At 40.5% G+C, this 249369-nt stretch overlaps 14 protein-coding genes across 40 annotated transcripts; 5 read left to right on the top strand and 9 right to left on the bottom strand.

Moving 5' to 3' along the window:
* Positions 1–35821: 35821 nt before the first annotated feature.
* LOC139629809 (acyl-coenzyme A thioesterase 1-like) lies at positions 35822–45902 on the bottom strand. 8 transcript variants are annotated; one of them, XM_071492676.1, is made up of 5 exons: positions 45802–45902; positions 39641–40556; positions 37664–38204; positions 37144–37346; positions 35822–36707 (listed from the first exon to the last, which is right to left on the bottom strand). In XM_071492676.1, exons 3-5 carry the CDS (start codon positions 38118–38120, stop codon positions 36099–36101), a joined length of 1269 nt encoding a protein of 422 aa, XP_071348777.1. In that variant the 5' UTR covers positions 38121–38204; positions 39641–40556; positions 45802–45902; the 3' UTR covers positions 35822–36098. The 8 variants fall into 8 exon arrangements, with proteins under 8 accessions (XP_071348777.1, XP_071348778.1, XP_071348779.1 ...); XM_071492677.1 differs by having other exon boundaries at positions 37664–38142; XM_071492678.1 differs by having other exon boundaries at positions 37664–38139.
* Positions 45903–46077: 175 nt separating this feature from the next.
* Positions 46078–51101, bottom strand: LOC139629807 (acyl-coenzyme A thioesterase 5-like). Of its 2 annotated transcripts, none has more exons than XM_071492672.1 (4): positions 49469–50111; positions 48293–48480; positions 46225–46856; positions 46078–46193 (listed from the first exon to the last, which is right to left on the bottom strand). In XM_071492672.1, exons 1-3 carry the CDS (start codon positions 49965–49967, stop codon positions 46248–46250), a joined length of 1296 nt encoding a protein of 431 aa, XP_071348773.1. In that variant the 5' UTR covers positions 49968–50111; the 3' UTR covers positions 46078–46193; positions 46225–46247. The 2 variants fall into 2 exon arrangements, with proteins under 2 accessions (XP_071348773.1, XP_071348774.1); XM_071492673.1 differs by lacking the exon at positions 46078–46193 and adding an exon at positions 50962–51101 and having other exon boundaries at positions 46248–46856; positions 49469–49930.
* LOC139629812 (acyl-coenzyme A thioesterase 1-like) lies at positions 46115–55182 on the bottom strand. 4 transcript variants are annotated; one of them, XM_071492686.1, is made up of 5 exons: positions 54935–55182; positions 53478–54015; positions 52668–52855; positions 51630–52231; positions 46115–46254 (listed from the first exon to the last, which is right to left on the bottom strand). In XM_071492686.1, exons 2-5 carry the CDS (start codon positions 53932–53934, stop codon positions 46248–46250), a joined length of 1254 nt encoding a protein of 417 aa, XP_071348787.1. In that variant the 5' UTR covers positions 53935–54015; positions 54935–55182; the 3' UTR covers positions 46115–46247. The 4 variants fall into 4 exon arrangements, with proteins under 4 accessions (XP_071348787.1, XP_071348789.1, XP_071348788.1 ...); XM_071492688.1 differs by having other exon boundaries at positions 53478–53980; XM_071492687.1 differs by lacking the exon at positions 46115–46254 and having other exon boundaries at positions 50724–52231.
* Positions 55183–55318: 136 nt separating this feature from the next.
* LOC139629808 (acyl-coenzyme A thioesterase 1-like) lies at positions 55319–60599 on the bottom strand. 2 transcript variants are annotated; one of them, XM_071492675.1, is made up of 4 exons: positions 60364–60599; positions 57756–58293; positions 56693–56895; positions 55319–56330 (listed from the first exon to the last, which is right to left on the bottom strand). In XM_071492675.1, exons 2-4 carry the CDS (start codon positions 58210–58212, stop codon positions 55722–55724), a joined length of 1269 nt encoding a protein of 422 aa, XP_071348776.1. In that variant the 5' UTR covers positions 58213–58293; positions 60364–60599; the 3' UTR covers positions 55319–55721. The 2 variants fall into 2 exon arrangements, with proteins under 2 accessions (XP_071348776.1, XP_071348775.1); XM_071492674.1 differs by having other exon boundaries at positions 57756–58264.
* Positions 60600–60747: 148 nt separating this feature from the next.
* Positions 60748–65340, bottom strand: LOC139629811 (acyl-coenzyme A thioesterase 1-like). Its single transcript, XM_071492685.1, has 5 exons — positions 64543–65340; positions 63767–63936; positions 62597–63058; positions 62122–62324; positions 60748–61759 (listed from the first exon to the last, which is right to left on the bottom strand). The coding sequence occupies exons 3-5, from the start codon at positions 63051–63053 to the stop codon at positions 61151–61153; spliced, it is 1269 nt and encodes a 422-aa protein (XP_071348786.1). The 5' UTR covers positions 63054–63058; positions 63767–63936; positions 64543–65340; the 3' UTR covers positions 60748–61150.
* Positions 65341–65460: 120 nt separating this feature from the next.
* On the bottom strand, positions 65461–114016 carry LOC139629805 (supervillin-like). 14 transcript variants are annotated; one of them, XM_071492662.1, is made up of 41 exons: positions 105605–105964; positions 103352–103415; positions 102008–102099; positions 101839–101896; positions 101588–101736; positions 99991–100828; positions 94292–95638; positions 93635–93805; positions 93400–93437; positions 93197–93258; positions 92809–92945; positions 92393–92488; positions 90430–90712; positions 89604–89663; positions 87779–88508; positions 85333–85855; positions 83521–83653; positions 81937–81999; positions 80282–80359; positions 79580–79727; positions 79123–79218; positions 78819–78899; positions 78408–78585; positions 78107–78279; positions 77659–77814; positions 77243–77379; positions 76549–76696; positions 76246–76391; positions 75157–75332; positions 74918–75065; positions 74306–74585; positions 73501–73652; positions 72878–72983; positions 72556–72763; positions 72313–72446; positions 71608–71763; positions 71220–71363; positions 70559–70680; positions 70272–70427; positions 69503–69524; positions 65461–67244 (listed from the first exon to the last, which is right to left on the bottom strand). In XM_071492662.1, the coding sequence occupies exons 1-40, from the start codon at positions 105663–105665 to the stop codon at positions 69513–69515; spliced, it is 8040 nt and encodes a 2679-aa protein (XP_071348763.1). In that variant the 5' UTR covers positions 105666–105964; the 3' UTR covers positions 65461–67244; positions 69503–69512. The 14 variants fall into 14 exon arrangements, with proteins under 14 accessions (XP_071348763.1, XP_071348768.1, XP_071348770.1 ...); XM_071492663.1 differs by having other exon boundaries at positions 67177–68879; XM_071492667.1 differs by lacking the exons at positions 69503–69524; positions 105605–105964 and adding an exon at positions 113474–114016.
* Positions 114017–118258: 4242 nt separating this feature from the next.
* Positions 118259–128919, bottom strand: LOC139629710 (junctional cadherin 5-associated protein). Its single transcript, XM_071492496.1, has 3 exons — positions 127971–128919; positions 121767–125665; positions 118259–121474 (listed from the first exon to the last, which is right to left on the bottom strand). Exons 1-3 carry the CDS (start codon positions 128294–128296, stop codon positions 121440–121442), a joined length of 4260 nt encoding a protein of 1419 aa, XP_071348597.1. The 5' UTR covers positions 128297–128919; the 3' UTR covers positions 118259–121439.
* Positions 128920–142729: 13810 nt separating this feature from the next.
* kcnj9 (potassium inwardly rectifying channel subfamily J member 9) lies at positions 142730–152981 on the bottom strand. The gene is made up of 7 exons (XM_071491364.1): positions 152684–152981; positions 151104–151317; positions 149917–150118; positions 148426–148618; positions 147862–148059; positions 145710–145840; positions 142730–144102 (listed from the first exon to the last, which is right to left on the bottom strand). The coding sequence occupies exons 1-7, from the start codon at positions 152979–152981 to the stop codon at positions 143836–143838; spliced, it is 1503 nt and encodes a 500-aa protein (XP_071347465.1). The 3' UTR covers positions 142730–143835.
* Positions 152982–154695: 1714 nt separating this feature from the next.
* Positions 154696–158239, top strand: eif3f (eukaryotic translation initiation factor 3, subunit F). The gene is made up of 8 exons (XM_071491365.1): positions 154696–154852; positions 155262–155332; positions 156509–156588; positions 156679–156816; positions 156910–157001; positions 157235–157371; positions 157614–157727; positions 158074–158239. The coding sequence occupies exons 1-8, from the start codon at positions 154741–154743 to the stop codon at positions 158149–158151; spliced, it is 822 nt and encodes a 273-aa protein (XP_071347466.1). The 5' UTR covers positions 154696–154740; the 3' UTR covers positions 158152–158239.
* Positions 158240–158885: 646 nt separating this feature from the next.
* LOC139629034 (MICOS complex subunit MIC26-like) lies at positions 158886–159774 on the bottom strand. The gene has a single exon (XM_071491366.1). The coding sequence runs from the start codon at positions 159737–159739 to the stop codon at positions 159149–159151; it is 591 nt and encodes a 196-aa protein (XP_071347467.1). The 5' UTR covers positions 159740–159774; the 3' UTR covers positions 158886–159148.
* A 728-nt stretch (positions 159775–160502) lies between these two features.
* On the top strand, positions 160503–163506 carry dnaaf6 (dynein axonemal assembly factor 6). Its single transcript, XM_071491593.1, has 6 exons — positions 160503–160792; positions 161427–161493; positions 161619–161724; positions 162200–162296; positions 162819–162904; positions 163147–163506. The coding sequence occupies exons 1-6, from the start codon at positions 160685–160687 to the stop codon at positions 163274–163276; spliced, it is 594 nt and encodes a 197-aa protein (XP_071347694.1). The 5' UTR covers positions 160503–160684; the 3' UTR covers positions 163277–163506.
* Positions 163507–164117: 611 nt separating this feature from the next.
* On the top strand, positions 164118–179826 carry pip4p1a (phosphatidylinositol-4,5-bisphosphate 4-phosphatase 1a). Of its 2 annotated transcripts, none has more exons than XM_071491591.1 (7): positions 164118–164388; positions 165383–165576; positions 167654–167760; positions 169562–169667; positions 172501–172553; positions 174039–174129; positions 175626–176950. In XM_071491591.1, exons 1-7 carry the CDS (start codon positions 164271–164273, stop codon positions 175785–175787), a joined length of 831 nt encoding a protein of 276 aa, XP_071347692.1. In that variant the 5' UTR covers positions 164118–164270; the 3' UTR covers positions 175788–176950. The 2 variants fall into 2 exon arrangements, with proteins under 2 accessions (XP_071347692.1, XP_071347693.1); XM_071491592.1 differs by lacking the exon at positions 175626–176950 and adding an exon at positions 176957–179826 and having other exon boundaries at positions 164122–164388.
* Positions 179827–194230: 14404 nt separating this feature from the next.
* Positions 194231–198566, top strand: LOC139629639 (ETS translocation variant 3-like protein). Its single transcript, XM_071492384.1, has 5 exons — positions 194231–194240; positions 194724–194952; positions 195281–195401; positions 196338–196428; positions 197978–198566. The coding sequence occupies exons 1-5, from the start codon at positions 194231–194233 to the stop codon at positions 198298–198300; spliced, it is 774 nt and encodes a 257-aa protein (XP_071348485.1). The 3' UTR covers positions 198301–198566.
* Positions 198567–199211: 645 nt separating this feature from the next.
* lig1 (ligase I, DNA, ATP-dependent) lies at positions 199212–248331 on the top strand. The gene is made up of 27 exons (XM_071491423.1): positions 199212–199379; positions 199959–200027; positions 200821–201001; positions 203383–203548; positions 205111–205245; positions 207130–207507; positions 207677–207785; positions 210554–210640; positions 212727–212783; positions 213534–213592; positions 214188–214301; positions 214467–214633; positions 215037–215113; positions 215303–215394; positions 216748–216847; positions 217043–217128; positions 218073–218188; positions 220427–220522; positions 225296–225406; positions 227801–227872; positions 229848–229992; positions 231436–231518; positions 232110–232262; positions 237439–237492; positions 242989–243132; positions 244092–244184; positions 248140–248331. The coding sequence occupies exons 1-27, from the start codon at positions 199363–199365 to the stop codon at positions 248212–248214; spliced, it is 3036 nt and encodes a 1011-aa protein (XP_071347524.1). The 5' UTR covers positions 199212–199362; the 3' UTR covers positions 248215–248331.
* Positions 248332–249369: the final 1038 nt, after the last annotated feature.

Genomic DNA, 249369 nt, shown 5'->3' with positions numbered 1-249369 from the left:
TTACTTAGGTAAAAGTATGCTACTAGTGCACCAGTGTAAAAATACTGCATTGCATGCAAAAGTTTTACATTCAGAATCCCACTTTAGTAAAAGTGGCAACAGAAGTATTCTCAGCAAAATTGACTTCAAGTGTCAAAAACACAAGTAGGCCACTTACTCTTAAGTGAGTGATATTTTATTTTATTAAGTGACATGTTGTGTAATGTTGTAGTTTCTTAAGTGTAGCTTCCTTATTGTTTAACCAGCTTGTTTACACCAGTGGTTCCCAAACTAGGGCTCAGGCTACTCCAAAGTGTCACAAGATAGCTCTCAGGGGTCATGAGGTAATTAATGAGGGCTAAAAAGAAGAAAAAACTAAAATTGTGATACATATATATATATATATTTGTAGTCACTTTTTGGACTTTTATTTTTTCTTTTTTTCTAAAAACCCTTTTTGGGCCTCAGACAGTTATTTAAATGAAACAATCTGAGAAACTTACAGGGTTATCAACTTGGTTATCAAGTGGTGAAAACTCATCTGAAGGAGTCATGTAAAGGTCAGACCAGTCACAAGCCAAAGCGGTTGTGAACCGCTGATTTAGTCTTTAACAATGCATTGTGTTTTGTCATCTTAAGTCTTGCTCGGCATTTTTTGCAGAAGATGACCTACAATTATCTAAATAGTTTCCTGTTCATTTTCTGTCAGTCAATCAGTCGACTATATACGCACACACACTAAAGGTAGTCTAATCTGTAACAGTTTTGTGTGATAACAAAAATAATAATAATATTTCCCTCAGTATTAAGTAGCATGAAAAGAAACAACTACAGTACTTGAGTAAATGTACTTAGTTACATTTCTGCAATAGTAAAAGTGCATAATGTATCCTATCAATACAGATGTAAGTATCAGTGTCAATTTCACAATGTAAAATGCGATACAGAGGCTTAAAGACAGATGGACGGATGGACAGGTAGCTACATACAGGTAGCAGGATTGTGAGTCCACAGCATGAGCGGCACAAAGGGGAACACAGAGAAACATTAGCAAGTGATCTGATCCTGACTGGGGGAAAGGGCTGGTACAAACACTGTGGAGCAGATGAGGGAAATGAAGAACAGGTGTGTAGGAAGGTAGGGAAGTTCCAGTGATTGAGCAGGTGGTTCTGGAAACAGGACGAAAGTCCAGGGACGTCTGGACATCTGGTGGGTGGGTGGAGTCTGACAGTGGGCCAATAAACAGGCTGAGACCGAAATCATGAACAAGGTGGACTTGTTTGTTTACAGTAAACATACTCCTTCTCTAAATTAATGTGTTGGACATTTGTTGGTGTTAAAATGCAACATGTGACACCTAAAAATGTCAAGACCCGTGTCCAGAAATACATGCTCACACATACATAAAGCTCTGTTTTGTCCTCGGCAGGGACAGAAGTTCAATGACAGTTCACAGCAGGTCAGGGGAGTGGCCTTCACGGTCCTGTCGAGCTATTCTTGTACCTGCCGATGATCAGGTTTCCAGCTCAGACACACCAGGTCCTGCCGCGACTCTCTCACAGCCTGCAAGCCTCTTCCTGACACTGTGTGGAGAATGAGTGTGTGTGTGTGTGTGTGTGTGTGTGAAATTACACTGCAGAGGATTAACAAGGGGACAGAAAGCTTGAGATTATATGCATTGTTCAAAGGCGCTTCATTGTTGGGGTGCTGCATTCAGCTGCCTGACGCAACAGTGGCGTGACAACATGAGTGAGCTCGGACTAGATTGTGTGGGTTTTATACAGGAGGGAAACATGGAGAGAAACACTTCACTGCTGGTGCAGCTCGGCAGTTTAAAGCGTTAAGTTTCTCCAAGTGAAACATCTTCTTCACCGTAAAACAAGGTCACACAACCTTAGGATGTTGGTAATCAGCAGCATGCTTAAAGGAAGTTAGATATTTAAACCTTGGAGTGTATTTTTTTTATTATGGTACCATTTAAATGGAACATTTCTGATGGCTTCCAGGTAATTTCAAAAATATGTTTCCCTGTAATTCAACATGAAATGTTTCACAATCTTGACCAGAATGTAAAATAAAGTTCTGATCTTAGTATTACCATTTTATCCTACCTTATACTCCTTACTCCACTACATTCGTCTGACAGTTATAGTTATTTACAAATAAGTTTTTACAGGACAAACATATGATGAGTTTACAACATATGAATTCATAATACAATACAATAAGCCCCAAAAAGTGGCCATTGTGAATGAGTAGGCTCCATTAAGTTGTAATGCATTTTGCTGCTAATACAGAATTGAATGCTTTAACATGTAACAGACTGAATGAATGAATGAATGAATGAATGAATGAATGAATGAATGAAGGCTTGTTTCGAACGTGTGAAACTAATCCAATAAAGTGCAAAAGAAAAGAAAACAGAATTTAATAATCATCAGTTGACTTCCAATTTAAATCTTTTCCTGTCTTAACTCATTATATACAATTTGCTACATACATTTAGAAAAAACATACATATCTACATATATATACACACACACACACACACACACACACACACATATATATATATACATATATATACATACAAAAAAACATACATACAAATCAATTATGTGTTTTACAATGTGGTTTTTGTATTTTGACTGAAGTGAAGAATCTGAAAGGTTCTTCCATCACTGCTCTTGGTTAAAAAGAAATTACTGTAGAAGTCTCATGTGCTGCAGTGTGCGTCTTATTTATCCATTCATCCTCAGAGTACATGGTAGAAAAAGATCCAGTACATGAAATACATTGTGTTGTACACTGAGCGATGCTGTGTGGCTGATGTTACAAATAATAATATAATTTCCCACCTTTTTTCTTTTCTTTTCGTTTTGTTTTGCTGACAGACAATAAATCATAGATTTTTTTTTTCCTGGTAGCCTTCCTGATATATGATCATCTCTTGCATGAAATGCACTCCGCAATTTTAAAGTGATTATTTACAGTTGAAACTGATGGAGAGAAAAGTGATTCTAGTTTTGACAATCACCAAATTGCTTTGCAATCAGAGCTTCTTATCGGAAAATAAGTTATGGCTGTGGACTGTTAATGGTTTTTGTCATAGTTTTATATTTTACTGACAGTACTGATAAGGTGCTGTGTTTGGCTCAAATTGACCAGTTAAACAACAGCCTCTCACTTTGGAAGGTAATAACAGGCTTTTTTCACTGCAGACATTTGACTTGTCAAAACAGGAAAATCACGGGTGTCGCTAATAACATTAACGATACCTCTGTTCTATTCAAGTGTCCCACTAAGTCCTGACAGCGAGCCAGCATGTACGATACCACGGCCCTGAAACTGAATTCAGCCAACGTTAATGTTATCATTTATACCTGTGATTTTTCTACCGTGACATATAAAATAAGTTCTGTAACTGGCTGTTTGATCAACAGAAAGTCTGTTACAGTTTTGATTATTAGATTAATTGCTTTCTGGTCAGAGCTGCACATGTGCATAAACCTGTTTTGTCTTTGCTGTGCAGGCTGAATGAGCTGGGACTTGATTGGCCAATTAAGCTGCAGCCAATCATACTGGGAGGTAATTACTGCCTTTCTACTGGCGGCACACGGTTCTTGGCTCAGCCTGGAGAGTGGCAGGGGTTTGTTTTCCACATGTGTTGAGCTTAAGCTGTTTTGTGGGAGCATAAAGGCCTCGGTTCCTATCTTAAAGAGACACTCTGCCGACTTCACACGTTACACATGTACACAAGTTCACTTTCAGGCTGTGAAAAGAGTTGAATAATTTCGTCTGGAGGGAGCGCTGCAGAGTCTGAAAAAATATCCATGATGATTTCATCTGGCCTGCATCACAAACTGGGGTTCACGAGATCGAAAGGTGTGGGCGTTCACCAGATAGGGATTGTCTAATAAAAGACACGAGCTGCATGAGGAGAAGTGTGGGATCCAATGTTTTTGGAGCTAGACCCACATAAAAAAGTCAGGGTGTTCTCAGTCTCTGCCGCTTCAATTTTCACTGTTCTTTCTTAAACCTGTTTTTTGTGAGTCCCCCATCTGTATATGTGTAGTACTAAAATACTGGAATACTCCTTTAAGTATGCAGGCAGTTAAGGAAACACATGTACACAGTCTAGAATAGACTGTACACATTAAAATCATTAATGTGCACTCTTACTCTTGTTCCACTTCAAACATAATCTGCCTCAGATTCTATATATATATATATATATATATATATATATATATATATATATATATATATATATATAACTATCTTTATAGTTGAAGTAATAGTAAGAGTTTATTTGACATTGCTGGAAGGTTTCGTGCGTTACTCTTTTGATACTTTCATTTTGGCAGACCTGTCCATCAGTGTGAACTAACCCCCCTGCAACACAGCAGTAATGCTTTAATTGTGTCTCCCACTGGCAGGATATGAAGGGCTGTAGACTCCTCTCCTATCCGGGGGGTCGTTGCTCTCCTACATCACAACGTCTCTACAGGCGATTGCTGTCCTGCTGCCTGTGAAGTGAAAGAGGAAATGGATGCCATTATTCAATGCTAATTTGGTATTGACATGAATATTGGGCTCAGAGGGCTTCTGGGCTTTTCTCCCTCTCCCTCTCTCTCCCTCTCTCTCTTTTTTTAGTAAATTCATTTGCATTTCTGCTGGAAAATCTTTCTCAATGGGAAGTCAGCCAATAGACTATAAGTATAGTTCTTTGAAGAGTGGCTTAGCCTCAGGGCGAACAACTTTTTATTCCTTCATCAGCAGTTTCTTTAGTCATGCGTGAGGTAGAGCTTCTACCTGTAAGAGTGAAGCTCTGGATCTGACTGAGCTATACAGGGAATTTAACCCCTAAACCTGTTGTGTTAGTGCCTTACTTTAACCATTTAATGACACTGGAGGACAGTTGCTGCAGTGAGGTGTATCATTAAGTTTGAAAATAAAGAATGGATGCCATTCTTCATTTTGAAATTAGGGTGGGGAATATAAATCATTTGGACTATAGCTTGAAGGCTAATAGATGTATTTATTTATGTCATATATTATATGTGATGTACTAACTAAGATATTTTATTTTATTGTGTAAATTTTATAATCCTCATGTTTTTTTGTTGTTGTTGTTGTTTTGTGTGTGTGTGTGTAACCAAAGCTTAAATGATCCAATAAAGAAGAAACAAAGATAATAACAACAAAAAAATGACAAATGCAAACAGCTGTTATTATAGTCGTTGCCAAAATTGTTAGCTAAACTAGACTCATTTTTTCCGGCAGAGCTTAAACCTTTTTATACCTTTTTGTACCTAATGCATGCTAATGTTAAATGCTAACACAAACAGCTGTAATAAAGGTACCTTTGGTGTGCCTTTGATGCCACAGACCTTTTTATACTTTAATGTGATACTTGTTTTCATTCTAACGCCGATGTATTGGCTCTAATAGATTTGGCCTTTGAAGAAGAGCTGTCCTCTCAGGCTGAATGTGTGCTGGTCCCCTCCTCAGTGTTTTCTTTTAATGTGTGTCAGGTGGGCTGCAGGTTAGTGGAAGCTTTTGAGTGAAAAGTGAGGACAAAGAAACACAGCTATACTCTGTCTGTGATATGGTAATCAACCCAAACATTTAACATTTCCCCTGAACAAATCAATTAACTTCTTCAGCTCTACTGTTCTAGTTCAGTGCCATGGAGGGGCTCAGTGGCCAAAAGATGAATAATGTAATTTTGTGTCAGGATGAGTAATGTGGGTGCAAATCACTTGTCTGGATGAGTGGCTGGGGAACTGATAATGGCGAGTCCTCGAGTTACCTTTATAAGGCAGTAGGAGAGAGGAGATAATTCATCCTCTCGCGCTGTCACTCTCTCTGTTAATGAAATGCTGTAAAGCCTGTGTAGTTGCATGACATTATGAATGAAGAGAAGGGCACGAACCTGGAATAAAGGAAACTATATGACAGGGTTAATTAAAGGGTTAGTTTTGAAGCTTCAGTTCAGTTTTAACCTGGCATGTAAATGTCTTAACACATGGATATGGATCTTTGAAGTGACTCATTAATCAGTCTATTACAATAAAAGCAACCCCGGGTTTTTCTAAAGCTTGATTATTGTGTTTCTAATCAAGCAAAGCACTCTTTTATTGATCACTCATTGATTGAGACAGTTTGATGTGAGCTTCAGCTGCATCCTGTTACCTGAGATAAGAGCTGTGTTTGACAGGACAAAGTCTGGAGGGGTGGTTGGTTTCAACAGGTAAACCAAGGGTCAGTTGGCTGACCGCTCTCACAGGTGTGTGTGTGTGTAGTTGTGTGTGTGTGTGTGTGTGTGGGCATGCGCGTGTGTGTGTGTCTGCTTGTCTGATCAATAAACAGTCTAAACACGAGAAAGCAGGTAATAGGTAAAGTGATGAGGTGGACGCACATGTAAAGGAGTATCTTTACATGTGCGTCAGCTTATCAAAGGAAACAAACACCAAGTGGACACAAATTGTTTCTTAGAATAAAATAGTCCTGCTCACATTTGTGATAGATTTAGCATAATTAAGCATTTGGCATTTAATTAATTAACTGTGTAATGTTCATAATGCAGAAATCACACTCAACTCTGCGGCACTATAGAGCTTTTACGTCTGTGTTATCTCACTGGTTTGGTTTGACAGCACACACATTTACTGTATGGTTCAGTCTCAGCCATTTCCATCAACCTTACAGTCATTTATAGTGAAAAAGTTGATGAAACTATTGTAATTCTGAATCAGAGATGTCAGGACAACCACAGAAACTATATGCATCAACAATCCAGTAGTGAAATTGCTGCAAATCCACCATCACTGGCACATTAATGTAAATAAAATCCAATATCAGCTGTAATAAAGTCAATTAAGCTAGCGAAAAGGGCAGTATGTACTGTCTGTATCTTTTAACTTCTTGTAACTATTTTCTAATACTTTAAAAGTAACTTGTTTAGAGATTGTTTCCACCCATCAGGTTTGATAGCCTCTACCTCCAGGCAAGCGCTAGAGGTAACCATCTTGTAATTATGTGTCGATGCATTTCAAAGCCCTTTCTATTCTGTCAAAAATGTGTGAAAACAATATAAAGTCAATGCAAGCTACCTACAGAGCACCAAACAAAGGTGGCAACCAGATAATGAACACAGACTAGCATGTAGCAGCTGAGATACCTTTTATGAACAAAAACAGAGCTGAATGAGAGGAAGTGTTTTACTTCTTATGTTACTTTTCTACTTCTTATTTGTGCAGAAATATGACTTGAGATAAATGTTATTGTTAGCAGTGTGAACCTTTTATGCCTCTGATATTTGTGGCTGTTTAACTCTGTTTTCAAGGCTTGTGTAGTATGGACAGGAGGTGAAAACGTAGCTAAAGAGATGCGCTTTAAAATGAAAATATAGCAGTGTGGATCTTGCCTCATGCACACTCCCACTACTCACCTTTCAAATGAACCAACCCCTCACTCTGAATGACAATGTTACACCCTCACCCTCTCTTCTCTCTTTCACAACATTCATTTCCTCTGCAGTGGCCATCAACCTCATCACACTGGTGATCAATAGGCCCATGTCCAGTTCAGGTGATGTGTGCGGTGATAACCTGGCCTGTTTGCTCACTCTCAGCAGTGATAGTGGTCAGCCTGTAGTAGCCAGTGCACTGAGTCACATGCAGAAACAGGAGCGACTGATGTCATTTTGCATCACTTCATCTCCGCTGGGACCAGACACACAGTGTTTGTGCAACTGCGTTTGTGTATCTCTGTTAATACGAGTGCCACAGTGCAAGTCTTTCTACATGGCTGGATGTGTATGAGTGTGTTTTTATTGCATGCCTGTGTGTGTGTGTGTGTGTGTGTGTGTGTGTGCTCATCCTGAGGCACTGCCTGCTGTTCAAGCCCATACCTGGGGGCTGACCTCATTTGTTGCAGCACTGCAGCTCTGGACACATGGAAGTCACATGACTAAGCCCTCCTCACCCCATATGGAACAAAAGCCTCCTGCTACAGGCCCTGCTGACCTTATTCTCACAGCAGCCATTTTGAGCTTCATGTGAGGAAACTCTACTTCCTTTAAACTTCCTTCCTAAAATGAAGCAGTTTCTACCTGTGACCCCTCCATTTTGCATATGTCAGTAAGTGGTGAGAAAAAGATTTTGCCTCCTCAGATTGTTCAATTTCAATATTTTCTGGAGATGGAACAGACTACCTGATACTTCAGTAGGAAAAAAAACAAAGATTGGGGAAAAAGTAGAAAACAAAGAGCATTATTTTATATTTCTTCGTCTTTCTTATCCTATTAATCAACTCACGACCACTCACATTGATCTCTTGACCCCTTGGCAGGGTCCTGGATCCCAGGTTGGGAGCCACTGCTTAAGTGTTACTTCAACCCAAAAGTGAGACTGTAGTCGAGTTGAATTGTTTTAAGATCAACTACAATGAGGTAACTTAGCCAGCAGGAACAAGACGGGTGTTACAAATAGCATCAATGAGAGCCATGCCAGTGATTAACATGCACATGACCAGGCCTTTAAAGTGGGACAACTAAATGGAATATGGATGTTACTAATCTTATTAGTTACATCTATGCTTTTCCTGTTATATACAGTCAACCTTTGCTGCATGTTTTCCCATGTTTCCTGTGTGCCTCTTTACTGTAAGCTGTTGAATACAGACTAAAAGAAGCTTTAACGGTCCCACATGGTATAAAGTGAGATTTACATGTGTTTTTTGATTATAAAGCAGGTCTTGGTTCTATATTAATACTGTGAAAGTATCAAAGCCTCAGTCCACAGAGAAATGCGCACGGCCTGCGCACGGCCTGTACTCTGAAACTGAGCCTCAAAACAAGCCATCAGGACTTCTGTAACTTTGTGATGTCACAACAAAGCAGTCACCACCCCTCAGCCATGCCCCAAGCCCCGCCTACCTGGACCCACCATCCAACCTTGCAGGATTTCTCTGAGTTTTTACCTGAAATCAGCTATAATTTTATTTGATCACTCAAAGAACAGTCAGTTCACTGACTTGTTGTTACTAGAGCTCCAGTGAGAAGCTTGAGAGAGGAGATGTAAAACTATATTAAGATGTTTTTAGGTTCTTAAAAAAACCATGAATATATCTTGTTATAGATAATAAAGCTTAAAATAAAACATCAGAAAATTTTAAAAATCTGGGAACTTTGATTAATTCAATCAATCAAATCAATCTATCAAAAATACACCTAAAACCTAATGAGTTTAATTTTTGAATGGCTCATCAGTTCAGCCCCGTCGTCATTCCCACAGGATGTAAGTGTTTGGCTGTGTGATACATTTACAGTATATAGTACATTCCAGGTCCCATTTCCTATTAATCCTATTGTAAACTCGATCTTCAGTCCAAAAGCAGAGTTCATTACATCCACCAGTGTGCACACAGACACCCGTGTCAGCATTTTACCATTGAGTACAAGCTCAGTGGGCATATGTGTGGGAAGATGAAATATTCCCTGCACAAGGGCATGCAAATTGTATTGAATTAAACCACCTACTATGGTAAAGTGCAGGCACATCTATGAAATTTCCATGCATATGAGCGGAGGTAACAGGCAGCGCTGCATAGGAATTATGGCTCCACAGCCTTTACAGCTGTGACATCTTTACTGCTGATGCACTGTGAATGATACACAGGCTTCAGTGTTTCATATAACATTTCAGAGACGTCTTTAAACTGATATATTTGTGAGGTGTTATGAGGTGTGTTTGTAGATTTTGTGTCTGTGTTTGTAAGTTACAGATCTTAAGTCCTATTCCTCTTTTATTATCAGAATTCAGCAGCATAATGTGATGATGGTCTCGCATCCCATCAGCGATGACCTCACCTCTGCCTTAGCCCCAATGTATTATGGGATAGCGAGCAGTGCTCAGTGCCTGAGTAGATGGTAAGTCACTGCAGAGATGTCTCCATGACTCATCCCAGTTGACATTATTCAAGATGAAAGTCAGACTTTCTGCTTGTCATGCTTTTGTTAATGAGGAGAGGAGGGGTGAGGAGAGGAGAGGAGAGGAGAGGAGAGGAGAGGAGAGGAGAGGAGGGGTGAGGAAAGGAAAGGAAACGTGATAAAAGAAAGAAAAGAAAACCTTATATTATTAATGCTCTGAGTGTTGCAGTCATGGCTGTGACTCCAGTTTATTCCTTTTGTTTCTTGTGGTTTTTTCCCCTATCCCCCAGTGTTTCTTCTCTTTATGTGTGTGTGTATATGTGTGTGAATTGTGGGTGGGGTGCTCCTCACTCTCTCCCAGCTTCCTGATTGCCAATCTGCCTGCACACCTGCCATCCATCCACTCATCATACCAGCAGTGTATCTGCTCCTCTTCTTCACCCACTCTTCACCGCATTATTGTTGCAGCCAGTGTGGCGTCACACGCTCAGGGATTGTATGTTGTGCAACTTTAACTCTCATGTATCTCATCTCTCATGTATGTATCTGTATCCTTGTCTCCTCCAGCTTCAGGATGACTGCGTGCCTGCCAGCTTACCTGCTCGTCTCTCTGCCAGCTTGTTACACTGCCACGCCTGCAAACCACCTCTGCTTCACCGGTCTTCAGCTTCCCTCAACCCCCCGCCTCGGCTGCCTGCTTCCCCTGTCCGTTCCCTTCCCCACCTCCCCCCTCCCTCCCTCCCTCCCTGCCTGCCAGTCAGTCATGCAGCCACACTTACCACTGACCAAGCAATACACCTTCTCTTTTTCTTCTCAAACTCTGACTTGCTGTCCTGCACACTGCCCCGACTGATCGTAACACAGAGCAGTTTATAACATCACTGGGACTGACTTGCTCATGGTGCAACATGAGTGAACATCACGTGTTTGCAATTCTGCACAGATTATCTGTAAAGCTACATTAGTGTGTGATATTTGTTCCCCTTTTATGTAGATTACACAGTTTTTACATGAAAAGTTTCAGAGGGTTGAAAAAAACAACTCATATGGTTCAGGTTGGAGGACTTGCTACTGTCTTAGTGGGTTAGCATGCTAATGTTAGCAAATTAGAGCTAATTTTTACCTGATGATGTTGCTACATGAAAAGCCTGGGGTCATTATAATTCGTCCCAAGGGGAACATGTTGAAGGTTTTGTACCAAATTTTTCGTCCATTTTTCCAATAATTGTAGAAACATTTCATTGAAAAGCAAAAAAGATGTCAACCTTGCGGTGGCGCTAGAAGAGAAGTCAAGGGATGACCAGGGTTATTATACATCATCTGGGATCCATGAACGTTTATATTAAATTTCATGGCAGTCTCTTGGTTGTTGAGATATTTCAGTCTGGACCAAAGTGGTGGAACAAAAAACAGATGGAGTCATGGAGCCGTGCCGCCAGTATGGCTAAAAAAGATGAGTTCCACAAGCACACAAATCGAGAAGAATATAGTTAGGTAGAATATGCATGTACCTTTATGCTACTCTTATCTGTCAGTACAAACAGATAAACGACAGGGAGCTTTGACATTACCTCCACCACAACAGAGAGATCAGGCCATCGCCATTATCTCTACCCATTTACTCTTGATAGGTACCTGCACACACATACAAACACACTTAAATCACTGTCTCACTCCACTGAGCACTGTTCATCATCATACAGGTAACACCCCCCCACCCCCAGTCTAAGATCAGCAGAATCCATCTACCCTCCACTCCTCACTGTTTTGACACTAATTGCACTTTGTCGAGATCAAAGTGCCTCGCGGTGTTTCCTCCACTCACCCCAAAATTCACCCTGACACTTGACAGTCACTGAAAGAGGCTTCACATCTCCCACATCAGACAGGTATCTAGTACGATGTGATAAAAGCCAAATTTAATATTCAAACCTCCTCTTCTTCTGTCCCCCCCCCCCCCAACCTGCCATCCTCATCCTCATCTGCACTTCTCAACTTCAGAATCACACTTTAATGTGCCGGGTCTCGTTCAAAGTGAGTAATAGTGGAAAAGTTAGTGTCTGTACAGTTTGATGAACTCTTACTGCTGTGCCGTGTCGTGCATGATTAGTGGTGAAGATTTCCTCTTCAGAAGGGAACCAGTCTGTAAAGCTGAAATAAAGGGGGAACCAGACTACAAAATTTGACAAGCAAAAAATGTCTTAAACCATCCTCTGTTTTTTTTTTTTTTTTCTGGCATCGATGACTGAAATAAGCAGCATCTTATTTTTCTCATTTTAAAGCAAATCTTATAAATAAACTGGATTCGGGAAATTTATTATTATTGAGTTATATTTTCAGCTCTAAAAAGTGTCTTATAATAGATGTCATTGCAGCTTTAAAAATGTGACTTTAAATCCTCACAAATTGCTGAAATAAAGTTGTAAACCTTTTTATTTTGCATAAAAAACTCGTCCACATCATTGTTCTTGACCCACATGTAAGCAACAATAGAAGAACGAGCACTTGAGCAGATTATTGACCCACAAGGCTGACTGCTCGCGCATCTGCCTGCAGGACGCCTCCTGCCTGCGTCTCTCTGCCTACCTTGCCAGGAGCGCTGGTGACACCTGGAACACGGGAAGTGCATAAAGGATTAAATTATGAATGGAGCTCCAGCGAGGCAGAAGGAAATGGTTGTGATAATAGCATGACAGCATATTTAATTTGCAGATAATTGCACTTTGGGGGCTTTTAAAAGGTTCGTCTCACACTGGCATTTTTAATGAAATGGGCAAATCATGGCTGTTGTCACCTTCCAGCCAGTGAAGAAACTCAAGGTAGACAAAAATGAAAGAATGGTAAAAGAAAAGTGACTGAATAGATGGTGTCAACCATTTTAATGATTCAATATTGTCAGGTGAATATAGAAACCAGGTCTTTGCGCCACCACTGTTACATGAGTGCACTCTGACTTCAGCACTATGAGAGGTATGGTTGAGTTACGCCTCATATCCTGTCCTACATACTGTACTACACATACAAAATTCAACTTCTCACATTTTTGCTATAATTGCCTCACTGAATGTGGGGCATAGCTGCACATATGAGGAAATGTATGATGTATAATATAATATATAATATATATATGAGCAAAATTGCAGGCCAATGTAAGAATGTATGCAACAGCTGTAGTGAAAATTAAATTTAATTAAATTTACAAAACAGACATATGGAAAATTATTTTGCCAGTAATTACAACCATTCTCAGCAAACAACCTATTGCATGGTGATGGTTTTCCTGTTGGTTTCATTAAACTAGCACACTATCTTTCTCTGACTTAATTAATCGGTATTTTTAATTGAGCATTTTATGGCTCTGTTCAGGAGTTGAAAGTACAGAGAAAAAGGAAAATAAGAGGGAGAAAGAGATGGTGGACGACACAAACTGACGATTTTGTAGTTTGGGGTCAGAGAAAAAAACTCCTCAGCCATTGTTTCTTTTATGACCCACATCATGACCCTTTCCCACAAAACCAACAAGTTTTTGTTTGTTATTTTTGCCTGAATCTAACTAGAATTGGCAGAATATGCTCATATGAATCCGTTTTTATTGTCTTTTGTCTTCCGTTTTTATTGTCTTTTGTCTTTTATTGTCTTTTGTTGTTGTTGTTATTTTGTTGTTATTTTTTACCTGTTGCAAGCTTTCAGTCACATCACATGATCTGTTGTTTAAATGATTAAATTTGATGTTTTCTGCAACTTGTGAAATTTGTCATAGTTTGAGAGCCTCAACAAATCATGCTGCTGATAAGGAGTGACAAATCAGAGGAAGAAATGATCTTCTTTGTTGTTTATTTTTGAGGAGATGTTGGCAAAGACAACCTCTCACATATCCTGTCTATAAACATTATAGTGGATGTGTTGAAAGGATATTTAAGTAACTATTGAACAGAGACATTAAAGAGTTCACCCGATTTCTGATGAAAACAGGTTATTATAACCAGAATAACTCAAGTTATTCTTGAGTTAAGTTTGTTTAAGTTATTAAGTTATTATTATTATTATTATTATTATTATCAGTTAAAAGATTTATTATTAATTAATAGTTGTCTAGGAGCAGTTTGTAAGATTTGCTGTCGCTACATGGCTAACATTAGCATTAGCACTTAACAGTCTCAAAGAAACGTTGTGACTTCAGCATCAAACTTCATTCTTTTACTCACCAAGAGCTGTCTCAAGTGGTGGAAAATGACACCGAGGATACCTCTTGTCTCTCTCACATTTTTCCTTAAATTGAAGTTAGCACGCTAACCAGCTAGCCCAAGCCCATCTCGTCACTTTCTGATAGCAACTCACCGTAGCGTCGAGAATCCCCACCACCTGTTCCTGGCAAAAAAACATATTTAGCAGCAGTGAAAACTCAAAAATAGCCTCTTTAAACTATCTGTTACTTCAATATTAATTCAATAACAATAAATCAGGTTGAATATGTTATTCATGGTACAAAAATCTGTGGAAACTTGCATCTGCTAATGCTAATCAGTATTCATAGTAGTACATACTGTTAGCTTAGGGGCTAATTTAGCAGGTGAGCATTAATATTGCAGTACTGCAGCTAACCTGTTGGAGGTGTGTTACAGATTGAAATCACTGCTCATCCCTGTGTTTGACAGTCAGTGGTGTTGCTCTACTACATTCATGATATTCCTACATTAAAATATCATCACCTGTGTTTCTGTCTGTTATACTGAACAACAGAGCAACCTTAAGAGCCAGTGTGTCCTGAAAAGAGATGTAACACAATGTTCCTGCAAGACCTCACTCAGGGAGGAAACCCAATTCTCCTCCACCTTTGGCAGCAGCAGACATTTGTAATCCCTCCTGCCTCTCTCCTCTGCTCTGGTTGCTGCTCAGCTGAGCGCAAAAGTGGAAAAAGGTAATCTGCGTCTCAGGAACAAGGGCACACACTCGACGGCTCACAAGCATTTAAATGAACCGAAGTTTGAGATTCCTATTTCGCCGATTAATGAGGTAATTCATGTAAATGGTTTGGTTTCTCATTAGCATACTGTAATGAGTAGAACAGCCCACTTCACTCACTGCCCTCCTCTCCTCCTTCTCCTTCTTTCCCTGCCTCAGCATCAGCGAGCCACACTGCCATTTACAGGCAAATTAATACAAAGAGACAGCCGTGACCTCCTGAAGAGTGAGTGTGTGTGTGTGTGTGTGTGTGTGTGTGTGTGTGTGTGTGTGGGTGTGTGTGTGTGTGTGTGTGTGTGGGTGGGTGTGTGTGTGACCAGTTGTTTCATTCAGCCATCTGTGGCGTCAGATGTCTGTGAGGATGCTGGAAGTTTCTCAGCTTGGTTTGATGAACACAAGTGCACATTTTGAGCATGATTTAGCACAACACACACACACACACACACACACACACACACACACACACATACATACATACTTGTACTTCCATCTTTGTGAGGACACTCATTGACATAATGCATTCCCTAGCCCCTTACCCTAACCATCACACCTGAGTGCCTAACCCTTACCCTGACCCTGACCTTAACCTAAACCTAATTCTAACCATAACTCTAAAACCAAGTCTTAACCCTCAAAATGTGATTTGAAGGTGTCTCAAAAAGTGAGGACCGGCCAAAGTGTCCTCACTCTGTTAGCAAGGACCAAAAAAAGTATTTTACTATGTAGCAAGTACAAGTGTGTACACACACACACACACACACACACACACACACACACACACACAATCATTGCTCCTTCTCTTGCACCTTATTTCTACATTTCTTTCTCCTTCTCTTCTTGTCAGTTCAGCTCAATTCAGATTAACTCAGCTCGGTTCAGTCGCTGCTTTCTTGGCATAAAATTGTGTAACTGCCACTCCAGAGACAAAATTAATTACTATAGAACAATAATAATTAAACATATCAGTGACATTATGTTTTGGTCTGTACTGTTGCAGATCATTTATGAAGAAGGGGTTTTATGAGTGCAGCCGAGAATCATAAACTTATATTTTACATCTCACATTACAAAGTGAGCAACCAGCAGTTTTTAATAGATAATTCTGGATTATTGTAAATAAGTTTTCCTTTTCATATCTTTGGCCACCATTTCTGTCATTTATGATAACATTGTGATCACCTTGTGGATTTCAGACTATTTGCCACATCAGCAACAGCACTGCATCAAAGTTTAATAGGACAAGAAACACAAGCATATGATAGAAATTAAATTGTTTAATTAAACTGTGAATCAAAGCTCCAAATTGTCTTACAGCATAATTATGACGCTGAATCATGACAAAAACTGTCTTCATTAGCAAACTCTAAATGAATTGAAAGACTTTTACATCTTTTAACACTGACCATGAAAAGACACAAGGGTGAGTTTTAAAGTTGAGACCAAGTCCCTTGAATGCACTGATCTAACAATAAATAATGTAAAATATGTTGTCTAGGATTTTACCAGTTCAAAGTTGAGACTTAAATGTTCTGACTTCCTTTAAGGTGTCAACTCCCACAGTAGTCAAGTCAGAATCAAGACTTTTTGGGGAATTATTTTAAAATACTTTACAATAAAACAATGTATTTTTACAGGCAAGTTCTGGGGGTTGTCTAGAGTTGAAAAGTTAAGTCCCTCCTGATGTTTCTCTGACCGTCCTCTGACCCCGGGTCAATTATTTTGACCCCTGGAACATGTTTTGGTCTGGTGCTCACAGACAGCTGATGTTGTCAGTGTCTGATGCAGCTTTCTCCAGCTGTTGCATGTGATGTCCTACATGTACACCACTCCAGTTTCCCTGTCTGGGCAGCTCTTGTCTTCAATCTTTAAATCATGACACTGTGTGAGCTGAATCAACGTGTGGAGAAATAATCTACTAACCCCCAGCTGCTTCAGTGACTGGACACCAGAAGATTATGTTTTACTGGCATGTGTGTATCTGGATGAACGTGGAGCAGGGTGATCTTCAGCAAACTGCCAGAATAAATACAGGCAAAAAGAAAATCTGCGTTGCATCTCAGCTGGACACCTCCAAAAACGACTCCATAAAGCCGTTTCCCTTCAGCTGATCGGCCAGGTGATCCGAACCAATGCCAGGATGCTGTAAAGAATTACAGAGCTGATGTCTGAACAGAACAGCAGAGCAGAGAGCCGGTGAGATCCTTCCATGTACCTGTCAGCCTGAAATGATGGCTGACTTCCTGTGGGCTGGAGAAACACTAATCGTCTCCAGCTGGACAGAAGAAATCTTCATCGTTTGTGTGTGTGTGTGTGTGTTAGCTTCTAATAGCAGGAAACTTTACACCTACGTTAGGTCAGAGGATGACTTAAACATCTGTGAATTTCCGTGTTCACCTGATGTGGTACTTTCCCAGCAGAAAAAAAAAAAAAGAAGTGACTTCTAAAGGCTGAGAATCAAAGCGGAGGTGATTTCACAAACACTGCACTTTCTCACACGCTGGGAATTTCTCTCCTCCTGTCAGGTAGATGATACTGTGGAGCTTTGGCAGCACTGTATCTTATTTTCTGGAGACTTTGCAGCTGCGTTGCAAATGTCCTGCCAACACTGTCTGCGAGTGTCATGCAGCTCCACTGGAGGTTTTATATGTGCAAATAACAGCCAGATACACTGTGTAAGAGATGGAAACAAAAAGATGTGTTCATATGACAGGAGATGTATTCAAACCCCTTCACACATTATTCAGCTGTAGATTAAATTATAAATGATAAAAATGCCCTTTTTGCTGATTACCCTACAGTCAATAATCCATCATAACAAAGTGAAACTTTTTGCAAATTAATAGAAAATCTAAAATGGAAATCTCTCATTTATTTAGTATTCAGACCACAGCTTTGTGTCCTCTTGGGGCAGTTGCTACAAGCTTTGCACACCTGAATTTAGGCAGTTTGACCCATTCTTTCTGTCAGAGTGGACGTACTTGTGTGAATTTCTCTGCATTCATCCTTCATCTGACCAGTCTCCCTGTTCCTGCTGAGAATCCCCCCCTCATAGCATGATGCTGCCATCACCATCCTTCACCACAGAGAAGGTGTTAGCCAGGTGATGAGTAGTGCCCGGTGTTCACCAGACATACTGTTCAGAGTTTTTGTCTCATTAAACCAGCAAATCTTTTCCCATTAAATGCTATTTGGCAAACGCCAAGCAGGCTCATGTGCATTTTACTCAAACCGGCTTCCTCTCTAATGACTCCGCCACAGAGGCCTGACTGACGGAGAGCTGCTGAGGTGGTCGTCCCTTCGACAGGTTCTCCCATCTCTGCAGAGAACTTCTGAAGCTCTGTTAGACTGACCGTGGGTTCAAGCCTGAAATGATGGTACTGGTGCAGGTGTACCTTTTCTTTCCTCTTGTTTGTTAGCCGTTCAACCAGCCGAGGCACCGGGGAAGGTATGTGTCCTTGCCTGTAGATAAGAAAGATAAGACATCTGGAAGGCTAACCAGCTGTCTGCAGCCGACATGTTCTGTCTGTCATCATCAGAGGGAAAGAAAGAAAGATGTAAGGGCTTAGATTGAGTGCATGCTATAAAAGTTAAACGCAGGCTGTTAGCTTTATATGAGGTGAATCCAGACTCACCTGCGGTCACAGTGACTTTATAGTGATGGCATCCCAAACTTCAAACAGTGCCTCAAACTGAGAGCAGGTATTTCAGTGTAGATGAAAACAGACATCTACTCATCAAACTGAGGTTGATTTGATTGAAGGAAATTCAAGGACAAATGTGGAAGGTGCAAGTGTATATTGTCTCAGTAGCTTCTGGTCCAATACGTTACTGAGCTGATCTAACTTTACTGGACTGAAATGAAACATTACCAATTCATCTCTCCACATTCGTCTAAAACATTTGTTTTCCTTTCCTCCAGTCTTTAAAATTTCTTTCTACTCTGGCAAGAACTTCTTCTCGTAATCCTGTTGTATGTTTCATGGCAGAAATCCACTCAGCTCGGTCGTATCTAAAATTGTAGCTCAGTTGCTTTGATCTGAAAGGAAAAACTCTCTCAGGAGGAAAGAGACAAGCATTTTTCACAAGTTTCTAACATGTGTCCTAGAGTTTCCTCAGAAGATAAACAACTAACACATCAAATGTCAGTTAGAAATTATTCATAGCATTTATTTTAAAGTGTGCAGTGTAAGAGTGTTTCGGGGTTTACAAACAAACAAGCAACTTATGTTTATCTTTGAATATTTTCTTGGATTCATCTGAATTTCTGGCCCATCCTGCATTGCCGTAAAAGGTCCACAGACATGATTTAACCCAGGTTTAATCTACTCAAACAGAGAGAATGAAACCATGTTGAAATCATTACCGAACCTACACGCTTTCGACTATATTTCTCAGCCTGTTTCAGGTAAGCACTGAACTCAAACCGCAGCGCATACTTCAGATATCTGGCTGCAGGAATGTGTGTGTACCATGCTGCTTTCCATCCTGAGGTGTGTTTTCATGGTCTCCAGGCTGCACGGAGGTCCCTGCTCCAGGCCTGATCCGCATTAAAGCCACATGTCTCTGTTTTTCTTTCCAACAGGCATGTCATACCTGCAGCTCTCAAACACACACGTGCACACCACCGTCGCAGGGTGAAAGAAATCTCACGTCTCCAATCTGGCGACTGTCATGGTTTTACTCTGCGTGAAGGATTAATTGGTTCACAGAGGTTTTACAAACATTTATAGGCACATGAAAATTTTTTTGAAACATGTATGATGACTCAGAACTGGGCTGAGGTAACCACTAACCTATGGAAAAAATGACTGGATATATGTAACCCCATTTCTTTTCTTTTCTTTTCATTGGGGAACTCTCCAAGAAACACACATGGTGAGAAAAATCTTCATTTTTCTCAAAATTGCAGCTACACATTTCTGAAATTAAATACTTTAAAACTGATATTTATTTATATATATATTTTTTGCCACCTGGGGATACCTTTTTATTTATGGAGGACTTGTCAGCAAACAGCACTTTTTTTTTTTACATGTCCAGCAGATACAGACCAACATGATTCATATAAGGTCATAGTTATGGTCATTTGATGAACACATGTTTAAAATGTACTGTCTTTCAGCTCTGTTTTTGGTCTCCACCATCTCTTAAAGGAAGTGTCTGCCTCTTTGGCTGCCTAATGCTCCACTATGTTCAACACTAATAATGAGCGCAGTTGGAGTGAATGAAAACAGCTAAGTTTGTAGGCTGTAAAACCAAAACAACAAGCTGAAAGACACTAAAATTCTCCATACAACTGAAGTTTTTGACACACACTGTTTAAAAATGTTTTTATAAGAAAATACTGATTATTGTTAATGTTTGATACTACGTGTAGACATTCATGTCTGAAACACAAAACAAACCGCAAGTCAAAGATTCAAAATCACTGACTTGCATTTAAACCAGTTCGGAAAAGATTGTTTTTCTTCTGTTCCGTTATGTGGGCGATGAGTCACATCCGCAACGGAAACAAACAAAATTCAAACCAAAATTCATGAGTCATGTTCCATAGGTCCTAATTTAAAAAGTACACAAAGTGATCAAAAGATTGGTTGTAGCTTTTACTGGAAATCAATGCTGTTTTATTTCTTGATGCACCTTTTTGAGCTGAGTGTGTGTTTGGTTTTCTGAGAATTTCTTTTCACAATCGGTGGTTGTTGTTTTCTTTTTTTTTACCTGACGACACAACATTTTTTCTTTCTAACAATATACCTCTTAAGAACAGTGAAGCTCTGCTGGTTTATAAAAGAAAGGAATGTAAAAAGATGTATATACTGTACATGCAGATGTAATAAAAGCAAGTATGTTAACTTGCGCTTATTTATACACACACACATTTATTTTGCAGCCCTTTTTGATTAGGGTAAGAGTTTGAGCATGAATTCTCTTTATCGGCACCACCCTGATTCACATCTGTACAGTTACATACATTCATACACACAATCATGCAAAAGTGATATCATACAATCTCTCTCGCTCTTTTTTCCCCTCTCTCTCTCTCTCAAACACACACACACTCAGAGTCGGACAGGAAGGGGTTGGGTTTCATGTTTCCTGTGCTGTATTCCCCAGGCTGTTGGCTGATGTCTTGATGTGAAACGTTCCCAGTTTGCTGCAGCTCCCAGGTGAGTGCTCGGCTGCAAACTGATGTTTTTACTGGGAAATCAGAAATCTCCTGTTTTCACCTACTTTCCAGTCATTATTTTGTTCATTGTTTTTCTCTCACCATCTCTCTCTCTCTCACACACACACATAGAGACAGGTAGGTGCTTACTTGATACATTAACATATGTCTGAGAGTTACAGGCACATATAGGATATACTGGAGAGGATTTCTCTGCTGGCCCAGATCATCGTCTAAAAACACAACTTTCACACATTAACAGCTTAATTTTGGGGTTCCATACTTTATGTAATAGTACTTATAATTAATTATAATGACAAATCAGATGATGATTTGATGATGCCTTCGCAGTCACCAGATCTCAACAGAACTGACAACCTATGGGAGATTTTGGACCGATGTGTTAGACGGCACTCTCCATCATCATTAAAGCAACAAATGAAGGAATAGCTCTTGGAAGAATGTAGAGTTCAGAGACTTGTAGAATCAGTGCCAAGGCTCATTAAAGCTGTTCCAGAAAACTGACAGTGTCAAAAAATATCTGATGTACAAGGAACTATTTGAGTGTCCTACCACAAAACTTGATGTATACAGATGAATAAAAAACATGCAGAGGCTCTGTGCTTGTCAACCTTTTCTGAAGCAATGTTTACTTGTAATCCACTGCATGCATATGTTTGCTGGTTGGAACCAGTTCAATGACAGAGAGATTTTTTTTCTCCCTCCTTTATTTGAACAGTCCTGAAGAGGTAAAATAACACTGTAATCTACAAAAGAATAATAATGTAAGAAAATAAAAAGAAAAGAGCAAATTCTGTTTTACTTCATGCAGCAGAAATGTCTTTTCTCCTTCCTTTGTCTGTTAATCATCTTACAACCCCTCAGATATACTTTGTGACCACTTGCAGGGGTCCCAGTCCCCAGGTTGGGGACCGTTGCTGCTGGTGCTTCATCAACAGAACATTGCAACTTTATTTATCGATTGTGCTTCTGAAAGCGCAGTGGGATCTGAGACGTTTAACTGCACAGAGCAGCGATGCCACGATGCCACAAAGATAAAAGTATACATTAAGTTTATGCCTATTGATTTTCATATTTTAGATGTATTGGAATGGAAACTATTATCTGCTTGAAAGATTGGAAAACACTCATAAAACATCAGACTAAATGCTTACTGCATATAGATTTGGGCCTGAAGCTGCAGTCTGTCTCAAACCTTTACTCCAAAAACATCCATTATCCCTTTAACATGAGCTGTATTTCCCATATCTACTCTCTTTTCCCCCATCCTCTCCTCTGTCCTGCTGTTTCTTGAATGCAGTCCTCTCTTCAGTTTAAATGCTGCTGAGGTGGAGTTGTCTGTCTTTAAGATGTGCTGGTTACAATGCCTCGAGGTGCACTGTCTCCATGTTGATCCTCCCCCCAAAACACACACAGACGTGCTTTGCTGAGCACAATACGTGATGACCAAGCTGCATTACAATCACACCAGTGTGCAGAATTTATGCTGAAGAAAAATACTGCTACAGTACATGGGGACACTCACAAAATAGAACCAGTGAGGAGGGAATGTGCTGAAGGATGCCTGCAGCAAAACAAAGCTGGAAATACAGACACTAAACTTTTTGTTCTTCTTTTAGTGTTAAACGTGTGGGAGAAGAGACTCACTGGGGCTGATAACTGTGCAGCAGCAACACTGGTGCAGTTCAGTGTTATTTTTTTTATTTGGAAATGAGATTATTGAGTCCTCTGAGTAATTTAAGCAATTATGAAGCAGGATTGAGCGTTCACTACCCAACATCTCCACATACAGCATAATGCAACTGTTACAGTGTACACAAGATGTTTCCTATAATGTCAGTTTATATATATATATATATATATATATATATATATATATATATATGTATATATATATAATTATATCATTAGAGCTATCAATATACTACTATTACCATCAATGCTGGCCATAGTACAAGTAATTTTTACCAATTCTTCTGACAATACAATACTACCAGTATTAGTACTTTTACTACTGTTATTAAAAGTATTAGTACTTTTACTACTACTACTATGACTGCTATTAGAGCAGTACACACAGCACCAGCAGTGTTACTAGTAGTAATTGTACATGTACTCTTTCTACTATCAGTAGTGCTACTACATCTACTGCTTTTTAAACTACCATTGCTCCTATTACTAGTACTACCAGTACTATGACTTACACAGCTGGCTACTATAGTTAGCAAATCATTAGTGCTACTACTATTAGCTTCCTCTATTGTTATCGATATTGATACTAGTAGTATCACTACACCTTCTATTGCTATGGTTCCTACTGTTATCAATATATGTATCATAACAACTACATCCACCACAACACAAATACAGCACAGAGCAGAAACCTTAATGTGTGAACACTGAGCTTCTCCCTGAAAGTCTGATATCAGTAAAACCAGGAGGTGACGTTGAGCTTCTTTTCCATTCCTGCTCCTTAACGTCTGTTTTCCACATTTAGTTTAGTGGAAAAAATTCTGAAAGAGTCTCAGGTACAGTTGTTAGAAACACAGAGGAGGGAAAAAAAAAAAAACCTGTGCTGTACTGGGGGAAGCTAACCTGCCTCTGAATGCCTCACTCAGCTAAATATATCCAGGAGATGCATGTCTGTCAGCCCCCCCTTCATCCCCCTTTTCACCGTCCCCTCAAGCCCTTATCTTAATTATTTCCAGACTTCACAGTCTACGTGCAGATACCCACAAACACACAAAAATATACACACACAGCTGATTAAAAGAATACCAGTGTTGTGTTTACAGGCCTTCCTGCTGATGTTAAAGTCAGGCAAGGGCGTCACTGTCTGTGTGTGTGTGTGTGTGTGTGTGTGTGTGTGTGTGTGTGTGTGTGTGTGTGTGAGATGACACATTTTGTTTGTGTGCACACACTTCATTTGTGTGAGCTACTGCTCATTGACATTTGTCTTTCTGTTCCAGCTGGTTCTATGTGCACGTGTAAACCAACATTACTATCAAAGTTTTGAAGCAAAATGATGAGGTTAATCGAGGTCGATCGTCACTAATCACACAAAAGGAACATCAGAAAATAAGATATTTTTCAAAGAATAATATAAATCATTTAAATAAGATGTTTTATTTTCTTCAACAACTCAAGTATACATGATGTAGGCCTATAACCTCACACTTTGTTGCCACTGTTCCATTGGACACACATTCATTTCCCTTAATGTTACATTATCATTGTTATATGATGGAGTTTAAGCGAAGACTGACTTGATAAATCTGCAGAGACACTTCAAAAACAACGACAGTGTCACTGTGACAAATACCCAACATGCAGCAGCTCAGCAGTGGGAACGTCATCAGTACTCCACCGATCAGAACTGCGCCTCTGTGTCTGTCACATCTGCCTCAGCAGCCTTCCCTGACACCCCAACCCCAGCCCTCCCCCACCCTGTTCGGCCCCCCTCCCTCTCTCTCTCACTCTCTCTCTGTGTCTGTGATTGTCTGAGTGGAAGTGGGTGTGCTGGAGTCATAGCAGAGCCTCACCAGCTGCACCTCATCACCCTGATCAAATACCCAGCTCTGCCACCACCACCACCCTCTGACATCGTAGCCTCTGTCTCATTCCCTCTGCTCTTCCTCTTCCTTGTCTGTCGGACTCATGATGTTTAAAAAATGATGCATCAGAACCACAGATATCATCTTTTTTTGCAATCTTCTTCCTTGTGGTGCCTACATCACCCACAATGCAACTCGAGCAATAACAGTTTGGTCAGAGATTCAGGCCTCCAGCCTAAAACTCATATTAGAAGTAAACTCACATCTTTCTAACTCCACACCTACAGATTTATTTTCAGACTTGTCGTCTTCAGACGCAGCTGACACCAACTCAAATCACTTATGGTTATTTATCAGACTTTGCACAGCTCCCTCTGGAGCCACAGAAGACTTCATACAACTGCTTATGTAATATTTAATAGTGCTCCACCAGATCTGTGATCAGACTTTGATTGTGACAGTCCTGCTGTGACTCCAGGATTTTCCTGTGTTTCCTGTTTGTTTCCCTGTCTGACTTTCCTTGTGTCTTTGTGTGTGTGTGTGTGTGTGTGTGTGTGTGTGCTCCTCAGCAGGGGCGTGGCCCAGCACTGGTTACCTGGCTCACCTGATCCTCATCAAGCAATCAACGCAGTAAACCCCAGCTCTCCACTCACTCATTGCCGGACTGTTCTGCTTGCTACACGTTAACAGTCCAGGCCACTAAGCTTTCCCGCGCTCCTGTTTGATCGCTTCATGTTCTCTTGGACAAGCCTCCTCAGCTCTTACCTGCTGCAGTGTTGCCGCCTGCTCTGCTGCCGTTAACCAACAACACCACTCACCTGCTCCACGCCAGCCATCTTCCTCCTCGCTTCTCCTGCAAACACCGGGACCCTTCGCCCCTCATCATTCCCCCCTGAACTTCCAAATTCACACAGTTTGTCATTGAAGACTTTTTATGTCTTCTTTTAAGCTGGTTGTGTCTGTGTCTAACATTGATATGGTCGAGCTCTTGTTTACAAACTTATTCTGTGCAGCCAAACGTGTTCAAACCAACAAACCTTTATTTTAAACTCTACTGGAAGTCCAAAAGTTTCCAAAAGCACCAAATATATCTGGAAGAACTTTTGTAAATCTGTATAAAATGATGCAGGAGATGTGTTTGCTTATGTGAGGCAATAACAATACAGGTTTTTAAAACAGCACCATGGTTTGTGACGTGTTTCACTGTTTGCAGCATTCAGAGTAATTTGTCAAAAATATGCAAAACCACTGGTGTGGTGGGGTTGGGTTTTTTTTTTTTCTCTCTCCTAAGTCAAATAGAAAGTGAGTTAAAATCAGGTCATCTTCACACAGTGAGTGTATCTACAGTATATTCTGTACTTGTGTGTGTGTGTGTGTGTGTGTGTGTGTGTGTGTGTGTGTGTGTGTGTGTGTGTGTGTGTGTGTGTTAGGAATGATTAGATTATGTCCATCCTCCAGCCTCTCCTCCCCACCACAGAGCGCTCTGAGCAGTGAGGTGTGGGATCCACTTACCGAGCCCGGCTCTCCTCAAACACCCGAGGAAACACTCCAGTATGCTCACACATAACGTCGCTGCACAGATGCTGAGTTTTGACGGCCGCTGGGTCCAAACCTCGCATCTGCAATAAGGAGAAAATCAGCCTTCTAACCAAAGTGCCTTCCAGCAGCAGGGGTGCACACTAAGGAATGCAATTCACATAATTGTCTACTCATGTTTTCTGAATACCTGTTGATTTTCTGAAATTATAAAATGTGAATAGCCATCACCCCCCCCACTCAGGACTCTGTGGGTCTTCAACTCAAGCAATAACACTAGATGAAACTTTAATGATCTCACAAGGGAAATAGGGCTGCAGCAAAGAATAAAGACACCAAAATACAAACTCGAAGTTTGATAAACATAACATTAACCCCCCCCCCCCCCCAAAAAAAAAAAAAAAAAAAATTAATATGGCTTTTGAGCAACAATTGCCACTGATAATGTTGGCGGTGAAACCTACAGGCTTATTATCTTTCCCACTCAGATGTGTCATATCAAGACAAGTTCCCTAATGGCAAAGAATATCCAGCCATCAATAATTCATTTCATTCTGCTAATTAGCTGCTCTGTCACAAAACATTGTAAATGTCAAACACAGTGAGTTAATGGGTTTGTCTCTGTCATAGTGAATGAGCCTATGAGACCTGGACACTGAACAATGAAAAGGGACAGTATTTTTTTTTCTTCTTTATTTTATTTATTTTTATTGTTATTTTTTATGAAGCCTGCCAATTAACTGAACTAAGGAGCAGTTTTCTCAAACAGATTTCTCTTTATAAAATCTATATAATCTTGTACAGGAGGTTTACTCTAGACCAAAAAAAAAACTAAGGCTGATGATGTTTTGTATTTTTCTTATATTTAACAAATCCAATGAAAAGACAAAACCACCAATGGAGAATTGTCTGTAAATCTTTTATTTCTCAGTTTCATAGAGCTGCCTAAACATGTCACTTCATTAGTGTGTGTGTGTGTGTGTGTGTGTGTGTGTGTGTGTGTGTGTGTTCAATGTGTGGACATTAAACACACTGCTGCAAGCACCAAGTGTGTATCAATCCGCCGCTGAAAATGGTGCCCAACAAGTGCACTAGTTTCTCCTGTTTGAGTAACACAGCACAAATAGCTTGACTAAATAACTGCCTAAAACTGCTTTTTTTTTTTTTTTTTTTCTTAAGTGTACTTCCTCTATGAAGTACCAAAAACTAACACGTTATTTACTCAGAGAGAGAGAAAGAGAGACCAGGACAAACAGCTCTCCTCTGACAGCTTCTCGGAGGAGAGACCTTTTTGATATGTCGAAGATCAACCATCACACAGTCCCTGCACAGTTCACCTGTTACTGTCACCTGTACACGTTGTCATGACCTGTAACAGACACTAGAGGGCAGGTAGGCTAACTGACTGAAGGAGTCTCAACAGAGAGGGGGTGTGAGTGAGTTACTCTTGGAGAGGGGAAAAAAAAACATCAAAAAGGTTAATGACACAATTTTAAGAAGCTCTGAGGTTTTTCTGTTCTGAGTTAAAACCTTTTGATCAAACAAATTACAAAATGGAGCATTTAATTACTCTTGTTGAAAATGACTGAAAGGCTGATTTCCCCAGAGTCCTGGAGTTTGTTTTACAGTAATATTTCCCTTTTTTAAATATGAGTGAAAAGTTTGACACTGTGTAGATGACAGCAAACACCTGCTTTAAAGCACATACAACCGTCAGACTTGAGGTGAAGACACATGCTTTGAACTGAATATAAACTTTTACTATGTCATTATCATTATCACTTTGTTTATAATCTTTGTCATGATCTTGGCAACATCTGGTGTGTGTGTGTGTGTGTGTGTGTGTGTGTGTGTGTGTGTGTGTGTGTGTGTGTGTGTGTGTGTGTGTGTGTGTGTGTGTGTGTGTGTGAGAGACAGTTTCTGGGTTGGTACCCAGGTGATGAACACTCTGGACCTCCTCCCAACCTGAGGCTCAGGTCCAAAGATAAATCCAAGGAGTCGATGTGATATGATCAAAAAGATAAGTCAGAAAAATATATTTCTGTAAGTCTGGCTTTTCTCTAAAGTTTTGCCTTTTTTTCCCTCCAAATGAAAAGTAAAGTCACTTGAACTGCTGACAGTTCATGTGTCACTATGGTCATAACATGGGATGAGACGTCACTGGTGAAAGCTACGTCATTTTAAGGGGTCACAAGCTAAAACAGCTGGGGCCTGTGAGTCTAAACCAAAATAAGGTTATACATTGGAGAAGAAACTGGGCTTTGCAACAGGAGCAAGGCTCCAGTGAGACCTACCTAAACTCACTTTCTCTTTTTCAGCAAAAAAAAAATTCATTTTTGTACAACAGTCACACCGAGGGACAGACAGCCAGCTTTGTCCTGCTCCAGTGGAGAAGATGGGAAGTACATGCCTTGCTCTAGGGCACAACAGCTGCCAAGGGAGGTGAAAACTAAATGTATTCTTCCACTTGAAAGAATTCGAGTGCTTTGCTGCATTTGATGGTTTTATCCTTCACCTAATTTGTTCAAGAACACAGAATCCCACAGGTGGCATGGAAATAACTTTGTACTTTATCTTCAAGCTGTGAGAGCAACTTCTGAAAGTGTCATTGTCAGTCGCTCCTCATGATCATGTTACATAATGAAACCTTTTTTTTTTTTTTTTTTTTCCTCCTGACACCTCCTCATCCATCTTTATTCTTATAGGATTCATTATATAACAGTTGTGCTCCCTCTCCTGTTTGAACTCATCTCTTAGCTGTCACAAGATCTCAAAATGAGGCCAGAGGTTCATTTGAGGTTTCACCATCTCTCTCTCTCTCCCTCACACTCACACACACACACACACACACACACACACACACACACACACACCTCTGTTTCAATACCGTTCTATCTCTTAAGCATAATCTGTGCTATGTGTGAGATTTATGGAGATTTATCAGGAGGGTAATATGCATAACAGGTCGGCACAGACCTGCTGATATGAACCATATAATCCATAATCAGGTCTGCTCTAACTAATTCTAGTGATTCTGTTTTTGGATTATTTCACAGCCTCTGTCTGCAGTTTCCTCCACATGTCTGTCTGTCTGAGGTCTTTTCATACAGCAGCCGGACTGTAGAAGTAAAGAAACCATAACATCCATTTATGTGCGTGAGAAAATATAAGATATTGTTTGTGGTATGTGTTTGTGCCCCTGTTGAGCTGCACGTCAGCTTCTGTGACTGGCTGATACAAGTGCTTGCCTCAGTATTTCCTGATCAGTGATTGGTCCCCTCATGGCAGCCTTTAAGGATATAAAACCAGCCGCAACTAGTTTTGCACATGTTTCTTTTTCTGCTTCCACTGAGCCAGCTTGCTGTTGTCAGATATTTGCAGGATATCTTAGCAGTTGAAGCTGTGAATGGAAGATATGACAGGAAGCCTTTTTGTTTATCCTGTGTGGTAGAATAGGTCGATGTCATTTATAGTGTTTTTAGGACACAAGTAGTTTGATTTAAATCCACTTTCATTATTTTTTGCTGTTTGTTCCTAATATGAAGCTGATGCTACTTTAATTTGGGAAACTACATTTTTAAAGGCTGAACTCTGGTCTTAAATTTTTATTCTTAAAAGCATGGAAAGAGAGGAGTGACTTTTTTTTGGTGTGCTCTTTGTATCTAACATGAGTAGTTTAGAACTGAAGAAATCTGTTTAGTTTGAGTTATTTAAGTTGTTTAGGACTCCTTTTTTAAAGTCCAGCGAGGTGCATCGTCTCTCAAAACTGGACCAGTGGCCCCTGTGATGTTGTGTTTAAGCTCCAAATGTTTAGCTATAGTACCATCATGAGGACATGCAAGGCACTACGTGATTAGGAGAAACTATATTACACCAGAGGGCTGAAGATGTTAGTACATGACATGCAATGATCCCATACAGACAGTAGTAGACTAGAGTCATGACTTTACATCTTTACACTTACTGAAACATTTCATGGGAAGTTGGTTTTATGGATGTGATCACATCTATGCTGATGGATTTATCAGAGACAGAGAAAACATGAGTGTATTAAATCACATTTTTTCATGATTATCTACAGTCTTTCTGCATAAATACATAAATCTACACAGCGTTAGCAGACATGACTCAGAAAACTATAAATATGCACACCTACACTCAGCTTTGCCAGTTGGAAATCTTTTACAGGACGTCCACGTTGTAGAGCCTCTGCAAACCTTTGCATGTCTCACCGGGACTAGTTTAAATGACCGAACCCATGGGACAAACAAGCAGATTTTATGCTTTTACCAGAAGCATAGACGTCTTTGATCGTCTGTTTTCAAAGCCTGGCTCACATTGCTCTCCGTCTGCATCTTGGCGAAGGCCTGAGGAGAGCTGCCAAACACACAGGCCACTGAACTGCTGTGGGATTTGAATAAATGTTTCTGGAATTGCTGCTTCCTTGTTAAAAGAATTAAAAGGAGATGATACGGTAGCTCTGCTTGTTTTGGATGTGTGATGCAGGGAGAGAAACAAGGGCCAAAGATAAAAAAGGTTTAGAGACGCTTGGTTATGTAAATTAAAAGGCAATTAATGTTGCTGGATGAAAACGGCGGATCTGAATCGAACACTCTACCTTTTCACTGATGCTCATTTATTTTTTAAATCAAAGACTACAAAAGAGATTTTCTTCACATGTCATTACAGCTCAGATCATAATGACCATGCAAGATTTATCTTCCACTTTGACAAAGTAGGAAAACACATTTGCTACCAGGGCTGCACTGAAGCAACCACTGCAACTGGTGTGTAGTTGGACTATTTTAATAGGCTGATTCCATTATTTTATCACAATATTAAAATGTGTCAATTGACAAAGAAAAAAGTAAAGATGCATTTATAAATTTTCACGATGAGAGGTGAAATCTACGAACAGTGGATGTGACAGATTAATTTGAGAAATAAAAATAAAAAAAGCATTGTGAATCTTTTTAGTGATCTTTTGTAATGCAACATATATAGGTTGATCCAAACAGTGTTCTCAGTTACTAAATACATCACATATTCACTATTTTCCATTACAAAAGCTGTGTTCCTAATTGGGGGAAAAAGATGATTTTTGAGCCAGCCATTAACATGAAACATAATTTCGATATTATTACATAGTATTATTGTACAATAAACACATTTTTAGGGGGTTTTAAAAATCCTATGACATCCATTTGGACTAAGATAACTGGTTCTGTCTATGAGATCTCCCCTCAGGCAGTAATCAAGACAACAGATGCTGGAAACCAATGCCTTCTTCTTCCCTTTCTTTTTTTCAAAGCAGCTTGAATAGCTGAAGAAGAGGTTGACGTGTGATGCATTATTGAGCAAAATGCAAGAGATTCTTCTTAAGTTTCAAATATAAAAGAGTCGTGGCTTTCAAGAGTTAGAGCTGTCTGAATTGAAATTACTGTGGGGTCTTTTTATGCCACTGATGTGTTCTGTCTTTTGATGCTAACAACACTCATAGTCAGGTTGTGCAGGTTCACAGCAGAACACAGAACTACAGGACAGATAAGGAAAACAACCTGCACAACACTGTTTCTTTAGCACATAAAATCACTCAAATAAATATATAAATTTGCACCAGATGGGAACACAGATCCTGCCTCCCATCAGCCCTTGTCATTAGCCTGCTGGGCTAATTATACAGTGCAGATGACATGTATAGAGCCTAATAATACACAAGGGTGACAAGATAGCCTGTTAAACACACACAGCTCAAACCAACACAGTTGTGCCTCTCACTTTTCCACAGAGCAATTTAACACAGCTGGTCGAAAGTGGAAAAAAGAAACGCATGTAAAGATCTGTGTGATATTTTGATCAAGGCTGAAATGTGTCCCTTGCTAAAAGTAAGCTTAATGATTTTGAATATTTTTTATTTATATATAAATTATTATTATTTTTTTTCTGATCACATTGTTCATTCTATTTTCAGCATGACTAATAACTATGTGACCTTGAAATTACTTTTATAAACTGCTATTAAATTGTTTTGCTTAACACTTTTGAGGGAAATACCTGCCTGGATTGTGTTCATTGCCATCGTGGGATCAGGATGTAGTTTGGGTTAAAAATTGCGTCAAAAAAGTAAACACATCAGGTCAATGTCAACTCTTTCAATAATTAACGATTCAATATTAAAATCCTGCATAACCTTGACCAAGTGCCGTGTGCCTTAACAGAACCATGAAAAAGTAATTCATGTTCTTGTAGCTGCATTAGGACAATGTAGGAAAAATGAATGAAATGCAGTCAGTGTTTGAAATGTCAGTCAACATTTTGCAGAATCGTTCTTTAAAACGCTTCTTCCTTGTGCTAAATAATCATCGCTAAACTATAAAGGAGACTTTATACAGTCGTAGATTAAAGTACCCAGCCGAGTTCTGGTGAAGATGGCTGTGTAATACAATATGTTTGAAAGAAGACTCAAGTGACTACAGGTGAACTTTCATTTTTAGCTGCTACATCAAGACAAGGTGCTGGGGTTTACCTATAAATCAAAATCTAGATTCTTAAAAAAATGTTCATTTAAAAAAAAATAAAATAAAATAAACACACTCAACTGCAGCATGTGTACAAGTCTGCTAAAACCTGGGCAAGCTGTGCATCCATCTGCAATACTTGAAACTCTTCTGTTTGAAGTTAAACCCCAGCTAGATAGGGTTTCATGATCCTCAAATAGATTCATATCACTTTAAAAAAAAAATTTGGGTTGCAGTTTCAGGATGTTTGCTCTTTGATTTTGTTTCCCCTTTCAGCACCGTTCCCTGCTTCCTTGTCATTATTACTCATTAAAAATCCAGCAGTTATAGCTGGTGTACACGAGGCGCCTGCAGCTACAATCACAACACACGCTGTCATGATGGATATCCTGTCAGAGGCAGACTGCCATTTGTTCTCCATCAGAAAACCATGGCAGACTGCTGTAAGCTTAAATTAAAGCGATGAAAACTGTAAAACAACAACAGTGTGGTAATAATATGAGGGTATGGCTTCTTTGTGTCTCTTAATACTGCTGCTCTGGAGCAAGATTTATGATGCAGGTTTATAATTTTCAACACCAGCAGAGCAGCACTAGATGTGTTTAAACTTTCCTGAACCGCCCTTATTTTTCTCTCCTTGGCAAAAGGCACGATCAAACATAGCAAGAAGCTGAGGGAAGTGAGGGCGAGAAGTGAACTCAGGTTCAGGTTCAACAGTTCAAATGTGGTCGTAGAAAGGAAACGATCACATGGGAGTTGCAGCTGTCAAAGCTGATGAATGAGATGTTCATATTTTATGATTCAGTGCAGATAGTATTGAAATCAGAATCAAGTCTGTTGCACCAAGATGCTAAAAGATACAAGAATTTAAGTCCAGTTCTCCCTGTAGTTGTGTGCTCACAGTAAAGGGTAAATAACGGCGAACGTCTCCTCAGTGACATCATCCATACATTTTTGATGAGAGGTTGACTCCTAACCTGTCGCCATGTTAGCATCTTGGCAGTGCCTGACTCCACCTAACTCCTGGCTAATCCAAAGAGGACAAAAAAGGCAAAAAGGTGGGGCTGAGACTTCGGTGTAAGCAGGTTTAATAACAGTGGCTCACGTTAGTATTGTTAGCACAGCTGAGTGTCTTGCTTGAAGCCTAACCCAAGGCTAATTTGCTGTTATGCTAACAGGTCAGGTGAGTGCATACTCTAATACTTGCTAATTAGCGCTAAGTTAACAGATGAATAAAATAATATTTGAATTTCACTCATCTCAAAAAGCAGAAGCACAGACTTCCTCATGTTCTGTTAGTCAATAACCCCACAGAAATCCATATTGTTTGTCAGGTACTTGCATGAAAATTCTCAAAAAGAAACCAACACCACAAACACGGCCAAGAGGTCACGTTCACTGACTCGAATTAGCTGAGGTGACTCCAGACACCAAGCAGCTACCCACCTGTCTCTCAAGGCAGCCATGCCTAATTTAAAAAAGCATTAATAAAATTCGTATTGTCAGTTATATAAAATTTGCCACCATATAGTTGTCATGAAGAGGATATTAGCTACAGAGACTAAAACCTATTTTTGTACCAGGCTGTAAATATGTTTATTTCTGCTGAAAATGTGGTCATTTTAACACAAGAGTCTGTGGGGAGTGACTCACAATCTTGACTCAAAAAACAAAAGTTTTAAAGCTTCAGTTGGTAACACAAACCCCAAGAAATTGGCCTAAGATTTAGCTGGTCATCAAAGAACTCATTCATCAGTGTGAAAGGCTCTAACCCTAACCCTATGTTTTTGCAACGGAATACTCAACTACAGAAATATACTTTATTTCCCACATGCTAAGGCCTTTTACAAGCAGCTATTTACAGCACAGGGCTACAGCAGAGCACTACAATAAAAATGGAATCCCTAACAATCTGTGAGGCTAGATTTATGCATATTTGTCAAGTTGCTGGAGTGTAGGAGCTGATTTGTAGAGATAAGCATCAGATTTCAACCACTTGATGGCCACAGCAGCACTGCAACACTAGAAATATGCTATGTGCAAAGACAAAAGGAAATCAACTTTTTGTGAGGAAGACAGAAGCTCAAATATAAGCTCAACCCTAAGTTCTTGATGTTTCTTCATCTCTTCATGCTGTTGCAGTAGTGGAACAAATTATTTGCTGCCTTTTAAAAGCCAGAGGTGGCTGAGGGCTCTGTTGAGCTGAAGTGACATAAAAGGAGCAGTCAGACACAGAAACACAAAAATCCACAGAGGAAGGGAGAGTGCGTTTTCAACAATGCTGCTTCATAAATCAAGGAGGCGGATCAAGGCTTCTTCTGCTATCTTGATGAACTTACACAATGGTGAGCCTGCCGGGAACAATAACCTGTTATCTCTTACTTCTCAAGAGTGAGCGAGAGGGTGAGATGGTTACCAACAAGTCATGTTTTTTATTTTTAGTTCTGCTCTGTTTTGCAAAGGTTGCTTCCATGTGACGAGCTGCTGAGAGCTGTACAGTGAATCTACACAAAGGTTGAAACATTAACTCACAAAAGCTTTGCAGTTTCCCATCACACAGTCTTTAATACAGCTAAATACAAGAGCAATAAACATGAACTGCATGCATGGCGTGACCTATTCAGCACATTTTAATCTATTGCATTTTAGAATTTTTACATTCAAACATTAGCTTATCTAATAAATGTTTCTCTTTTGGCTCCATAATAGAATAGAAAATCAGGATTTTTTTTGCTGTCTGGTTCATAACCAACAATCTACCTGATGAGATTTCATGTTTAAACCCAAGAAAGATTTGAACCTTTTGCAGGTTTCCTAGTTTAGTTTTGTTTGTTTTTTGTTTTTTAAATTCTTGGTTTTAGCTTAGTAAATTATTTTCAGTATTAGTGTGTGTGTGTGTTGTTGTTGTTGTTGTTGTTGTTGTTGTTGTTGTTGTTGTTGTTGTTGTTTGTTTTTTTTTTTTTGTTAGTTTTTTTTTTGGGTAATATGGCAACTTTTGTCTGGGTGAGATTCAAAAAGGTCAGAAAAAGTACTGTGTATAAAAACTCAAAATAACATCCAATGAACAGCCATCCACAAAAGACAATTATAAAAGATGTGTTTGTCATTACCAGAAAAATTCAACTGATGTATGAAATAAATAGAGAAAGGTGTAAACTAAAGACATTTTCTCCTCCATAAGTTTTGTAAACACACAATGCAGTTTTAGTCATAAAGTCAAGGCGTCGTAAAGTCCAGAGATTTTAAATGAATAAAAAAATTCAAATAAAATGGCAGAAACTAAGTTTAGTGCAGTGAGTACAGAAATAATCAGACAGTGAACCACAGCCTGGCACTTTTAGCTGGGTGAAGAAATTGTGAAAACATGAATCCAACTTAAACATGACCAAAGTTAATTTGTTCTCATGTTTCTGTTGTATTTCCATCTATAACCTGGCTTTAGTCTGTGTAGCGTCACAGCTCAGGTGAGCTCTGAAGAACTCCTGGATCTTCTTCCACAGGTGGACTTCAGCTGCTGCGTGGGACCTGGGCTCACCCCCCCACAGGACTGGTTTACCCACTAGCCAATGAAAGCTGGAGGGGCAGTAGGGTTCATACGGCGGCTCTAAGAAATGTCCTGCTCCAGGGTAACTCACACTTTCAAAGTTTTCCTTCCCATGATGCTTCAGTCTCTCCACCATCTCGTCCATGTAGGCCTTGCTGTCCCAGTTGAGGTCGTCCTCTGCAGCTGCAAAGAGGAAATGTCCCTTGGCTCGTTCAATGGGGACCAGGGTGGCCTTGTTCTCCTCTGCCAGTGGATTGTTAACACCATATTTGACCATGCTGGCTCCTGACTCAGTGGGAATTATCTTGCTGATGTCAAACATCAACGCAGGAAGGATTTGTTTTTTCCTATAGTAAAGAGGTAAAGCTGTATTGGCACAGCAGCCGTTAATCCACACTGTGGCCTCAACATCTGGCAGGTAAGTGGACATTGAAAGTGCAACATCTCCAGTTTTTGAAAGGGTTATTACACCAACTCCTTTGCTGCCCACCTGTGGAAAAAACAAATAGAAATTACAAGTGACAAAAACAATCTACAAATATCAGCTGCCTTTACATTGTATATTACATTACATCACATTTACTCATTTGGCAGATGCTTTTATCTTGGTGTTAGTACTTGTTTGCCAAGCCAAAGAGAGGAGCATGACGAAGAGCAGCATCAAGCTCTGCCTAAAGAAGCAACATGGGGCTGCCCCATGTGGGTTAAGTCAGGTCTTTAGACAGGGCACTTTGGCATTACAGAGTGGACATCTCTGACCATTCTGTGTCTTCTTATTGAATAAAGGTTTAGATAATCCCAGTTTTCTTGGAGTCACTTGGTGGGGGTCTTGGGTAGGGCACGATCCATAACACACTGTATCAGACACAAGCAAATGAAAAAAGTGTCCCCAAAAATCAAGATTCTCAAAGATCTAGGGAACTCACCTTGTCTTGTTTTTTTAAAAACTGTACTGCTTCCTCAAAATAATCCAGATGAACCTCTTTGATGTTCCTCGGCATGTCATCAGACCCAAACGCCACAACAGACAGAACCACAAATCCTCGACTGGCCAGAAGAGAGGCCCTTTTCTCTGACAAAGCCCCTCCTAAAAGGTAGAGATCCAGCACGGCAGGAAACGGACCTCTTCCTGGACCAGGGAACATGAGACAAAGCAAAATGACATACAGTATAAAAACTACCACTATCAATACTACTATGAGTAGAACTACTCCTACACAGTCTGGCTGTGTTCATTATCAAGAAGAATTATGTCAGCCAATGCAATGGTGCAGCTTTTTTGTTTGTTTATAGGGCTGCTGGAAAACAACGGACTTTGCACAAAGCATGAACTGTAACCTGTGGCTACAGAGACAATACTGATACCATTAATTTATTCATGGTTTGTTTTCTGATAAATTCTATTAATTAAAAGCTGTAATAGACGACAACAACAAAGCAATTAACCTGGGGGAGTAAACAGAACTCCACGAATATTTCCCTCTTTGATGGGGCGCCGGATGACCCCGTCTCCAATCAGGAACCTCTCATTGGTCGCCTCTGCCAGCATCCTTCCCTCCCCCTCCTCTTCATGCACAGAGAACTTCACCACATGGGGGTTTAGTGAATTTTTTATTTGAAACTTTTTGTGCAAGGTGACCGGCCTCATCGACCACAGCAGACCCATGGGTTCAACCCCAACGTAGTTCCCTCTGAGTGAGGGGTCTCTGTTCAGGTCAATCTCCCCGCTCCCATCAGCCCTGTAGGTGGCCGAGGAGGTGAACACCATCCCTCTCTCATCTGTTGATCTGGCTCTCAGGGCGACCACCTGCCTCGACCTCAGCCCAGAGACCTTCACCTGAACGGGCTCGTCGAACAAACATCTGGCGCCCGGCAGCAGCCTCAGTCTGACTTGGGAGGACATCTCTTCTGAAAGTAGAGATCTTCTGTTCACAGCTTTCGTCACTGGGCAATGTGATAAATCTCCTATCACAAAACTCCACCACGACTAAGCAAATTTAAGAAAATGAATTACACCACTTATACCTTCTGTATTAATGAATCAAAACTAACTTAGTTTGAATTATTGTTTTGTTGACTTCTAAGCCACATGGTTAGCATGTGTCAAGGTCAGTGTGTCTAGATAGCATATATGTCATGGCTGGGTGGAGAAGGCTGCAACAAGTTATTGGAACTGTCCACAAGCTAAGCAGCAAAATCACAACAAACCACACAACAGTTTGTTTCAACGTTCTAAATAGGAAAAATTTTAATTACTGAAATTTAATGTATTTGTAATATGTTGCAACCATCCCTGATCTGTTGCAACGGTTGGGACATCTGAATTTTTGCATTCAAATAAACATTGTGAAAGACATGTAATATGTAATTAGCTTTAAATGGTGTGGGTAATTGGCAGACAGATGCCAGTTTAATATGTAAAATTTTCTTTCTCTAGTCCAAATAGGCCTGAGGAACTGAGGGAAAAGCAAGAAGTGTTGCAACCATCCCCAGTCTCCCTGACATGCTCACACAATACAGACAAGTTCACAAGTCTGCATGCACATTGTAAATAATATTGCTATAATTATACTCTCATATAATAACAACACTTCAACAAACAACACATCTTGATGCAAGCTTTATCTGATGATTATAACGGGATACATTTGGCATATTCACACTTGTATAGCAAACAGTGAAGATATAGACCAAGTTAGGGCTGCAGCTTACAATTATTTTAATTATCCTTATATTAGTCTATTAAAAATCAGAGAACAGTAAAAAATATCCTATTGTGACAGGTAAGTCTCTTAAATTACTTAAATGATTATTAAAATCGCTGCTGATTAATTCTGCCAATTGCCTAATAAATAAATAAATATCATCAATATCATATTGTGTGCAGCAGGTCTGATTTGATTCTATTTCATTATGTTCCCTGGTTCACTGTATCACACAACTTTTAACAAAACCAAACGTTTCTAAAAAACAGTGAATCTTTGAAATACGAAAATTGTCATTAATGATCACTGCAAAATTCTCCATGGGCTCATGCTCTAGTTTCCTCAACATTATGGCTGTTTTGAGAGCTAATATAGGAAAATCTCAATAATATGCATTGTTAGGGACGCACTCTGTAACTGTCTTCAGTAAACTCTTATTTTGAAAGACCAGAGATGCAACATGACAAAGATCTCTAAATATGAGTACTTGTGAGGAACGTAGTGAAATATAATATGTGCAGTGTATGTGTCTTTACTGGTGACCTCTTATATCATATATAGCTTTGTCAATCGGGCTGTCGCCCTGTGTACACGCTGTAAATAAGTTTCGCTCAATACAACTCTAAGATAAGACAGCTGGAGTCAGAAGGATGACAGAAACACACACTGGAAAGAGCTTCATGTGAAGTATTTTCATGGACAAAAGATGTTGGCTTACCTCTGAAAACAAATATCACGGGAGACAAAAGTAAAATGAACTGTTTACAGGAGCATATGTTCACACACAGAGTGGTTTCTGGTCCCTGCAGACTGTGAAACTGTCTGCAGCCTTTCTATGGATGAGGTGTAAAAGCTTCTATTGCAGGAAGCGAAATGAAGTATCGCGATCATATCATGGATCATATTCTCATTAACTTAACCAGGAAGGATTCGGTAAACCTGGAGGAAGCTCAGTTACATCAGCCAAAACAGCGAAGACGAGGAGCTTATCTGGAGAGGCTTATACCTCCATCTAGTGACCACAGTGACGACTTACAGGCTCCTGACAGAAGCACAGCATAACATTGAGAGTATGGGAGGAAGACAAAGAAGCAAACACAGGGAGAGTTTTGGTTTATCTTTAATAAAACTTCTCACAATAAAACAGTGGAAGGATTATTAATTCCACATACTAACACGTCAGCAATAATAACTATCTCATTTCAGCAGTATCCAACTGAGAGCTGCAATGATGAATTGATTAATTTATTGCCAGATAGACAAACATTTTTATTGACTAAACTATTTTGATTGTTCAGAGAATCATTGAAGTAATGGATTAAATGTTTTTATATGATTTAAAAATTTTTATCTTTTGTTATGGACTGTTGGTCAGACAAACAAGTCATTTGAAAACAAAACTTGCAATGCACGTTTTTCATAGTCCTCACCTTCTACCCACAGTCACTCAAACAGCTGCTGTTTTACAGTAAGAATTCATCTGGAACTAAACACATACAACTCAAGCTGCACCCTGAGTCAGAACTTCAAACTACATTTCACTTTTCTAGGTCCTGTCCTCAAGAGGTCAGATAATGAATAAGTCACTATATCAACACAAATGTGAATATAAGGCTCTTTTTTATTTTAGAAGACTACAAAAAAATTGGATATGAGAAATAATTACACTAGCACTATTGAAAAATTAACTTTCTGCAACACAGGCAGCTAATGTTTTTTCATTTTTATCAGCTTCTGCTTCAGCATTTAGCAATCTTGACATGGTAGTACTCTCGGCAGATTTGTATTTGAGATTTTCTTTTTACTTCATAACATTGACATGTCAGGATGTATCTGTTCCTAAGTCTTTTCTGTGCTCCTATTTCCATCTATAACTTGGCTTTAGTCTGTGTAGCGTCACAGCTCAGGTGAGCTCTGAAGAACTCCTGGATCTTCTTCCACAGGTGGACTTCAGCTGCTGTGTGGGACCTGGGCTCACCCCCCCACAGGACTGGTTTGCCTGCAAGCCATTGAAAGCTGGAGGGGCAGTAGGGTCCATAAGGTGGCTCCAGTAAGTGTCCTGCTCTCGGGTAACTCACACTCTCAAAGTTTTCCTTCCCATGACGCTTCAGTCTCTCCACCATCTCGTCCATGTAGGCCTTGCTGTCCCAGTGGAGGTCGTCCTCTGCAGCTGCAAAGAGGAAATGTCCCTTTGCTTGTTCAATGGGGACCAGAGTGGCCTTGTTCTCCTCTGCCAGAGGATTTCCAACACAATACTTGACCATGCTGACTCCTGATTCAGTGGGAATTATCTTGCTGATGTCAAACAGTAATGCAGGGAGGATTTGTTTTTTCCTATGGTAAAGAGGTAAAACTGTATTGGCGCTGCAGCCGTTAATCCACACTGTGGCCTCAACACCTGGCACAAAAGCAGCAAGTGAAAGTGCAATATCTGCTGCCTTTGATCGAGACACTAAACCAACTCCTTTACTGCCCACCTGTGAAGAAAGACAGACATATTAGAGGAGATAAAGTGGAATGGATGAAATATAGAGGTCTACTCAGCAAATTATGTGATAAAGTTGTATTTATAGCAGTATGAACTTGTGCCAATATTACAAAAGAAGTGCAAATGTGTTATTGTATAAAAACATTTTATGTTTGTTCTATGAACTGATATTCTAGCAATGATCATGTTTAAAGATGTTGGACATCATAGTTTCACATCATAGTTGCCCATAATATGAATATTTCTGACTGAACAATAAGTACTCATCATGCGTCTTGTCCTCCTATCCTCGATTTATGTTCCTGTTCTTACCTTTACTTAAAATAAAAGTAGTTGCACATTATAGTAACTTTAGTGTATTCCTCTTTTTTTTTTTTTTTTGAGTAAAGTGCTCATCACGAGTCTTGTCCTTCCATTATGTTTCTCTTTTAAATTTTTTTTAAATTTTTGCTATTCTTTTTATTCTCAATTCTATTGATTTGCGAGTTTCTATGCTGTTTATCTTTCTTTTTAATTTATTATGTAAAGCAATTTGAATTGCCTTTGTTTAAGAAATGTGCTTTACAAATAAATGTCCAACTTTTCCACAGTAAATGTGAGGATAAGCTGCCTATTTGTCTACAGTTCTTCAAAGGCCACTTAAGGCTGCCTCAAAAAATAAGTCAATCCCAAATAACTGCCGTGTTAAATACCCAACTTTACAGCAGAAACAGCCTGGAACAAGAACACACTTTTGGTCATTGTAGCTAATTACCTCCTTCATGACAGCTGTACTGTGAGTGAATTTTTATAAAGACTTAAAGTTATGGATAATTGAAGGCGGGCTAGGGCTGCTTTTAGTGGCCGGTGGGCTGGCTCGCTGCTAGCTGTCTGCTAGGTGTCACCTCAGCTCATTTGAGTCACTCACTGAATATGACTTAATGGTGTTTGTTCCATTTGGAGGATATTTCACGTAAATATGAGAACATGAGGAAGTCTGTGCTCTTGTTTTTTGAGGTGAGTGAGGTGAGTATTATTTTATTCATAAATTAGCACTAATTATACTAAAAGGCCTTTTTTAAAATTAAAACTACTGAAATGTCTGTGCTCACCATACCTGGCTTGTTAGCTTAGCTGGTTAACTAGCTGGTTAGCCAGCAAAGCAATTAGCCTCAGCCTAGATTTCTAGCTGTTGCAATGATGCTAACAGTATGGTTGCCACAGTTAGTAAGTCTCAGGTCCACATACACACACCACAAAAAGAAATATCTGCTATTGCAGATTTAACTTTATTAAAATCACAAAAGAAAACACAAAGCAATAGTTCCTTACCATCAAATGAATCAAAATCTAAGAATTGTAACTTTCTGCTGATGTGTTTAAATGCTACTCAAACAGCTTACCTTAGGCTGTTGTTGTAAGAAATCCACTGCTTCTTCGAAGTGATCCAGATGCATCATTTTGACTTTGTGAGGCTTGTCATTGTACACCGCTACAGCCAGAACCACAAACCCTCTGTTGGCCAGGAGACAGGCTCTTGTCTCAGACATAAAGGTGCAGAGATCCAGCACAGCAGGGAACGGACCTTCTCCTGGACCATTAGACACATAAGAGTAAAGTCAGTAGGAGTAAATATGAAGTCATTGATCTTATGTAATGTTCATCCTTTTTGATACAGTGTCACTAAACTGACGTGACTTCTACATCCACAGCTTTCTGCTAATTCAATGAAATGTAATGACAGAAAAACAGCCAATATTGAGCTCAGTGCTCATGGTGTATAAACTGAACACAAGCGTCACTGCATTAATTTTGTGATTGGGGGTGAGGGTGGGGTACATCCTGAACAGGTCTATCACAGGGAATAATCTAGGATCCCGCTCTCTTCTCCCATTGGAAGGAATGGACTCAGACCTGCCGCTGGTCTCCTAAAGGGGAAGGGAGGTGGAGAGACCTACGTGACACAGTTACTGGAAATATTTGAAAATGAACTGTCTCTCTTTTCCTCTGTCTCTGGTTTGTGAACTGCCTTTTTTCAGTCCTGAGTTTGCAATTTGGCCGATGATTGACGTCATGGTGGTTGCCACTTGGGTTCACACTGACCGTGAAGCAATTGAAGGCCAAAAACTGCTTCAGTGTTCTTAAGGGTACCTAACTGTTTTAGGTTTTGGCCCTTGATAGGATTTGTTAAATGACCATAAAGTTGACTAATTTAACAAATTAAGGCAAAGACAAACACAAATCCACCAACCTGGGGGACTAAACAGAACTCCACAAATGTTCCCCTCTTTGACGGGGCACCGGGTGACCCCGTCTCCAATCAGGAACCTCTCATTGGTCGCCTCTGCCAACATCCTTCCTTCCCCCTCCTGCTCATGCACAGAGAACTTCACCACATGGGGGTTTAGTGAATTTGTTTTTTGAAACCATTTGTGCAAGGTGACCGGCCTCATTGACCACAGCAGACCCATGGGTTCAACCCCAACGTAGTTCCCTCTGAGTGAGGGGTCTCTGTTGAGGTCAATCTCCCCGCTCCCATCAGCCCTGTAGGTGGCCGAGGAGGTGAACACCACCCCTCTCTCGTCTGTTGATCTGGCTCTCAGGGCGACCACCTGCCTCGACCTCAGCCCAGAGACCTTCACCTGAACAGGCTCGTCGAACAAACATCTGGCGCCCGGCAGCAGCCTCAGTCTGACTTGGGAGGACATCTCTTCTGAAAGTAGAGATCCATTCTTTACAAATTTAGGCATTGCTCTGCACCAAAGTAGACTATGAAATGGTATATTTGCTTGTGACATTTCAAAATTTCACACAGCTGAAAAATTGTGTTTCTTGGTATGACCGTATGATACAGACCTTAAAGCTATTTGGGTTTCAAGCGTTTGGTTTTAGATTAATTGTGAAGTGGTTTTGTTGAATGTCTCATTTTTTTTTGTACTGTTTGAACTTTGTGGCTTACTTTAGCAAAAATAAATAAATGTGTTCACATAAAAAGGAAAGGTGTGACAGTCTCTTGAGGCCAAAGATGAACATTTATTGACAATTAGGAAAGAAACAAAGGAATCAAATGCCTCTGGGACAAAGGTTTGTCATTATTATTCTCTGTTACTTGCCAGAGGTCATTGGCAAACTGAGTGGTTTACAGAAAGGGTATTGCTGCCACACCAGAAAAAGAGAAACGGATCAGTATCACATTATAACGTGAAAGGTTTATTGTTATAACAATATGTTTTATCATGTTATCACATCATATTTTCACTTTATCACGACATATACATTTGTAACATTGTGTAGAATTTCATTTATTATTCTTAAAGTGCTACCATACATTTTCCATAAATTATGTACAGTATGGTTGGAATATGTTGTGACCTTTCAATGTGATTGGGTCACGGTCTGAAACAACAGCTACAAAAACACATCTCTTACCTTCCGGTGAAGACGGTTGCTGGTTGAACAGGAGCGAGCCTCTTCCTCTCTCAGATCCCTGTGATGTTAATGTTGACACTACACCTCAGCACTGAGAGCCTGATCCAGACTTCTGTGCAGGTCCTAGGCGACGTTGAACTAATGTTGATCACCATGGCAACAGGAAGCTGCTGCTTCACAATAAAAGTTTCACAGTGGCCGATCAGGAAGTGTAATTTTGTATGAACAATCGAAATACTACAATATGTTCATTGAATTTCTACAGTGTCTTCAGATAGTATTCAGACCCCTTCTATTTTTGCACTGTGTATTGTTTTGTAGATTTAATTGTAAACGGATAAAACCCACTTAGAGTGACCTGTCTTCCAAAAGAGAAAGTGGAAAGCAACATAAAAATTATGTGTTTGTTCTACTTGTCCTGAGTCCCTGTTTTTATCTGAACTGCAGACAAATTCATATCAACTTAACAATTTTAAAAGTTGAAAAAAACTTCAATAGTGAAGTCTATAAAATCAAGCCATCATATATCAATCAAATACAAGTATGTCATTTGAGAATTTCCATTTAGCATTTTTCAATCTAAGTTTTTGAAGGTTCTTTGATTTTATTTTGAAACGTTTTCCTAGACAAATAACCAAGTCCAGTTGCTTTCGATTTAAAGTTCCTTTGAGATACTTATCTGGAGAGGCTTATACCTCCATCTAGTGACCACAGTGACGACTTACAGGCTCCTGACAGAAGCACAGCATAACATTGAGAGTATGGGAGGAAGACAAAGAAGCAAACACAGGGAGAGTTTTGGTTTATCTTTAATAAAACTTCTCACAATAAAACAGTGGAAGGATTATTAATTCCACATACTAACACATGTCAGCAATGATAACTATCTCATTTCAGCAGTATCCAACTGAGAGCTGCAATGATGAATTGATTAATTTATTGCCAGATAGACAAACTATTTTGCTATTTTTTAATTAAAAAACCATTAAAAAAAATTGGATATGAGAAATAATTACACTAGCACTATGGAATAATTAACTTTCTGCAACAGAGGCAGCTAATGTTTTTTCATTTTTATCAGTTTCTGCCTCACAATTTAGCAAGCTTGACATGGCAGTACTCTTGGCACTGGGCATTTTCATCTCTGATCTGTATTTTACATTTTCTCTTTACTTCATAACATTGACTCATGGGCTAACTGTCCCATCCACTAAAATATGTTAACACTTTCTCTTTTAAATGTAATAAACTTGCACCAGGTCTAGTCATAATCTTTCAATATGTGAAATAATAATTGTTCATTTCATCACAAAACATTACACCATCATATATAATTAGTCATAGTTACGTGATTGAGAAGAAGAGCAGAGGAGATGTCGGGATGTATCTGCTCCTAAGTCTTTTCTATGCCACTGTATCCTATTTCCATCTATAACCTGGCTTTAGACTGTGTAGCGTCACAGCTCAGGTGAGCTCTGAAGAACTCCTGGATCTTCTTCCACAGGTGGACTTCAGCTGCTGCGTGGGACCTGGGCTCACCCCCCCACAGGACTGGTTTCCCCACGAGCCCATGAAAGCTGGAGGGGCAGTAGGGTCCGTAAGGTGGCTCTAAGTAATGTCCTGCTCCAGGGTAACACACACTTTCAAAGTTTTCCTTCCCATGACGCTTCAGTCTCTCCACCATCTCGTCCATGTAGGCCTTGCTGTCCCAGTGGAGGTCGTCTTCTGCAGCTGCAAAGAGGAAATGTCCCTTGGCTCGTTCAATGGGGACCAGAGTGGCCTTGCTCTCCTCTGCCAGAGGATTCTGCACAACATACTTGACCATGCTGGCCCCTGATTCAGTGGGAATTATCTTGCTGATGTCAAACAGTAATGCAGGGAGGATTTGTTTTTTCCTATGGTAAAGAGGTAAAACTGTATTGGCGCTGCAGCCGTTAATCCACACTGTGGCCTCAACACCTGGCACAAAAGCAGCAAGTGAAAGTGCAATATCTGCTGCCTTTGATCGAGACACTAAACCAACTCCTTTACTGCCCACCTGTGAAGAAAGACAGACATATTAGAGAAGATAAAGTGGGATGGATGAAATATGGAGGTTTACTCAAAAAAATTTTATTACCAATATAATTAGTAAATTATATGATAAAGTTGTATGAGAATATGCATTTAATACCCTGTTTATAGCAATATGACCTCATGGCAATATAACAAAAGCAGCCCAAATGTGTTATTGTCATACCATGAGGAAGTGGACTCCAAAAACTTAAAATAAAAATAAAAATAAAACCCCATGGCAAAATAACAACATTTTATGTTTGTTATATTAACTGATATTATAGCTCATGTTTAAAGAAGAAGGACATCATAGTTGCACATAATAGTAATTACTCATCATGAGTCTCCTATTCCTATTATGTTTTCGCTTACTTTTAAAGTTTTTCTATTCTTTTTATTCTCTCTATTCTTTTAATTTGCAAGTTCTTATGCAGTTTTTCTTTCTTTTTAATGTTTTTAATTTATCATGTAAAGCAATTTGAATTGCCTTTGTTTAAGAAATGTGCTTTACAAATAAATGTGCTCCCTTCAGACAATAACGTCCAACTTTTCCACAGTAAATGTGAGGATAAGCTGCCTATTTGTCTACAGTTCTTCAAAGGCCACTTAAGGCTGCCTCAAAAAATAAGTCAATCCCAAATGACTGCCGTGTTAAATACCCAACTTTACAGCAGAAACAGCCTGGAACAAGAACACACTTCTGGTCATTGAAGCTAATTACCTCCTTCATGACAGCTGTACTGTGAGTGAATGTTTATAAAACGTACTTGTTTAAAAGTTATTAAGGCTTAAAGTTATGGATAATTGAAGGCGGGCCAGGGCTGCTTTTAGTGGCCGGTGGGCTGGCTCGCTGCTAGCTGTCTGCTAGGTGTCACCTCAGCTCATTTGAGTCACTCACTGAATATGACTTAATGGTGTTTGTTCCATTTGGAGGATATTTCACGTAAATATGAGAACATGAGGAAGTCTGTGCTCTTGTTTTATGAGGTGAGTGAGGTGAGTATTATTTTATTCATAAATTGGCACAAATTATACTAAAAGGACATTTTTTTAACTAAAACTAGTCAAATGTCTGTGCTCACCATACCTGGCTTGTTAGCTTAGCTGGTTAACTAGCTGGTTAGCCAGCAAAGCAATTAGCCTGGGGTTAGCTAGGGTGCAAGACACCCAGGTTTCTAGCCATGGTAGTGATGCTAACAGTATGCTTGCCACAGTAAGTCTCGGCTCCGCACACACACACACACACACACACACACACACACACACACACACCACAAAAGAAATATCTGCTATTGCAGATTTAACTTTATTAAAATCACAAAGCAAACCCAAAGCAATAGTTCCTTACCATCAGATGAATCAAAATCTGAGGATTGTAACTTTCTTTTGCTGTGTTTAAACGCTACTCAAACAGCTTACCTTTGGCTGTTGTTGTAAGAAATCCACTGCTTCTTCAAAGTGATCCAGATGCATCACTTTGACTTTGTCAGGCCTGTCATTGTACATCGCTACAGTCAGAACCACAAACCCTCTGTTGGCCAGGAGACAGGCTCTTTTCTCAGACATAAAGGTGCAGAGATCCAGCACAGCAGGGAACGGACCTTCTCCTGGACCATTAGACACATAAGAGTAAAGTCAGTAAGAGTTCATCTGAAGTCATAGATCTTATATAATGATCTGACTTCTACATCCACAGCTTTCTACTAATTCAATGAAATGTAATGACAGAAAAACAGCCAATATTGAGCTCAGTGCTCATGGTGTATAAACTGAATACAAGCAAAACTGCATCAATTTGTAAATGCTCCACAACTCATTCCAGAATTGCCTTATAGCTTATGGCTGCAACTAAAAATTTATTTCAGTGTCCACTGAGTAAAGGCATTTTTTTTTATCTTAAAATTGTTTGTTTTTTTCTGACAAAGAGGCTAAAAGTCAAAGATATTTAATATGCAATCATTTCAAAAAAGAGAAAGCAGTAAATCCTCACATTTTAGCAGCTAGAACCAGAGACAGTGAGGTAATTGGCTTAACAACTGGTCAGTTATCAAAATCGTTGGTTGTCTTTTTTTTCGTAGTTGGTAAAAGTCTGAGGGAAAATTAAATGAGATCTAAAATGCCCTCATATTTCTCACACATGACATTTTTCCTTACACATTCACATTCACACCTATGGGCAATTTAGAATTGCCAGTTAACCTAGATAATAATAATCTAGGATCCCGCTCTCTTCTCCCATTGGAAGGAATGGACTCAGACCTGCCGCTGGTCTCCTAAAGGGGAAGGGAGGTGGAGAGACCTACGTGACACATTTACTGGAAATATTTGAAAATGAACTGTCTCTCTTTTCCACTGTCTCTGGCCAAATTGCAAACTCAGGACTGAAAAAAGGCAGTTCACAAACCAATGATTGACATCATGGTGGTTGCCACTTGGGTTCACACTGACCGTGAAACAACTGAAGGCCAAAAACTGCTTCAGTGTTCTTAAGGGTACCGAACTGTTTTAGGTTTTGGCCCTTGATAGGATTTGTTCATGACCATAAAGTTGACTAATTTAATAAATTAAGGCAAAGACAAACACAAATCCACCAACCTGGGGGAGTAAACAGAACTCCATGAATGTTCCCCTCTTTGACGGGGCACCGGGTGACCCCGTCTCCAATCAGGAACCTCTCATTGGTCGCCTTTGCCAACATCCTTCCTTCCCCCTCCTGCTCATGCACAGAGAACTTCACCACATGGGGGTTAAGTGAATTCGTTTTTTGAAACCTTTTGTGCAAGGTGACCGGCCTCAACGACCACAGCAGACCCATCGGTTCAACCCCAACATAGTTCCCTCTGAGTGAGGGGTCTCTGTTGAGGTCAATCTCCCCGCTCCCATCAGCCCTGTAGGTGGCCGAGGAGGTGAACACCATTCCTCTCTCATCTGTTGATCTGGCTCTCAGAGCGACCACCTGCCTCGACCTCAGCCCAGAGACCTTCACCTGAACGGGCTCGTCGAACAAACATCTGGCGCTCGGCAGCAGCCTCAGTCTGACTTGGGAGGACATCTCTTCTGAAAGTAGAGATCCATTCTTTACAAATTTAGGCATGAGAGATGTTCGAAACGTTTCAAAACTTCACACAGCTGAAAATTGTGTTTCTTGGTATGACCGTATGGTACAGATCTTAAAGCTATTTGGGTTTCAAGGGTTGGATTTAGATTAACTGGGAAGTGGTTTGTTTTTCTGAGGTAGATAGGTAGATAGGTAAAATAGCGAGATTAATTCGGCTTACATACTGTGAAGAAAAGACTTGCTCTAAGTTGCCGCACATGGCTGCCTCTGTTCTACATGTCTAGTACTTTCTCAGTTTTGTTAATTCTTTGCACTGAACCCTGTAACAATTTATTTGTAAAAGCTATCATTGTTTAGTTGTATGTATGTTGGCATTTTAACCTTTTTTAAACTGTGCATAAGTATACTGAGAGCTTTTTGTTTGTCATCTTGGCCCATGAACTTCTTACTGATTCTTTAAATGCATGAATGTCTGTTTTTTTTGTACTGTGTTTGAACTTTGTAGCCTACTTTAGCAAAAATATATAAATTTGATTTTACATATTAAAGGAATGTGTGACAGTCTCTTTAGGCTAAAGATGAACATTTATTGACAATTAGAAGAGAAACAAAGAAATCAAATGCCTCTGGGACAAAGGTATATCATTATTATTCTATGTTACTTGCCAGAGGTCATTGACAAACCGATGTGCAAGTGAAAACTGAGCATGTGTAGCTATATTGTGTGTGATCTATTTCATGTTTACATAGAGCTCATTGCTGCCACACCAGAAAAAGAGACAGATCAGTATCACATTATAACATGAAAGGTTTATTGTTATAACAAGATGTTTTTCGAGTTGTAACATCATATTTTCAACTTTATTACGATATATAAACATGTAAGTTTGTTCAAAATTTCGTTAAATATTCTTTCAGGCCTTCCATACATTTTCCATAAATTATGTACAGTATGGTTGGAATATGTTGTGGCCTTTCAATGTGATTGGGTCACGGTCTGAAACAACAGCTACAAAAACACATCTCTTACCTTCCGGTGAAGACGGTTGCTGGTTGAACGGGAGCAAGCCTCTTCCTCTCTCAGATCCCTGTGATGTTAATGTTGACACTACACCTCAGCACTGAGAGCCTGATCCAGACTTCTGTGCAGGTCCTAGGTGACGTTGAACTAATGTTGATCACCATGGTAACAGGAAGCTGCTGCTTCACAATAAAAGTTTCACAGTGGCCGATCGGCAGAAAACTTTAATTGTGAAGTACTAATTGGAAGTGTAGTTTTGTATTAAAAATCAATATTATTCACCTATTCATTGAATTTATACAGTGTTTTTAGATAATATTCAGGCTCCTTCAGTTTTTGCACAGTGTATCGTTTTGTAGATGTAATTGTAAATGGATAAAACACCCTTACAAAGGCCTGTCTTCCAAAAGAGAAAGTGAAAAGCAAAATAAAAATTTTGCGAATTGAGTCCCTGTTTTTATCTGTACTGCAGACAAATTCATATTAACTTTACTAATTAAGTTTTTTTTCAACCTTTGTTAAGTCAATAAAATACAAAGACAATCATTTCATTTGAGAATTTCCATTATCAATCCATCCATGATCTATACCGGAATTGATTTTCTACAATTAATGGGCAGCCACGGCATCATGAGCTCTTCCCTGGTCATTTCTATGCTCCTATTTCCATCTATAACTTGGCTTTAGTCTGTGTAGCGTCACAGCTCAGGTGAGCTCTGAAGAACTCCTGGATCTTCTTCCACAGATGGACTTCAGCTGCTGCGTGGGACCTGGGCTCACCCCCCCACAGGACTGGAAAGCTCATGAGCCCATGTAAAGCAGAGGGGCAGTAGGGTCCGTAAGGTGGCTCCAGTAAGTGTCCAGCTCTCGGGTAACTCACACTCTCAAAGTTTTTCCTCCTATAACGCTTCAGTCTCTCCACCATCTCGTCCATATAAGCCTTGCTGTCCCAGTTGAGGTCGTCCTCTGAAGCCACAAAGAGTAATCGCCCCTTGGCTTGTTCGACGGGGACTACGCTGCCCTTGTTCTCCTCTGCCAGAGGATTTCCAACACCATACTTGATTATGCTGGCTCCTGATACAGTGGGAATTACCTTGCTGAAGTCAAACAGTAATGGGGACAGGATTTGGCGGTTCTTATAGTAGAGAGGAACAGCCACATTGGCGCTGCAGCCGTTAATCCACACTACGGCCTCAACACCTGGCACAAAAGCAGCAAGTGAAAGAGCAATATCTCCTCCCCTTGATCGAGATATGATACCAACTCCTTTACTGCCCACCTGTGAAGAAAGACACATTAGAGGTGATTAAAACCCTTTGGATAAAGCAAACTGTTTTTCCGTTTCCAGTCTTTATGCTAAGCTAGCTGGCAGTAGCTTCATACATTATTTACTGCACAGACATAAGTGGTATTATACATTTTCTACTCTAACTCTGGAAAAGAATATGAATAAGTGCATTTCTTCATATATTGGACTATTCCTTTAACTTGAAGAGCTTAGCATAAGAATAATTAAGTCTCCATTGTGTGTGGTTCCACTGCATTTAACCATCTGAATTTTTATTTATTTATTTTTTTATCCTCCCCAGCTCTCCAGATTTAACTTTGTTCACTGAAAGAAAACCCAAAGCAATAGTTCCTTACCATCAAGTGAATCAAAATCTGAGGATTGTAACTTTCTTTTGCTGTGTTTAAACGCTACTCAAACAGCTTACCTTTGGCTGTTGTTGTAAAAAATCCACTGCTTCTTCAAAGTGATCCAGATGCATCACTTTGACTTTGTCAGGCCTGTCATTGTGCACCGCTACAGCCAGAACCACAAACCCTCTGTTGGCCAGGAGACAGGCTCTTTTCTCAGACATAAAGGTGCAGAGATCCAGCACAGCAGGGAACGGACCTTCTCCTGGACCATTAGACACATAAGAGTAAAGTCAGTAAGAGTTCATCTGAAGTCATAGATCTTATATAATGATCTGACTTCTACATCCACAGCTTTCTACTAATTCAATGAAATGTAATGACAGAAAAACAGCCAATATTGAGCTCAGTGCTCATGGTGTATAAACTGAATACAATGCATCACTGCATCAATTTGTAAATGCTCCAACACTGATTACAGAAATAAGTTATAGCCTATGGCTGCAACTGACAGTTATTTTTATTATTGATAACTCTATTGATTGCCTTTTGAAGTACTACCAATTAACCGTTGAATCTAAAAGTTGTTTGTCAGACAAAACAAACAGGCTAATACGCAAAGATATTACAGTACAGTGACAAAAATAGAGAAAGGCAGTAAATACACACATGGTGTTGTGTATGCTGGCTTGCCATTACACTGTCAGGGCTTTCGGGGACGCCACAGAAAATCATGCATGCAAGCAGTTTTTATCAGAGTTGACTAGTGATTCTATACATGCAGTTTTTATGTCGCGGTGACCACTGAAAGTGAAGTTACCTCTTTCTCCTCATTCATTTCGATAAAGGACAAAATAACTAATGCTATTAGGCCGAGAACCACCAACCTGGGGGAGTAAACAGAACTCCCTGAAAATTCCCCTCTTTGACGGGGCACCGGATGACCCCGTCTCCAATCAGAAACCTCTCATTGGTCGCCTCTGCCAACATCCTTCCCTCCCCCTCCTGCTCATGCACAGAGATCCTCACCACATGGGGGTTCAGTGCTTTGTTCTTGTAAAAGTATTTGTGCAAGGTGTCTGCCCTCATCGACCACAGCAGACCCATGGGTTCAACCCCAACATAGCTCCCTCTGAGTGAGGGGTCTCTGTTCAGGTCGATCTCCCCGCTCCCATCAGCCCTGTAGGTGGCCGAGGAGCTGAACTCCACCCCTCTCTCATCTGTTGATCTGGCTCTCAGAGCGACCACCTGCCTCGACCTCAGCCCAGAGACCTTCACCTGAACGGGCTCATCGAACAAACATCTGGCGCTCGGCAGCAGCCTCAGTCTGACTTGGGAGGACATCTCTTCTGAAAGTGAAGATCTTCTGTTCACAGCTTTAGTCTTTGTTCTGTGATTGGACCAAATACAGGACAGTCACCATTTCTGGGTAATGTGACAAAGCAAAGCAACAACACTGTCACTACAAGAGAAAACAGAGCGATTAAAGAGCCAAATGTGTATCGATACAAACAACAGCTGTACTACATACTGTTGTCTGTTGTAGACACACTGCACTGTGTAAAAAGGTCTCACATTTTGGGGGTAATTTCAAATATTTACAAATATGCATTGATTCAAGTATAATATTGTCCTGTATGTATCCAAATAACGGAGCAATTTTATGATCTTCATACACTCCCAAATATATCAAGGCTTAATAACAGAGACACCTCTGTGTGATGCCATACAGTTCAAAAGCTGCACCAACTTCATCACACATAGGCCACAGTTAAATCAGCACCTCTGTCAAATAGTTTTAACAAAACCTAAAAATTATAACCTTAATAAGGTTAATAAGGGGGGATTTATTGCAGGACTATTGCATTAACTTGGTGTACCTAATAAACTGCCAACAGAGTGTATCTCAAAGGTCTGTTCAGGTCAGGTTACTCAGTGGCCGACCTGTTCAAAGACTGACCAAATTTCTTTCATGAAGGAAGGAATGTATGTTTGAATGAATATATATATATATATATATATATATATATATATATATATATATATATATATATGCAGAGTGAGAGCAGAGATTGATCAGTCGTCTTGAATTTAATTTGTATGCTGAATGCACATCTGCCAGTAGAGAAAATACAGATTAGACAAACAGAGTTTTGAGCAGAGGTCAATGACTCGAGGTCCCGACAGGACGCTGTTGTTGTTGCTGGAGTGAGGTCTCCGTGATTTCTTTTTCCTTTCGTTTTCTCTTTTAATCTCGCTCATCGATCTCAGTAAAAGTTATTTTCTAAAATCAGAGCTGTTTAGAAACAGGCTGCGGACATAACAACAAAGTATGTTGACGAACCCGGACAGGAGGTCAGATCCAGTTTCAAACGTCCAGACACCCAGACTCTAAAGCGCGTTCCCGACTAATGCGCGTCAACACTGACACAGATGATATGAATAAGTGTACATGTACACTACAGCAAATACTGTATACTACTTTGTTATAATATTACATGATATTATCAAACTTCTCTACTTATAAGAAACAAACACTCAGTGTTACCAACCGGAAGATAAATCCGGTATAAACACTGGAGCAAACAGCAGTTGGTGATTGTGAATGAAGCTCTGCGCAACTGCAAACATTGACCAGCAGAGGGCGCTCACTAATCTGTGTTTGGCCAAGTTACAGATTAACTCAGGACATTGATTTACTCCAGTAATACTTCAGTACAATTCTGAGTTGCTTTTCTTTAACATTTTTATTTTCTACTGCAATAGAATTCTACAACACAACTTTTCAATGGTAAATATTATACTTTTCATTCCACCAAACTAAATGCCACAATTACATCGCAGATGAATATGTTATTTAAAAACATTTTTTAAAAAGATTTACAAAATAGGATGATAATTCCAAATAGTATTTTAAGAATCCAAAATTAGATCTAACACCTTCTATAAAAAGCTGTTTACATATCATATCAATGATAAGAATCCAATATGAATTCTATTTTTGTCATGAGGAGTAATTATTACTGACAAATACTGCACAATCATACACACACATGTAAATTGCGAAAACACTAAACCAACTTCAACATGAATCAACTTCATTTGTTCTAATGTTTCTGTTGTATTTCCATCTATAACTTGGCTTTAGTCTGTGTAGCGTCACAGCTCAGGTGAGCTCTGAAGAACTCCTGGATCTTCTTCCACAGGTGGACTTCAGCTGCTGCGTGGGACCTGGGCTCACCCCCCCACAGGACTGGTTTCCCCACGAACCCATGAAAGCTGGAGGGGCAGTAGGGTCCGTAAGGTGGCTCTAAGTAATGTCCTGCTCCAGGGTAACACACACTTTCATAGTTTTCCTTCCCATGATGCTTCAGTCTCTCCACCATCTCGTCCATGTAGGCCTTGCTGTCCCAGTTGAGGTCGTCCTCTGCAGCTGCAAAGAGGAAATGTCCCTTGGCTTGTTCAATGGGGACCAGAGTGGCCTTGTTCTCCTCTGCCAGTGGATTGTTAACACCATATTTGACCATGCTGGCTCCTGACTCAGTGGGAATTATCTTGTTGAAGTCAAACATCAACGCAGGGAGGATTTGTTTTTTCCTATAGTAAAGAGGTAAAGCTGTATTGGCGCTGCAGCCACTGATCCACACTGTGGCCTCAACATCTGGCAGGTAAGAGGCTATTGACAGTGCAAGATCTCCACTTTTTGAAAGGGATAGTACACCAACTCCTTTGCTGCCCACCTGTGGAAAAACATGAAAGTTACAAACTGCAATTCTCAGCTTTTGTGCAATGCAGATTTCCTCTTCTGTAGATGAACATGAAGCACTTGATTATATATATGTGCCTGTAAAAGTTTACATTTTAATTATGAACATTTGAAGCAATGGAAGTTTCTCATTTGTCTTCTTGCAGTCATGCTGCAAACTCTGCCCAAGGCAACCTTTGGATTTGCTTCTGTATATTTACTTTTTAATGCTCTGTGTAGGAGTTCCCAATGTTAAAAGCACAAAATTATAAAATGTAAGAAACAGGACTCTTGCAGATGAATGCAGATTTTTAAACCAATGGGAACACAAACACCCAGCCATATCTAAGAACTCACCTTATCTTGTTTCTTTAAAAACTCTATTGCTTCTTCAAAATAATCCAGATGAATCTCTCCGATGTTCCTCGGCATGTCATCGTGGCCGTACAGCGCTACAGTCAGAACCACAAAACCTCGGCTGGCCAGCAGAGAGGCCCTTTTCTCAGATAGACCTCCACCAAACGTGTACAGATCCAACACAGCAGGGAACGGACCTGCTCCTGGACCAGAGAAAATATCAGACAGTATAAATATATATTGGAGCAAATATCAGATTGTAAGAATACACAGTCATTTGTGATGCTTTGAAAATTGTATGTATTGTTTTACATTGTTCATTATGAAATGGGAAAAAGTCACATGATCTGCAGTACTGATTATAGCCACCAGGTTTTTTTCTTCCTGTAATCCTTTCATCTGTTCAAATGGACATAGACTCCGGGTCTGAAAAGTGAAGCCTTTGTGAAAGTGCTTTTAACCTGCATTCTATCTAATGACCATCAGGGGGCGACTCCGCCGATTGCAAAAGAAGTGCAATTGTATTGAAGTCTATGGGAAAATGTCCCTGCTTCTCACTTGATTTATTACCTCAGTAAATGTTTTCCTAATGGATTAAAGGTCTCAATCTCTAGTTTCCAGTCTTGTTCAATACAACATGGTGTTCGTTTTTTAAATTATGCTCCCATTTAGAGGAAAATAGATGATAAAGCAGGGTATGCATTAGGGTGGGTCTAATGTGTGATTGACAGATTGTACCACACACAGTGACCTGCCTGACAATCAGGACAGAGGACAGAACATGTCAGTCCCAACCCTCACTCCTCCTCAGCTCCACCTTCTCGTCCAAACATGGTTTCTTCTGGTTTCAAAAAACCAAGATGGCGACGGCAAAATTGCAAACTAAGGGCTTCAAAACGGCAGTTCACAAACCAATGGGTGACATTACAGTGGTTGTCACTTGGGTTCATATTGACCATCAAGCAAATGAAAGGCAAAAATGCTTCAGCATTCTTATGGGTACCTAACTGACAAATTTAAGAAATTAAGGCAAAGACAAAGAGACAAACACAAATCCACGGACCTGGGGGAGTAAACAGAACTCCACGAATGTTCCCCTCTTTGACGGGGCGCCGGATGACCCCGTCTCCAATCAGGAACCTCTCATTGATCGCCTCTGCCAACATCCTTCCCTCCCCCTCCTCTTCATGCACAGAGAACTTCACCACATAGGGGTTTAGTGAATTAGTTTTTTGAAACCTTTTGTGCAAGGTGACCGGCCTCATCGACCACAGCAGACCCATGGGTTCAACCCCAACGTAGTTCCCTCTGAGTGAGGGGTCTCTGTTCAGGTCAATCTCCCCGCTCCCATCAGCCCTGTAGGTGGCCGAGGAGGTGAACACCATTCCTCTCTCATCTGTTGATCTGGCTCTCAGAGCGACCACCTGTCTCGACCTCAGCCCAGAGACCTTCACCTGAACGGGCTCGTCGAACAAACATCTGGCGCTCGGCAGCAGCCTCAGTCTGACTTGGGAGGACATCTCTTCTGAAAGTGAAGATCTCCTCTTCACAGCTTTAATCTTTGTTCTGTGGCTGGACCAAATATAGCACAGTCATCATTTCTGGGTAATGTGACAAAGCAAAGCAACAACACTGTCACTACAAGAGAAAACAGAGAGATTAAAGAGCCAAATGTGTATCGATACAAACAACAGCTGTACTACATACTGTCGTCTGTTGTAGACACACTGCACTGTGTAAAAAGGTCTCACATTTTGGGGGTAATTTCAAATATTTACAAATATGCATTGATTCAAGTATAATATTGTCCTGTATGTATCCAAATAACAGAGCAATATTAGTATCTATATACACTGATACACTTGATATCAATGCTTGCAGGCTAAATAACAGAAATGTGATGCAGTACAGTTTAAAGGCAGCACAAATTTCATCACACTGGCCACAGTTGAAACAGCACCTCTGTAAAATAGTTTTAACAAAACCTGAACATTATCACCTTAATGAAGGGAGGATTTATTGCAGGACTGTTGCATCAGACTGCATTAGTTTTAGTTAGGTGTACCTCATAAACTGCCAACAAAGTGTATCTCAGTAGGTGTGTTCAGGTCAGGTAACTCAATGGCTGACCCGTTCAAACACTGACCAAATATCTTTCATAAAGGAATATATACAGGTTATAACATATGCCGAACTGCAGAGTGAGTGCAGAGATTGATCAGTCGTCTTGAATTTCACACGACCCTCCACTGCTCCTGGGAGCAGTGGAGGGTCGTGTGCCTGGCGAGTCTTTCCGTTGAGGACATCGAAGATCTCTATATATTCGGAACTGTGATATCAGGCTTTCTGCTGATTGGATTAGGCATTGCCCTGGTGTATCGGAAAATTCGGAAGACGGTGACAGCAGTCCAAATCCCCACGCTGCCCGACATAATTGATGGAGTGAGTAAAGCTGTAAGCACTCAGACTGTGATTGTGAACCGCAACTTGGGAACCACCTTGGAAGGAGCTGTTAATGCTCAGACTGTGGTCATAAATCGCAACATGGGTCACATCTTGGAGAAGCTTGCAGCTTTGAAAAGGAGAATGGATGGAGATGACCAGAATGGACTAACAGAGTAAGCCGTGTCTATTGAAATACGACTGCTCGCCCTAACCCAAACAATCATAATCTAATCTGCGTTCCGGCCCCCGCAGCACCGGCCTTGGCCAAGGCCGGTGCTGGAACAACTCCCCCACGAGATCGCTGCAGTGAGACGCTTCTACTCCTACCCCCCCCCCTCCTCCACGGACACCTGTGGATTGTTGACTCCGTCCAGGAACCGATCAAGGATGTCTCCATGGCAACTTGCTGTGTTATCGCGATGACACCCTGCGAACTGAGGCACTGATTGTGAACTAGACGAAGCGACTCCCCAGGCCTATGCACACACACACATTCACGGACACCTCTTACATGTACATATGCAACTCACAACCCAACCCCATCCCACGCCTTCGCCGCTTCCTCCCATCCAGCGCGGCGGGCGGGGTCCGATAGCTGCGCCTTAAATGGCAGCGGCTGTGGCTGGCTGCCTGTCTGCACTGGAATCACCTCCTCCCCCCTTTCCCCCCTCCCCTGGAGCAAATTGTCTTGAGTCACTGTGTTGTAAGATGTGTTTGTTTATATATGCCTATGTTGCTGAGGTTTTTTTTCCCGAATCCCACACTGTACCCCCCCCCCCCCCCCAGGAGTATAGTTTGGGTTCTGTTATTTTTTCTCCTCTCCTCTCCACTTGTTTTTTCCCCATTCCTCCTCCTTTTTAAATGGCGCCGCAGATGGCTGCCTCGGTGTTTTGGTGCGCTCTGCACCATTCACTAGAACAAATTCCTTGTACGTGAAAACATACTTGGCAATAAACCTGATTCTGATTCTGATTTAATTTGCATGCTGAATGCACATCTGCCAGTAGAGAAAATACAGATTAGACAAACAGAGTTTTGAGCAGAGGTCAATGACTCGAGGTCCCGACAGGACGCTGTTGTTGTTGCTGGAGTGAGGTCTCCGTGATTTCTTTTTCCTTTCGTTTGCTCTTTTAATCTCGCTCATCGATCTCAGTAAAAGTTATTTTCTAAAATCAGAGCTGTTTAGAAACAGGCTGCGGACATAACAACAAAGTATGTTGACGAACCCGGACAGGAGGTCAGATCCAGTTTCAAACGTCCAGACACCCAGACTCTAAAGCGCGTTCCCGACTGATGCGCGTCAACACTGACACAGATGATATGAATAAGTGTACATGTACACTACAGCAAATACTGTATACTACTTTGTTATAATATTACATGATATTATCAAACTTCTCTACTTATAAGAAACAAACACTCAGTGTTACCAACCGGAAGATAAATCCGGTATAAACACTGGAGCAAACAGCAGTTGGTGATTGTGAATGAAGCTCTGCGCAACTGCAAACATTGACCAGCAGAGGGCGCTCACAAATCTGTGTTTGGCCAAGTTACAAATTAACTCAGGACATTGATTTACTCCAGTAATACTTCAGTACAATTCTGAGTTGCTTTTCTTTAACATTTTTATTTTCTACTGCAATAGAATTCTACAACACAACTTTTCAATGGTAAATATTATACTTTTCATTCCACTAAACTAAATGCCTCAATTACATCGCAGATGAATATGTTATTTAAAAACATTTTTTAAAAAGATTTACAAAATAGGATGATAATTCCAAATAGTATTTTAAGAATCCAAAATTAGATCTAACACCTTCTATAAAAAGCTGTTTACATATCATATCAATGATAAGAATCCAATATGAATTCTATTTTTGTCATGAGGAGTAATTATTACTGACAAATACTGCACATTCATACACACACATGTAAATTGCAAAAACACTAAACCAACGTCAACATGAAACAACTTCATTTCTTCTAATGTTTCTGTTGTATTTCCATCTATAACTTGGCTTTAGACTGTGTAGCGTCACAGCTCAGGTGAGCTCTGAAGAACTCCTGGATCTTCTTCCACAGGTGGACTTCAGCTGCTGCGTGGGACCTGGGCTCACCCCCCCACAGGACTGGTTTCCCCGCAAGTCCATGAAAGCTGGAGGGGCAGTAGGGTCCGTAAGGTGGCTCTAAGTAATGTCCTGCTCCAGGGTAACACACACTTTCAAAGTTTTCCTTCCCATGATGCTTCAGTCTCTCCACCATCTCGTCCATGTAGGCCTTGCTGTCCCAGTTGAGGTCGTCCTCTGCAGCTGCAAAGAGGAAATGTCCCTTGGCTTGTTCAATGGGGACCAGAGTGGCCTTGTTCTCCTCTGCCAGTGGATTGTTAACACCATATTTGACCATGCTGGCTCCTGACTCAGTGGGAATTATCTTGTTGACGTCAAACATCAACGCAGGGAGGATTTGTTTTTTCCTATAGTAAAGAGGTAAAGCTGTATTGGCACAGCAGCCGTTAATCCACACTGTGGCCTCAACATCTGGCAGGTAAGAGGCTATTGACAGTGCAACATCTCCACTTTTTGAAAGGGATAGTACACCAACTCCTTTGCTGCCCACCTGTGGAAAAACATGAAAGTTACAAACTGCAATTCTCAGCTTTTGTGCAATGCAGATTTCCTCTTCTGTAGATGAACATGAAGCACTTGATTATATATATGTGCCTGTAAAAGTTTACATTTTAATTATGAACATTTGAAGCAATGGAAGTTTCTCATTTGTCTTCTTGCAGTCATGCTGCAAACTCTGCCCAAGGCAACCTTTGGATTTGCTTCTGTATATTTACTTTTTAATGCTCTGTGTAGGAGTTCCCAATGTTAAAAGCACAAAATTATAAAATGTAAGAAACAGGACTCTTGCAGATGAATGCAGATTTTTAAACCAATGGGAACACAAACACCCAGCCATATCTAAGAACTCACCTTATCTTGTTTCTTTAAAAACTCTATTGCTTCTTCAAAATAATCCAGATGAATCTCTCCGATGTTCCTCGGCATGTCATCGTGGCCGTACAGCGCTACAGTCAGAACCACAAAACCTCGGCTGGCCAGCAGAGAGGCCCTTTTCTCAGATAGACCTCCACCAAACGTGTACAGATCCAACACAGCAGGGAACGGACCTGCTCCTGGACCAGAGAAAATATCAGTATAAATATATATTGGAGCAAATATCAGATTGTAAGAATACACAGTCATTTGTGATGCTTTGAAAATTGTTGGCCTTTGTATTGTTTTACATTGTTCATTATGAAATGGGAAAAAGTCACATGACCAGTTTTCTTAAGGGTACCTAACTGTTTTAGGTTTTGGTTTCTTGATAGGATTTGTTAATGACCATAAAGTTGACTAATTTAACAAATAAAGTCAAAGACAAAGAGACAAACACAAATCCACCGACCTGGGGGAGTAAACAGAACTCCACGAATGTTCCCCTCTTTGACGGGGCACCAGATGACCCCGTCTCCAATCAGGAACCTCTCATTGATCGCCTCTGCCAACATCCTTCCTTCTCCCTCCTGCTCATGCACAGAGAACTTCACCACATGGGGGTTAAGTGAATTTGTTTTTTGAAACCTTTTGTGCAAGGTGACCGGCCTCATCGACCACAGCAGACCCATGGGTTCAACCCCAACGTAGTTCCCTCTGAGTGAGGGGTCTCTGTTGAGGTCAATCTCCCCGCTCCCATCAGCCCTGTAGGTGGCCAAGGAGGTGAACACCACCCCTCTCTCATCTGTTGATCTGGCTCTCAGAGCGACCACCTGCCTCGACCTCAGCCCAGAGACCTTCATCTGAATGGGCTCGTCGAACAAACATCTGGCGCCCGGCAGCAGCCTCAGTCTGACTTGGGAGGACATCTCTTCTGAAAGTAGAGATCTATTCTTTACAAATGTAGGCATTGCTCTGCAGCAAAGTAGACTATAAAATGGTATATTTGCTTGTGACGCTTCAAAACTTCACGCAGCTGAAAAATTGTGTTTCTTGGTATGACCGTATGATACAGACCTTAAAGCTATTTGGGTTTCAAGGGTTTGGTTTTAGATTGATTGTGAAGTGGTTTTGTTGAATGTCTGTTTTTTTTTTTTTTGTACTGTTTGAACTTTGTGGCTTACTTTAGCAAAAATTAATAAATGTGATTTTACATAAAAAGGAAAGGTGTGACAGTCTCTTGAGTTTATTGACAATTAGGAAAGAAACAAAGGAATCAAATGCCTCTGGGACAAAGGTTTGTCATTATTATTCTCTGTTACTTGCCAGAGGTCATTGGCAAACTGACTGGTTTACAGAAAGGGTATTGCTGCCACACCAGAAAAAGAGAAACGGATCAGTATCACATTATAACGTGAAAGGTTTATTGTTATAACAATATGTTTTATCATGTTATCACATCATATTTTCACTTTATCACGACATATACATTTGTAACATTGTGTAGAATTTCATTTATTATTCTTAAAGTGCTACCATACATTTTCCATAAATTATGTACAGTATGGTTGGAATATGTTGTGACCTTTCAATGTGATTGGGTCACGGTCTGAAACAACAGCTACAAAAACACATCTCTTACCTTCCGGTGAAGACGGTTGCTGGTTGAACAGGAGCGAGCCTCTTCCTCTCTCAGATCCCTGTGATGTTAATGTTGACACTACACCTCAGCACTGAGAGCCTGATCCAGACTTCTGTGCAGGTCCTAGGCGATGCTGAACTAATGTTGATCACCATGGTAACAGGAAGCTGCTGCTTCACAATAAAAGTTTCACAGTGACCGATCAGCAGAAAACTTTAATTGTGAAGTACTAATAGGAAGTGTAGTTTTGTATTAACAATTGAAATACTACAATATGTTCATTGAATGTATACAGTGTATTCAGATAGTATTCAGACCCCTTCTATTTTTGCACAGTTTTGTAGACATAATTGTAAATGGATAAATCCAACTTGGCCTGTCTTCCAAAAGAGAAAGTGGAAAGCAAAATATAAATTTTGTGCAATATATGTTTGTTCTTGTCCTGAGTCCCTGTTTCTATTTGAACTGCCAAATTCATATTAACGTTACTAACGTTACTAAGTTTTTTTTCAAATTTTTCAAATTGTTATGTCTCCAAACTCAATCCATCATATATCAATCAAATACAAGCCTTTTGAAAATTTCCATTTAGCATTTTTCAATCTACGTTTTTGAAGGCTTTTTGATTTTACTTTCTGTTTTGAAAACTGCAATTTCATGATAACAATTTCACTCTGAAATTTTTATAATCCATTTCCATTATATTTTGGGCAGATTTGTAGTCCACTACAGTACATGATACACCCTACCATTTTGAAAAGAAGAACAGAACTCACCATATATTGTTCTTTAAAAAACTCTATTGCTTCTTCAAAATAATCCAGATGAATCTCTCGTACTGCAGTCAGAACCACAAAACCTTTCTCAGATAAACCTCCATCAAACGTGTACAGATCCAACACAGCAGGGAGCGGACCTGCTCCTGGACCAGAAGAAGGACGGAACCTACATTACATATAATTTGATCATTTCATTGTACCATGTCTTATAATTTCCCACAGTGCAAGCAGAAATATATAGATCGGTTGTTTCTTTGAACCATCTGTCAAAAATTCAAAGATATTCAGTTTTCTATCATGTCGACAAAGAAAACTGTCAAATATTCACAGATAAGAGGCTGAAAAATTATTAAAACAATATTGACAAATTAATTGACATTTGACAACTATGCAGCTTGGCCATGTTAATCACAAAGAATGAAGTAATCTAATACCCAAAGGTTTGGCTCCTCTAAGCATTTCTATGGTTGTTTTACTCTGTTCAGGCAAGAGCTACATCAGATCGTTGCTACTCAGACAGTAGTTGTTAGGATGGACTGTCAATGGTTTTAGTCTCTACAGATGATTTACTGATAGCAACTGCAGATACTTAATGGAAGTATTATCCTTTAAACCTGCTACTTAGTCAAGTTAAAGCATGACAGAGACATAGACCAAACAGGTGGAGTAAAGAGGACTACACGAATAACCCCCTCTTTGATGGGGCGCTGACTGACTCGATCTGCAGAAACCTCTCATCGGCCAGCTCTGCTGGCGTATGTCTTGTGGTTGTTTTACATCCTGTCTTTGTACTGTCTTCCTCCAGGGAGATTGTCTGCCCCGCCCTAATGTGTTTCACCTGTGTTTGATTGCTCTTACCTCCCTTGTGTATTTAAGTCTCTGTTTCCGATGGGTCTGACAGTTTGCCTGTCCCCCCCCCCCTGCGTCATGAACCAGTGTCTCTTGCTTCTGATTTACTCAGCTTGTATTTTTAAAGTTTTCCTGTGTCCCTTGTTCCAATGTTCCAGTATTTTGATTTTCTATTTTACTTTTGTTGAGTATCCTCAGTGTTTCCTTGTGTTTCTGTTTGTTTCCTGGGCCTGTTTTCCCCATCAAGTAAGACTTTTGAGTAAATCCTTTCTTTAATAAACCATCTTTTTTCCACCCACTCCCTTGGATTGTTTGCATTTGGGTCCTTAACACCATAAAACCCTGACGTTTACTTAAGTAAATGATCTGAACATTTCTTCTACCAATGCCAAAGTACACACAAGTCCTCATATATCATGTATGTAATGTAGATTGGTGACTCTGAATTAGTTTAAATGTTAGTGGTTGTCTGTCTATATTGGAAATACCTGTAACTCTAACCCTGTGGAATAAGACTTAATTTATCAATTATCAGATTTTTCTTATTAATTCAACATTCTTTTGAGGCAATCCACCAAACAACATGGAATAAATATGGTGACTTCTTTAATTGTTCTTGCTGATGGAATTTTTTAAAAATAAAATTAAAATTTGAAATAAGTTGAAATTTCAGAAAGTGGATATTATTTGTTGATTTAATTGATGAATACAAACATTTTACATTTTTGGTTTTGGCCCAAACACGCTTGACTCTGGGAAATTGTCAAGTGCATTTTTTCACTACTTCTAAATAGACAATGTCAGAAAATAATGGGCTTGTCTGCTGATAACTCTGAGATGGAGATAACTGGTAGTTTCAATCTTACAATTTTAATGCAGTGCTTTTAATGTGCATAGGCAGGAGACACAAAAGACACAGAGTCCTGGTTTGATTGGAGCATTATTGTGATTTAATTTACTATGTCTTATATCACAAAGAAAGTCTTTAAAAATGCAGACTAGAATTTCTGTATATAAACTGTACACAAAAAGCAAGGCACTATACATTCAGATTTATCAAGCCGCTGTTTCTCTTCTCATTAAAGTTGAACCTTTAAATTACAGCTCTTCTCTCTGCCACGAGGAGCTCAGTCAGTCAGAGTCACTTCAGCAGTTCAACACAGTCAAGCAACATGAGTTACCTACGTGGCCTGATAGCATCCAGACACTGTAGACAAAAAAGAAAAAAAAAAAAAACCCACAACTTTCCTCACAACATCTGACGTGACAGGATTTTCTTTACATAGATACAAAGTCACAAACGCATCTACACACACATTTACACAAATAAACATTACACGCACTTACAAACATTATATACAATCGCACACACATACATACACAACCATAGCATGGCACTCTGACACCAAGCGTCCTAGAGTTTTCTTTCGTAAGTCCATGAGCAGTGACTTTAGTGCTTGGAGGAGACTCCAAATACACACCAAGTATGAACCAAAGCAAGGTGTTTTTTTTCCTTCAGTTAAACCACTTGAGTTTAATTTTGTTATGTAATGACAAAGTTGAAGTAAAACATGACTATAAGCAAGGCGAGTGCATCTCCAGTCTCATCATTCGTGTAGGTTTTCTTCCGAGTCAGGACACTGTGAAATTTCTGTCCCCAGTGTCCTCACATGTTACCACGAAAACAAGTTCATGTGACATTTCCTGTATCTCCATCTCAACTGTTATCCACCTCACACGCCATCTTCACTTTAATAACCTCCTTAAAACAGTCCTTTGGCCTTCTTTAAATTCACTTGCTTCCACCCTGGCAGACGTTCATATTCCTCTCTCTTCATGTCCAAAGCTTTCTGGAACAGAAAAAACAGAGACACAAAGTTCATCAGGCTCTTGGGTTTAAATATATTGTTTTACAGGAAGGTATTGGTGCGAGGTTAATCATACCCTGAGGTGTATATTGGGTAAAAACTGAAAAAAAAAACAAAAAAAAAAAACAAAAATGCCCTTAAGCTTTTTAATACTAGGATTATACACTGATAAGCACAATATACTGAATGTAAGACAGAAAATTCTGCCTTGGATATTCATTTATTGCTTGCAAAAAGCTTAAATTCATTACATAAGAGTAAACAATCACCCTCAGAAAAACAACCAAGAAATCTACAAATGTTGTATAAAAGGACCCCAGTTTTTTTCAATTACTTTTCCAATATCTGCTTTGTAAGGGAATGGTACATTTTTAAGTTTGAGTTTAACTTTGACCTTGATTCTATCCAGGGCTGGGCGATAAAACAATCTCAGTAATTACTGAGAAGTGTAAAAATGATAATGTATCTGTTCAGTGTTTAGTTAAGGCCTCTGCACAATCACTGCACAATCACTCTATTAGGATTCAGCAGGAGGGTTATTTAGCTAGATATGGAGCATGCTTCCTGACGTGAGATTAAAGTAAAGACAAAGGGGGAACATTTACATATTGAATAAAATTTTAGTTGAATGTCATGTACATTTGGACTTCTCTAGTGCATTTACAGCTGTTATTTGACTGATTCTGTATTAATACACTCACTGATTGGTCGAAAAGTGGGCGATGGCAGGACACACTGTCGTCATATTTAGTGCTATGTGGGTGGACAAAAACCTCAGGAAACCTCTCTTACCATATAAGGATGGTTTAGTAGTTTCAGTGTTTTCATGCGTCCTTTTTGTGCTCCACAGACAGAGTGAGTCAGACTGGGGTGTAGCTGATGGTGAATCACAAGTGCATCTATTTATACTGAGAGAAAAGAGTCTCAGGTGAAAGAGGTGTGTGTGTGTGTGTGTGTGTGTGTGTGTGTGTGAAGAGGATAGTAGCAGCAGCAGAATAGTGTACGTACAGGTAGGTGGTGTAGTTGAAGGTGTTGCGTAAAGAGGGGAAGAGAGGAAGTAAGGCTGCACAATTAAACCTCCCAGTTGTTGTAACAGTATAAACTTGACAAAAGTCTTTAAACTCCTGAGCATACAATCTCAGTCATTCAGGTAAAGGAAATGTGTTTAAAAACATTTTGATCCCCTGGCCTAGGTTATATATTATATTATCAGAATCAGAATCAGGTTTATTGCCAAGTATGTTTTCACGTACAAGGAATTTTTTTCTGGTGATTGGTGCAGAGCGCACCAAAACACCGAGGCAGCCATCTGCGGCGCCATTTTTTTTTTTTTTTTCAGAATTTTTCAGGGTTGTATTGAAGCTCACTGCTGCCATGGAAAAAAATGATTAAATACAAGGATTGGAAAAAAGACAACATTTTGACTCACTAGGGCTCCAAGTAATGATAATTTTTATTATTATTTATCAACTTGACTATAAAATATTATCAAATAAGAAAAAAAAAAAATCTCGCCGAAAGTGACGTCTTCAATTTGTGTTTGTCCAACCAGCAGCCTGACGCCAAAGGGATTTGATTTAAATGATGAAAAAACAGCAAATCCTCACACTGGAGAAGCTGGAACCAGAGAACGTGCTTGATCAATGACTAAGACAATTTATTTATTGTCAAAGTAGCTGCCAGTTAATTTTGTGTCAAACAACAAATCAATTAACTAACTAATTGTTTCACTCTGTAAGACATTATATCAAACAATTTGGCTGTTAAGTATGACAAACAATGAAATATAAATTCCATAAATGTGCTGAAGACATTTTTATTCTATTTTTAAAACTGTACCCACCCACCCACCTATTTTTTTTTTTTTTTAATCATTTCTATTATTTCATTTATTTTTTCCCTTGCAGGAATGTCATCTAATTTGGGGTCATGTCTTTTTTTACATTCCTTATCTACGGTGAGCAGAAGTTGGAGCACTAAATTCTTTGTGACTGCAGCTGATATAAAGGACCTGACCAACTGTAACAGAGTAATCACAATTATCTTTTTAGATATAATTGTGCAGCCAAGCGCACAACTTTCCTCCTCAGCCAGCGCCACACCTCAGAGACAGCAGTGAAACAGGAGTGAATCAGAGTTTTTTTTTAAGTCCACAAAAGAAAGAAAAACACAGTGCTGACGTGCTTGAAAAGAAGAACAGGTCGCCAGTGTTGATGAATCACACAAATGGCTCTTCTTACCTGAATCCACCTACAACTTGCTCTGTAAAGTGAGAGTTAGATGGAGTTAGCAAGGATGATATGAATGAGGTGTAATGATTTAGAAGGAAAATCCACCTCTGAGTATTTTATACATAAACTATGATCAATCAAAACATAGGGCAGAAGTTATTTTTTGAATAACTGCTGTCATTTGCTTGTTTTTGACATTTTTTCATGTCAGTCGACCCATATTTCTGCCTCTGCCTTTTTGATGGACACTTCTGGTCTCAAGCATCTTTAGCATCTGGAAATATGATGATGTGACTTTACACTGTTGAGCTATGGTCACAAAACGCACCAGAAAAAAACTGGACACAAAGTTGCCCAATATATCACCAACAGACAAGGTTATACTGTTGTTAGCAACGTGTCAACCTGTCCTAAAATGTCATAGTGGAATTTTTCCTTTCAAAAGCAATAATGGAAAATAAAAGGTTGAAAAACTTTTTTATCCTTGAAACACAAATTTCTCCCACATCTCTCTGCTCTTCATTCTCTAATTTATACACAGTTAAAATCAATTATACTGTATATCTATGCAGATATTACATGACTGGTTAAAGTTACCAAAACATCATCTTCACTGTAACAAGGACTTATATCTATTGCCGTCCATTTCCAGAGAGTGAGACAGAAGCATGTGTTGTTTAATGACTTATTTGCCAGTATGTAATGCAAATGTAGTATTTCATAATGTCATAAAATTACAACTTAAAGGAGGAAAATGTCAGCTGTCAGGTTTACTGACCTCAAAGTCCTGGTCAGACAGGTAGATCTCCAGGCGGAGTGGGTCGACTCCCTCGGGGAGCGGCCGGGCCTGCAGCTGAGCCAGAGGGAAGGTGTTCTGACAGAGCCGGGCCAACACGTCCTCCACCAGGATGATCTGGTTACACACCTCCGCCTCCTGCAGCCAGAAGAGAAGATACAGCAAAAAGTCCTTTTGTAAAACAGTAGTGTGAGAAAAGTTAGGAGAGAAGTGAGACTGTGTGTGTGTGTGTGTGTGTGTGTGTGTGTGTGTGTGTGTGTGTTGCTGACCCTCTCAGTGATCTCAGCCACGTCCTCTCTGTGCTCCCAGCTGGGAAACATGTTGGTGAAGGTGAGCGGCTCCAGACCGGCGTGGATCAGATATGACTTCTGAGGCTTCTTATCGTTCTTCTCTGAAGGAGAAAATCAGCACAATAATTAACAAATAATTACTGCCATTTAATTTCAGCGTTAGAATTAGGGATTGCGCAGCGCTTTTCTCTTTAAAGGTTCTTAATTTATCCAGATGAGTGGGGACTGTGTGTGATCAAACTTAATCCCAGTTTAAGTTGCAGTAAATAAGAAATAGACTCGTTCAACTAAACAGCATTGGCACTTTTTCACCATCTTGTGCTTTTCTATCAGAATTGTGTCAAAATCAATATTTTTCCATTATTAACTTTCATTTAATTACTAATGACATCAGTTTTTATACTGTACTATGTTTAACCTGTAACCTGTGTAACCAGATTTTTGACTCTGAACCCACCCCTTCTTATCATGTACTGTACAAACTGAAAATCTGCAACTTCACACCTTTAAAACAAAGTGCATTCCTGAGCGTTCATCAGTGGCAAACCTTTATAATATCACTGTATATTTAAAATGTGTTAGTGCAGCTATCACCTGTCATTCACTGAAGCATTGCTTTATTGACTGTTACGTTCCTTACCTTTGCAATACTGCAGCACAGTCTCCATTGCACACTTCCTGTCTGCGTCCCAGCGGATACGAGCTGAGCCGGTGCTCTCACTGTCCTGAGGCCACCAGCCCTGCCACAGGTAAACCTCATGGAAGTTATCCACCAGGAACAACGCTGTGATGGGAGGGAGAAATGTCCTTTAACTGTTTCAATGCAGATTACACTATGTGCACAGCCTGTGTAAAGTTGTACGTCTGTAACCTGTAGATTAATTTGTAAATCTGTCAGCACTGGATTTATTTCATCAGTTTCTGCAGATGAATTTTCCCCACATGATCCACAAGGTCAGAGCACGACAGTGAGGATAGAAAACCCCAGTCATGCTGTGTGTGTGTCTGTGTTTGTGTCCATGTCTCACCAGGTTGTGGTACGTTGTACAAGTCCTCCTGCAGGAAAGGCAGTGAGCTGACCAGGTCCGGAGCTCTGGACAGGTGGAAGAACTCGGTCGCCACAAACTCTCCAGATGTGCTGCTCAGCTGGAAGAGCCGTGGGGTGAAGTTAAATTTACCGGGATCTGCGGAGAAAAACAGACACCAGCATTTAACGAGATAAATCATTCCACCAAGTTTAGTCAACATCCACATGACACTGTAGTACCTACTGTGGGTCTGCAGCTGTGCACTGCACCTCAGGACTCATCAGTTTTGTTGTTTTTGTACAATATTATCTCGAGGGAAAGTTTTTGTTGCACTATTTAATGCAACATAAACAATAATAGATTTGAGACGTTTGACTTTTATTGTTACATTTAAAGGAGAAGCTGCTGTAGTTTGTCCTTGGAAAAGAGAACTAGTGTTTTATAATTGTACATTTTCTACTGGCACCAGTATTGAGTCATAGTAGAGCACCTTCAAAAATTAAAATTTGACCTCAAGCTTTGTTTAGCTAGTTATAATAAAGTACCAAATTACTGTGTGGAGAAACTTGATTTTCTATCAAAAATAATTGCACTAGCTGTGTCTGCAGTGAGGCCTTACCTCTGTCTGAGAGACATGCGAGTAAATGAGAGTAAATCAATAAGTAAGTTCATGAAGAAAATAAAGAAGCACAGCGTTTCCTGTACCTTGCAGCATGCAGTCGTAAGCCTTCCTGTCCTTCCGGCCCAGAGCCTCCCAGAAGCCTGGAGGCTCCACTCCCTCATCACACTCATGGATGGTCACCTTGCTGCTGCTGTGGAGACCTGCTTCCAGAGGACACCTGGGACAAACAAGAGGGGAAAAGAATTCAAATCATCTGCAAGAACATGACACGTTTCTTGTGCCAAAACACCCACCAATGGCCAAATTTCCCTCCTTATAAAACTCACTGTTCCTTGATCTTGAGTGCGGCCGTGTTTCCCACACTGCGAGTGTGCAGCTGCGTCTTGCAGCCGTGCCACAGGTAGATGATGGCCTTGTTGATGTTGAGCAGGATCATGGAGGCTCTGGAGCGCAGGCTGCTGCAGTGGCACGCCACCTCCAGCAGGTGGCCCTCCACCGGCACCTCGCCTCTTACACAGTACAGACGCCAATCACCTGGGCACAGACCGGGCAGGTGAATATGATCATTAGAGCGAGTGAGAGTGGTGTTTTCTTTGCTTGTAAATTTTAAGCATTTCTGACGAGTAGAAAAAGAGTTGAAATGATTACTCTGGGTGTTCTCCTCCTCCTCCTCCCGTTTGCCAGCATGGACGATCATCCCTCCGTTGAAACACTGAAGGAAACATGGAGGCTCCTTCCCCTGCTGAACCTGAACCTGTAACACAGACACACACTGGTTGTAAAGGTTTAGACTCGTGCAAACAAAACACTACTTTACACAGTTATAATCTGGAGACCCTTTTGCTAGAAACCAATATCAGGAAACAAACAACATTCATTAATTTATGATGCTACAAAATCAGTATTGAAGATAAGTTGTTTTTCCTCACACTCAATCCTTAATACAAAGGTGTTATAGAGAGTCTCGTGTGCTAGAATCAACATCAAACGTCAGTCAAGTATCATTGTCTACATCTTCTTTTTACTGTAAAATATCTCAACACTTCTGTCCAATCCTGTGAGTTGAACAATTAAAAGAAACACAAGAAAAAAAAAAAACACATCATGGCAGATTATACTGCTACTGTGTGGATATCAGTGTGAGAAAAACTCCCTACAATTTCTAATGTTTTTACATTCGAAACCAATGAATCATCACTCTGTCACTACTTATGATTGCTCTATATTTAGTTTTTCGATCACAGACTGGAGAGAGGCCTCGTCTCTCCTACCTGTGCCCCTCTCTCTTCGTCCAGCTCCACCGTCATCAGCGCTGACGTTCCTTTCTCACTGACGGTGGAGTGTCTGCCCTGCCAGAAGAAATAGCAGCATTTCTCCTTCCCCGGTCCAGTGCTCCTCGCCTCAGGGTTCTGCCTACGACCAACTGGGACACAAATGCGCAACAAAGAATCAACAAACTCCTCTGAACTTTCAGTACTGTTAAAATAATAATGCTCTTGTTGGAACAAAGTCTGATTTTATCTCCCTATACAAACTGCAGAAACCTTGAGGCTTTTAAAAATGGTGCCTTTACTGGTATAACTGAATATACTGCTCTATCATTGACTTCTCTGTGTACTTTACACTATCTGAATACTCCAGATGCAGAAAATCTCATCCACCTGATATTCTGAGTGAATTTATTGGACTTTGTTTAAAGATTTAGTGCTGCCTTCTTTTAAATTTAATGCTTTGTTCCTCATATGAGTAAAACATTATTATTCAGTTTTACAAACTCTGAACAAAGTCCTTTGCACATTTTGCATGCTTCAAAATTGCACATTCAAACTGATGATAAAAAACTGATGGTTTTGAAGGTATAATTGTGTTTCCTTTGATTTTTTTTTTCACCTTATTTCAACTTGATTTGTCTCAGTGTCTGTTTTTGTCCATCTTTGTGGTTACTCTGTGGTTATCAACCAAAAGTTATCAAATATTTTAAGACTTTTAATACGACTTTGTTTTAATTTAAATGCAGCTGGTGTGATTTATTTTTTTTCACTAAAGGTGTTAGAGCGTAAATACACAGTGACTAACCTGAGGTGCTGACCATGTATTTCCACTTCACCACGTAGGCGTCTCCCTCGTGGAACTGGCCGATGCTCTGGCGTGGGAGGCGGCTGTAGTCGAACTCCAGAATGTGCCAGACATCCACAGAAACTGTGCTGATCTCCTGAGTTCTCATGTGGTCCTCAGTCTCCACCGGGCCATAACCACGGCCCACACTTACACCGTCCAAGACGGTGGCAATGGACGACTGGAGGACAGGTAGCATCAGAGTGGCGTCATACGGCCGACACTCTCGCCCCGGGGCCTCCTGGGCATGAGAACCAGATCACATAGAGGATTATGATAAAAGTAAATATTAGGAAGTAATTTTGAGAACAGCCAGCCAGAGTCAGCAGGCAGAATAAGTTTTTAATAGATTCATACTTCTCTATGATGCTGTGCACAGCAGCTACCCAGAGGCATATGCTCTTTTATTCTTGTGTCAGTCTCAGTATGAAACAAACTGTTCCTGGCCACATTGACTGAGACTGAGTGTGAGCCACAGTTTAATGAATAAGCAGATGGGAAGATAGAGAAAACATATGCAGAGGCTCTGCTGTGTGTGACCTGTGTGATTAATGTAATTATCTGGATTTGCACCTTCTGCTCAGGTACAAGCTCGCCGCCTTCCTTTGGTGTCAGCGGCTTCGCTTCAGTCCAATCCATGAACTTCTCCTTGAACAAGATGGTCTCGTTGTGCTCTGTCAGCCTGCCAAATATCGCCCAATCAGGACGGCCCTGGCCCTTCCTGTGGGGAGTTAAACACACACTTACTAAATTAATTCTGTTTAACACACAGTGTCCTAACACATGATAAAAGTGCATTTGTTTATTCTCACCTGGGGATGAGTGTGTTGCAGCCTCCGGGGTCCAGTGGGTTGATGTCACAGCAGGTGTAGTCAAAAGTCCCATTCCAGAGGTGTTTGGCGAGCTGGAAGGCCACCTTCCTCTGGGCCAGGGTCACCTCCTTACCGTGCCACACATACACCTCACTGCCAAAGTCAAACACCAACACCTGCAGCACACACAGCAAAAACAATGGGAAACCATGTCCAGTTAACTAACGTTGTACAAATGTTTTACCTTTAAAAGGTCACACAAGCTACTTGTGGGCAATGTTAATTCATACACAGGTTTCTTCTAGTCTTTAAAGCAAGACCCATCTACACAGTACTTCATGTTCATCATATGGAGTTTACAAACATAATTAAAATTTGCAGGAGTGTACATGAGAAACAAATAATAAAATACAAAAACACAAAATATAACCTGAAAAATTAGTCCAAAAAGGAAATTACATAAAAACCAAAACAAATCACTATATTCTATACAGCATTCAGATGTCGACAGTTTTGTACAGTGAGCATTTATATACAAAACAGACACTGTAACAGCAGTGGACTTCCTGGTCTAAGCCCCTGTCTCCTGAACCCATCTAATTTTTTGCAGCAGAAGCTGTGCACAGACGGATGTAGGAGGTTCTCGTCACGGCACCTGCTGTTGCTAAGCAACAAATTAAAACCAGCTCGAAGCACAGAGCTCCTCTGAAATGGCCTGAACTATTTTAATATTCAGAGGTTGGTACCTTAAACAAAAAATCCACCATCACATACTCTTTTATGAGACTCTTTGAGTGAATAATACTGAATGAATGATAATCAGTTTTAGTACTATGGCAAGTTGCTGCATTGCATTCTGGTCTAGTGGGGATACAGAAAAAGGAAGGAAAGCAGCTTCTTCTCTGACCAGTCAACGAGAGCTGAACAGTCCCAGTAAAAAGGCACCATTCTTGCTCACTTTATAGAAATTGATTAATTGAATCCAGCAGGCTCAAAAAAAAATGACAGCACATTGTTACTGCTGAAATATGAGACTCAAAAGAAGAATCAAAAGGATGTAAAGAGGCTTTGAAGGACAAACCCACTGACCTCTTTGGGTGCCAGCAGAGAGCTGCGAGGGACCTTCCCCCACTCATCATCATCAGGAACCAGTTTGTCATCCACCAGTCTGAAGATACAGTTGGTTTCCACGATGGCATTCTCAAACTGCTCATCATCCTCTGGTGGACCCGCAGCTATGGTACAATCAGAATATAATAAGCCATATAGCAATATCAATGTCTTATGTGGTCTGAAAGCACCCAGAGAAACAGTCAGTATTAACAGGGAGACCATTAAAATGTTCAGAAGGAATTCTGAGATCACAGGCTTCCAACTTTGCTTGTTTCTTACATTGGTAAGCCGTCTGTCCTCCTAGGATCGTCCAGAACTGCTGGATGTCTGGACCCTGTGGGTTGACCCCTTCTTCGATGGTCTGCACCTGGTTCGCCCTGCAGCCCATGTCCTTCTTCGTCTGGATGAATGTGGCCAGATCTATGGCCTGTAGACAGGAAACAAAAACCTGTTTTTCAGCCAGTGCTTTTATGTAAACAATAAAGAAATTAAACTTTTCTAGATTAATCCAGGGATACTGAAGTAACGTTTACAACATCCTGCTTCACATTTATACACAAAAAGTACAACTGACTCAGATACTGAGGACTGACCAAGGCTGCAGCGAGGAGACTTGACTGGCTGTTACTGAGCTTTTGTGCATAAAATCATGATAACATGAGTAAACAGCGCTGGATGAAGAGGCAGCATAGAAAAACAAATGTTTATTAAAAAGTGTCTGGACAGAGCTTCTTTTGGGAAAATGGAAGAGCTGCAGACTAGCCAGGAAGCATGTGTTTGATGGGGAGCACAGATGGGAATATGTGCCAGAGTATGTTTGTGTGTGTGCAGGGAATGTAAATGAGAGGCAGAATCCTCAATGAATCATCTTTGTTCAAATGCCAAAGTTACAGGAGTAGCCTCGATGCTTGACGTCACAAACAAGAATCAGTATAACAGGCACAGTCTGTCAGAGTACAGGTTCAGTGCTCACTTTAGCCTTCTCGATCACATTTGAGAACTCTCCTATCCAGACGAAGCAGTGCTCTGGAGTGACCAGCAGGAAACAGTCTCCACTGTTGAGTGATGATGCCCTCGGCTCCACTAATCTGGTCTGAACGTGACGACGCCCTGGAAGAAAATCTAATTATCAATCTGCACAGGGATATCAAGTCTGTTTGACAGAAACACACCCGAGACATCATATGAAGGCAGCACAGCAATTTTTTATTCTATGATTAGTTTCCTTCCACAACATGGATAACATCCATTTTCTACTTATCAGATATCAGTCTAATCCCAAATGCAAAGATAAAGGAGCCTCAAATGATAAAAAAGATGGATTTATGCACATAAAATACACATCACAACAATTTAGTGTAGCTCAGAACAATCAAGAATGGGTTTTACCTTTGATCTGCATCAGCATGAGGTTCTTAAACGGCACGGCGCTGTTGTTGGACGTCTGCTCTGAGATGTTGATGCTGCGCAGACTCACGCTGCTGAAGTTTTCTTTACTGGCCAGACCTGCCAGAGCAGCATCCGAGTACTCTGAGGTTTTAGTCACTGGAATGAGAGAGGACATGTTTTTACAAAAATACAGACCTACAGGGGGTAGAAAAAAAAATAACATCACAGCTTCATTAAACTTTAAAGTAACAATATCCCTACACTACTTCAATATGAGGCTCCAATTAGTGCTCTTTACAAAGTAAACAAAGGGGTGGAGATGGATGTAATTTGTAGACTGTAAACAACAATAATTTTTTTTAATTACAAAAATTATTGTATTTAGTGCTCTGTAGTACTGACTGTTTCTGTCTCATACATAAACACATGCCATCATCCTTCCACTCACTCTTCTCAGCTTTCATCCTCTTGCTCTCCAGCTGTGCCACATTCAGTCTCTGCTCAGTGTACTCGTGTCTGATGTCCTCCCTGGCTGCCAGCATCTTCAGGGGGTTTCTGGACGACTGGACGTTCCTGGACGGACGCACCGATCGCTTGTGCTGCACCATGGCTGAAGTTAACCTGGTGTGGGGGAAAAGCAGTAATGACAAGAGACAAGCTTTCCTGCCCTACATCTATCCAATGCATAGAGTCAAGTTTTGTCATATGCAGTCCTCCACTATAGCTATCATTAGCTTCCATTTTCTTACTTGGGACCCTGAGAACCGAAGATGGAGTCAAAGTCCTCACTGATCTCGATCCTGGTGGGCATGCGTGGAAACTCAGCAACGCGTCGGTAAAACTTGGAGAAGATTTCATCATCCAGCTTCATCACTTCCTTCACTGCCTTCTCAGTCACTGTTATGGTGGTTTCCTGCAGGCCGGCCACTGATCAACAGAGAAGAACGACAGAAAAACAAGATTAAGCCCTAATGCACTTAGAAATCAACACACACAAATGAAACAGCCCAATGATTGGAGCTTCATGCTCAGCAAACGCCTGACTGGATGAATAAAACTGTTACAGACTCTTAAGAGTCTACTACAGGTGAGGATGACAGAAAATATTGCTTAATAGAAATATCACGTGATGAGCTGAAAGTAAAGATGGACGGACGTACCTTTGCTATTCAGACGTCCCAAGAAGCTCTCCAACTTGTCCAGTTTCTTATCCGATTCCATGTCTGGCCGAGCCTCAATTTCTGGAAATGAATTTTTACTTTACAATTGTGTTTTTTTTTAGCTGGCTTCAACTATCTTTCTATAAGTATTGTGCAAATTATAAGCTTCAAAGGTAAAGTACTGTTCACTTAAAGCATTTTTAAATCCACTCAGGTGCAAACTGTTAAACTAGTAAAATCCTCTGACTGGGATTTGTTTAGCTGAGGTGGAAGTGGTGACACAGGACTCGCGGATCTTTCTCACCCTCTTGTGGCTTGCTGACAGCCGGCGTGCTGCTCTTGAGTTTGGTGGAGACTGGTGACAGGATGGGACTGATAACTGAGGAGGAGGCTGCCAGGCCTGCGGACACACAGCCGGGACAAAATATCTGACACTGTGGGGAGATAAACTCCGTTCTATACCAGTATATTTCATTTGTTATTATTAATACATTTAACATGGTATATTTCAATTTACAGTGGCAAATTCTCAACATCAAATTTTCAACATTTCACAGCCAAACCACTGAATCATTTGTTTGTGTCACTAAACTAATATTTAGAATAATATCATCGAAAGGGAATGGGGAACAATGTTGCCCACCGTCTAATTTACTATGAGAAAAAAGGTATATTTTTACAAATAAATCATACCCTGTGGCATTTTAAATGCTCTCCACCTCAGTGAGGATTGGTAGATTACATCTGGTTTGTTCACTGACCTTTCTTGACCATACGTGCAGCCACTGTGTACTGGGTGGAGTCATTGGCTGCCCCTTTGCCCTTTGTCTTCCAGGCATCCTCACGAGTCGTAATCATCTGTTTCCTCTCCTCAATGGTCATCTGAGCCTCGATCTCCTCTCCCATCTTCTGCACAGACACAAGGAAATCAGGCAAATTATCAAATTATCAGTGATTATTAAGTTAAAGTGCCAAGTCTTACCTGCAAAGCAATAAACTCTGCACAATGAGGCTGACTGTCAGCTTTCATTTCAGTCATGTTGAGGTTATTTAACAGGTGTAAGAGCTACAAGAAACCTAAAAGGAAATCACGGAGCCAAAGCTTCCAAACACCACTGCGTCGACTATATAACACTAAAAGATCTACATCACTTCTGACACGGCTTCGCCATAACTACATGTGACTCCTCTGCTCCCTCTAGAGCAATTACTCATGTAGTAACAGTATTAAACCAAGCAGATATAAAAAGATTTGATGCATTCAAGCGTGCTGGGTGCATGCTCTTCCTTGACTATGTAATCTTCTTTGATGGGTGTACACTGAATTGTACTCATGCTGTCGAAATCAAATCAATCTCAACCACTCAGAAAGCGACCTTCAAACAAGTGGCTGCAAACCAAGCAAGAAAGGTAAAACTCTGGTACATGCAGCCCATTGGAGCGTGTCAGGCGCATGTCCTTACCTGACTGTGATGGTCAATATACTGACACTTTTGGCCAAGTGAGATAGGAGGAGAAAAGGTGGAAGAGAAGACAGGTTCCTGGAGGATGTAGAGGTGGATGGATAAGTGGAAGAAAGGAAAGGAAAGGAGGAAATGGAAGGAAAAACAATGAACATGCAGAAGATGGAAGATAAGGGACAGATGCAAAGGAGAAGAAGTCTGGGACACTGGGAATGAAACTCGCTGTCCTTCATCTTCTAAATTTAATCCAACAGCTCTGTAAACAACAATTTGTGTACAATATATACGTGACTTTATCATTAATTTAAATATGTTTTTGGAACACACATGCACAACAAATACATTTGTTGCTGTATCTTCTAGAAACTAGAGAAGCGCTTCAAAAGAAAAAAATGCCTGCTTGAATCAAAACCATAATTAAAAACATGTAAACTTGTACTGTTAGTAATAAAGAAGCAAACTGCAAAAGCCATTCTCTCCCTGGTGCAGTGAAAACACAGTTTAAGGCTTAGAGGTGCATTAAGTAATAGATGGTCTTAAACGATTGTTTTTGAAATGATTTAAATGAGTTATTTACTTTATCTTCTTACACTGTTAAAAAAAACGCTCCAGACTGAATTCTCTGCTTTGAATTTAGAATCACATATTTTTACAATTACAACTAGTTCTTCTCTCTAGTTGACAAAATCTATAATCTATAATATGAAAAGCGTTCATGTCAAAATGTGCCTCCTGCTTCACTGAAAAGACCGTCCTCAGGTTTCAAGTTTCCACATCACACTTGATTAATGTGCATTTTGAGAACACAACTGGATCAATGTTTGCATGGACATGTCTTATGATCAGATTTACACTGAGCACAGACTTTAAAATAGTAAAAAACACTATTTTTAGAGTATTTATGTTAGAAAATGCTTGTCCGTCTTTTCTAATTTATTCATTATTTCATGACCCCTCAGATCTGAACTATAGTGTAAAAAAGCACTGACTCTGCAGGAGGCCTCTGTCTTTCACAATTGTACTTTCTTGTCTGCATACTTAGTTTTGGAAATTGCTCTTTTTAAACTTGAAGACTTCTCAAGCCAAGTTCTCAAGCCAAAAAAACAATTAAAAAATCAGGATTAATATGCTTGAAGACACTTCTCTTATGTATTAGTTCTTTTATGAAACTGTCATTTTTTCAGGCTATTACAGGATAATGATTTTTCTGCCACTAAAACAAGGCAATTACAGTTTATTTTGACTGTGAAAGTTTGTCTCAATCGTTCAGGTGCTACAAAGTCTGGAGTAACTTCAATCCAAACAACTGGACTAGAGTTTTAACTGGGCATGATTATCTGAGAGTGAAAATGACACTAATTTACATATGACAATTCTAATTTGAAGTAAATCGATTATTTAATGCTCCTTTAAGACAGAATCAGCAAAAGAGAAATAAAGCTTAGAAAAGTTCCAGCATCAGCCATTTTCCAGCTACCATCCTGCTGCTTCAGAGAGCAGTGTAACAGGCTGCGAGTGAGGAGCGGCCAGAAGATTCACAAGGAGCAAACAGCCTCACACAGCATCCAAACCAAACATAACTGTGATTGGACAACACAGGTCCCACACGAAGCTGATTGGTTTAGGGTTGGTGTTCGGCTGCCAACGGGTCTTACCCACAGCTGTTCAGACACAGACACAGACACAGCAGAGTAGTCTTGAACGACCACCCCTTCCTCCTGAGGGGTTAAAAACAGGGGAAGTACTTGGTCAGAGCAATAAGGGGGGGGGGGGGCAGCCATTGTTGCTTTAATGGGTTTAGGGGTGAGACTGCCTGGAGGATTACCATCCAGGATTTAAGCAGGCAGTTTTGCCCAACAGAATACTAATGTGAAGTAGATGAGCTGCAGGAAAAAAAAGACCTAATTCCTGAAATCAGACGTTCTTTGAGCTTATACATTTCATTGTAACTGCTAATTAAACTAATACCGATGTATATAGATTCCTCAGTCATTTCCTTCTGTCAAATATTCTTTCAAAGTCTTTATCTCTTGAGGTTAAGTGAAACTTATCCTGAAGCTTACCAGATCTGATCTTGTAAGAGAGAAAAAAAATATTCCCAATACCGTCCACTGCTAATTCTACAAGCAGATTGCCCCATATGGTTCTGTGTTTACAGTCTATGGGGGCTGGATGCTGCAGGGATCTGGACGACTGGGCTCAAACAACAGATGGACTAAATGGGGAAATGAAAGGAGCACTTAACTAAAAGAGCAGAGGACAGGAGCTGGCATGGCAACCATGAAGGATGGGGGATGAAATGTGGCTCTGGTGTTTACTCTGTTCAACCATAACAGCAGACAGCATAATACTGGTCAGAAATATCTGCCTTTGCTAGGGACATGAAAATCTTATAACACAAGCCCCAGCTATGGCAAATAGTACAAGTTGAATTAGAAAGAGGAAGGAACATTTCAGTTTTTCTTTCAACCTGGGTTGTTTTGGCCCTTATTCATCCTGGTTATGTTAATAAGAGAATCACAAGCAGTAGTGCAGAGATTTAAGAAACTGTAAAACTGTGGCTTTACAACAAACATACAGCTCTTTCAATTCTTTCACTATAAGAAAAGTCCAATTTGATCATTTAGGAGAATTTGTATTGCAATCTGTGCAGATGCACTGGTTAAATTTGGTGGATGAGTCATATTCATGGGGATACAGTTTTGTGCACAGTGATGTAGAAACCAAGATACTTTATTTGGAGAGACAGGTGGTACTGCAGAGCCACACCTGTGCATCAAAAGGGGGACAGCAGCAACCCCGTCAGTAGAACCGAGACGTCCTACAGAATGTGAAGTGATGCACACAGTTAATCCCAGTCTGTGGAGTGGGCTCGAATGTCATCAAATGTAAAACCAGTGATTAAATGAGAGGGACGAACTTGGGACAGCACATTTTATTTTGTTATAAAGACAGAGTAAATACTGATGCTGTTGCTGTGAATGACGTAATCCAGGTTAAAGAAAAAATCTGAATGTTGATATTGATAATCAAGGACAAACTCTACAGAATAAGACTAACTTTATCATATACTTGTTATAAAGACCTGTTCTGTTAAGTGTTAAACACTCAAATGTGTGATGCAAAATGATGTTAATGTGAGTGAAGCGTGTGTATGACCTTGTGGTTATTGTGGAGGACGTGAACATGATTAAACGTGCCTGTTATTAACAGTGCAGTGTTAATAACTACAGACTGACCTTCTTATGGCAGGTCTGCTCTGTCTCCCATAGCTGAGTCTGCTGCTCGGTAGACGCTACTTTAACCACTTCCTGTTTCTTGTTGATCCTGTTCCTCCAGTCCTCCTCACCACTCTTCTTCAGCAGTGCCACTCTGACATAAGACAAAAATATTTCAGGCAAGCTGGAATGACCTTAAGAACAACAACAAACATGAACAGAATTTCAAACAAACTATAATCAAGAATAGGAATCATACAACAAATATGATAATAGGGTATTCAAGGTGGAGATTTATTCTTCTCCACAGCACCTATACTACAGAAAGTGTTTTTAAAACCAAATATCAGATTCTGTTATGGCCATGTAAATCTAGAGTAAACCCAGTGCATTACCAACAATGAGAGCAAACTGCGCATCAGAAACTTTTCTCTATTTAAAGACAGTTTCTTACAATGAAAATGTGTCTGCTCACAGATGAAGTTTAGCAGTGGTCAAATCTATTTTCACATTTTTTTTCTATATTATATTTTGAACTAGTGATATATGAAGAGAAAGACACAAAGTCATAATGCAAAATAAATGTCACAGTTAACTGTTAATTTTGTGCCAAAACCGTGTTGTGATGGGTCCAGACCTCTTAAATTGCTCTGCAGTGACAGGTTCGGTGACAGTAGTTGTGATCTATCTGTTAATAAAAACCCATCAGATAAAAGTGGCTGAAGTTGCTTTTGTGGCATCCTATTATCATTTTCATTATTTCTATCAAGGTCATAAGAAAAAAAAAGCTTCAAGGGTGAAAAACCAGGTCAGATTTCTGCTCTGCAGCCAGCAAATGTGACTGGTGAAAAAGGCCTCTAAGGACTGCATGAGCAGCGCTGATAACGGATGGCTGAGGGGGAAAAGAAAGTATGTCATCTTCTCCGCTGTTTGAGTGTGGACAGGGCAGAAATGAGGGCATTAGGAGGAATCTGCTAAATCTCAGAGGATTTCTCCAGTCCACACAGCTCTGTGCTGGCTGTGAGGAGAAACACAATGATGCTAAAAATGAAAATCTCTCACCTTCAAAAATGTGAAAGGGTGGAACAAACCTACATGTATATACTGCAAGGTCGGGCAGGCAGCAACTCCTGCCTGATTCTGTCAGACACTGTAAATTTATGAGGCGCTGGCTTTTGACCCAGCCAGCAGAAAATCTCTGCCGGTGTCTGATCTTTGCTGACACCTGGGTTTTCACCTTGTCTGGGGCTCTGATATGATCCTGGATTTGTGAATGGAATCAAGGTTGAACCCTGCTTGCAACATTGCCAAGCTTCAGGTTTAATGGAGCCTTTATTGGAGACCAGCCTTTATTTTTATCTTTATTTTGACATTTACCATTACCTTTCAATTACAGACCATGCTTCTGCTACTGCATTACACAGAAGGCACAGCTGAGATGGAGATTTGTCAACATTTGTCAACATGAACATTTGGTCAATTAAATAATAAGGTAGGAGAAATATAATACGCAAAGCATGTTGCAAGTTGCTAGTTGCAAGTTGCAAGTGTGTTTTAGTTAGTTAGACTTTTGTAACATGATGTTCAATGTTTTTCATCAATGGCAGCTAGTTTTATCTATGTGTAGTTGATGCCTTTATGCTTGGACAACCGTGTCAGTGCTGGTTACACAGCCTTAATAGTGTCACCATTTAACCTGACAAGTAATGTGTACATTTGTTGTAATGAGATTCCCTTCACAATCACTGTTACACTTAACTGTATGTAGTTAAAACAATTCCAAAATTAATTTTAATATAGTCTATCACATTCAAAACTTCAGCCACCACTCACCTCTCCTTGATGGACATCTGTTTGGCGGACATGCCGTCAGACAGTTGGTCTCCAGACTCTGTGGGGGACAGAAGATCTCCAGAATGGACACTGTGCCTGCTGAAGTCCTCGCTTTGGTCCAGGGTCAGGGACTGGGACTTGACCAGGGCCTGGGGGAAGGAGTGGGGTTTGGGTGGTGTCTGTGGAGGCACCTGAGGTTTGGGCTGAGGCAGGGGGGCTGTCTGTGGGTAAGGCTTAGGGAGAGGCTGGACAAATCCCTGAGGTTTGGGCTGGGTTTGAGGGGACTGGGTGAAAGGTTTCGGATATGTTGGTGGGGGCTGGGAGGGCTGGGAGTACGGCTGGGGCGTGATGAAGGATGATGGTTTGGGCTGGGTTGGAGGAGGCTGCTGTGTGAAGGGTTTAGGAAGAGTCTGAGGAGGCTGGATGACAGTTTGCTGCGGCTGGTTGCTCGACACGTGAGACACTGTCCTGGATGACACTTTAGCTATCAGTGGCCTCAGTGGTGCAGGATGATCCAGCAACTCTGAAATAAATGCATGCAGTATATAATCATGTTATTACAATGTCTGTAAGGCTGAGATTGATTTTGAATGATCAAATACTGTTTTCTGTTCATTTCTCTAAGATTTTAACAGCTCTGCTCACTCACACAGGTGTTCTCAGTTATTTTAACTGGGGTACAATGAGGTGCAGTACTGGGAGTCTGCTGAGGCCAATCTTAAACATGCTATCCCAGCCTAATAGGCACACCAAAACAGGAGAGTCAATGTCAACTGAGAACAGTGTGTACATTAGATCTGAAAAGAACATCAGCCAAACCAGCTTAGGTTAAAAAAAATGGTGTTTGTGTAACATGGGTGCAAAGGATCTTTAAAATTTACTTGCAGCAGGTTGAAACTCACTTGATATAATATGTTAGAGGCAATAGTTGGTCAGCTTTAGTTAGCTGCTAGCGTGTTCAGTGTTGGTCCCAAATTTGAGATTTCAGAGTTGGATGCAGTAGAAACCAAATTATTCTTTCCACTGCATCTGTTTAAAATTGATTATTTGTCCTCTAAGTTCAGCTTTCTGATGCAGTAGCATGTCAACACGATGCTTTTGAGAGACACGTATCTGTTCTGTAAAGTTGCAGCATCTTTTAATGCATCAACATGGATCATTTTAAATCACATTTTTTTAGGATAAAAGCTAAAATATTCAAAACCTCTGATATAATGTTGGTCATTATGGATTTTTGATTTTGGAGACATTAAACATACATGTGCACAACAACAACTGTAAACTGATCCATATTAAATTACTGAAATCCCCAGTATAACCAGTACTCATCCCTCAAACATATGCATCCACATGTGCAGTAGATTTGTGGGGAAAATGAATTAAAGCCATACAGTGTCTGCTGTGTATGCTGCTAAGGTGTGTATCTGTATTAATTACATCATGTGGATAAAAATCTGTCCATCTGTCCACATTATGGACATATTGTCTGATATTGTCTTTTGTTAAGGTCAGGGTCGGGGTCGGTGTCAGGCATGTAGTGATAAGTCCCCAAGGAATTAGTGTCTTCAGTGCAAGTCAATGCAAACTTCATGATGCTATAGTATAATAAACTGAACTTCAATTCAGATCTATCCATGCAGAAATAAATAAGAGTACAGCCTGCAGACAAGGCTTCCATTGTGTCCTTTCTGTCCTCTACCTGCTTCATATAAGTGCCAGCCAATTGTTCTGCACTCTCTCACTGAGTGCTTTCATCTCTCTGTGCACTGTTTGTGTGCATGCATGGGAAAAGACCACCCCTGGACACGTTCTGCATTAGTACATAAAAACAGGTCAAGTCCATTACACTGTAGTATGTGCACAGCTAACCCACGGGCGTAATCTGGTGCAAGGGGACCACAGCCCTTTCTAAGGCCATGACAGTGAACACACACAGTTCGATCTAAAAATCTTTGGGGTCTGTTAACTGACAAACGGCATGTCAGGAAAGGGCTTCCTCTTTCTAGACAAAGAGAGCCACGAGGCAAATGCATGGAAAAATATGCTAATTAGGTGCAGCCTCAGACGTCTCTCTCTCTCTCTCTCTCTCTCTCTCTTCTTCACACACACACTCTCTCTCTCTCTCTCTCTCTCTCTCTCTCTCTCTCTCTCTCTGCATGAGCCAAATCAAATACCCCCAGCTGGGACAAGTGTGTGTGCAGTCGGCAGAAAGCAATCATACGTGGGAGCATGCTGCATAAGACAATGAGGATAATGAGAGCAGCCCCTTCCCTAGATATTGCCTCCTCTTTTTTTGTCACTCCCTTTCTTTCTCTTCTTTTTTTTTGGTCCACTCTGTTTTCATTTCACACCCCTCTCAGCTATTCCTTTCATTTTATTATTCTTTCCCCTTTTCCCGACTCTTGTCCATCTCTTCCCTGTTTCAGTCATCACAGTAGCCTCCTACCTGAGATGCCTGCCTGGTTCCGGCCGCTGCTCCTCTCCTTCTCCTGTGTGGATGAGCTGTGAGCTGTTGCAGCCTCTCTCAAGTAGCCTCCTCTTCCTCTTCCTCCTCCCTCTGCTCTCTCTCTGCTCTCCTGGGAATCTCTGTCTGCAGCTCTCCAGCTGGGCAGAGGCTCTGACTCGCCCCTCCACAAAGAGGGCTCAGCAGAATGCTGAGGCTGGGGATGCTGCTGCCTGCCGTCCCTGTCGGGGGAGTGTGGCTTCCCCTTAATGCTGCCGCCTTGGCTCTCTTCTGTGGCTCCTCCCTGCTGTCTCCCCCTAACCTCCTCCTCTTGCTGCTCTCTCCAGCCCTCTTCCACAGCCCCCACCTGCTGTCTGTGACCAGTGGAGGAGGTGGGAGCAGGAGGAGCCCCCACTCTCTCTCGGCTCTCAGAGAGGAGAGGGGGGGAGTTGAGCTCAGGCTCAGGGTGGCCTGGGTCCCCGCTCTGGGTCATGGAGAAATACCTCAGCGCCCTCTCCTGGTGGCTGCTTGTGGTGCTGGGAGCCTGTTGTTGGGCAGGGATGTAGGGGGTGGCGGTGGACTTCCCTGGATGGAGACCGTCATCATCGCCAACACTGCTGCCGCCTGGAGTCATGGTTACCTTGGTGACAGACGCTTGGGAGGTGACTGCTGCCACCGATCGAACAAGGGATGCCGACAAGGGCTCCAGTTTGATCTCGCCTCCGTTTCTCAGCTGCAGAAACAGCAGGAGTCGTGTCAGAAAAGTCAGGATGGATTAAATCACAACAGTAGAGCCAAAGGGGGAGATATGGAGGAGCAATGGATCAAATAAGATTGAGGCATGAAAGTTATAAATTAACAGAAAAATATGTCACAGCAATCAAAACAAGTCTGGGAAAGAATTTGAGTAGTTCAGGTTTGCGCATGAAGCCGCTGCTGGATAGAAACTCTGTCCTTCACAAAATGTCAGCAAGTAGCACAGACTTTAACACAACTGAATCATGCAAACCTGCTACACAAAACAGTTGCCCTCACTAATGCCAGTTGTATCACCTTACACTCATAAGCATCTAAGCTATTCATTAATAGCCAATATTTATCATATTTATTGTTCATTTATTGCAACTGAGCTAGAAACATCAATTAAGATCACTAAATGATATTACTTACCTGTAATACAGCATCAAAGGCCAGAAAAACATAAATTAAAGTTGTAACACCATGAGCATCTATCTTGAAATGTGAACCAGCTCTCCCTCCAGCAGCTCCAGTAATTACTATATAGTGAACAGTGGTAGTTTTCTTCTCTGTTCAGTGCAACAACCAAAAGGTTTGCAATACTCCACACCACACTACTGTCAACTGATTTCTTCTTGCAGCTCAAGGTCTTGTATCGACCCTCACACATTTCTGCACACAGTCAATACCAAGCCCAGATCCATCCACATATTCATTCTCTTGGTAAGTAGTTTTTGCTAGTTTATTCAGGCTCAGAAGAGGCCTGAAAAAAGTAGCATGCACAATTTGCAGTCAATAGCCCATGCTTGTTATGCAATGAACAAGCAAAACAAACAAAGCACCCTCAACTTTAAATCAATGCCTCATTACAAAGTAGGCATCTAAAACTTCACAGTTCAACAGTCATTTCAAACTGAAAATACACACTTGACTGTATTTCCTGAACATCATCAAGCTCATCATTAAAAGCTGTTGTAAGCATCCACGGCCATACCAAGACTGGTCACTAGAGAGACCAGTTAGACCAGTCATCACCACGCTCAATCAATGAAACCAATCTCAAGCCCTGTACAGGCAGCAGGGGTCTTACATGTTCTCCCTGATAGGCCTCAAAGTCACACGCTGCAGAGGTTACAGGTGGTTCAGCTTCCTGTGTGGACACCAGTGATTGACTATGATTCACTGCTGAGAATATGGTGGAGTAATAACTGATATTGTGTGTCTTAGGACAACGTAGTTGGCTTTGAGTACAGAGAGAGTAGCTCAAGAACAAATTTTGCGCTACACTTATGTTATGCAAATACATTTTCTGCACAGAGGGCAATACATAATGTAATGTAGTGGCACATCAGGCAATGTTTCAGCCTTGTGCAGGGAAAAAGATAAACAGTATTTCTGACTTACCCTACTTGTTACTTATTCTTGACATCTACAGGCCACTGTATTAAAAGCCAAAAGAAGAATAAACTCTGTGTCCTGTGTTTATTTCCTATTATCTAGAGTCATCCAGCTGTACAAAGATCCATGTCATCCATATACAAAGCGTTGAGGGAAACTGCTACACTGCAAAACACTCACTGCACTCAGCGTAAGTGACCTGGAAGTGAGTTGTCTATAGCTGCTGGGCTTTATAAGAGGATCTTACATCGAACTAATGCTTAGATTAAAGTGTTATTGATTTCTATTGATTTATAATGGCTTTTACACATCTACTGGCTACTCTGCATGAAAAGATTGACTTAGGAATGTCACAAATTTCTGCTTCTCACTACTCTACATCTACTGACCTGACTTTCTAATACTAATCATTTCCTTTATTATAACTAATTGTTTTTGCACCATTCTTGATCTTGAGCCTAGTTTTCCCCTCAACATGTATTGCTCACATTTTATTGCAGTAAGTAAAACTTTTGTACCTGCTTCACCTCTCCTTGAGTGATGGGCTGGGTCTGAAAACGGGCATTGGCCCTGCGCTGGCGGGTGTCCCCTCGGGCCCCTTCAGTGGTCTTGCCTGTAGGCTGAGCGAGGCGGTTGAAGAGGGCCATCTTCTCAGCCAAGCTGAGGGCAGACAGGTCGGGCTCATCTGGGATAGGTGCCTGGCCATCTCCGTCTGCCCCAGCACTTTGAGCTTGAGCTGGTTTCTGGTGTTCCTGGGTCTCCTTCTCCTGCTGCTGTACGGCTGAGGAGGAGGCCTGAATGCTGAGGGTGTGACAGGGGGGGATGTCAGGGGTGTGTGATGGGTGTCAGTCTTCAAATATTCACTTTATTTAAAAGCTAATCTTTTTGACCAGGAAGTCTTAAACACAGCAATAAATGACTATTAATAGTAATAAAAGATCAATATAAGAATCCTCATCCCCATCCATGCACCCTGAAGGTTGAATTTAGAAATTTTAAGTTATCTATAATATAAAGTATGATGTATCTTAATTTTATTAGAGTATATGGTGCCTGAAATTAAATAGCAGGTTATATCTTTGGAGGATGGTCACTTTATTTCAAGAACAAAACACTAAATCCAGCTGCCCTTGATTTAATACTTTTAGATATCATATCACCTGTAATGATGAGAATCTTTATGAATGAGAATTTGATCAAAATCTTATTAAATTTCAGTTTTAAATTAGATAACTGTAACCTCTATTTAAACAAACACCTGAATTATATTTACTAAACATGCAGTCTTAAGTTATCAGAAGCTAATGTATGACTCCCCTGATTACAATTGATTGATTACAAACAATTGAACATGCCTGCAAACACCTGCCAGGTAAACTCTGATAACTGTATCCAAATACAAGCACAGCAACAGGGACATAAGTAGATCAGGGAACATATGCCAGATAATCATATAATGCACTGAGATGTTTGCAGGGGTTACGTTGATCTCCCAGCAGTGTGCTAAGTTAAACCTGGGTTGGTAAACAAACTGCAGGACACGTGAACCCAGACATGCAGGGGGCTTTAACTGGCTCAACCTCTGACCTTTCCATTAGATATGTAATCTATTCCTTAACTGACATTTGTGACCTGCACGTGGGAAACACTACAAGACGAAATGCTTGGAAACTAGGCATGGAAAGTAGTGAATAAGCTATTGTGTAAACACCAGCTTCCTTCCCCTATAAGGTGCACACAGCTAAGAAACAGCACATAGGGGGCCAGTTATAACAAGGTGAAGTGAGCTGGATGAACAGATCTGCACTGCAACCAGGAGAGGGAGATGGAGAGTAAAATGCCTCTGTGGCACATGAACATTGTTCAGAATCAGTACAAGTTAGAAATGAAGTTCCTAACAGGAAACTCCTGTCCAGTTTGGCTCAAAAAACAAACAAAACAAACTTGTGTGTTTCTGGCTAACTGCTGATACATTGCTCTCAAGTCTTCATCGGACCATATACATCATGCAATCAAAAAGTTTGCTTGTGGTAGAAAATAATATGTCATAATGTATCGATGTCATGCCAGGGATTGTTTTGTTTTTAGCTTAATTGCAAAATCTAGGGTAATAGCAATGTATCCAGCTTGTAAAATATTTTGTTTCATTAAACTCAGAGTCAAAAAAATCTCTCTCTGAGTCTTGTATCTCTTCACTTTTTTAATAACAAAGAAAAATGTACCAAACACAAAATATTAATATTTACTAAATTTCATTAAAATTCTTTCTACCCTATCCCATAGAAGTCCATCTAGTGCTTTCATAGAATTGAGATTCTGAAAATCATTGACTTAGATTCATGCAACAGAGACATTGTGTGGGTTAAGGTATAACACGACCACATATCTAACAGTGGTAAAAAGAGCATAGATATATGTCACAAGTAAGTAAACAACACCTGCAAACACATACAGATACAAAGCAGTCCAGCCCTGCTGTACCTGATGCTAGTCACACTGGTGTTGACTACAGTGGGGTTGGGGACACAAGTTACAGTTGTGTGAATTCCCACAGGTTGTGATGATGTGGCAGGATCACTTTAAAGTGGAGAAAAGGGAGTACAAATGGAAAAAAAGACAGGGAAATATAGATCATTCAAGACAGGAGAAAATACAATCACTGAAAAAGTAAGGACAGGATAAATGAACAATGACAGACTTGAAAGGAGTTGATAGAGGTGTCTGAAGATGCAGCAAAAAGATTGAAAAGGGGCAAAAAGGAATAGAAGACCAGGAAAAAAAATACAGAGAGGAAAGAAGTGAAGAAGACAGAAAAATCCAGGGGAAAAAAATGGAGCAATGGTATATTCTCAATTACATGATACAAACTACAGCTATAAGCAATATATAAGACCAACCTTGAAGCATTGACAACCTCCTTGTTGGTGACAGGTTGTGTATGTGATCGGTCCTGAACTCTTCTCAGACGTCTTTCAACAGCCGCATTTCGAGAGCGTGGTTTGGGAACACCTCCCTCTGATGTCCTCTCCAGCTCCTGGAGGAAGATGTCAGGAAAACATTAGGACTGTTCGGTACAGCTGAGGCCGTGACAGAAATACATTCAGAAACACAAAAACATCCATTTGAACATTTGTATAAAACCAATAGGCTTCTGAAATTACACAGCTACCAGTATCTGATGTTAATCTACACACAACTTCATCTTTTAATATTGAGATTATGAAATGAAAATATTATTCATCTAAAAGTATATGGTATGACTTTATTGTTTAAAAGGACTTTTACCCTGAAGAGAGACCTCTTGGCAGCCACACTCATCTTAGCTCTATCATCAAGCTTCTCTTCATCTAATGAAAAATACAGAAATTACATTACATTGTATTATTTGTATTTAAACATCTAGAAAAATATCATTGAAATGTCCTTAAATCACAAAGAATTATGTATATATGTATATATATTGCATGAACGCATTAGACTGAGTTTACCTTCGACATCCTGCAGCTGTGATGGGCTTAGACGGGACCTGCAGAAAACATGAATGCATCAAGTATCAGTATCTAGAATACATTTTTTAATTTGAGGAACCACTGGATATTATCACAATCTGAACAAATGCCAACCTAGAACCATGCTCTGCCACCTAATTCAGTGTATTGTTCATGTGAAATGAAAAGATTCTGAAGAGCTCCTGCAAAAGGCTACAGAGAGCCTCTCCTGTACCTATCCGACTCCAAACGCTCCGCAGAGGTGATGGGCTGGGTCCTAAACCTCTCCGACATGCGACTGTCTCCCGGAGTGATGTAGCGTCGAGGCCTCCGAGCACCCCTGTCTCGATCACTGCTGCTAGCTGGATCTATCTCCATTGCTGAGAGATCTACTTTAGTAGTCTCACTTTTGGAGTGGTGTGTTAATTAAGACGCATTGACGAAGACAACAAAAAGAGACAGTACAAGTAAAAAAAATATTAACGATGGTTGGTTTGATGTTGTTTCCACAGAAACTCCATTCAAATTAGAAGAACAGGGCCTCACACACTGATACTGCTCAACGCACAACCTAACTGCAACCCAACTGTGAAGAGCCATTACCCAATGTTAACATGCAGCAAGAGACAACTGCTAAAGGATAATGTGCAAGAACTGACTTGCACAAGTAAGTTAAGCTAAAAAATAAAAAACAAAATTGCAGACACTACACTAAACATGATAATGGTAGATATCACAACAATACACCTTGACAAATTTCATGCCACAGAAATATGTTCTATCAGCATTATTTTCTTGTATTTTTATTGGATTATTTGTTTGCAGCAGCTCGCTAATGCAGAGTTAGACAGTAATTAGCAATGCCACACAGAGCCCATGCCATTGGACCTACAACTCAGGTTTTCGATTGGCATTCTCCAGATAAGAGTGTCGCAGCTGTGCTACTGACACCCTGGTGTCCAGGGTGCCCATCTCGCCGTTAGCCATCCCTGAAGCTGGAATGACCCTGGATTTCTCTCTGCTGGCTGCTGCCCTCTCCATACGGTACATGGCAGAATGCTGGCTTACACCTATATCTGACATTGAGCGGATACGTGTTTTGGGTTTGGGTCCTCCACTCATCTCCATGCTTCTGTGTTTGGCCTGTGGCAAGGAAGAGCCCTTCTGGAGGTAGATAGCCGAGTCAATCCTCTGGTGCCCTGATAGCTCCTGCTGCTGCTTCTGCGGCTCAAACTCTTCATCTAGTTGGGGATCTTCTTGTTTTCTCTGGAAGTCTTGATGCCGACTTGGAGGCTCAAACTCCTGCTGTCTTTGAGGGTGCTGTTGCCTTTGAGGCTCTTGTGGCTGTCTTGAGTGGTCATACTGATGCTGCCTTTGAGGATCTTGCTGCTGAATTTGAGCACTATGTTGTCTCTTTCTGGGTTCATACTGCTGTTGCTTTGGGGGTTCTTGATGCTGAATTTGGGGCTCTTGATGGTACACAGGCTCTGAGGATTGATGCTGCCCGGGCTGCTGGAGTACAGACAAGTGGGAAGACTGCATAGATCTAAATACTCTCTCCTCTTGGCTGTCATGGCTGGAGAGATGCTCTCTTCCCCTTTCTCGGATCCTTTCAACATTTCTTTCCCTTCCCCTCTCCCTCCCTCTCTCTCTTGGTCTCTCCCATTCCCAGTCTTCCTCACCTCGACTCGCCCTCCTCTGTTCTGGGCTGTAGCTTTGCCAGTCCATATCTTCATGTCGGCCCCTATGAATGTCATCCACACTCCTTTCCCTTCTACGGATCTCTGAGGGTAACACAGCTTTCCTGCTCTTCAGCAGGCCCTCTGTATGGGGCTCTTCCTTCAGGGCCTGCCTGGCCTCTAATCTTGCCTCCTTGTGGGCAGCATAGATTTGGTCAGCACTCACTCTCCTTCGTGGTTGTACCTCAGGAGGTCCAGGAAGTTTGGCAGTGGCCACTGGGGCAGGCATGGCCAAATAGGGCTGAGAGTCCACTACTGGGCCAGAGTGTTGGTACTCGGGGGTAGAGGAAGGGTAGGCTGTTTGGCCATGGGTAGGATGGTGGCCTGGGCTGGGCTGAATCTGGTGGACAGTCCTTTGTTGGGTGGGTTCTGAGTGTGGTGCTGTATACTGAGGAGTGTTCCCCTGAGTACGATGTCTGTTAGCCCGGTGACTGTCAGGACTCCAGTCAGGGGGCCTCTGGACGGTTTCATCCCTTGACAATCGTTCCCTTACTCGAATTCTTGGGGAAAGGAATGGATAAGGGTCACTGAGATTCCAGGTAAATTTAAAAGCTATGGTACTCTCCAAACTCAAAACTCAACTCAAAAAATAGATGATCTAAAAATCATATACCAAGCTTTATTTTTCCATGGGACACAAAGACTAGTAAATGATTAAATACACCAACCACAATTTCACTATCCAACTAAATAATTTGAGTGGAGTTGTTTATCTTAATAATAATTGGCTAGTTGCCTAGGTGGTTGGTAGGTCTGGTAACTCAGACAGTTTAAATGTAAAACTATTTGACTGATTTTAATTTCAAATGGCCTCAAGTTAATTCCCACTAAAAACTTATATCATAAATCTCATCTACGAAGAGTGCTCTAAACGCAAATTGTGAAAGTCTCATGCCATAAGGTTTATGGCATGAGACTTTCACGGGACCAACTTAAACCCCTAAATCCCACACAGGATTACAACAAGGTCTACAAGGTATACAAGGTATACAAGGCAGCAAGCCCTGGTTTTAAATTTTAGTCTTAGTTCAAACAACACACTCTCTCTCTCTGTTTCTCTCTCTCTCTCTCTGTCTCTCTCTCCTTCTCACTCTCTCTGATGTCTCCGTGCCAAAAAAGTAAGCCAAACTATTTTCATCTACAACTTCTGACCTGTGGTTGCTCTAATCTCATTGTAGCCCACTAAGCCAGACATAATTGATGGGCCTCTGCTTTATCTGACATGTCATGAAGGACTTAAACAGTGCTCTTGCTACATGAGTGCACACTAATACTAGCTAGTATAGGCAGCTGATAAGATCACAAAGTCAGTGGCTGAAACAGACATTTATACCAGCTAAAAAGTGATCGGAATATCCTCATTTGAGATACATAGACATAGACTTTAAAAGCAAAAGGATTACAGAAAGATTGTGATGGATTTCCTTTCTTTGGAAAAACTATATTACTTAAGTTCTGCAAATGGAGCATGTAAGAGCCACCGTTGTTTATATGTACCAATAAAACCAATGAAGCTTTGCTAACACTCTCTAAAAAGATTTCTCTGCCTAACTTATCTGTGCCTCACTGAATTTCACCTGTCCATATAGCTCAAAGTTGGGCCATGAGCCTTCATCCTTTCATAGGCTATCAGCAAGCCAACTATTCTATGCATCTGGGCCACTGTCTGGTCCAGAAATATATGTACAACCAAGGACCTAAAACTTAAATGGCCAATCTTCCAGGACTATGCTGTCAAACAGATATTTTGGCTAATCTATTTCTCTCTAAAAATCCTTTCAGAACAAAATCACAAGGTGATTAAAAACCATACAAGCTCTCAAGGGAGGATGTGTGCCTTATGCAACAAAATTTTCAAAGTCACTGACAGGGTGCAAGACTCAGATGTAATTTCATAGGGGTTAACAGGCCAGAATCTCAGGAGGGGGCATGTGAGTGCAGCCTTCACTGACAAGTGCTGGGTCAGTGCGTCTGCAACTGACTGGGTCAGGGTCTGAAGCTGACTAATGTTGTCACACCATCAGCTCTGGTTCACTAACACCACTCTCCTGCTGATCAAACTCAGGCCACACACAGTCACTAATTTAACAAGAATGTAGGTGCAGGGGGTGGTATTGTACTGATGACAAAATGGCCAGTTATACAGAGTTCTGGGTAAGTCAGTGTGATCTGACTTATGTGACAGAAGTAGAGCTGCATCATGAAGTGGGTCAGGTACCTCTGTTTTCCTGTCTTTTAGGGAAAAAGTAATGACTTTGTTTTCTATTTTATCCTAGTTGAGATGGGAAAAAAATCTGTAACATTTAGGCATTAATATCAATTGGCCTGGTGTGGTGGTGACATGGCCACATAGTGTTGAATGTCATCAGCATAGCTGTAGAAAGATGCCAAGGTAACATATGCAAATTAAACAGTATTGGTCCTAAAACTCATCCTTGATGCATCCCATAGGCAATATCATAGTGCTTGGAGGAGTTGTCTATTGAATTCTCTCCTGCTTAGGTAAGCGGTCAAAACAGTTCTAGATGGGCCAGCATTTTCACTTTAATCTATTTTAAAAGAATATGGTGGTCCACAGTATCAAGGGCAGCACTAAAACTGAAGGTTTGTTGGTGTCAAGATTTACTCTGACGTCATTCAGTACTTTTTGCAGAGCTGTCTCTGTGCTGTAATTTGTCCTAAAACCTGATTTCTTCCTGTCTGTTGAAAAACAGAGAAAATGAGGGTTCATGTTGGGTAAATCTTACGATAAATAAATGTTAAATTCAAATCATGAGACTAAGTTAGAGATGAAAGTTTGTCAGTTGAAAAATGAAAATCTATAAAACCCCAAACAACTGTTTAGTGGAGGACTATGACAACAATTAATAGTTAGTTATTACTTTTCCAAGTGTTCCCATCAAAATTATGACAGGGTATTTTCAGGTTTGACAATTTTCAAGGTTTTGTAAGACCAAGAATGTTGTATTTAGGATATTTCTAACCCCTTTAATTGTTTTTAGACATATGAATACCCTATGAAAAAGAGCTGAGAGCAAGAAAAAAAATGTTCAGCCTGGTTTTCAGATAAAATGCCTGGGTGCTGCCAGCTAACAACACATGTACCCGGTGGACGGTGGGTATTTGATAGGTCTTCACACTGATGGCATCCTGAGTGGACAGTACCTTGAAGGCAAGCTGAAGACTGTCTGAGTGTCACTCTCTGAGTCTGTGTTGAGAGACCAGTCGCTCTTTGACAGTGCAGCCAGGCTACAGGATGATGTGGTGACAGTGTCAAACCCTGAGGGAAACTTCTGATCATTCTTTCAAGGATCAAATCAAACTGAGTTACACTGATCAGCTGAACCATAGTCAGGATTATTTTCAGATGGTGAGCAGGGTAAATACAGTATCGTTTAGAGGGTCTATTTAAAATTGGCTGTGTTGAGGGGTGTCATGGTAAATAACTAAGTATTCTTAATTGCTGCAGATTTATTTTTGGTAATGTCACTTCTTAATGTTCATAAATATGAACAGCATTATTTATAGGCTTTAGCTCATAGTCCAGTTAGTCACTTATCTCTGCCTCAATGTCATCAAGTTAAATTCCTCTTCAGAAGAAAGTGACATAAGCACTTAGCTAATGAACCAAGCTGCTGTTAAAACAGGGTTATCTCTCGGGACGAGCAGGAAATCATATCCCCTCCAAACACCTACCCTGCAGTTTTCCCTGTCGCCCTACAGCATTTCCCTGATGAGCTCCCCAGATCACCTCTCCATGTGAAACTGGAGCAGGGCAAGCATGACAGAGCTAAACCCACAGTCTAGAAAGATCCACACACTGGCATAGTGGTAAAAAGCAGCAGGTGGACTGGCGACCTGAGCCAGCTCAAACTGCACCAATTGATGATATTTGGTATGCTAAAATATCATATCTTGGTTTCAAATCACTTTTTCATGTTCACATTTTTATATATACCACTGTGGTTGAATTTTCTACATGACGCAGTTATGTTTAATAAATAACTTTGTGTCACTACCTTTATAGCAACAAAAAAAGATAACCCTGTGTAGCGTGTTCCTGCAGGAAGCTAGTAGCAGCAATTGGATCAGTGGGACAACTGGGATTCATGTGGGTTAAATTCTCTAGGACTAAATGTTCTCTTAAAATACAATGAAGACACAACATCAGATTCTTCATGGAAAGGTCACTTCATATTCTATGGGCCGCATTACAGAGCAAACAGAACTACCCAGAAAGGAACTTAATGACCTCTGATAATGACGTTATGTTACATTTAGACTGTCCTATTAAAAAAAAAAGCTACTGTTATAACTATGACTATTATAGTATTACATCAGCAGTTGCACAAAGTGAAGCTAAAACAGAAATAAAGAAACACATACTATATACTATAACACTATATTATTGTGATAAAGACATGAGGGGACAGAAACTTTTCACAGACCACATTTATGGGGTTGTGTTGTGTTATTTCAAGCATTTCATTCCTTTGACATGAAAAAAGTCACAACAAACTGCAAGAACCAAGATACAAACTGAGTATTTGCTTTCTCGATTCTAGCACCATGTCAGACACTTGAAATTTGCTAGATTTGATTTACCAGACACAATTCTGAAAACCAGGTATGCAAATTTGAATGTTTTGTAAAATTTTAGCTGTGCCATGGAAGGTTTACCTTCTGAATCATAAGCATTCATCCAATGTCACAACACCATTTAGGTTAATGTGGTTTGTCAAGTTGAATTTCTGTAAAGGATTTTGTTCTCTTTTACATACAAAAGTTTGTGACCTTATGATGTGACATGATGTGTTTCATGAATGTTATGACCTAGTTTTTATAAACTCACCCCTGTCTGTTGAGGATGCTCTGGGCCTGCTGCTCTATGAATAAATCCCCAGGTGAGATCCCGTAGCGAGTGGAGGGCAGGGAGGCCCGGCGGGCAGTGCGAGGAGAGTTGGGCACCGCTGCGATGCTGTAGTCCCTGGTGGAGGCGGGGCTTGGCTCCTGGTGGGCAGCATCTTGGTGGTGTTGGGGGCTTTGTTGTTGCTGGGGCTGGGGAGGATGCTGCTCCTGGGTTCTGGTTCTTGAAGTGGCCGAGCGCTCTTGAGTCCCTCCACGCCGGTAGTTCTCCATGTTCATCACTCTTTCCTGCTCCGAAAATCTGCTCGGCCTTTCTTGTGTAGGTGGAGGAACCTGGTTTGTGTGGGCAGGGCCTGATGTGTTAACAGGTGTAGGATCTGGGTGAGTCCTCATGTAAACCCTGCCCACTCCAGAGCGGTATGGTACCCTGGGCTCCTGTCCTGGTTCCTCTGCTTCATGTCTGTCTTTGTCTCGCCTGGCAGTCATCTGTCGACCAGAGGTCTCAGGGTCTCGGCGGGACCGGTAGCGCGGTGTATAATCAATGTCCGCCTCCTGATCCAGGAGGATGCCATAACGCTCTGACAGCTGGCGGCGACGTTCTGCTTTGTAGCGGGCAATGCGTTCAGCCTTGGAACTGAGGCTGGTGGGGTCTGAGGGGCCAGATGTGGGTGTAGAGGAGGTTGATAGCGTTACTGGGTCGACATACACCAACACTGGGTCTGGACGGCTGCTGCTGCCAACTCCACCTTTGACCTGGGGGGATCTGTCTGGAGATGACACCTGCTTCTGGGGTGCCTCCAAATCTTCTCGACTGTAGCGCCTCACTGTGATTAATAATGCAAATACTTAATACTTACTGACAATATTCCTTGAAAACCAAGAATTGTGTCACATTCATGTCACATAGGAGTTACGGTAATTACCAGTTTCTCTCTTGTAAATACTGTTCACATCAATCTCCATTAACAATTACCACTGGAAAATGTACTTTTACAGCCTTATTAGTAAATACTAATAATACTAATGTGCCTCAAAAGGTAAACAAACATGGATGGCTAAACTCTCGCTACCTTTGATCCCATATGACACAAATGTGGCATTATTCTACCAAAATGCATCACAGAAATTTATTTCAATGAGTGAATTCACATTTTGCAAAATCAGAATTCACTGTCACAGTCATTAAACCTACAGTAGAGACGCCCAGTACAACCACAGACATCAAGAGTTGGCCACTGAGCAGCTCCACTGGAGGAACGAGGGGCAACCGGTCGAGGCAGACGGCCGCCCACCCCGAGCCCGGTTCTGTTGGAGGTTTCTTCCTGTTAAAAGGGAGTTTTTCCTCCCCCCTGTTGCCAAGTGCTGCTCTTTGTAGGAACTGTTGGGTTTTTTTCTATAACAAAGTAAGGTCTCGGCCTTACCCTGTAAAGTGCATTGAGATAATGTATATTATGATTTGGCGCTATACAAATAAAACTGAATCGAATTGAACTTAAGTTCTCAAAAATATGTTGAGATAAGAGTGAAAAACTCCACTAAAGATAGCATCATATATTTTTTGCAGTGCATCATGCCATGCTTACCCATCACACAAGGCTCACAGGGGTCTGAGGCACGGGTATACCGCGGTGGATCCTCCTCTAGCATTCTGTTGGCTACCAAACCACCAGGCACCAGGGCAGGAGGAACATCACTTTCAATCCCCTCCAGGCGCCGGGCTATCCTCTCCTTCCTGTCGGAGACAGAAGGCAGAGGGTAAAGGTTAGCACCTATTAAGTTTGTCTTTATGAAGCTATTCAGATATGTTTATGTGAAAATTCTTTCCTAAAAATACCTGTTCATCCCCAAATCCTTGGTGACACCTCCCTCAAAGTATTTCTTCAACTCTGAAACTGATTGTTTGATCAGAAAAGATCAAGTTAGTGTCACAAAAAATGTCAAAAGTACCAGATTATTTGTGAGATTATTTTGAGTTATTATGTATGGTTAGAACGAATGCTTACCCTTGGGAAGAGCGACCAGAAGTTTGGCATCTGTATCTGAAACACTCTTGACCAAGGTGGTCTTGTCACCCAGGGAGAAGTCACTCTGAAAACTGAATGAGAAGGCAGAGTCAGAAACCTGCTATATACATGTCATTTATTTTACTCTGAATTCCCTCTGAAAACAAGAGGCCAAGTATCGATACTAAAAGAACAGAATCTCTAAAATGTAGTAGCCTAACACAGTCATTGTTTGCTGAAAACAAGTCAAATAAAATGCACATTACAGATAAATGGTGCCTAGAGTCTTATGTAAGCCTTCACTACAACTTTGCCTTAAATGACTTCTCTTAAAGAGATAATTGCAGGTCAAGCTCAGCTGGTGTCACTTCCACCATTATCCAGCTTAGAAACGAGGTCATCAGGCCCTGACTCTCAGCCAAGTGGAAACACACAATCATGGCCTTCTCTTAATGTCTTTATGTGTCAGCATCAACAGGTCACACAACCTCATCTATGTATGCACATATACACACGTATACTGTATACATATACATATATATTAGGGCTGAAAGATATACAAAAAAAAAATCATATTGTGATTGTTTAGGCAGATATTGCGATTGTAGTATGAGTCGCGATTTCAGTTGAAATGGTCATTTTCACTGAAAATATATAAGAATAATAATAATGTGATTTTTGTTGGGGCTTGTACCAAACAAGGATGTTCTTTTATTTTTTCAGATAACACCAATGCTAGTACTCTATATTGCTCAGATTTATCTAATGTTCCAATGCATCAAAAAGTTGCTGTGTATCAGCGTGCAACACAGTGTGAAGCTCAGAGGGAGCCTACTGTATAGTTACTGTATACAAATTGAATAAAATTGGACAGAAAATATTAAACAAAAGCTGTTCATTATGCAGCATATAGTGTTTTCACAGTCTGATTTTACATTCTAAACTTTATTTCTTAAGATTGCATACCATTTTTTCTTTCTTTCTTTCTAACTGTGGTGGCAATTTACCTATGTGATAGAGCTCTAATACTCAACAACCAGAGGAAACTATTGATTTAATGGTAATGGGGCTTGGTGCAAAGCACTCTTGAAGGAGGTATTATGGCTCTAATGTCATGTGAACAAAAAAGTGTCTTAGGATAAGCTGTTCCAGGCATCTCCAGCTTTTAATGCTTACTGTGCATGATAAGCACTCTAGTAAACCTCTATCCTCTCATATTTCCCCATCTTGATGACAAAGCAAATGAGAGAAATGTAAGTGCTCTTAGAAAGTGCTACATGTCATTTCTGTTGTTCCACTTTTTTGTCTTTAAACTTGAAAACACACATGATTCTTCTTCCTCACCTTAAGGCTTCTGTTGGAAATGAGGCTGAGTTGCAGAGTTTGGTGGGGGCTTTAGATCCAAATCCTAAGAGGGGAAAAATAAGACCCAATAAATAAACAGAAAATAAACAAACAAGATAATAACAATAAATAACTTAAATTACAAAGAAATCCACTCTCTCTGGGCTGACATAGGGAGTGCTGGAACTCAAAGAAGAATGTATATTTCTGGGGTAACTGCATCATTTGAAAGTACAATAGATCTACAACATAAAAAGTTTCATATTATGTTCTTCACCCATTCATTGTCTTTTCAGCAACAGAAGCCCATTTTTTCAAATGCAGTGTTGTTTTTGATTTGAACACCCGGTCAGGCACCTACTAGCGGTTTGTTGCTTTGGTTCCCACTTAGGCTATCAATGCAAAAAATGTACAAGCTGCTACATGGTATCCACAAAACACCAGGTGTTTGACAGACTAGAGCAGACCCAGTCACAACTCTCATAACCACACTTGAAAGATGATCCACAAATTAATCATCCCTAGAAAGTACAGTTCCTAGAAAACTTATCAAAGTCATTTGTGATGGCAGTTGTTTTTGTAGATACTTTTTGTTTCTATTCTTATTGCAATGCAACCACAGTAGTCAGATTATCTGTATCCTAATAAGATTCATTTAACTTTTTTCCCCTTTTTCTTTACCTTTTTCAAATTTTACCACACTTCTAGCAAAATATTCATTATTATTATCTTAATTAAGAGAAGCTGCTTTTCCTCTCAGTTTAAACACCAACATGGTGCTGTTCGGTTCTGACGGGAAATACAAACTGCTATAAGTCAGTTGTCAAAAAAAGGTTAGCCAGAAAGTTCACATCCAGTTCCCAGCTGGTAGTTGACCCTCTAACTCTCTTGTTGTAAGCTTGTATTCCAGTAAGGGAGACAGATCATGTTACTGCCTTCAGAACACCTCTGACTTATTTTGGCCATCAAAGACTGTGTGGCAATAGAGTGGGGGAACTTTTGGCAGGAGAGAATGTATGGATGTGGAAAAGTGTGGTGTCCCAGTGCTCATTTGGAACTTGAAGGTCAAGGGCTCTCAGTGATTTGTGAAGTGACCTGATGAAATTAAAGGATATGTTTGGACCTAAGGAAGGACACAAATGGTAATTAAACATCAGAGAGGCCAGAAATCTGGGATGGAGGTCTTCATTTTATAACTGCTGCAGTATGGATGAGACTCTTCATCGCGTTTGTTGTACGGATGTGAAGAACTGATCCTAAAGGAAAGATGACACTCCTTTCATACCAAAAATCAATAAGTGCCATCACCTTTAAAGCATTTTTTCTTCTCAAATCCACAGACATTCAAGATTTTCAAAGCCTGTGGGACTCTTGTGGAGGTGTGTGTCCATGTATCTGTCTGTTTATATGTCTGTCTATGATTTCACAAGTCTGCTTCCCCTGATGGAAAGCCCCATGTACAGAAGTCATTCTGGCTTTCCTTGGAAATGTCTGCAGGTTGTCATCATAACAAGCAGCAGAAGGCTCTAGGCTGGCAGTGCCAGAGAGCAGCTTAGGCTGCTGATGGTCCCAAAGTGAGCGTGGTGAGGAGAGGGATTTTCTATAATTATTCAGAGGTGCAAAATAGACTCCCTGAGTGAACTGGGCCCTTGCTTGTACACAGTCTGTATGGAAAGGTTGCTGGTTGGAACATGACCAGCCATCTCCCACCTTAAGAAATGATACAGCTTGTGAAGTCTGAAAACAGCATTATATGTAAAGAGGCAACACAGCGGCACCCACCTGTTGAAAATACAGCACCAAATGAGTGTAGTAAAAATGCTCTTATCACTGCTAACACACAGACTGCATTCATTCGAAGCAGCCTGTATGCTAACATTCATGCATGCCCATAGAAATAGAAATATATTTAAACCCTCTGTACCTGCTTATAATATTGCAAAATCCTTAACTGCATTAGGGATGATCAGGATGAGAAATTCTAACACTTGCCATAAATCCTTGTTTTAACCAGTCCAATAAAAAAGTAAAGAAGTAATCAACCAGGAAACGTCACAGCCACCTCGCATGTCTTGCCAAGCTGAATGCCCCTACCTACTGTGTTACTGACGCCCACTTAACTCTGTCATTTAACTCAGTAAGGAGCTAATTTGCATTAGGCAAGTCCCCCAATGAGTCTATATAGTTAAGGGAATTCAATTGGGTTAAGTCATGCTATAGCCAGATCAAGCCTTCCCCTTCTACAGGCCTTACCTTGGCCACAGGGCTGCACATGGTTCACAAGGTAACTAGAGATCCATGGGTTTCGAAACATGTTTAAGGAGGTGAACAGCAGAACGTCCTACTGCTAGACTCCCCTCCGGTCAAAGCGGTGGACAGCAGGAGTGGCAGCGGTGGAGGCGAGAGCTGCTACCGGTAAGCAGACAGGCAGGGAGGAAGGCGGTGATATCACCATGCACACAGCCACAGCAGAGGGAATATCCTGGCTACATAGCAAGCTACAGCCTACACAGACTGGCTGTCATACAGCATGTGTGTGTCAATGTGCATGTCAGTGTGTGTGTGTGTGTGTGTGTGTGTGTGTGTGTGTGTGTGTGTTTGTCTGTGCATGCAAGGGAGAGAGAGAGAGGGAGACAGCACAGCAGGCTGCTAAAGCAGCTCAGAGCCCTAATCAGATTACAGGCAGAAATTAGCCTTGATGATAAAAAACTCTGGAACAGGATTGGAGGAGGGTGCCAGTAGGACTGCAGGGGGTGGTGTGGGGTCCGGGGATACTGGAAGTCAGATGGTGTCCTTAAAGCCCACATTAAGTATGCTTCAGCCAAGATGGCTGGATGCCACAAAAATTTCCAAAAAACCACAGCCAAAAATTGCATAAATATTAATATTATTACGAAGTTGTCACATAGTTTGGCTGTGAAAGCTTCCTCTTTCTGTTTTTAAACACAGTTGGACTCCACCAGATCATAAAATTCAGTGTACTGCTGGCAATATGATTCCTTATGGTTGTAAGGCTTTTACTGACCGCCTTGTCTTGATGCCAGTTCAGCCAATAGGAAAGGCTTTATTAAGCTCTGCAGTAGGACAATACTCATTATTAATTTCCCGCCATATTCAAATCTTTTCTCATTAACTGCAGCACAGCTCATACCGAGACTTGGTGGGGTTGTAGTTTATTTCAGTTTCTGTCCGTCCTTGTGTTGTCCCTGTCTGTCTCGCCGTCTTCCTCTATCTTGTTGTACTCACACGCTGTACGTCCAGGTGAGACACTTCAAGTGAGCTCTAACTCTTCTTCTGCCAAAAGTTGGCCTGGACTCAGAAGTGCAGACGTAATTACACAGAGTGGGTGCAGGCTAAATCTAATCTAAGAAACGACAAAACCCACTTGTGTAAGTCATCACGTCAGGGAATATGACACTAATATTAAAGTCAGAGAAGAAAGTAGAGCCAACACCCAGACTGTCACATGATTAAGTATCACATCATAGACAGAGTCCCTAACTGCTCCATACTAAGCCACTTAAGCACAATGACCCTTTTGGTGAAATAAATAAAAAACCAAATACCAGCTAAAAGGAGGGTGAAAGTGCCTTACTGTAATTTACTGTTGATTATAATTTACTCTTGATTATAGCCAATCAATTAATCACTCCAATGCAGAACTCTTCTTTAGTTCATATCCCTCTAGAGTCTTCAACTGTAATATAGGGACTGACAACAACAACTCCTGCTGCCGAAAATGAAAAAATGATGTAGCAGCGATGTACCTTACTCAACTGTTAAATTTAAAGTGCACATGTACACTTACACAGACATGTCATAAAAACAAACAAGCTCTAAAGAGCAAAGACTGACAACAAAAAGAGGCACTTGAGCCTGGAATGAAAGAGGATGCGTAATATTTCCAGAGTATTTGAGATAATATGTATTTTTGGTTATTGTTTATATCATACAAGCACAATGCACGGAGATGCACAACACACAGTTATCTTTAGCAATGCAAAGGGTTAAAACAGTATTTTGTGATTCTTTGACATTAAATAGATAAATAATGATAATGTGGGAATCTGCAGAGACTGCAAGAGAAAGCTAGACATGAATACATGACTATAACACAGTGAATTGTTTTTATGGTTGTTGTAATACAAGTTTACCGAGGTGTGCACAAAAAACATTTTGTGCATCACGCAGTAAAGTAACACTGACAGTTACTGATCTCTCACATTCAACTCCAGTGTGTGTGATAGAGATCTGTTAGTTACAGTATAACCTCCAGCACTGGAAAACAGGCATCAATAGAGAGGAGAAATGTACCCAAAGCATTACTTCACACCTTTTCCCTACTATAAAATACATCTATCCCTGAGAAACATCAGTATGATACCATTTAATACTGCATGATGCATATTAATAATGTAAGATCAACAGTACATCAGCACTGAACAGGTGAGGGAACTCCGATCTAAAAGCTATCTGCACTGCACTGAAGAGGTAACCTGGTGATAAAAACCCAGTTATTTTACTCTTGTACACAGTTTTGGACTCTCTCTTAGTATTGCTTGCTTGCACACTCACACACATCCTCTGTGTGTTGCTTTTTCTCACCCTTTCACACACAACTCCCCCCCCCCCACCACCTTCACCAGTCTGCCTACGATCCCTGTAGACGCCCCTAATAAGGCAACATGTGTTGTGAGTGGCTGCCTCGGGGAGAGGTCACCCTGTCAGCCAGCCGGCCCGTGTTTACCACGGGATCGTCTCCACGACTGCTCGCTGCTCTGCTGTGTTTTCTTCCTCACTCCTTCTCACGTTCCTTCACCAGATTTGTCATCTCTCTCCTCTGGCCCTCCCTACTCATTCCTATCAACTCCCTCTTATTCCTCATCCACTTTTCTCTCCTCTCCTCTCTTTCTTGCATTTCTTATGTTCCTTTTGTTAAGATCCCTATATTTCTCTATTTGATTCTTCACCCATGTCTCCCCATTTCACTTTTTAGCTCTGTTTACCTCTCTTTTCAGTCCCAACTCCCATGCCAACATCCACACCAACAAACATGATACATCTTCCGTCACACACTGTCTCATCAGTTGCATACAAATTTGCAATTTCAAATCAGGCGACATGTCACTCATAAGGCTTTTCTTAGAAGTAAACTACACTGGCTTATGAAATCATACTTTAAGCCTTCCAAGTTACTAAACTGAGGTGGACTCTTAGTGAAGAGTTGATGACAAGGTGAGAACTTGCCAAAAATCATGACCACAGAACTGAGATCTGGTTTGCAGATTAATTTTGGAGTGGGATGTTTTAAATGTTGGATTGCAAATGTTTGAATGTACAGACTAATTCAGTTTCCATCTTTATAGGACAGACAGAAGAGATAAATGTTAATAAAACTAAAGACACTATGAAAATATATATAAATCACTATATTCTATATTTAATCAGTATTTTTGATAACTACTACTTTATAAAATGCTACTAGCTGGACTATCACATTTAGAAGTACTGCCAAAGGTTTACTTTACATAAATCATATTACTAAAAGGCATGCAGCCTGTTAATTGCTGTTTCCACAGTAATCACTCACCACCTCAGCTTGGTCAGTCTCTCTTTCTAATGAAGAACCCCTTTCTGATCCTGGCATCTACAAATGAATGTATGAGACAACTTGCTCTGACTTTAATTGCCTCTTGATTTGTTAGGTCAAAGACGGATAGAATTGTGAAACTCAGTTCAACAATTTCATCTTGCTAAACAGGATTCGATATAACTCAACACCCAGGACAACATGTAAACACCACGAGGCGAAGCCTCAACAAATCCCCAAGTGACTCAACATCAAAGCATCTCGCAGTAAATCAGACTTTAAGCTGTGAAGCTCAGCAGCACGCTGGTTTAGGGTATAAGGATGAAGTTATCCTGTGGAGGACAATACAATATGATCCTTTGTTTCAGTCCGTCTTTATGCAGCCTGAGCTCCAGGTCTTTATGTGATGTAAACTGTGACTGACTGGAGATGAGCCACAAACTTCTGCTTCAGGCTCACAAGCTAATGCCATGGTTTTAACTCACTAAAACTCCAAAGCAATGACCATCCTTAGAGCTGAAAATGTTAGTTCCTTCCTACAAAGTACATTTATGTCAGCTATTTTACAAACCAACATCTCTATACTAATTTCTATTTGGAGAGAGTCATCCAATGAGAGGTTCACAAAATACTGTTTGTTGGGTGAGGGAAATTTGACCGGTAATTCAAACTAACCAGACAATCCCAATATTAATGACAATGAGCCAATAAGAACCACTATACGGGACTACACATTTTGTTTTCTTGTAGTCATTTGAACAACAAAAACTAAATGCTAAACATATGGTATCATGTTGAATCTCTAAGACGCACTGTTCGACCCATGGGTCTTGGTAGAGCTACTTTAGATGTGTTATGGTCTGTCTGACTCAATCTTCACACAACAACCTTGACAAATGATACATTGTTTGAAAGCTCAAAGCCTATGTGCACAAAGCATAAGGGAAGCCCATATCACTGCAGCAGATGTGGATACAGAATCGGCTTCAAAATATTTTTCACACAGAGGATACTTCTACAGGCCTTGTATTCCCTTTTCATGCCAAAAGAATCTTACATTTTGACCATGTTTGTGCCTCAGTCTCTTTCACTCATTCTATTGTTTTGGTTGTACCACTTTTAAACCACCTTTTAAAGGAGACCTGTGATATGACTGTTATCAAAACAGCTGAAGAACAGGAGCCTTTTTATTTTGAGCACATTACTGCTGCACAAAAATGGGAATGTCTGGTAACATGTTGCATGTTATCATTAGTTAAACAGACTGTCACTGGAACGGACACATGACCAGACTGGTTGAATTGGGAATCAAACTTGTATCTCTAATATCTACCTTCCTATTGCACTTTCTGTTTACAGATGTTTCTACATGTGAAAGCTGACTGGGAGTTGTAATCTTTTTTCCTTCTTTATCATTATTATTTTTTATTATTATCAATTTAGAGACTTCTCGGCACTTTAAGCAGAGGCAGACACTGTGGTCCAAGCAAGCCTGCCTTTATTAGGAGAAATTTTCTCTGTTTAGACTAGCTTGCACAAACACACTAATGTACGCTGAGACACAGACACACATGCACTAATATCAACACATACACACACATGCAGAAGAAGTATATATTCCAAACTACCTCTCTCACACACAAAAGCCCGGATCAAATGAGAGCCTGAGGCAGCAGAGCAGGAACCTTCATCCTTCCTCTTTCCTTAAACATTTACTCTAGCATTCCCCCTTTAGATCCAGATCTGCGTTCCTCTATGCTGCCCTGCATCAACTCTGCCTGACACTCCGCACAGAAATCTGCCTGCTCTGCTCTTATATGGATATCGATGAGCACACAGCCCGGGGATGAGGAGAGACACTTAAGAAGTTCTGCAACACTTAGGCAGAGCAGGGGAGAGGCAGGGAAAGGAAAAGAGAGACAGAGACAGAGTGAGAGACAGAGTGAAGGAGGAGGAAGACGAGGATCTCAAGCCAGAAATGGTTAGTTGAGGATTTGGCTGTGCTTTCTTAAAGGTACATCATCCAGGAACATCTTCACATTATGTAACATGATGAGGTAACTTACGGTAATTCAAGACCAGACAAAGAAGTCACATCAGTTTATGTGTCCAGTTTGATACAGTACGTGGTTGGTCATTGGTAGTAGGTCTCAGTATTATTGTAGGGGTTGTTCCTACAACTTCTCCTCTTTCGGCAAAGAAAACTAAGATGGGAGAGAGAATATGATATGCAGCTTGAGCCCTGGCTCTGCTTGATGACCCATGTTACAGCATTTAGCGTAACACTCTGAGACAATCAGTTGTAACTATTAAACGAAATGAATGTGACCTTTAAGGTCAGTTAGTGAATGTTGTTAGTGAATGTTGTAAAACTAGGATAAATCTATACTTGTTTCATACCCTATCACCCTAAAGTTGACAATCATACATGAACATTTGATTCAAAATATAACCAAACAATAAAAATATACCTTTAGCCATTTCTCCACAGCGCATTTACAAACCCATGGTATGTTGACAGGACATCTTTAGTGCATGCTACCTGCTGTACATATGGTTATATTCAGAATTATGGCAACTATTCTTATTGGCACCTAACAATTATAACTGCAGCAAACATAATCACAGTAACCTTTAATATAAACTACAATGACCAAACCATGATTTTTTTCATTTCTTATTATATGTGTGCTTATAGGCCAAATACCTGAGCAATATCCAGAAACACAACCAATTACTATATACTACCTACTTGTCCCCAAAATTAACTAAAAGTGCCATGATCTGATACAAAAACATCAGAACTAGATATATCCTTAGTTTGTAACTATGAACATCCTAAAGCAAGGGACTCGTGTCCTATACATCCAGAAGAGCAATCATACATTCAGAAAGAGCAGAAAGAGGCCAGCATGTTAGCAGGCCAGCAGGAGCTTGTGGACAGCTCTCTGCCTTCTGACAGAGTAGGTGCTGATGGTAACAGTAGACAGTCGGGACAAACAGAGATGGTGCTGAGCACAAGCTCCAGGGATAACTGGTGCATGAACATAGGGGAGGGTCCGTGAGCTGGAGCCTCTTTGGTCACAAATGTTTCTCCTTTGAATAGGAGCAGGAGTATGATGAAAGGTTGTAGAAGATGCTGATTGCTTCCAAGAGCTGGAGTTGTTGTTCAAATTCTTGCTAGGGGACACATCAACAAGCCAATTTGCTGTTCTGAGAATTGAATCTTTGCCCGTTCATTTACAAGAAAATTATTCTTACAGCTCTGACGATCCGCAGCAACAACCTCCAACATTGCTAGAAGTTTTATCCCGCAAACACCAACAACAAAAAAGTGGAGTTACTGCATTTCATCATTGACTATAAAACCTGCACTTGTTGCAGAGTGAGACATATCTAAAGCTACTTTGTATAAAAACATTTTGTTGTGCAACCAAGAAGACATACCAAAGCATTTATGTATTGCATATATATTTTGTCCATATTTCAATCAAGAACATTGGCCTTCAGCAAATGAATGTATGCATCACAGCTGATAATGTGTGCCAGTCCATAGTCTTATACTGATGAATATGAATAGAGTCCAGTGGCAGAGAGTCAACAAAGGGGCCAGTAAACCTGTCTCTTCATTTTGATGGGTGCAGCAGGTGCAGAGGACCAAGCAACTGCCGTACAGAGTCACACACACACTCTCTGTCTCACACACACGCGCACACACACACACACTCACACACAGACACACACACACTATAAAAACAAAACTGTGGAGACATGACGCCTGTTCAGTGTTGGAACAACACACCAGCCCACCTCATAGCGGATAGATCAGCTGCACACACATGCCACCATACAGCCATAATCTGAAGCTTGGAATGCTAATACTCATGTGGTTACTTGAGACAGCTCAAAGCAACAAGAGGGGGCTTAGTTGGGACACTACATTCAGTCCTCCATTGGAGAGAAATTAAACCAGACACCATTGAAGTACCGCTGAGTTTCAGTTTTTGCACCAATGTTTGCCTCCTCTATAGGGTGGTTTAGGCAAAGATGATGATGAGTGACAATGATCCCTGATCATAAAGATACCTAAGAGGATAAAATATTTAAACTGCCAAACTTTAAAATCCACCAGGTGACTGATGCAGAGGAAAACAATTGTCTGGGAATCTGCTGCAACAGGATTCTGTAGAAGAGTAATGGCAGTTGTGTTTGAACTAATTATGCAGTGGGTTTAATCTCTGTCTGCTAGTTTACAAACCTCACCTGATGTATTCACTTTTACATCAGAACTTAGAAAAAAAAAATACTAAACAAAATGAAACAATTTCTGGGATATTAAATCCCTTATTATCTTATTCCTCCAACTGATGCTGGATAGACCTAGGGAAGCTATTGTGGCATGAAAAATGTAATAAGCTGCCATAATGTCCTCTTAGTTCAGCATATACCTGAGAATTTATACTTTGCAACTTACCACAGAACTACATCATAAATGATTAATTGTCAGATTCATAGCATGAATGATTACTTACAATGCTTTAGGTCCAATAATACAGGACTGAGAGAAATGCTGCACAGGTGAAGTCCATTTCTCCTTACAGTAGAGTTCAGGGACATGAAACCACCAAAGGGTCTCACTAGTTCCTTATTCAGAGCAAAGCAGGTGCTGAGGAGGCAGGAGGTGCAGGTGTGTGTGCAGGTAAACCCAACAAAGGATCCAAAGTCATCCACCATGAAGCAAGTCCAACCTCAGCAGGCGACACATTTAGCCTGGTGCTTTCCCACTAGCTCTGCTGTACCAGACCAAATAAATCAGTGCAGGAACAGCCACACAAATAAGAAAGAGAAGAAGGGAGAGGGAGAGGGAGAGAGAACGAGAGGGAGTAGGGTATGCAGGAGAGGGGTGAAGGAGAGAGGCAGGGACTGAGGTGAAACTGAGACAAAAATACACAAGAGGGGTGCTGCAGCAGGCTGATACTCCTACAGTGAGTGGTTCTTCAAACTATTCCAAAAGTCAAGACTGTGGTTCCTAAAGCATCCATTCTTGTAAACCAGGTTTGGGACCCTTGTCTGATAGAGTTTAGACTGACAGTGAGAGGTGACAAACACTGCTTCCAAAGGGTTTGGGGAGTGCGGGCCAAAACCGGCGTGGTAACCTCATCCCACAGCAACCATGTATGGGCTGAAGAGAGCAGCCTCGATAGAGGGGCATCTGCCATAAATAGCCAGGAAGCGTCAGGCTCCCAGTGCAGGGGGATCGAATCAGCTGTTAAAACTACAATCCAGCAGCACAGTGTGATCCAGACGCTGCAAGGGCTCATATACATCAACGCCGTCCGACTGCGCAGAGTGGGACCAAATGTAACTTAAACTTTTAGTAAGGAAGCATGAATCCTCAACACATTGGTGTTATGTTTGTAAAATCTACATTAACATCAGCCAAGTGGTAGGATACACTTAAATTTGTTCTTCAGCACTTTTATAAACATCACACTTCGTGGCTTTAAAGGCCACAAGTGACAGGTGTTTCAGTGAATCTAAAATTAAAGACAAAGAGTGGAGCCTCCATCTACAGTACATTGATGCATTATGACCATGATCGTTGCTAAAGTACTTACTACAGGACAGCAGTGATGTGGAGGATTAGGATCTGCACTGTTCATGCACCTACACAGACACACATGCAAGGAAAAGTATAAATGTTTATATAAAGTTTCGCAACTATTGTTTTCAGCTCCAAAAATGGGAAAGTAAGGGCAACATGCAAACAAACTTTTATTTGCCCCTGCAGCAACAAATCCTTGAGTTCCAATGCTCTAAACAAACTGAACACAATAAGAATTTCAACAGGGAATTGACAGCAAGTTCTTTTAACAAATATGTTTGGAGTTGTACAACAATGACACTGTTGTGTAGAAGTGTCAATTCTGACACATTGCATTTTCCAGGTGATTATTTCCATTTAGGCAGGTAGAACCTACCAATATACAGTATGTTCAGGTGACAAGACATATGCAATGTGTTAGAATAAACAGGTTAAAGTATTTATCGTCCTCAGGTCCTCTAGAGGAGCAGGGACAGTTTGGGCTGTTGGTGCCTATTTCTGTTTAGTTGTTGTTTGTCTCCATCTTGTGATCTCAGCTAGCTACAGCAGGACACAGTCTACGATTCTACCACACGTGTTTACAACACCTGCTGAATGTGAATCTTATTTCACTATAAATGTATCAATCAATAATGAATATCCCTTCATCATAACACTGACAAGGAGCTAAGCTAACACACTTTACCATACAATTCTTAGTGGTCGCTATATTTTATTCGTATTTCCATTTTCACTCACAACAAACAAGGAGAATGCTACACAGCTACAACCTCCATAAGTGCATAATATTTATTAGTATTACCACATCTTGTATATGTTCCTTAATTTAACATGTGGATGAGTTTTGTTACTTTTAAGATAAGGGTGATTTTTTTTTTGTTTAATTTCATTTACTTTAATGTTTTTAGTTTAAATTTTTGTAATTTTTTTATTTTTTATTTTTTTTACTAATGTCATTATTTTTTACTTTTTTGTGTTTTTCAGTGTTGTTTGTGATTATAATCCACAGTTATATTATATTATATTCATAAAACTGTATATTCATGTCCATGCCAGGTTCATGCAAAACTATCAGCTGCTTTATTAATATATCTCACTTGTTTCAATTATGTTCACAGCATTTCCATTTTTATGCTGTACCTACCTCTGCTTGCTGTTTTAATAGCCAAAATCTGAACATTAATGGATCCTTACAGTTTCACCTTCTCTATAACTTTCAGGGTGTGGTACAGTCGAGAATGCTGTCTATGTGTGAGGAGTGGAGGAGAAGGAGGACAACTGTGACTGTGACATTAATGGAGTTATTCATTCCCCAAGCAGCGGGGCGAGCGTGCTTGACAGGTGTACAGTAATGACAGATATGCAGTTTACTTACCGGGGTCTGGCTCGGAGACTGAGGCAGCTGTGATGGGGGGACAGCTGGAGGGATGGATGGTTGTGAGGTCCCAAGAACAGTGGCATAATGATTCATTTTAAAAACACCACATATCCACACTGAAACTAGATATTTTGAAGACACACTCTTCTAAATATCTAAGTCATCGTCTCAGATGTGATGAGACCATTATGACTACAATAATCAATAGTCCGTAACATGACAGAAGTTAGTACAGGTGACATACTAACTAGTATTTGCCAGTGATGGAGGAAGACGCCTAGTAATTGAAGCTGTCAAAATAAAATATGTCCCTCTGAAATGTAGTGGAGTAGAAGTATAAAGTAGCATGAACAGGGAACACATAAGAAAAACAGCAGTACCACTACAGTAGTAGTAACTGAGAAGCAGTCAAAATGGCACTAATAACTGTAGAAGCATATTATATAGCATATATAGTACAGCAATAGTACACATTGATGTTGTAAGGCTACCAGTAACTGAAGCTGTCATATAAGGTCTAATAACAGTATTAATACAACAGAAAGTGATATGATTGTGGAAAGTCTTAGTCTATTATGGCAGAAGAAGCAACAACTGATAGGTTGAGAATGGCATAAGAATGACCTAATAAAAGTTTTCCTTAAAAAAAGTGCCCTATAACCTACCAAATATGTTGAAAAGTGAAAATGAAACAAATGGCCATGTTTTGGGTTAGCGTTAGCCGTTAACATACAGAGAAAGACAAGTCTTGTGGCTCCCACTTTAGTTTTCTATTCATGGCAAAGCTGGACTTTTCATTGTCAAGACTAACCTCAACCTGTGAGGAAACATGCTCTGAGTCACGTATGTTAAATACAACTCACTCTTTAAATAAATAAAATAATAAATAAAATATGTAACTGTGCTGAATGACTGTTTTTTTGCAGTTCTTAATCCATCAAGTCAGGCTGGTACACCGAAAGCACTTTTATTTAAAACAACTGAAGGCTATGGGCGACTGTAGGGACCGACAATGATTCTGGTTAGCAGGTGCTGTCAAATGAAGAAAAAAATAAAACTCAATAAATATACATTTCAAATTTGATATATTACTAATCAAATAAGCTATCTCTCTTCCAAGCAGTAAACTGTAGTTCTTTAAAAGCAGAATTAATTAGCTGTTATTGTTACAAGTTTCATAACGTCCTCAACGTGAAATTAACTTTAATGTGCCCCAGGTGTGTTTCAGTTGATAAATGTTGTGGTAATTAGTATTATATATGAATAGGTTTATATAGAATTGATGAACATTCATGTAGTCACATTTGTGTTTATGGCCTAAACATTACACCACCAACAAACTTCAATTGACTTAAAAAATTAATTAATCTTTGTCTGCTTACTCCATCCATCAAATTTCTGCCACTTAGGCCTTATGTAGATCTGAACTATATTCATTAATTATATTACTACTCTCAGATATAAAGCTGGGAAGTAATGGAAAGTAATAAAAAGTTATATACATTCATAAATAATTTTCTGATGAGTTTTCTTTATTCTATGACTGGTGTGATGATGAAATTTAATTAATAAATTTAATTCTGTGTGGTATTCAAAAAGGTCTTAAAAGTGATATGATGCTGAATATGCTCAGTAGCACTGGCAGATGCTGCATGTACTGTACATTATATGACAGCCTATAATGTTATCCCTCCATAAAACACTTCCTCCTTCTCTGCCTTAGAGCAAAGCAATGGGAGGAAAGTGAAAAGAGAGCATACTTACATAATAAATAAAGTAAAATGTAACACAAAAAAGGACACACAACTCAGACTTCACTCTCCTTTAAAAAGATAAAAAAAAGATGGAACACAGAGGAATTTGAGCAGTGTCTGAAGATGGATGCCCTCCAAGCCTCAGAGAGCATGCTGGGAGGTTTTTACAAGGTTCAGCTCAAGTATTGTCTTTGCCAAAGCTTTAATCCAGCAAGTGGAGCTCAGTGTGACAGTCTGGCAGGGTAATTGGGCTGAAATTGCCAGTACACAAGTCTACATGTGTGAAAACACACACATTCATTCTTTTGGAAAATGACATATCTACGTTTTTAAAGCTATAAGACCACTTATGACTGTTTGCATGCTGAACTTGCTATAAACCACTATTTATGTTTCTATTGCTTCCTTGTGTCCTTCCCATATGATAATATGCCTTTGAGAGATAACCCTTTAGTGTATTTCTAAAATATTCTGCAAAGAACAGCACAGATAATATTTTCCCCCGTGGATGTGAAGTTCATAAAGTATATGAAACAGTTCATGTAGATGTCCATTTTAAGCAATTGATCACAAACACAACTTTCATGCAAAGAGTTTATTTATGAATCAGACTGCAGTATCATACAACAGTAGCACAATCATATGACTATGGATTATGCTCATATTTATAGATACAAAGATAAAGGCATGTGTTAAAGAAAAAAATGAATGAGTTCTCTTTTGATTTACTCTAAAAATAGCTTTTAAATACTTGGCATAGTTTTGTAAATGAAATTATGAAACATAATGTTTTGCCCACTTGTTTTACTATTGGAGTACCAAATGCAAATATACTTTATGAAAAACTTTTTTTTCCTCCTCTTGCTTGCATTTCATGCAAGGAAGAAAAAAAGATGTCAGTGAGTACAAAAAGCACTTAAATCTCATATGAAAATAGAAAATATTACAAGTGTGCATAATTACTTCATGTTGCACATAACCTGCAGTACAAAAATTCAAATGACACTATGTTCAAGTGTACCTGACATGCCAATTATTGGGGGGCATATGTACTGAAATAGCTATTTAAATGTTAGGGGCAGTTTACACACAAGACCAAGGCAAGGCCTTTCAGTCTTCAAAATGAATTGAAAATGAGATGTTAGTATTTATGGGCATGTCAGCTTATCCTCCCTGTGACACTGACCATGGGCTTGTCTCGAAACACTGAATCTCATCCTGTACTTTCTATAATTATGCTTTTTGTATTATTTGAAGTTCACAGTTTTGATTCAATGTTCCTACAGATAAACAGCATGAAGAGCAGAAACTATCCACAATGCTACTGTACCTCTCCAGCCAGAGGGATGGCAGAACAGTAAGTTGTTTGTAAAAACCTAAGGTATGAAACAGTGCTTAGTACGTTAATATTTGGCATTGCCTGGAGTATAATGTAATGCACACTTAATAAGGCGACTCAATGATTATTCCAAATTTACAAGACATGTTTGAAATACTTAGACAAAGTTCTGAGTTGATAAAATGCTACAACTGTAAAATGCTACATAACAATTAAGTGAAACTCGATGAATGATTAAACAGGAATAGATTCCTACAGATCTGTTGTTGGTACGTTATACCAATGCAAGACTGCCGTTGTGGAAAAACCATGTAACTGCAAATTTGTTTTTATCAACAAGATAGAATATTTTTTTAATCATTATTTAGATTTTGAGTTATGTTTTTAAATTTATTAAAAACCCCTGTATTTAAAAAAAAGATATTTTTTGATTTTGCAAATACGTGGTTTTTAGCCAATAATAGCATACCGCATTGTATCCTTTAGTGCAATAAGTGTTAGTGACAGCAGAGCAAGTTACACATAAATGAACATGCTGTGGAATGAAAGAAAGGACGGAATTAGGTGGAGGAGAGAAAGAAGAAGAAGGAGGGTGGAAGGAAGGAAAAGAAAAAAATGACCAATTTTATTTCTAAACATTTCAAAGAACTGACAACAGAACAATACATGATTTGAATTGGAAGACATACAAAGACAAAAATAAGACACAGGTCATAGGACACCAGGTCATAGGAAATAAAAGCTGAGATGGATGTATCAAAAATCACAAGGAGCATCCAACATTGACTCTGTTAGCGTATGAAAAAAGCACTATCAAATAAGAAATCATGGCACAATCAGAAAATTTCCATCATGTCAACACTCACGTTGATGAACCCTATCACTCATTGAAACCGAATCGTGTGATCAAGGCACACCACAGGGTCATCCCTTCCTATATCACTCTGTTAGATTTAAAGCACTAGAAAATTATGTATATTCTTAATATGATAATATACAGACATATGATACTTTCAGCTTGATATAAGCGTGAAGAAATAATATTTCATGGTTGAATAAAAAATATCTCTTAAAATATTTAAAATATACTTTATTTTGTACATTATGCAAACTCATTAACAATTTGATGATAAAAAAAATAAATATTCCGTGAAATGTTGTCTCTTTGCGATACAGATGTATGAACATAGATATATATCATGAAGTAAAGCACCCACCCCCAGTTAAACACCCATATACCCTGACACGATTCCGTATCCCTGTAATATAATTTGAATGACACGTTCACATTAAAACTCCTGACCATGGTTCCTACACATAGCTCCACTACACCACTGAGCTGTTTGTACAACAATATTGCTCTACGGATCTTTTTTTTTTTTTTGTTCATTTTTCCTATATCCATCTTTAATGTTTATCAAAGTTGCTGACCACCATTTCAACTCAATCTATGCCTTTATTGCTTCCTGAAATTACCTGGAAATGGGAGCTATACATCAGATTAATCAGGTGACTAAACAGAGACTTCACCTGATCCAACCAGGAAATACACATCTGGCTAAAGAAGGCAACTCTCCCTCTCCAGTGTAGAACCAATGTATCGTATAATAGGTCACCGATCTATCATGTCATGTGGTATAGAGTCACTCTTCACTGAAGAGGTCTATGGGTTATGGTTGCAGTGTGTACAAAAGCAATGAGACAGGGCACAATGTCATTGAATTTTAAAAAAAGAAAGGCTGATTTATCTCATCTGAAAATCAAAACAGTTCTTGAGCCAGAGACAGTGATGTCCAGTTCTAAAACAGCTGTTGTCTTACCACAACAATCAGATTCGCAGTTTGTTTTGGTTGAGTTTAAATGCAACAGAATAGGTTTGTGACAATAACCCTTCTATGTCTACGTTAGGTTAAACATAATCACTTACATTCATATCCTTAACGGCTCCCCCGTAAACAAACAGATTCATTCAGTATGCGAAAAATGTCTCGACTGTATTCACTATGGACATTTTAGAAATTCTAGTATGCGCGACAGAATTGCATAATGTCTGCCAATGAGAAAAGCATAGGGAGGATAGAATAGAAAGGACAAGCCGCTACAAGAAGACTAACTAGTAGAAACCCTATAAGAGGATGGGCTTGGGGATGGAGGACAGATGGGGTAGTGGGAAGATAGTTTGGGAAGGCCGGGGAGGGATTCGGGGTGGAAGTTGCCCCTCAAGTTTAAGGGGCACCTCCCTTTGGCAGTGGAACAGCACTCTTAGAAGTCAACGCAGCGCCGAGGGTGAGGGTGTACACAATGCTCTTGTCGGACAAGAAGGCCATTTCAGTGTCAAGATGAGATGAAGGCATTCTAGTAGGCAGCCAGGTCACAGTGTTGGAGCTAAAAACCTCAGATGGAGATGATGGTCGTAGTCTTTCTACAATGTCTCCACTCGGCTGGGATCATGGGGTTCTGAGACATAAAGAAGAATAAGCTCATTCTTGTCATCCTGAAGCATGCATAATAAATCTACGCATAGCACTAGTGAAATTATACTATCCCCTGAAGAAATATCTTAAATAATTGTATTGGTATTTCCTTTTTGTTTTGAATTTGGTAGTCTTCTGAATCTGTGTGGAACCATAGGGGAAATATTTTAATGTTACCCTGAATAATTCTTTTTGCAAAACTGTATAGTCATCTAAAGTTGACTAACACATTTTTCTACAAGGATCCATAATTTCCTCAAATTTCTTTGTCTTACCTGAGAGAGATGACTCCTCATTTTGTAACACTGTCTCCTCAGAGCCCTGCTGAGAGTTGACTTCTTGATCATTCTCCGTGTGTCTCTGAGAAGCAGGGTGGGTCTCCTCCACTTGTTCGTCCTTGCCCTCCCCCTCCGCCTCTGCCTCGGCCTCTCCTTCCCCAGAGTCAGTACTCCTGATGCTGAGGCGCCTCATACGATACATAACATCCACGTCCCTCATCCGAGCCAGACGCTCCACTGCCACCCGACCTGGAGAAACAGCCAGCTTGTTCTGCAATGCTTCGATTCGGTTAGATGGGCCCCTGCTCCTCCTCTCCCCCTCCAAGCTAAGAGACAACCTGCGATCAAGATTTGGAGGAACTGAAAGTGGCAGTCTATCTGGGGGAAACTCTGGTAACCCTGGGTGATCTCGCCCCAGATGAGTCCGTAGACCAAGTCTATGCTCTGGGACAGCAAATGGCTTCTTCTCTTGCTCCTGCTTGTCATCGGGCATGGTATTGTCTTGTCTCTCACACTCACCTTTCACTTCTGCTGACTGTTTGTCCACACTGTCTTCAGATGTTTCTCCTTTAATGGATTCCTTCTCTCCTACTTCAGCTTTCTTAGTTACTGTTTCACTAACTCTCTGTTCCTCTGTGACTTGGGGGTCTGCAGGCACATCATTTACTAATGTTGTGGATGCACCCTCCTCTGTAGCTCCATTCGCTGGTATGCTCTCAGCAGGATTAACTGCACACGAATTGTCCAAGTTTTCTGCCTGAGCATTGTCTGTTTTTTCATCCCCTCCCACATTTTCCTCTGTAAATGAATGCTGCTCCCTTGTTTCAGCACACAGGTCAGACCCTGACTGATTTAAACTTGAGTCATTTGGCTCTTCTGTTTTTGTATCTTCTGCTGGACTTTCTAAGGCAGCACATTGTGGTGGGCTGCCATTTTGATTGGCTGAGCTGTCCGAACTGTTCTCCTCATGAAGTGGAGGCAATGGGCCCTGTCTCATCTGATTCTCAAGCTCTCTTTTACAAATAGGGCACTCCTCCTCTGATTCAGCACTGAGATCTTGAAGAGGCTCTGCGTCATTAGGTTTGGAATTGCCTGTGGATGCTTTATTGCAATCCGTTGAGTCTCTAGACTGACGCAAAGCCTGGCATATGTCCTCATAATCCGGAGGACTAGTGAGTGTAGAGGCATCCTGCATGGGCTGTCTATCTGCCCACGGCACCTCAGCTGCTGTGGTGTGCGTTGTTGGACTGAAGTCACAAAGTGGTGTCTCAATAGGTTCATCTGGCAGGTCCAGTTTTACTGTTCTGCCATCATTGCTCCGTCTGCGTGAAAGATGCGTAATAACCCTGTATTCTCTGAAGCCTGTCTCCCGAGGTGGGACAGGGAGTTCCTCCCTAAGCTGCTTGCTGAAGGTTACCGACTTAGTTGCAGGCCTGGAGAAGGCGCTCTTGACTTCCCTGTATTCTGGGTCAACAGACCAGCTTACTGCACTTCGCCTAAGGCTGCTGGGCTTGTTGAGAGGTTCTGATGTCAAGCGGATTTTGATACGCTCAGGGATTTGTACAGAACCATTTGGGACTTTATTGCTGGCAGTGCCTAGCTCCAAGATGTCTTTGTAGGCCTCATTGAGGTCTTCTATGCACTTGTCAACACTGGGCTGTTTGCTGCTCTGCTGCTGTTGTTGATCCTGGACTTCTTTTTTGATGGTCTCCAGCTCTTTGACAGCATCCCATGGTCGCTGACTGGCCGGTTTCAGCAGGAACTGTTCAAAGGCCTCCTGCCCACTGTTTGCTGCTGGTTTGGTCTCCTCCACATTTCCTGAGGATGGTACTGCTGGCTGCTGAGCTGTGCTCTTGTTCAGCTGGTTGGAGAAGGTGGCTGTCAGGGAGAAGGCGCTGTTGCTTGACAGTTTCAGGCTCTTCACTCCCTTTATAGGAAAACTGAAGGCAGTGGCCACTGCACTGCTGCTGTCAGGAGGGGCTTCAGTGCCGGGATGGACAGGTTCTTGTTGTGCTTCCTTGTTTTCAGGGGCAGGTTTTCTGGCCTCTGGGCTAGTTTGTGTTTCCTGGTCTCGATACTGGTTTGAAGGCCAGGATCCTGACAGTTTCAGCTCCTTGTAATGATTTATCTTAGGGGGTCTACAGGGTACTTTTTTAAACATTTTGCTGCTTGCTCTACTGCTTGTTTTGCTGCTCGCTATGCTACCAGTTAGTGCTTGCAGCTCAGCTTCAGCTGAAGATGTGCTTTGGAGACTTTGGTTTGTTAAGTGGCCAGTTTTATTGTCACTTGGACTGTCTGCTGGGTCTGGTGACTTCTCATTGTTGTTATTCTGATCACGGATTGTCCCAGTGAGCTGTGGAGTAACAGGGACAGACACTAAACAAAAAATTGTCTCACTAAGTCTCTTTTTTAGATTCTTGGATTTGTCTTTCTCTGGTGGATCAGGTTGTTCCACCTTTTTTACTTCTGTCACAGTTTCAGAGACACCCTGGTCAGCCGGCTTGCATGGTGGAGGTGGCGGTTTACCCAGAATAGATGAAGGAAAAAACTGACTACGGTTTTGTTCAGGAGCTACACTGTCACTTTTTTTGTTTATTCCCCTGTTGCACCATCGATTACTGCTGTCGTTGTCAGTGAGAGCTGTTTTGCGGCCGTCAGTATTGAGGGCTGGCCCCTGTTGGGGAGGAAAGGCACTATCATGTGTAGATTGTCCTAAAATCTTAGCAGATGGAATCTCTTTGTTAATGTTACGGATCTTGTCTGAGTCAGTGAGAGAATTTCCACCAGGCCCTCCTGAGATTTGCTTCACTCTCGGATCTTCAGTGGGTAATTGACGGGCATGACCTGGTTGTTCTTCATGTCCAGAATGCACCTGTTTTCGATAGGATGCACCGCGATCTCCATACTGCTCCAGCCATGAACAACCTGCCTGTCTGGAAAACCACCTTCCAGGATCTGAGCTGTGCATCTGCAGAGCTTCTGCCCTCCATCTTAGGCTTGCCATTTCATTGCGGTTGATTGAAACTGCTCTTGGGGGTGGGGCTCTTTTATAAGATGGGGGTGGGATGTAGCCAGGAGGCTCCATTCCAGAGATGGCAGAGTGTTGTGCGAAATAGTCTTGTCTCAGCTCCCCACCCCTTGGATAATAGACAGACCTGTCTTTTTGTTTGGCACCCTGGTCTATAGCAAGCATTTCTGCGCTACCCCTAGTCTGCTGGTGAATCTCATATGACGGAGGCTTTAATGGCCTGCTGAACCTGGGCTTTGGTAAAAGTGCAACATGGCTGCTTGGCCCAGAATTCCTACCCCAACGCTCCCTGCCAACAGCACCACTATAGATATACCTACTATAGGGCCCAGAGAAGACAGTGCTGTTTATCCTTTGTTGTCTATCAGGTAGGCTAGGCCTGGATGGAATAAGCTCTCTGCTGTCAATTCCAACAGGTGACAAAACTCTGGGGAGAGATTGAGATTTTGCTTTAGTTCTAGGGTGAAAAAAACCCTCAGGTGTCCTCAAGCGATACTGGTCCTGAGCCCATCTTTCTCCGTCCCCGTCTGAAAGCTGCCTTCCCAGGCCCACAGCAGGCCTCCACTCCTCTGTACCAAGACTCTGGCACTTTCTCTCCCCAGTCACCCTTAGCTGACCAGGAGCTGCATCTGGGTCCCTTAGCCAGGAAATATCCTCCCATAGCTGCTGTGCTCGCCTCTCTGCCCTGTGTTCCTCTGCTGCAATCAGGGCCTGTGGCCTCCATGCGCCAGCAGAGGCCCTCAGCTCCCTGCCATCAGCATAGTCCAGGAGGATGCTGAAGTCCTGGCCTCGCCTCCGCCAGTAGGAAACATCCCTTTCATCATGGCTCAGTGGCTCTGAATAAGTCAAACTAGGAACATCATAGAACCTACAAAGACAGAAAAAGTTGTTAATAAGAAAGCCACAGTGTTACAGACAGAGATTGAGGTGGACTCTGAATCTAGGTTTACACTAGCAAACACTTGTTATAATCTTTCTGGGTTTAGTTACAGAGGTTGCAAGATGAGGGACATCTGACACACAATCATTGGATTCAGACACAGACAAACACAAAAGCATCTTGTCAATATTCTTTTATGTTTGATAGCATACATTGAGTATTTTATATTTGATAGTATTCCATAGTTTAAAAGAAACACATAAAGAAACCTTACTTACAAGTATTATTTGATAAATGTATACATTAATGTGCAATTCACAGACTTTCCAAAAACAAAACAAAACTCTGAGTATTATTTGAGTTTACATGATATAAAATAAAGCAACGCCACCCATTTGAGATTTAATGATGGATATTAACTATTAAAAGTGACATGTCCATGCCAGTCTCAAGCATGTATTTTGTCTTTGGCAGTATTGGCTTTCCAATGCAACTTAATCAAGGAGAGCGAGCACATATGAGACAGAAGTGCTTAAGTCAGCGGCTCCCAAGTCCCTCAAAGACACCATGAAATTGTGATGCTACTGCAATATGATCTGCATATTAAATTGTGCTGACCTTATCTTAGTAGCTGGTCATCTGGACAGTAACTGTGGCCCTTAAAAAAAATCTAAGAAAAAAATCCCATTACCTGATCTGATACTAAAGCAAAAGAACCTCTTTGCCTCTGCTTAATTGATCACATAACTGAATTTGTAAAATCCAATTGTACTCTTTTAGGAAATATTACGTTCTGCTCCACTATATCACAGTAAAAACATTAAAGAGAAAATCAGAAGAAGTGGGCCTTTCGGATTGTTGCTAGGGCGACTACGCAATATCCCAAGCATTCCTATAATTTTAAAAACGCTTGATGAAACTAACACAAAATGGCAACTGTGTGACGAGTGACTGTTGGCAGGTTCAAAACAGTGGTTCCACTGTAGTTTGATAAAGCAGTGTCGCCTGAAGATAATTTTAGTTACGGTTCCATATTTACCTCGTAGGTGCAGGATATGGTCGTAATGCATGTTGCACTGCCATAACAATTATCTTAGTACAAGCATACCTAAACGTAACAGATTAAGTCTCAAAATCAGAGCTTCTCTTCTTTGTGTTAAAGAGGGTCATTTTGGTAAATTACACTGTAATTTAAATTTTCTAATTTCCTCAAGCAGTGTTGGTAATTTTCTTGCTGTAGTAGAGCAGCACTGCTGAATGATGCAGAGGAAGCAATGTGAAATCCATGAATATCCCCAGGTCATCAGTCACATCCAAGTATGTTTGACAGTCACAGCACCCTGATGACAGTGAGTTATAATGGAATGAGGGAGTGTGGATTTGAAATCTTTGTTGAAATTCAAATATAACCATCAGATCCTTTAAATAAAATAAATCAATAATTGTATTTTTTTCAGGGTAGTTTATTCATATTTATTATACAGTCATGGCTTGCAGTTAGCAGTTATATAAAAAAACAAGTAAAAATCTAACCATAAAAATATATCATAAAAACATATTATTGTAAATGTATGTATAGCTTGTATAATATCAAGTGTAAAATATCAAGTGTATAGCTTGTAAAATATCAAGAGAACTCAAAAAAATGAATGAATTGCAGTTACACTTTTTAAGAGCTCCATCTCATATCTGCACTGCACTAAATCACTGTTAGTCACTGTACTCATTCATTTAAGCAGCAAAGTCAATGGATCATCCTCAGCAGCATATGCTGCTGTATGGCTGAGGGGAGCCACGCTGTGCACACTTGCCCAGCAACATGCTTACATCACAGAGCACGTGCTGGGCGTGATTCAGTGTGCCAGTGTTTACAGTGGAGTGATTACGCGCCTGTCTTGAGGCATGTTCAGTTCTCTTCAGTTTTCTCACTGTCTAGTGCTGCTGTTTACATCTGCCTGCCTCGTGGAGGCTGTGGAGACGATACCAGTGCATGGGTGGGCTCCACAGAAACACAATCCACCTCTCTGTGCAGGCACATAAACAATTCAAACGATTGCAAAGGCACCTTTCATAATTTTTTATATCTATATGTCGGTGGTGCTGCTGCAGCCACAGTGTTCTGCAGCTCTGGAAGGAGGGGAAAGGGAAGAGGAGGAAAAAAAACCCTGCGCAGTGCAGACTCAGTTTTGCATGCAATACCAAAGGGCCCCAGTGAGGAGGGGGGGGGAGAGGGAAAAAAAAGGGAAGGTAAAGGGTGTGGGAGATTGCAAAATAGAGGGAAAAAAACACTCACCCACTATCTGTAGCAAGAGAATCACCCAAGGGCTGAGCGTCACCTAGGATACCGATGCCGGCTTCCTTTCTCCTTTGGTTCCTTTCCCCACTCTCGTTGTCTGTGGCGGGGTAGCCCTTCACCAGTGCCTGCCTGCTGCTGTAGATGCCTGTGATAGATGCCCCCCGGTCCGCCTCAAACCCGTTCAGTGTCCCCCGGCCAGCCCTGTTGTCCACAAGTTCACGCTGGCAATCAGCAGGGCGCTTGTCATAAGGCGTGGCAGACGGAGGGCCGCTCTTGGGCAATTTATATCCGTGCGAAATGAGAAGGTCCTCCACACTGTACATGGTGGTGTTTCTCACTTCTGGGCAGGAGGGCAAAGGTGGGTGTGTTACCTTATGCGCAGTGCTGCTGGCGGAAGCTGGAGCACGTTTGCTCAGCAGAGGCCATCACTAAGGAAGGGACAGGGGAGTGAAAAGGTAACGTGAACAAATTATTTCTGCATGCAACTAAATCAAGGATGTGTCATTTCCAACACACTAGCTGATGCTAAAAAACAGATGTTTGCATTACCTTTCAAAATGTGCTAATGCGTTACTTTTTCATGTGCTATTTTGAAAGCTCAGTGACTGTTGTCCTGAATTAACTGAATATGTGCTAAACATAACTCAGTCTTTTGAGCAGACATTATTGTGTCTCCAAGGGCAACTCTGAAATGTACAAATAAAGATCCCATTTTTTTTATTCTTTCTCTGTTGTACAGTCCAATTTAATTTTCTGAACATTGGACAATTCTCTCCCAAATCTAGAAATCAGTAAAATGTGTGTTAATAGCCACAACCTCTGCTCCTACCGAAGACATGAAACTGTCTTTCTAAAGTATCTAAAACATTTGTCTTATCATAGTAGCTGCTAAACTGAGTCTTCTCCATTAAACCACTGCCTACCCTTTGTCTGGGATAAATACAGTAAAAAATGTGATTTATCCTTAACACAAGCACGTTCTAGGAGGAACCTTTGCCATCATTGAGACAGCTACACTATTCTATGCATGTGGATATTAAATGCTGTACTTCCAATAAACAGGAAATGGCGTGTGTATGTTTTCAGAAACTAAAATAAATTCTTCTAGATTTAACACCTCAGCATACTTTCAATCTGTGTCAGATACTGTTGAGGTAATCTCTCATACATTCAGAGTTGCAAGCATCTGGTATGCTTGTGGACAGGGAAATGGAATATTCGGTATAAATTACTAAATATAATGTATTCTGCCCTTTGTCTCTGTGCTGTGTGCCAGCATGGTGCAAGTGCATAAGTTGCCAGTATTTCTTCTGTCGTAATACCATCAGGGAAAGATATGGTACATTTACTATTTACTATTTACTATTTACTATTTATTAAAGTGAATCCAAAAATTACGTTAAAAAAAAAAGTAAATTGCAAATTAAAATTGTAACAAAAACTAAATTATATGACACGAATTGTAATTCTTTCTGTTATTAGTTAAGAATTTCATATCATATCATGACCATTCAGTTTATCATAATGAAAAGAATGATGAAGTTACACCTCTGTAAAACCTCTAGGTGCATCATATTGTTTTTACTTTATGACAAAAACTTTGTAAACCAAACCAAAACATTGCCAATGAACCCACCAAATGTGGACATGATTAAACATGTTCAACAACAAAACAACCACAAAGGTTTTCAGCACTTCTCTTAGACTGTAGTCAGTCAGACTGTACATAAAAATGGACGTAGCCTTAGGATGTGAAAAGTGAAGCCAAGCCAGAAGTGCCTTAAAGCTGCATTTTATCTAATGACCATCAGGGGGCAACACAACTAGTTGCAAAAAGAAGTCCGATTACATTGAAGACTATTGGAAAATGGCCCTACTTCTCACTTGATTTATTGCCTCAGTAAACATTTTCCTAATGAATCTATGGTCTCAGTTACTAGTTTTAAGTCGTGTCCAATACAACATGATGTTCATTTCTTAAGTTATGGTTCCATTTAGAGGAAAATAGATGATAACGCCGGGTATGCATTAGGGCGTGGCGTGATTAACAGACTGTACCACACACAGTGACCTGCCTGACAATCAGGACAAAGTACAGAGCAGGTCAGATCCACCTACTCCACAACCCCTCAGCTCCACCTTTTCGTCCAAATATTCTTTCTTCAAAAAACCAACATGGCAACAGCCAGATTTCAAACTTGAAGCCTCACAAAGGCAGTTCACAGACCAGTGGGTGATGTGATGGTGGGTTGCCACTTGCTTAATAGTCAAAAAAGCATCTTAAAAAACTGGCAATACTGGATTGTTAAAATTGACAATTTCTTCAGTGATTAAACTGCAGATTGTTGTCTCAGTTAAGGCCCATCAAAAATTTCTTGGGAGGAGCTGAGGAGATGTCATTAAATTGCTTTTTTTCTTCAACCTACCATCAAAAGGATATTCTGTTTATGATCACGAGATAAAGAAAAACTTTTCTGCTGATTCACTAAATGTTTCATCATTTCAGGTGTAAATATAATTCAAAACATATAAAAAAGAAAAATGTTATTTTCTAACTGCTTGAACATTTAATAAAATACCATTGTAAAGAGTCTGCTAAGTTCCTCTACTGTTTGTGTGTGTGTGTGTGTGTCCGCAACCAGCCCTGCCTGTCTGATATATTAATTAGTGGCTATAACAGTCTGTCCTGCCTGGAGATGACAGTGGATGGCTTATAAAACAGTAACACAGTGATCAAAGGCTTTGCACACATTAGCATTTTTGGCTAATCATGTTTGGACTTGAATAGTTGCTCACTATTCATTTTCCATTATGAAGGTGTCACTTAAAGGACGAGTACATTGTTGAATCAAAGATGTGAGCATTAGAGAAGACTTACATACCACAACTCACTTAACGTTAGGGTGACAGTTTGTCAAAACTATACATAGCAAACACATTAACATTTATTTAAACTACTTCTACGATTTTTAGTAGCGGTTATGTGACAGAACTGAAAGATGTATCTAAATGTAAAACCTGACCATCCAAATATATGCAAACAAAATGGCACACCAAACATGCAATCCATGTAATGTCAAAGACAACAGAACACATTTTACCATGCTACAGCAAAGTCCACATCTACTCTACAAATTTCCCAGAGCACAGTATTTGTTGTCGCAGTATGCAGAATGTGTATGAACCAAATGCTTGTTAGTTTACCATGAACAACAACAACAATCTCAATAACAAATCAGTACATTTGAATAAGCTTATATTAGACTTCTATCTGTCCTCTGTGATGTTAGTGATGGGCCAGGGCTTACCACAAAAGCTCTTAAAAACAAATTTGCTGTTTTTTTTCAGCACAATGAATATACATAGCTTTTGACAAGACAAAACAATATATAAGAATGAAGTTCACTTTCCAAAGATTTTGAACTTTTGAACTTACTCCCAGTCTTTATTGTTTTTGGTTGAATTGAATAAATATCAAAATGATCATATGAAAATGCATACAAAATATTTACAACACAAAGTATTGAATTAATCTTACAACTAAACAAAGTTGAACAAAAACCGGACTAGGACTGGAACTCATTATCGATTAATCTGATGAGATTTTTTTATTTCTTGATGCATTAATCATTCAGTACATGAAAAGTTAAAAAAAAAAGGTTCCAAAGTGACATTAACACACTGATTGTTTTGTTCAACCAACAGTCCATAACCAATACATGCTTCATTTATTATCCTATACAACAAAGACCAGCGGAAAAAAAACCATTGTATATGTATATGTACAAGATAGAACCAGCAAATATTTGACTGAAACAAAATAAATTTTCTTTCAATTGATTAATCCATTAATTGACTAATCACTGCAGCATAAACTGCATCTCACAGTTCCAAACAAACTTTCCCTAAAACAGTAAACTCTTTTTTCTGGCTTCATTTTTATCACTGATGCAGAACATCTATTGTCTCAAGGATAATTTCATTTAAATTATTTGGAAAAATTCCCTTCCTTTCTCTTGACCTTAAGGTGACCTTAACATTTCTCACTTCTCAACTTTGTGCACTTTGCAGTTCGGAGTTGTCTCTGTCCTGGGAGCTTATTTCATACTGTAAGATTCAGTGTAACACTTGAGATCGGTGTTTAGCCTGGCAATGATTAATACTATCCAGATGTATAAGACTCAGCAGAAATCTGCACTTTAAGACAACACTGTGTGTGACCACATTTTCAAGGACAACACATGTGAAAATGGATTACCCAAAATATGAATGTCATTGTAACTTCACTGGCTAGACAAGCTTTAGCAGAGCCTAAAATAACATTACACAAATCAGCATGCTGAAATCAGAGCTTCTGATGTATAAGTCCTCCAACTATCCCTAGCTCTTCAAGTGGAGTGAATAGACAGTGTGGTAAATGCAGCAAAAATCAACTCAAGGGCTTTCAGAATTAGCCAAATCCAGGAGCAGTCATGACCAGTGAAGATGGACTCGTATAGAAAAGTAGCAAGAGTCTGATGAGAGAGAAGCAGAGAACCAGACGCACAGTGGCCCTTTTTTTGACAAGGTCACAGCTTCAAATGATTGCAGTGGTAATATGGCACATGAGCCTTTTTTGCATAGCAACAACAAACCTACCATTCATAAATGCAACACAAGTATATTTTTACATGCACATTATTGATATATGCTGAGGGATATGACAGTTTTGTGTGCTGCGAAAACTAACAATAAGGTCAGCTGTTTTAAAAGTTGCTTTCATTCATTGGCAGATAATTACTGCTATTAAGAGTTTGAGTCCATTTCTGCTTTTTTGAGACATAGATTCATTTTCGTATGAGAAGCTGTCATTGGTAACTTTGTTGTGCAACCCTAAAAACATCAACTTTAATATGGATGTTTAGTTTAAATTTACTTGAAACTTTTAAATATTTAGTTTTATTGACCAACACCCACCCAAGTAAGCACCCTCCCAGGAGCTGAGGGAGGCCCCCAATGTACAGCCAGGCCTAGCAGACTGCATGCACAGGTAGTGGCCACTGTAACACATCAGCACGAGCAGGCAGCACCACCCTAACTGCTAAGGGAGTGTACCTACATCCTACCTAGTGACAGGGAAAACAGCGCCACAGATCAGGCTAATCATTAAAAAAAACACTGCTTAACTCATTTAAAGCACAAGTTCAGCACATTTATAATCAAGAGCACTTTGTGTTAACTAAGTCCATCATCAGACCTTCTTAAAAACATCTTCCTCACCCTCATTTCCCCTGTATGATAACTCACTGTATGAATGAATAATGATTTGAAATAAATCCCTTGTATCATAACACACAGCTATCAATAATATATCACTGTTGTAGGAATAGCTGTCTGTGCATAGATACAGCATGACCTACTATATCCATGCTATAGCCTACTGCAGCGTTTTATGGCACAGCCTACATTAAAACTGACTGCTATGAAATGATTTTTCAAATCAGCTCCCGATACCTGCTTCGCCCAGTGCCGCAAGTCCAGCGCCTAGCAGAAGAAAAACCCCTCTACCTGAGCGCACTGTAAGTTGAAAATATAGTCAGCGGTCATGTTTGGACGAAAGCCTCACAACCCCGCTGCAAAATCTCCCCGAGAAATGCACGCAGCACAGCGGCGAGCGCACCTCCCCGCCTCGGCGCCGGCGAGCGGCGGCTCGGCGCTGATCCGTCGAAGGGCGAACATTTTGTAGGTGTGTGCAAGTTGACGCGCGGCTCCCGAGGAGGCTTTTGCAGATGCGCCTTGGCTGACTGAGAGTGTTTACCGAGACACCGCTGCCCTGCGCTACCGTGGAGCCTACGTGAGCCACCAAAAAAAAAAAAAAAAAAAGAGAGAGAGATAGAGGAAAAAAAAAGATACAGCAACCCCTCCCTGGAAATAAGCCAGAGTCGGCAGAGCGGGAAACAGCATGCAGCAAGGATGCCATAACATTGCAAAAAGCGAATAAGGGCGTAGCGGCATAGAGACGCATACCTGGGAAGATGCTTGGCGCGGCCGTCGCAGTTCCCCTGCGCCCAGCTTCAGCTGCTGAGACTGAGAGCACTGCACAGAGCCTGAGCCGAGCATGCCTATTGGTAGGCAGAGACGCGCTGGTTGCTGGCTGCCTGGACTGGGCTCTCCTCACTACAGCTGAGGTGGGGTGGGCTCCTCACATGCAGGCAGCTACAGAGAGGGATGTCAGAATGGTTTCTTCCAACAGTTTCTCCTAACTTTGCTCTTTTTTTTCATAGCAACAGTCATTTTTTTTCTTTCAGTCTGGCGTATTGACTTGAATGATAACTACAGACATGTGGGGCAGTGAGGACTTTGTATCTCTGAATGTCTTTATCTCTGCCATGTGTGTAGATAAAAGCCTAAGACACCTTATGCATTCCTGCAGGAAAGGTCGGCCACTGCTTGTGCTGTTTTTGCTGCATTACTCAGTCGGAAAAAAAAAAACCCTTCATCTCCAACTGACAAATTTCTATATAACTGCCCATGCGTCCCTTTCCCATCCTGTTAAGTTTTAGATGTGCAGTACGGCAGCGAGCAGTACCGCGCCCTTGGTGATGTTGATGAATCGTCACTGTGTGTGTCCCCCCTCCCATCCAATGCCAAGACAGCTTGGCTAATTAAATGTGCTGGGCTCAGGCCTTCCTGTGCCAACTGTGACATGCTGCACTCTGAGGGATCCCTCGCTTGGAGGAGTGACTGGCAACATGCACATCCCAGAGATCCACTCACTGATGAAGAAGTGTTGTGGGCTGACCTCAGGGGTCCCTGCAAAAAAAGCAGACACTTTATAAGCCTTTCACTGTTTCGCTTACCCAGAGAGGGGGTTTAATTGAGTTCAGTAAGTTAAACTGGTACCCATAATGGATTTATGACTAGTTTGTTCTTACTTCATCCATGTGTCTGTCAGGTGGAATCAAAAAACACAAAAACCAGCGAACATGTGAGGACTGGCTCCTATGGCTCATTTTGACCTGATTCACCACGCTAATGAAATCCGTTCAGGACGGAGGCAGCGCTGTTCCTGTGAACCCAGGCAGGCACAATGCTTTGACCCAATACAGGCCTTATTCTAGGACATCTGGTTGTCAGACTGATGATAAATGACGCACCTGGTTGACACTGACCTAAAGCTAACCTGAGTGCTGCTAACTGCAGCTGATCTTCATCCCAGATTTGATCTAGTCCACCTCTTCAATACAGCTGAACCATGCAAGGCCATACATGTGCTGTAGTCGGCTCACAACTGGTCGTCCAGTGCCAATATACAGCCAGATCTGCTGACCAGGCTGATTGGATTGCGCATCATTGTCACGCATCAAACTCAGCAACATATGTTCAACCAACTATGTTGTCTTCCCTGTAGTTTAAACATGATGGCCTCCTACACTGCCCAAACCACTGGTCACCAAGACAGAAGAAATAGTTGAGCGGGATGATGTCTTGTCTCTACAATTTGGAAATGCCCACACGTTTAACCTGTTGATTTTTCTGTTTCCTAAATCTTTTTCATTAACATAATATCAAGCATAAGCAACAGCAGATATTCTCCTCTCTGAAATAGGAGTTGTCTGACCTACTGTCATGTAAATATTAGTAATAATTGTGTTTCCTTAAGATGTTTACATTGTACAAGATTCACTTTCCATTTAAAAAAATAAATGCATATATTGTTCAGATATAGGAAAAGTGTTTGGTTTTATTGTATAAATTTACAACCTTCTTACACAATCTCAAACATAGACAGCGCAGATGTATGAGCATTTATTCATACACAGTTCAGCTGTACACAATAATAAGAGTCATGGTTTTACAGGCTTATTGAGTGATGTTTAGAATCAATCAATAAAAATCACAGTCAGTGTATTTTTAGACCTCTAAAAATGTGATGTACCGAGAAGAGACAATCTTTATCTAATCAAAATCTGCCACTTCACGTGTACTTTATGTACATGTTAGGATTTCACTGGCGTTGTGTTGGATGTCTGGCCATATTAAATGCTGCCAGCAGGAATACCCACTGAACACAGACTACTGTACCAGCTCCTCTCTTGCTTCCTGTCATACTGTCAAGGCACCGCCAGTGATTCTCATCTCTATGGTAACATACAGTAGGTTATGCCATTTGGTGGACGCTTATAAGCCTTGTGGTACTTGATTGCATGTTGCTTTTTTAGAACAACTGCCCAAAGGGATATGAAGGCCTGACTCTTGTCTGATCATTGGAAGGGTCAGTATTGGTGTTTTAGAGACACTGAATTATTATTAGAAGCTTGTTTAGCAGTAATCTAATTTTAGCTTTGAACTAATCTACTGTATTTGATTTATTGAATCAGATACAGTATCAAAACATCATAATCAAACATAACAACAATACAAATATTTGATTATGTTTTAGTTGATGTGTCTTGGTCTTGTGCTGAATTTGACTTGGACTTGTCCTTATGAGAAAGGGAAGTTGTCTCAACCTTTTTACCTCTTTTGTAGAACCAAAAAACGGATAATTGTATTAATGTTTTGTTTGTTGTGTATTTTCTCCTCAGCACAACAACCAAGTTATGGGACTTCACCTGTGCAGTCTTAATGGTGTGACAGGTCTTGCTTTAATGCATAAATGCACTGACTGGTAAATTTATGTGCAAAGTCAAGGCACTAACTAGTTAGATGGTCTGCTGAGCTCTTGCAGATGAACATACTGTACATTGCTGGTGACAATTAACCAAGTTCTTGTTATATTTGCTAGTAAAAAAGAGCTGTACATTGAGTTCAGTATTGCTACTTGAACTTGAAAACAGCAGTTAACAAAATAATCTCAGTCTGAGCACTATAAGGAAAAAAGATTGAAAGCTCCAGCACTAAATGGACTTTGAGATGGGATTGTTTTGCCAAGAGCTGTATGTTTTTATTGCACGTCTCTGTCTTGCTCTGGAGGCGGATTCTTGCTTGCTTAGCTCTGATCAGGAGCATCACCTCAGACATGGTCTTGTGTTTTGCTAAGAAAGAGTCAGTGGTTTGCCAGGATGTGGTCTTGAGATTTACTTAGAAAGAGTCTGTGGTTTACATCTGCCTGCTGTGCAGTGTGATATACAATCATATGATTTGGCAGATGGAAAATTACTTTGCCTGCTGCATGTTACAGTGGGCAGTCTAACACCTTTATCAGCTGTGCTCTAATTTACATGGCAGGCTGACTTTTACTGGATGGAGGCCTTTGCTTCTAATTTACAGCTTTTATAGTAATCGACTCAAGGGCTCAGAGATAGGTCACAGAAAAAGCCACAAGAGAACTGTGGAAGTGGGGAGGCCTCTGCTTGTGTCAAATGGTGAACTTTGATTAAATAATGTACTTTGGTCTACACCTTTTGGAAAAATATGGTTTGAGATTCTGGGCGTCACATTATACAGTTCTGTACATTGATTGAATGGTGCACTTTAATTGTGCTTATTCTTAGAGCAGCTGTTACCCAGGGTGAATGTCTCACTTTAGATTGAACTCATTACACATACAAGAGGTGTTGCTGCATGTTTTTCACATCAGCGGTGCAGCAGGAGGAAACATCTAAGTTGTTTGAGGCTTGATGAAGGTTGGTGGCTTTGTAGTGGAGCCTTGTTGTTCAAACAGTGAGGAAAAGGTTATGAATATGGGCAATAAAAGCAGCAGGAAAAATAATCAGTCCAATACTGTAAACCTATATCTAACATCACTCTTATGTGAGGTAATTTCCATACCTGAATATGAAAATAGTTTTCAATATTCATTTCAATCTGGCTGTTTATTGCATCAGGAGATATTTGTAAATCACAGACACGCTGCATTGTTTTGAAAATACATCTTCTCAGCTTTCTGGCAGGTTCTCGAATAACACAGTTTTCTACTTTTCTCCATTTCCATATTGTGCTGTTCTGTTCATATTCTTAAAAGGATGATAAACAGTGTTAGTTTTCCACAACCACACCACCCAGGAGTCTTTGAGGTGCACTGTTATAACCTCATAGGAGCTTCAGTTATATTGGATGCTAAAGAAATAGACATAAACCTACACTGTATCTCCCTTTCATAGGCATACTGAAGCCATCAAAACCAGTAATGATGCATGATATCTGAACGTAGCTAGAAGATAAAGATTCTGTGTTTGCCCAGGGACACTTCAAGATGACACACCTATAAGATTTTAGATGGTCCCGACTCACTTCTCAGCTTTTGAGTAACCTACGTGCCCCTGCATACGCCAACAAAACCTGAACTTTAAACTTCAATTCTTTGATGATTTTGTCCACTTGGTGCAGTGCAACAGGCTGTAAATGCAATAGTAAAAAAATAGCTATATATTATAAGCTAGATATGAAATGCCCTAGCAAACAGTTGCTTGTTTACACATTCAGAATAAGCAGAGCAACATTAGTAACATTCCTGGCCACCTGATGAATGGTCCAATATTCTCTGTCCTTTGAGCTTCCTTTGGCCTCTGCTAACTCCTGAGGAAAAGATCAAGCTCCTTAGCTGCTAAATGCTACAAACATATACAGGACATGTTTACCAATTAGTCGCTAACTTTGTGTGTCAGTTGTTTTGTGATGAAAAAGTAGAGCTTTTGTGCTAACCAAAAGCAAAAGCTGCCTGCTGTCACTAGAAACAGAGTTGGTTGATAATTTTCTGTGGGTTCATCACTATCAGTGATTCCTTTCATATATTGTAGCACTTTGACCTTTGTTAACATAAAAATGTTGATAAGAGCAGCTAACAACAATTAATTAACAATGATTTGCACCAACAGCCATAAAGAACATTATCATAATGAGTTTCAGTTTGTTTCAGGCTTGACCTATTCATATTTACAGTCACTGGGACATCACTACATAATGGTGACCTGCTACTGATCCCACATTCTCAAAACTGTCAGTGTCATGGGTTTTGTATTTGAGTTTTGCTGTAAATAGAGCAGGGATACGGGAGGTCATTGTTTTGTAGGTAATATTTAATTTCTTCTATTTTTGAAAATGTTCTCTCCTACTCCTTTTACATTCTGCCTAGACTGAAACCAAACTGTCATGACTTCCTTCCATCAGGAGAAACATTGATTTCAGCTCAGCGGGGATCATGCAAAACAGCCTCTCATTAAAATCATAATTAGGACTTGGAAATGGCACATGGGGGTTCAACTCTGTGGCAAACTGAAAATCACTGGAAACGATTAAACTTGCACTTAGCCTTTCACTCCCAAACAAAACATGTCTGATCCCGGTTGTGACATCTCATACAACGTGAGGTAAGAGCTAAAAGCAACATCAAATCTGCTGTAGCTGTATGTTTCCAGTATTAGATTGAGTTTCTCTCTAGACTTAAAGTGTATTTCTAGTCAACTCCAGAAATATGCTTTAATTCTTCAGCCTGACCTGATTTGTCCTGTTTAGTGACCAAAAAAGGGCAATATGGATGATTAAACTTGTAGTTCTATGTGATATTCAAGTTAGTTTAATTATGACAGGTAAAAACAAAATGTAAACATGCCAGTATCCTTTGTGAATTATTTTTTAATGTCAAGGGCATTTGTCCTTCCCCACCTGAAGGTCAGGACTGTGCATCACCAGCATTTATTCTTACACAAATATCAAACTCAAACGTCAAATCAACTCTGACAATCCTCATAAACTCCCCATCAGTTCTGAAAATCCAGTTCAAACACACATTAACACACACACACAAATATGAACACACACTCTGCCCTCTCCCTGTCCCCAGCCCCGGTTGCCTTGGAGACAGCTGAGAAGGGGACCCCATCTCATTACACACCAATAGGGCTGTGTGACTGGCTGGAGGAGGAAGCCTGGGATCTTTATCGCCATCTAGCAACCTAAATAGAGAAAGACATTTCTTTTTTTTTTAAAGCCAAGATTCTGCCTAGTAACCCAATATGCTGACTTCTCTTGGCACCAAGATCCAGTCCTGAATTTCTAATGAGATACATCGCATTGTGAGGCTTTATGAGACACAGATAAAAAAGTTTTATGTGGACCATTAGTCAGATAGTAACCTAACTGTCAGTGATAATCAGTGATTTATTGCACAAAATGAGAGCAAAAATGTGTGTTCTTTAAATGCAGTAAGGCTAATTAAGCTTGTGGGTGAGAAAATGATCATGAGACTGAATCCTCCGACTCCCTCTAGACACTTCATCATTGAAACTCCATTAGGACATTGTCAGATGTATTCAGTTTTTTGATACATTTCATACTTTTCAAAATATTCAACATTATTTTGTCATTTTTCCCATTAAGATGAGTGGGCAGAATGTTTAAAATCGAGTTTTCCACAACTTTTAATGCATTTTTTCACCCGTTCTACCAACCGCCCTCTCCATACTCCACATCTATGTCATTGTAGACAAAAAAAGATTTAGTTTAGTCACATCGTTGTTTGTGCTGAAAAACCACTTAAGTTTATGTAAACAATTATCACTGCCACTAGATGTTGCACTAGACCACCAGCATCTCAGACCAAGACAGATGTTTCATCAGTTACACCTCCCGTCTCCGTTTCAGCCACAGCTCCCCTTCCCTCCCTTCATGCTCTCAGTCAGCAAGGTGTTACAAAGCCTAGTGAAAGCAGCCATGAAACACACAAGATGCACAACTTATTAAAGCTACCCTGTGAACACAAGAGCCAACAAAAAACAATCGAACTACAACCATTAGTCCACGCTAGCAATAGCAAGATTTGTCAAACAAATTCAACGTAAGAGTAACAGGAAGTCAGTTAACGTTATCATGCTACTGTAGCCGTCACTAATGAAAACAGACATGGAACATTATGTAGCATCAAGCTGACACTTGGAGGAGATGAAAAGCCAGTTCTGAGCAGGGCTGGGTATCATTTGGATTTTAATGATTCTGATTCCAATTCTTAAAAACCTTGACATGTTCACATTTGACATTTGACTGGTCTGTGCATGGTGTTTGCTGCACTTCCAAATAACCAAATAACAACTCAGAACCTGGATCCACCTTACTAGCAGATGTAACAACACCCTAACTTAAAAACAGTTCTTGATGAGAAACATAAGCATAGTATCTGCCTTCTCAGGAAGTATGCTCGAGTGTTCAGCACAGGCTGTGTCTCCCACTGTGGCGATATCACGGTCGGGTGTAGACAAGGCCTGGAAAAGGCAGTAAAGGATAAGTCACTCGCTGGTTCCACCACCAGGCAGCTGGGTCATCAGATGTGATGGTTGGTGGCATATCCTGATACATCTGTGTCCTGGATGGACAGGGACGTCTGCTGTGATATCATCGGCAAAATGCTTTTGCAGAGAGGTGGTTTCTAAACAAATAAAGTGAAAAGACGTCGATAATGATTAGGATGCAGAATGTATCAAATATTATTTGAACCATCATACACTTATGTTCTACCTCCTCTGGTAGTTACTCTGATCCCTCACCTCAGAAATACAGAGCGAGAGATCAGAATAACTGCCAGACTCCTGTCTCTTAGCATCTTATCACTTATTGTAATACAGTAAGTAATTACAGGCTGGTAAAACAGTGATGTCCTCACTGATGACTTGCCTCGATGAGAGGACAGACTGCATGTTCAATTTCGTTGTGACCCCAAAGAGCATAGTGGCATGTAAATGTAAGTGAAATGGACTGAGGGCGCTGTTTGATGGTTGTATTTGAATATTGTCACTGAAGAGCAGGATAAGTCTTTGAAATTCAGTTAATTGTCAACAGCTTTTTGGATTTTTTTCATTTCAATATGGTCATAGAACGCCAACATGTGTATGTTGGATTATTGCATTTTCTTTTTAATATTTACTTAAATAAGACATAGTATGGGAAATGGGGTCAAATGACATGAAGACCACAGGTGTGCTCACCGGGCAGTTGACACAGGTGCCTTGTGTTTTCTTTGTTCTGTGTTCTGAGCTCACTCTCTGTTTGCCCTCAGAGTTGAGCTGCTTCCCGCCATCATTTCACCTTTGTTCCTGAGTGCATTGAGTGAGTAGTTCATTTCATTATATTTCCTCAAGTCATGTTTATTTTGTAGTAGTAAAATATTACATCTAATCTCCTTGATTTGTTCTCACATGATTATAAAGTCAGAATTTATTGATTTAGATTGAGAATTGTTTGTTCCTTTATTCTAGATAATGATAGAATTCGACCTGTATGTACGCTTTCTAACATTTGTAGAAATACAACCACTCAACTGTAACCACTCACACCTGACTGACTGCAAGCAGGAGATTAAATACTATCAAATGGAACCTGCTGACTGTTTCTCCTGCTTTCATTCATTAAATCAAGTCCAGTGTAATCGTAGAACACATACATGAGTGAAAAATACCTTTTTATTTTCAAGTTTACATGAGCATTTGAATAAATAGGCTTCTGTAACGACTTTAACATTTCTGAATTTATAACTAATTTATAACACACTTTCCCCTCTGTCTGAGGGGACGGCTGGGCGCAGGGCCCCCTGGGGTCGAGCCAGCCCTTGCAAATGCTAATGCTAGTTAATGCTAGCTAAGTATGGTCCAATATGCAGATACTCTAGTTACCTTTTACATAAGGATTGAGCCAATTTGCAAGCTTTTTTTTGGGTTAGCTTTGAATAGCACTAATAATAGCAATACAATAAAGTTTCTCAACAAACATACAGTATGTACAGTATGGTATGTATAGTATGGTTTTATGCATGTTGTCCCTCCTCAGAACATCATACAATCCAAGACTGTTGCTCTGCAATATACTGTAGTTTATTCATTCTAATAGATGTGTCATATTAAATATTAAAAACATCAAGTAAAAATGGCCACATATATACACAGCAGCAGAAGCAGGAGTTAGGGCTGAACTGAGCAGGACACTGTTGTGCTTTTAATTTCTACTTGGCTGGGGACAAAACATTGATAACCCTTGTGCTACACACACATTGTACGTGAAACGAAGCCACAGACACACTCGAGTGTTAACCTGTTTCTATGTTAAAGGTTAAAGATACCCTATTCACCACAATGAGTTGAGTCCAGTTAGGAATGTCAGCACATTTATATTATAGTGTTATGAACAAACATCATACTCTGTGCCTCGTGTAGGGCAGGAAACCAGCTTTGTTGTCCACAGGCCACAATTCACAGCCCACTGTTGTTATTTTGTCAGCCAAATAGGTTTTTTGAACATTTTTCTAGCACCAAATGATTGTTTGTAGCTAAATTAAGATTCTAGCAGAGTAGACACATTCGGGCTGGTGTTACTTTCCCACCCTGTTATCACCTGATTGATGTACAATAAATCTTAGAACAATCTTTGCATCTAAAGAAAGTTGAGGTTTCTACAGTTTCACTCTATACCTCAATATCATCTCTTGATATTCATGCGCAGGTGAAATTAAAGCATCTATGCACTCTACCTATTCTAAATGTGAACAATCCATACATTTAACTCTGCACAAAAACCACCTTGTCCACTTCCTTTCGCCCTACAAGACAAATCACCTCTGTTCAACATTCTGCTTTGGTCCACAGGATATACTGTTGTCGACCCCCACCTGAAGCATAGTATTGTCAGTTAAATGTAGATATAGGCAAGGGTGATTGGAGCTAATACAACAGATCAAAAAGAGATAGCACACATACAGTACACTTGTAACAAAGATCAACATAGAAATAAAAGACCAGTATCAAGAACTGAACTCTTTCATATGTTAACACAAGATATGACATATACTGTAGAACTGAGTCTAAGGAAACTACTCATTTTGCCTTGAAAGAAAAGATCTTCAAACACTAACGGTGGTGTGGTGGTGATATACTGAAGGTGCTTGTAAACATTCTCTGTTCTAGGCCTCCGATTCGGATTGGTCGGTGGCTACGCTGCCGTTTAGCTCGCCCAGTCCTGATTGCTCCTGAATGTCAGTCATCTCCCCGACAATGAAGGTAGGCTCCCCTCCTTTGCTGTTGGCTGAGCCACTGTCCTGCTGCTTGGCTGCTTGGTTGGCCAGCGTGGGCTCTTCATCCAGCCTGCTGGAGATGGACCAGTAGAGGTGAGCGTCCAGTCTGGCCGCAGCCAATGAGAGCTCTCGTGCTGAGCAGGAGGGCGTGTCCACCTTAGGGGAGGGGAAACATAAGATTTGGCAAAACAACTAAACCCTCAATTTAGATGGCTGCTCGATGAAGATATCAGCACTGCCATTGTTGTCACTCAGTCCACCACTTTGGTTATTGGATAGATAGTCATACAATTTGATACAGATCTTCAGGGTCCTCAGTGGTTAAATCCTAATGAGGTTTCCTTCCATCACCAACATGAGGTTTACATTTTTGGACTTTGGTAAAATAATATCTCGAGGTCTATTGAATGGATTGCCATGAAATTTATTTTAGACGTGCATGTCCCACTCTGGAGGAATTATAATAACATAGCTTTTTGTCTTTCGTCACCATCATCGGGTCAACATTTCCATTTGTCCAACACTTCAGGTTCCGACTAAATATCTGCAAAACTAATGACATTCCCATGACCCGTAACTACAAAATGTTAGCATGCTAGCACTCTAAACTAGGATGGTGAACATGGTATCTGCTAAACATCAACATGTCATTGTGAGCATGTTAGCATGCTGAAGCTAGCATTTAGCTCAAAGCAAAGCCACTTCACTTAAATGTTGTAATACTACTACTTTTTAGTATTTTGTCAGCGAACCCATCTTCCATCCATCTGCCTCATTTATTTCTACAACTCTGGGTCCATCCGTGCCCTGTTGTCTCTGCTCAGGGGCTCAATAGAACCTGAATGGGATCAACTACAATTTGAAACCATTTTCGAGAGGGATCAGATCATTTTTTTAAATTGTATTGTATTTTGGGCTCTGTTTTGTTTTCCAACTGAGTTGCGTGTATATGTATAAAGACTCATCAAGCAATGGGAATTGTAAAACTAGTTAAGGCTCGAAAAGCTTTGGCATGTGGCATAGGTCCATGCTGCGTATAGTACTTGTCCCTGCAAAAAGAAATATGATATAAATACTTAAATCAGAGTTCCTACATTTCCCAGCATCCCTTTTTGCAACCCCAAGAGAATGTGAGGATTCAGCCGTTGGTTACACATGTAGGTGGAGACAGGAATAGGGAAAACAAAGCGAGAGTTGTTCCAGTTTCTTTTTCTACTATACTTGCAGTTAGAGTCCATTCTTGTCTTGTGTTGATGTGTTTTTAACAACATTAAACAACAGTGCAAAATGGCAGATGTCAGTGGTACTTGATTCTGGTGGACTGAGGTCAAACCTGACAAGCGTGTTGTTAAAATTCCTGATGGATTTTTTCACCACCAAACTCCATTGTGGCTACACTGCTATTATCTGAGCACAGTGGCATGTAGCATTGTCTGTCTAGAAATGAGGAAAATCCCACAAACTCACAGCTTCCAACAAAATGCATAGTTATGTTGACAGCAATCAAGAGGTAGAGTTTCACTTAAAAATGTTATAAAAACTATTAAATTTTTCATACACACACTTAGACCTTGCTTCCTTAGGTAGAGAGACCTCAGAAGATCAGACAGAATTATTGTTATTATTATTATTATAATATTTGTCCCTGACATGGATTGAGTTACCATAGTTTGATTTGTGTTTTATATCGAACAGCTCATTCAGGTTGTAAAATCAAACCTTCAGTAAGCCTTTATCTCAGTTTCAGCTTCGAGAAACGTTACCTCAAACGTGTGATGAAAGGCTCCGTAGTCAACATCAAAGAAGCCTTCTGCCAGAGACATCATCGGGCTGAACCTGTGACCCCACAACACCTCCTCCGCCAGATAGGAGCTCCTCGCCTGGCATGTCATCCCTGCGCACACACACACACACACACACACACACACACACACACACACACACACACACACACACACTGGTGAGTACACATTATGCCTGACATCACTTATACAGCTCCTTGTTTTCCATACAAGAGAAAGTAACTAGGATTGTCTGTGCTTAGCTGTGACAAGAAGCAAAGCAGAAAGTCAAAGCACCACACCTAAAACTCTAATGCAGACATAATTAATTCCCCCATTTAGACACAAACAATATAATTGGCAAGCTGTTTTTACATGAATATTCTCTGTAGCAGATTTATGACTGTCAGCTATTTCTTTGTAACTCTCCACAGCACTCTGACTAAGGGAATCAATATTTGGAGTGGGCAGAGAGGCCACCTTTACCTCATGGAGACACATCATGAATAGCTCTGACACACTGAATTCTTGCCAAACCGTGAGGAAGAGTTGAGTATATTATCCCCTCAGAATGAATTTGACATGAGGCGATATGAAATGGGGATAAAGAAAAAGAGATAAGCGAGGCCTGTCCAAATCCTTACCAAGTACAGCTACGTGGCTACTTGTTCCTACCAGACTCTGGATATTGTAGTTTTCAGACAAGTAAAAGCCAGTTCAGCCAACAACATGAAACACATCCATGAACACAACCAGGGTGTTAAGCTCTACTTCTAAATATGTAATCTCGGAGGGGATCCATGAGCAGGGATCGTGTGTTTCCCATCTGGTGTGAATTTTACCACTCAAAATACTGAAGATTCAGACCTTCTCAAGTTTCGACAAATTTGGAAAAAAAAATCTCTTGAGAGTAGGGGGTGTTTTGAGCTTCAAAAATACAAAGCTATAGAAGAGTTATAAGCAAGCAAAACTCAAGACATTCACATTTTAGGCAGTTAACTGATGCCTTGCTCATGGGCAGATGAGTGTTGATGTGGGGATGGATGCAGTTGTGGTTGGTCTCTCTGCCTGTGAAGTCTAATCTTCTCCCCATACAAAGATTTAAAAGACTGCTCCCATAGTCGGAAATGAAGTGATGAGAACATGCAGTGTAAGAAAACATCCACGCCCTCTGAAGATCAGTGATTACCCCCCCCCCCCGATTTATTCCCCATTATGACACATTCACTGATATATCTAAAAATAGATGTGTATTACCCCCATAATGACACATCATACAGCTCAGAAGCACACTGAGGGGCCGAGAGGAGATGAAGAGCTCTCAAACACAAAAAAAAACTACAGCTCTACACTCAGACATCCTGGAAGAAGAATTTCATTTTCTAATGGACATTTTCAAAGAGTGCGCTTTCTGAAAAACGGTGATGGTTTTATTGTAATATCAGATAGTTATATGCATCTGCAAGATTAATTTCCTAATGCTCAGTTCTAGATGTTGCAGCCAAACATGCATTTACAATATAGAGGCCATTGTAACTATACAGTCAAATTAAATTGCAAGGTATTACTTCCCAATACAATACAATGTGTTAGCTGTTAAAATTCTTTTTTTATGATTAAATAATAAAAAAAAACCTCAATAAATCAGATAAAAACCTCAAGTAATAAAATATTGTTTATGGTATTATTTGTGTGGCTTGTATCTTCATAAATTTAAAAATGGAATCATAATCAGCTCAATATAGCTACATTTGTTTTTGTCATAGTTTGCAGTGAGTCACGATGTATTCACTCACTGCACAGGGATTTTTAGCAGCACATGGTTTTCCCATTGCCCTCATTTTCATTTGGTGCGCAAACATGGAAATGTATTCCTGCTCACTCATGATTATTTTATCTATCTTATGCACAAAACTAACAGACTTAATTATGTATATATATTATTTTAAGAAAAGACTCTCCCACCACCTTAAGCAAATCTAAAAGTTCTTCTTTATCTCACTAATCCCTCATTTAGATAATACTGGTCAAGTGTTGGCGTGAGGACAATGATTTACCAGGTTAGGTCACCAGATTAATGACGTTGCTGTTTGTGTTCCCATTACTTTACAACTATGTTTATCCCATTCCTCACCTGTGGCCTCCACCATTCCCTCCAGGATGACCACGATCTCAAAGTCCTCCTTCTCCAGCTGGGCCTGGGACATGTCCCAGAAGGGCGAATGTGCGTCAATCTCGTGGGAGATCACCAGTGGCGAGACAAGGAAGAGGCGATCATCACCTGTCTCGAAGCCCACGCTGATGTCAGTCTGGTCCAGAGGGATGAACTCACCTGAGCGAGACCAGAAGATGGGAGGTGAGGAAAGAGGAGGCAGGGGAAAGAGTTTAGATGAGAGCTTTTCTTTATTAAAATGCAAGAATCACATCAAATTTAAAAGGAAGATCATCCTAATTGGTTCATAAAACTATAAGTCTTTACTATCTAAAAGCAGGTAAACACAAAGTTAGCTCAAGTGAAAGAATATTTATGGATTTTATAATATACTCAAACAGGGAAACGTATATAAAAAACGCAATTAAAGAAAAAGGGACTTGTCGTTTTCACCCCCGGTAGGTGTTGCAGTGGCAGCAATGGTAGCTGTACAAGTAGCAGCTGTGGTTTTTGAAGGTGTCTGTAGGCGTTTGCAGGCAGTCTCACCTTCCTGAGTCTGTTTGGACTTGATGAGCTTGGCCCTCATGTTGGCCCCTACGATGTGGGAGCTGCGCAGGTCGCCGACTCTGAACATCAGACAGAGCTTGTCGTCTCTCAGAGAGATGACGGCGTGTTTGGAGAACACCAGCGTCTCGGCTCGTTTGTTGGGCTGCGAGATCTTCACGAACATGCAGCCGACCTGGACAGGAGGGAGGCAAGGGAGGGGTTTGAAACTGAGATTCTGCTCAAAACTCAGAGAGAAATTTACACTAACTGGAAACGCAGAGAATTATTGGAAGATGAATAACATCTCTTGTTACCCACTGTTCATATTAAACATAAAGAGCTGCATAGTCCTGATGCAGACTGAACAGCTGGGACATATTCATTGTGAGAGCTGAATACAGGCAAAGCTTGTTTGTTTTTAAATGGAGGTTGCTATTTCCAGTTTTCAGTGTTTAAAACAGTAGTGACACTTGAATTAACCTCAGACTCAATCATTTTTTTAATATGCATAGTACAACAACCCACATTTCCCTCAGTTGCTAATATGGCTCGTCTCCAGCTCACAGACATGCATAAACATGACTCTTCCTGGACATCAATGTGTGGATTCATCCTCATCAAAAGATTGCTTATTTGGTGCGAAAAATCCCGCTCCATTAGCACTTTCAGAGTAAATATTTGTTTGTGGGAAGAATACCATCTGCATTGAATCAGTGTCATTTTGTGTGCATAGTATTCATGCATTCACTGCAGGCTCAAGAAAAAAAATGTATGATCATTTTTTGATTTGATTCAGCTGAACTGATGGGAGGCCTCCTTCTATTCAAATTTGTTTTAGCTTATTTAGGCGCCTCTTCAGAGAGGTGGGGGTTTTGTCAAAGGAAATTAGATTATTTGAGATTTTGTAGGCCAATTCCGTATTCTTTTATTTTTCTTTAAGCTGATCTCCTGATGTGCTATAAGCAGGTCCAGACCTACAAAATGCAACTGACAGTAATCAAAGTCATCACCATGGGCAGCATCATTCAGTGTCAGTCTCACAACGACATCCAGGTTTATGTGCAAAAAAATTACTTTGAATAAAGACTTCATTTTTTTTTATGATTTTTAAATGATATTTCATCATAATAATATGCTATCCTAATATTTTTAAATGACTTTAATGTGGGAACAAGTTCACAAGTCACCACACAGGATTATATTCTGTAAATTTCAGTTTTGGCCTCTAAGTTAAATTCTCTAAGATTTAAGTCAAGTTTTCTAATCTAAAAATTAAAATACTATGTAAGATGCAGGAAGGAGGATAGCATATTTTATTTTCACAATAAAACATAATAATCTTCTTTATCACCATGTTACTGTATCTGCAAAATCAACACAATACTGTATCTACAAACTAGTCTTAACTGTAATTTTCTCTGTTACTGACCAGCAATGATTTCTAAATATGATTTCTCCATCTCTCTGTTTTCTACCGGTCCCGGTGCTCACCATAAAGGCGTTGACCATTGATCCCAGTATGGCCTGCAGCAGTAGCAGCATCGTGCCCACTGGACACTGGTCGGTGATGACACGGTGGCCGTAGCCAATGGTGGTCTCTGTCTCGATGGAGAAGAGGAAGGCCGAGATGAAGCCGTTGACATTGTTGACGCACGGCGTCCACGTGTCATCCTCCAGATGGTCCAGATCACCCCTTGGGAAGAAAAGGAGGAGAAAGTGAGAGAAAGGGGGGGAGGGAGGGTGACAAAGTGGGCGTCAAGAGGGAAAAATAGACAGAGGGCGAGAAGTTTTATATTTTTAGAGTGGAGGCGCAGAAATATACAGTATGTATCATGAGACGGCTCAGCTCTACCTTTTATATTTGCCACCTCCTTTCAGCTAATTCTTCTGATGAATAAGAAGTAAACCAATCCATCATATTTGACCTTAATGATTAACCTAACATTCAAGGTGTCACTTTTTCTTGATGCAGCAAAAACCTGCTTCTTGCTCCTAAATCATCACATACAGTGTCTTCACCGGTTCTGCTGCGCTGCTGCAGAATCCTCTTCCTAACACACACTACACTGGCAAACGTCCCCGATTAACACGGCTTCAGCCAGACAGGGAGAGCTAATTAATAAGAGTGGCGTTAAGTATTTTATATAATCTATGACTTTTATTGACCTGTGTTGGTGACCAAGGAATTGCTGCAACACAGACAGCGCTCTGGCACCGCTGAGTGTGGCCTGTAATTGATATAAAAAGGTCACGATTTTACGAGACGAATACGTTAGCTAATTAGAGTGGGGATCCAGCAGACACATCTAGTGAAGACGTATCACTTCACAATAAAATACGCTGTAATATTTATACTGCTTTGTCATCTGCTTTTTTGGCTGTAAAATGGGTCTTTTTTAGCCATCGTTGCAGAAATGTCTCGCAGTGCTGGTCACACGCTCGCAGCATCATCTTCCATCTCTGAGCTTTTCAAAAAGGAGGAGCTGCATTGTGGTAATTTGTGGTAATACAGTTAGCTGGAAAGAGTGATATCCCTCTCTTATGTCTCTGTTAAATATGTTTAAGCCACAGCTGAAGTTTGCACAAAATAAAAGAGTGAAAATCCACAGACTCCTGCATGGCTCAGGCCTGAAGAGATCCAGATGAATATGCTTCTGTCCTTTGCACATGAATCTTACCTGCAGTAGGCTATGAGGTACCAGATGGCCCCGAAGAAGAGCCATGTGACAGCATAGGCCATGACGAAGACGAAGAGCGAGCAGCGCCAGTTGAGGTCCACCAGCGTGGTGAAGATGTCAGTCAGGTAGCGGTAAGTCTCCCTCATGTTACCATGCTGCACGTTGCATCGGCCATTTTTCTCCACATAGCGCTGCCTCTTACGCCGAGTCCGGGCTGGTGAGAAGACGGGACGATGGGGCACCAAGCGAGACAGAGGATGGACAAGTGGAGAAACAACAGAATTTGGTGACAGATGTTCGAGTTAGACATGTAGAAATATGTAAGTGGGAGAAATGTGAGATCTTGCTCTTGTGGAAAACACCTGCAGCAGCACTTCTGGTACTTTTTTAAACTTCAGGCTGAAGACGAATCTTCATTGGCGTCTCAGTTTCATACCCAGGGTTCTTAGAAACCCTTTCAAAACCACTTCGAAAACTTCAAAAAAGCGTACAAGGCTGGCTTTCTAAAGTTTTGCTCTTTGAAGCTGCAACTCTGCAGTCGGAGGTCGTGAGTTGAATGAAGGCACAGAGAGAGATTGATGGACAAACACAGGAAGGTGTCAGGGGACAAAACTGCTTAGAGAGATGCAGTGTTTGGGCTGCTGAAGACGGGATAACAGAAATGAAGACAGACAGGTGAGGAAAAGGAAGCAGATGAAGTACAACGGGACAAAGTCATCAAACGCTCAGAAAAGAAAGTTGCAACACTGGACTTTAGTGCAGTGGACTTTGTGCACCCTGCCAGACACAAGGAAAACACAAAACAACAGTGGTGCTTCGTCACTTATATTCACAACAACAATGGATATCCTGAAGTGTGCATCTGAATCAATATCTAAAGGAATAGTTTAGCACTAAATTTCAGTCTTTCTGCCTTTTCTATGATACATTTCTTGCTGTATTTTCATTTTATGGTTCAAACTCAATTATCTTGAAAACCAAAGTCCTTGTTCCTTTACAGCTCTTTGAAATAGTGAGACCAAAACCGCTGATGTTTTGGGTTTTTGAAAGGAGGTGAATTGTAATAGTTGTCCTGTTGTTTGTGGTATAGACATAAAACAACAGATATCCAAACAACGAAAGGGTCACAGAAATATTACATTAACCCAGTTCTTTCATTCACGGGGTTTTATGGTTTCACTTTAGAAAGATGTACAGCAACGAGGAGAAAAACTGGAGCAAACAAGGGGCAGAGTTCCTGGAGAGGCCTAATAAAAAAAGATTGTGCATGACTGTGGAAATCGCTGAGGGGTGAAGCACTGCAGCACGGTCCAAATTAGAGGAGATTCACAACTACTGCCAGCGAGAGGGAGGAGGAGAAACGGGTGCAAAGGTCCGGCTGATACACAGCATGTGTGTGTGGAGCAAGAAAATGTTGATCCCAATATAATAGATACTGATAATGATCTGCAGCCTTCGTTCAGCTTTGAGCAGGGGACTAGAAAGCAGTCCTAAGATTTTAGAGACACTTATTCTATCATTAATTAGGTTCACTGTCTTCACCCTGAAATGGACAGGAAGTCACATTCAGAGTCACTCACCCCAGCCGAATCGTCCCCTCTCCTTCTCCGTCCCCTGGGTCTTCTTCCTGTGCTGATTGGCTTTGGCCTCCCGCTCGGCCAGCTTGGCCTGAAACGACCTGTTGACCTTGGCTGAGGTCGGAGGGGACGGTGCCGTCTCTGTGGTGACGACGTGGCCCAGCTCCTCCGACAGGTTAAACACTCCCGTTGAGGCGGTGGCCTCAGTGGCCACCTCCACTTCTTCTCCTTCCCCCTTCTCCTCCACGGGAAGCGAGAGGGACTCTGGGCGGGAGGGGAAGACCGAGTTCTCCAGCGCCATGGTCTGTCTGTGCGTGCGTGCGTGTCAAGTGTATTAGCGTGTTATTGATATCCTCCCTATGGCAGACTCTGTCCAGTGACTATTGATTGGACCATTTGTTTGCTTGACTGAAGCCTAGAATAGGGGAGAAGAACACAATGATCGAATGCAGTCATGAAATCGATTGGCTGTTTTACAGTCACAGTTATTCACTGACAAACATTTTTTTTAAAGAAACAGAACCTACTTCAGGAGCTTTTCAGCACATTTAATTTCTCTTGAGTTTTTCTTGTCTACATGAACAAAGCCTATTTGTTGCTTGCCATGCTGATTTGACTTCCTGTCTCTGCCTGTTGTATCTTTTCACCCCATTTTAAAACAAACTGAGAACAACATGAAGATGGAGATCACAGTTTTGGGGGTTGATCTTACATAGTTTTGTAACTTGACATGAAGAATGGAGAAGAAATATGTGTTTTGTCTGAAAGAAATCCTAATCCTGGAGCACACTGTGGTATTTACATATTAGAGCCACTTTGGCGGTCCATGCATGTGTGTGTTGTGTAAGTGCTCTTACTGCTATGTTAAGTGTTGTGGATTTCTACTACAGGCCTGCTGAAATTTCTTACATAAGTCCCACAGTCCAAGTCTAAGAAACTGAGTTAAATATGTATGTGGGCAGTGAGACATGGTGTCTCTGAAATGTTTGCATAGTAAAATGGAGTCCTGGTCCTCTGTAGCCTCGGGTGATGTGCGTCCATTTGGACAATTAGCGGATGGACGCAAGAGGAGACTGATGGTGACAATCAAGATGACGCACTACGCCTGATGGATGGATCAGAAATAGCCTCTATTACAGAGTCTGTTCGCCAGCCAGCAGGCGCCACAAAACCAAAAGGCTGAGATTGTGGATTAATGAACAAAATCCTACCTGCTCAGTGTAGCAACTTGTAGATGTGTAAGACCTGGCCTGGGCAGATGCTGTATCATGAGAAAAATGGGAATCTGGTCCACGAACGAACCGGGATCGACAGCCTTGGTTGGATGACACCCATTTCTGGTGTTTACCAGCGACGCAGCATCAGTCCACTCTCTGCTCGCTTTCACCAGGAAAACAAAGACCCCCCCGATCCGACCACTCAGCTTTCACAGTAAATAATAAAAATAAAAAATAAAAAAAAGGGAACACCCCATCCACTGAATGATCAAGCACGAAAGATAAAGACAAAAATTTGCAGAACATGTGTCGGGCAGTAGACGAGCGAAATGGTGGCAGCAGGAGAACCCGGCAGCGCGGAGGGCTCCATCATCAGTCAGGTGTGGAGCCACTGAGCGGCGGAGGATGCTGTCATCAGCCCAGCCCCTATCATCCCTGCCCGCCTGTCATTCCCGCAGCGGAGGGGACGCTCGTCTCCGTCAGACCCGCAGCATCCGCACGACACGCAACAAGGCCTGTTACACGGAAGCATGTTGCATTCATTTGGGGAATAAATGTTTGCCCTGTTTTTAGGTTATTATTTCGGAATTCTGAGAGAGGTTTTCATGGAGAGAGAGAAAAAAATGTGATTGTTTTTCTGAATTAAGTAGTTTATTGTCTTATAAATTTGAGATAATAATCTTATTGATTTAAAAAAAAAACTCTTCTGATGCATTAGTGATCAGTGATTTGTTTATAATTAGGCTTCAGTTCAACATATTTAGTCGCCGCTGTTCGCCCTCCGGCCTCCAGGTGGTGGTATACTTCTCCCCCGGGGCCGATGACCGATCCTCCTTTTCCAACATGTCGGTGTTCGGGCCAGTGGTGAAAATTCACCCCGTCGTTCTCGCTTCTATCAGCGACTCCTACGAGCGGAGAAATGAAGGAGCAAGCCGTGTGATCGGAACCCTGTTGGGTTAGTAGAAAGTCGACATATTTGTCTTCCGTCGGATTGACCGCCGTCGGTTAGGACAGGTGATGGGTAGCTAGCTAATTTTAGCTTGTCTGCTAACGCATGCTGGCTTTAGCGTTAGCTGCCGTTAGCCTTCCAAACAGCTTACAGCATCAGTTGTAACAGCTGGCTGGCTCTTGAAACGATCGTACAGATGAAAACCTTGACTGTCTTAATTAAGTTTTCCAGGTTATCTGGCCTCTTGATAGAATTTCTTTACTTTTAAGACATGTTGCAAGCAGTATTGAGTATTGTTATTAGCGTCGATGTTAGCTAGTTCCGATGGTTCGTCATGATTTTAGTGTAGTGTGTAGCTAGGTAGCTAACAATGCTAAGGCGGCTAAATAATAATTATAACATTTGTCCTTTTCAGGTACTATTGACAAGCACTCTATTGAGGTGACCAACTGCTTCTCTGTCCCCCACAACGAGTCTGAAGATGAGGTGCGTTATTGAGCTTATTTATTCACATGATGTTGACGTTTTCTTGGTCAATGAATGAACATTTGTTTTCGTCCTGCTTGACATCCTCATCAATTCAGTGGATGGTTGTAATGCGACAGCAGCCAACTCACATCACTCATAAATATTGTATGAACTCAAGAGGTATAGAAGAAATTAAATCATTAAACTTTTTTTTTTTTCAACTACATTTATTGAAGTACAAACTTCCCCTCTTCTTACTCTGGGTATTCATAATGATTGTCCTGGGTAATCGTCTGCACATGGTTAATGCAGTAGATACTTAACTTTGTTGTTCTGTTGGTATGGCTTGGCCCACACAAGGTAAATGCAGATCTGTGCAAAGGTTTTAGGTACTAAATATGAAGTTGGTGTTCATCCGAAGACAATCCCATAAATAGTTTTATTCATCAGTTAACTTGGTACAAAGTGCAGTATACAGAAAAAACCTAGAGCAAATCAATGTTTGATGTGACCACCCGTTGCCTTTAAACGAGCACCAGTTCTCCTTAGTATACTTACGCAGTGTTTTGAAGGTACTTGGCAGGTTGTTCCAAGCGTCTTAGTCACTGTGCCGTAGTTCTTGCATTGATTAAGCCTGTCTCAGTGTCCTCTGTGTCTTGTGTCTCATGTAATCCGGGACTGACTCTTGGGATCAGGGCTCTGTGGGGGTTATGCAGGACTTCTCGTTTATGATGATATTTCTTTGTGACTCTGGCTGCATGGTTGGTGTCATATTGCTGCAGAATAAATTAAGGACCAATCAGACGCTTCCTTGACGGTGGTGTGTGACGCATTAAAAGCTAAATAGCTAAAGTGCCTAAAACTGCGGCAAAGTACCGTGTTAGTTGCAAGACAGTGACGTTTATAAATGACATCTCAAAATTTCATGGACAATCATGAGTTATCCTGCAAAACATTTTGTGTCACCTCCACAATACCTGTCTAAGTGCCACATATCTCATTCACAACTAAAACATATTCCTGTGGGACATCCTTGTAAGGGAGTGGAGGCAACTGTGTATAAGTGAAGAAGAGAGAGTTTTGGTTAAACTTTGCACAGATGATAAGTGAAGAACCTAAAAATTGCATGTATAAAGAGAAAACATGTTTTATATAGAAGTGGCCATGTGTTAAATGTATCCTCTTTGACAACAGGTGGCTGTGGACATGGAGTTCGCCAAGAACATGTACGAGCTCCACAAGAGGGTTTCACCCACTGAGGTCATCATCGGCTGGTGCGTCAGTAGATCGGATTTTGAATTTCAAAGGTGGAATTAGAAAAAAAATAAAAACTTTTCTCACAACAGTGACATCTTTCCTCACAGGTATGCCACAGGCTTTGACATCACAGAGCACTCAGTGCTCATTCACGAGTACTACAGCCGTGAGGCCTCCAACCCCATTCACCTGACCGTGGACACAGCACTGCAGAGTGGCAAGATGAACATCCGCGCTTACGTGAGGTCGGCAGATCTTCCTGTCACTGCCTCTTTGATTGTGTGATCAACCAAAACTGAGAATGTGTTTGACTGTGCTCGTGTATTTCTCCTACACAGTGCACAGATGGGTGTGCCAGGAAAGACAGTTGGTGTGATGTTCACCCCTCTGACTGTCAAGTATATTTACTATGACACTGAGAGGATAGGCGGTAAGAATATGAAGAATGAATGTTTGAAAACAAATGCTTCCTGTCTAAATAGCTGTGATCTTGAAATTGTGCTGTGTCCAGTTTGACATGTGGGAAAATATTTCCATCAAGTAGATTTTTAGTGTGCATGTCAAGAGAAAAGTAAGCTAATGCTAATGATATTTTAAGTAGCCTATGTTTTTGATGCCTCTTTGCTCACTATAATACCTTAACTGTCCATCTTTGCGTTGCAGTTGACCTTCTGCAGAGGACACGTTTAACTCCCACTCGCACCAAGGGGCTGACCTCTGATCTGTCCCAGGTGGCTGGATCTGCAGCCAGGGTACAGGACATGCTAACCACCGTGCTTGCATACATTGAGGACGTGCTGGTGAGCATTTAAGCTATTGTAATGGTGGTGTGACTCAAACCAGAGATGTAGAGGTCCATAAAGGACCAGGCAAACAGTCCCCAGATATATGCAGTGATAGAACATTGCTCTCTGCTATTTGTTTTCCTGCTCGTGTTCCTGCTATTTAATTTTTTATTAACCAGTCGTCTCCATGGAGATCATTGGTGAAGTACTTAAGCTTAACACTGATGATGGCTATAATGCTGTTCGATTTGTCTCAGTCCGGCAAGGTAACAGCAGATAACAGTGTGGGCCGCTTCCTGATGGACTTGGTCAACAAGGTGCCAACCATCTCAGCTGAGGACTTTGAGAACATGCTCAATTCCAACATCAATGTAAGTTCTTTTCATCAGCTACAAAACGACTGCTGCTGCTGGTTGTTTTTCCTCTTTGGATTTAGTGTATCTCCTTGTACCTTACACTCTTTGTTTACTTGCTGCACTCAGGCTTGTTCTTAACACATTGGGACATTCTCATTGATTACAGGAAATACTTAGACTTTGCTTTATGCTGGTAGTACTCTTCTGGCTCCCTCTCATACTTCTCTACACAACACTTGTATTAAAAGCGTAGGAGTAGTTGTTAGATTTGTAGCAAGAACACTTACTGGCTGTGTAATCCTGGTTTTTTTGTTATATCGTAACACTGTCATGATGTCAACGCTCTGTTTTCTTGTTGCAGGACCTGTTGATGGTGACCTACCTGTCTAACCTGACCCAAGCACAGATTGCTCTAAATGAGAAGCTGGTGCTGCTCTGAGGGGAGTTCTTTGAAGTGATTCATATTTAATTTTTGTACTTTTTTTTTTTTTTTCTTGGCTGAGATGAATAAAGATGTTTAACAGTCATACAGTGTTCATTACCCTTTGGTTCCATGCATTGTTCTTGGTTATTTTGTAATTACAAATAACAGTTTGTTCTTTCCACAAATGGCTAATGGATATTACAGGAAGGATTGTATTGATAATGTAGTCTGGCTTTTTAAATTAATGTTCCTGAATCACATCAGACAACTCACATTTACCATTGTTGATGTCATTATATTTAAAAAAAAAAAAAAAAAAAAAGTTTTTCTTTAGTTTTTTGTTCGAGATGCAGTGGATGATAATTTCCATTATCAATCAATTAGCTAATAGTTTTCTCTACCAATCAATTATTAAAACCTCTTAAAAAATAAAAGGTGTCCATGAAAGTTATCTAGAGCACAAGTTGTCTTATTCAGGTTCAAAGTTTCGCCTCAGCTGACAGTTCAAAGCCAAAAGATATTCAGTTTACTTACTTTACAATAGTGTAAGAGCTGTAAATGCTGTTAAGAGGCTGGAACTGTCAGATGTTTAAGTCATTTTCAAGCAAGAAATTATCAATTAACCAATGATCAGAATAGTTTTTTTTTTTTTAAATCAAAGAATTGTTTCAGATATAGTTCATCATATAAATGTACCCTCTGACACGTCTTTGTTAAGACAGTAACAACTAAAACTCTGTAAAAACAAATGTAAGACAAGTTGATTTTTATTAATTCTCTACATAAATATACATTCAGATCAGAAGCAGAGGTCAATCACTCAAGTTGCAGAACCCTTGTGACAGGCCATGCCCGGCCTGAGGTACATGTGAAGCTTAGTGCAAAAAGTGGGCATGAGAAAGTCACACAGATCACAGCCGGTCTAGGTATCTCATGTCAAACTACAGTATCACCAAAGAGCTGATGTATGATTTTCTTATTGCCGAGTGGTCGCAGAGTCACACCGGGGTCGTCAGGGTTTAGGCTCTGGGCCGGTGGGTTCTGTTTTGCTTCGGGGGTTCAGCATTTTCTCCAGCGCGGCGTAGCTCTGCACGGCGCGGTCATACACGTTGTCCCCGCTTGACTTTGCGATGGCGGCCGCCTGCTCCGGGTAGTACAGCGAGGCGCTCACGGTCATCAGGGCGGTCGGGTAGATGAGCTTCTTAATCCTGGAGCCCCTGCCGAGCAGCAGCCCCAGGACACCGGTGAAGCCGATGACTCCTGCCCGGGGATAGAAGTCCTTTGGAGGGTTCTTCAAGTAGGCGTAGGTGTCATTCCCACGCTGGACCAGACTTTGAACTTTGGGTTTGATTTTGTGGTAAGTTCCCTGGCACCGAGCTGTGTACGGCTCCACCAGGTTCCTGAGGGTGGCGACACTCTGCTCGAGCTGACCGGCCTCGGGCTCCACATACCGAGACTTCTGCGGAGGAGCGGTGTACAGGGACAGGTCGTCCACATTTACCGGGGGGGTCGCCTCTTTTTCTTCGCCACCGGCGGCAGCAAAGACGGTGATTGGCAAAATACTCCAAGCCCCCGGCATTGCACTACCTGTCACCTTCAACATGATCCCTGCGGGCCATGCATTCACTACGGTGTCCGAGGAGAGACATGCCTGTGAGAGGCGATAATCACTTCGCCTTTCATTTTACAGTTGAGAAACGTCTTTATTTTTGCTTGAAAGCACAACGACAAAGTATTTCAAACGGGAAAGGACTTAAGCAATATAAATACATATTAACTATTAGGATAAACCGGCTATTTAGCCATTTAGGTTTTTTTTTATAAGTAAGAATACAGTTTATCTTTTGCAAAATACATTTTCCTTTTATGATACTTTATATTTATTTTGTGCCACACTTAAAGGAGAAATATTGCAGTTTTTGCTCCTCTACCTTTATCTCACGGCCACGACTTTGCAGATTATAAATTAAATACAAAAGGTAACATGCACAGTTAGAGAGCCGGTTGCAACCTCAAAATTCTTCTTCCATGTTAATTCATCAGAGGTAACGATCCACTGGCATCAACACAACACAAGGGTAATAAGTGTGAAGTTTGAGAGATGATGATGTAATTTTACTTACATTTGAGATAGATTTAGGTCTGAGGTCACCCCTGAAAGTTTTACCAAATAAATATTACATATAATCCACAACTTTACAGCTGTCAGTGTTTTTTTTTTTTTTTGTTTGTTTGTTTGTTTTTTTTTTTTTGTGGGTTTTTACATTTTTATTATTATTTTTTTTTTTTTTTGCTTTTTTATTTTTTTTGTTTTGTTTTGTTTTGTTTTTGGGGCCGTGACGTCACTGGTTCCCATGACACCCTGAAGCCTGGTCGTCTCCGAGGAAACGGAAAGCGTCAACAGCAAAGGTCCAAAAGTTTAGTTACCAGTGGCAACACGTGCTCGTTCAGGCTGACGCTTTTTAACATCATTAACATCACAAACCTTTGCAGGTTGGAGGAACTAGTTTTATTTATCTCTCGGGATAAAAGAGCGTTTCTTGTCTCAATGGAGCGTCTTGAAGTATCATCCGCTCAGCACCTACAGGCTCTGTCTGCCTTGTTATCAGCTCAGCAGGATGGTGATGGTGATGATGATGATGAAGAGGAAAGCAAAGTAAGATAATGTGCACTTGGTTGTGAACTGATCTCAAGTCAGTCTGATTGTTCTTTTATTTTACTCAGTAATATGTTCAGTGGTGTAGAAAACTTGCAAATCAAAAGTTAAAGGAGTCCACTGGTTGGGCAGAGTAGCCCATTTGAGAGTGTTATATCGTTATATTATTAGATTATTATTACTGGAGCATTAACATATGAGCAGCATTTTAATTTCATTTGTTAATTCGAAGCTAATTTTAGTTACTTTATACACCACTTTAATCTATGGCTCTGTATCATATTGTATAAGATGACCATATGTAAAATGTAAAATCTGAATGTGCAAACTAACTAGTAACAATAGTTTTCAGATACATGTAGAGGAGTCAAAACTACAACATTTGCTTCTAAAATCTGGTACTGAGTAAATGCACCTAGTTCCACCACTAGATATGTTAATGTTCATTATGTTCATGTGTCTCAAACAGATGTAAAGAGCACAAGTATTGCTTCGTTTAGCTTTTTTACTGTGTACTGATACCTGCCTAATAATGACTGCAAACTGAATGATTGGATGCCGTTAATGTTTATTTGAATTAATTAAGGCATAAACACTTTATTAGGTTATAATAACATCAGTCTCATCCCAGCAGAATGTGACAGCCTACGCACAGCTGGGCCCTGGACACATTGGTCCCCCACCCAAAAAAGATAAGGAAGGTAATGCATTGCATTTCTAGCAGATAACAACAAAAAGAAAAACTCCTAAATCATTACAGTAACACAGAGACTTGGTACAAACTGAATGCATGTGTGTGTGTCTGTGTGTACTGGTGTTCATCCAGAGTCAACTGCCTATGTGAAGAAGAACAGTAAAGATATCTGGAACGAGGAGGAGGTGGCTGAGGGCTCCCAGTATGATGATCTGGCTGACCCGCGACCACAGCCCGAGTAAGACTACAGGATACATACAACCACACATCAAAGGGTTACTGGTGTACAAAGGGTCAAACACTGGGAAACACAGATGCCAGTGGTTTTTTTTTTCATTCATTTTCTTGTTGGAATTGCACCTTCCACTGAGGCCAGAGGAGCACTCCTCCTCACTTTTTGAGTTTATTTAAGCCTTGAAACCAAAAAGCCACACTGTCCCATGTATCTCTTTATAAGACTTTGTTCCACTGAGGCCGGGTATTTAATTATTATAAATACTTTCAATTTTTACTGCTCTGCAATAAACTACTTGTAACATTTCCCACACTGCAATGACCTCATTTGACATCCTCGTCTGCCTGCTTGTTTCTCTTTTTCATTGCTCCCTTCTGATTCTGTTCAATGTGAAGTGATTCTGATGAGATGAATGCTGCACTGATTGTGTGTTTTTGTGGTCGCCTGCATAAGTGTGTGTATAACCTCTGGTGTTTAGGTATGAAATTATCCTGAAGCAGAGTGTGGGCACAGAGGATCTGTTCTTGGGCTTGAGTGGAAAGGACCCATCCTCCATGTGCTGTGAAGCCATGCTGGTACTCAAACTAAATGACCTCCTCTGGATTTCTGCATGCCACAAAATACACTGGTGCGATGATGAAAAATGGAAAGAACAAAGATGTGATCAGGAACGAACAACCAGGAATGATAACATAATTCCAAATATGGGAAGGATTCAGTGAATTAATTTTAAGACTTAGACTCTTTCAGCCTCAACTATGAAAACAGTATAAAAATGTTAGGGACACAAAATCCAACTTGTGCAGCATCAATGAGGAAAAGAGAGAGAGAGTATAGACTTAAATGAAGCGTAATGTTAAAAAATATTAGTTTATTACTATGCAATGATAGGATTTGAGGAAAAAATTAACACTTTTTCATCCTAATCAAGGTTCTTCATACTTCTTATCAGTGTTAAAATTGAATAGTAGTTTTAAAAAATTGCAAGGATAGCAAAATACCAGTGGAAATATCCAATTATCTTATCATAAAAGTGACACAAAATGTTTTCTGTACACTGTAAAATATTAAAGATGATGACTTTTTCCTACTCTTAGGTGAAAATCAAACTGCCAGACGCTAAAGCAACAGATGTGGTCCTGGATGTAAAAGAGAAGTTCCTTGATCTACGAACGCCAAAATAGTAAGAGATGCTTTGAAAATCTTCTCTTTAATTTTTAATCCCCTCAAGATGGAGCAGCGGCGGCTCAGACCAAAAGCTCCTATTTCCAGACATTTCCTTTTAATCGGAGGTTAACATCATGATGTGAGCTTTGATTGCTGTTTCACACGGCTCTTAACATCTTCCTCTCTCAGTTACTACAGACACACGCACTCCCTTGTTCTCTCTCCATCTATTTAACCTGTCTTTTCCCCTCTTTGCAGTAAACTGGGTCTCCACCTCCCACATCCCATCCACAGCCAAGAGGGCAAGGCTAAATTTTTCACCGATAGAGAGGAACTGGAGGTGACTCTCCTACTGAAACGCTCCACGGATTTTATCAAAATCCAATAAAAAAGAATATACCAGTCCACAAGTGTTCAGAGGAAACAGAGAAGATGTGACACCCAACACCAGAGGAGATTTTACACTGCCTTCTTTATGGGTTAAGGAAAATGAAATGATCTGTTTGTGTATTTTCTGAAATTCACATTATGTGAATGTTGAGTTCATCCTGTTATTACATGTGTCACCACTGATTCTGTGAGTATTAGATATGGTTTTCTAATAAACATTTGTCTGATTATGTGCCTCATTACCAGATAACTAGAGATGTACAGGTGTAGACAGTAAATCCAGATTACCCTTTGCTGATACTACACGTAATGGAAATCATGGCACGACTGAGCTGCATTGGGGCAATGGTGCAAAAACGAGCTGCTGGGAACCAATTACTTACAGAGGCAGATTTCTACAACATTACAATGATCCAATGCACATCTCAAAGTCCACCATAAACTAGGCTGCTTAAAGAAATACAAGCTGAAGCCCACTGACCTGAACATCATTGAAAATCAGTGGGTAGAGCTTTAATATTTGTTATCCTGCCAAAATTAGCTTATTTCTTAAATAACAATGACCATTTGAAGAAAGGCTCGTTTTTAGAGGGCTGTATTTACTTCTTTTCACTTCAAGAAATCAGCAAAATAAGTTATTAATTAAATACTATTAAAAAATTAGTAAATACCTTTCTCCACCTCTGGATAAAGATAAAACAAGTAGCCTGTCTCTACCTTACATAAACACAGTGGTCACTGTTAGCAAATCATTCAAACGTAATTCTCATGTAATTTGCATCTACACCTGTGAAGGGGGATCTGAGGAGCATCCCCCCGGTGTGCGGTGGCTGCCACACCCCCGAGCACCGTTACCGCAGCAGCAGCGGCAGCGGCGGTGGTGGTGGGGTGATCATGTGACTCCTGCATTTCCGACACAACAATACAACACCGTGTCGGTCTGCACTTACGCTCCCACTGTCTCCCTCCCCTCCTCACGCCTCTCTCTCGGTATGGCGGACGGCGAGAGGTCCCCGTTACTATCAGATCTGGGAGATGGTGCCCTTGGCAGCGGTAACGGCGGGGTGTCTCCCGGCGCAGCGCCCTACGGTGTGCCCAACAAACCACAGAGTGAGTATCCGTGGTGCGCTCTGCTCCGCCCGACTCCAGCCTGAGTTAGCCTAGCCGACATTAGCCCCCACTGACTGGGCATTCCGCTTAGCCTGCAAGCTCAGCTGTGACAGCGACAAAGAACCGGCCTGGTGTGTCTGCGTATGTGCGGGATATGATGTTAGCTTCCAGAGTATTTCTTTATGAGCAGCCTCCGAGGAGTAAAATATGCTGTTTTGCAATAATAATGTAGCACAGGCTGAAGGGAATCACTAGCTAGCTAACCTAGCAACCGGTTTATTAGCATGACAGCTAGCTCTGTATAGCACCGGCAAAGCTTCTGGTTTGCAGCGCAATAATATTATCAATATAATCATTTTATAATTTGATTTTATTTACATTTCCTATCACATATTTTTGCATGTATGTAAACAGCTGAGTGGTGCCCACTGCACTCACAAGCTAGGTAGATGCACCGCTTAGCTAGCTAGCATCTGAGAAACACCTGATCTGAAGCCATTACGGTGGCTGCTGATGGATGTTGCGAGATACAGCTGCGACCAATGGGAGCTCACATAGGGAGGAACTGTGCCTGAAGACATTAATGGAAAAAGCATGAGATAAGGCCCCTAATTATGTTTTGCTCCAACAAACAGTTAGATATGACTTGTGCAGAGCAGGCAGTACTGTATGTTGCATCAGATTTCTAGATAGATGTCTGTTACATTTAGTTACACTGACTTTCTCTTTTCTCTCAGACAAACACTTAGGCTCTTATTTGTTGAAGCTGACCCTGCTCAGCATTCCTGGAGTTTTTTTCTTCTAAAGCTCCTTTCACTTGAACTCAAGACAAAATCTTATTACCTTGTTAATCGTAACATAGCAGGTTACTTGTCATGGGAATTGAGGCAACTCTTGTTGCTGGCTTTCCTCAACAATCCTTCATTTGTCACAGCTCTTACTGCCATTGTATTCATCATTCTTTCCCTTCCTTCTCTCCTACCACCCTCTTCAGGTTTCCCTCCATTCCCCAGCCCAACTCAGCCCTCGGTGCTCCTAGGGGAGGATCCTCCTCCTTACTCCCCGCTCACCTCCCCAGAGAGTGGCAGCGCCCCTGTTATCAGCTGCAGGGTGTGTCAGAGCCTGATCTCTGTGGAGGGCAAGATCCACCAACATGTGGTGAAGTGCGGGGTCTGCAATGAAGCTACGGTACGTTTCTAGAGGAATGTACACCCATTTGTAACACACACACACACACACACACACAGTTTGTTTATATGCCACACTCTTTAAAGCAGTATCTTCTGTTAAAGGGTTGCTCCATTCAGATGACACAAATATTTTCTCACAGACCTGTAGTGGTGTTCATCCTTATGCGGGGAATTTACTGCCTGTGTTGCGTGTGCATGGCGGCTGCCATTGCTGAGCTGCTACAGAGAAGCATGCTGGGTGTTCACAGAGGCCGTGTACCTGCTGCATCACTGCTCCTCCCAGTTCCATCTTTCTACATAAAGTTCGCAGGATATGGAATGTTGGATTTCTTTTCATTATAAATTAACTTCTGACTTCTTTCTGATGTCACTAAAATACCACTGTCTCCACATGCAGCTACTAAAATGGCTAAAAAAATATTTATAGTATTAACGTTTTTCCTTGTCTGTGACATATTCAGATTCAGCCTACACCTAGAGTTTTGTGTAATGTTTCTGGTATGATGTCAATATGACGATCAACAGCTCTTCCCTCTGTCTGTTTTTGCTGGGAGACGCCCACATCATGCATGGCAAAGTAGGTGAAGCACCTAATCTCTAGATCACATAACACGGCTGCAAGGCGTGCGATGCAGGCATTGTGCCCGCTCTGACCCGTTAACATGAGCGCCAAAATGAAAAACCAAAACATTTCGCAGCCGTTACACACAGGCCACACAGCCAGTGTGTTGCTGGGGAGTGTTGGTTTCATTTGCCCAGGTTTTGCATCACTGAGATTTTTACCTGTATCTTGTTACAAATTACGTAATGTATAACACTCAAAGCAAAGGAAAATTACATTTTAAAAATTCAACAGATTCTCTTTCCAGAGTCGGTGTCCTCATTAGTTTGGATAATCCACAGAGCTCACAGTGAGGTCACTAATGGTCCCTTTAATCCCTGTCAGAATATTCTTTGATAGAAAGTTGGTCCAATTAAACTGTTTATTATATGTAGTTTGGGTGAACCATCCTTTTTAAATACACTGTGTATGAAGTTTAATTATCATGAAAACTTATGTGAATTTAATCATAGAGACTGGCAGTCTATCAGTTTCCACCACGTTGGAAATTAATTCTCATCATTATCTCGCTCCTTACAGGGGAGATATAACTTTGCATGTGGAATTGATAATGAAGCAGAAAACACACAGGTCCCAATCTAATCTGGTTAGTAAGAGTTTAATGATGCTGTGGAAAGAACCATCAGCAGGACAGACAGCAGGCGGACAGCAGGATGTTATCTTAAGCCCAGTCAAAGGTGTGTGATTCATATAATAGTAAAACACAGATTCAAATTTCCATTCTTTCAACAAACTCAAACAGTTGCCTTCAAAACTGACTTTGGCCTGCAGTATCATGTGACCTAGTGAGCGGATCCAGGTGCTCAAGTCCAGCAATGGCAACATCCGTTGTGCTTACTTCATGCTAATTTATAAAGAATATAAATGCATAATTAGACATAAGACACATGAATTTTCAATACAGTTACAGCAACAGTCTTTAAATATGCAAGTCTCTGGAACGGCCCCTTATCAAATGCAAGTTTGTGGCCTAAATATTTTTGAAGCCTTTGTCTGTATTTCCATCTGCATTATTCATATTTAGATCCCTCAGCGGTATTAATATTAATATTAAGTGCTAGACAGACCTGTTGCTTTGCAGATGGCCTCAAGATGCCCCTTTTCCTCACAATACACATCTCTGTGGTTACACAGAGCAAGTGCTTCATGCGTGTTTTAGTTCAAATCTTACCTTGCCTATTAATTACTCCAGAGCTGTATAATTATGTCCTTTATGCCATTCGTAGAGCAAAAAGCAGCACCTTAAGTATTATTGTACTGTAACGCTTTCCCCCGGCTCTTTACCTACAACTACAGCAGAGCCACTTCCAATATCTCTCAGAATACCTCTGTTCCTCCCGTAGTATTGGTTAATTCTCGTCCATCAAGAATAATTGGGTTGTTATCTGCTCCTATTCTAATTCATGTTGCTACTGTCTTCTTCCCTCCTGTGTGCCTCTGTCTCCCTCTGCAGCCCATTAAGAATGCCCCAGCAGGGAAGAAGTACGTTCGCTGCCCCTGCAACTGTCTGCTCATCTGCAAAGTCACTTCCCAGAGGATCGCCTGTCCCCGGCCATACTGGTAAGAAATGATTCCTGTATCTGTGTGTGTGTGTTTGTGTGCACGCCACTGTGAGACTGCAAGAACACTGTGTATCTGTGTGAGAGAGAAGTGAAGCAGAGGAAACAAGGTGCAGTGGGAGCAGCAGTTCCTCAATTAAGGCTGTGCTCCCAGCGCAGTTTACATGCAGTGTTCAGCGAGCCGGATGAGGATTTAACAGCCTCGTTAGAACAGCCACATCATGGGTTTCACTTCTGCATGTCCTCAATATTATGAGAGGTGTGTCTGTACGGGTGATATACAGTATGTATTGTGTGTGTGTGTGTGTGTGTGTGTGTGTGTTTTTTTTGGCCATATTTTAGTCAAATTGGGGATTATGTAAAGATTTAATTTACAAAATAACAAAATTCATTTTCCATGTATCTGCTTTAATTATACACGAAACTCCTGCAGAGTAGCTACCTATGCACACTTTGCAAATTCATTCACATTATACAGTAATATCTGAGGGCAGAATCAGCACAGAAGCCTCTTTACAACAAGAACAGTTGAAAGTAGACTGGAAAAGTTACACTAAATGTCTCTTGTGTGGCAGTTTTTTTATTTTTCACAGTATGAAGGAAACATTACAGGGTTGCCAATGTTTCAAATACAAATTGGGAGGGAAGAAGTTTCTCTTGTCTTCTGTCAGGAAACTTATCAAATTAAAAAACCACACAACACTTTCCACAGGTCAAAGAGGTGCCAATGTGTTGGGACTTTTATCATCAAAAACACAAGGCTGATGTCAATGAAAATGCCCCGATTTGGCAGCTCATCTGAACATCATGCTGCTGCAGCCTCGTGTAATTGCTCAGAAAGATAAGATGCCTTGTTTATGCCCAAGGCATAAAATATGCAGGAGCAACATTTTTAGCCATCCATTTTCTTTCTTTTCGTATTTTATTTATTTATTTATTTATTTTAAATTTCCCTACTGCTATCTAAATATATATGATATTAAACTGTACATCACAAAATCTCTTGTTATAAATATCTAAAATTCATAATTGATCTGTCAGCTTCAGAAGAGGATCATCAGGTTGGGCTCGAGGCTAATCAGGATTTGAATGTTAATTGAAGGCAAAATAATTTAATTAATGTGTTGATGTCTTTAACAATAATATTACATCATTTACCCTTTAACCAGCAGTTTGCTTTGATATTATTGCACATCTTGTGCCTCACAAACAAAATAAGGAATCTTATTCTTGAAAGTAAAGTGAAGTTTGGATCAGCAATTTTCTTAAAGTTGGAGGAGAAATTGTTTGGCATAACTTTTAGTCTCATATTTGAGTAGTGGGATTCAGCATGTTTCTGATGTAACTATTCACATTCCTGGTTATTACAGCTGACCACAGGTTGCCCGTTTAGTTAGAGTGGTCCCAAAAGGCTGTAAATATTCCTCAGGGAAGAAACTTTTCCTGCATGAAATTGCTCTGGAGAGTTTACCTCCAGTGTCACTGTTTTGCATTCAAACCAGACATGCTGACTGAACCAGACACCTCTCAGTGCTGCTGTCTGATCAGTGATCCTGAGCTGCCGGCGTTGTCTCAGGAGGTTGGTTGTAGAAAAAAGCAGTGTTAGAGGTAATGAGAGGACTGGCTGCTGATGGATCCTAAAAAAAAAAAAAAAAGTGAAATCAGTCATCAGCCTTTCTAAACCAGCATAATGAGGCCACTACTCACAACATCAGGCAGTGAACGTTAGCTTAAAAGCTGAATAATATCTTGGACCATTTGTGGTGTGGATGCTGATGCTTTGTGGGTCTGTCTCTTCACAGCAAGAGGATAATTAATCTGGGTCCAGTTCATCCTGGTCCGGCCAGTCCTGACCCCCAGCCAGCCGGGGCCCGCGTCTCCTGTGGACACTGCAGCAACACCTTCCTGGTACCACACTCTCTCTGCTTAACCAGATGAAACTTTTTATTCATTCTTTCTCACATTGAAGACATAACCACAGGATTTGAAATCTTGTTACATTAGTTTCGAAATTAAAGAAATAGTTTGACATTTTAGGGAATTTGTGTATTAACTCTTTTGCCAAGAGTTAAATGAGAAAATCAATTACACAGATTGCACAGATATGAGAGTGGTATTGATCCTCTCATTTAACTCTTGGCATAAAATGCTAATTTCTCAAAATGTTGAACTGTTGCTTTAGGACTAAACAAAAATCCCCTCAAGGTGAAAGTGAAAACAAATGTAATTATTTGAGCAAGGGAGTTCGTTCTTGACCTCAAAGTACAGAGCATGTAACAAAATAGTCTGAGCTCAGAGGTCCAAGCTTCTGGAGCCTGCAGTCACATGTCAGTCTTTATTCAGTAAATGGAGCTGGTCAAGGCATCATCACATGACCAAGCTTCACACATAAATGATACCTGTGCCAGCTCAAGCTCCAAAATCTAGTAAATGGACCTTGATTTTGAGTTGTTTTTTTTTTTTTTTTACAAAATCAAATGAATTTTCTCTTTATGTACTTTGTATCTTCAGTTAATGTCACTGGATTCTTGTCATAGGTTAAGATATATTGCTCAAACACACACAAAAAAACAAATTACTGTAATTAAAAAGAAATAATTTGACTCACACATTATCAACTGCAGCAACTCTAGCATTGGTTTTATTCAAAAAGACATTAATTGATGACCCTTATCAACCTCTATGGCAATCAGAATTGCAACATCAGTTTATCACAACTGTTTATTTAGTCTCTGGCACAAGTCCCCACCTCTCCTGTCTCTTTGAATGACATAAACCTGAAAAAGACACAGCCAATAAAATCACACTACAGAGAGACTACAAGATCCAGTAAAACAGAATTTTTGCATTACCATGCAAACTAGCTGAATAATAAAACTGCTCTGGCGTTATTTTGGCTTTTATCATCTGTAGCTGAAATATCTTGTGACAGTTTCATTAGGCCTGCAAGGTTTTTGTCATGAAATGTACTGTTGCACAGCCAGAGAACTGAATTATTGAAAAGCCAAAATATTCTTGCACCAGGCCAAGTAAATGTTGAGTTACTGGTGTAGATCAATAACCCTATCAACTCCCTGCTGATATATTCTGGCCATTTTTTGCGAGAAAGGGGAAGTAAAATTTTAGCTTACTGCTCTGTAACAATGTGTGGGACAGGTGAAGATGGTTTAGATATATGGCGGAAGGAGGGAGGTTGATGCAGCCAGAGAAAGAGAAGAATAGAGCTGTGTAAAGAGCGGAGATGGATGGTGCAGGGCGTTTAGCATTCAGCTGGACCTTTCCTACCTGTTTAAAGACAGGGTGGCTGAATGAAAATACAAATGTGTGCCCTGGGTGGCGTTGCAGTGATCCTTTAGTCGTAGATCTAGTGATAATACTCTCTGTGCCTCCCATACAGAGTGCTTTCTATCAGAACAAGAAGAACACACACCATGCACAGTGTCTCCTGCTCTGCAGGCTTTACAAATGTATCCCAACCCAACATTAAGGCGGAAACAAATGTCTACACCCTGAGAGAAGGCGATTTTTCATTTCTCATTTTTATGTTGCACCTGTTGGCAAGAACTGGGATGGTCGTATTAAATTTCTTGAAATGTGTCATCAGTCCATTGAACTGCAGGCGTATTTGAATAAGGCCGTCTGTAAGGGAGTTTATCCTAAAATTGTGTATTGCTGTGTATTGCCGTAGTCAAAGTCATAACCGCATCAGTGCAGGTTGAAAATTACTATTTTATTGATTGATAAGAAAATATATCAACAATCTGATGATCAATTAATCATTTCAGTTATTTATCAAGCAAAAATGCCAAATATTTGCTGGTAACATTGTATTTTGGATCATTGGTCAGACAATGGGGCTCAGGAGGTGGAGCAGGTCGTCCACTGATCAGTAGGTTGGTGGTTCGATTCCCAGCTCCTCCAGCCTGCATGTCAAAGTGTCTTTGGGCAAAATACCAAACTGAAACTGAAATTGCCCCTGATGGCTGTTCCATCAGTGTTTGAGTATGTGCATAGATGTGAACGTGGCATGTGTTGTAAAGCCGTCACGAAGACAACACTACACTTAAAGAGCTATATAAGTGCAGTCAAATACATCACCTTGCACTCAGAGAAAGTGTGAAAGGAATTTCCTACTTTTTGGACATTTTCTAATCTCTACAGATAATTATTTCAATTGGCATGAATACCAAGTGAACAGCACTGCCAATATTATAATCTTGAGTTTGTTGTTTTATTGCAATATGCAGGTGTCTCTGCATCCAGCCAGTTGGATGGCAAACAACTCATCATACCCTTCACACCCCCCCATAACTCACTCCAGCTCCTCCAGTCAGGTCACCAATATAAAAACATTCTGGCCAGGACAAACACATTGAAAAAAATCATTCATTCCAGCTGCCATTAACACATTATAAGCAAGCAGTGAAGGACTTCACACTCTGACACCCGCACATATTTCCTCTTTTCAATTTCCTGCAGAGCTCTACTTGCCTTCTATATCTTCCCTGATTCATTTAAACGCTGCTTTCATTGTGAGTGATGTCAAGGATACATTTACATTGCCTTTTGATAGACAATAATGTTTTTCTATTTCTGGATCCATGAGTGAGGTGTAAGCACCAGCAAAAACATTGGTATTGAGAATTACAGTGGATATGAAACTGCCATCACTATAACTGATATCAGAAGACAAACATGTCTTTTGGTTTTTGGCTGAAGCTCTTTCTCTTTGTGATTTCAGTGGACAGAGTTCACAGACCGGACGCTGGCCAGGTGCCCACACTGCAGGAAAGTGTAAGTAGTAATGAGCAATTCATCCATTACACCACCTCATTCTCATTGTACGTTTATGGTTTTGATTTATGTCTTTAGCTGAAGCTTTTGTTCAGAAACAATGAGCAGGTAGTGGCTTTAGGGCTTTTGTTCAGACACAGTGAGCAGGTTGTGGCTTCGGGGCTTTCTCAAGGACGGGACACCAACTGTGTTTTTCTGTGAATCAAAACTGTGGTATCCTGTTAATCTGACTCGTCTCTAACCTCAACTGCTACACCACATTTTTCCCACTAACCTCATTGTGTTTACACGTGTTTCATAACATCATGAGGTCTATGATCTGTGGGACTTGTTTTTGTGCCTTAGGATTGGCCACTAACCACATTCCTATATCACTAGCTCCATAAGCTTCTTAACATGGTGAGCAAAGTTTATGGGACTTTATGAAGGGCAATTAGCAGGCAGAACGAGATCTGATGCAGAATCTATTCTTGAAAAGCCAATATTTATTGCTATTATTTAAGTATGGCCTATCCGTAATATTAAGCTTTGATATTGTAGGTTTATTGGTTATTTCTGCTGATGCTTTGATTATGACTTCATGCAGAATAGTGGAAACTGGAAAAACTGGAATAAAACTTCCTCAATCTATCAGGCAAAGCAACAAATTGCTCTGTCTTTTTTCTCAGTATTTTGCTTCACAAGTTACACAGGTTTGTCTTAGCAGTCTTTATGAACTGTCACATCCTTTATGTTTCATTTCAGCCCTGCACTTAGAGAAAGAGTTTACCTGCTTTGGCTGCACTAATAAAGAGTTATACATTCCCAAAACATACAAAGTAGAATTATTGATCCGGGACAAATTTTTGTGCCTAAAAATATTGTAAATTCTCTGTGCCCCCCCCCCCCCCCCCCCCCCCGTCTCTATAGACAATATGTCTTTGACTTGTAGTCCACTGTACCTAGGACTACAATTCCCTTGACGTCTAGCACCACGTGTTCTACTGATTGACACGTGTTCTGCATTAAGGCTAATCATGTGATGATACTGCTGCAGTCACTTGTTACCCGTTCATGCCCTGAAGAAGGTCTCGCACTGAAATCTTGCCAATGAAAACATTTTATTAGGGATTTTGATGCTGCTTTCATTGTGCTTAAAAAATGGCGAGTTAATTTTGAACTCCCGTTCTTATTATGTAATAGGACTTTTCCTCAGAACACATGCTGACATGAACCAGTTTGAAAATCCAGGTGTGAAAAATAAAATGAATGATGGCTGAATTCCGTTTAGCTGCGTCAGTTTCACGGTCCAGGTATTGTTAATGCTGGTTCACTGTCACACTGTCATGTTTTACTGGGACACTTAATAATACCTGTGCTTTTCAAATGGCTGCTGGGAAAAAGACACGAGAGTTCAGCAAAACATATCAGTCGTATTGTATTGTGTTTGATTCCATTTCTTTATAAAGTCAATTTCTGATTTTCCCCTTTCTGTCGGACCTGAAGCTCCTCCATTGGTCAGAGGTATCCCCGGAGGCGGAGCTTGTGGTGTTTTCTACTCTGCTTGCTATTTAGCATTTCCACCGCCGGGCTGATAGTGAGTAGATGCAACCAGACACCACACTGACATCCAAGAGACTGAGCCCAGTATTAAAAACAGGTTATCAAGAGCTGAACTGATGTCTCATCTTCTGTCTTATCTTCTCTAAACCTCTCCTCCCTTTTTCTGTGTAATCTGAAAACTGTACCATTGCAGATAAAAGAAAGGTAGTAGGAAGAAGAAATACGATTACAATCTCTCCCTCTGCTGTCAATTGTTTAACATGGAGGATGTGCACCTGGAAGCAGCTTCCCAGGCACTATGTCACAGGCCTCTCTTTGTCAGTGAGTTACAGCACAAACAACCTAGTTTAACTATAAGCAGTGCTCAGGCAGCAACACCAGCTTCAGCACCCACTGAACAGCAGAATAGAGTGACCTTCAGTTTTTCCACTTTGATCTGCACACAAGCCATCAAGGCTCACAATGCATTTTCTGTTTTCTGTTTCAGATGTAGCTCTTGTTTAGGAGTTCATCAGAATAAGAGTGCACCAGTAGAATATTCACAGAATTATACAGGAGATCAGTTTTATAGACAGTTGGGAGTAAATGGGCAAAAGTCTAAAAATAAACATGGACTCATAGAAAGAACTGGATGGTCGGTATATTCTGCCTCATGAACAGCAGAGGGTGCAAGATGAGCACCAAACAGTGTAAATCAGTGAAGACAGATACATAAGAGACATACGTGCCTGCCAGCATGGAGAACAGTAAGCAGTGAGCAGACGATAAATATGCTGTGTTGACAGCGTCGGATAATAGTGGTATGGCAGCAATGAATGTCACAACAGGGCTTAAATAGGCAGTTTTAATTATAAGAATGGTCCAGGAGCAGGTGTTTTGACAGTTTAATCCTTAGAGGTGTACACTGCACCAATAAACTTCAAGTAACAAATTAAACTTCATTTCCAAACTGAATTTAATTATGAATAAGAAAGCAGTGATTTTAAATGACGGTAGTTATGAAATTAGGGTAGTACAATATAATCCAAATTTACAAAATCAATTCAGTTGGACTGAGAAGAATGTGAGTGACTCACATGTTTTCTTTTACTGCCCAGCTCTTAAAATATCCCAGGAACTTTATTTCTTAATGTTTAACAACTTGAATCAAAATGTGTTATTGTAGGCGCATGTTCATCAGACAGATACCTTTACAGGTCACTTAGAATTACAGCAATGAGACAACCTGTTCCACCTTTATTTGAAAAAGGAAATAAATATTAGAAATGGAAAGAATAACCTCTAGAATCAGAAATTAAGAGACAGAATTCACAAGAGGGTGGAGTAAATAGATTGAGTATGAGGCCAACAACTAAATAATTTGGATGGCTTAACCTTTAGAGGAGGCAGAAAACAGAAATGAGACTCAGCCTTGAGGAGAAACACTTGCACAAGGTCAAACTGAGAAACGAAATAATCATTTAATATAGATTGTAGTTCATGGTGTTTGTGTTTTTTTTTTTTTCCTCTTCTTTTCTTTTGCGAGTGAAGATCCATGAATGGACAGCCTCTCAGAGTATCGTTGCTGACCATGTGCATCCCTTTATGGCCACAGTTTACCATCTTCTAATGGCTGCCTCCTGTATGATAATGCACTGTGTCAGAACAGGACGGGGCAGGATGACTGTGCAGCTGACAAAACTGCAGCAATGATGTGATGCAATCATGTTATCATGGAGCAGAGTCTCAAATAAATGTTTCCAATATCTGGTGAAGCTTCAAACCTTATCTGTCCTTATCGTCCTATAGTGTGTCGAAACAGGAGAGAATATTATTTATTGCAGGAATGTTTGATATTCCTGAGAGCAGTACAACAATATGTTTGAAGAAATGCCTGTTAAATCTTTGTTCATTTTTTTTTTGGCTTTTTATACCCATATTAGTTTTGCTCTCATGCTGTGACTTTGAAACCGTTCAAATTCATATTTCCATATTCTCAGAAAATCCCTATGGGTTCTCTCAAAGTCATTTTTGCCATCTTCATTAAATAATTTTCTTCTGAGCAGCTGCACACTTAATACTTGATGGGAAAGCCATTTTCTCTCTTAGCGCTCTCTCTTCATTCTTCAGACGGTGCTGAATGAGCTCCCCCATGAAAAATTGTGCATTTGAAACGTACAATTCAGCGTCATTGCATTAGTGTGGTGCATGTGGATGAGTCGCTCACTATGACGACAGAAACTGAACTGAATGTTTTCTCCTTGTGATGTTCTTGTGAGGTGAATTTGTGTTGGATTTAGAGCTGTAACAGTTAGTCCATTCAATGAAAATGAATCAGCAGCCAATCAAATAATCATTTAAACCAGTTTAATTATTTCAGCTTCTCACTCTGCTGCGTTCACTGTCTTACGTTATACTGAATTAGTATCTTTTGGTTTAGACAGTTGGATGCAGAGACATTTGATGTCATCACCTTGGGCTTTACATACTTTTGGTGTTTTAAAGACCAGAGAAAATAATCAGCATATTAATCAGTAAAATAGAACTAATCGTTAGTTGCACCCAAGGTGGATTAACACTGTTGCAGCACTGTTCAGTAACCATGCTTGTTCAGCTTTACTCTGTGGAAATAACCGGATATCTGGCTGGAATTTGGTGCCGTTTAAAACATCAGAAATGGGTCAGATAATAAATGCAGAAAACTTTCAAACATAATTAAAGCTTTAACTCTCTGGTTGCTTGCATTTAGCCTGGCTAGACTTGAGCGGGATCATTATAATCACGTAACACACTCAGAATGTGCTCGCAATTCCCTTGAAAGGCTTCTTGAGCATCATCTGAATTCCTAAAAACTTCCCCTTTGTGTTGCTGCGTGTCCTCAGGCCGGGACGTGGGTGAAGGCTCAGACCTACCAGGGGATCTACGCCTCGTGGGCCGTGCTGCTGCTCCTGGTTCTCGTCACCCTGGCTCGGGCCTTCTACTGGGCCTGCATGAGGGTCAGCCAGCCCCTCCAGAACTTCACATAGAGCCCCCCCCCCCCCCCCCCCCCCCACCCCCCCCCCCAACTCTGCGGCACCCTTCTTCTCAACCTACCAGGCAGGAGGAAAGATGGCTTCAAAAAAAAAAAAAAAAAGAAAACACACAAAAAAACAGAATATTTATTTCAATTTAACTCCAGAAAGAAAACGTTCTCCTCCTCCTGTTCCTTCCCTTTTAGTCAAATGTGTTTCTAAAACTGGATGGCGGTGGCTGTGACTGCTATATATCTAAAGATAATTATGATGATGCGTATAGCCTAATGTACTGTTAATCTATTCTAATCTCATGGCCAGTGTGGGGTTCATTTTAACATTTTTAACACTGTTTCCTTCCTCTCTTTCCCCCTTTGCTGTTGTTTATGAATTTTGGCTTTAGTCTGTGGCACATCTGTTGCACTCTCTGAACTTCTAAGACGAGGGCTTAAAGTTAAGTCTTAGATGTGAATATCGCCCTTTTTTTTCCTTTTTTTTTTTTTTGGTGAGGGGGCGGACAGTCCCTTTTCAGTCCTAATTTGACATTAGTATTCCAGCATTTAACATTTTTTAAATAGAGAAATAAATTATTTTCTGAAAAGCAGTGATGAAGTCAGATGAAGCTAAAAATAAAAAAAAAAAAAAATAAAAAAAATCGATACCAATAGAAGATGACTGGAGTGACTGGAGGGACATCAGCCTCCTTTTGTGAATCGAAAGATCAAGTAGGTGCTGAAATGTGTCTGAAAATTTGAATTCAGCAGTATGTGAAGGTAGGCTATGATGTGTCTGAACTCGGTGTTTATGCTGAATTATCCCCTGGGACTGACTTTGATCCAAAGCAGCTTGAAAGCCTTAAAAGGAGGTGTGATAGAAGGATTCAAAACACACGCACGCACGCACGCACGCGCGCACATATACATACATGCAGGCACAGCCACATGAATGAATACCGGCACACAACAAAAGGAGGATGCTCTTTTAGAGTTGCAACAGCTCAGAAACCAGTTTGTCAAAGACATCCCATCCTCCCTCTTCAAAGACAGATGGGTGAACACATTTTCTCCATACTGCTGGAAAAAGTGACATGCATGGCACTTAGCGTGAAAGCTGGATAATTTGTTCTGCTCCTGTAAGAGTGTTACCAAATCTACAGCTCCCTTTCTTAAATCCAAACTAACAAGTTTACTTTTTTTAAAAACTTAAGTTATATCTCAATCAAAACTCGTATCACATGTCTTCACTTGACATATCATAAACACCAACGTGTGAAAAAGCTCTTACTCTGAAGTCCAAGAGACAGGTTTACTTTATTACATACTTTTAAATGGTTTGACCCAAGTTCATTTTCTTCCTTAGGCAAAAGCCTGAGCAAATTTTTTTTAGGCCTGTCTGCATATTTTTGCAAGCAGAGGTTGAAAAGGTGAAAACAAAAAAAAAACAAACAGTAAGCTTATGAATACTGTACTTTTGTAAAGCCTCACAGCAATCCTAAAATGTTAGGATGTACATCTGAATGCATCAAAGCTCAAATAAGATCCTGTGTTTGGCAGGAAAAGACAATATTACTCAATTCTGTCAGCATTTTGATTGTTTTTGGGACCATTCATGGTGAAAATATGCCCTTTGTTGTCTTTGAAGATGGAGGCTGATCCTGAGCTTTCTACTCTGTTGGTTACAGATGGAGCTTTCACCTTAAGGCCATTTGAATATTTGTGAAAGAGGAAAGCTCCGCCCTCTCTTCACAAAGCTTGATATCAGTCAGAATAGGTCAGTACCATAAACAAACACACTACATGTTACATTCTCACTCAGTGTAAGTCCCATAATGACTTGTCTGTGCTTCTGAATGTGGTGGCATTTCCTTTGTTATGAATTATTATGTATTTTTGTTTGATTGTAAATATATTTGTTGTTTATGTACATTGGAAAGTGACTAAGCGGATTTTGTTGCACTCCGAGCTTAACACTACTGCTGTGATCGCTGCGGACGTTTTTGTTTATTTTTAAGAGGGTTATTTTTGCAACTCTTCACCTGTTACATATTTAATGATTTGATGAACTACTAACCTAATAAGCCTCTGGACACCCGGTCGTGTCCAAATCTCAACCACAAACACAAGCACATCAACATACACACACCAACAAAACATTACGACTGAATCACATTCCCAAGCAATGGCATTTCTGTCTCTCTCTCTCACACACAAACACACACCCAGCACCTTAAACAGTAGTGAGAAACACTGCATACACCAAGGAAGATGAGATGAAGTTTCCCTGCTCGACTGAAGGTCGCGGACAGTTCATATGGAAGTGTCATATTATTTATTATGCACGCTGCAAAAAAGGGCCTCTTAAACAGTTAAGTCATTTTTTTTAAGTCCTAAAATTGTATTAATTGTGGAAAAATTCTGTTATGGAGTGAGATTATTTCACTTTTTTCAAGAATGGTCCATGGGCATTTGTTTTCCTATAAATCAGAAGAACGATCTGTCAGTTTAAAGTTGTTTAGAGCATTATTTTTTTAGACTGAGTTGGAAACAAGAACTCAGATTATAGGACAGAATTAGGGTGACGTGACTGGTTTAAACAGACCCTTTTTGCAGTGGAGTGATCATGTTTTATCCATGACTGCAAAAGAAATCAATCATGTTATTGCCAATGATCAAGAACCTGGATATTGCTCTTTTCAGAGTTTGTTTACACACAAATAAAGACATGATGATGTACAAAACGGCTGACGTGAGTTCTCATCTGTTTTTTTTCAACATCTGATAAAGCCATGAATGCCAGTACAGGAATTTATTTTGGTATTTTATTATTTCTACACTCACTTTCATTCCAAATGTCAACAAAGGATGTTGTCTACTTAAAAGATGCCATCTGAAAAAAAGGTTGATTTATGAATTTTATAATGTGATGTTTTGAAGCAAACTTGCCTCGCTAGGATCTCCAAGGGCAGTCATCAGTGTTGAATCACAAATATTTTGGGAGTTTGCAATATTCATTGTGTAAACCACGTTTTTTTTTTTCCCCCATACTTGATGTGCTACTCTTGTCCAGTGCCGGTACCAAACTGAGGTTCAATGTGTGTGGCTTATACCCACAGCCATACATGAGCTCAGGTTCAAGTGTTTTGAATTATTGTTAGCTCAAAACTATTAGTTGAAAAGTCAGTGTTTTGGTCAGCTTTGTCAAGTTTGCATTAATACTACTGGTCGAAGTGGCAGATGCTGGACTTTTCAAACATGATCCATTACTTTTAACTTTTTCTTTCAACTGTTCATTACTCTTCCCATTTCAACCAAACATCCATTACTTTTAGCTAACTATTTCAATTATCTATTACTAAGTATTTAAGCTTATGTATTATTATTATTAGCATACTATTTCAACTATTTATTTAGGTTTATCTAGCCTAACAATTTTAACTTTTTATTTTTTACTCTTAGCTATTTCAATGATTTATCCGTTACTAGCTTACCTTTTTAGCTTTTTGCCATTACCTGCTCACTTTCAACCATTTATCCATTACCTCTAGCTAACAGTTGCCAGGTGGTTAAACCCAGTTAGAAAAATGTATCTTAGCTAACCATTTCAACCATTTATTCTTCAGCTATTTCAGCACTTTATCCAATACTCAAAGCTTTTCGGCCATTTATCTGTTACTTTTAGTTAACTGTTTCAACCATTACGCTTAACTAACCATTTCCACTATGTAGCCTACCCATTGCTTACAGCCAAGTTATCATGTATCTATTACTTTTGGATAGCTTAATTGTTATAATTATGATTATATAAGATGAGCGTCACACCAATTTGGTCTCTAGCCCAATCTATTGTGGCTTCGATTCTCTATTCCTCATTTTTACATTGCCTTGGACAAAAGTGTCTACTCTGAATAAAAAATATAAATGTGTTGATATATATTCTTTTTCAAATTAGCTGAGCCACCGCACAATTTTTCCTCATACCTCTCCAACTAACTTTGGGGTCTGTACTACTCCTCGAATACCTCCATCTGTGACGGTATAAAGACATATTCTAGATTTTATAATGTTGGTAAGGGAAACCTATGATTAGAGCTGTCATCCCCTGTCTTAATTGGGATAAATCCTTGTTATTAAATTGAGAGATATCAAACCATTCCTGTTTTTGCTGAACCTGAAAGACTTCAGTTTTAGAACCACTAATTTAAAGCATTGTAGTGTTCTTTAAAAAGAAACCAAATTAGTTTTTATCTTCATTTTTTTTAAGGAGCAGCTCTTCTCACACAACTTGTCCCCTGTCGGCCTCTTGAGTTTCATGCGGATATATTTTTTGCCTGGACACAAAGAGATGGAGGGATTAAGGACACTGAGAAACCTTTCAGAAACCACAGCTCCCTGGAGAGCGGCACAAACCAGGGAGGCTGAGAGACCAGAGAGTGAAGGGGAGAAAGGGGGGAAAAAAAGAAGTGAGGAAGACAAATGGTCGTATAACCTCCTGGTTTTAAGTGAGAGGGCATTAGCCTGCTTTCATTGTGTAACACACACACACTCTCTCTGTCTCAGCCTGTTTCTCACGTGGACACACAATCCTACTCAATGTGCTTTAGGCCCATTTTATTGTCATTTTATTGCCATATTTTTTTCATTCATGATATTATACAGCTTTACCTCCATAGGGACCGTCGCTGTCTCTGCTCTCCATTTTCGTTCTCTTGCCATCTTGATGGTTTTCCCTTGTGAGATACATCAGTGACAATTCAGATGATGTGGGACTCATAAGATAGTAAAAGGCAGGAGGGAGAAAGGAGATTTCATATGGTATAAATCTGTCTTTGTCTGTCTTGGATCAGGGCTGTCACAACTCCATTCATTCTGCCTTGTACAGCCGCCAAGTACAGTATCTACTGTACTGTAGTGGAAGATTTTTATTGCTGCAGACAAAGCTTTTTGCAGATCTCTTCACGGTTGAGAATCCCTTCGCTCATTACCATTTCACTAATCCAGCCATTAGGAAACATGCTCTTTTTGATGAGAATTGCTTTTTTAACACCATTTAAAATGCAGCAAAACAATAAATCCAGTGCACGACTGGTAATGGCTTTGGCGTCACAGACATTTGACAAAGCTTCTTTTATTTTGGATACTGTGAATGATTTTGAGGCTAAATTTCAGAGAGACATTTGGTATCAAGAGAAAACGCAGCCTAATGAAATAAAGAATAAATGATGTTGAATCAGAGCTTGACAGTAAGGTTAAAATTATAATATTAATCATGATTTCTCTTTATTACTTCTACCTTTTTGTAATTATACTTATCCCAGCTGTTTATCTATTCAGACTTCTCACATACAAACATAGTCCTGCCTTAGCATACTGCACATAATCTCTGTTTCCTCCCTCTATCATATTAGTGATTTTGCTGAATATCACAATAAAACAAATCTATGCTAAACATACAATGATCAAATCAATGCTCAGTGCAATGAGCCACAGAGTTGTCCCACAACTAAAGTGCTTAGTTTTAATGAATATTTGCTGTGAATCAGTAATTTGGAAAACAGGTCTTATTGAAATGATAACATAAAATCATCATGTCGTTACTTTATGAGGCATTTGTATCTCAGATGGTGAAGCAGGTTGTCCATTAACTGTGGCCATATGTTTAAGTGTCCTTCAGCAAGACACTGAACCCCAAGCTGCTCCTGATGGAGTGATCTGAACAACTGTGAGAGATGTAACCATGGTACGATTCCAGCTCAAGTCTGTAGACGATACTATTGAATTACCTCAAATCTCGGGGTTGATGTGATTAGGATTAGTTCGGTTTATTTACATGATATTACTTTAATAAGTGCTCTGTTTTGATTAGGTTTTTAAAGCAATTGGAGACACGTATAACAAGCATTTTGAGAGACTTAATGCAGCTCAAAGAAAATCAATATAGAGACATATCTGACATGAACCTAAAATGTTGTTTAGTAATGATGTAAACCATTCAGATTTTAAATTACGTTATGAGAATAGCACAACATACCTTAAATTATTAAACATTATGCCAATATCAGCAACGGTTTGGTTACTATAGTCAGATGTTTCTCTGTAATTCAGCTGTATGAATTCTACTTACTCAGAAACACGTTTCTCCATGAATGGAGAAATAAAAATGAAATAAAGTAATATCTACATTCATAAAAGATATATCGTTTGCCCCTCTAATACTTTAGTTTTTGGACATTATGCCACCCTGTGATGCAGCAGTGACTTCCTGTTTACATAGTCCATTGATCTTGATAACACACCGGTTTACACAGTACTGAAGTCTTTACTAGGTGAGACAGTCTTTATGTTTTATTGGTGCAACCTGATTTATTACAGTAAATCACAACTTAGAAACTAGCCAGTAGTTACTATGACTTAGGGAGAACTTTATAGTAAATTCGAACTCAGTCATGGCTTTATGAAAATCTGGTGCAACTCAGCCCCGGTCTTCAACCTTCTTTGATGCTTGGTCCCATGATTGCACTGTTTATATCTTCATCCAATCTGCCTATAATCAGCCCAACAGTGGGTCAGCCAGCACAAACTCATGTTGTTTCTTCAAACATTGTTCAAACCACCAAAACTTTATCTTAGCTTCTAGTCGAGATCCTGACGTTTCCTTAGACACCAAAAGTGCGAAGCTGAAATTTCAGGAAATTTGTATAAAATAATGCTCAAGTCATCATTTCCATCTTCCCCCACTAAAATGTATGTATATGTATGTATGTATATTGAATGTATATAAGGTGCTCAGGATAGGCTATGTTATGTTATTCTACTACAGTATTGGTACTGATTCCAATACCTTGACTTCAATAACCACTTCCTTTTTTGTTGACACTAATTTTATCAAATCCATTTTCACAAAAATACATTTACAACTCACATTACAGTACACATTTTAATTTTACTTAAGTTTTATTTTTAAGCTGGGTCTTCTCCACACTCAAACATTTTTGTGTAAATAAACAGTCAATCACCAGCATGGATCTTGGTGCTTACTGGCTCACTGATGCTGATGAGATTGACTCATTTGCTCCTTCAATATTGAATGACAAGGCATTTTTCGCTCCACGATAGTATCAAACCAATTTGGTCAGTCTAATAAGTATCGAAGTTGCATACCCAGCCCTATTTTCTACTGGTTATTCTTTTATCTCGCCCTCACACACCCCATCATTTTCTTGTCTCTTCTACCGCTGTTTTATTTATTATGTTACTGAATTCAACCAAATCAAGCTCAGCAGTTTTAAACTACACCACAGCCAAACACACTCTTTCCGAATGTCTGTCACACACACTCACAGAGCTCCTCTTGCACACTGTCAGTGGATATTGCAGCAGTAAAAAAGGCAGCGCCTTGCTAAAGCCTTGATCCCTCTTACTTCTAACAGGATTTGACCCTTAAGACCTGGAGCATGACCCTCATCTGCTGCAATTCCATCATCCTGTTTAACATACACTCTCGCTATTGTCCTCCTGTTTTACACACACACACACATTTAGAGGCCCTAACACACATACATGCATTTCAGGGCCCAAAACCACCATCCTCCCACACACACACACATCCTCACACATGTATCCACTGTACTGTATGATGTAACGCTGCATAATTTTACGCATAACACACAACTTGATGGATCCAGTTAAATGTAAATTGCATACAACTGCTCCTGGCGCTCCCAAAAGAAAAAAAAGAAGGACAGAAATAAGGAGATGACAAGGGCTGGAGAGAAGGAGGATGATGGAGAGAGTTGGTGGTGAGGGGTGGGTGGGTTAACTCGCTTGGAGAGGATGATACGATTGAGTGAGTGAGAAAGAGAGATGAAGAGAGGCAGGGACGATGAGAGGATGCAGGGAGACGAAGGAGAGGAGAGATTGAGCAGGCGGCTAAGCACCAGATTAAACTCTGGGGTCGTCAGCTGTAAAACAAACAGTCCTTTTAGCGGGGATCAAATCCCGACTTAACCCCCCCCCCTCTCCCCGCCTCCCCTTCACCACCACCACCACCACTCCATCCCCTCTCATCCTCATCCTCCTCATACGCACACATACACACACACACTCCGTCACAGAGGAGATAATGCCGCTTGCTGAAGGAGGGGAGGGAAAAAAAAAAAAGGATGACAATCTTGGTGGAAAGCAAATTCCCGTCTCAAGGCCCGTTTTTGTGTGCCGCTACCTAAATTGCCCCTCAGGGAATGTGAAGTCTTCTTATACCCAGGCAGAAGTCCTTCGTTATATTTGTTTTTTTTTTCCTGCACTGCTTCTGTTGGTGTTAGTCTGGGCTAATATCTGGCGCAGAGACACTGGAGAGTAAATAAGGCAGAGGAGGGAGTTTTCCCTTTACAATTCTGTGTTTATATTACATCTTTACAGTAATATTCCCCTGACAGCACTGCTCGCCTCAATATTCAGCCCGTTTGTTTAAATCTCTCTTCCTGTCATCTGGTCGTGGATGCTGCCTGGGCGGCTCCATCAGTCCAAAGGCTCAATTTCCAAACTGTCAGCTTTTATACTCAGTGTGAGGCCTCTTCCCTTGTTGTGGATGTGTGTGTTGTGTGTGTGCACAAAGAAGTGTCTCTGTATATCCGTGAGCAGCAGCGGTGTTTTTTTATCGAGTGTAACAACTTGTACTTCTGTCTTTGAGAAGACCAATTTCAGATTTTGGTGGTTGAGTGGGAACATTTTTGGAAGGTGAGGCTGTTTTTACCAGTGCTCAAAGGGAGGGTTTAGGGTTGAGCCACTGAAAAAAAAACATATGACAAAAAAATCTACGCACAAGGTTCATGCTCTGGAGCGAGCACTTGCACGTTCTGGAGCTTTCGTCCACATCACACAGCCTTCATCAGCTGATGAAGCCGTCCTGGAAGTACAGACTGTGAAATGTCTCATTATTTTGGTCGATGTCGCCTTGGAAGTTGAGTTTAACAACTGAGGGAACAACTTGTTATAAAACTTTACAACTGAGCAAAGCTGATGAAAGCTGTGACATGTGGTTAAAAGCTCCAGATCAAACAATTAAAGAGGAACTTGAGCTAGTCAAGTTATGAAGGAACCCTGAAAAGGTTTTCTTTGTAATACTAAAACTGAGATGAAATTATTAGTTTCAGGGTTTTTTTTCAGTCATTTAGTTTCAGTCATTTAGTCTTAGTCATTGCCAAATATGTCATGGTTGCAGCTGCTCAAATGTAATTAATTCTTGCTTTGATAAATTACATATTTTTGGACTTTGGATTGTTGGTAATGCAAAACAATCATGAAAACCTCTGGACATTGTTTTTCACTATTTTTTCAACATTTTACAGCCAAAACAACCAATTGATTAATGTAGAAAATATTTGGGAGAATAATTAACAATTAAAATATTAATTTATTGCAGCCCTACTGTTAAATATTTGTGATTAAACAATCAAAAATAAAACTAATAACATCCTTCATTATGACTAATCTGCTCTGGCTTGACTGTGATTGTAGTTCAGTGATGTCCACAATGCAAATACACAACCAACAACTGTCATTAGATTCTGATTGTTGTGTTGTTGGTTCAGATGAGTGTGTGAACAAAAGCTAATTAGACGAGAAGACTGACACCACTCTTCTTCTTGTGTAGTATACATGGAGCCTGTCTGGTCAGAGTCGAGTCTTGTTTACTTGTTTTTTCAATGAGATAGTTGAAATCAAAATTTTGCCAGATGTTGATTGTTGTATTGAGGCAAAGCTTGTATTGCTGCTTGAGTTTGTCATATTGGGAAATATACTTGAGAAACCACTGTCATGTCTGTGTGACATGAAACTACACCATCAGCAGCTGGTTAGCTTAGCATATAGCACAAAGACTGGCTCTAAGTTGTTTCATCCATTTACTAACAGGAATGTGAAAGTCATGATTTGTGGTTTTAGGTTGGTTAGTCAACGTTTCTTGAGCGGCAGAGGTTTATCTGTCAGCTCAGTTCTTCTGTTGCTGCCAAAAATAGTCACAGCACTTAACTCCCACTAGAACCACAAAAGATGACTTTTACATTGCTGTTTGTGTTAATTAATGAGCCTTAAGCCGGGCAGGCACTGAATGAATCCCCCAAATCGGTCACGGCTGAGTAATTTTAGAACTGGGCTGAATTTCTGCCAGATTGGTTGTCGTTTGACGTGCAGTTTAATGGGGGTCACGGTGCCCAATTAATCACCTGGACGATCAGTGATCTGGCTCCCAGACAATCGGATAGATTTTTGGCATGACACAAATTTTGGTCAGCTGTCTCGCAGTCTGATTTCCCACATGGCTGCGTTGAAAATACCTGCTATAAATTGAAGAGAGCTGTGAATTAGTGTTTCTCATGTGGCTAAAACTGTAGTTTTGAGACTTTACTGATGTAAAACTAAACTTCGCTGGAGAACAGAAAGACAGCATCTTCCAGCCATCTGCAGCGCCACATTATTCTTCCATACAACCTCTTTTTGTCAGCGTTGATGACACAGACATCTGAAACAACCTTGTCGCTGGGCAAATCCGACGGGGGCTCCGAGATTACACTTAGTGGGAGCACTCGATCGACCCAAACAGTATGAGCAGAGAAATCATGAGTCAATTCACACATATACAAGAACAATATAAAGTGGCACAGCTTCTGTTCACACGTGTTGACAGGAGTAGTTTTGAACTTTGAACAGAGCCAGACTGCAGCCTTTTCCTTCTATTTACAGTCTGTATGCTAAGCTAAGCTAACTGTCCTCAGATGGTAGTTAAAGTTACAGGACCATACCAGTGTTCTTAGTTTTACCTTTTCCTAAGGTTTCTCTGTATTTTCATATTTGCAGGCTTATGAAAAGAGTGTGATCTCAATAAATCCATCACAGTCAACATCAAATCTGCATTATTGTTTTTCTCAAAATCTCATCTCTGCTACATGGTAATGTAGTTTAAGTGCAATACTTACACTGTTACTTCAAAACAATGATATAACAGACAAAAATGAATGCACACTAAACAACTCAAGCAAGCGAGAGCCTACTACATCTGTATGAAAGTTGATGGAAACTAATGGTCCCTTACAGCATGGAAACTCTGCAGCACTGTTTGCAAAATCATCATCAGTAATGTAAAATTTTCTTAATGCAAAGTAAATGGGCTGAAGCATGAAAATCAATGCCGCGGTCTATTAAGGTTAAAGTTATAAGCAAGGGAATGAATGATATCAATAAAGGTCTTCACAAGTGCAAATGTGTAAATATATAAACAAATATATATATGTGTGTGTGTGTGTGTGTGTGTGTGTGTGTGTTTGGTTGTGACCCAGGGTCTCGGGCTGCTAAAAGCACAACATTCAACTCAATTAGTGGCATGCATAATTGATAGCTGTCTGGGAGAGTATTTGTATTTACACTGGAATTAAAAGCCTCCGGTGTCAGCTATCACATCTGGGGGACAAGAAGCGTGTGTGGGCGCGCGTACGTGTGTGTGTGTGTGTGTGTGTGTGTGTGCATGTGTCAGCAAGCTGGGACTGTATGGGGATGCACGTATATCATAAGCCTAAATGGATTACTGCTGGAAGCTTTTCTTTCTGTCTCCTTTTCTGTTGCAGAGAAAACTAAATCACTGCTAATCCACCAACATACACAGCAACACGCGCGCGCACATGCACACACACACACACACACACCCACACACACACACACACACAGTGAGTTTCAGTGACGTACAGAATTAACTTGTAACCCACTTCTCACTGAAAAACTTTGTGACGCATACTTTTGGATTCAATTTAACTGTGCAGTTCTTAATCTGACCTGTTGTCTGATTAGGGCTGATTATCATTTTAAAGTTATACAGTGCTGCCTCAGAGTTTGATAAGAAGATTGATACCAATATTGTGTGTAGACAAAATATAAAGCTTATATAAGCTTAGCTTAGCTTAGTGTGAAGAATAAACTAGCCTGACTCTTTCCAGTCATTCCCGTGAATTTACAGTCAAACTCCAGAAAGTGCAGCCAAGATTTTGTCCAGGTTTCTGTACAGATTTGAAAAAAGTGATGTCGTATGTTTGTTTGTGAGCTTTAAAAGTGCTGCGAGGTGGATCTTGGTACCTTTGGACAGACCCAGGCGAACTGTTTGCTTCTTGCTTTAACCCTATTTTGTATAACTTTTCTTTAATAAAAGTTTCCAGTTTAAACAAGAAAAAGTAATTTATATTATAATTGTATTTATACTTTTCAAAAATTCAGTTCATGCATTTACTTTTAAATTAACTCTGTTGTATTTGAAACTTAATTATAACTTTTACTTCCAGTATTTAGCAACTTTTGGATTTGAGATTAGTTTATAGAAAAAAAGAAACAGCTTCTTTTGAATGTAAAATGATAGTGTATTGAAATCTTTTCAAGTTCATTTTCAAGTTCATTTTGAGCTTTTATACCTAAAGTTAAAAAAAAAAAAAAAAAAAAAATGTCCCCCTCGAAGAAGATTTAATGTTCCATTAAATGCACTAATAGAATTTGTCTGGGAATTTTATGCACAAATTTAAATGTAAATGACCATTAAAGGGTGAAAATATTTCATTATATATCATCTGAATCTATATAATTTAAAAGCATCATGACTTTGTAACCACTTATAGCTTTGTCTTTCCTCTTGAGATACAGGCTGCAGGAATTCATCCTCAGGTTCAGTGGAGTGGCACGAGCACTTGAGACTCGAGTAATTGAGGGACAGTCAGCAGGACGTCAGCACGAGCAAAATGTGTCACCGCTGCCTCCACCGCTAACAGCCTCCTGAGCCTGTGCGGCAGGGTATTGAACAGCCTGTTGACCTTGGAGAATGTCACCCCTTGGCGAGTGAAAGCAGCTGTAGTGGAGTAAAGTGTAGCTCTGGTATTGAGTTCATCACCTATTTGCTTCAGCAAAGGAAAAACCTCCAGTCACCTTCACTCCACTCAATCATATCTTCCCCCTCGGCTCACTGTAATACGCTCCAATCCTGACGAAGAAGAAGAGCACCTTCACCTATTTCCTCCCAGTTTTTTTTTTTTTTTTTTTTTTTTTTTTGAGCTTTTTCCTTGAGCTTCTTGTCAAGTCTAACCTTTCACACCCTCACTTGTAATGATGGTCATCTGAGCTTATTCCACTGTTGCCCTTTTCACTTTGGAAAATGACAGCAGTTGACCTTCACTTATCACTATTCAGCATCTCATAGGAGTGCTAGGAAGGTTTTTCTGTAGGGAGGACTAGTTGATTCATTGGTTCGTCAATAAAATATCAAGAAGTAGTGAATAATTCCCTTCATAATTTCCTTGGGTCAAAGTCCATGTCATTAAATAGCTTGTTTAGTCTGAATAAATAAATTATCACATTTGAGAAGGTAGAATATTTAAGATTTTTGCCTGATTAATGACTCAAATGACAAAAAAAAAAATGGAAAATTTAGTGGATCGACAGAAATTTATCAGCAGCTATCTTGAATATCCATTCATTGTTTCAGTCATTTTTTCTTTTCTATCTTTGAATTTCAGGTTGAAGGAAAAATGAGAATTTGAAGAAAATATGAAATTGTAATTTACACATTTTTCACTATTTTGAACATTTTGCACATAAAAACCTGTTTTAATTGAGAAAATAATGGGCAGATTCATCAATAATCAATATAATTGTGAGTTGCAGCCCTTGACTAATAGATTATCAAAACTGTTAATTCATTTTCTGTTGAGCAGAAGGAAACAATTTTAGGGGGTTTCGAGTTGTCTCACTGTGGGACTATTTTTCTCAAAGACTTGATCAATGTAATCAGCACACGATCTTTTAGTTCTGACCTAGTCTCCCTAATTCTGGGATGGGGGGGGGTTACAGGAGAGGGGAGGGAGGGGGTTGGGGGGAGGGGGTTGGAGGAGTGTGTGGTTGGGGGGTGAGATGAGATAGGGGGTTTAAGGTTCGGTCCATCCATCCTTCAGTCCTCCCAGACTGAAGCGGGGCTGACAGACAAGCAGATCATTGTTATTCATCTAACGAAGCCTTTTCCACTCCTGCTCAAATCAAGGTAACAGGACCAATTGAATTATTATTGCACTTACACAGGAGCCTTTAATCAGCCCACTCTTTGTAAATGAGATGATTGTAAGGGAGAGAGTTCCTGTTAGTGATTAGTTAAATTAGACGTGAAAGTCTACTTTAAAAAATCACCTCTCTGTCGACCCTTTGAGCTTGACTGGCATGATGATTTCAACATTGTTTTTTTTTCATTAATTAGACTGATGTTGCACTTAGATATGCATGTTTAGGAACGCAGCTGCTACTCTTATCCAGTAGAATGAACTTTAATTTGTAGTTAAACAAGAAAACAACCAATAAATGAAAAGCGAGGAAAACACACGAGAGCCAAAGTTTGGATTAAATTGCACAGAAAACATTGTTTTTCTTGCACTCTTATTGGAGCAGGACTATATTTCTGTACTTTTCTCTTGTTTTAATTTGTCATCTGTTTATGTGTATACATTTTGGTCTTTGAGTAAAAAGCGTTGGCTCAGCATCTCTGGTTTCCTGATAATGTTCCTGTGACCCTGCAGTGATCCTGTGTGCTGCATGGGAGAAGGAAATAAAATAAGAGCAAAAGGGGAGACATGTTTTTTTTTTATTATTTATTTATTTTTGTTGTTGTTGCTGTTGTTGTTGCTCCAAGATAAGAGGATATTACAGCTCGTGGAAGAGGGCTTATAGGAGAGGAGACATCATTCAGTGGGGGAAAAGGGTTATGTGAAGTACCTCTAGAAGAGATGAGTTTTCAGCCTTGCAGGGAAGATGGTGGGTGTCTGTGCTGCTTCGAATTGCCAGGGAAGGTCATTGCATCTGTGGGTGGATGATGCATGTGTGTGTTTATGAGATGAAATTACAGAAAAAATATAGAAAATACTAAACAGTCTCTGCAGGGAAAATCATGTTTTGACACGACTTGCTCTCATCAAATCAGCTGTTGCCTTAGTAAATGTAATTCCAAGCACAGCGCAATATAGAGTCTGGAGATTGTCTTTGTTCTGGGCTTAGATTTGTCATTAAATTAATATGCGTGAAGATGATTTTATTGTGTAGGTGATAGTGAAAGCAGGAGCTGCTGCAATCAGTTACAACACATCTGTGCTTTGTTGTGATGGCTAATTTAACACCATATAACAGCTAATTGATTTTTCTTTTAAGCAGTTTTTTTTTCTCTTTTCTCACCTCTCTGACTTCACTATGGTGATGATCATAGTGATGAAGAAACCACAAATCATGTGTTTTCAGATGCAGTGCAGCTGTAGCCCCTCAGCCGGACCCCTTTCATCACCTTACTGGAGTAGAAGTAAGACTCTGTGTGTGTGTGTGTGTATTCATCTTGATTATTTACATCAGTGTGGGTTGGCATTTGTGTGGGAGAATTTTCGTTTTTATGTAAGAGTTATTATATATTCATTCTTCGCAGTGTGTGTCTGCCTGTGTTGCAGCACCATGATAAAAATAGTCGTGAAAAACAAAGCAACAATAAACACGTCATCCCTGACAAATGATACAGTCTCCTTCATGAGTAATCAACAAACAATATTCTAAGCTGCCCTGTTTTGACCCAGGATTTTTGTGCCCCCTTTGGTACAGTTGTTGTAATTTTTATTTAGTTAAGTCGAAGGAGTGATGGTCACTAGATTGTACGGAGGTGATTCAAATTTTAATTTTGTTTATTTCTCATAATGACAAAATAAGGTTTTTTTTAGTACTAAATTATTTTTCCTTATCACAAGACATTTAATTTGTCTATTTGTTTACTCATGAACAGTTGAAAGCTGAAAGGTTTTTTTCTCAATATGATGATGCTAAAGTGCAGAGGATTGCAAAGTTTCTTAATAAGACAAAAGATAAGATTTTTATGTGAAATCCTGGTTTGTTTCACAAGCTAAACCAAAGAAGCAGGATGTGAGGCGTATTTTACATAAACTCATAAATGTCATGAGGTGTAATGAGATGTCATTACAGGTATTTCCTCTGCTGTGAGAAATGTACACCTTTGTAAGAGATAATCATGTTGTGAATTCAACATAATGAGCTTGTAATTGTTTTCTCAGACTGCAGGAGTGATTAGTTTGTGCTCACAGGAATGCAAAGCTTCATGATCACAGGAAAAAGAATAATGGGTAAATAATTACAGATGCACTCCATGTCTTCTGCGACCCCAGATAATGGTTTACATGACATGTCTTGCAAATGGCAACTGCTCCACTGAAAAAAAAACAAAGTTCATTTTTAGTGCTGAGTGGTAACTTTTTTTTTTTTTACTATTCCCCGAAAAATAGCCACGTGTGACGCATTTGTGGACAAACTGGACATTGAAACAATCATTTACGAAAGAATGCGCACAACCCAAAACTAAAAATACCATGTGTGAGATGCTATTGTTTCCTGGGTGAATGAGTCCCAGTGTTATTCCGGAGTTACAGGGTCATGAATATATAGTTGGTTAAACAACCAACCATCTAACTTTGCACACCTGGATGGATTTGTGTAAATCAGTCATTTTGAAAATGCTGCAACACTAGGCTGCCCTTCCAAGGGGCCTAAAGTGCTGACCGTGAACTGTCATCTCTCTCTCTCCACACATTTTCTATTGACTCTCTAATAAAGGCATAAAATAACCCACCCCCACAAAATACTTATAATAACAGTTCAAGGCTTTGGGAAATACACTAATTCACTTTCTTGCCATGAGTCAGATGAGAAGATCAATATCACTCTTATGTCTCTCTGTCTAAGCCTAGAGACAAACAGCTGACCTGGCTTTGTCCAAAGGTATAAAATCCACCTACTAGCTCCTCTAATGCTCACTAATTAACACGTTTCATCTTGCTTGCTGAGCTGCGTCATATTTACCGCACAGACAAGAAAGTGGTATCGATCTTCTCATTAAACTCTCACCAAGAGGGAACATAAGTGTGTTCCCCAAAATGCTACAACACAGAGAGGCCTAACTACCTCCTGCTTCATCAAGATCTGATTAGTTGTTTCCTCAGAACATGCACACAACTGACAAATAAAAGAATAAATACACTTACTGGCAGGGACTCATTACACACCACTTCAACTTGTGTTCATAAAAATAAGTAGCATGTCAGGAGGTGGGTTTCCAGCCACCTGTTTTTGTGCATGTTTTCAATCTGAGTGGGAACGATGGAAATTTGTCTTTAAAAAAAGTTTTACTTGGCTGATGTGGGACAGTTGGTCTATCCATAAAAACTAAATGTGACAAACTGCACTGGAAACAGACAGACGAGACAAAAAGTGGCGGGAGACGAAAACAGATCCGTGCACAGCAACAAGGAGATTGTTACAAATTAGATATGAACATGAAACTTGAAATTTGAGGTTGGATTGGCTGTTTTTAATGCGCTAGCTTCTACTAGCTACTGACTAGCTCCACTCTAATACCTGACGGGAGAATTAGCACCAGCAGCTGCTTATCTGGACAAATCAACTCCTAATATTCACATAACAGCTGTGGATGTGAATTAATTTGCATTTCCTTTTACGGTTTTCTTGAAATTGTTATCAAATGTTGGATGGAAACTTGCTCACAGTAATTCCTCTTATCTCTCCAGCAGTGTTGTTCCCTGACTGGGCCTACAAGCCGGCCTGGTCTCCGGGCTCCAGACAGGTACAGCTGTGGCATTTTTTGCTGGAGCTGCTGGGGCGGGGCGAGGGTGGGGCCATCGGCTGGGGAGGGGAGTGGGGCGAGTTCGTCATCCGGGACCCCGAGAGGCTGGCCAGGCTGTGGGGGGAGAGGAAGGGCAAACCACACATGAACTACGACAAGCTCAGCCGGGCGCTCAGGTAATCCAAAATGCACCAGTGAAGTCTTTAAATTCATTGTGACGTGCGCACATATATTATACACATAAATAACTGTGAGCTCTTTAAGTGCAAATGTGGGACATCCTCCATCTCCGTGCAGCTTCTCCCTCAGGATGTTGCTGTGAATAAAACATTCACTAACGTATGCTGTCAATTTGAATTTTAAATATCTAAAATACAGATGCAGCACGACTTCTTTTATATAAAGTGCCCTAAAGCAACATGAGTGCATATCGAAATCATACACACTGCCAGTGAAAGCAGACGCAGTCAGTGTAGTCTGACGCGGAAAACCTTTTATTTCCAGATACTACTACAACAAACGTATCCTGCACAAGACCAAAGGGAAAAGGTTCACCTACAAGTTCAACTTCAGCAAACTCATCCTGGTGAATTATCCAGGATATCCACCACCGCTGGGGCATCAGGTCTCTACCACGTCTCATATCACAACTTAAAGGACCTCACTGTGTGGGATTCTTGGCTTCTTGCTTGTATTACTTCATATATAAAACCATAGAACGTGATCTTTCATCATCATCCCCTGAACAGTCATTTGTCCAGCTTCCTAAAACATGGGTATGGTCCTTTAAGAAGAGTTTTATTCCACAACACTTTGAGAAAAAAATAATTACCTTCACACTATTATTCAAGTTTTAAACATGAACCCAACTTTAATATAAAACAATTATTTTAGCTTTATCATTTAATATGAATTTGGCTGACTTGAATAGAAATCATTACTGAAACTCTATCATTTAATATAAAATTGACCAACTGACTGATCCTCTTATGTAGAGGGGAGTCAGCGTGGTAAAGTTATATCACATTCACAGGCAAACCAAGGGCTCAGGTTACCTACCATTCTTTAGAAAGCACCATACTTTTTTAAAATTGTGTGATTAATGCTGTACAAGTAGGGGTAAGTATAGGGATGGGCTGTGTCTTCTAAAAGTAGAAAGGCGCCGTATAAGTGCAGTCCATTTAGAAATGTAGGGTTAGCTTTTGCAAATGGAAATTCCAGTCTGTAATAAAACTCTTGATACCATACACTGTAATTAAGTTCTTATCATTTTCAGTTTTAAATGAAAGTGTACAAAATATCAGGAACACCTTCCTGCGATGAAGGTGATGCACTAATCATCCACAGTGTTTTAGTGTTTAACTTTTCTGCCTCCTCTCAACTACACAAACCTTGATCTACAGTGGATTTAATAAGTTAATTCATTCGTAATATATCCAAAACTTCACCTGGTGTTCTCAGTATTTTGTGCTGTACTGTACTGAAAGATCCATATTCCCATTTTAAACACCCCTCAATCTCATCTCATCCTTCATGCATCACCCCCTCCACCCCACCCCAGCTGGTACAGAGTGGTCCTCTTCCCTTCCCTCTCCTCCCCGCTGACAGTGGCCTTCCTATGTGTGGAGGAGCAGGGTCAGTGATGGACAGAGGTAAGAACGCACCGGTCAGAGGTTCCCCTGTGCGGCAGGTTCATGAGGTCACCAGGTCCAAACAGGTCCCAATGAAGTGAACCCTCTCTGCGGCACTGAATGCATCAGCCATTGAAATCAAGTACATTTATATACTGGACCTATCAAAACCAGAGGTTGCATAGTACTTTATGAGGAAAAAATACAGTCATTCTTGCATACAACATGAAAAAATAAACTTTTAAAACATGCATATCACGTAATTATTACATACACATACCAACCTGCATACACACTTTCATACACACAAGCAGACACATTTTTTAAAAAGGTTTAGTAATTTCCTAAAACAGCTGGGCACTGTAGTTTTTATCGCTCGTTACTCAAACAGGAGGAAAATTGGTATTTTTGGGGGGACTATTTTCAGAAGCGGATTAATACACATTTGGTATTCTTGCACGTATTTACAGCAGCAGGATGATGTATCTGGATTCCTGATAATAATGGAGCTCTATGCTCAAAGGAATAAGCTATTTCAGGTGTTTGGCCACATCAACAGTACTTGTTAGAATCAGTGTGGTCTTTTCATGGGATTTACTGAGAATAAGAAAAATATAGAATAATACCAGTCTCATCTTTCCAACCACTTGTTTAACAGAGCTTTAATTTATTCGACTTTTCACCTACCTTTGCTGTAGGAGGAACCACAATCACTTTTCCATTCTCCACCTTCCTTTTCACTCAGTTTATCATCACATTACTCACGTATCCTGCAGATTTCTAAACTCCTGACTTTTTTTTGTCAGAAGGAAATGGTATCTTTTACAATTCAGTGTATTTCAAGGTGAAACAGGATGTCAACAATGGGACGTGATGCTAGCACAGATTTAACTCACACAACACATTTTTGGTCGTGCTCAAAATGAATAAATTCAAGCATCTTAAAAATTGTAATGCTGCAGGTTTGATGATTTGAATTTTCTGGTTGGAATTTCATTAATTTGGTACGATAATATGCTGGGGGGGAAGCAACAGAATTTTGATACAAAATTAATTTAAAAGGTTGCTTTTGACAAAAACATCTTATGTTAGTGTTCACTTTCTAGCTTTTTTTTTTTTTTTTTTTTGAGCTTTCAAGAATCTCAAGGTCTTCCTGTGCAGATAGTGTTTTCAGTTGTTATGAAGACAGCTGGCAGACCTTTAGATTTTTTTATTTTTTTATTTTTTGTCTGACTACTGTCTCTGAGGTCAAGAATGTGCTTTCACACCTGAAATATCTTTTTATTTTATTATTATTTTTTTTACATAGAAATGTCAAATATATGGAGGTTATATTTTGCTGCATCAGATAACAAAGTCAAAAAGACAGTTTTCATTTTGCTCTGAATGATTTTAACTTGATCTAAGGCCCATTCAATGCTTCAGGTTCCTTATGGACAATAGTTTTGTTATAGCCCGTCAATGTATGAATATTGATAAATGAATATGCATCCACGCTCTTGTTTTCTTTTCTTTATCCTGAAACATCAAACAGTTTGTGACTGATGTGACTCTCTCTGTTCCCTGACAGTGGTCCAGTCTGTGCCTCACCCCTACTTGCTCCCCTGCTGCCTCCCTAAGCCCATCCCGACGCCCCGGGCTCTCCACAGCTCATTCCCCTTCACCTCTGCCCCTGCACGTCCGGGGGCCAACCTGAGGGAGCTGAGGGAGTCGGGCCTCCAACCTCTCACCTCTGCCCTCCACCTCAGCACTAACAGCTGGCCGCATAAGAGCCCCACAGGGTGGGATCTGAGCCACATCAGTCGAAGCCTCTTCGGTGGAGTGAGGCAGACTGATATTCAAGGAGAGGCGAGGAGAACGGGGAGTGATGCACACATCGGGGAGAGAGAGTGAAGAAGAGGAACAAACTGCAACAGATGGACTCCTTTCCCTCCTCAAATCTCTCAAATACACTCTCTTTTTTGTGTCTTTTTGAGCTCATCGTAGAGTAGTTTATTATTCAGTGCTATGTGATTTAAAATCCAGACTTTGTATTTATTGAGTCGGACAATGTTGTCTTTTTTTTTAATAGACATATTGAGAAACCCGGCTTTTCTTCTGCCACAGTTGGGGAATTGCACTTGTAAACAGTTAACATTGTGACACTTGTAAATAAAGCAGTGCACTCAAGTTACATTATTCAGCTGTTTGTCTTGCATTTCATGACTTCATGAAAATAATAAGAGCTGCATAAATGATGCAATCAAGCAGACACCGTGAAATTTTCATGAAAGGAGCCTGTCTTCTCCGCAGCATCAGGACCAGCCGCCGCTGTCTGCAGGTACCACCCCGACACGGCAGGGGGCAGTGCCACAGCTTTTCCCGGGAGAGAGTCAGTGCTGAGATGTACAAACTATAAAGAGGTGCCACTCTGGACAGTTTTTGAGTGACAAGCGTCAACCTACTTAGAAAGCCGTGAAAAATTGGATGTACAATTACAAATATTTACTTTTAAGACATTTCCTTTCACATACGGCATATTATCACACTTCACTTCAAGAATGATACACTTCACAAATAATATAATCTATATCAGACCACCTAGCATATTCTAAAGATCCTTTTTCTTATGATTTTATGATTTTATATATTATTACGGTTTTTAAATCATTTGAACAACTTCATTAAGATAACATGTTTGCTATTCCCGCTATTTTGCTTTCTACGTGTTTCTGCACTATGCTAGCCGATGTATGCTAGTGACTACAATTCCCGGCCGATTTTTAGCTTGCGAGTGCGTCCTCTTCTCTATTGACAATCTTTGGCTGAGGTGTAATTTTGGCGCCGAATATTCCAACTATTTTGTCATCCTGCAGCGCGGGAGTTTGCGTTGTCGTGTGCGGATGTTGGACCTGTTTTGTAATTTAACTATTAGTCTAAATTCATTGCGAGGTGAAGGAAGAGTTTAAAGACAACATGCAGCGCAGCATCGCGTAAGTAAAGAGGCGACAGCCGGAAACTGCTGCTGTTTAGCTCCGCGTTAGCTTCGTGGCGTTTGAACCTGTGTTAGCATTGACTAAGTTAACTATGCTAGGTGTAGTTAAAGTGCCTCCAGGGGGATTTAGCCTGTAAAGTGCGGCTGAGTTTTAATGTTAACTACATCGCCTGCAAGTTAGCGCCAGCATGAGGTCGTCTGCGGGGTTTGTTTTTGTTTTTGTGAGAGGACTCGGTGCAGACTGAGCAAACTGTTGTCAGGTTAAAGTTCAGGTGAAACAAACCAAACCAAACCAAACCATATCTGTTTACTGTGTCTGTGGGTGTAACGCTCTTTGTTTTGTCCAAACAGCTCGCATAACCCTGGCTTGTTTTGTTAAGTTTGCAAAGCTAAGTCATTTTCAGTAACCACCACTGCTTTGAATTAGTTAAGCACGACTCAGCTGTGTTGTAATTTGCCAGCAGAGTCCAGTTTATCACAGTTAAACTTCACTTTTTTTTTAAATTTATTTTTTTACTGTCAATCCTGCAAACACCAGGCCACTTACTGTCTGCATCTGTTTGTCCTCTTTCATCAGATCCTTCTTCCAGCCCAAGAGCAAAGACAAGGATATTCAGAAGAAAACCGCAGATGAACCAGTGAAAAAGTAAGGGTTTTTAATCACTCAGAATGAGAGGTTATTGCTCTATGAAACGGTTTATTACACCTGTCTGATGACGGAGAGATGTACAGAACTCCATCAATTCCAGAAAATCAGGTCCATTTACAGAGAATTTGTAGCTGCTGTCAAATACAAGTAAGAAAAACTCACAGATGACTGAACGCACTGATTACTGGATATTACTGCCACTTATTACGACTGTCAGATTAGCCAGAAAAAAGAATTTATCACTGTCTGTACAAAAACTTAAAAACACCTGCATATGATCCGAGACAGAAATCTTATTTGAGATTGGCTGATGCAGCTGGGAAGATACTGACTGCAAGCTCAGACATCAGTAAACCGCTGACAGTTTCAGTGTATGCAATTATCTTTGAATCACTCTGAATCTGAGATTTCTGTTGCTTAATAAAAGTTTTTGTGTCCAGTGGTTATTATAAAAAGACATGATGAAACGGGATAACTACAGTTACTCATCTCTAAGCTGCTTTGATGATAAGCTGCTCATTATCTCTGTACTGTATCATCTTTAAAGAATGTCTCAAAACTCACTTTAATACACTTGTCTTTATGTAATGATCTTCTCATCATTGCTTTTTGGCCTCTCTTTTATGACTCCTCCCTTGATTTTATGTCAGTTTTTTATTTTATTAATTGTTTTTCTTATGCCTTTATACTTTCTTTCCATAATATTGAACCTTATGGCTGTATAAATGAGGCTTATGGCTTTATTTGAAATTGCATGATGTATTAACAGTGTGTCTGTGGTCATCCCCAGACCTGTCAAGAGTCCTCTCAAGGTGCAGAACGGTGTCGTGGAAGCTGATTCACCCATCAAGAAGGTTGCCAAGCGCAGCCGTCAAATCCTGGACAGCGACGACGACGAGGCACCGGATGTTAAAGAGCAAGTCGCCTCCAAGGGACAAGGAGACAAAGAAGCCTCCACTAAAACAGAAAAGGTAAAAATAAAAGCATCTCCGACTTTCTAATTCAACACATCTGCTGGAATTTCTCAGTGATGCTGGTGCAGAAACAAATTGACAAGAAACAGAGCAGACATAGTTTATATAACGAATGCCTTAGGTTATAATTGTAAAAGATGACTCATCAGTACACTTCCATTTTTCTTGCACAATGTAAATGTAAATTTTTGGTTACCCATCAAATGTTCTGAAGCCACAGTGTAACCTGCACAAGCAGAATCTAATAAGACTGTTCGAGCTCCTTTAGGCAGATCAGTGCCTATTGTTTATTCAATGGAGGGAATAACACTGCCACACAAAGGCACAGTAATTGTATGGTGACTCACAATGTTTGAATGCATTTGTCAATAATCCACATTATGAAAAGACCTGATAATCAGCTTCGGCTGTTGCTCAGCCACCTGTTGTCTGATAAACACTTCTCTTAACCTCCCTGATGGTTTCGTTTTGTAATATGTCAGCAGTGTTTCATTATTTGTTCATTGAGGGAAGAGATTGTGACAGATGCACGATGTTTGTCAGGATGACCCAAACTCCATCACTTTCACATGCTTCCAATGATTAAAACATTTTTCATGACTCAGGCCAAAGAGCAGCTCCACAACAGTAAGTGCAGGGCAGGAACTAATGTTTATTTTCATCATCAGTGATATAATATTTTTTTAATGTTATTTTATTTTTATTATTTATAAAAATGTAAAATGCCCATAACAAATAGAGTTCTTGATTGGGCCGAACTTTTCTGTATAAGTGAAACTGAGGGAACTTCGAAGAGCTTAACACAAGTTTACATGAGCAACGGGATGATAAATAACTCGATAAATAATTAATTGATAATCACAGTTGTGCTCAAATGAGCTCATATACCCCTTCATTGTTGCTACCTGTCATGTTCCAGGAATGGATTTGATGAAGATGTTATTTAACACTATTACTAAAATAAAAGTGGACACTTATTTTTCATATGCTGATTTGAAATTGGTGAAGTTTAGTTTTTTCTTTCAGTATATTTCAGTTTTTCATTCATGTGAGAAGATGGACATTTTATCTAGGGTTGCATCTAATGATTATTTTTCATTTTTCACTTAAGCTGTTGATTTTTTTTGTTTTCAATTAACCATTTTGTCCATAAAATGACAGTAAATACAGGACAGTTTCTGTTGTTATTTCCCACAGACCAAGGTGACGTCTCCAAATGTCTTGTTTTGTCATAATATCCAAAGATATTCAGTTTATCAAATCAAATCAAAGTACTTTAATGATCCCAAACTGGGAAATTGTTGCGTCGCAGCAGCAGCATAAGTTCTGTGTGGCAAAGTCAGACATCAAATCCTCATACAAAGAGCAAATATTTGACTCTTGTCAATTAATTTTCTATTGATTGATTATTAGTTGCAGCTCTAGTTTTTTCCAGAACTTTCAGCTTTGTAGTTCGACACCTTTGCTTTCTAAGTAGTTTTTATGATCTCAGTTGCAGCCTGTACAGTTTCGATGTGAGCCTATTATAGATGGCAGCCTATGGGTGATTAAGATGATAAATATACTATTACATTATACTATACTTTATTTTGGGGTGATTTTCACACAAACATGAGGACATGCACTTTTACAAAGTCTAATTTTTTATTTTGTTCAAATTATCTGAGCTGCTAAGTCTTTGAATGCACCCAATCTACCCCAGGTGGGGAATCATTGTGATGAATAGCAGCTTTATTGTGCGACCAGTGTGTTTCTGTGTGTGTCCTTTCATCAGGGCTGCTGGAGTTCTGTCCCTTTAAGCACATGCTACATGACCAGCTCTTTAACACTCACTATTAGGAGTTTATAAAAGGGATAATGGAAGAGCAACAACACTACATCATAGTTTAATTTGGAGTATTGAGACATTTCATGTTCGGGGTCTAATACTTGCTTTTAGAAATTGTTGCCAGCCTGCGTACGATGGTGTTCTCTCCAGCAGGCCCCACTAAACGATGTGCTTCATTGAACAACAAACTCGTTTCCCCACTGATGGAGGTTTATGTTGTTCAGGGTTTGCAGTAAAATGCAGAGATGTTTTGCCTCACGGGCTTTGTTGCTGCTTTTCTTTCATTTGCTTTCAGCCCTCCCATGTGGACAGCTCAGTGTTTGTCCATAAACAAATGAATTCTCCTTTTTTTTTAAATAATTTACAACAAATTTCAAAGTGAATATTCTCGCTTGCCTTCACAGAAGATGCCACATTGAGGATATGTAGACATTGTGGTCCAAATCATATTGTGCTGGACGGCTGGACAACTGTTACTGTCATTTCCTGCCTTTTCAACATCACTCGGACATGGACGTAGATCACTAATACTTGTGTTTGTCTTTTTCAGAAGGATGATGTGTTTAAGGCAGTTCCCACCCCCCTGTCTCCACCACCAGCTCCAGCCACCCCTGTAACACCCGCCACTCCAGCCACCCCGGCCTCTTCAGCTTCACCGGGGACCCCCAGCACCCCCAACTCAATCTCCCCGTCTGGGATCGTTAAACGCAAGACTGGTCAGTATCTGATCAGATTTCATTTATTCTGTCTTTCTTTTTTTTTTACACCAGATTTGTACTTCTCAACTTTTCCTCCTAAGTTGCAGCATTTTGAACTTTGACACCAGCTGAGGATTGATGGTTTTTGTGCCTCAAGCTATTTTACTTGATTACTTGTTAGCAGGAGCCTAATGGCTCCAAATACTCATTATTTCACAATGAGGGAAAACAAGACATTTATCACAAACCATATGCATGGGAAGTTTTTTCACTAGAAACAGCAAAGTACACTTTCCACCCCCTTGTTCCATTTATCTCGTGATACTCTAGAGGGGTCTCAACCTTTCCGATTGACATCCACTAGACTAGATGGAGCTGCACTCTGCCATTCTTCTCATCTGCTGAACCATGAGTATGCTCTCCACAGACCATATCATTATTTTCCTGAGTGTGTTTGCATTGCGATAATACTATTACTGCTACATTGTCTCACGATGTTTGCTGCTGACTGGGCGTTAATGGAACCAGCAGAGCAAGTCGTCTTATTAATGTAGCTGATTGTCAGTGTTTATCCGGCTCAGTTTTGGTTTACAGGCTTTGGTAACTTAAAAAAAAAAAGCCTGAACATGTGTAGTGATTTATTGTTTTATAGCTGCAGCCTGTACGTGACAATATGAATATTTCAGACATGCAAGATACCAGTGAAAGAGAGCTGCTGCTGCAGCTGCCATACATGTTCATTATCTGTAAATTCTGAATGAGATCTGTGTGTCACTGTCTGCATTTAACATAAATTGGAACGGCCAAGCCAATTTAAGTGAGGCTGTATTTATTAATTTTTTTTGTGTCACACCAGAAACGTTGGATTTTCAATAGAGAATTTAAGCCACTTAGAGCTGCACAGTTTCCTAGTGCAGATTTGTTTTCATTTGGGAAGCACCTCCTCTTTTACTTTGTTTCCTTCATCCTACTTTTTCAGTAAGGAAAGCGGCTCGTTCTCTTTTCATCATCCTATTCTCTTTGTGTCTGATGAGAGCAGCGTTTGCTTTTCAGCAGTGGTTGCGTTGCCACAATAAGAGCCCTGCCACCATCACCACTGAGGAAAACATCACATTAAAGTAACGCTCTAATTTGACCAGAAATTGCATTCCTAATGTCCTGAGCTAATGCTTTCATTATAATATCTAAAAAGAAAAATAGTAGTACTACCTGTCCTAGAACCTTAACAAGGACCAGCACAGAGGAGGATGCGGAACCTAAACCAAAATTACCCTCGAGCACCACTGCTGCATAAAATTACAGAGGAAATTACACTGGAACTATAAGCTGCTGTGCTGCATAATATGTTTCAGGATGGAATTAGTGTTTTCATTAGCAAAGTGCGTATCTGTGATTCTCTTTTTTTTCATTGCCCTACATCTGCAGTTAGAGAGAAGACTCGTCCTGTTTTCATCTCCACATTCTTTCTGTTTGATCATGGCATGATTTCAGCTGGGATGCCTCTCACTCTTTTTTTTTTTTTTTTTTAACCCACCCCCCTTTCCCTTCTTTTCATTTAATGCATGTCCTGACGTGTGCAGCGAGGAAGATGTTCCCCAAGAGGAAGCTTGATGAGAGCAGTAGCATCGAGAGTCAGAGAGAGGAGGCCGAGGCCAAAGAGGAGCAGGGTCAGCAAAATAAACGACCCCGTGTGGAGACCAGTGCCAACAGTGCAGGTACGCCTTCATGTCTGCTTTGAGGTAGATAACAGAGTACAGCTCCTACACAGGTCTGGAGAGTCTTTGTGAGGATGGAAAATTACCTGGAGCCTGTCAAGGTTTAAGGAAGGACCACAAGCACCTTGGATACAAAAAGGGGAAATGAACAAAACAAATACCTTGTTAAGTATTTTATTCATAATGGTTATCGTACTCATCACTGATTATACATTACCATGAAAGAATAAAAGAAACACTTTAAATATGTATAGTTCGTGCCTGTATTAAGGCATAATATGTCCCATCAACTTGCTTCTTATATTCCAGCTACACTGACACTCTCTAACCATACAAATACTGATATCTACTCTGTCCCTGGTTCTATCTGTCAGCATCACTTTAAAGTAAAGCTATAGCAGCGATGCATCAGTCACAGCAGTCACTGAATGTTTTGTTAGATGGATAGCATTTACCTTCACAGGAAAATTCTTAATGCTCTGTTCATAATCGAAAGCAGCAATATCCACACTTCTACAGGTAAGAACAATTTCAAATTGCATATATTTTATTTTATAAAAAGTGATAGACAAGCAGCAACTTAATCACATTCGCTCCACAGATTGGCACCTCCTGGCTCCTCTAGCCCGACCTCTTGTTTTGTACCTATGTGCTGAAATGTTAGTTGATTCATTAGTGTTTTAAGCAAAAATATCAACTATTCTTTTGCTCTAGCTTCTTGAATGTGAGGATTTGCTGCTTTTCTCTGTTAGGTTGTAATTTGAAAAGATTTTGAGCTTTGGGTGAACGAAACAAGCAATTTATAGTCGTCACACTGGGCTGTGATAAACTGTGTATTTTTCTTTATATTCGGACGTGTTCTAAACTGAAATGTTAATGGATTCATAGAAAAAAAATCTGTAGATTAATTGATTTATGAAAATAATTTCTAGTGCAGTGCTGAACAATTAATTTAAATATTATCAAAATCACAATGTGGCCAAGTGCAACATCCAAATTGCAGATGCTAAATTTATTTTGATACGTTCAAATGAAGCATTGTGGTGCTACACAGACGCCACAGCCTACAAATGATATTATCCTCCTATCATAAAGGAACATGCTTGTTTGATAAAAGCTCCTACAAATATCACATCATCATTTTTATATTTTTTTCAGTGAAAATGAAATGTAAAAACGACGACTCCAACTGAAATCGTGACTCGTATCTCAATTGCGATATCTGCCAAATATCGTTCCGCCCTATTCTAGTTAAAGCCCTGACGCCAGATGCTGCGGCTGGTGTGTGTTTATCCAAAGCTGCTTTTGTGTTGTCTGATTTGTTTGTCTACGTTTTGACATGAAATTACAGAAAGTAATGTCTGTGCAGAAGCAGGCAGCAGCATTTCTTTCCAGTAAACTTATTGAGTTTTTCCCATAGTCAGCACCTTTTTCAACATGGTGTTTTTCAAGCAGCAAGTGTATCCGCAGCAGCAGCAGCAGCACAGACAGGGAAATGGCCCCTGTCTCTTTTCTAAAATTGTTTGGTAAAATGGTAAAAGTGACTGCTGGATTCGCCAGTCCAGTCCACTCATCATTTTAACTTGTGGATGAGAAAATTAAAGTTTCATGTCTGGCTCCTCACATAGTCAGTATCATGACCCCGGCTCTGTCTGTTGAGACTTGGTGCTACAAGTTTGTCAATAGTAATTTCTCTTTTTCCTGACTTTCTCGGGTGAAAGGGAAACCTCAAAAATATAACCTCCGGCATTTATTGAAGAAGGCTGTTATGTCGAAAACCATCTTCAAACGTGGGCTCAGAAAAAAAACTGGGTCGCCTTCAGGAAACTTGCTGGCATTTATCTCTTCAATGACTCCACTCCCTTTCTGTCTCACCCTATGTAGGGAACACTGATGAACCCATGGAGGAGGGAGCAAAGGAAGAAGAAGTTGAAAAGGCAGTGACCGAGGCTAACAGCCCAGATGAGGAGGTGGAGAACAAGAAGGAAGAGGAAGGAGAGAAGGCCAAGGAGGAGGAGCAGGTGGAGAAAAAGAGCACTGATGAGAAAGAAAAGAAAGCTGAGGGGGCGGAAAAGAAAAATGAAGCAAAGGAGAAGACAGATGATGAGAAAGGGCTTGCTGTTGCCAAGAAGGAGGTGGTTGAAAAGGACACGCGAGAGGGAGAAGAGAGCCCAAAAAGTCAAACAGCAAAAAAGCAGAAAGAAGCAAAAGAGCAGAAAGATAAGGAGCCAGCCAAGAAGTCCCCCATCAGCAGTTTCTTTGGTGAGGAAGAATTTGCATAGCTCTGTGCTTGCACAAAAAAAAGAAAACATGTCTGTAAATGTTCTATGCTTTTATCAGTTAGGATAGATGAAAACATATTGCTCTGGCAAACCCCTGCTCCACCCTCACCTTTATTTATTTATTTCATTTTTTTTTAATTTTTTAACAGCTCCCAGAAAAGCTGCAGTGAAGACAGAGAAACCAGAGAAGAATGAAGGGGAGAAAAAGACAGGTACTGAGAGGAAGAGTTCAGCGGAGGAGAGCAAAGACACAAAAGGGTGAGGAAAGAGTCCAACAGGAAGTTACAGACAGCTGAGTCCTGATAAGCCGGAGGCCTCACAAGCCTGTTTGCTCTGTACTCTGGCTGAATCTAAAGGTCCGAACTTCATCACACTTTCAGACTCGCGTCGTGTTCCCGAAAGTCTCTGAGCACTGAGGGTCCAAATCCACAAAGAGTCTCAAGTGGACTTTGTGTGGACTTCCAGAGCCTCTTTGGGTTGCAGGCTTCATCATACTTTGCTTGAAGTATAAGGAGAAAGTTGTTTTTTGTTCACCTGTGGTGTGAGTGAGTTCACTTTAGGGTTTAATGTTGAATGGATTTGGAGTTTGGCAGCTTCTGTGAAGAGAGTTGACCGTGCACTCTGACCATCAGTGTTGCAGCTACTATGTAATAATACATCCCTGCAGATATCACACATCAGTTGCCAACATTAATACCATCGATGCTATTAAGAACTGTTACAGGGTCTGGGATTTCAATTAATCTCCATGGAAACACATGTGGTCTTCAAGTCCTGTCTCAAGGCAGATTTCAGTCGCGGTCCAGCGCCTTTGCAGACGCGACGTTGACAAAAGTCAAAAGTGAAAACGTTTGGATTCAGCCTTTTGTTTTCTTGTCTGTGCACCTGTTGGTTAAAGACGGTTCTTCAGCAGGTGAGAGGTTCGTTCTCTGTGGCGGTCTCTCAGGTACACTTAACTCATCCTCATGGTGTCTGGTCAGCTGACCTTGACCTCTGACCCCCTCATGTTCTGTACATGCGCTGCCTGTGAGGAAGGAACATAAGAAGAAATGAATTTGAAACGGTAATGTTGAAGTAGTGCTATCACTAATGATTATTTCCTTTACTTCCAGGGTTTCCCTTAATCACTTTCATTAATTACCTCCACGAGGAAGCCGTAGTTTTTTAAATTTTTTTTAATTAGTTCTCAGGGTTTTTAAAGGACTACATGATATTTTGGTCTTTAGAGATGATTACATGTGAATCTCAAGAGACGATGCAGAATTATTGCTTGTTTTCTTTCATGGTTTGTGTGACACACACACTTGATCATTAAGGTGACAGAGACAGGCTTTACTTTTCTGCTTTGAAGCATCAACAACAATGTGTGTTTGCAAACATAATCAGGGTTTCACGAGCAAAAGTCTGGAACCTGGATGTCACTCTGGTGACAGTGAAAAAGGATGTTCCACTCACAGGTGTGATCTTAACCTGCTGTTGAATCAGCACACATTTCTTGATGAGTTAAACTACAATTCCTCTTTTACTTTGCCATGTTTGCAGTTCTGCATGAAGGACAAACTGTGCTCTTATGGGCCAACATCACAAAACATGTCGTTTTTGTCAAATTGTTTTTTTTTTTTTTTGTCAGGACCTTGAAGTGTCATCACTCATTTTCCTCTGTGACACACTACACAGGATAAAACAAGCAAGTGTTGTGCCGGATGCTCAGTTTTGTCTCCAGTGCCCAGTGCCTGTCAAGCTGGGTCATTATTGGAGAAAATATCAAGTAATCATAAAGATTTTAAAAAAGTCTAATTTGAATTCAGCATAAATAGATTTCAGTTAAATTTAGCGGGAAATTGAGTTTATGAGCCAAGGAAGAAGTGATAATGTTTTGGTACAGATTTAGATTTACAGAGGCTACTTTAACATTTTTGTCAGATTTTAAATATTTTCCTCTTGATATTTGCCACATAAAGTACATCCAGTGATTCTCAGGGAATTTACTTGTTGCAGTAGTTGATATGGGAGAGTGAAACCCAGATAAAAATTGGGGACAGTGCCAGTAGTCAGTGATAAATTAACAATGTTCAGCACTGCAGGACCTAAAACTTTTATGTACTGTAGCTGCAATTTACAGGTGTCCCCTAAACACCTCATATGCAGGTTATCTGTAGACACCAGCTGGTTTCACCAGTATATCACATCATTGTCTATCACTGTGTTTATTTAGATGCAGATCCAGATGTAGATACAATTTTTACCCAGTTTCTATTATAAAAAAGTGTGGTCTCTGCAGATGTATGTAATCTATAAGAGCCTTAAGGCAATCAATTTTTCTATGTATTCATTTTCAGTATTACCATAATGCTTATGTTATGCACAGTGCTTTGATTACATGTGAATGAACGAGCAGCAGCAGCAGCATCAGTGTATTACTGCTTTGTCATTTTGAGGTCATGTTAACTATTCCATCCTCAAGCTATTTTTAGCTCTAGAAGAGAGGAAATGCATTTTTCATCCTCATAACTATTTATTTTTTTTATCACTGCCTTGTGTGCGACAGTGTAGGAGTGATAGGCATGACATAAAGAGGAGAGTTCACAGCTCCCTGTAATGAATTCAGGCAACGATATTGTGTTTGACTCTGGATTTCTGTGCCTTGTGTGAGGAAAAGAAACACTTAACATATTGTGCATGTTACCTCAGTAAAATCCTGTCCTCTAATCAGTGCTTTCTGCAAGAATAAATGGCTACATAAAATGGATGACGTGGGCATAGCACCTCCATTGAATATGTTGAACTTTTCTTATTAAGAAGTGGTATTTTTCTTTTGAGATGAACTTTGCTGTAGTTCAACTAAATCTTTCAAAATATCTCCTGAAACACTCATTACATTGCAGAGCATCTCATTGTTAGGATAATTGTGTGCATGACTTTCTGTCTACAAAGAGTTCTGAGTCGGCCTCAGTGAGTGTAACAGCTGTCACCATTGTTCAGTTTGAGACTAATTTGCTCTCTTTTCTCATTGTGTTCCTCCTCAGCGAGCCAGCTTCAGGACCAACAGACTACGATCCGTCCAGGCCAGGATATCACCCCGTGGACCACGCCTGCTGGAAGCAGGGCCAGAAGTAAGTTGAGCCGGCTCTTTACTCACCCTACTCACCACTTATGTCACCCACCTAATGTAAAAATGGATCAGTTTGAATATACTCACAGAGGATCCCTAGTTGTTGCAGAATTTTTGCAATATTGTGAAATTTAATGTCTTCTGCAGGCGTCTCAGAATATGTGGGGATGTTAGATCATGCTCACTTTATGGAAGAATTTCATACTTTTTTTTTTTTAACATAAGATGCAAAATAAATAAGAAAATGCTTCTTGGATCTGCCAACAATGTGGCACAAAACAGGTGTTCTTGTTGCGTAGAAACTGAATCAATGCTGACAAAAAGTGTCAAGAAGTCAAGGTACATTTCGTTAAGGTGCAGAAATGTAAAAATCTTTTGTTTTAGTGGATACGTGATAAAAACAAGAGTGACGACTGCACACGTCTTCTGCAGGGTCGTTTTTTGCAACTTACTTTACATATCATTACTGCTGTCAAAATGTCTCCAAAATAAAAGCTTTTCTCTTTCCAAATGTTACAATTATTAACATTTAAGAAAAAGCATGCACATAACCCCATCTACCCACCCACCAAATTCAACCTCTTGAACAGGAGGAAGGAGAGACAGAAGAGGAAAGGTGTTTTATAATCTCTAAAAGGGGCCAGAGTGTGTAAAATGCTTGTAAAGAGTCTTTAGTATTGTATATAATAATCTGAAGCTTGATACAGGTCAGTCCTCCCTTGATCCAGCCTTTTAAATTGAAGGGGTGAAAACATGTTTCCATCTCAGGTTGATAAGGTGCCTAACCAGTAAAGTAGTGAAAGTCAAGACCTTTTGCAACATGACCGAGAGGTTACCATCATATGAAACACAAAAATCACTCTAAGTGGATTCGGACAACTATATAACGGGAGTACTATATAATGGGACTACTATATAATGGAAGTACTATATAACCGTATTTATTGGTATAAATGTGAGTCTTTTTTTCAGGCTGTAGAGGAGAATGAGATCCTAAAGTAAACATGTGCCATAGACCTCACTGATCATTGGATTATGACAACTGTGGTAATTACGAAGCATAGGATGCCAGTGTGGACAGAGGCTTTTTCTCTGCCAGTGTTTGTTTTCAAACAGCCTCCAAACTTCTGACTGTCAAATAAAGATAAAAAGGCCCAAAGCTAATCTCGCCACCAAACAGCCAGGATTTGAGATGCAACAGTGGTGACAAGTTGCCATTGTGTTCGTGGTGTTTTGTTTTTCCCACTGAGCCAAAGTGATGTGAAAACCAGCCTGATTTTTCTCTTAGCAGCCTTCTTGAGTTAAACATCAAGGCACTCTGAAGAAATAAAAATTTCAGCTCAGGGAAGTGCTCTGACTTCGAAATGGAAAGCCATGAAAAAATAGTGGAATTTTACATCAAGGCCATCAAGGTGCAAATCATGCTGCTTACACCAGGCTCAGACACTGCTGTCCTGTGTACAGTTAAGGTGTTGTGTTGTTTTGAATAACATGTGACATTTACTGTGTCTTTAACAGTAACTTGTCTGCCACAGAAAAGTCACTGAGTTGACTTAAATGCTGATAAAATACTTGAATACTCAAATGCTTTTTTATAATGAATTAGACATTCTGGCTCCCAGACTTTCTCTTTGCAAACAAATCTGAATACAACAAAACATCTGCAACTACAAAAGAAATATAAAGACAAAACAAATGTAGATCGTTATTTATTATATTGAAGTTTTCAGAAAATATTTAAAAGGCATTTAAATCTCATCCAATCTGAACTAGGCTGTACAGGAAGTCCTCTTTTGGAGGCTTTTGTTCGAAAGAAGACCAACTCTCCACCATTTGGAGCATAATAGATTTTTTTTTTTTTTTTAACATATCAAAAGTCTTTGTGAGAACACAGTTTTCCCACTGTGGCAGATCTGACCTTTGTTCTTCTTGCTGCTGCTTTCATGGAGTTTGATAACCCAGAATCAAAGCTCGTTCTACTGTTGCACTAATTGTTAGCTGCTCTGACTTCAGCTAAACGCAGTGACTGTAAAAATCTGTCAGTGTGGACGCTTTCAGCTGCTAACTACATGCTCATCACTCTCCAGAGTGCCGTACTTGGCGGTGGCTCGCACCTTTGAGAAGATTGAAGAGGACTCTGGCAGGTAAGAGCTCCATATGGAGGAAAAGGTGTTTTATCCGAGGCTGAGGTAAATGCCATTTGGGAGAAAGCTAAATATTCAAAGGATGTACATATACCAAAGCACTTTTTTTTTTTAAACAAAGTCAGCGCTCAGGCTGTCTGCTGGGAATATCTGGAGTATAATTAGAGAAGTGTGTTCCAGCCAGGGAGAGGAAGGTAATTGGATTAATTTTCTGGAGTGGGCAGGGAACATGAAGAATTTTTTACAAATAGGTCAGTTTCTAGGAATTTTGAAGAATGTATTTTAACAGAATTTTACACACTTTTATTCTCTGCAACTGTCTTGGAAATCTGGCTGCTGACTTATTTTACAACAAGCTAAAAAAAGAGGAGAAACCAACAAGGAATCCAGTTTTTGGTGAAGAAAACATGTGATTCTTAGCTTCAGGAATCTAGATGATTACATTTTAAAGGATGATTTGAAACTTAAGGCTCTCACCAAGAAATCGAGAAAACATTTTTCAGACAGTCTTTTTATCTTTTGAGGATATTAAATGACAAACGTCCTGGTAATGACTTGTGTTTTTCCTGCCCACTGCAATTGATGTATAGCGTTTCATAGATGAACTGCTCTTCTGCCTCCTGAACTTCCATTTCCGATTAAAACCTCCAGACAGATCTCATTTCCTGCCTCCCAGTATTTACAGAATGGCTTTAAAATTCGTTTAACTCGTCTTCCTTGTCTCAAAGCGATCCCAATGTCATTTCCTAGGCTGAGAAACATTGAGACGCTGTCGAACCTGCTTCGCTCTGTGCTGCTGCTCTCTCCAGGTAAATGGTGTTTTATCTCTCCCATAATGCATGCTGATGTAGCTACACAGGCATCTGGCTGCCAGCCACTCTATCAAGGAGATGATGATGAAGCCAGGTTGCACATAAAAGTTGGAGGATGAGTCAGTTCATTGATGTGTGTCTCTGTGTGTGTTGGTCGGTGTGCTTGCTTGCGTGTGTGTGTATGAGCATGTTCCTGTGGGATTCCAATGATGTATTTGTGTTGATGTGTTGCTCTGTGTCTGTGTGTGAGTTTTTTGATTGTGTGTGTGTTTTTCACTTTTTTTTTTTTTTGTGTCTGTGTGTGACTGTTCGGTGCTGTCTTGAGAGTGTTTCTTTCTCAGTATGTCCTTGTTTTTGTGTGTGTGTCTGTGTGTGTGTCTGTCTTGAGTGTGTTTGTCAGTTTGTCTGTGTGTGTCTAAGTTGTGTCCTGTGTGGTGTCTGTTTTTATTTGCTTGTCTGTGCTTCTCTTTGTGTGCCTGTATTCTTGTGTCGGTGCTTCTCTTTGTATTTGTGCATGCTTATGTGTCCTGTGTAATAAAGGTGTGTGTTTGTGTGTGTCTACACCTTTATTTTATCTATGTTCTTTTTCCAGACGACCTGCTGTGCTGTGTGTACCTGTGTTTGAACCAGCTGGGTCCTGCCTACCTGGGGATGGAGCTCGGCGTTGGAGAGACGGTGCTGATGAAAGCTGTTGCTCAAGCAACTGGTAATAGGTGCACACATATAAATAACCACACAAACACACACACAAGCATAACTACACTGTTGCACCCAAACACTTGTGCATTCCCAGCCTAACTGTCGGTGCCACCCTTCTCTGCTCATCAGCCAGCGAGGCGGCTGCTATTTACCGTCTCGCTCTTGTTTCCAGGGCGACAATTGGACAAAATCAAAGCAGAAGCGCAGGAGAAAGGAGATTTGGGCCTAGTAGCCGAGAGTTCCCGTAGCAACCAGCGCATGATGTTCCAACCGGCCAGTCTGACAGCAGGGGGTGTGTTCAGGAAATTGAAGGAAATTGCCAGCATGAGTGGAAACTCGGTGAGCAACGGAATAACATTTTCATTAGAGGAAAGCAAGCTCGAGAAAATATTGTTGTCACCCTGTTTGCTTCTCAGTACTGGGGTCAGGGAGGGAAAAGAAAGGAGATGTTAATGTGGTTGTGTATTAAGCAGGGAATTATTAGTGTATTTGTGGACCTCAGAGGAAGGAGGGCGATTTCTCACCTTTGAATAAGTCATCACCTGGCTGGAATCTCTCAAGAAATTAGTTCCTTTTTTCCTCCCTGTTGCTGCTGGGTCTGTTTTTTTTTTTTTTGTTTTTTTTTTTTTTAATGCTCTGGATTGAACATGGAGTTTGTACTCGCTGGTGACCTCAGTTTTTTTGCATTCTGTCTCTTCTCGCTCTTCTTCTGTGAATCTCAATTTCCTCCCGCCTGCCTCAGGCCATGAATAAGAAAATCGACATCATCAAAGGCCTCTTTGTGGCATGCCGCTTTTCCGAGGCCCGCTACATAGTCAGGTAAAATAACACTCTCTCTCTCTCTGACGCACACACATACAGACTTCACTGTGTGTGTGATCACAGTCACGCATTCACATCTGCATGTGCTTTCTCACCTTTCTATGTGAATGAGCGAGCGTGTAGCTGCCGTCATGGGCAGCAGGTGTCAACACTGACTGCGGCTGGTCTTGTGGTTTTGATTGACAGGTCTCTTGCTGGGAAGCTGAGGATAGGCCTGGCCGAGCAGAGCGTCCTATCAGCACTCAGCCAGGCTGTGTGTCTGACCCCACCTGGACAAGGTAGCCTCGACTTTTAAAGGGTATTAAAAAAAACCTGAATCTTTAACAGTCTTCAGGTGCCTGTGTGTACACTGAACCAGCTGTTATCACTTCACCTGTCTGCACTGACCAATAAAGACTCCTCCAAGAGCATTTCTAATGTAAGTTATGCAAAAATTGATCAGAATTTAATGTGAAGCTTCAACAGTGTGAGTTACACAAGTGAGTACCTTCCAACGTTAGTTTTTTTTTTTAGTACAGAATCCTTCTTTGTTACACAATCTCTCCACTGCAGCTCAGCCAGGAAAACACAGACAGAATATTGGACTAAAAATACTTTGGAAGATATCCACTTGATTTGTCTCAACTCAGACTTCAGATAAACTTTTAAATATACTTTTGCACCGATCGGGGGCTGTGGATTTTTTCCCCTCTCTGTGGGAAAAGCTGCCTTTCACCCAGTTTAGTAAAATTCATGTTTGTTGATTTTTTTTTTAATGCATCTGTTAATGAGATGCTGATGTACTTGTTGTATGACAGAATTATTCCTTACGAATTTAATTAAGAGCCAAACTGAGAACCAGTAGCTCTCACTGACGAAAGTGTTAAAATATTCTTTGCATTCATTAGAACTGTTATAAATGAAATTTGATACTTTTAATGTGTTAAGCAAACCCATTCACGTGTCCCTCTTAAGGTAAGGTAAATAAAATGAAAAACAACAGCAATTATGCAGTATATAATTTGGTGTTTGAAAGTGACACGTTTTCTCAATGTGTTGCAGAATTTATCAAGTTTTACAGCTCTCGCTACCTCCTTTCAGCACTGATCTGACCTGCTCTCACCAACACCACCGACACCAAAATGAAATAAATTCATCCCTGACTTATTAGTATTCATGCCTTATTCTCCACTGGAGGTATGCTTTAATAAGAGTCAATTAGACCAGAGGCTCGGTGGGGAAATTTGCATTGATCTGTGGTCTGGTCTGGAAATGTTTTTCTTAGCTTTATTTATTTATTTAACCATTATTTTATCAGGCAAGTCAACTAAAAAGCAAATCCTTTTGTAGGGCTCAAGTGGATCATTACAATTAATAATTCAAACAAAATAATTAATTTAGCCTTCAAGCTTATATGATCTTAAAAATTTCAACCACCGTGGGGCTCTTTAGGTTTAGCTCATTGTACAAAACACTGAGATGCAGGTATGCATATATAATTACGCTGCTCCAGCCCTCGTATATTTCCTTTTTATTCCTATTTCCAGCCGTTGAAGTGCCTGTGAACTTCCATCCATCAAATATTCGGTCGCACAAATGTTCTAACGCTTAGCGATCTCATTGAAATGCATCTTTTCCCTCCTTCCTTATAGGTTTTCCTCCTACTGTGATCGACGCAGGAAAGGGGATGAGCGCTGAGAGCAAGCGGGCCTGGATCGAAGAGAAGAGTCTCATTCTCAAACAGACTTACTGGTAACTGAAACCTAAACAAACCTCCTTGTTTCACTTTGCAGTCTCTCCTCGGCGCCACAACAGTGCTTCATTCCCCTTAAGCCCTGTCCCTTATTCTCCCTCACTCATACTGCTCACTTTCATTTAGGACGATATTGATTTCTTTCTTTCTTTTTTGTTTTTCTTCCCAAACACTTGGCTTCGTCTCCCGTCCAGCGAGATGCCCAATTACGACGTCCTCATCCCTGTTCTGCTGAAAGAGGGCATAGACCAGCTACCCAATCACTGCAAGCTCACTCCAGGTAAGCAGCCAATCAGGAGGCGGAAAGGTTATTTCATCCAAAACGGTGACTGGTGTGTGTTTATTGATTGGTTCAGTGGAGGTCACTCAGTTATTTTAGTTGAGTCATTTATCACAGAAAGATAAGATACCACTAAACTAAGGACTAGCTCCCAATTGCACTGTTGTCAAGCTATTTGTGATAAGGAGCCTTGGCACCAATGCAGGAAATTAATACCAGCCACCATCTGAACACGACTAAATTGGGAAACTAAATTGGCTGTTGTTGGTCAGTTAGACAAATCTAGCAGCTATATTGGCAGGTAAGTAATCGGTGCTCTGTGGGCTCTTTTGTTCTAAAATGCAGTATAGTTAAAGGAGCCGGTGACTTTTTGGATGGAACCAGCCAGTTTGGACAAAACATTACTGTCCTGTCATATCTGGCTCCCTGCTCTGTAAGCTGCAATGAAAGGAATTTGTTTGGTATATTTCATTATATCACTCCTCTGCTGCTTTTGAAGCTTAACTTAGCAGCGCAGCCTAAGGGTGCGTGAGTCAGAGAACTTTCGTATTAGGGCCAAATGAGAATACAAACAAACTAATTTTCAACTGTGGTTTTGTCACAAAAACAGTTGTGGGTGTGAAGTTGATGTGTCATGTGGGGAATGTGTCATTGAAGCTAATTTCACAGCTCCTGGGTTTCTTGAAAACGGATGCAAGATCTGCCTCTTTGTCCTAACCCCGAGGCCTGTTTAGCGCCCTCCTCCTCCTTCTCTCCACACGCACCAGGAAAGTGGGAAGAGAAGAAAACTTCTCCTGGGTTGACTGATAATTAGTTTCTCAACTGTTTAGAAGTCGTGAAAAATGCATGAAGGCATTTTTTTTTTTTTTTTTTCTATGCCAGTTGTTGGTGTCCCGCTGTTGTTAGCAGTTCCTCAAATTCTCTCACCACCTTTCCTCTCTCAGGTGTACCGCTGAGACCCATGTTGGCTCACCCCACAAAGGGTGTTGGCGAGGTGATGAAGAAGTTTGACGAGGCGGCGTTCACCTGCGAGTACAAGTACGACGGCGAGCGTGCACAGGTGCGTGTTTGTTTGTGTGCTTGTAGGTGGTAATGTGACAGAATGGGACCGTTTGTTTTGCGTGCGTTTGGCAGCGAACATATGCCTGCTGAATTTTGTATGCATATACCTCTCGGCTGTGTTCTTTGAGGCTGAGGTATTGCCAGTCTGCGCCTCTCGCTGCGTGTTCACTTACTGTGTGTATACGTGCGTGGTGCTTCTGCATGATGTGCGTGTGTGCGCCTATTCTTTTAAGATAAACAGTGGTGCTGCTTCTGCCCTGGGCCTGTAGGCAGAGCAAGCTACCACTGACATTGTGGACCAGAGTGAGGGAGGGAGGGAGGAGGGAGTGGGTTGGAGATGGAGAGAGAGCGGCGAGACACATGAGAGGGAGATGAAAACGAAGACACAACAGGAGACAGTAGTGTGGCTGAGGAAATTTCGAGAGAGACATAAAGGGACACAGCAAGTGAGAGACTGTAATGTAAACCCCTCCAGCTGTATTGTTAATTTTGGTCAGTCATGCCAATAAAGTGCCTTTGAACTGAGCTGAATTGAGAAGAAGAGAGATGAGTAGGGAGGGAGAAACAGAAACAGAGAGGATAGAGAGAGAGAGAGCGAGCGAGAGCAAACAAACCCTATGACGTCCTCTTCTTCTCTCTCTCTCTCTCTCTCTCTCTCTCTCTCTCTCTCTCTCTCTCTCTCTCTCTCTCTCTCTCTCTCTCTCTCTCTCTCTCTCTCTCTCTCTCTCTCTCTCTCTCTCTCTCTCTCTCTCTCTCTCTCTCTCTCTCTCTCTCTCTCTCTCTCTCTCTCTCTCTCTCTCTCTCTCTCTCTCTGGTCTCACTGCAGTGGACTTTACCTCAAACAGCCAGCAGGGGGACTCACGGTACACCACTCACTTCAACTGTGTGTGTGTGTGGAGTATATTTTGTGAGTGTGACTGTTCAGATTTGGGGAGTAGCCACAAGAAAGTGTGCATCTGCAAGTGTGTGTCAGCTGATGAATCAAAATAACTGTATGTATTAATGGAGGGTGTGTCCCATCTAATCAGTCAAAGGAAATGATTGTTTCTGTATTTCTTTTTACTATTGATGAGAAATTATATCTATTGATCAATAGAAAAAAAGAACTGTGAATGAGCCAGAGTCATCTGTTGTCCCTGGACAAATAATGATTCACACGTTTGAGAGATCAGTAAGAGCTGAGTTCTCTAATGACTGGATCATATTTTTCATGTCAAGCTGACTTTATTAATGTTGCCTCAAAGGGCTTTACAGCATATAAACGCCATCTGTCTTTTGACCTTTGGTTTAGATGTGGAAAAAAGCTTAATTAATCCTTAAATTGGGGAAAAAGGAAGAAACTGCAGGAAGAGCAACGAAGGTGAAATCTTTCCAGGACAGACAGACAAACATACAATAGATGCACACAACAATGACACAAATGGCAATAGTGAAACTAAACTATGGGGAAACAACATTGGGTAGATACAAACACACAGTACACATGTTAAGGTCAGAGTTTGAGCAGCTTCCAAGCACCATCAAGGTAGGGCATGATGAGAGCCAGACTTTGTGGCAGACTCTCTGCCACAAAGACCATTTAAATAATTTTTCACGCAAAAATACTAAAACATTTTGTGGTTTGAGCTTCTTAGATGTGAGCTTCTACTGGTGTGAAACTAATCTGAATATCTTTGGGTTTTGACTAATGGTTGGACCAAATGAGCAATCTAAAGAAGTCACCTTGGGCACTGGAAAATTACAACAGTGAAAAATTGAGATTGCATTTTCCACTGCTTTTTGACCAAACGATTAATAGACGAATCTAAAATGATTGCCAAATTAATCAATAAAGAAATATTCATTAGTTAGAGGTGAAACGGTGACGCTGATAATCTTAAGACACCTGTGTACGTCACTGAAGTCGTGAGAGAAGGCCACATATGGTTGGTCAGGAACCAGCTTGACTGTAATTGGCTAATCTAAGACAGCGACCATCTCAGAAGACAAAAATATTCTTTAATCTGACCCCAGCAAAACATATTTTGGAGATATTCTTATAACTAAGAATATATATGACTGCATCATTTCTCCACCATGTAAACTGCCAGTCAAGACAGAAATGCACTGAATTCCACTCAAACATCCAACCAATCAAGTTTCACTTATAACCCAAACAGACCACATCAAAATCTTTATTTCCTTTATTTTTATTTATTTATTTATTGTACTATTTGTTCTTTATTTCTCCCCACAGATTCACATTCTGGAGAGCGGCGAGGTTCGAATATTCAGCCGCAACCAGGAAGACAACACCAGCAAATACCCCGATATCATCTCTCGTATTCCCAAGGTAAAACGCTCGAACACGCACAGCGCTGCAGCTCAGCCCCTGGGAGAGTGGCGAGTTGCCCTGAGCCGTGATTGTTGACTGGCGGCTCTCACATTGTGCAAATAACAACTGCACATAGTTGTCTCACTGAGTCTGTCTTTCATTTTGCCGCTTTCTCTCGACCTTTCTATCAACTGTCTGGTTTCCATTTGCCCACTCCTGCTCCCTGCCTCTGCCTCAGTTTGAAACCGCTCTTCAAAGCTTATTTGTTACCTGTAGTCATTTGTTGTCCTCTCCCTTCCCCGTCCTCTCGTCCCTTTTCAATCGTCAAGAGCCACCACCAGCCATTTAACTTCCTTTTTTGAAGTTCCACGAAGAACTGGATTTTTAAACCAGCTTGTCATGAAACTTCATCTCTCTAATAGGCATGAAAAACACTAGTCATTTAATTTAAAGTTGGAGCTGTGGGAAGGTTCACCAAATTAGCAAGGATGTGCTTGCGTGGGGAGAGAGAAAGCGATCACCGGTACCTGAAGCTTTGGCAGTTGGCCTGGGGTTATCTGAGCACGCTCACTACCTCAGCACCTGCTGAGTGTCTTTTTCTGCTGTAGTGAGGAACTGCAAATAAAGCTGTATCCATTTGCTTTCTCCACTCTTGCCTCTCTCATTCACTTCTGCTGTTTTCAAGACTTCATTGAGTGCACAGACGTTATTAAAACATCAATAATAATAATAAAAGCCATTCCCATCTGCTCTGTATTAATCAGGGCAGGTTATTGAATCAGATAAACTCACAGCATTGTCAGTGAAGGTTACTAATAGGTCCCTTTGCTGGAATTTGTTAAGGTATAATTTATTGGTTATAAGAGGAAACAGGTGCACTTCTCCTGTACTGAATTTTCCGTTGATGGGGAAAAAAAAAAAAGAACAGGAATTTCTTTGTTTATTACTAATGCAGAAAAGGCAGCACTGCAGTGCTTCCAAGAAAGTGAAAGAATCATCTCCTGATTTAGGTGAATTTTATTTTTGAAGTAGTGTGCTGAGCAACATGTCTCACATCACGACGAGAAAGTTGCTTTTTTTCTACAAGGCGTGTAGTTTTCATGTCAGATCGATCCTCAGTGAATCACACTTATTACTACTTACTACTACTACTGCTGCTTAAAAATTCTTCTCAGCTGATAAACAAACCAAAGGGGAAAACTGGGGGGATGGTTTTTCCTGTCAAGGTGTCATGAATTTAATCCCAAAGAAAGATTCGATTTTTTTATTTTTAAATGGCAATGATCTACCCGGTGACTGTTTGGTCCTTTTCAGAATCATGTAGGCAGTAAATGATGGTTGGTGGGAGGCTGCAACTGCAGCAAAGCGACCAGCTTTTATCTGGTTGACACGGGGGGGTCTGAGTAGTGTTTTTTTTTTTTTTTTTTTCCACTGTAGCCCTTGTGGCCTCATGGCAGGAGATAAACACACACCTACCCACACTGTTTTGGTCCTGCTGCTTCTGTTTTCAAAAGTCTCTGTGTTCAACTCTCAGTACTGTTGTGACTTGTAGCTTCATCGTAACGTCTATGTTCCTGTTCCTTCTTTCAGATGTCAGGCTTATTTTATAGTCTCCTCATTGCTGTTAGAGGCGTGTTATGTTTTACTGCAACTGCAAACTGACTTTTCCTGCTGCTTCACATTAAAAACTTTCCCTTGAAGGAGCGCTCTGGTGGCCTAGGTAATGAGCATGACCTGCAGTGTCCCTGGTTCAGGTCCAATCAGTGGCCTCAGCTGCGTATCTCTCTCTTCCATTTCCTGTCATCTCTACGGTTAAATCTAATAAAAGAATAAAAATGCCCCAAAAAACTTTTTAAAACTCTTTCCAACAGGATACTTTTATTTTGAAGCAGCTGTTGGAAATGCATTGTATTTGTCATGGTGTTATGTATGTTAGTGGCACCAAAAATAGATTTACACAACAAGATGTGGAATTATTTGGCATCATTTGGTGAGCAGATTAGTTTTAAATGTTGCAGGAAGGAACGGTGAACGTATGAACATTTAAAGGAACAAATCAGTGCAGATTCCAACAGAAAAAAACAGAATTTAGCAGCCACATCATTAACAAATTTGTCTAACTCGCAGCATAAACACAAAACGTGTATTCACATTGTTTTTTCTTATCTTTTAAAAGTAATCTCTGTCTGTGATTAAAGTAGTAAACAATAATTCATGTAACTTGTAACTTGAGAAGTGGCAGTGATTTGAGGCTGGGATGGATGAGTAGAAGAGGTTCTACTGGGGAAAAAAAAAGAAATGAATGTGAAGTTTAATTCATTTTAACCTTAAACCTTTTCGAGATGTTGCTGATGCCACCTCCAGCTCATCATCAAGGTAGACAGACCTCTTTCACCTCACCTTACTTGAAAACCAGCAGCTCTGTGCAGCTACACTTGAATGATTGTGGTTTTCTCATGGCTCAGCCCCCCTCCCTGCCCCACCCCAGCATTAGGTCATGGCGGCAAATGAGCCGAAAGTTTACTTTTCACTGTTACCTGCCCCTCCTCTTGTTTTTGACTTTGCTCCTCTCCCTCTCACACCCTGTGTCTCATGATCTCACGTAGCTTCTGCCCTCTCACACCGACTTTCATCTGCTCTTTTTTTCTGCTCATAATTTTAAAAGCGACACGTTTCTTTGTCTCTCGCTCTCACCTCATTGCTCCTTCCGTCCACTTGTCTTTCTCATGACGTTGTGTCTAATCCTTCCTCTCCTTTCTTCTTCATTACTTCTTGATGATGCCTGTTCGTTCCATCACTACTCGCTGCTCTTTTCACCTTTACTTCTCCTCTCTTCTCACTCTTGTCTTATTCATTCTTGTCTCTCTCTTCCTCTCATCTTTTTTCAGCGCTTTGATACAGCCTGTCTGCAATTTCACCTTTTTCGGTCTGTCTCCCTGCCTCTTATACCTTTCCCCTCTCACTACTCCTCCCTCTCTTTCCCTCTGCACTCCTTACACATTCGCTGTTTTCCTTCGATGTCTGTCGATGCTCCTGTCTGCTGTCTTCTCTCACCTTTTTTGTTTTTGCTTTCAGTTCCTCTAAATCCCCCATCTCCCTTCTCACTATTTCTCTTTCACACTCTTTTCCACACATCTCCCTCCCTTTTAAAACCCTTTCTTTCACTTTTTTTGCCATCGTCTCTCCCTGCTGCTCTCCCTTCTCCTCAATCTCTCTACGCCCCTTAACCTGTTTTTATTGTCATTTTTCTTTTTTACCTCTCATTTGCTGCCTCTTTTCTTTTACTTATGTCATTATCTCTGCCTAAGTCGTGAGGTTTTTAGATGGAAAAACAGACAAACAGTGTGAAAAACTTGGGCATGATTGCTTAATTTGTTTGTTGTGAGTAAGATGTAGCATTTTTAAACGATGGCATTTATTTCATATCAATTAGTTTATGCTGGAGATAATTTTCCTGTGTTTATGTAATTTATGCCTCTTAATTTAATACATTTAATTTACTGGTGCTGTGAAAACAGTTGTTTAAATGAAGCTTGCATCTCAGATATCGATTACTGACCATTAATGCGGCAGACGACTGATAAAAGATGAAAATTTGCATCCTGTGTCTGACATTATGTTGTCAAGGCGGCGTCTTTGTGCGTCCACAAATTCATGTGAACACAATAAATGAACAATGCCTGAGTGAAACTTCACACTAACACACATCCGCTGCATAGAGGAGATGGTCTGATTAGATTTTACAGCACCTTGCTGCATTATTTTGCATATTAATGAGGGAAAACTCATTTTCCCGAAGCTACTATAGTGCCTTAATGCATTAAATTATGAATTAGTAGTAAGACATTAATATTAATACAAATACGTTAATTTGTAATTAATGCATTACTTAGTCCTAATGACCTTATGAGGATAACTGGATACGTTAGATATATCAGACTGTTTCCAAACAACCTGTTACCTCTAATGTGTCTCCAGCGCCGAGCTCTGATTGGTTTTCTCTGATGACCTTTCAGATTTCACTTCACTAATCGTCTCTCGGTCTGGGTCAGGTTGGAAATTCAAACAGTTAAAGAATCCCGTTGGCCTCGAATCGACCAGGAAGTAAGAGATTAAGCCTCTCACACAGGATTTGGTGGCTAAGATAATTAGCAGCCAATCAGTGTGATGTTGAAAAGCAGCGGTGATGGTCAATATAATCTGCCCCTGACCTAGACGGTTTATCCACAGCCTAAACCCTGTCAGTGTTTTTCCTGCACAGGGAAAGAACTAAAAGCTGCCAAAGCCTTTTACTTAACGCAGAATTTAAAAAACAAAACAAAGAGAAACAAGCTTTTGGCACAGTGTGGGCGTCCAACCAAGTGAGGGGTGTGTTAAACAGTTTGGTAACTGGTTGAGAGGAAAAGACAGCAGCGACAAACTTGGCTCCTCAAGAGATAAATGTAGCACAGAAAAAAATTTTATGTGTTGACTTCCAAGGCATTTGGCAACAAATTGAGGGTCACTGCAGGCCCTGAAAGAGCCTGAACATGTCTATATGCCTGTATTCATGCCTTTTCAAAAAGTTAAATCTCATACTGAGTTTGAATCAAAGTTTGTTGGATTTACTTCAGTGAAACTTTCACACAATCTCCCGTTTGCCACAGCAGATGTTGCTTAAATTCAGATTGGCAAATACCATCATGTTTTTTTTTTTTTTCAATCAAATCATGAAAAACCCTCTTCATCCCTCTCGTCTCTCTCTGAGAATAATCTGTGTTTTTTGCTGTGTCTTCATCATTTCTTCCACAGGTGAAGAAGGACTCGGTGGTGTCCTGCGTCCTGGACTCAGAGGCTGTCGCCTGGGATCGTGAGAAGAAACAGATCCAGCCCTTCCAGGTCCTCACCACCCGCAAGCGAAAGGTACGATGTGGAGAGGGGTATAATAAGATGGAAGGAGAAAAAAAAGAGAATAAAATGTCAGCAAGGTGTTTTTTCAGTTTGGATCAGAATAATGGCCTTTTTCCACCACAGCAATCACATTAGGGTGGAACTGCTCCCTGTCTTACCCTGTCTTTCTGTATGCATGATGACATCCAAGTAAATTAGGGAAGGAGAAATGAGAGTGCAAATGTGGAGAACGTGAAGATGAAAATGGATAAAAATGATTATCCTGATGATGATTTTTTTTTTTTTTTTTTCTTGCTGGATACTGTTATGACCACTATGAAATCATGATTAGTTGTAATGATGGTTTGATGCACAAACTGATTGCACTGCCCTTCTGGCATCTCGTAACAACATCTCCACTGTTTTCACTACCACCAGCATTCTTGCTGAAATGAAATATTTCAGATGAGGCGATGGAATCAGATATGGACTAATTAAACATCATTAATGAGCGGAGGAGGAAAAGTAATGAGGGTGTGAAAAGGAGAATGAAGGAGAACAGGGATAAATCAGGGGAAAAAAATCTCTCGGGTTTGAAGACTGCAGAGGTTTTATTTGAAACGCTGGCTTTTCATGTTCATGTCTGCCTGATCGCAGTCCTTTACCTGTGGTCAGAGAAGATTTTAAATATCATCAAATCAGCTCTTTGTAACATCAAACTTGGCCTATTTATAACTGAAGAGTGTACTAAGTGGTGATTTACACATCTCTTAATAAAACAAGTTAAATCACTCAAACCAGTTCTCATGTAAAAAGTAGATGTTACTGCACAGTAACAGGTTTGACTCAACCAACGCTGTTAGCTTGCTGATACCCTGCTGAGACGGTACTAATGTTGCTGACACATCTTTCACAGTGCTGAATAAAATGCTGTGCTTTGAAAATTATGAATGAGAAACTGAGAATATTACATTATAACTCAAATTATGAAATTTTATGCCAAAAACATTTTGTTAAATGACATAATAACATCTGCTAATGTTAGTTTAGCACAAGTAAACATCAACTGTCTTGATGCGACTGCCTCTGAAACACGCTTTCCACATACACATACATGCTTTTATGAATAGCTATTGCTTATTATTTAGCGTTGGTAAACAGGAAAAACCTAAATCTAATCAGTATTTGCTGTGACCACCCAGAAGTCGTTCTTCATGTCTCTGACTGTATGTTTGGGCTCATTGTCCTGCTGCAGAGTGAATTTCAGACCGAGCAAATGCCTCTCTGTGGTTTTGTGTGACGGATAAAAGTCTAAACATCTGAAGTGGCCAAAGTTTTTGCGCATTACTGTGTATACATATTCAAAGAAAAGAAATGTTACCTACACTTATAAACCATTCAAAGGTAGATTTAATACATACTTTGCTTTTTAATCAAAAGCTTTTTTGTTTCCTAGCAGCTGATTTACACATCACTTAAGTCTTTACTTGCTAAGACATTTTCTTAAAGTTGCCCCGTGGAGTTTTCTCGTAAACAAAGTGTCTGTTTACTTTCAGTATTAATCACAAAACACAAACGCGTATCCTTAAAGCATAAAAAACTTGTTGAATGCACTTCCGTTCCAATAAAGCAGCCACAGAAATGATTTAGATTTTTTCTTGTTTACAGGCTAGCAGCCTTCTTCTTCCCTGCCTTTGTTGCTACATCTCATTGTGCAGTACCCCCACCTGTAGAGCAGTGAAATAGTGTCCACACACTGACAGGGCTATGTATGGCATCACTCAATGGAAAAAACATTACTCCCTGGTGCCACCACTGGTCAAAAACTCCACAGGACACCTTTCAGCTTTAATGATGCCACATGATGTAGTAAATCGGTCATTTTTGATTAGGGAGTAGTTAGAAAGGAAGGATTACACACACTCAAACAAAACGGTGAGTTTACAAACAGCTCGATCCTATGAATTCAATTATTTTCTCACCGCAGTTCCTGAAAGTCATGAAATTTTACATCAGGGTCTCGGTGGAAACCCTGTAATAAGGCTAGAAACTAGACAGTGTAGAGTCTGACAGGAGTAAACAAGAGCAGAATAAACAGGATAAGGTGTTGGAAAGGTGAGAGAAGGAGATGGAGAAGTAGAAGAGGTTTGTGAAGTGAGTGGAGGAGCAGGAAGTAACATGCTGGAAGAGCTGGAAAGATACAGCGAGGAGGGGTAACGCTGTTAAAAGGAAGAGAGAAGACGGGAAGGCGGGGTGGTTAACTTTCAAGATGAACGGCAGGGAAATCAAAGAGCTCTTTGTAACAACTCCCAAGGTTGGATGTACCGATTTGTGAATAAGATGCGTCTATTTGCATATTTTTGTCAAGGGAAAAATATTAAAATGTATATTTGTGTGTGTGTGTTGTGTGTTGCTGCTTCTCTGCAGGACGTGGATGCGGCGGAGATCAAAGTGCAAGTGTGCGTGTACGCCTTTGACCTCCTCTATCTCAATGGCGAGGTAAGACCCAGTGATGATGAGAAAAATATTACCCAGAGATCTTTCTCGACGCCCCTGTTGTCATTTAAAACCAGCGTGTGTGCGCGTGTTGATTGTTTGTGAGTGTGCTTGCATGCTCATCGCCCTGCTGAGATGCCAACACCGTCCCTGAATGCCAATGATGGTGCTACTGGAGGCCGTAACTAGATAATGATTGTAACGCTCATTGTAATTCCAGTGGAGTGTGTCTGAGTGTGTGTCTGTCTGAGACTGTCTCAGCGTCCGCGTTTATGAGAGGACGTCTGAGACTGTGTGTGTGTGGGTCATGGCTGGTAATTGTGACTGAGTATGGAACTGAGAGTGTGTATGTCTACATCTAAATAATGCACTTTTTTTTCAGCAGATTTATAAAAGTCAGCCAAAATGCAAATAAGTGAACGTTTCCATCAGCTGGTGCGAAGTGAGTTTCTCCCAAGTGGACAACAGCAAAAATACATAATTAAAAGAGCGTCAGTGACTCTTAAGTTGTACCGTTTCTTTGCTTCATCCCACTTATATGGCATTTATGTAAATTTTCTGAATTAATTTGTCTCTGTAAACAAATGGTCTGTGTCTTTTTTTCAAATCAGCTCTTACCCTTTATTTATTTATTGTTTATTTCGCTTCACTACAAATTGGGATTGTCCATTTCCCTGTGCACTGCAGAACTTGTCACTGCTAGCTCCTTGTGTCCTGAGAGTCTGTTCATGCTGTTCCCACCTGATACCTTCCTGCTGAGGCCCAAACCGACCAGCAGGAGCTGCAGTAGCTACCACTCAGGACATCAAGGTCATGTCCTTGGTACTGGTCTTTGGAATTCAGCAGGTTTTAGGAGTTTTCTAAACAAACACAAAGTCATTGAATTAAACCAATAGGATTTTGTGGGAATGTGACCATTGACATGTGTCAAAACACATGCAGCCAGTGTTTTCCATAGAAGCCTGCACAGCCTGTCTTTATGCATGTCAGTATGTCAGAATATGCCACTGTCCTACTTCCCAGCAGTGACACTCATCATTTCCTCAGAACAGCACAACTTTTATCAAATTCACTCCCTGGATCGGCCTCTCCTGACTGCTGTATCTCGACTGTCTGTATAATGTATGTGGTACGTGCTGTGGGCATCGATAGTAATGCTTCACATCACACTCTGCAACATTAACAGTGTGTGCTGCAGTCAGGACTGTCGAGGAGGGTTATAAAATATAATCGGAGAGTGAAATGACTTGAATAACATGAAAAACATCGAATACAAAATACTCACAACATTGCATTTGAATCAGAAACTCAGCTGGTTGGGGTGGCACCGGATGTAATTTGGACTCAAGCACAGATATGATCCCTCGCACATGTATATAGTCAGTAGTGTGTTAGAAACCATTTTAATTCTTTAGTTTTTAGTATAAAAGGCGGCGCTGCATCTATTCTGCCTGAAATTAAGCAAGGTAAAGAGAGCATTTCAGTCCCATCACTAACTACAGTAATCTGCAACTTTCAGTGCATCAACCTGTTAACAACACTCTATGAAGCTTTTCAACTTTATCTTTAAGTGTTGAAATGGTTGAATTTGGCAGTATTAATGTCCATTTCATCTGTTTTGTTTTGGGGGTTTTTTTGCCCCAGAAACTACAGTGTCTGGTTGGGAACATGCTCATAGTGATTGTCTTCTTGTGTGTGCTCTGCAGGTTTGAAACTGTGTGCGTGTGTGCGTGTGCATGGGCGGGGGGTGTTTGTATGTGTGTCCAAAGCTGTCGTGACTGTTTCTGTGAGTATACTCTGAGACTGTGTGTTTGTGTTTGTGTGGGTAGCTAGTTGAGATGGCATTTCATCCTTGTCATTGCAAGGCTCTAAGCTACGAAGAGGAAATGGTTGTAATGATACACAGTTTTGCCATTTGTAATGATGTATGTGGTTTGTTTTTTGTTTTTTTTGTCTGTGTCTGTGTGTGTTTGTGTAGTCCCTTGTGCGACAGCCGTTGAGTCGGCGTCGGGCTCTGCTGAGAGAAAGCTTTTCAGAGGTGGAGGGAGAGTTTGTGTTCGCCCGATCCATTGACTCTGACAACACAGACGCCATCGCTGAGTTCCTGGAGCAGTCTGTCCGAGGTGTGTGTGGTTTTTTGTTGTTTTTTTTTGTGTTGATGTGTATGTGTGAGATGGAGACAGACTTTCTCACTTGTTTTCCTTCTTCCTGTCTTATTGTGTCCTGAACTTTGTGTGTGTACTAACTGTGTACTTGTTTCCTCGCCTGCTGTCCCTGTGCATCTTGAACCATTTTTTTCTGTGTGGGTGTGTTGCGTGAGCTTCATTTCATTGTGCCTTTGCCTGCTGCCTTCATGTGTAAATGGTGTGAGGGATGTGTGTAGTAGTTGTGTACTTGTATTGTCTCTTTGTTTGACCTGGATGTTGGTTAGATCACTGCGTGTTTGTCTGAGTGTGTGTGTATGGATCAGAAATGGAACCTGTGAGTTGTATAATTGAGTTTTCTTGTGTTTCTGATTCAGTATAAATGAGAGAACATAAGAGTGTGTACCCACATGTGTATTATGTGTATATATGAGTTATATGTTTGTGTCCTTGTCCCTGTCTGTCTTTATGTCCTCAGGGCTCCAGATTGTGTCCATGATGGCCACATATGCAACCATTTTTTTGAGAGAGAGATAAAATTTCACAAGGTCACGTTTGTGTGAGTGCACTTTGATCATTAGGCTGTTGTCCTCCCCCCTCTGACTGCTCTGTGGTTGAAGGTCCTATTTTTGCTTCTTCACTGGCTCAGTCGGTCTCCGCCTGCCTGCACTTTCATCATCTGTGAAAATCCTGAAACAACCCATGTATCTGTTACCGTGGTCCAATGATGAAGCCGTCTGTAGCTGATTATTGTAAAGAGGAGGAGAGAGAGGAGGAGGCTGGGGGATAGAGAGAACCAACGAGAGGTCCCGACTCTGACACAACTGATGTGGAGAGTGCAGGTGCAGACAGGGAGAGACTGACTGAGCCAGCGAAGAAGAAAAAGTACTACTTTCAAGCACAATGGCTGACAGAGTACCTGCGGTTGTGGTACAAGGAGAATACTATGCTGCGTGTGTATTGTAGGCAACGCAGCCCATCCATTACAGGCGTCTCTAGACTTGTTAATAGGTCAACACGCTTTAAGCTTGCAACTGTGAAGCTGCACAAAGACAGTGAGAGAAAACTTACAGGGGACAATGCATCAACCACAACACTGGGCCCCTCCCTGCTCCTGCTGGTTAGATGAAAGTAATCGCTCAACGGAGGAGAATGAAATGGTCATCAGGTTCAACGCTGCCTGTAACAGTGAGAGAGGAAAAGTTGGTCTGGAGCCCTGGTCCCTGCACCTCTTTGTGTGTATGTTTGTGTGTGTGTCACAGTTGGAGACAAAGACTTTCTGTGTATCTGAGAGATAATCTGTTAATTTCCTTTCTGCACAGGAAGAATCGTGTTTTGGTATATTAATGTGTTTGTGTGTGTGTGTGTGTGTGTGTGTGTGTGTGTGTGTGTGTGTCTGTGTGTCTGTGTGTGTGTGTGTAGATTCCTGTGAGGGCCTGATGGTGAAGACTCTGGAGAAAGATGCCACCTACGAAATTGCCAAGCGCTCTCATAACTGGCTCAAGGTGTGTTTGCGTGTGTGTGTGCTAGGTTGCAGTCGGGGTCAGCATTATTAATTCACACACACTTCACGCACAGTACCTGTAAACATGGAGACACACTGACCCCAACATTTGTGTTACACAACTCAACGATCTTTATTTACTTCTCTGATGGTGCAAACGCTGTTTTCTCGTTCTTGAAAATGTCCCAGTTTATTGCAAAATCCAAATAAAAGAATCTTTAAACAGAGCTGTTTATTGTATCAGAGGAACTTCATTTAAGTGTAAATAATGATGAGTCCTCATAAAGACAAAGGACATTTTTCACATACCTCAGTTAATTACAATACCCTGCTTTAAGGCCAAACAGGCTTCAGATTTCTGGAGGACATGAACATTTTAAAGACTATTAGCTTGTTATTATTTCCAGGCGGCAGCTGAGACCTCTGACAGTTCACATTATTAGTAAATGACATATTTACACATAATTGTGCCCTCTGGCTTTAAATTTATGCAAAGAAAACCGCTACCTATTAGTTGTAACTGATGTGTATTTTTTGATCAGGAGTGTTATACAAATCTCAGTAATGACTCACAGTGTTGTCCTCTCCCCAGCTGAAGAAAGACTACCTGGATGGGGTGGGTGACACAGTAGACCTGTGTGTGATTGGCGCCTACCTGGGGAAAGGCAAGAGGACGGGCACCTACGGGGGCTTCCTGCTGGCCTGCTACGATGATGAGAATGAGGAGTTCCAGTCCGTCTGCAAGGTGTGTGTCTGTGTAATAGAGGCTACAACAAACTTTGGTTTGTTTCACAGAAGAAATGACAGCAGAAAATTCCTTTTTTAATTCCTCCTGAAGCATTAAATGTGCAAATGAGGTTCTCGACTTTAATCATTTCTCAGACTTTGGAGTAGTTGATTATTGCGATCACAAGATTCACATAATACAAGCTCTGAAATAATAAGAACAAGTTTTTTACAAGCGCAACCGTGTCCACAATACGGAAACATTTATTGAAGAATAAAAAATGGGTCAGTGACAGTGTCCTTAATTTCTTCATTCTCTGAAAACATTGAACTCCAGAAACAATTGTAGTATAAATGACTTTGTTGTGAAACCAACATATTTCTGTTGGTGGTGTTCATCAGGGGAAAGTTGTTACTCATCCTACAAGTGTATCGAAGTTGTGATGTTTTCAGACTTTGCAAATCCTTTCTCTCAATCTGTGAAAACCACAGAACGATCAAGACAGACCTGTCATAGTTAATGATTGTATTTATATTTGATTTGCAGCGTGTTACTTCTGCTGTAGCTTTTGGATGAAGGTGTGCTTTGATCTAGCTTCATATTGTTATTCAACAAAAAAGAAATATAAATGTTTACTCCCTGAATGTGCTGTTGTTTACGCCATGTCCTCCCCATCTCACTGGCAGAACTACGGTGCCTGAAAAAGCATTTTAAATGTCCAGTATTTACGTTTCTGGATTAAGCTACTGAACCCAAAGGAAGTGATTTTATATTTCTGAACTGGACACTTGTGTTAAACCTTTCAGGCAGCAGCTGAATCCTACATTAATAACTCAGAAACTAATATCATTACATTTAGCTCTGTCGCATTTCAAGTGTATAAACATGTAACCGCTGAGAGGCGAGACTGATAAACAGTGGGTCACAGTGGGAATAATTTTCTGCTCCAAGATGATGTCACATACACTCAGTTTATTAGATACATATAGTTACTAAAACAGTCTAATACAACAGTCCTGCAGTAAATCCTCCCTTCATGATGGTTGTAATGTTCCTTTCAGAGCAACACCTGAGAGGTGTTTCTGTTATTTACCCTACCCTCATTGATATCAATGGGCTGGACAAAACACTAAAACATCTGACCATATAACACAAAACAGACCAACAACAACACAAAGTACATCCTCCAAAATGATCATAAACAAAAATATTCAACACAAACTGAACATTACAGCTGTAGGATTTACTGCCGAACTGCTGTATTAGACGATTGCTTTAGCTTTATTAAGCTGCACCACATAAACCGCCAAATTAGTGTATTTTGTGTATTGTTACGCCCTGAGCAGTTTGTCTGTCAACTTGTTTGTTTCTCTTCTTTGCCATATGTATTTCACATCTTTGTATTAAGGTGCTATAGAGTGTTAATGGAGTGTGAGTTTTTGTTTATAACTTGTTTACATGTGTGTGCGAGCTGCAGGGTGTTTTTATGTTTGTGCTGAGTATATTTTGGATGTGTTTGTTGTTGTTTTGTGTGTGTGTGGTTGCTCTGTGTTTGTGTGTTTGCTTTTTGAACTGTCTTTTTTCCCTTCAAGTTTGAGTTGGAGATAAATCTTAAGTGTGTTTGTGTGTGTGTGGAGGCGTGAGTGGGTGCATCTTAGAATAAGTGGTAAACATGTATTGGAGCATGCGTGACCACTTGAGTGTGTGTATTTGTGAGTGTGTGTGTGTTTTTGAGATAATCAGAGCGTGAACATGTCAGAGTACGACTTCACCACTGAGCACAAATTCTGTCTTGTCTGTCCTGCAAAACGCTTCCATCTGCATTTTTTCCCTCCCTTGTAACTTTTATGTCTTTATCCATGGAAATGGGATTTAGTGAGCAGCGAGCACACCCCCCCCCCCTTACTTACACACATTCACACCTGGGAGCTTGCTGGTGGGACCGCAGCGTTCTGCTGTTGGGCACTGAGCAGCTTCACAGGAGCCACGGAGGTTAAAGCACACATTCGATTACCCTGTTAACTTCTCAGGCACGTTCGTGGTCTTCTCATGTTGGCACCACTTCTTCTACAAAGAAAATGTCATTGTAAAATGTTGTCACTCTGTCCTGGATAAATGTGGCTGGGCTTGATGTGAGTTGAAATTTCACAACAGAACTCGGGCCAGATGAATAACTCCTGTCTTTTGCCTGTTATTGATTTTCATGTTAGTCTCTTTCTCTGCTTGTATAGCTGCTAGATCCAGTGTGTCCAGATCGTTCATCAACACAAGAGTTTTGTTTCTGTATTGTCAGTGTTATTTACACTTTTAGGTCTCCAGCTCTAAACAAACGCTGACTGAGCTGCAGAATGGAAGGATTCAAACCCGTGAGTGGGTTCGACCTGGTGCATCCAGTCACACCAGGTTTTATCAAATCTATTATTCACACTTTCATTTCAGATCTTGGCTGCATTAAGATTAAGTCTCAAACTCTGAGGTGTCCTCTCTGGCATTGGTTTTTGATCTCAGCTGTGTGTGGATATCTTGGCAGTTACATCTTGTGCTTTTTTTAAAGTTGAGTCGGCTGCATCTCCTCCCCCAGCAGCAACTTTAGTAATATTTTAAAAAGTACACAGAGGCTCACAGGCTTCAAAAACCAGAGCCAGGACCAGTTTATATCATAATTAAGTAGCAGGCTGATTGATGTTTTGGTGCTTGGCATACTTAATGGCATTCGGTCGGCTACATTTTTCATATTGCTGGGCATTAAATATTTGTGGATTTCGCAGGTAGTGTTGTTTTTTTTGTGTTTTTTTATTGTTATTATTATTATCCCTTTATTGAGAATCAAAATGGAACAGAAGAAAGAAACTTGGAAGATTGCTGGAAGATTAGATTCCTGTCACAACAGTTTGACTTAATAGAACCAGTGGATGATATGTGTTTTTCTTTTTCCATGTGTCAAGTATCTCGACAGTATCTAGATAAAAGCCTTTTAATGGGCGTCTCTCAAATCAAAATCAAAAATCTTCCCAGATAATAGATTTCTTTTATCAATCACACTGTGTCTACACAGGAACGTCTCCGCTGAGCAGCACCTCTAGTCCTTGAGTCTACACAGGATGCGTTCAGGAACTGTGCTGGGTGTAAGTCATCTGTGTTTTGGCAGTGCTCAGAGCTCAACACACACTCACTGCAGTTATGTGTGTAAAAAGTATTTAAAATAGAAGCATGTCCGTCAGACATGCGTGAGATGGACGACTGAAAACGGCGGCTGAAACGCTTCCTGTGTGGACGTGACGCGGTGCATCATGTCAGTGTGGCAGTTAAAGGTGTGCGTCATGTGACTGCAGCCTTCACTCTTTCCTGTGTGCTGCATGTCATCTTCCTTTCTATCCCTCACTCTTCAATGTCAGCCATGGGGGAAAAAAAGCAAAAATCTATAAAAAAAAAAAAAAAAAAAAAAATCTTGTTGTCCTTGACACGATAAACTCGAGCAACCCTCAGTTTGAGACTCGCAGCTGTAGCTGAGAGCTGAATTGAAGTCACATTTCTATTTCCCAAATGTAATTTCGACTCTACGTCCTGCTGAATCGTCCTTGAGCGAGGTGTTAGTCCTGAGCAGATCCAGGATCAGTTCTGCTACTACTGCTGCTGTGAGACTCACAGAAACTAAGAGGAGCAGAAACAGAGAGGACAGTTACTGTGGGTTCCAGTCAGAGAAGCAACCTGTTGTTCAGAGGCTCAACATCACTTTAACCGTTACAGGAGAATATTGTATCCTGTTTATTTGGCTTTGTCATATTACAATGACAAAACCATCAAACTCCCATAGACTCACAAAAGGCTCATTCATTGGATATTTGGTCATGTCGTTGCTGACACACTCTGATATGAAATCCCTGTCACTTCAGCACCAGTGCATCAAGGCGACTGAATGTTCTGTTTTTTTTTTTTTTCATGCTTAGTTTTTCTAGTTCTAGATTCAGCTATTATGTCAGCACCCATCTCATTAAATGCTTGTTTTGGGTGAGCTCAGTGGGACGCCTTAGAACAGACTTAACAGCTTGGGCTCTTGGTAGATGAGTCTCCTTATGTACTTTGATGAGCTTTATTGAACATCTGTGGCTTGATATTATGGGAGGCAGGAATGACTTGGAGCAGAACGCTTGTATGATTGTTTACTTCAGAGAAGAGAAAATCAAGAAGCATATTCAAAAAAAAAAAAAAAAAAAGAACCTAATGAATTTGAGGCTGAAACCAAAGTGAGAAAAGGCATCTATTGAAAAAAGAAGCAGAAACAAGTTAACAAGAAACTGTGTAAGAATAATTTAAAGAAAAGTTTGTAATGTCTTCTCTCTGGTTGGATCCTTGCTTGTATTAAGAAAACAATAAACAGATGCATTGAGACGTGAAGTGTTTAGTTACAGACAGTCCAAAAAGTGGCTGTATTCATCAGTTTGTGTTTTGCCATCAGGTTTTGTGTCTGAGTCGGTGCATCTAAACATCATCTTTCATATGATCATACACACACAACTTGCGACATTAAAGCCAACTTTTCTGAATATTGTTTAGCAGAGTTGTGCTTTTCACTCACACTGGTCTCCACCTCCCTGTTGTGTGTCCCTTTGGTATCAAGAAGTTGTTACCCAGCTGTACCTCTCAGTAATGTGAGCTCACACACACTCGCACACCTGTGTTGATTTGAACCGAGCATGTGACACACTGTAATTTTCTTAAGCACCTAAAGGAGGAGATTCTACAGCTTCTTTCATTCCTCACAAACAGCCCCACTGCAGAAGACAGATAAAGCTAAATGCATGAAGGTGCCACAGCTGAATGGAACCGCTTTAAACCTCCTTGTGTTGAATGCAGCCTTGAAACAAAAAAGATCTCGTGGACACCTGCAGAATACACCTTTTAGAACTGGAGGAGCTGGAAAATGCTATATTTGCATCATCCAGCAGCTTTCTTCTCTTTCTCTGTCTGCTTGTCAGCCCATTAGGTGATTCCTGTGTCTCAGTGGGTTCAGGTCTTTTGAGGGGTGACACGATGCTTCAGGCGAAGCAGGCAGACAAGGCGCTCATGGCGTAGGGGTGGATTTGCTTGCTGTTCTGCCTCTCGCTGCCAAATGTCTGCTGTTTCACCATGAGGGAATATGTGGCTTTGTTTGTCTTGAGTGTAACTCTTTCTTATCTCTTTTCTTCTCTTTCAGATCGGGACAGGCTTCAAGGATGAAGATCTAGAGCAGCATTACAAGTTCTTAAAGGTAAAATCATAGCCCAGGGATTTTGAAATTCTGCAGCTACACCTTCATTTTTTGAGAAGAATCAGATTCAGTTTTGTGGTTAAAGGAGCCAGAATGAGTGTGAGGTCTTTGGAGCCCCTCATTCTACAAATAATCATCCCCTCTTTTCTCATATAACAAAGATTTTCAAACTAAAATAGGACGGCCAGTGTGCACAGATACACCAAAAAAACTCAAATAATGCAGTTGTTTTGTAAGCGCTGCCTCCAGGAACCTTTAACTTGACAAAATGAGAGAAGTCATAGAAATAAGCTCAGGTATTACACAAAATATGTTTTTCTCCCCCTGCGGCTTGTCCACATATTGTCTGCTATTGTGATTGTGCTATATCCCCCCCGAAGAGAAATTACAGAAATATGAATAACTTGGCTTTGAAATGCATATCTTGGCTTGCAAATGTGTGAATTAACCCTCCCTGCTTCGGAAACACTGAGCTCAGATCATATACCACTTCTGTTTCACCAATAATAAGGTGCTTTTGGAGTAACTGTGCAGGCATGCTCTAGCGTCAGGTAATGAATTGCTTTTTCAATTTACATCTGAAGAGGTTTGTTCCAGAGCAGCAGCATTTGAAGAAATTAATAACTGCTCTCTGAAAATGATAGCTGTTGTTGCAGTCAGGACTCATTTGAGTACTCAGCTAAATTTAGACCTGCTGTCACAGAAGAAAGAGCAGAGGCTGTTAAAATGCAGTCATCTGTTTATTAAAGTGACAAATTGTTAGATAACACTGGCTGTACATATCACTCTGTTGTGGAATGAAATAACCTTAGAGAAGTATTTTAAAGGTGAAGGTTTTACCCTCAGTGCTGCAAACTGCTGCTCACTGCAGAATCACAGTGAAACAGTGATTGAAAAGGCGGCGTAACCTTTTTTTTTTTTTTTCCCTCCCAAGACCAATACAGCCTGTACTGTGGTGCTTTGTAATGAAGCCCTCCATCTGAAAGTGATGGATGGTGAATTAGGGCGAGCTGCTGGTGTGGCCGTGTTGCTGTAGTTGCAGCGGGGCTCCAGACAGGGAGACGATTGGCTCTGTTCACACTCCTCTGGGTGCTGAGGTGCTGTGCTCTAACAAGGGACACACTGATCCCTTTTCTTTGTGTCCTGATGTTGATTCTGATATAGTTCCTGAACTCAACTCTGAAACCAGTGCTCCTTCTTCCTTTTTCTATTCAAAACCTTACAAAGCTCATTGTGTGGGAGTGATGGGGATTATCCCTCCACTGTACGTGTTTGGTAACAACACCAGCACCGCCATGGTGGCACCGTCCTCTCAGATGTAAATATTTGCTACTTCCTTTTAATCTTTTATGATGGCAAACTGAATATTTTTCTTTTTCTTTCTTTTTTTCTTTTTTTAAATTTTAACTGGTTAATTTTTCATTATTTCCTGACACTTTACAGACCAAACAGGTAATTTAGAAAATGATTAGCAGATGAATTGATGGTGAAAGTAATTTAGTTGGAGCCGTGAGCAACATCTCACTTCTTGAAGTAAAACTCTACTTTAATAGAACTTGGGCCTTACTTTTGTCCCTCATTTCTATTTGTTATGACAACACAAACCTCACAGAGTAAATATCTGAGATCTGGGAACGTGGCAACATTGCTCCAACAAAGTTTGATACAGACAGAACCACAAACATGAATCAGTTTAATTGGAGGAAAAGCTGAAAGAGATGGGGCCCAAAATCTCTGCAATCATCCGTTGTTGCACAGGAAAACTTTGCACGCCCACAACTATGTCAAGTCCTGTAGATCAAAGTTTGGGCCATAACTTTATGTTTCAGATTCGTCTTCTCTTCCAAATAGATTTAGCTTTCTGCTTGTCTTTTTTGCATAGTTGCCAGTTCCCCATGTCTCAGATATTAACTTGGTGAGCACAAGTCTACTGTAATCGATAGAAATGATGTCTAAAGCAAGCATCAGCTCTGAGGTGGTGGCCTTGATAAATTCAGTGTTAGGTTTTATTTCACAGCATCAAAGCCGGGGCAGAAATGCAGCTCCTGCAGCTCCAACCTCAAGGGCGCATACACACACTTCATACACGCAACACGGGCAACACAGCTGTGAGCCTTTAGCCACTGTTTGCAGAATGGTAAACTGTTAGCAGCATTCAGCACAGCCACTCATCTGCTGCCTGCTTTCATGTTAGATCTACACAAACACGTTTAGATACTGCAGGACGTGCACACGCGTCTGCGTTTGTAGAACAGCCAATAGAAACGCTCTCTCTCTCTGAAAAGACCTGTGATCTGCCAAAGTCTCCTGTAATGGGCGAGATTTTCTAAAGTCTGACAACATAGCCAAGAGGAGGTGCAGAAAACTAGTTTGCACTCAGACCACTTGAATTACAATGTCCTGAATTATCTCATTTTTGCCTTCTAATGCCAAAGAATTAGTGCCTACCTCAGCTTTAATACCCTGTCACACTCACCACACTTTCTCTGAGTTTTCTGTTATCTGTCTCTTACACTTGTATACTGACTCCAAACCATAAATATATAGAACTTGAAAATGTTTTGATCCCAGTCAGATCTTTTTCTGTTGGTTCAAGACAGCTAGTCAGCGTGCAGGCGTTACTCTTTTCGTCACTGCTGGTTTCTCATAGCTTCTGCACCTTCTAAAAACCAGCTCTCCGCCATTATTCTATGATATTAGCTCCTCTGATAAAATTCTTTTATCAAAGAAATTAAAGCAAGAACCAAGATGTACTAAACTTGAATCGACCTTTAGCTAGAAGAAGGTGAACTTATTTTTCACTCACCATTATTGCTGCATAATCCATTGATCCATTTCATTTCGAATAAACCAAAATACCCAACAGCCGTGTGTTTCCCCAGCAACAACTCCTGCACTTGATTGTGATTACTCTCCTTAAGTAAGTCTCTTTACATTTGCCCTCAAGATGAATTCTTCACCCAGTGCTCGGAGGTGTAAATATATTCAAATCAACACAAATGGTTGCAAACACCTGAAAGAGCTGCTACATATTCACCTTTTTCAGCTTGTGTAAAGAGTAATTACTGTTTTGAAGGTACAGTGATCGACTGAGGATATGAATAGAAAAGCTTGGGCCAAAATCTTTAATATACAAATGCTATTTAAATAATTTATATTTTAGATCATTATTATCATTATCTTAAAATGTATACTCATAGTAATAGAGAAGTCTGCTTACAGCTGGGTTCTTTTCATACGTGACATTTCGAAAAAATATTGAAACTGCTGTAGTTGATTACTGCAAACCGTCACATGCTGAGGCTCTGCTTTAACTAACTTGCACGAGGGTCTCGGAGCCACAGCATGTAGTGACCATCACCACAAAAGTTCACTCTGTGTGTGTGTGTGTGTGTGTGTGTGTGTGTGTGTGTGTGTGTGTGTGTGTGTACGTGTGTGTACGTGTATACACGTGTACGTGTGTACGAGCTGTGACTCAGTGAGTTTTGCCCTCCTCTTCCTGCTTCACTCACTTTTGGGGCTTTTACAGTACATATGTATCCTCCCCGCTTGCTCACAGCAGCAGGTATGTTACGTGAGAGGAGTGTAATGTGTTCACCTTGACCGTTCAGACTGAGCATGAGCAGGAGGGGGTTTTATCTGTAAATCAGTAAATAGTGAAGCTGTCGGTTTCATAACTTTATATTCTTGTAATAAATATACAGACGTCAGTCAGATGGTAATCAGCATGAGAAATAAAGATAAAGGAGAAAAATAGCTCTGACAGTCATCAGTTTGACCCAGACGGATGTGATCACTTTAAGCGGATAATTAAATTAGCGTTTGATACATTTTATAAACATAAAGACAAAGACCTGGCTGATACCTGACCTGCAGGTATATCAGAGCATCACTAAATGTAACTGAGTGGCCACAGGTTTGAGGTCTGACACAACTCTTGTGTCTATCAGCAGCAGCGTTTTATAAGACTCTACACGCCTACCCGCTCACTCATTGTTATTCACTCTGGATAAGAGTGTCACTCGAATGCCTACAGAATAAATACTGTGTTTGAAAACCAGCACCACCACAACTGCTGGAGCCTTCTTTCCCCAGCATCACTTAACTGTGACCCAGTTCTGTGGACACTGCAGCAGTCTCGTTAACATTACACTGATTCAGAGCCGCGTTCACTGAAGTGGTTGTTTTACGCCAAAGGGAGATGGGTATCATTTTGTGAAAGTGTGACACCTACGCTGACAGAATGATTGGTGGTGTCAAAGTAAAAAAGGCCTTACTAAATATTGTAGAAGCTGACAGTTTGCTTACAGGAGAGGAACAGATTGGTGGAGCCCTGAGCTCAGCTGCAAGGTTTAATTTTTTTTTTTTTTTTTTACCTTAAAAGGTGAAAATCAGGTAAGAAAAACATGTATGTGAACGTGTTTCTGAATGAAACCTTTCATGTGGGTGTGTGATAATGTGGTTTGGAAATCACCCTCTCATGCTGCCCCTCGGGCCGGTAGGTGTCATTTGAGTATGAGAACGTTGAAACTCTGTGCTGTCTCTTGGGAAGTGATTGTAAGGGAGCAGCAGGATCCAGCAGGGCAACCAGAGCCTCTCTGTCACTGTCTCTTTATTCAGGTTCTCTCTCAATGCACTGTCCTATTTTTTTTTTTATTCATTCTTTTTTTTTTTTTTTTTTTTTTTTTTTTTTTTTTTACATTGTGCATGTCTGTATGTATCTACAGCAGCGTTTCCCCAACCATTGCCTTGGGAAAACTTTGCAACAGGAACCCCCATCCCCCTCCCTCAAAGAAACCAGAGGAAAAAATTAAAGATTAAATACATCTTTTATGTTTATTTATCAAATTTTTGTGCACTCGTTTCATTTCGGCTCAGTGTGAGTCTCTGCTGCGTTTTGCTGTCAGTTGTCAGTTGTACAGTTGCATTAGTCCCCTCCTCTGCTTTCTATTTCTGTGTGTGTGTGTGTGTGTGTGTGTGTGTGTGTGTGTGTGTGTCCTAGCCCCCTCGCCACACACACAGATTGACAACTCGTTTCGTTAAGTGCAATGAAAGCTTTCAAACAAGTGCTAGAAATCCTTCTGAAACCAAAGACAGACATCGACCCCAGACGTCTCAAAGTCAGCCCAAAATATCAGCTTTTTAAAAAAAAAAAAAAAAAAAAACACAATCTAGTGCCAGTGATGAGGAGGGTAGCGACTCTGCTGCTGATGGCAGGGAAGATTGTTCTGATTGGTCTGCGTTCAGGCTTTGACCCATTCTGACCCTACAAGACTGTAATACTGTAAGGTTGAGTGCAAAGGTAGGTAAAAAAAAATACACTTAATTCAACTTGTAGCACTCAAACCGTGATCAAACAGCCACAACAAATATAATAAAAACAATATAACTGAAGAATGTGATTACCAGTCGGCATAAACGGAGAACAAACAGGGAACCTGAACATGGGACGACTTTAAGTCTGACTCCTTTAACTGTTGATTTTTTTCTCTGCAGGACCACATCCTCCCGAAGCCCCGTGCCTACTACCGCATCGACCAATCAGCAGAGCCTGACGTGTGGCTCGACGCCGTGCAGGTTTGGGAAGTGAAGTGCGCCGACCTGTCGCTGTCGCCCGTCTACAAAGCTGCCATGGGAATGGTCAGTTCAGCCTTTTAATCCCCCCACCCCCATTGGTTTCTGCTTGTTACAGTCTGTTGCTTGCAGTGAGAAGTTGCAATTAGTGGCTCTTAATTGAGTTATTAAAAATGTTGTAAAAGATGCTGGATTTAATGGAACAGATACTTGTTTATTGGCTGCATGTTGGACACCAAGTCCCACAGCGCACATAAAAGTGTTTGCCACAACATCGAGAGTATACAGCTCTCATTTTAATGATTCTAGAGGGAGAGTGGAGTTCTGTCCCTTATAAGAAGAAAGACTCAAGATTTTTGAATGTTTTAGGGGTAAGGGGTTAAAAATCTGCATCTAAAGGTGGTCATTGTTCATATTCAGTGTAAATTAACTTTAAATCCTAAACCTTTAAACGCTTGGATTTGAGATAATCCAAACACTTGAGATAAGATGCACATTTCCGTGTTTTGCCTTTGTTTCTGACTGGCTATGAGGCTGCTATAAGCCAGAAACCTCACAGATTTTACTGATTAGTTGGATTACAGTTCTGTAGTGAGCTATTACATTTTACACACTCAGATTTTCAACAGAATTCATTTTGCAACAGAATCGCTTTGAACGAACCGCAATCCTACATGTCTTCTAATCCATCAAAACTCCTGAATACAGTTATTCACAAGCAGTTACTCCTTTTCAAACCGCCCTGGTTATTCAGGAAAAAAGTGCAGTACATCAGCTTTTGAGGGTAATAAGAGGCTATGAGAAGCAAAGAAATTGAAATGTAGTTTAAGGAACAGGAAACTGAATGGGTTTGATGTTTTAAAACCTCGAGCTGAAGGGATCTTAATAGCTTTCAAGTCCTGACTGTAGAAAAAATGAATTCAACACAGCTCTACCATTTTTAGTACAACGAACAAAGGACTAACGTTCACATGTACCAATGGCAGCACTGTGTTTACCAATTCTGTCTACACGTCTGCCCTCAGGTGGATCCAGAGAAGGGCATCTCTCTGAGGTTCCCCCGCTTTCTTAGGATCAGAGATGACAAAAAACCAGAAGACGCCACAACCGGAGCTCAGGTACATCAAGTTATTTTCTATAAACGTGAAACCAGCAGCGCAGTAAAGTACAGAGTATTGTCAGATCCACTTTTCAGTTATCGAATATTATCTCTAGAGTGTGTATGGAGCGTCAGCATTTTGTTGTAAATTCAATCATATGTATGTTGGGCTATGTTACTGGAAGTGTCACGTAGAGATGATGCGTCATCGTCACGGTCACTTCACAATAGCTATACTGTAAAATTTCAAGGGTGAGTAGCTCTGCAAGGACGATCTGTTTTTATACCAGCTTTGGTTAATGTAGAGTTCTCCCACTGCACGTCGAACAAAGCTCGACCACAGTCAGATACAGCAGCACCTCTGGAGTCCAGTGATGGATTCTGGGAAATGTGTTGTCATGCAGCAAACAGGGAGTTGTATTGTGCAGTAGAGATGTGCAGGTCAGCTATGCCTTTACCTGCGCACACACACACACACATACACACACACACACAATCAACTGTCAAACACCAGCCTGTGTTCCCACTAACTCTGATCTATGGGTTTCTCTTACACCACTGTGCACAGTGGATGACACCACATGTGGTTTAATGACAGCAACATTTACCAAAGACATAAATTAAATTTCATCAAGTTTAGATGTTTGTATTTATTCTGAAAAGATGTTTACTGGCTTGTGTCTGACCTGCCTGCTGACCCACCAGCACATCATTATTTTATAAGCAAACTGAATAACAAGTCTCTCACTGTGTAGGAGATTGAACAGCTTATACAAGCTAACTGGTTAAACTGCTCTTGGAGAGGCTGAGAACCACCTCATCACGTTCTCTTTAAATAGAAAGAATCACAATACTCTCAACTTTGCTCTTTGAAACATTTAGTTGAGCAACAAACAAAAGAGAAAATTAACGGCAACAAACAATTATTTTCATTTTCTATTAGTCTCACAAATATTTTCTTGATGAATCGATTAAGCCTTTGAACTGTGAAACAGTGAAAAACAGTAAAGAATGTAAGAAAAATGACTGATTATCAAAACGGTCACAGATTAGTTTTTCTGTCGATCAATTAATCGGCTAATAACATCAAATGATTCACATTTATATTATGATTTATGAAGTTAAAAATGAACTAACATTGGCAAACTATTGCTGGTTCTGGCAGCACTATCACTAAAATTACTTATTTTAGCATTTTGACTTTTTTTTTTTTTCTTTTGCTTAAGGCTGAGATCACCTTGGGCTCTATAAGCTTGTGATGAGAATTTGCCCTGGTATTTTATTTTATGTTTTTTTGATATTTCATAGATTAAATGATCAATCAAAGAAAAAAAAGGTAGATTAATTAAAAGAAAAACTGAAATGTTTTTTACAAAAACAAGTTCAACACACAAGGTTACTCCCTCTGGCACTGCACAATTTATTTTCCCTGAAGTTGGAGCCTGCTAACCATTCAGATGACCTGTGGCCAAATATGTATTAATATCATCTTTATTTCATAAGGTAGTCTCATTAAGATGTTGTTTCAATTCCAAGAGAGACCTGGAAACAAGAAACAACACAGCTACACAATACAGTTACGAAAATGATCTGAAAAAAAACCCATCAGATTAAAAAGCTTTAAAAATCTCCAAGGGAAATGTCAGAGACTTAATGGAGCTTTATAAATGAATAATGTGAGATGCCTGTTTCTTCTTGACTGCAGGGAGATCCCACCGTGTCACGCAGGAAACAATGATGAGTGCGGGGTTTGTCGTTTCTGATAAAAGCGTAGTGCACAGTGATACAGGGTTTAAGTGCTGGAGTGTTGATGTGGCAGCGTGATAATACAGAATATCTCAACAGTCAAGAACAGACATGAAGGTTGACTGCACAATAGTTTTACAGTTGGAAGAAGAGACATCATTTAATTCTACACAAGAAGCCTTGGTGGATTTTTATTTTTATTTTTTTTATCAAATGTTCCCAATGAATCTTGAATGAGAGCCAGAGAGTCGATGTGAATCAGCAAGAGTAACATGTGCCATTTGAAGTCAGTTGCAGGTGGAGCTGGAGAATACCTTGTAGTTGGGCTTCTCCCCATTTAAAACTTATCTTCCCTTAATAGTTATTCTTTCATTGGTTCTTATGATTAGTTGCTGCTAACGCAAACCGAACATGGACTCCTGCTGCAGGTTAACATTAAAAACATGAAACCAGCAAAACACAAGCTGACTTTTATTACCAGGTAGGGACAGGAAGTGCAATGTGTTTGTCAGTGAACTTGGCTCTTAGCGCTGCCGTTTGTCAAAAATGCATCTACAAAACAAGACAAAGGTCATTTTCCGCTTTTTTTTTTTTTTTTTTTTTTTTTTTGACAGTGGATCAGGTTGTGATATTGCAGGAAGTAATAGTAGAAGAGTGAGCAGCCACAGAGAGCTGTGATACACCTCAGACTTGTCAGCGATGTAACCATCTCCTGCTGTTTGCAGACTCCTGCTGTGGTGCAGCATCAAACCAGGTCACTGAAAGGGCTAATTATTGTCCAACTTCTTTAACAAAACGACAACAGTTTGTGTTACTGCCCCCAGAACTGTCTGACCTGTAATGTAAAACCTCATTTGCTGTTACCACCATTAACTACAGGTGTCGCCAAATTAATCAGAACTGAAATCCTCCATATTGCCACTTAAAAAAAAAATGCTGATTACAATAAGCCCGAAGTGGCATCTTCAGATTGTTTTTCTTCAGTCTATCGAAGCAAAGCAGCAAAGTCCCCAACTGAAAAGCTGCCACTGGGGAGTGTTCTCAGTCATTAATACTGAGAAATCACTTTCCCTCATTTTAGAGAAGTCTATAGTGGCAGTGAGTTTACAGCATGCTGCCTTCTGCACTGACTAAATATCTGAGGAGGCTTTTGTGTCTGTCTGTGAATCAGAAATAAAAATTAATCCATCAGCGAGCCACCACCTCCAGCACAGACTCATGCTGGCAATGTTTGGCTCTGCTTTTGTAAACATGTTCACTCTCTGCCGCTTCGTTAGGCTGCCATTTTGATTCTCTAATCATAAAAAATGAAATATGCACGCATCAGCATCAAGAAGTTCTCCTGGATGAACTAACTGACTGAAATCCAACACCCTCCTCTAAAATCGAAGCCAGGTATCACACGTGCAATGCTCTCACATTGATTTTGACTTTTAACGAAGCCCCAAAAAAAAAATCCAGGTCAAGTCTGGATTTAGTTTTTTACCTGAGTCCAAACAATTGTTGGCTTCACTAGATGTGAACAATTGAATTATGTGGATTTTCACTGATATGAGTCAACAGCCATCTGCTACCTGTGGAGTCTAGATTTGTGCTCATTAGAGCTGAGAGTCAAGTTGGCACATCAACTGCATTTAAATGATACATCTGTCAGGTAGGCTTCTACCTGTGATGATACACACACACTTTCACTGTGTGTGAGTTAGCAGTCAATTTAAGTGAAACTTGAACCCGTTCACATCAGAGGGAATTATAAAAAACATGGAGCCTGTACGTTTTGGAAACAGGCAGCTGAGAATCAAAGCCTTACCTGGATCCTGTGTAGGAGAAAAAAATGTTATGTTTCATCGTATTCCTCATCACTGTGCTCACTGATACTGCTGAGTGCGGTTAGGCCTGCTGTTCACACATTATTCATTGTCCCGCCTTCCACCCCCTCGCCCCCAAACTCTGGTGAGCTCAAGTGAACGCAAACTCCGTCTCCCAGTCAGCAGCTGGGAGTCACCGACTTCAAAGGCCAGGATATGAATAATCAAACTGTTATTTTTAGCTTTTCCTCTTCATGTTACTGACCTGACTTCATGATCTTCTTCCCTCCTCCCCTCTATCCATCCATCCATCCTGTCTTCTCTCTTTCTTGCATGCTCTCTCATGCAAACCCTCTCCCTTCCCTCTTTCTCTCTCCCAATCTCTCTCTTCTGCTCAATCTCTGTCCATCTCATGTGCAGATTGCAGATTTGTACAAGAAGCAGCAGCAGATTCAGAATCAGGGGGAGAAAGCTGACCCAGAGGACTACTACTGATCATCCGTGGTCATCAGCAGGAGAATAATAAATAATGGCAATTTCAATGTAATTGTAAATAGCTTCTTTCTTTTTGTAATGTTGAATGAAAATAAAGGCTCTTGCCAGTTTTAAGCAGCCTCTGATTTGTGTTTATTGATTCATCAAAGCTGTTCCTTTACTGACTACGATTTTCATCTCAGAGCCAAAATTGCGTAAATATCTTGCTGCATACGGTGCATATAAACCCAAAAACCCAGATCCACTGGGCAGTTACAGCAAACCTGCTGGTAATAGATCTCTATCAAAAATGCACTGAGCAAAACCATCCAGCAAAACATGAAATGTATGCACAGCATACCAATACTTCCAGCTGGCCGGATTTCTGCCCGGCTACTCAAAAGGTGGCAGCAAAGTGCATCCATGGTGTGTGGTAATAAGAGGACAAGCCAAGGAGACTGCCGGCTGCCTGAAACAAGTAGGAAATGACAGTTGCTCAAACAGCGGGACAAAAGAGAGGCACTCACAGCCTGCATTAGATGATGAAATCCACAAACTGTCCTGCCTGAATCAATCAGAAACTGCTGGAGATGTGTGGAGACAGGAGGGGGGGGGGTCAATTTAAGAGCCAAGGACGGGTGGTTATTACATGGAGAAGCAAAGAGGATTGTTGGTTTACTCGACAGTGATGCAATGTGAGGATGTGAATCCTGCTTGCGACGTAGATTGAGCCACTTTGTGACGCGAGCCGTAAGCAACTCACGAAGCCAAGTCACTTCAAATGTGCAGGAAATCTTTTGTTGACATTGACGGACCCTGACTGCTCAAGAGTTTGTCTTTGCACACAGGAGCGCGTCATACAAGGACAACAGAGCTGTGTTAAAGACATTAAGAACTGTTGGACTGGAAACTGCTCTTATCTCTGCAAATAAACTCATGTTTGAGCATCTTCATGGTGGTGTTCACTTATTCTGAGCCACACTATCAGCTCTAGAGATGCAGGCATCAGTTGGTCGTCCATCACTTCGGTCCAGACTGCAGTATCTCAATTACTGGGTTGATTGCCATGAAATTTAGTTCAGATATTCTTACTTCCCATCTTGGTCACCAGCATTTGCTGACCCCATGCTAATAGATGCATCATGAACCGTGCTTGCTAAACATCAGCATATTAGC

This window comes from Trachinotus anak, unplaced genomic scaffold, assembly GCF_046630095.1.
Source record: "Trachinotus anak isolate AG129_WGS33_773 ecotype Australia unplaced genomic scaffold, CSIRO_AGI_Tana_v1 ptg000012l, whole genome shotgun sequence".
Classification (NCBI taxonomy): domain Eukaryota; kingdom Metazoa; phylum Chordata; class Actinopteri; order Carangiformes; family Carangidae; genus Trachinotus; species Trachinotus anak.
Note: the sequence above shows the minus strand (reverse complement) of the source record. Positions and strands in the feature narration are given on the sequence as shown.

What these genes read in the sequence shown, in the direction of transcription:
- LOC139629809 (XM_071492676.1), bottom strand. Translation starts at nt 38,120, where the DNA reads ATGTCCTCCCAAGTCAGACTGAGGCTGCTGCCGGGCGCCAGATGTTTG. An exon ending in AGTTCTGTTTACTCCCCCAG is followed by an intron (nt 37,347 to 37,663) that starts GTTAATTGCTTT and finishes TCCCTGGTCCAG; the next exon opens with GAAGAGGTCCGTTTCCTGCC. An exon ending in TTTTAAAAAAACAAGACAAG is followed by an intron (nt 36,708 to 37,143) that starts GTGAGTTCCCTA and finishes TTTTTTCCACAG; the next exon opens with GTGGGCAGCAAAGGAGTTGG.
- LOC139629807 (XM_071492672.1), bottom strand. Translation starts at nt 49,967, where the DNA reads ATGCCTAAATTTGTAAAGAATGGATCTCTACTTTCAGAAGAGATGTCC. An exon ending in AGTTCTGTTTACTCCCCCAG is followed by an intron (nt 48,481 to 49,468) that starts GTTGGTGGATTT and finishes CTAATGGTCCAG; the next exon opens with GAGAAGGTCCGTTCCCTGCT. An exon ending in TCTTACAACAACAGCCAAAG is followed by an intron (nt 46,857 to 48,292) that starts GTAAGCTGTTTG and finishes CTTTCTTCACAG; the next exon opens with GTGGGCAGTAAAGGAGTTGG.
- LOC139629812 (XM_071492686.1), bottom strand. Translation starts at nt 53,934, where the DNA reads ATGTCCTCCCAAGTCAGACTGAGGCTGCTGCCGAGCGCCAGATGTTTG. An exon ending in AGTTCTGTTTACTCCCCCAG is followed by an intron (nt 52,856 to 53,477) that starts GTTGGTGGTTCT and finishes CTAATGGTCCAG; the next exon opens with GAGAAGGTCCGTTCCCTGCT. An exon ending in TTTTACAACAACAGCCAAAG is followed by an intron (nt 52,232 to 52,667) that starts GTAAGCTGTTTG and finishes CTTTCTTCACAG; the next exon opens with GTGGGCAGTAAAGGAGTTGG.
- LOC139629808 (XM_071492675.1), bottom strand. Translation starts at nt 58,212, where the DNA reads ATGTCCTCCCAAGTCAGACTGAGGCTGCTGCCGAGCGCCAGATGTTTG. An exon ending in AGTTCTGTTTACTCCCCCAG is followed by an intron (nt 56,896 to 57,755) that starts GTCCGTGGATTT and finishes TCTCTGGTCCAG; the next exon opens with GAGCAGGTCCGTTCCCTGCT. An exon ending in TTTTAAAGAAACAAGATAAG is followed by an intron (nt 56,331 to 56,692) that starts GTGAGTTCTTAG and finishes GTTTTTCCACAG; the next exon opens with GTGGGCAGCAAAGGAGTTGG.
- LOC139629811 (XM_071492685.1), bottom strand. Translation starts at nt 63,053, where the DNA reads ATGTCCTCCCAAGTCAGACTGAGGCTGCTGCCGGGCGCCAGATGTTTG. An exon ending in AGTTCTGTTTACTCCCCCAG is followed by an intron (nt 62,325 to 62,596) that starts GTCGGTGGATTT and finishes TCTCTGGTCCAG; the next exon opens with GAGCAGGTCCGTTCCCTGCT. An exon ending in TTTTAAAGAAACAAGATAAG is followed by an intron (nt 61,760 to 62,121) that starts GTGAGTTCTTAG and finishes GTTTTTCCACAG; the next exon opens with GTGGGCAGCAAAGGAGTTGG.
- LOC139629805 (XM_071492656.1), bottom strand. Translation starts at nt 105,665, where the DNA reads ATGTTTCGAAACCCATGGATCTCTAGTTACCTTGTGAACCATGTGCAG. An exon ending in GGGACGTCTGAATAGCAAAG is followed by an intron (nt 78,586 to 78,818) that starts GTACGTCCGTCC and finishes TCTGTTGATCAG; the next exon opens with TGGCCGGCCTGCAGGAAACC. An exon ending in AGGACAGACGGCTTACCAAT is followed by an intron (nt 76,392 to 76,548) that starts GTAAGAAACAAG and finishes ATTGTACCATAG; the next exon opens with CTGCGGGTCCACCAGAGGAT.
- LOC139629710 (XM_071492496.1), bottom strand. Translation starts at nt 128,296, where the DNA reads ATGTACAGTGTGGAGGACCTTCTCATTTCGCACGGATATAAATTGCCC. An exon ending in TCTCTTGCTACAGATAGTGG is followed by an intron (nt 125,666 to 127,970) that starts GTGAGTGTTTTT and finishes CTGTCTTTGTAG; the next exon opens with GTTCTATGATGTTCCTAGTT. An exon ending in TGAGGAGTCATCTCTCTCAG is followed by an intron (nt 121,475 to 121,766) that starts GTAAGACAAAGA and finishes TTTATGTCTCAG; the next exon opens with AACCCCATGATCCCAGCCGA.
- kcnj9 (XM_071491364.1), bottom strand. Translation starts at nt 152,981, where the DNA reads ATGGCGCTGGAGAACTCGGTCTTCCCCTCCCGCCCAGAGTCCCTCTCG. An exon ending in TACCTCATAGCCTACTGCAG is followed by an intron (nt 150,119 to 151,103) that starts GTAAGATTCATG and finishes TTTCTTCCCAAG; the next exon opens with GGGTGATCTGGACCATCTGG. An exon ending in GTCCAAACAGACTCAGGAAG is followed by an intron (nt 148,060 to 148,425) that starts GTGAGACTGCCT and finishes GGTCTCGCTCAG; the next exon opens with GTGAGTTCATCCCTCTGGAC.
- eif3f (XM_071491365.1), top strand. Translation starts at nt 154,741, where the DNA reads ATGTCGGTGTTCGGGCCAGTGGTGAAAATTCACCCCGTCGTTCTCGCT. An exon ending in TGTGATCGGAACCCTGTTGG is followed by an intron (nt 154,853 to 155,261) that starts GTTAGTAGAAAG and finishes TGTCCTTTTCAG; the next exon opens with GTACTATTGACAAGCACTCT. An exon ending in AACATCCGCGCTTACGTGAG is followed by an intron (nt 156,817 to 156,909) that starts GTCGGCAGATCT and finishes TCTCCTACACAG; the next exon opens with TGCACAGATGGGTGTGCCAG.
- LOC139629034 (XM_071491366.1), bottom strand. Translation starts at nt 159,739, where the DNA reads ATGTTGAAGGTGACAGGTAGTGCAATGCCGGGGGCTTGGAGTATTTTG.
- dnaaf6 (XM_071491593.1), top strand. Translation starts at nt 160,685, where the DNA reads ATGGAGCGTCTTGAAGTATCATCCGCTCAGCACCTACAGGCTCTGTCT. An exon ending in TGTGCTGTGAAGCCATGCTG is followed by an intron (nt 162,297 to 162,818) that starts GTACTCAAACTA and finishes TCCTACTCTTAG; the next exon opens with GTGAAAATCAAACTGCCAGA. An exon ending in GATCTACGAACGCCAAAATA is followed by an intron (nt 162,905 to 163,146) that starts GTAAGAGATGCT and finishes CCCTCTTTGCAG; the next exon opens with TAAACTGGGTCTCCACCTCC.
- pip4p1a (XM_071491591.1), top strand. Translation starts at nt 164,271, where the DNA reads ATGGCGGACGGCGAGAGGTCCCCGTTACTATCAGATCTGGGAGATGGT. An exon ending in GGGTCTGCAATGAAGCTACG is followed by an intron (nt 165,577 to 167,653) that starts GTACGTTTCTAG and finishes CTCCCTCTGCAG; the next exon opens with CCCATTAAGAATGCCCCAGC. An exon ending in TGCCCACACTGCAGGAAAGT is followed by an intron (nt 172,554 to 174,038) that starts GTAAGTAGTAAT and finishes TCGGACCTGAAG; the next exon opens with CTCCTCCATTGGTCAGAGGT.
- LOC139629639 (XM_071492384.1), top strand. An exon ending in AAGCTCAGCCGGGCGCTCAG is followed by an intron (nt 194,953 to 195,280) that starts GTAATCCAAAAT and finishes TTTTATTTCCAG; the next exon opens with ATACTACTACAACAAACGTA. An exon ending in AGGGTCAGTGATGGACAGAG is followed by an intron (nt 196,429 to 197,977) that starts GTAAGAACGCAC and finishes GTTCCCTGACAG; the next exon opens with TGGTCCAGTCTGTGCCTCAC.
- lig1 (XM_071491423.1), top strand. An exon ending in CCCCATCAGCAGTTTCTTTG is followed by an intron (nt 207,508 to 207,676) that starts GTGAGGAAGAAT and finishes ATTTTTTAACAG; the next exon opens with CTCCCAGAAAAGCTGCAGTG. An exon ending in ACAAAGCTGCCATGGGAATG is followed by an intron (nt 243,133 to 244,091) that starts GTCAGTTCAGCC and finishes GTCTGCCCTCAG; the next exon opens with GTGGATCCAGAGAAGGGCAT.